Consider the following 288,358-nt stretch of genomic DNA (forward strand, 5'->3'; position numbering starts at 1 on the left):
ACCACAAAACAGACAAAGTAATAGAAAATGAAGAAGCTAAAGTGCTCTGGGACTTTAGAATTCAAACAGACAAGCACCTGCCACATAAAGCCCCAGACTTAACAATTGTTGATAAGAAAGACAAAAAAGTCTGGATAGTGCAATACCTGGAGACAGGAGAATAGAAGAGAAAGAACTGGAGAAAATCACAAAATACAAAGACCTGCAAACAGAAGCAGAACAACTGTGACAAAAAAAAAGCAAAGACAGTATTGATAGTTATAGGTGCCTTGGGTGCAATCCCAAAATAACTTCAGCACCACTTGAATAGCATCGGCATTGACAAAATTACCATCAGTCAATTGCAAAAGGCAGTTTTACTTGAAACAGCTTACATCCTGCGACGATACCTTTAACACCATCAAACAACATCTGCCTATCCCAGGTCCTTAGGAAGGATAAAAATGTCTAATCCAGTCTAAACATCTGGCTGTGTGACCAATAATACCCACCTTGATAGCAAATTACCCACAGGTACCAATTAGTAAGAATCACTGTCAGTTCCCTCACTGATATGGCAGCCTTTGCTGCCTTCCAAGTTTATCGAATCAATTCTGAGTATCTATAAGACAGCTTGGTTATCTGCTCTTACATTCACTGAGCATTATAAAATTGGTATTGCATCATCAGCTGATGCAACTCTGGTAGGAAGTTTCTGCAGATAACTCTGGGCACACTGTTCCTAAAGCTCATTCTAAAATTATGATTCTGGTGTGCCCCAACTTTAACCTCCATTTGTCGCTAGAGAACTAAAATTTAAATAAGGAAACTTCCTTATTCTCAGAGCCTCATGGAGGCCATTCCCTCACCCTAGTACTTGGGACCAGTTTCTGCCAGTACTACGTATGTGGGGATGAAATTTCTATTCCTCTTGTTCATACCCTCCTTGATATATTGTTACTCTATTTTCTGTGCTCTGTGGCCAAAATCTTACACAGTTATCAAACAATGAGATCTATCTTTTATATATATAATTTTTATTAAAACTTAAAAAAAACTAATGCAAACTAATATAAAGCAAAGAAGAGAGAAAAAGAAATCAAAGAAAAAGCAAAAAGTGCAAGAAAGGGAAAAAAGTTAAAGAAAAATAAAAAGGAAAGAAAAAAGATGGAAAGCAGTAGCTTCTGATATTCTTCACAGCAGTTATAAATGCAATCATATTTTATTGCACTTATAGGGAGACCTTGCATACAAGTGGCAGTATCATGCATGAACTGGCACCTACAGAAACAATGATGGCTTATATACAGTAATCTGCAAATTATTTCAACTGATTTATTTATTTATTGTATTTATATAGCTGCCCATCTCACATAAAAGTGACTCTGGGCGGTATACAACAATTAAAAAGAATACATACATAAACAAATACAGGTAAAAATAACTATAAAAGCACACAAGACAGGAGGGGATAATATTAAAAAGGGAGCATCGCAAGATCTCCCCAGTCCCCTGGGACCCCCAGGCCTGATCTTGAGGGACTTGAACGTTGAGAGAGATGGGAGCTAATCTCACTTCTGGGGGGGAGAAGATTCCACAAGGCAGGTGCCATGGCAGAGAAGGCCCACCTCCTGGAACCTGCCAAATGTAATTCCCTGACAGACGGGACCCGCAGCATGCCTTCTCTTCCAGACGTGATGGGATGGGTGATCCCTCAGATAACCCAGCCCCATGCCATGAAGGGCTTTAAAGGTCAAAACCAGCACCTTGAATTGGACCCAGAAACAAACTGGCAACCAATGCAGCTTGTGGAGCAGAGGTGTAACATGTACTGCTCTAGGGGCACACATAACTGTCTGTGCCGCTGCATTTTGCACCAGCTGAAGCTTCCAGATACCCTTCAAGGGCAGCCCCATGTAGAATGCTTTCTGTATAGTACTTAGCATAAAGGCAAAAGCTGGCAGTCATTGTTTCATGGTGTACTTTAATATAAATTAAACAGGATGGGCATGGAGTTATCCTTTCCAGACCCTCAAGATGTTTAGGATGATTTCTGCTTCATTGGTCTAGTCTGGGAGGACTGTGTAGCTATTTTTTCTTAAAAATCAACTATAGCCTGCTTTCATATTTCAGCAGGAAAACTCAAATCCAAGTAATGCCCTATGTGAATCTCTAGAGAAATTCAGAAATATACACAGAGTGCAGAAATTATAGTAGAATGAAAAGATGTAAGACATAATGAATTCAGATTTTGCAACTAGCTAAAAGATGTTCTATGTGGACAACTGGGAAAGAGAACAGTATTTATTGTTCCCTATAAAATTCAAGTTTGATGGGTATACTAGACAAGATTCTTATATTAATACCTTTAGGGTATTTTAAACAGATTGTAAGTTATTAAGAACATTTTTATGGAAACAATAAACTTCCAGATGTATTTATCCAACTTACAATTTTCATATGATGATGGTTTAACTTTGATTTTCAGCTTTATACATTTTATTCTTTATGGATCTTATTGAGAAAAATATTACAGGCACAATTTAAAATGTTGCTCTTCTGAGGTTTTGGTAGGGGCTGGGTTAAAATGCAGTTGGATTTCCAATATTAAAGATAGCAATACATGGAAGATATTGGGATAGAAGTACAATGTTCCTAGCTGTAGCAAATTATTTAAGACCAATGGAGAAAAAAATAGGCTGGTCTTCTGGCTTCATAGTGGGTATCCTGGTGATGATGATAATTTGGGAACAGCATTAAAGAAAGCAAGGCATGAAACCTGAGTTTTTAACAGGCTAGCTCTCTCCCTTCCTATTCACAATGAAAGGAATTCCCTAACTCTTATCCTAATGGGTGGTGGGTGGGCGGATGCAGGTAGGTCTTTGAGGTAGACCAGACTAGGAAACCAAAGTTATGAATGCTAATATTACTTTTTACATTACAGTAACAGAATCTTGCAAGTCTGAATGCATCTCCACCCTCCTGCCCTTTACTTTCAAAAGAACTAGGGAGGATCAAATCTGAGACACTTTCTCAAATTACATTTCTGCCTCGGACTCAAATTTCTTTTATCTGACGGTTGTCCTGGTTGTGGCTTTTCCTCCTGTTCCTCAAGGTTACTCTTACATACCATTACATTGAGGGGGAACAGTCTTGTCATTAACAGTGCAGAAAGCAGAGGAAGATAGGGTTCAGGTCTTCCTGCCTCTTTTACTGTCTTATTAAATACTGTTTCTCTACTTGTGTCTACCAAGACAGCAAGCAATAATCAAAAGCAGAAAAATTACACACATCTCCTATGTTTATATCAAATTAGCATTCTCTTTTCTGAAGTCGTGCACATATACATGTGTTTTAAGTACAGCTGTATATTCAGCACTGTCAGTTAATTAGACTAAGTTCACACCTGTCTCTATTGACATGGAAAACATGCACATACCTACCATAGTGAGTAATAGATATACTTATTGCCATAAGGTTCCAACAGACCAGAGTACTAGCAGAAAGGATTGTGACAGAAGTTTATTTCAGTAAGTTATGCCTCTCTTCTAAAAGCTGTGAATTCATATTTCCCTAGATGTTTGGTTATTAAATCAGACACCTCAACAGCAGGAGCCACAAAACTGACAGTATAGCACACATACCTGTAATTTTTGAAATACTCACAAACAGAAACCTCAGAAACATTATACTTCTGAAAATGCAGCCAAAGGTCAACCTGAAATGAGCAAGAAAGATCAATGTACTTTCAGAGTAGCAAGTGAAAGAAACATTATATTCTAATCTCAACTTACTTCTGATACTGAAGGACTCAGACCACCAACATGGACACAGTAATTGTTTTTGAACTCTTTTTTCTTCTCTTCTATTGTCTGTGTTTCTAAAAATATACAAAGCATGCAATTCAGATATTTATTTACTCTTAAATGAAAAGAAATATCACATAAAGAATGCATCAATGCAGAGTAAAGTATTTCCTGACAACTCTTACTGATTCAAGGGCTACGTCCCTGGACCACGTAGGCCCAGTTTTTATTTTACCTTGTTTTACTATTTTAACATTCTATAGTATTTTTTGGGGGGGGGGGAGCTGCAGCTTTTTTCTATCAAAAGAAACATTAAATACTATTTTTTCCCAGTATTCTAGCTCCCTCTGTTGATAAACATAGAACAGTGCTACCTTTAAAAAATAAACTGAAGAGCAACTGAAAGATTAAATCACCAAATTAAGTAGGGCCAAAGAGATCTTTTTTATATTTTGGGGGGCTTTGGGGTAATTTAAGGGACATAATTTTGCAATGCTTAAGGAACCAATTTTTGCAAATACCTGCAAATACCTATAGCAATAACCATATAGCCAAACAATTAGAGAACAAACAACAAATGAGAATGACTAACTGGCAAAGATGATGACATGAAACTAGAGGGACACTGTTTGCATCTAAGATTTCATTTAGCTCTTCAAAGAAATTATAGTGTTCATCACTGACAGCCTGTATCTTATTCTCTTTCAGTATTATGAGCATTTCTAATATAGTAGTATTACATGAGTCATGTAAAGGAAACCATGAGAATCAAAAATAAAAGACACTTTAAGAAGTGGAACTTTGTAACACGGGATGAGACAACTTAAGAAACAATAAAAAACCCTATGCCAGGTAACCTTACACCCTCCCAAGTCCTGCTGTATTGCCTCATTGTAGCAGGGGGAGTGTTCCTGGGAGAGATAAGCAAAGAACACAGGGAGTGTATGCTAAGGGCATATAACTCCATCAGGGTTGCCCAAAGCATGAAGGTCATCCCAGCTGCCCAACTAAAGAAAGCAGGCACCCATATCGGGCACCAGTGATATAAGCAGATGCTGGAGGCAGATGATCACTTTAGTGACAACAGCAAAGGCATAATTTGACACTTCATGGGAGAAGGCAATGGTAAACAACTAGTGTATTTTACCAAGAAAACCACATGGATAGATAATATAAAATGACTGACAATATAGTGCTGGATGATGGGCCTTTCGGATCACATGGCACTCAACATGCTAACTGAGGAAGAGCTGGGGATCTTCTGGAGTACTAATGATGTTATGACATGGCTAGATTATAGCCTTTGGGATGTCTAGCTGCCATGCAGTTAATGAAAATCCAAAGCTGCCAAGACAGAATTACAGTGGGAACATGGAACTAAGAAGCATGAACATGGGAAAGCTCAACAAAGTGCAAGATGAAATGAATTGACTACACATTGACATGTTAGGCATTAGGAAACTGAAATGGACTAGACACATTCAGTCAGAAGATCACACTGTTTACTACTCAGGACATGAAAAAAAAACAGGAAGGGTATAGCAAGAACACCAAGTGGCTAAAATGCAGTCAATTACTGATATCAATTAGAAAATCATCAGATTTTCCAAGTTTATGCTCCAACCGCTGATACAGAAGAGGAGGCTGATGAGTTTTACAATCAAATTCAATTTGAAATTGACAGAACATGCTTGTGTTTGGAGACTGGAATGCCAAAGTTGGAAATACTAAGGAGGAAAATGTAGTTTAGCTATGTGGCCTAGGAAAAAGAAATGAACCAGGAGAATGTTTTACCAATTTTTGCAAGTTCACAAAAGCTTATGTCTTTTAATAAAATTTGTTTGTTGGAAAAGGTGAAACCAAACTCCTGAATTTTTGTACCCAGTGACTGAATGTGACATATTATCTGTTAGGATGACTCCTCCTGCTAGTCTGTGAACATAATAAAGATTTGACTCCTCCTCCTCTCAAGGAAACTCCTCTCTCTCATAGCTAATTACTATTCCCCCATATGTAATTCATTCTGTAATATCAATCTCAACTGATTATGAGTGGCTTACATTCCTACCTTACATTACAAAAATAATCAAGGATAAACAATATGGATAATAAAATATTCCTGTATCAAGGAGTCATATCCCCACATCATTTCTATCTCTGGCACAGATGAAAAGTATAACTCTTGCTAAAGACCTTTGAGAAAAGTTTTAACTCATTCTGATGTATTTACTTTACAAATTAATTACTAATTGTCAGTGTGTATTAGTAACTCATACTCTCTGCTACTATACTTTTTGGAATGTTATATTATGGTTTGAAGTAAACAGATACTAACACTGTAATTTGGCTTTTATACATTTTGTTATTCTTGTTTTGAGAGCTGTTTGGGCACATTTATATGAAAAAGTGGTTTACATATACAAATTAGAAACCTAAAGAAATATAAATTGAGAATGGTGCAATCAGCTAGCAAATGAAAAAAGGAGAAAGAAATGAATACATTATTTTTTATTTACTTTTATTTTACTTTTTACTTCCTCTTGGTGGGAGAACACATTTTTCTCAGTATGCAAATTAATACACTTTTTTCCTTGAGGGAAGGGATGAGCATTAATTTTAGTAAAGCCTCTAGAAAGAACTTCTGCAGTGACAGATCTATGCATAGGGCTGCACAAAAGACCACAAAAAAGAGCTTTCCCATGCTTCCAAGAAAAAGGCAATCAAAACTCACAGCACTGTCTGCATTATTCCAAACCAATGCAAAATCAATACTGACCTGTTGCAGACCTCTTTAGAGGGTCTGTACACAAAACTGATGACTCAATTGTTGTTGGGTTCTCTGTAGCATCAAACCAGTCTTCGCTGATTTCTTGGGTATTTAAAGAATCTTAAAATAATATTTAAAAATAAATGATTGTGTATATAGTAGAGGTTAGTAAAACCAGCAGAGGTTGCAAAGAAGTTTTAAATAATTCTTATTGCCCCCAAGCAACCTATTTCTGGGTGCTGATTCTGGTCAGTGCCTTGGTTTACTGAAGCCTTGGGAAAAGTACCAGAAACTATGCCTGGAGCACTGACAGAAAGACAAAAACCAAACTCAGCTAAGCTCACCTTCTCCTCCATTACTGCACTGGTTGACTGGTACCATTATTACTATTATTGCATTGGCAGACTACTATCCAGCAGCCCTGTCTGTGGAGGAATCATCAGAGAGATCTCCCGCATGGCTACTGTGGCCAATTTGCACAGCCCTTTGCTGATAGTCACTTGGAGTTGCCATAGTCTTGACTCCAGCTGGGCAGTGTCTGACTAAAGCATTGTCTTGTATTCTCATCTGGGATTCTTTTTGGCCTGTGAACTCAGAGAAAGTTGATAAGGTACTACCTTCTGCTTTAAGTAGACTGGACCTCTGTCCCTCCTGGCTGTTGCACAGAACAGAGGATTGAACACATGGATCTGTGAGAACATAAGACATTGGGTTATGTTGATGATACACAACTATACATTGCTATTCTGGGTTGTAGGGGGAATGCCGTTGATATCCTATGTTGATGCCTGGAGGCTGTCAAGGTATAGATGGCTCAAACTGTGCCCAAGCAAGACAGGGATTGTACACTGGGGGCCTCTTCCAGCACCACTGTAATTCTGGACAGAGAGGCACTACCTGCTCAGGACAGGTTTATGATTTGAGGGTCTGTCTGGACTCATGACTCCTACTTTAGCAGCAGGTCGAAGCTGTGGCTAGAGGGGTCTTTGTCCAACTCTGGCTGGAGCACCAACTGTATCCTTATCTGCACAGACCTGATGACAGCAACTTGTGCTCTTACTACCACCTGCATAGATTACTGTAATACTATAAAATACTTTATACAGGGATGCATTTAAAGACTACTCTGAAATTACAATTGATCCAGAATGCAGCGCCCAGCATTTTAACTGGCTCTTGACGTTGTGCCCATATTACATCTACATTGCAGGCCTTACACTGATTACTGGTTCAGCTCCAAGTACAATTTAAAGTGCTGGTGCTAACTTATGACTTCATGGCTTGACGCCTGGGTATCTGTGGGACTGTATTCTCTAATTGGATTTGGCCTGACCTATTAGATCATAAAAGGAGGGTCTCCTTGTTGTCCCACATAGGACAGATTTAAAAAATAAATTGTCTTTTAATCTTATCTAATGTATCTTTTAAAATGACCACTCAAAATTAAATCTGAATTCAATGCAAATAGAATGCTAACTGGACCAATACCCCCCCCTTTTTTGCTTTTTGTGCCTTTGAGTCAGTGTTGACTCCTGGTGATTGCTAGACAGATCCCTGCAGTTCTCTTGGCAAGATATCACAACTGGTTTGCCATTGCCTCCTTCCAGGGTTGAGAGAATGACTGACCCAAAGTCACCCAGCTGGTTTGGTGCCTAAGGCGGAACTAGAACTCATGGTCTCCTGTAGCCTGATGACTTAACCACACCAACACACTGGCTCTCTAACTGATTCTCAAACTGGTTCTCTAACTTACTTCCTTTCCTATATCAGAAAAGAAACTACATCTGACATTTTAGGTATGGCTAAACTCAAACACTGATAGTTATGAGTTACGGCATAACCTTTATAGAAAGAAGATGAACTTACTTTCCTCTTCAAAACTGTTTTTTCTCTCCTCCAAATTCTTCTTGGAAAGGCACTGCTGAGGGTCGCTGTTTTTATTCTTTTGAGCTGTAATCTATTAAAAAATCATGTTGAATTTTGTTTTCTATGGCACTGTGATTACTTTTTTATATTTAGGGAAATTTCCTGCTCTGTGTTTCTTTGCAAAGATCAGTTTTAGAAAAATTATTTGGCTTACATTTATTCTCCTGAGAATTTTCCTCAGAATTGTCATAACAGAAATTTGAATTGCTTTTGTTATTTAAATTTCAACACTTGAATATTACTTTGGACACTGAAAAGTTTGAAACAAGAAATGAATTAGTACGTGTTAGTGAACTTTATATTTATTTTCAAGATATAACAGTACACATTATACAATATATATGCTTCGAGGTATGCAATCAAGTAAGATTTGTATTTTAAAATTTGCTTTCAAAATACCTCACTTCAAAAGACCCCAAACAGCTCAAAGGTAATGAAATAAATATGCAAAAAATCCAAACCCCAACTTACTAAGTGCAGAGAAGGTACTTCACTATCTTGTGACAATAATATTTCTGACACCGATTTTCCAGTTCCAAGTGGAGAACTAAAAATTAAGACAGTATTTTAAGTAAATGCAGTATTTCCATAGGTATGCAAAATACTTTCCAGCCATAGTTTTCTTACTCATCTTCCCTTAAATTAATTTTCAAAACCACTTGGACATGGGTTCAGGAATACATGGTTTGGTTATACTACCTGTGAAAAAGTTACTTGGAATAGTAACTGATTAAAAAATCAATGTGTGGCAGCAATATGAAGTGATTGCATAAATATGCAAGTTTAGCTTGATGAAAAGTAGCGTAATTTTCAAATCATAGGAAGCTATAGTCCATTTTATACTGCTTTGGTCACATTACTTGAAGTAATGCATCCAATTTTGGGCAGAGACTTTTAAGAAGTACTCACATAAATTGGTACAGATTCAAAAAAGCAGCAAGAACAGTCAAAGCTGGAAATTAAGTTCTGTGGGAGAGGCTGAGAATTAGCTATGTTTAATCTTGGAACAGGAGACTGAAGGGGGTCCTGATAGTATCCTTCAAGTACCTGAAAGGACATCATACAACCTATTCTCTGTCATGCCATATAACTGCCTTAGCTTCCTGGAAGGCACATCTGAATGGAACATTAGGAAAAACTGAGGGATGATTGAAATAACAACAGAGAAAGTTCTGGCTTCTGGCCATGACCACTTTCATTTTCTCACATTGCTTCTGGAACCCAGACATATATTTAAAGGAATAATACCAACAACAGGAGGCTGCAGGGTGAGGATATAAAACCTGCAGAGACATGGAGAAGGAAACAAGAATGGGAAAAAGCTATATAGGTGATATGGTGAAAAAACATAAAGAAGTAGAGGGAGGCAGAAAGATAAGCATATGCACCCCTTTAGAGAAGAAAAAATGGTGGTAACTGGACACATTTCTCAGGTGCCTTAACCCACAACCTGAGAAAGTTACAAAACCAATGCTGTAATCCTATATCTCCTTTCTAGAGTAATACAATGGGACTTAAATACGTACAGAACTGCACTCTTATAACCAAATATTGCGCCTTCTACATATAAGCTATTTATTTCAAGTGTCATTTCTTACAAACCTGCTTATATTTTCCTTTCCTTTCATAAAAAATCTGCAAGTCTGCCAGCAGTGCTGATGAAACATCTGATAACGAAGTTTTAAAAGCTGCATTTCAGCTTTGATGGCTCTCTGTAGCATTTCTTTACAACAGTTTGGCAAACGATTTATTTCTTTCGATAGCTGCATCATCCTTTCAGCAGAAATATTAGTTAATATTCATACCAAGAAATATAAACTAGAATTACTTTTTAAACTTTAAGTTAAGAAAAATAATTTCTGTCAATTATTCCCTCAATGATGGGAGCTAGTTTGGTGTAGTGGCTAAGGCACCAGGCTAGCAACCAGGAGACTGAGAGTTCTAATCCAGCCTTAGGCACAAAGCCAGCTGGGTGACCTTGGGCCAGTCACTCTCTCTCAGCCCTAGGAAAGAGGCAAGGGCAATCCACTTCTGAAAAATCTTGCCAAGAAAGCTGCAGGGACTTCTCCAGGCAGTTGCCAGGTGTCAACACTGACTTAAAGGCACAAAGGAAAAAAAAATCTCTTAATGAGTTATAGTAATATTTTAATGCACTACTAAGAATAGCATTAAGAACTTTTAATTAAATTACTTTTGTGTACTCAATTTGCTTTCAAATATAAGTACTCACTTATTCAAATCTAACTGTAACCTTGTTAATTTTGATCGACTTAGGTTCAGCAATGAATGGAACAGCTGATGTTTCAGCTAAAGAAAGCAAGCTACTTATGGAAGTGGAAGGAAAAGAGATTTTGACCAGGTTCCTTTTGTACTACAGTACTTCCAAGCAAAGAAACCCTCCAAACATAACCCCCCTGTGCCCAAGGATAAGCTGTTAACCCCACTCACCATCAATAGCAGCAGAGCTCACCTACCCCCTGACCCACATGGCTGGGGAAACAGCCAGGTCTTCAACGCCTTGCTAAGGCATTAACCCTTGCTAACAGGGTTAGGGCCATCTGAATCTCCAGGGGGATGCTGTTTCATAGGGCAGATGCTGCCACCAAGAAGGCATGACTCTGGGGTCCAACAAAATAACACTCTTCAATAGATGGGACTCAGACCTTGTCCTCTGTACTAGATCTGGATGGGGCAGGCAGAAACAATAAGAGAAATGCAGTCCTGTAAGTAGTCTGGCTCTATGCCAAGGAGGGCTTTATAGGTGATGATCACTACCTTGAATTGCACCCAGAAGCCTACTAGGAACCAGCACAGCTCGCAGGGAAGCAGTGTTACATGGGTGCAACAAGAAATGCCAAAAGCTGCCCATAGCACTGCATTCTGGACCAGCTGCAGCTTCCAAATGTTCTTCATATGTTCTTCTAACGATTACTGTGTGTTACAGTAATCCGAACAGGAGGTGACTAAAGTATGAGTCACTACGAACAAAGCCTCCTGGTCCAGGAATGCATGCAATTGATGAACAAGATGAAGCTGTGCAAAAGCCTCCCTGGTCACTGCTGCCATCTGCTCTGAGTAGCAGTTGAGAGTGCAGACAGATCCCCAAATTGCACACCAACTCTGGTTGGGGAAGCGTACCCCATGAAGAGTAAAAGATGGAAAATTCCCAGAATGGGGGGGGGGGGGAGCTTAAAATCCACAGCAACTCTGTATTGCCAGAGTTGAGCAGAAGCCTGTTTTCCCCAATCCACTTTGACATCATTGCTTGGTCAGCCCAGGAGGGAGATGTACAACCAGGTATCATCAGCATACTGAAGAGCTGCACCGCAAGCCAATGGAAGACTTCATCCAGCAGCCTCACACCGATGTTGAATAGGAGTGGGGAAAAGGCAGAGCCCTGAAGTACCCCACCAAGCTTATCCCCAAGAGCACATGGGCAAGTGAAATTTCTGAAAAACTTTCCCATTTATCATTATTAGGAACAGAACCCCGTTTCAGTTTATGCCAAACCTAGACAGCATATTAAAAAGCAGAGACGTCACCTTGCCAACAAAGATCCACATAATCAAAGCTATGGTTTTTCCAGTAGTAATGTATGGCTGTGAGAGCTGGACCATAAAGAAGGCTGAGCGCCAAAGAATTGATGCCTTTGAACTGTGGTGCTGGAGAAGACTCTTAGGAGTCCCCTGGAATGCTAGGAGGTCAAACCAGTCAATCTTAAAGGAAATCAACCCTGACTGCTCATTGGATAGATTGATAATGAAGCTCAAGCTCAGATACTTTGGTCACCTAATGAGAAGAGGACTCTTTGGAAAAGACCCTGATGCTGGGAAAGATTGAAGGCAAAAGGAGAAGGAGACGGCAGAGGATGAGATGGTTAGACAGCATCACCGAAGCAATGAGCAAACTCAGGGAGGCAGTGAAGGACAGGAAGGCCTGGCGCGATATGGTTCATGGGATGATGAAGAGTCGGACACGACTTAACGACTGAACAACAAGATTTTAAACAAAAATATTTTTTCAAAATAATACCTGTATGGAATTTCATTCAAATCTTTGCTAGTGCTATTACTCCATTCCAAAGGATCCTGGAAGATAATTTATTAAAAAATTATGTATCTGCAAATGAGTGGTACACTTATAACAGCAAACTAACTTTTTCCACCTTTTGTTAATTTCCAATCAATCCTATGATAAATGCTTGACCACTGAGACAGTCCTGCAACTGCTGCCATGAAATTCTACACTGGACGTGTTCAGAAAGCCCTGGTGTGGATACTTAAATCTCCAAAATGAAACCACGATATGTATTTAATACTGTTTGCCAGAATTGAAATGACTAGATAAACAGATTCCCTACCACGCTTTGATCTGGGAGGCATGCAGTGGGAAGAGGAGAAAGGACTGTTGATGTGAATTTTAATTTATCATAATTACTATCTACTTTATAGGTATTTAAAATAGATATAATTACCATCTATAAAACAAATGTAATCACTGTCTTTCACTTAAAAAGCAAACAACCCCTTGATACCTCTCTACCACAATGGGGGGGGAGGAGAGGGGAGGGTTCTGCATTACAGCATCTCCCCAAATCTGTTCTGAGCAAGTTTCTTTGTACAACCGCACCAGCTTATGCAATGTTTCACCCAGAATTGTTAGAAGTGCAAAGAAATAATTTGCTAATTAAATACAAGCTCCCCAATATTTTTCAATTACCTCAGGGTTCAACTTCCATCCATGTTTTGTAGAATCGCTAGTAATACAATCTTCCAACATATCAGATGTTGCTATTTGCGAGTCAATTATCTCCACATTGCCAGATATACATGACCAGTCTGTATTACAGGCAACACTTCTGCAGTCAGCCATTACAGGCATTATTTCTGGAGTCGGCCATTCCCTGGGCCTACATTTACTCATCATTGTTATCACAGTGTTTTGTGCCTTAGATACCACTGAACTCTTGACATTAATGGCTCGACTTGTTGTAAAACTAGCTCTAAAATCAGCAGTTGCATCAATAGCTTGGTTAACTGCACTTCGAAAATTTTTACCAGATTCACATGCATTTGTGATGCATTTCAATTCTGCACCAGAAAAATTCTCAGTGCAATTTCCATGATGCTCCCAGGAATTGTAGACAGAGTTTTCTATGTCAGCATTAACTACAACTGATGGTTTGTAGGCACATGAATTTGAACCTTCTGGATTATGAGAAACCTGAGGAAAAGGCAGTAACATTCTCTCCTGGCATAATATATGTGGACTTCCAGTCTTATTTAGATAATCATTTTTTTTAAATATTTCTTTAGGAGTAGGCATAATAGATTTCAGTGTTGTATCACTAAGAAAATTTACTTTAATCTTTTCTTCTATCTCAGCTTTGCTAGTCAAAAATAATTTTGAATTATTTTCTTTATTAACCTTAACATGAGATGAATCTTCAATTATACTATAAAACATGCTAAGATTCTCATTTCTTTTTTCATCTAAGTGTATATACTGATTCTCTGTACAACTGACATCTTGAAACATCTGGAGGAACGTTGATATTTCATTGCAATTATAATGGCTCTTGACACAACTTGATGTAGAAAATTTCTCTTCAAATTTGGTCAATGGTTGCTGGTGATCTGTAACATCTTCATTTACCAGTTCCTTTTCTTGAAAAATTTCTGAATTCTGTGTTTCCTGTCTATATGAACAGTCACAATCAACATTATCCTGTTCTTCAGCACTGTGATATTCTAACTGGGAGTCATCATCAAAACAATTGCATTCACTCTCATTCTCCTTAATATAGGAGAAATCTGTATTAGTATCTGTTCCATTTGTATTTTCCACTGTACTTGAAATGTTGTGTTGCTGTTTATGTACGTATTTAAGTTCTTCATTGAGTGATGAACTAAAGTAAGTTAGGTTTTCTTTTGATAAGTTTAAATGTGAAGCACTTAAGTAACATGACTGGCTTGAAATGGAATACTTGGCTCCTGTTTGAAGATCACAACAGGTATTATCAAGCTCATATTTTTGGAAATGTGCTGGTTCTTGTGATACATTCAAGATGGGTAATGTATCTGTATCTTTTTCAACTCTGCATTCTTTCCCTTCCATGATCCCAGTCTCAGGGTAATTATCTGAAGCAATTACCTTAATGGCAACTTTATTAAATATATTTTTCTCAAAACTGCTTGAGGGGTGATGAGATTTAACTATTGCTTTTTCACCTGTTTAAAGGCAAGATACATTCATTATAAAAATAAGGGTTAATGGTTTGTTAATTGTTGGATTTTGGTAATTAGACTGATATACGGAAAACAAGCAGAATAGCCAGGAGACTGCAAGATTAATTAATTGGAAGTTTGTTTTTCTCTAAGCTTCTAAGAGTAATGACTTTATATTTAGGACTCCTCAACATACAGCTCCTGAATCCTTAAGCAGAATATTTAATGAGTTCTTTAAAAAAAAAATTATATTTGCACAAATCAGTTTGAAACAATTTTTGCAAAACATTCTATTAATCTAATTCAATCAAATTAAGCTTTATTTTATAACATTCCATATAACAAAATTTATACATGCAAAATTGTGAAAAAAAGTCACAAATGCTCTAAGATAAAGGTTTAACTCACCTGAAGGAATATGAATAGTAAAACCAGGCTTTTCTTGTACTTCTAGTCTGTGGGCATTCATTTCAGAATCAGCAAGGCCACAGTAACTACTTTCCCTTTGATGGTTAAGAATAACAGGTAAGAAGGAAGAGACTACCACTAATGGATTTGATGTATTTAGTCATGGGACTATAGATTTCAGAAAAATATTGTCTTTGATGAGAACACAAAAGTGCCTCAGAATAAGTAAATCTCTCATAAAATTGAAAACTTTTATTATGGTCAATGACCAACAGTTTGTGTACAGCTTCATATCAAAAGTAATAAAATGAAATAAAAGGATTAATAGAAACAGAAAGAAGAAACACTGTGGGTATATTAATATGCAGTACAAATAAAATATAAAGTGAGCTAAAGAAGAATATCAATGTGGACAATAGGATACTAAGCAAAATAAAGTTTCTCATAAAGTGAATAATATCCCAGAAACCATAGCCTTGCATAAAAAAAAAGGATAAGCATAAGAATTTTCATATAAATAAGGTAGATATCACATAGCAAGAGACACTTTGGTGTAGTGGTTAAGGCATCAGGCTAGAAACCATGACTTCTAGTCCCACTTTAGGCACAAAGCCAGCTGGGTGACCTTGGGCCAGTCACTCTTTCTCAGCCCTAGGAAGGAGGCAAAGGCAAACCATTTCTGAAAAATCTTGCCAAGAAAACTGCAGGGACTTGTCCAGGCAGTCACCAGGAGTCAACACTGACTCAAAGGCACCCCCCCCCAAAAAAGGACATGCTTCAAATATATGATTGACAGTAAGAATGTGCTAATTTATAGTTCTTATAAATTATAATTCTATAAGAAACTATAGTTATTTCTTATAGCAAAGAAATGTTCAATCTTAAATTGTATACTAAGTAGAACATCACATACACACATTATATAATAATTTCATCCTAATACTTTCTCTATGCAAGTCTATTCAGACTAAGTATGATTAAGTACAGCGCATTCAGAAAGCATTCAGACCCTCTTCACTTTTTTCAATGTTATGTTACAGCCTGATACTACAGTTGTTCATTTTTTTCTCATTAATCTACACTCAGTACCCCATAATGACAAAGTGAAAACAGAATTTTAGAAATGTTTGCAGATGTATGAAAAAGGAAAAACTGAAATATCATATTGGCATAAGTATTCAGACCCTTTGCAACAACACTTGAAATTTAGCTCAGGTGCCTCCCACTTCTCTTGATTGTTGCTGAACTGTTTCTACACCTTGATTGGAGTCCACCTGTGGTAAATTAAATTGATTGGACATGATTTGGAAAGGCACACACCTCTCTATAGAAGGCCTCACAGCTGCATACTGTATCAGAGCAAAAGCCATGAGGTCAAAGGAACTGCCTGCAGAGCTCAGAGACAGGATTATTGCAAGGCACAGATCTGGGGAAGGCTACAAAAAAATGTCTGCTGCACTGAAGGTTCCCAAGAGCACAGTGGCCTCCATCATTCTCAAATGGAAGAAGTTTGGCACAACCAGGACTCTTCCAAGAGCTGGCCGCCCAGCCAAACTGAGCAACTGGGGGAGAAGAGCCATAGTAAGAGAGGTGACCAAGAACCTGATGGTCACTCTGACTGAGCTCCAGAGATCCTGTGTGGAGATGGGACAAAGTTCCAGAAGGACAACCATCACCGCAGCCCTCCACCAATCTGGGCTTTATGGCAGAGTGGCTAGACAGAAGCCTCTCCTCAGTGCAAAACACATGAAAGCCTGCTTGGAGTTTGCAAAAAGCACCTGAAGGACTCTCAGACTGTGAGGGACAAGATTCTCTGGTCTGATGAAACCAAGATTGAACTGTTTGGCTTCAATTCTAAATGTTATGTCTGGAGGAAACCAGGCACCACTCATCACCTGCCCAATACCATCCCAACAGTAAAGCATGGTGGTGGCAGCATCATGGTGTGGGGGTGTTTTTCAGCAGCAGGGACTGGGAGACTTGTCAGGGTTGAGGGAAAGCTGAATAGAGCAAAGGACAGAGATATCCTCAATGAAAACCTGTTCCATAGTGCTCAGGACCTCAGGCTGGGCCAAAGGTTCACCTTCCAACATGACAACGATCTGAAGCACACAGCCAAGACAACACAGGAATGGCTTAGGAACAACTCTGTGAAAGTCCTAGAGTAGCCCAGCCAGAGCCCTGACTTGAACCCTATTGAACATCTCTGGAGAGACCTGAAAATGGCTGTCCACCGACAGTCCCCATCCAACCTGACTGAGCTTGAGAGGATTTGCAAAGAAGAATGGCAGAAAATCTCCCAATCCAGGTGTGCAAAGCTTGTCACATAATACCAAAAAAGACTTGAGGCTGTAATTGCTGCCAAAGGTGCTTCAACAAAGTACTGAGTAAAGGGTCTGAATACTTATGCCAATGTGATATTTGTTTTTCCTTTTTAATAAATTTACAGACATTTCTAAAATTCTGTTTTCGCTTTGTCATTATGGGGTACTGAGAGTAGATTTACAAGAAAAAAAATGAACTTGAACGATTGTATCAGGTTGTAACATAACAAAAGTGAAAAAAGTGAAGGGTCTGAATACTTTGAGTGCATTGTATATACAGGACTTCAACTGAAATTGTCATTTTACATTCCTTTTAAAAGTTATGATCTAAAGTACTAATTGTGCTAAAGCCTTGAGTGTGCCTACCTAAAGCAGAAATTTAATGTCCCCCTCCTTGAACAATATGCTCCATTAGCATGAAGTGAACGGAATCCCTTCAGTTTGAGGCGAGACTTGCTAATGCAGATTTATTCAAGTTGGCATCCTCCAGGTATCTTGGATTACATCTCACCTCCCTAACCAGCAAGACCACTGGATTTAAGGAGGTCTGGAGGTCATCAAGGAAAGATGCATGGCATTAAGGCATGCAACTCTGGAACTTTGCCACCATCAATCAACTTCTAGTATTCCCACACATGCAATTTAAAAGGGGTCAACTATATCACACTTGTGAGTATAGTACTTAAGATTTTATATTCAATATCATACCAGAGATACTCCCTACTAGAATTTATTATAATTTTCTACATAATCAATGTCATCCAATGGTATTATGGATTACAGCTACATTTTCAGCATATTTCCTGTTAGTGCACATTTTAAAACCACTTAGAGCAGTGTGATCCAAATCTCACTGCTCTAATTAACTGGTTTTAAAACATGTTATCCTTGCTTTCATTATTTCTTGGTCATATATTCTCTGACATCAGTAAAGTTATGTGTTTGAGATCTCTAATATGCTCCATTCAAGTAGAAAATCAAGCCCCAAAATTTAAAGCCCCCCTGTAAGCACAACTAAGTCAGGCTGTGATTTCATCTTCTAAGGCTTAGAAAGAAAAGGCACTGTAACAGTAGGCCTTTTTTTGTGTGTGTCCATTTGTCTTTGCACTATACTCAAGGCCTTCACGTAGCAACTTAAGGTGCTCTCAAAAGTAACTAAAAGGTAAAATTTTCCCCCAAATCTCAACATGGCTGACTTAGTTCCATGTACTCTTCCCCCTTTGCCACCTTCTTCCTTTTAAATAAAGCGATAGAAAATGCTGGCGATGCCTTTAACATAACATTGTTAGCTAGTTTTCTCGAAAATTTACACATCTGAGAAACAGAGATGATCCATAAATACTAAAAGATCATTTGCGCTGCGCACAGCAAAAGATTAACGCTTTTGAGATACGGCGAACTACGATATGCCTACACCATACTGAAGGGAAGCAATTTGATTTTACCAATATTACCTTCCGGAAAAAGCTTACTAAAATTCGTGATGCGTTTTCTTTCTGATGCAAGTCGTTTACAAACTCGATAATCATACAGTCTATTTGAACTTCCTGTACAACTGAAGCGTCCTCTCTCGCTTCCCCCCGTGGTTAACACACAACGGCAGCAAAAGGGAAAACCTCGAAATCCAGCAGGAGGGGGGGAAACCCCTACAGAAATAACCTTAACTACAACGTTCTAACCCCAAGCCGCCACAAAAGCGGCCCAACGACTAAAGCGCACGTGCCGCACCGGCTCATTTTATAAAGGACGTTCGCCTCCAGCCAAAACGCCATTGGCTGATCCTTGGATGCTCTCCCCCGCGGATTGGTGCAAGAAGGGCTCGTGCTCTATGGAAACTAGAAGATTCGTCAGGGATGACGGACTCTAGATTGGGCCTGTGGGTGTGTCCTCGCTTAGTGTAGTCTTGCATTTCTCGCTAATCCGTGGTAACGTTAACGCAGGGAGGGCTATTATGAAAAGCTAGGTCTTCTGGAATAAATAGCTGCCTCTTTTTAAATTTACTAAGTGCGGGCTTTTTAAAAATAAAATGTTCACTGTAATGCTGGTCAATGATCTTTTTGTTTAGTTTTTAAGTAAATCTATGCAGAGGGACAGTAGTGTCTTAAATATAGTGTAAAAATGTGTTATAGTGCAAAAATTAAGTTTCTTAAGCATGTTCATCTCTGAAAGAAAATGTGGAGAATCCAGAGAAAAGACAGAAACCTTTCCTGGTGGTGCAATAAAGAGTAATCTCTCGAGTGGAAGTGAACAGCAGCCCCTTCCATCAAGCTGATGCCCTCTGTAAAAGAGCAGTCTCCACAAATTCTGCTCAATTGTCAGAAGCAGAGACCTAGGCAATCCCAAACTAAGATTGTGTCTTATGGACAAACACTAGTCTATAAATTTATTCCCAAACACCCTTTGCTGCAAACAATCAAGTTACAGTCAAGGAGACCAGTGAAATTAATATGATTATACAGAGAGGAAGTTGAGTTGTTTGCTTATAGTATTTTGTAATGCCTGAATGGAGCAAAGGAGTCTTTAGGTTCTACATGTTCAAAAAACACATATTTTAGTTGGCAATTTATACAATGCCCTACTGTCTCCAAAGCACCTTATATGTTTCTCTTAGAATTCTTCCAAGCAGAGATTACTCTCAGCTTTTTATGTTCCTGTTATCAAAGAGTTGGTTTGTCTTAAGCCTTCAGAACTTTTGTAACTAAAAGAAAAAAAAAATAGAAAAGAGCGATTGGAAAACAAAATAAACTGAAAAATACAGATGGATAGACAAGTAACAAAGGAAGACAACAGCAAGATGTGAAAAGGATAAAATAGAAGAGAAAAAGGGAAAGGTAGCTATTACAGAAAGTAAAAGTCTAATTTATTAAATGAAACATCAGTCTGTGATTCATCACATCACAGAATATGCCCACTGTAAAAAGTAAATGATACAATCATAGTTCTGATTAATTTTGGAATTATTGTGAAGATATGGATCTGAAGTACAGGTGGTTGTAGAATCCACATTTTACATAGGATACACCTGAAACTAGCATCAGTCATAGGTCTGTCAGCATGGAATTATCTGTAACAACCATGCATCTGAGGATCTCTGTTATTGCTATGGTGCAAAAATTTGGACCAAGGAACATGGGGCAAAAAACTGGATCTCCATGATTTTATGTGGAATCTACCTGAAATCACCATTGTAACATATATAGCATATTTCTGCACAGAATTAGCCATTACAATCATAATGCATCTGATAATTTGGGGGTTGTTGTTGTTTAGTCGTTAAGTCGTGTCCGACTCTTCGTGACCCCATGAACCATATTGCGCCAGGCCTTCCTGTCCTTCACTGCCTCCCTGAGTTTGCTCAGTTTCATGCTCATTGCTTCAGTGATGCTATCTAACCATCTCATCCTCTGCCGTCCTCTTCTCCTTTTGCCTTCAATCTTTCCCAGCATCAGGGTCTTCTCCAAAGAGATCTCTCTTCGCATTAGGTGGCCAAAATATCTGAGCTTGAGCTTCATTATCGATCCTTCCAATGAGCAATCAGGGTTGATTTCCTTTAAGATTGACTGGTTTGACCTCCTAGCAGTCCAGGGAACTCTTAAGAGTCTTCTCCAGCACCACAGTTCAAAGGCATCAATTCTTCGGCGCTCGGCCTTTTTTATGGTCCAGCTCTCACAGCCATACATTACTACTGGAAAAACCATAGCTTTGACTATGCGGATCTTTGTCGGCAAGGTGACGTCTCTGCTTTTTAATATGCTATCTAGGCTTGCCATAGCTTTCCTCCCAAGGAGCAAGCGTCTTTTAATTTCATGGCTGCAGTCTCCGTCTGCGGTGATCTTGGAGCCCAAATAAATGAAGTCTGTTACTGCTTCCATTTCTACCCCTTCTATTTGCCAGGAATTGATGGGTCCAGATGCCATGATCTTAGTTTTTTTAATGTTGAGTTTCAAGCCAGCTTTTGCACTCTCCTCTTTCACCCTCATCAAGAGGCTCTTTAGTTCTTCTTCACTTTCTGCCATTAGGGTGGTATCGTCCGCATATCTGAGGTTGTTGATGATTCTCCCTGCAATCTTAATTCCGGCTTGTGATTCTTCCAGCCTGGCATTTCTCATGATGTACTCTGCATATAGGTTAAATAAGCAGGGTGACAGTATACAGCCTTGTCGTACACCTTTCCCTATTTTGAACCAATCGGTTGTTCCGTGACCGGTTCTAACTGTTGCTTCTTGGCCCGCATACAGATTTCTCAGGAGACAGGTAAGGTGGTCTGGTATTCCCATCTCTTTAAGAATTTGCCACAGTTTGTTGTGATCCACACAATCAAAGGCTTTTGCATAGTCAATGAAGCAGAAGTAGATATTTTTCTGGAACTCTCGTGCTTTCTCCATGATCCAGCGAATGTTGGCGATTTGATCTCTAGTTCCTCTGCCTCTTCGAAACCCAGCTTGTACATCCGGTAGTTCTCGGTTCATATATTGCTGAAGCCTAGCTTGTAGGATTTTGAGCATAACCTTGCTAGCATGTGAAATGAGTGCAATTGTGCGATAGTTTGAGCATTCTTTGGCGTTGCCCTTCTTTGGAATTGGAACGTAAACTGACCTTTTCCAATCCCGTGGCCACTGTTGCGTTTTCCAAACTTGCTGGCATATTGAGTGCAGCACTTTAACACCATCATCTTTTAGTATTTTAAATAACTCAGCTGGAATACTGTCATCTCCACTAGCTTTGTTGTTAGCAATGCTTCCTAAGGCCCACTTGACTTCACTCTCTAGGATGTCTGGCTCAAGGTCAGTGATCACACCAGCGTGGACATCAGGGACATTAAGATCTTTCTTGTATAGTTCTTCTGTGTATTCTTGCCACCTCTTCTTAATCTCTTCTGCTTCTGTTAGGTCCCTGCCTTTTTGTCCTTTATCATGCCCATCTTTGCACTAAACGTTCCTTTCATATCTCCAATTTTCTTGAAGAGATCTCTAGTCTTCCCCATTCTATTGTTTTCCTCAATTTCTTTGCATTGTTCATTTAAGAAGGCCTTCTTATCTCTCCTGGCTATTCTCTGGAAATCTGCATTCAGCTGCTTATATCTTTCCCTTTCACCCTTGCTTTTCGCATTCCTTCTTTCCACAGCTATTTGTAAAGCCTCATCAGACAGCCATTTTGCCTTCTTGCATTTCTTTTTCTTTGGGATGGTTTTAGTTGCTGCCTCCTGTACAATGTTACGGACCTCCGTCCATAGTTCTTCAGGCACTCTGTCTACCAAATCTAATCCTCTAAATCTATTCATCACCTTCACTGTGTACTCACAAGGAATATGATCTAAGTCATACCTGAGTGGTCTAGTGGTTTTCCCTACATTCTTCAATTTAAGCCTAAATTTTGCAGTAAGAAGCTCATGATCTGAGCCACAGTCAGCTCCTGGTCTTGTTTTTGCTGTCTGTATAGAGCTTCTCCATCTTTGGCTGCAAAGTATATAATCAATCTGGTTTCGGTATTGACCATCTGGTGATGTCCATGTGTAGAGTCGTCTCTTGTGTTGTTGGAAAAGAGTGTTTGCTATGACTAGCTTGTTCTCTTGACAGAACTCTATTAGCCTTTGCCCTGCTTCATTTTGTACTCCAAGGCCAAATTTGCCTGTTATTCCGATTACTCCTTGACTTCCTACTTTAGCATTCCAATCCCCTATGATGAAAAGGACATCTTTTTTTGGTGCTAGTTCTAGAAGGTGTTGTAGGTCTTCATAGAAGCGGTCAACTTCAGCTTCTTCAGCATCAGTGGTTTGGGCATAGACTTGGATGACTGTGATATTGAATGGTTTGCCTTGGATACGCACTGAGATCATTCTGTCGTTTTTGAGGTTGTACCCCATTACTGCCTTTCCCACTCTCTTATTCACTATGAGTGCAACTCCATTTCTTCTAAGGGTTTCTTGCCCACAGTAGTAGATATAATGGTCACCCGAATTAAATTCACCCATTCCCGTCCATTTCAGTTCGCTGATTCCCAAGATGTCGACGTTCAATCTTGTCATCTCATGTTTGACCACATCCAGCTTGCCTTGGTTCATAGATCTTACATTCCAGGTACCTATACAATATTGTTCTTTACAGCATCGGACCTTCTTTTCGCTTCCAGATACATCCACAGCTGAACGTCCTTTCGGCTTTGGCCCAGCCACTTCACTCTTTCTGGAGCTACTTGGAAATGCCCTCCGCTCTTCCCCAGTAGCATATTGGACACCTTCCGACCTGAGGGGCTCATCTTCCGGCATCATATCTTTTAGCCTTTTAACATTGTCCATGGGGTTTTCTTGGCAAGGATACTGGAGTGGGTTGCCATTTCCTTCTCCAGTGGACCACATTTTGTCAGAACTCTCTGTCATGACCTGTCCGTCTTGGGTGGCCCTGCACGGTATAGCTCATGGCTTCACTGAGTTACGCAAGCCCCTTCGCCACGACAAGGCAGTGATCCATGAAGGGGAATTTGGGGGTAGGGCTCATCTTAGTGCAAGAACACCAATCTGGCTTTCCTCCTGAATTTTTATGCCAAATCAGCCAGAATCTACACATCCATGATTGAGAAGAATGAGGCCTTCTGATTTTCTCAGACTTGTTAGTAACAGTTATATTCCAAACCATCATATTGTTACAGAGAACCTTTCTGGGTTATGATATAGATCTTGGTGTAGCAATGATTGATAATATTTGGAAGTAGCATTATGTTATGTACTCCTCCAATCCTGAAGCTGAAGAGGAAAACCTTGACCTGCAGAGTTCAGGAGGCACTAGACTGTCAAATGCCTGTGAGTGAATCAGGCTCAGCACAGGTGACTGCTGATTCAGATAGGAAAGAGTCAGAACTTGACCTTGGGAGAGTACAAAATCCTAAATCATGCTGCCAGCTAAAGAGGGATGAGCAATGGAGGTTGGCATGAATCCTTAAGAGGAGAGGGTATAGTTCTCTAATTGGACAAAGCCACGAATCCTAGCTATCTAGGTTTGTGACCCAGACCCCCCTCCCATTGTTGGAAAAAACTCTCTACTACCATACCTGCATTTTTCTGGTTTCACATTCCTGATTTTTCCTGCCTCATTGCCCTGCAAATGGATCTTTAGCTTATGACCTCTGGACTGGATATTTTGCAACTCTTCAGCTCTAGACTATCAGATGGCAGCAGACCTGTTCATCCCTGATGGTTTGGGAAATGACTTGCCGGTGGCTTCGAGCAGTCCTTGTTCTAAGTTGCTCCTCCCCTCCTGCCGGAATGGCAGAACCACAGCGGTTTAAGCATACGTGCCAAAGAACGATCATGAGGATTCTGACACTTAGTTGTTAGCCTTAGCTCATCTCCATTTTGCCTTTCTGACCTCACTCCTGCATTTCTGAATGGAAGCTTTCCTATCAAAGCTGCATATTAGCATCTACTATGTTTAATATTTATATTAATTTCTTCATCTATCTATAGATATATCAATCTATCTATTAATAGATATTTTTGCTCCCAAATTGGGGAATAGGTATCTCCAAATTCTGCTTTATGTGTTACGCTGTTATTCTACTGTTAACATGTGTCAGATTAATGAGAGCTATTACTACCCGGTTCCAACATTGTCATGAGGAGCACCTGATAGTTCCCCCCAAAAAAGACAATCGTTTTTTCTAACAAACCTAAACAATTCAGATGGACCATTAAGAGTCACAGGACAGGTCAATTTAAATTTAAGTTTCAATTTTTTTTCATTAAAAAAAGAAGTGAATGCCACATTGGTTATAATTCTATTCTGTATAGGGATTTCATCCTGGACTCTTTGTTCTAATCTAGAATAGTTATCCCAAAGATGGGAAAGATCAGGTGAGATCAATTGAGATCTATTTCACTATTGAAGATGTTCAGATATCCACATCAGTATTGGATAATACATTAAATTTAATGTTTGACAACTACCTGAATTTGGATTCATCAAGGGCAAACGGATCAGAGATCTAATTAGATGTTTCTTAACATGCAGTAAAATAAAAACTAAAAAACACATTCATCTTATTTGTTTTAGATATGTTTGAATGGTCTTGTTTGCTTAAATCATTGGAAAAATGTAAATTAGGATTACTGTAAATTTATATAGCCTAAGTTATATTTTAAATCAAATGCAGTTTTAAGGGGCAATTCACAACTTATACAGAGAGGAACAAAACAGGGTTGTGCACCTTCCCCTCTTTAAAATGTCACTGGAACATATTTTATTGAAATTACAGAATAACTCAAAGATTGTATGCCATTTATCAATAGATAAGTTCTTTTATAAAGCTGTTTTATAAATGGAGAAAAATGAGTAATATGATAAATTACAGATCAAATAATTTACCTATACTGTAATGTATATAAATTCTATGATTTTTTTAAAAGACAAATATGCAAAAGAAATAGCTTTATGCCCTCTTACTGATTCTTGAAGTAGAGGAAAATACCAGATGAGCAATGTAAAAAATGTACAATGTGCTATTAAAGGCTTCTGAAATGCAAATTCATACTTGATGGGGCTGGATACTGGAGATAAAAAGTGGAACGTTTTATGGAAGCAAAACTGTTGAGGTCCGTTAAGGACTAGGGAAAGTTCACTAAATGAAAATAATAATAATAATAATAATAATAATAATAATAATATATTAATAAATAATAAATAAATGATGCATGAGTGTTATCAAGGATTATATCCTTGAAAAGGATGTGTCAACAGTAGAACATGCTAGAACTTTTTGGTGGAATTACCCAAATGCCCAACAGTTTGGGAAATTAGTTTTTAAGGAAATAAGTAAGATCTGTACAGCATCAGTTCTAGCAAGAACAGAATTATGTCTTTTATCTTTTTTGGGGGGGGGAAGGAGAATATAAAAATATAAAAAGCAAAGACATCATGTTTAAGCTGGTAGTGATAAGAATAGAGCCCAGAAATGGAAGGAGACTAGTATTCCAAATTTAGAAATTTGATACACAATTTATTAGAAATATTTTTAATGGAAAAGCTTATTGATATAATCTTTTAATCTAACTTGGAAAGATTTTATTCACATGCATAAAAAAAAAAGAATTTTGGGCATAAAAATTAATATAGTATTATACAATTTATATAAAGCAATTAATGATTATTTAGAATTAAAGAATAGTAAAATTACTGATCTAAAGTATAGAACCATTATAATACTAAAAGCCATGGAGAAGTTGTAATTAATATTAATGTTATATCTAGAGAAAATGTAATGTATAAGAAAGAATAATACATAAAAAGTGATTATGGTTTCAAAACTAAAAGAGCCAAATTATAGTGACTATCTATATTGCTGAAATAAATCTAGCAGCTAATAATGAAGATAAGATGGAAATAATAATCAATTGACAGTAAGGACATACAGGTAGTCTTTGACTTATGGCCATTCGTTCAGCGACCGTTCAAAGTTATGACAGTGCTGAACAAATGGTGATTATGACTGGTCCTTGGAGTTACAGCTGTCCCAGCACTCCCGTGGTCACGTGATCACGATCTGGGTTCTTGGCAAACTGTTCACACTTACAACTGGTTGCCAAGCACCCCACAATCATGTGACCACCATTTGCAACCTTCCCTGCCGGCTTCCCCAGAAAGTCAACGGGGAAGATGGCAGGGAAGGTTGCAAGTCACTGGGGTAAGATTTAGTCTTATAATATTGAAACCATAAACCAGGGCTGGCTGGGGAATTCTGGGAGTTGAAGTCCATGCATCTTAAAGTTGCCGAGGTTGAGAAACACTGCCATAAGGAATAGAAGCAATTTGTACTACTGGTAGTCCTTGGGTTATGATGACAACTGGGACCAGAATTTCCCTCACTAAGTGATGCAGTTGTAAAGCGTGATGTCACATGACTGCATTGCTTAGTGATGGCAACTCTGGCAGTCCCAGTTGCCATCATAACCCAGAGACTGTGCAGGTGGTTAAGAGAGGAGGTTTTAGACAAGCACGCCAATGGGCGAAAGCTGCCTAACCCTGGGATCTCGTACTCTGTAGCAGGGCTCCTCGGGAGAAAAAGCCTCGGGAGCAACTTATGGGAGCAACTTGCAACCTTCCCTGCCAGCTCCCCTGCCAGCTCCCCATTGACTTTGCTTGTGGGAAGCTGGCAGGGAAGGTTGCAAATGGTGACCATGTGACCATGGCTCACTGCAATGTTGTAATCACGAGCCAGGCACCCATGTGCCTGGATCACAATCACATGTCCATGGGGACGCTGTGATGGCCGTAACTTCAGGGACCGGTTGTAAGTCCCCCTCATTCAGCATTGTTATAGTTTTGAACAGTTGCTGAACGAGGGGTCATATCCCGAGAAGTTATGACAGCAATTGGGACTGGAATGTCTGTTGCTAAGTGATGCAGTTGTAAAGCGTGATGTTACTTGACCACATTGCTTAGCAACAGCAATCCTGGCAGTCCTGGTTGCTATTGTAACCCCAGGACTATGCAGGTTGTTAACCAGGAAGACTGGGAATTCCAGGCAGGCGTTACATGTGGGTACTGTGGGGGTCGTGGGCAGGCTGAGTTTGCCAGGAAGTGCAGAATTGAAGTATCTTCAATTAAAACATCTTTTGACATGTAAATAGAGGGCTACATATTAAGCTCCAGAACTTTCTCTTCTATAAAATAATTTTATATGTTCTTTACAAAACAATAAATGTATATAGCTATATATAAGGTCTTGGAACATACTAAATTTAATGTTAAGAGTATTGGGAGGCATGGAATAAGGAGTTGTAATGTACATTTGGTGTAGTGGTTAAGGCAGCAGGCTGGAAGCTGGGAGATGGTGAGTTCTAGTCTTGCCTTGGGCACAAAGCCAGCTGGGTGACTTTGGGCCAGTCCCTCTCTCTCAGCCCTAGGGAGCAGGCAATGGCAAACCACTTCTTTACCAAGAAAACCGCAGGGTAAGTCGCCAGGAATCAAGACTGACTCCAAGGCACCCTCCAAAAAATGAACATGAATGTCAATACAGTAAAAGACAATTTGACCTCTATTTTTTATTTATTAGAATTATACTCTGGCTTTACTCCAAAAGCTGAAAGCTGCATATCCCACCACCCCTCCTTTTTCTCCACAACAATCTTGTGAAGCAGGTTGGGCTGAAAGAGTATCAGGCCCAAAGTCACCCAGTGAGTTTCCATTGCTGAGGGTGGATTTGAAATTGAATTTTTCCACTTCTAGTCCAACACCTTCACCTCTACTCCACATTGGCTCTTATCCATATGTCACATTTCTATGGGTATAAAATGTATAGATATAAAATAATAATAATAGTAACAATTTCCTATCTAGCCAATAAGTATATAACAGCAGCCCTCCTGAACCAGGTCAACTTAGTTCAGTAATTTCTTTGTCCCAGTGGCCAACCAGAAGTCTCAGGTGTGCTCTCCAGCAGGAGATTGTAGACATTGGTCTAATTTTTGCAATGGGGAGGGGCTTCTTACAGTGGGGCAAAAAAGTATTTAGTCAGCCACCAATTGTGCAAGTTCTCCCACTTAAAAAGATGAGAGAGGCCTGTAATTTTCATCATAGATATACCTCAACTATGAGAGACAAAATGGGGAAAAAAATCCAGAAAATCACATTGTCTGATTTTTAAAGAATTTATTTGCAAATCATGGTGGAAAATAAGTATTTGGTCAATATCAAAAGTTCATCTCAATACTTTGTTATATATCCTTTGTTGGCAATGACAGAGGTCAAACGTTTTCTGTAAGTCTTCCCAAGGTTTTCACACACTGTTGCTGGTATTTTGGCCCATTCCTCCATGCAGATCTCCTCTAGAGCAGTGATGTTTTGGGGCTGTCACTGGGCAACACGGACTTTCAACTCCCTCCAAAGGTTTTCCATGGGGTTGAGATCTGGAGACTGGCTAGGCCACTCCAGGACCTTGAAATGCTTCTTACGAAGCCACTCCTTCGTTGCCCAGGTGGTGTGTTTGGGATCATTGTCATGCTGAAAGACCCAGCCACGTTTCATCTTCAATGCCCTTGCTGATGGAAGGAGGTGTTCACTCAAAATCTCACAATACATGGCCCCATTCATTCTTTCCTTTACACGGATCAGTCGTCCTGGTCCCTTTGCAGAAAAACAGCCCCAAAGCATGATGTTTCCACCCCCATGCTTCACAGTAGGTATGGTGTTCTTTGGATGCAACTCAGCATTCTCTCTCCTCCAAACACGATGAGTTGAGTTTAGATCAAAATGTTCTACTTTGGTTTCATCTGACCATATGACATTCTCCCAATCCTCTTCTGGATCATCCAAATGCTCTCTAGCAAACTTCAGATGGGCCTGGACATGTACTGGCTTAAGCAGGGGGACACGTCTGGCACTCAGGATTTGAGTCCCTGGCGGCATAGGGTGTTACTGATGGTAGCCTTTGTTACTTTGGTCCCAGCTCTCTGCAGGTCATTCACTAGGTCCCTCCATGTGGTTCTGGGATTTTTGCTCACCATTCTTGTGATCATTTTGACCCCACAGGGTGATATCTTGCGTGGAGCCCCAGATCAAGGGAGATTATCAGTGGTCTTATATGTCTTCCATTTTCTAATTATTGCTCCCATAGTTGATTTCTTCACACCAAGCTGCTTGCCTATTGCAGATTCAGTCTTCCCAGCCTGGTGCAGGTCTACAATTTTGTTTCTGGTGTCCTTCAACAGCTCTTTGGTCTTGGCCATAGTGGAGTTTGGAGTGTGACTGTTTGAGGTTGTGGACAGGGGTCTTTTATACTGATAACAAGGTCAAAAAGGTGCCATTACTACAGGTAACGAGTGGAGGACAGAGGAGCCTCTTAAAGAAGTAGTTACAGGTCTGTGAGAGCCAGACATCTTGCTTGTTTGTAGGTGACCAAATACTTATTTTCCACCATGATTTGCAAATAAATTCTTTAACAATCAGACAATGTGATTTTCTGGATTTTTTCCCCCATTTTGTCTCTCATAGTTGAGGTATACCTATGATGAAAATTACAGGCCTCTCTCATCTTTTTAAGTGGGAGAACTTGCACAATTGGTGGCTGACTAAATACTTTTTTGCCCCACTGTATGTATTTGAAAAGGGGGAGGGAGAAAGCAAATTGCTACCATTTCCATAAAGCCACCAGGAATCAATCTTGACTAGGACATTTTACCTTATGCTTTTTAAAACTATGTATCAGCGGTTAAGAAACTAACTGGAAATCAATGAAAATGGACATCATATGCTTTATGAGTATAATATACAAGAATGGTGGTGTTTGGGTCCAGCCAATTGACCCTAATTACCAGGTTCGGGACTTGGTGCGAGGTGAACAGAACACCAAGACAAAAATCAGACTTTTTCTATCCACTTTATTTTAGAGCTCTAAACAAACTGGAGACTCCCAGCTAATGGAGGGAGTCCTGATTACGGATTTTACATAGCTTATATACTTTTTCTTCGCAGGATCCACGTGACAGTTTAAACAAAGAAACCAGCTAACTTCTTACAAACATCTGCAGGTGTTTCTTATAAAATTATCTATTTTACCAGGTCACTGTGACTTCAACCAAAAATGGGTTTCTGTGTCCTTCAAAACCTCCTTCTGCTATACATTAATTATTACTCATTATCTATCTTCAACTTATCTTAACCCCACCCCCCTTCCCCTTATCCTATCATGAGAATAACATTATAGGCTTATAGATCTTGTATGTTCTGTCAGTTGCCCAAGCCGTGACCCATCTCATCAGACTGACCATAGCTGTCTCTTCCACCTCTGCTATAGGATCAAGGAAATCACAAATCATACAATTATTTTTATCTTCAAGGATACAGTGAAATCACTAAATAATATAGTTATATTTAAAGCTTAAAGATTACAAAAACAAGCAAGGGGGTTGGAAGGAAGCCATAAAGCACATAATTATCTTTAAAAATTGCATAGGTATGTCATTGGGAAGGAATACATCACTAGCATGTCATTGGGAAGGAATACATCACTCTTGACAAGAACTGAGTACAGTTTCTATCACAGATGCACACATTCTCATGTGCCAGCCCCACCACACGTCTTCATATGCAGGTTCAACTTCCACATACTCAGGTTCACTATCAGATTCAGCTCCCATGCCCATTCCTACAGTGGGATATGGTCTTTATCAATTATACAATGTTCAAAAGAACTAATCTTTCTTTTTATATTTGAATAAATATACTGCAAGGAGTCTGATCTGAAGAACTGCTTAGAAATATTAATGTCAGATATTAGTTTATATGCTTCATTTTCCATTTTTCTGTTCCATAAAATAATTTAAATCAGTATTTTTCAAACTTCACAATTTTAAGATGTGTGGAAATCTGGCTGGGGAATTCTGGGAGTTAAAGTCCACACACCTTACAGTTGCCAAGTTTGAAAAACACTGATTTAAATGTTAATAATCCAATAATATGACATGTAAGACTAGCTTTGCTTAGTACTTACAAACTGTACGCTCTTATGGCTAAAGAACTCCCTTCAGAACTTCAATTTCTTATGAAGAAAGTACCCATTACATAATAATGTTCTTGGATTGTTCTGTAATGGAGGAACACTGTCCCAGTACCTTGTGTGCTTGTCCTATATAGGGAATTGTGAGAGGCACATTTAATTCAGCCATTGAATACAGAAATTAATCCTCCTTCCAGTCATGCAGCTCCTCCTGGCAGCTCCTATATTAAGGACTAACTTCTGTGGCTGAAAGTCAGATACACATGCCATAACCTACAGAATATTTTCTTTGTTTTCTTGGTATTTTAATGTAATCTGCCAAACTTTTCCAAAATTGGCCTTTGCCTCAAAATCCCCACACAATTCATATTGTTTATTTTCTGAAAGAGATGACTCAGGGGTCAATGCCATTCAGTAAAGTTCCATTCTGAGATAGGTATTAAAGGGAACATATTAAGCTGCAGAACCAAGGTTTGAGAGAATGAAGGGAACTAGTAAGTAGCGTGCTCAGAAATTTAGCTATGTGTATGAAGTATGCAAGTCCCACAACAATCTACTAAGGTTAAGTCAAAATCAGGAAAAGAAATATCCCCTCCCCCCATTTGCCATGAAAACAAGTGTGGTTTTGTCCAGCTTTCTCTAACCAATTTTGTCCAGATGAGTTGGATAATATCTCCCAAGAATTTTGAGCCACATTTCTCCTTGAATTTCTGGAAGTTGCTGGAGTAGAAAAAACTAAATTACAAAGGCTAGTTTTTGCTGTGTTGGATTATACTTGTAAAGCACCAGAAACCTCGAAGTAAGGACTCAGACAAATAGATCCAAGTGCTTTATTCCCTACATCATCTGTCAGACTGTTAGTTAAATTTCTGTTAGTATAGATAACACCATTTATATTGTGTAGAGGCAGGACTGCAGCATTTCAGTCTAGTTAGGGGATGTGACTAGAAGAACCAAGAAGGACAGGAGGCTGACTCCTTATGTATAAAACATAGATGAAATACAAGCATAGGCTGCCTGGCCTCACTTGATACCCAGTTTCTGTTTTTTTGTTTTAAATATGGCTCTGTCTCAGGTCTTTGCTTAGTAATATCAGAACCCAACTATAATGTTCACAAGAGTAGGTTGTAGAACTGATGTACTACTTCAAACTACATATAGAGGTTTACATATGAAAAGTTATCATTTTATCTAGAGGTGTGTCTAAGGGTGTGTTGGTAATTATGTCCAACAAAAGAATTAGCTTTCTCCCTGGTACCTACTGATATGTGACTGTTAGCAGTGATCAAGATACTTGCCATTTTAGGGTTAATGGGTGGGTAGTAGTAGTTAATAAAATTTGTCAAAGGCAAAGAGCAGGACATTTTTGGAGTTAGGTAAAATGCTCAAAAATGAGAAGGAAATTCTCTGGTTTCATAAGGCCTGGTGAACAGGGATTCTTTCTTGGCTTATTGATTTAAATACTGTCAGGTGACTGAGATGGTACAGCTCAGCACCTGGGTGCCTTGAGACCACCTATCCAGTATAGATTCTGCCCACTCAATTGAAGGATGCAGAGAATGATAGTTGAAAGTCCCCACCTATTGAAATGTGTGACAGAGTGGGCCAAAGTGGACATTCTCTATGGGGACTCCATTATCTGGACTAGCTTGCCCCAGGCGCAAGGGTAGCTTCTACTCTCCTGGCCTTCTGGAAGCTTGTAAAAACTTGGCTGCTCCAGAAGAACTTCGAGGTATGAGTATTGTGGAGCTCCTGGTGTCAGAATTATTATTATCTGGGCGGCTCACAAGTAAAAACATTTTTAAAAACTACAATAAGAGACAAAAAAAATTGGCAAAGATTGCAAAGATGGTAAGAATGTGGCAAGATTTTTTATAATAATTACATTTCCTGTTATTGTATTTATTATTATTGCATTACTGCAGCTATTGCTTTTGTACATTGCTTAAAGTGGCCTTGGCTGAAAAAAATTATAAATTCTTAAGTAAAGAAATTGTTTAGCGCTCTTAAAGCAAAATGCTCAGTCAGCTGAGTGGGTGATTTAAACAAATAGTGGCACAGGAACTAAGATAGCAAAATTTGGCTCTGGGAGCCTTAGTACAATACATGTACTGTATACAAATACACCTTATTTGCCACACATATATACATACTAAAGCTACACAATGTTTTGAATTCAGTTCCCAAAAAGTACTTCAAAACATGAAAGGGTGTGAACATAGGATCAGTCTGTAATTCTTTAAAGTGACTGTGTCTTTATTGAGGTTTGCATAGTAACTAAAAGGGGCAGCTGCGCTGGCCTGGGAAAAGAGGTGTGCTTTAAGGAGTTGCACATAGGTACTAGAATCTTTTTGGAACAGAATCTGAATTGCTAAACAGGCCTATTATACATGCCCTTATATATAGGAAAAGCCTCAAGTATTTTATCTTTACAAGGACAATAAAACAGGAATCTACAGATTAACAAGCAAAATCTCACATTGGCCAGGTGTTTCACATCCAAGAAAATGTACAGGCAATCCCCAAGTTAAGAATGTCCGATTTACAGACAACTCATACTTACGAATGGGCTGCCTATTGCTAAAAATGGTGGATGGCGTTCTCCTTCCTCGAGCAGACAAGCCGCTGAAGTGGCGCAATGTTTTCATGAATCACTGAAGCCACGTGTTTTTAATATACAGCCTGTTTTCAGCAGTTCATGAAAACATTGCATGGCTTCAGCATTTCATTGGCTCAAGGAAGGAGAATGCCGTCTGCCACTTTTAGTAATAGGCAACCCATTCGTAAGTATGAGTTCCGACTTACATACAAATTTGAGTTAAAGACAGACTTAGGAACAGAACTAGTTCTTAACCAGGGGACTGCCTATATTTGAAAGTAAAACTGCAGTTGTTTGCATAATACTAACCATGGTGATGATATAATAACTGAAACGGAAAAATGTCACAGAATCTACAAGACAATTTTTAATATTACTTATTAGATTCACATCTCAGATTTATAATTCATATATCTAAAAGTGCCTATCTTTTCAACAACTTTGGGTGTTTTTCTTCAGGAACTCTCCTTTCATGGCCTAAGTTAAAGAATTGCATGTTCTCACAAATGTAGGGCAACGAATTTAAAACAGGTTAAATAAAAGATTATATTGTTGAATGAACACATTCTTATACTGCCTTGCTTATTCTGCATTTCAATAAAGGATTTTAAATAAAAAACTTTTAACATTGACAAGGGTTATACTTGTATAAGTTTTGAGCCTCAAATATATAAGGAAACCTTATCTGGGCTGCAAAAAGCCGGGCGATGGCTAGATGGCAGTCAAGAAAGGTGACTCTTTTCTATGCCTTGACCCAACTCCTCTTGGGACAAGCTTTATCGGAGTCTGCATTACGGGGCCCGAAACTCTCAGGATGCAGGTTGGTCTTAATTTAGCAATGGTTCAAAAAAAAAAAAATGACACCGCTAGCCAACGATTACTTCACGTACTCGTCTCCCTGCCTGGAAGGAGAACGTTTTGCTCGGGTTTGCACCGCCTTTTGCGGAGGTTCATCGGCTGGGCCACACCCCCTGCCGCCCGTATCCCTTGCGCGCGTGCGCAGCGTGTCTGATTCCTCACGCCCGAGGAGTCGGCCAGCGGCGGAGGGATGGAAAGCGCGGGGGCAGCGCCGCAGGGAGCCGTGGGGCGCAAGAGGGTCCCCAACCGGGAGAGGCCCTCGGCCGAGGACGATGCCCTCAACCAGATCGCTCGCGAGGTACGGCAGCGCTGGGGCCCGGCGGCTTCGTTCTTTCCCTTCCTCTTTCCGTCTTGGGAGCTTCCCCGGAGCCGCGGCCACCGTTCCCTGGTTCGCCGGAGGGCCTCCCCTTCGCCGAGGGCGCCTGTGGCGGGTGGGATTGGATGGTGCCCTCCCCCTCCCCCTCCCCTGGGTCCGGCCGCCTAGGTTCCTGTCACGCCCCTTCCCCTCGTAGGTTTCTGGTCCGCCGTCTCGCCGCCTCCTCTGGACTTCCGGGCGGCGCGGGGAGGGGGCAGGACGGGGTTTCTGCCTCCTGTTCCTCTGAACTGCAGAATTGAGTGCATTTTTAACGCTCCCCTTGAAATTAACGGGAAGTAGTGTTAATGCGACCAAGCTAGTGCGACTGAATGAATGAATATGCGATGTTTTAATGCGTATGTGTGTGTTTATACCCATATGTCCATGTTACTTCTGTTTTTTTCCATTGTGAATTGTCCTTGTATGTACTACTTGCAGTTCAAGATGTTTTTTCCATTTATATTGCATTTACTGTATCAACATACAGTACATGCTAGTGTGGTGGATGATAGTCCATATACTGTGATAAACCTGTTACTCTTTAAATTTCATGACTTTTATATGCATACTATTTTTTTTCTATTATAGTCTTACATTTGTCTAGTAGTGTATCAGAGATTAAGAAAGAAATTAGGATGAAGTTGTGAGCTTGAACTAATTAATCTAACAACAAATGGTAATAACAATACCATAAAAACCTTTGGTAATTTGTTGTATACATTTGTATGCATAAATATATTGTATAATTTATATATTCTGAATTAAATAGTATAAATGTCGTATGCAGTCTATGTTATATACCTTTTCTGAAAAGGAGATGGGAAAGCATTTTTTTCATATACTATGATCAACATGCAGTTTTATTGTTTCTAACATAGCTAAAAGAATAGAGTTGGAAATGGTCATATGATATCAGCAGATCCAACTCTGCTTGGTGCAGGAATTGAAATAAATGAATCCTTGATATCTTGTACTTTATCCATTTTTCAGAATTTCTCAGACTTATTTATTAGATTTATAGACTCCATAGGGACATAAAGGTTTGGTCATACCATTAATGTGCTGCTTAAGTACCTAGAGTGAACTTATTTGGCACTGGAGATTCATCTTGTTTTTAACTATTTTGACCTTTCCTTCTCTTCACAATTGCCTGGTAAAACATATATTGCTTTCTTGGATAAAACTGAGCCAAAGTAGGACATAAGCAGCTCTATTTTTCATTATTATTATTATTATTATTATTATTATTATTATCATCTTTATTGACTAGTTGGTATAGTGATTGACTCCTCATCCTATTATTTTCAAAATATCTAAAGGAATCCTTTTCCTTCTTAGCCTTGTTCTGAGGTTTAGCTTTCTTAAACACCATCTCTGGAGTTCTAGGCCAACTGTACATACTTATTGGCGATTTGTTCATTTTTATTATTTCCTGCTTGTATCCTTTTTTCGAACCTTCACTAAACTTATTGTATAACCACACCTCCCTTTTTCTTTCTCACAGGAATTGCTTGCAACAGTTTTTAATATTTCTTTTTTGAGTAACCCTACCTGCCTTCAGCAACTTTTCCCATTACTTCTGCCATGCAATCCTACTTATCACTGCGCTGAATGTATTAAAATGTGCTTTTTTGAAATACTGAGATTATGTTAAAGAGGTGATAAGTAGCCCTTCCATTTCCAGATTACCTGTCTCATGCTGCCTCACAAAGACTAAATCAGTAGCTTCAGAGGTTGCATATGCAAAGGCTATACAAATCGGATAAATAAACAGAGTCAGCTCCATGGTTGTCTTAGAGGCCATGAAGTTATGAGGCAGCAGTAGCTCTCACTGTCTTTTGAAAATACTGAAACTCAGGCATGAATTGCATATTGCAATTCTGAATGTGTTAAGTTGTAATAATTTTTCTTCTAGATGTATAAATGGCCATTTTGTAGCGAATGGTGTTAACTCTGGTAACTCTTAATGGACTTTTGCTGATCAGGGCTGAAGCAACAAGGCTTTAAGGATTTGTTTATAGATAAGAGGTGGAAAATGGGAAGAAGAGATCAATTGTATTTTACAAGAAGGTGATAAGTTACTAAAATTGTTTATACTTGTGATGAAGGGGGAAGTCATATATTTTCTTTTTCTTTACTATATTCTTTTTTCTTTTTTTTCTATTTTTTCTTTTCTGCAGCTTCTATTTTTTATTCTTTTCTTTTTTTAGTTTGTATTAATTTTTATCCTTGCAATTGTAAACTTTAATAAAATTACTAATAAATGCCTATTTCTTAGCAACAGCATTATAGAGTATGGCAGACATCAGAAGTTTAAATTCCAAGAACCATTGGAATGAATTGGTTTAGAGAGTGCTGTTGACTTTGGCAGAACGTACTAGTGTAGGTCCAAGTCCAAAATAAAAAAAAAAACGCTGAATGCTTAATAATTCCAGATAGGCTTTTTCTTTGATGTCATCATGCATATAAATACTCTAATTAAAATTTGAGCTTCGTTATTTTATTTAAGTCTATTACAAATACATAGACTTGTTAAAAGTTTCGTGATAGTCAGTTGCTATCTGATAGTTGATGGTTTAGTTGCTTCTGGTTCTTGATATCTACAGGTTATATTTTTTTAAAAAAGGGAAATGGCTGTGAACCAATAAAAGGAAACTGTACAAACAACTCACATTGCATAAAGTCTCCTGCGTCAAGTTCCAATGTATAATGCTCACATCTTTTTTATTTCGGCAGAGGGGACTGGGAAGTAATTTATGTTTTCCATTTTTTTGTTACTTTGTAATCCGTAAGGTAGATATAATTGAATTCATGCATGGATGGACTTTTATAGATAGAGAATTAGATGTAATTGTAACAATTACTTCTCTCATATAGTATTTCTGGTACTGACAGTTACTTCATAATTAAAAAACTCAAATATTTGTGTTTGTATTTTTGCAACATTACAGTTTTATCTTCTTTCAGTTTCTTAAATAATCCTACTGTTTACTATGACAACCAGTTTGGGTAAGGCACTGGACTAGGAATGGGGAAACCTGAATTCTAGTCCTACCTTAGGCACAAAGCCAGCTGGGTGATTGTGGGCCAGTCACCTTCTTTCAGCCCTAGGAAGAAGGCAGTGGCACATCACTCCCAAAATTGTTGCATAGAAAATTACCTTGATTTGGCCATATAGTTGCCAGTAGTCAAGACTGACTTAAAGGCATGTGAACTCACACACACAACAAATCCTAATTATATAGCTATAACCAAAAATAGTACTTAACTTTCTGATTTATTTTATTTATTTATGAAATGTGTCTACCACTTGAAACTAACTGGACCCCAGGTAGCTTACAGAACTTACTCTGATTTTGTATTGTGTTTTTATTATGTAAGAATTAAAATAGTTTCAATTCAATCCTGAGTTCAATTAATACTGGAAGTAAGATGGAAATGCTAACATTATGGAAAATGGTGCTGCTGGATACAATTAATCCCCAAGGCCCTCCAGAAGAGTTGTGTTTTCATTTGCTTTAGGAAGGCCATGAGGGTGGGAAGGGAGTCAAAAGAGGGTGGTTTCAGCTTAATTTTGCCATAAATTCCTCTGTCATTGAACAGCAGTATAGTAAGGTTTTCAGATTCCTAATTTTCTACAACTCCATGTATATGAATATTTTTATTCTGTAGTTCTTCAAAGTTGCAGATCATATATATATATAAAATTGCAGTAATTTCACTGTTTGCATGAGTTTTATATTGAGTTCCATTGCACATCTAGTGTTTGCCCTATGTTAGCCAGCTGTATGAACTGTAGAAGACCTTCAGTTCAAAAGATTGCTGCTCTAAACTGTAAAGATTGGCTTGAGAAAAACTCTTTTTGGTATTGCCCACCTTCTGTTTTTGTTCTGGTTTTGCAGTTTTTTAAAAATGTTGTTGAAGCCATCTACTTTCTTCTTTGGTATAGATCACCCTTAAAAAAAAAAACTCCTTCCCATCCCCCGTCCTGCATGTTACACAACTAACATGAATCAGATGTTTACAAAAGCCAGAGAAAACACTTGTCTGGAGAGACAGTTTCTTGGCTTAGAATACCAAGTTGTAACGACCTCATGCACAGCTTTAACCTCATCCCTTTCAGTGGAGCTCGACTGCAGAAGTCTCTCAATGTAGTTGTATAGATAATCTCAAACTTTAGCTATCAGTAGGAATATCTCTCATCTCCCTTCAGTCAGTCAGCAAACTTAAATACTGGCTTTGATTCTAATCTCTACATGTAATACATGTTTCATTTAGAGAATAATGTTTCCCACTCCCCTTTTCCTATACAGTTCCTGAATATATTCTACTGGTGGAAGGTTGAGTAACTTTTGGTGTGGCAGACAATAGGTTGTGATGTGTTAGCTGCAGCGATGGCCACTGAGGTGTTTGGACTGCAGTTTCTTTCAGGGTGTGTGGATCATGGTGTTCAGGCCTCATGGCAGTTAGCTAGCTATAGTTCATACATTGTTTATCTTTGCTTTTTGTCAACTTTCCTTTTCAAAATATGTGGCCGTTCATGGGAAAGGATCTCAGACTATATCAGAATATTAAAAATAGATCATGTGGATTATTGTTATGGGTTATTCTTTTATCCTTTATGGCTCCAGTATTTCACTAAGATAACATAACCTAAAATTCTATGAGTGTGCACTCTTTAAATGATAACACTTAGTCCTAGAATGTAAACCATATCTTTGGTAGGGCTATGTAATGCTTCGGATTCAGTTTTGAAAAGGTATTTCAAAACCTGGGAAGGAAGGCAGCTGCAGAATCCCAGAAAAAATACAGCAGCTTTAAAGAGTTGCAACAGATGTTACATTCATGTCTTTATGCAATATGTAAGAACATTTTGGAATTGAATCTGAAGCCTTCATATACTTATGGGTTTTTTTGCCAGTCTACCTCACCTACCTACCCACCCCTGAAGCACTTGTGTCTGCCTGAAGTAGAGCAACAGGCTGCCTGTCATATATAATCTGTGCTAAATTGGATATGGTAACAGAACCTTAAAATAGCTCAGCTGAAATAACATCTGCTGTCTAATTTCTCAAAGTATTTTTGAGAGAACAGTGGTTAGTTGCAACAGGATGTTAGAGCATGTACTTGAAGAGCATTGAACTTTTAGTTGTTTTTCATTACATTCACATTACCAGATTTCTGCATCACTCTATAATATTTAGGATTATGAGTAGAAAAAAGAAGTTGACAAACAAAAGTATCAACTGTGGTGTTAATTTAAGACTTTGTAGTTAAACTTTATATTAATTTCAAAAGTATTTTTAAATGATTTGATTCAGTAAAGACTGCATTCAGTATTTGGATCAACTGAATTATCCAGTGAAATGGAAAAACTAGTTGAATATGCTGTGTTGTTTCCCAGAAAAACTGCAGTTAGTTGGAATTACCTTTATATTAGCCAGATAAAGAATACTTCCTTAAAGTGTTTTTGCAAGAGTAATTTTATTGACTACTTCTATTCTTAAAAACACTGCTTTGTCATGATGTTGCTCCAGATCCTTGTTGCAAAAGTATTAAACATTCAATTTTACTTCACCTTTGTATTGCTAACAACTTGAATGGGATCCTTTATAAAGAATTCCAAGTGATTAGAATATTGTGATAATTAGATTGATGTCATCTCTTGCCCCCCCCCAAAACCTGCCAACATTTTATTAGCTTTTTGGATGTTACAAACTGAAGAACAGACAACTATGAATGTTTTTTAAAATAAATTAATGAAATATTTCCTAGATTTCACAACAGTCTTTTGGTTAAGTCTTTCATTAATTAATTTCCAAAGTTAAAAGAAAAAATACCCTATTTAAATATGTCAGTCCTTTGAAGTTCTTATTCTGTTGCTATAATTGGATGCTATAATCCTTTTCCACAAACACTTTCCATTTCTTCTTTGCTTGGCAATGTGATTGGCTGAATTACTCATTTTTCTTTAAAGAGAAAGTTGGAAGATTGAGTGTCAGACTGCAGTAGACCTTTTTTCCCATATCCCTTGCTGTTTTGAAGACTTCTTTATGAAATGACACAGATAGAAAGTGGAGAGTTGTCAGTCATGAACTGCAGTTAAATAGGTGAGCCTTCCCCAATTACTAAAGACATAAAATATATTAATAAGGGCATTGAGCATTATTTCTCTTATAAAGAACACCAGGCCTGCTATTTTAGTGAATAACATTTTTTTAAAAAAAATCAGTTTTAAGGTATGAAATTTAAGATGCTTAAAAGGTCCATTTGTACTCAAAATCAAGGGAACTGCCATTATAAATTCTGCTACACATAGATTTTTTTTCCTGCACTGTTATTATGGTAGATGGAATTTTGAGAGAGACTATATTTTGTAGAGAGGTATGACCATAAATTTATTATTCTTTGAGAGAGGGGATGGTTCATTTGGTCTTGAAGGGTCAATGGTGCGCCCCCTTCCCAAAAAATCAACCCTGGATCCAGTACTTGGACAATTTCCATCCAGGCCCCAGCCTTCTCCTCTTAGGGAAGGATTTTTTTAAATAGTAATTTTATTAAAAATTACAATTAAAAAGATAAAAACTAATACAATTTTTTAAAAAAGGATAAAAAAATAGAAAGTGCAGAAAAGGAAAAAATAGAAAGAAAAATAGAAAAGAAAGAAATGAGAATATAGTAAAGAAAAAGAAAAGAAATATATAAAGAAACGACTTCTCCCTTTATCACAACGTATAAACAATTCTAGTAACTTATCACCTTCTCTTAAAATACAACAAATGATCTCTTTCCATTTTCCACCTCTTATCTATAAACAAATCCTTAAAGCCTGGTATTCAGTCCTGATCAGCAAAAGTCCACTAGGGGTTACCAGAGATAACAATATATCTATTTTACCCGTGATCAAATAAACCAACTTTATATTCCTTCCTTTTACTTTTAACAATCTTGATCTTTAGTCCCTTCAAATATAGACAATTCCCTACTTACGAACTTTTGACTTGTGAACTTTCACCAATACAAACAAGATGGACCTGGAAGTTGGGAGAAGGTGGGAAAGGGTTAGTTTCCGGCATGCCACAACTAACCCTTTCCCTCCTCTTGTCTTCCAGGAGGTTGGAAGTTTGTGTTGGAGTTCACAGTGTTCATTGGGAGGCTGCAATCTTCAGCCTTCCTCCAGAAGGGCCAGCAGTTTCCAGCGTGAGCTGCAGAGCACATGCTGTGCCTGTGCTTGTCCCTCTGCTTCCTCCAGTTGTGCCACCGCCCTGAACAGTGCTTCCTTCATAGCTTCCCCTTCACCCAGAAAGCCACCTCTGCCTTGCCTGGCAATGGAGTGTGCCACGGCCCACCGGCTTATCCCACTGCCCTTTCCAGTCTGTGTGCTATCGCTCCTCGCATTGGCAGCAGAAGACAAGGCTCCTCTGCCTACACTGCTGCCCTGCCTGCTGCCTCCTCTTTTTTTTTTTTTTTACTTTTTACAGTATTTTTTACTTGGTTGGACTTACAAACAAAAGGGACTTATGAACAGCCTCTTAGAATGTAACTTGTTCATAAGTAGGGGACTGTCTGTAATGTCCTAGAACTTGATTTATTTTCATTTTTTCTTTGCCCCTTCTCACAAAATTCTGCAAAGCTTTAACAAGTCTCTTCTGTAAATCCATTATAGGAAAGTTATCCAGGTCACTCTTTTGGTTTGTTATTTGTACATCCTTTTTAATTAAGACATTAGCCAGTTTCATTTGTATGTCCAGTGTAGCATCTTTTTCCATATCATTCTTGTAGCATGTCATTTTTAAATCCACATTCAGATCGGTCTCAGTCTTGTCCAGTAAAACTTGTTCCTCTTCCATAACATCTTTTAAACACAGTTTATCTATAGAGGCAGACACTCTTAAAATTAACTTCTGGGTCCATTGTTAAAAAATATCCTTCAGTATATCCAGGGTTAAAATATTTTAATCCATTCTGTATTAGTAAGTCAAATTTAAGTGTTTTTCTCCTTTAATTGTAATCTTTAGTTTCTTCTGGTTCCCCCTAGTTTCCAACCTTCAAAGTCTCCTCCTATCTTTTTTTTTTAACAGAATTCAAAACAAAAGCATTTTCTCACAGGAAGGATTCTTATAATTAATTCCAAAATCTTATTTCAAATCCATCTGGACCTTTAGCCTGTTTGTAACTTTCCAAAATCAAAGTTCTAATTACTGTTTTGCTGTTTATTCCAAAAGAATTTTTTAAAATCCTTAAACATGTATTTAAAACTTCTTTTGCTAAGGATTGAAGGAAACTCACCTGGTGCTATAAAGCTTGTTGATCCAAGGGTTCCTAAGCTGAAAAACAGTTAACAATTTCTGAAAGTTATTAGAAAAGGAAGTATGTGAGCCCAGTGTCCCTTTGAAGGCACTGACTGTGGTTTGAGCTAAAAGATGGCTATTCCCTTGTCTTCCAGGGCTCTAAACCCACTGGAGACTGCTGTCTTGTGGTCTCCTCATGAGGAGCAGCTGTTTGGAACACTTGTGGGCAAGTCCTCTCCTTGTCTAGAGGAATTACGAAGAGCTGGTCTACTTGCTTTTAGCGGAGCTGTCTTTAGTTCACCATTTCTTTCCTGGAAGTCACAACCAGGGAAGGGTGTTGAGAATGTGGTCAGGTAACAACTCCAGAGAATCTTGGAGGAAACAGATTATTTGGACTCATTTCAGTCTGATTTCAGGCCTGAGTACAGTACGGAGACACTTGTCAATTGAGTACAGTATGGTTGTGCTTGTCAGTTACTTTTGGCAGAACTGGGATGAGGGTGGTGTGTCCATCTTAACATTTTTTGATCTCTCAGTGACTTTCAATAGGGTCAATCATGATGTTGTTCTGGACTGGCTGCAGGGATTGGGAGTCAGTGCACCTCCTTTCTCTGTGGTTGGTTCCAGTCGGTCTTGACAGTGGAGAGGGGTCAAGCTCACAGCTGCTCAATTCTGAGGTACCACAGGGCTCAGTACTTTTGTTTAAAATCTACATGAAAACACTGGGTGAGGTCATACATCAGTTTGAGGTCCACTATCATCTGCATGAGGATAAGGCCTGATTGTACATCTCAACCCTGGGCCCGCCTAAGTGGTGCTGTTGATGTGCTGTCCCAGTGTCTGGAGATGTGCGTTTCTGGATTAGGAGGAACAGTCTCAATCCTGTCAAAATCAAGTGGCTGTGAATATTAGGGCCTTTTTGTCCTAGGACTTTCTATCTTTTGTCTTGGATGGGGTAGCACTTCCCCATTTCAAACGTGTGCAGGCTTGGGGTTGTCTTGGACTCATAGTCCCACTCAAAGAGCAGGTGATAGTTGTAGTCAAGAGGGCTTTTGCACAGCTTCATCTGGTATGCCAGCTGCACCCATTCCTGGATCCATAATGGCTCCTAGAGATCACATCCAATCCATGTGACACACAAAGCCAGGAAAAGCATGAGAGTGCTCCTTCAATTTTTTTTCAGTGTGGGTAGTGGTTATATCCTGGTGGCTGTTAAAGCTTTTAAAGAGAAAATAATTCCCCAGCTATTATATGGGGCACAATTTTATAATCCCAAAGATTACCACCCCCTGGAATGAATCCAAGTAAGTTCTTGCACGCTATATTTGAGCCTCTAGGGCTATCCTCAATACTGCATTAAGAGCAGAACTGGGACTGGTAACAATGGAAATGCTTGGTTGGTGAAAATTATGTTTTACCTCAAACTGAAATATCAACAGAATGATCTAATTCCACTGATTTTCTATGATAAATCCTTTAGCTGGATATCTGAAGTGAAGCAGAAGGGCTAGTATAGGCCTACATTCATAAATTTAACTACTGTTGGACTTTCTGAGGCAAGAAAAATTATTTAACAATGTCAGTGGGACATTGCTATCCAGATGGAAGAGGACTTACAAAACAGTCATTAATAGAGGCAATTAAGAAAGCCCCTTAGACTGTATATTGGCAAATTATCTATATGGTCTTATTCAGGTTAAACTCAGGTTAAAATGCAGTGCCCTCAGCAGTTTTACAGGGTTGGTATGGGGGCATTCCTTTTTCTGAATGGCTTTACTTTTGTGGCTTTGGCAGGTTGAATTGGTTGGCTACGCCTTAATATCCTGCCAGTATTACAGAGATGCATTATTATTGCTCATTATACCAATTGTTATACATTGAGGCAGATCTACTTCCTTCTGTTTCTTTGCTGCTGGCTGATATAAACTGTGAAATAAAAACTCGGGGTTGTAGAAATTTGCTATCTTGCATGTCAGTTATGCAGTAAGATTTTAGGGTTTTAACTTGTTCTAATGATGACTATTAGTTACTGGGATATTTTATTTATGTTTTAATTTGTGTATATTAGATTGTATTATTTTTGGCTGATCTTTTATCATAATAAACTGAAATTGAAATTGACTTTCTTATTAAAAGAATTTGACTTTCTTATTAAAAAACAAAATACAATTATGTATTATGAAAACAAAATGGAACCTCCATGAGACAGGAGTAACACCATTTCTTTTGTGGTTGATTATATAGTATAGACTAGTAAAAGCAATCCCAGATAATTTGCTTGCATGGTGCTGGGCAGAGTCAGTGGGAAGGAAACAAACTTTGCTTAGTAGGTGCATGAATACAACATTGCATTGTGCTGGTGCTGTGGTTGGCATTTGGGTTATGAAATAACAATAGCAGTTGGAAGCCTTGTCATTCTCTTACCTAGCAGCAGTTTGGAGACAAAAGAAAATCAGGTAACTATAGACAGGTCAGCTTAATGTTGATACCAGGCAAAACTTTGGAACAGATTTTTAAACAATCAATTTATAGATACGTAGAAAGAATGCATGGCTTGGCAGGAGCCAGTACAGGATCATAAGAAAAAAATCATGTCAGACCAACCTGATCTCCTTTTTTTGATAAAGTGATGAACTTAGTTGACTACAGGAATGTGCTAAAGATAATATACCCAGGCTTCAGCAAAGTGTTTAACAAGCCTCCAATTAAATTCTAATAGAGAAGATGGCAGAATGTCGGCTGGATTATGCTACTATTAGCATATAGATGGTTTGCTGCCCTGAGTCACTTGTGGAGGTGGACAGCCATATAAATTGGATAAATAAATAAATAAAGGTGGGTTCATGCTCTGTAAAGGTACATCAATGGCCTCCTGTCATGTTGAAAGGAGAAGAAGTATACTGTATAGGGTACTGCAGGATTCCATTCTAGGCCCTCTGTTGTTCAACATTTGGTCTTCCACTTGGTTGTATTCCGTTTTCTTTGATGTATATTGAGGATTTTTTTAGTCTTTTTAGTTGTAGTGTACCCAGAGTACCCCTTCATGGATCACTGCCTTGTCGTGGCGAAGGGGCTTGCGTAACTCAGTGAAGCCATGAGCTATACCGTGCAGGGTCACCCAAGACGGACAGGTCATGACAGAGAGTTCTGACAAAATGTGGTCCACTGGAGAAGGAAATGGCAACCCACTCCAGTATCCTTGCCAAGAAAACCCCATGGACAATGTTAAAAGGCTAAAAGATATGACGCCGGAAGATGAGCCCCTCAGGTCGGAAGGTGTCCAATATGCTACTGGGGAAGAGCGGAGGGCAATTCCAAGTAGCTCCAGAAAGAGTGAAGCGGCTGGGCCAAAGCCGAAAGGACGTTCAGCTGTGGATGTATCTGAAAGCGAAAAGAAGGTCCGATGCTGTAAAAAACAATATTGTATAGGTACCTGGAATGTAAGATCTATGAAGCAAGGCAAGCTGGATGTGGTCAAACATGAGATGACAAGACTGAACATCGACATCTTGGGAATCAGCGAACTGAAATGGACGGGAATGGGTGAATTTAATTCGGGTGACCATTATATCTACTACTGTGGCCAAGAAACCCTTAGAAGAAATGGAGTTGCACTCATAGTCAATAAGAGAGTCGGAAAGGCAGTAATGGGGTACAACCTCAAAAACGACAGAATGATCTCAGTGCATATCCAAGGCAAACCATTCAATATCACAGTCATCCAAGTCTATGCCCCAACCACTGATGCTGAAGAAGCTGAAGTTGACCGCTTCTATGAAGACCTACAACACCTTCTAGAACTAGCACCAAAAAAAGATGTCCTTTTCATCATAGGGGATTGGAATGCTAAAGTAGGAAGTCAAGAAGTAATCGGAATAACAGGCAAGTTTGGCCTTGGAGTACAAAATGAAGCAGGGCAAAGGCTAATAGAGTTCTGTCAAGAGAACAAGCTAGTCATAGCAAACACTCTTTTCCAACAACACAAGAGAGAACTCTACACATGGACATCACCAGATGGTCAATACCGAAACCAGATTGATTATATACTTTGCAGCCAAAGATGGAGAAGCTCTATACAGACAGCAAAAACAAGACCAGGAGCTGACTGTGGCTCAGATCATGAGCTTCTTACTGCAAAATTTAGGCTTAAATTGAAGAATGTAGGGAAAACCACTAGACCCCTCAGGTATGACTTAGATCATATTCCTTGTGAGTACACAGTGAAGGTGATGAATAGATTTAGAGGATTAGATTTGGTAGACAGAGTGCCTGAAGAACTATGGACGGAGGTCCGTAACATTGTACAGGAGGCAGCAACTAAAACCATCCCAAAGAAAAAGAAATGCAAGAAAGCAAAATGGCTGTCTGATGAGGCTTTACAAATAGCTGTGGAAAGAAGGAATGCGAAAAGCAAGGGTGAAAGGGAAAGATATAAGCAACTGAATGCAGATTTCCAGAGAATAGCAAGGAGAGATAAGAAGGCCTTCTTAAATGAACAATGCAAAGAAATCGAGGAAAACAATAGAATGGGGAAGACTAGAGATCTCTACAAGAAAATTGGAGATATGAAAGGAACGTTTAGTGCAAAGATGGGCATGATAAAGGACAAAAAGGCAGGGACCTAACAGAAGCAGAAGAGATTAAGAAGAGGTGGCAAGAATACACAGAAGAACTATACAAGAAAGATCTTAATGTCCCCGATGTCCATACTGGTGTGGTCGCTGACCTTGAGCCAGACATCCTAGAGAGTGAAGTCAAGTGGGCCTTAGGAAGCATTGCTAACAACAAAGCTAGTGGAGATGACAGTATTCCAGCTGAGTTATTTAAAATACTAAAAGATGATGGTGTTAAAGTGCTGCACTCAATATGCCAGCAAGTTTGGAAAACGCAACAGTGGCCACGGGATTGGAAAAGGTCAGTTTACGTTCCAATTCCAAAGAAGGGCAACGCCAAAGAATGCTCAAACTATCGCACAATTGCACTCATTTCACATGCTAGCAAGGTTATGCTCAAAATCCTACAAGCTAGGCTTCAGCAGTACATGAACCGAGAACTACCGGATGTACAAGCTGGGTTTCGAAGAGGCAGAGGAACTAGAGATCAAATCGCCAACATTCGCTGGATCATGGAGAAAGCACGAGAGTTCCAGAAAAATATCTACTTCTGCTTCATTGACTATGCAAAAGCCTTTGATTGTGTCGATCACAACAAACTGTGGCAAATTCCTTAAGAGATGGGAGTACCAGACCATCTTACCTGTCTCCTGAGAAATCTGTATGCGGGACAAGAAGCAACAGTTAGAACTGGTCATGGAACAACCAATTGGTTCAAAATAGGGAAAGGTGTACGACAGGGCTGTATACTGTCACCCTGCTTATTTAACCTATATGCAGAGTACATCATGAGAAATGCCAGGCTGGAAGAATCACAAGCCGGAATTAAGATTGCAGGGAGAATCATCAACAACCTCAGATATGCAGACGATACCACCCTAATGGCAGAAAGTGAAGAAGAACTAAAGAGCCTCTTGATGAGGGTGAAAGAGGAGAGTGCGAAAGCTGGCTTGAAACTCAACATTAAAAAAACTAAGATCATGGCATCTGGACCCATCAATTCCTGGCAAATAGAAGGGGTAGAAATGGAAGCAGTAACAGACTTCATTTATTTGGGCTCCAAGATCAGCACAGACGGAGACTGCAGCCATGAAATTAAGACGCTTGCTCCTTGGGAGGAAAGCTATGGCAAGCCTAGATAGCATATTAAAAAGCAGAGACGTCACCTTGCCGACAAAGATCCGCATAGTCAAAGCTATGGTTTTTCCAGTAGTAATGTATGGCTGTGAGAGCTGGACCATAAAAAAGGCCGAGCGCCGAAGAATTGATGCCTTTGAACTGTGGTGCTGGAGAAGACTCTTAGGAGTCCCCTGGAATGCTAGGAGGTCAAACCAGTCAATCTTAAAGGAAATCAACCCTGATTGCTCATTGGAAGGATCGATAATGAAGCTCAAGCTCAGATACTTTGGTCACCTAATGCGAAGAGAGATCTCTTTGGAGAAGACCCTGATGCTGGGAAAATTGAAGGCAAAAGGAGAAGAGGACGGCAGAGGATGAGATGGTTAGATAGCATCACTGAAGCAATGAGCATGAAACTGAGCAAACTCAGGGAGGCAGTGAAGGACAGGAAGGCCTGGCGCAATATGGTTCATGGGGTCACGAAGAGTCGGACACGACTTAACGACTAAACAACAACAACACCCAGAGTCATTGTGGAGTCAAGTGGCCTAAAAATTGAAATATTAAATTAAAATTAAATTATAAATGCTTCCTTTAAATTTGAAGATTTAGATTTAATTTTCTTTTACATATCTCCTGTTGATAATTATTTTTGCCCACCATGTTTTATTCTTTTTCTGTACTTTACTTGATGATGCTTACATCAAATGGGAATAACACATATAGTAGGTAAGTCAGATTTGAAATCTTTTGCATACTTCTGCTTATAACCATGGTATCCTTTTGGGTCAACTTTGGGAGTTGGGAGTGGGCAGCACAGTTTTGCGCTGGTTCTCTTCCTTCTTCCAAGGTCGATCCCAATCGGTGTTGATTGGGGGCGAGAGGTCCACCTTGGAGCCCCTCCTTTGTGAGAGGCCCCAAGGTTTGATACTTTCTCTGCTCCTTTTTAACATCTACATGAAACCACTGGGTGAGATCATCTGCCACTATGCATATGCCAATATGCAGATGATACCCAGTTATACATCTCCATCCCAGGTGACCTAAGTGATGCTGTGACCACCCTTCTGCAATGCCTGGAGGCTGTGGGAGTCTGGATGGAGTGCAACAGCTTCAGCTGAACCCTGGTAAGACAGAGTGGCTATGGATTGGAGGCTCCTCTGTATCCAAGGATTTACCATCTTTGGTTTTGGATGGGGTTGCACTGCCCTGGACAGACCCGGTGCATAATCTGGGGGTCCTTCTGGACTCACAACTCCTGCTCGAGGAGCAGGTGGCAGTCGTGGCCAGGAGGGCCTTTGCCTATTTTCATGTGGTATGCCAGTTATGCCCTTTCCTGGATCAGGAGGCTCTCTGGTCAGTCACTCATGCCCTGGTTATCTCTTGGCTAGACTATTGCAATGCACTCTACGTAGGGCTACCTTTGAAGAGTATCTGGAAGCTACAGCTGGTTCAAAATGTGGCCACGCAGACAATCTTGGGTGCCCCAAGAATAGCACATATAACATCAATGTTGTATGGAAGCTGCATTGGCTTCCAGGTCCAATTCAAAGTGTTGGTCATTACCTTTAAAGCTCTACATGGCATGGGTCCAAGTTACCTGAGGGACCATCTCACCCCCCTTCATATCAACTCGTCCCACCCAGTCAGGGAGAGAGGGCCTGTTGTGGACCCCGTCAGTGAGAGAATGTGAGCTGGCAGGGCCCAGGAGGAGAGCCTTCTCGGCTGTTGCCCTGCCCTTTGAAATATTCTCTCCCCAGAGGTTCAGCAGGCCCCTACCCTCCCAGCTTTCTGGAAAGCTCTGCCAGCTTGTGTGGGGTGACAACAATCTTACCCAATCGTGGAGGTGGCTGGCGCCTTGATGACACTCCCTGAGTGACTGCCAATTTTATATCTATCCCTGGATCTATTTATTTTCTATTTATTAAGATTATCGTATATTGTAATTTTAATTGATTTTAACTGTTTTGTAAACCACCCAGAGTTGTTCCAACAAGATGGGCAGTGACAGATTTGATATATTTAAAATATAAATACACACACACACACACACACACACACACACACGCAGAGCTTCCCTCTCAATAGGCCTTTTAATCATAAAAAAGATACTTTTGGTAGTTCTATTTTGCAAACTTATATGATGGTGACTCAGAAATGAGTGGCTTTTCAATTTTTGCAGCTGTACTGCTCTTTCCTTTGCATTCCTTTGCTTTGGGGGTGGAAAAGTTTTTAGGGTTAGGGGACTACACTTTCTCTCTCTTGTCTTTAGAGAGTTGTAAGGGCTATGGCATTGATATGATGATGTTTCTGAAATAGGCCTGGTCAAAATATTTGGCTTATTTTGGGATTTGGGGAAAGAGTTTGGTCAAAATAGGTTTCCTTAAGCCCAAGTGTCTTATTTTGTCATACCCCTATTCCCCTCCCCCCCACCCCTCCCCCATCATGCCACTGAAAATCACGGGAAGGCTCTGGAGCATGCAAAAATAGAGCAAAAGGTTGCATTGGCTATAGGCTGGTAGTTGTTCACCTTAAACTATATAAAACGGTTTCTGTGCTGCTTTTCCAATGTGTGTTTAAAAACATTTATTTGATCAAGCCTTCCCTTGATTTTGTATTATTTGTTTGATCAGTATATACTGTAAGGCCTTTTTACTTGTTTTATTATAATTTTTTATTCTGTTAAGAATTTCAGTAAGTGAACTAGACATACAGTACTTTTAAATAAGCAGATTCTTTCCCTCTCCAACTACTAGTCTGTGCTTCGCAGTAACAAAGCCAGTAATGTATTTCATTTTTATTTTATTTCAAGTAAACAAAAATACAATGTAAACATAAAATGTGTATCTTTTACCATATACATAGCTTTCCCCATGGCTAATTCATAGGTGGTATCATGATATTTCTTATGTTGAAATGAGTTACAATTATGCAAAGTAGAGAAAAATAAACTGCATATGCTTTGATATATTTAGACATACTTAGAAATTACTTGTCTCGTTATTTTGTATAGTGAATAAGTGAACCATGCAATTGAAAAATAAGTGTTTGGAGTGATCCATAAATCACATTAAGCATATAGGTCAGATTAATTCATCTCCATTTTCATAGCCTAAACTTGTGAAACACAGCAGAACTCTTTATAGTTTATCTGATCAGTTTGATTCCATCTTATCAGTGCTAAATAAAAACAGTTTTAGGAAGGAAGGAGTCCAGCAGATTTTATTTCTGACCAGAATTAATTTCAAGTAACTCCTGTAACCAGGGGTTATTTACTGAGTAAGACCAGCTAAAAATTACAGCCAGTTCTCATTTAGTAACTACCTCAGATAGTGACCATTCGCAAATACAATGAAATAAAATATTTCAATACTGTTGAAAATATTCAATAATATTGTAAATACAGTATATTTTTTTTACTACCGTTGTAAAAAAATGTAGGATATAATGGTATCAGATTCCAAGATTCCAGATTCCAGGAGCAAACGCCGGCTGCCTCGCTAGGCTAGACAAGGCAACTGAAGGTGTAACCGAGGGGCTGAGCAATGCAGCTGGGTTAGGTTTTACCTGGCTGACTTGGGGGCTCCTTGGCACCAGTCTGCGAGGAGTTGGGGTGCCTTTGCTCCCATGAATTTTGTGGCGAGCAGTCTGAGGTGAGCAGCCTGAAGTTGAATGGGGCAGCGGGTGGTTCGAGCCAGGCAGCGCAGTGAGTGAGGCAAGTGCAGTGAGTGCATCAGGCAGCCTGAATCACCAAGTGGTGCCCAGCGGAGTTCAACGGGCTGGTGGAGCTCAGCGGAGGCTGGCAGAACTGGGCTGCACAGCTGAGCTGGGCTGCCCAGCTGAGCGGTGCAATGGGGGTGTGGCGAGCAGCCCCAACCCTAAAGATACAGCGCAGCAGGTGTCCCAGACTAAGTGGCGCGTGGCTTGGGATGCTGGGTCATGCCTGGCGGAGCCTGGTGGAGGCTGATGTGACTCGGCAGAGGCTGGCAGGAGCTCGGCAGAGGCTGACAGAGCTGGGCTGCACAGCTGAGTGGTGCAGCGAACACCAGAGTAAGCACCCTGAGATGAGCGACACAGCAAGTCCCCCAAAGGGAGGCCTGGTCTGCAGTGGCCTGGAGAACAGCCGAAGTAGGGTTGGGACAGTTCAGAGGACTGAAAGTTTACTGGACTTGGGCTGGAGCAATAGTGGTACCTCGAATGGGACTGGGGGCATTAGCCGAAAAATTGGTGGTGACAGCCCAAAGCCTGGAAATCAGCCAGAGACTCGGTCTGAGGTGCAACCTGAGGGGCAGCCTAGGTGATCAACTCAACTGGCCCCTATAGCCTATGCAGAGAGGGTAGAGGTGGATGGGGGTCCCTCCTGTGTGTGAGTTTGGGTTTCCCCTCCCTAGTGTGAGAGAAAGGGAGGGGAGCCCAAGGGTGAATGTATAGAGTGTGAATGAGGGTGTAAGTGTTGTGGGGATACTTGCCCCCCCGAATGAGAGTCGGGGAGGGAGGGGAAGTGGGAGGTACCCCCTGCCGGCTAGTGAGAGAAGCCGGTGAAGGGGGCACAGTGGATGATAGTGGGTTAAAGGGGTGAGGGTTAGGACTCCGACGGCACTGAGAGCAGTAGCTGAAGTGCCAGGGAGCCCACCCCCCCCTCTGATTGATTGAGGTGTGTGTTGGTGTATGGCTGGATGGAGGGTCCCTGAACCAGGGAAACTGGAGACACGAGATTGGGGGGAAGTGGAGGCTCTGGGGAAGTTAGGGCGGGTTATACTATTCAGGTGGTGACGGGCAGGGTATGTTATGATGGGAATCGGAGGGCGGGCTACTCTCGGGGAAGGTGTCCTTGGGTTTGTTACCGGTGGCGTGTTCCAGCCCTCTGGACTCAGACCCAGGCCCCGGACAGCAGATCTATGATGGCCCTGGCTTTCGGCTGCTGCTGCTTAAATGCTATGTCTGTACCCCTCTAAGCAGTCAGGGTAAAGGATGCATTAAGTATATAGCCTATGCTTGGGTGGAGAAATGACAGATCATAATTTTCATGTGCTTGATGAATAGTGAGTGGAGTTTGGACAAATTATTGTAGATGCACCTCACAGATGGAATGGAATCTGCAGTAATACCTGCCACTGTGTGGCATCTTAAACTATAGACCTTAGATTTTAAGGCTTAAACAACAGAGGAATACATCTTGGCAGTTCGGTGTGTTGGAAATTGAGACTCCCTGTGTACAAATGAGACTCTCTAAGCCAAGTTCTGTTATTAGTGCTAAGAGTTCCTGTCTTATTTCTAAAAAAATTCCTGACTCCCTTATGAAGTTTGACTAGGGGCGTTGACAGCAGTATTTTTTTTCCTTCCTGTTGGGCTGGTAGAAATCCTGACATGTTGCAATTATATTTGTAATTTGTGTCTCTAGAAGGAGGAAAATCAGGTTGTGCATGTTTCTGCATCTTCCTTAGCCTAATGTTTGCTTACTGCATCAGGATTTGCAGCTCCTAGATGGGGTGGAGTGGTGTCCTAAATGATTGCTTCCCTCTCTTCCCAGCATACACTCTGGGAAGGGAAGCCTACATTTCCAGCATATATTCTGGGAAGCCTAATAGACTTTCTACTGAGGATCTTGAAGGTAAGAATGAAAGACTAAAAGGAAATATTTCTCATAAACTTGAGAACCGAACATTTTGTGACAATTCTCCATCTTCTTCAGAAGGTGTGAAGAGAAAAAAATGGACAAAGATAATCTCTAGAAGCACAGTTAATTATTATTTTGGCTACTCCCACAAACTAAACAAGCTACATTTAACAGAAGTAGAAGGATTTTCAGAGAGGGAAACTTTAAAACTCAGATGAACAAATGAAAAGCTAACAATGAAACTGATAAAGTTACTTTTTGAATCTTTATATGGAATTTTAAAGCTTCTATTTCCTGGTTTTGTTTTGCTTAGAAGATAACAGTTTTTGCAGTTTATTGTTGAATACTTGAAACTAGATGCTCAAATACTGGTAAGATGCTCAAATGCTGTTTATTTTCCTTCTTATCTGAATTGTTTACAGTACTAAGAAAATTAATCCTAAAACTGAACAAGGTTTTCTGATTCCCCAGTACTTTCCCCCTCATTTAATTGCTTATTTGTGTCAGAGATCAATTCAAGTAGTTGCTGCTCTTCATTCTGTATATTTCATATAAGGATAGCGAGTGTATTTTGTACAAATAATGTTTTAGAGTAAGTTGTCATTTCATTAAACTATTTAGGAGAAAGTTAGAAGTAACCTGTGAACTAACTCTTGGAATGTGGTTTAGTACAATATTAAAAACAAATGTTGCTTTATATGGCACTTTAGTATTTTAACAGAAAATTTCCATTTTAGTACAGTAAAATTGAAATAGACATTCCAAGCAGCTGATGAATTCTTAGGCTACTCCCAAGGGCTTGGAGTGCAAACATGTAACATATTTGTAATCTATTTTTTGATACATAAATCAAAGTACTTTTATAGATGTGACATTGATGGAAAACTATTCTTTATATTAGTCTTTTATTGTTATGTAAACACTTTTCTAAGGGAGCTTTATAGGTATCAAATTTATCAGTTTCATTCTAAAGAAATAAACTTTGTCAAGTATCTCCTACATGAAACTGCAGTGCCACTAAAGTCAGTTAAAAGAAATCCAGCAGAGTAAAAGTAGTGAGCAAGCCTTTCTGTTATCTAGAATTGTTTTCAGGGGGATATTGAAAGGAGAAAAAGATATTTTAAGTCATACTGAAAAAGCCCTTATTACACAGTTTTTAATGGAGGATATTATTAAAATTTGACTTGGCTTTTTCTAGGTGGAAAACCTGTCAAAGGTTTTGTCTCTGCTTTGACAGAGAATAAATAGAAACTCTTTCTTTGAATACTTAAATGCTAGCAAGCTGGGTACTTTAAATAACATAAAGCAGAAACCAGAAGGAAAAGAAAAGGTACATTAGCCATTCATGAGATCAATTTTAAGTACTGCATACAGGGTCAGTAGAAGCTACACTCTGTAGTACTGTCTGGTGAATGGAGGTAATCTCCCATTCATAAGATATTTTTCCTGGATGTCTACATTTAGTTATTTCCTTAAGCAGACAGAAATAAATGCAGAAAAGGATTTGATAGCATCATCATGTCAACTCCTCCAACAGTGGAATTTTCTACATAATTTCAAGATCCAATGCACAGGCTTGTCCACTACTTTTAATGGCTATTTTATCAATCCGCTAAAGTTAGTCTGATGTTCCAGTAGCAATACACTGAGTCATTTGCTTTAATTTTTTAAGTATGCTCAGTGGAGAGCAACTTGAAGAGAAACTTTAGCTTATTGTCAATTAATATTAAATTACTCTGGGAAAAAGTAGCATCTAGATAATACTGCAGAGACTATTCAGTCTGGTTAGATCTTGACAGACTGCGCAGTTCTTCTGTATTCCTTAATGTAAGTCTGCATGGAATCAAAATTTCCCCATCTAAATTCCATAGATTTATTTATATCTCTAAAAGGTGTTAAAAATAAGTATTGTATATTCTAGTGATTGTCCATAAAGAATTAAGATTTGCTTTTCTCAACAGGAAGGGAGAAGGGAAGAGTCTGGTATAAAATTGGGAGTTAAGAGTTTGTGGAAAACAGGTTGATGGATGTTATTGAAGGAAAAAGAATAGGTTGAAATGCGAAGAAGAATGGTTTTAACTTAGTGTTATAGTCAAAGGGAGTGAGTAGTCATCTTTGGTTATGTTTTTTCATGGCTTTTTTCATATTTGTGTCCTATTAAAATCCTATTTTATAAAAGTTGTTAAAACTGCTCACTGAGGATTAGACTCTTTGAGAGCCACTCACTGTCAAGTTTGTTCACATGCAACAAACAAACAATAATCTAGGATAATAATAAAGGAGTTTCCTATTATACTGTAAATAAGGGGAACTCCCTTCTCATTCTAAGATAGGTGGTGATTTACCTAAAGAGGAAAAAAATGCTACCTCAGCCATATACATCTTGAATACCCGAGTGAACACCTGATCTGAAAAGGAGCTGGGGTTCCAGGGATCTAGTGGAAGGTGGCTTGAGCCAGGGCCTCAAGGGTTTTACAACACTTCCAATTTCCCACTCCCTCCCCTTGAATAAAAGGGCAAAATGGGCCTTTGCCCCTATTACATCAACATTTCCAGAAGGAAACTCCACCACAACAATATTCTGGAATTGCAAATGTTGTATGTCTAAAAATAGTTTGTGTGTGTGTGCCTTCAAGTTACTGTTGACTCCAGTTTGCTTGGCAAGATTTTCAGAAGTGGTTTGCCTTTGTCTGCTTCCCAGGGTTGAGAGAGAGGGACTGGCCCAAGGTCACCCAGTTGGCTTTGTGCCTGAGGCAGGACTAGAACTCACAGTCTCCCAGCTTCTAGCCTGCTGCCTTAACCACTAGACCAACTGGTTCTCATCTAAACAGACTGTACAGGTTTATAATTGTAAAATCAATGTGATAAGAGCCTGGACCTTCAAACTAGTTCAGTTTAGATATGGCTTATGACACTTTTTTCCTTTGGTAGGGTGAGGCAAGACTTGCTGCAAAGCGTGCAGCACGAGCTGAAGCACGGGAAATTCGAATGAAAGAACTTGAGAAGCAACAAAAGGAGGTATGTTACAGCTTCTTAACTGTCTGTTATCATTCTCCATTATCTTGAATTCTGCAGTACAAGAGTTTCTTATTGATACTCTGCATAAAATAGAGAAATAATTTTTGTGAAGATCTGGGGAAAAAAGGAGCCCAGAATGTTACAAAATTATCTCTTCATTTTTGTCTATGCAAACACACATTCACACTTATTTGTGAAATACATTCTTTGGTGTGATTTTTTAAAAAAAAAAAAAAATCAGCATCCATATTTAGAAGTAAAATGGGTCTAGTTTTTGCTGCTTGAGAACTTTTACTTTACTTTAACAGTCTATTAAAGAATGTAACTTAGATGAGAATTTTTGATTATATGCACAAAACTGGTACAGGGATCCAGGTTATCCTCATATTTGTCCTCCTGTTCTAGGACTTCAAGTTCTCCTTGACTTTTTCCCCATATTCTGTGCATTGATATGTTAATATTTGAGACTGTGAGTAGCATCTCCTCCTGGCTTCACTGTTGTAATTTTCTGCCAAAACCACAAGTCTTTCATCTGCCCATCTGCTTGTCCCTCTGTCTCCTGCATTGTTGGCCACGCATTGTCGGCATATTTGGTTCTAGGCTTTCGTCGGCCTCGCCCTTTTGTTTAATGTGCTCATGATGAGATTGATAAGGTGTCTGCCAAGCACATCCTTCTCAGTCTTTGGGCAAGGTAAGCAATCTCTTGTCAGGTCTCATTCATGTGAGCACAATTCATGGAACTCAAATCCTTCTTGGTAGCACTACTTGTTTAGGCACTTATTTATTTCTGGAATCCTGTTGTGTCTTCCTATGTTGTATCAGCCCAGACAAAACAAGGCAGGCAATTAAAGGTTTGAAAGGCTTTATTGCTGCTTTGTAAACTTCCTGATAATAGCTGGAAATCAGCTAAGAATTAGCCAGTGAGAATGTGTCATGCCAATTGTGTGAGCAGACACAGCAGATTCTGAGCCTTGAGAGTTGTAACAGTCCAAGGTTCAAGCACCAGAAAATTCCATGAGCCAGCCCAAAATGTCCAACCAAGAATCCAAATGCAAGGCGAGGAGCAAGAGTAACACAGGTTGGGAATCAGAGTTGTTTCCAGTGGAGGGGAGAGGGTTGGAGGTTGCTTTCATATATTCCCAGATGCTGGTATGGTTTGATTAGAGCTGTTGCTGCCTTCTCCCTGTACAGAAGCATGCTTTTCCCCTTTGCTCAGCTCTTCGTAACTGCCAGCATGCTTTTGGTTTGAGCACCCTACTAGGATCTAGTTCCTTATTATCTGAATTGGATTTCATCTGCTCAGACTCAGTGTCTCCTGGAGTGACTGCAGGTGTATTTGACTGAGGGCTATTCAGGCTGCTGGTTTGTCAGGGGTTGGAAGGACTAATGAAAGCACTGTTTACACCCCCAGTTGCATCACCTTCCTACCTAGGGCCTCATAGTGTCTGGAGATCCATTCAGTATCTCTTCTGGCAGGGTTGTTCATCTCTATATGGAGTATTGGATATTGAGACAACCAAACCTCAGCTGATGCTTCATTTTAACCCCCAAGTTACAAATCAGTTTGACATGGGGGCGCATGTCCGGAACTGTAACAGATTGGAGAAGCCATAAATAAATGACCCCATCCAGAACTAAAGATGGAATGTCTGTGGAATTGGAAAGCTTCCTCACCCAAAGCCATTCCATTTTGCTTGGATTGACCCTAAGCATGTTGTTCCCCTTCCTGACTCTAACATCCCCCAAACACTGAGATGGAACCTCAGTCGGATCACCTGTTCAGCCCAGGTACTTATGATACCTGCTAGATGTTGAAGAGGAGCTGAGAGAGTGCAGAGCCCTATGATTCCACATATTTGAGGGGGCTCTGGCTCAACTTCTTACTTACTGCCTCCATTGACAAGAACTGCCCCCTCAGGAAGGGAGAGAACTATTGCACTATAATGCCCCCCCCTTCCCAACCTTTGGTGATTGTCCAGGAGGGCACCATGATTGATGATTTAAAAGCTGCTGAGAAGTCAAGCAGTTCTAGAAAGGTTGTACTTCCTCTATCGTGGTATCGCCAAAGGTTATCCACAGGTGTGACCAATGCAGTTCTGAACCTGATTAAAAAGGGACTAGATAATGTTTCCTCCAGAACTCTGTGCAGCTGCATCTCACAACCTTCTCTATAGCCTTTCCCCCACAAAAAAGAAGTTGGAGACAATTATAGTTCTCCAGTATTGTAGGGACAAGCAGTATTTCTTGAGGAGAGGCTGCACCACTACTCACACCCAATATTTGACAAACCATGAAAGTGACTATGAAATTGGATAGGCTAGGGATGGCCAGGCAAAATTCCAATGGGGACAGAATTAAGGAAACTTAACGTAAAGAAATAAGTAGATAAAAGAAATTATAGCTTGTAAAGTTGAAAATCATAGAAGAGAAGGGAAGAATTAGGAAATAAATGAGTAAAATAGTGTTTAAGAATTCAGAAAAGGAATAAAAACTCGTTTTTATAGTAATTGTTATTTTTATAATAAAAAACCCTATTTGTAAGTTAATTGTGAGGCTCCCTGCCTCTGACTGGTGCCATTGGACCTACACACAAATTGGGCATACAGTTTCTGTATGTCCAGTACATACAGTTACATAAGTTTCTCCCAGTTAGTGGAGTCCTTGGGGTTCTCTGAGCTTGGTTGCTTTCTTGCAAACGTTTCATTACTGGCTAGGTAACATCTTCAGTGCTAGAATGGGATAGGGTTTGCTTTCTGTTTCCCCACCACTCCCAGTTCCTTGATTAGGGTATTGTTTACTCCTTGATTGCATGTCTGGTGATAATCTTGGTATTAATCTCTGCTTTTCTGGGTGATAATTGCTGGTGAGGAGATGTTCTGGTCTTTTGTTTCCTTTTATTGTCTCTTTTAAATAGTGTGTAGATGTTGTTTATCTCTATGTGTCTGTTGATGGCTGCCAAGCTTCCAGGAATTGCCTCGCATTTTTGGATTATCACCAGACATACAATCAAGCAGTAAACAATACCTAATCAAGGAACTGGGGTGGGGCGGGGGGGGGAACGCAGCTACCCAACACTGGCAGGGCATGCCACTGTATATAAACAGAGAGCAAACCCCACTCTATTCTAGCACTGAAGATGTTACCTAGCCAGGTAACGAAACATTTTCAAGAAAATAACCAAGCCCGGAGAACCCCAAGGACTCTACAGTTCAACCCTGAGCTACATATATTCTATTCTCCCAGTTTGAGGAGGCTCTTTTATTACTCGTGGTTGGTTTGTGATAGAATCAGGAAAAAAGAAACTGCTTTTAAAGTATGTGATCTATATGTAAAGTAGCTGTTTTATATGTATAACTTAATTACATTAATTTTACTTAACCACATTTTAGTGTGGTCCATTTAAAATTAATGTGAATTGAGACAGTAAAGATGAACGTGTGAAAGTTATCCCATAACAATTGTAGATGGAGTCTTTTCTGTCTTTCCCCACCTTATTTAGTCTTACTGTTGTTGTAGCTCTTCTGGTGGTGGAATCCTCATACTGTACGTCTTTTCATTCTTTCATACTTCCATCCAGTTATATGCCCAGAAAGAATGGGCCAAAACTCATCATTAACCCAGGACCCTGAATCCTCAACGTATCTTCTTCAAGTAGAGGGCAGTGTCAGCATCATGGATTCATTTTCTGCAAATGGGTTGAAAGGATTTTGCTATGCATTCCTTCCCATTTTGCCAAGCCCCAGAATCTTCCAAAGGATTAATCTTCCTAGCTATAAAGTAGCTTTAGATACGAAGTACTATTTCACAAATCTGTCAGTATGCCAGTTGGTTCTGTTACCTTCCTGAGGTAACTGGCTTAAAGCAAGATCTCTTCCTGTATCAAAACTTGAGCTTCCTAAAGCTTATTACTTGGAAATTGAGCTGGATCTTGTAACCCAGCTGTACCAAGTTAGTATCACAGCAATCTCAAATATCTAGGAAAATAGAGTTGAGGATTCCCTGTGATATATTAGGAGGCTCCTTAAGGCAGCATTTTAAATAAATTCTTCCTCAGCAGATTCTCTTCTAGGGCCTTAAGGCAGTTAAGAGAATCTTTCGTTGCCTCACCTGAATCTTCCTCAAAGTCTTGACTCTGCAAACTATATTTTTGGTAGCCAATACTTTGGTGAAGAGAGAACTCTGCATCCTGCCCACTATTTGTTCAAGGAGTTCTTCAGTCTTTGAAATAGCCTAACTGAATGATCAGCTTACTTGGATCATAGAATATAGGAATTGGAAGGTACATGGAGCATCATCCACCTGTTGAGTATAAGAATCCTCTCCTCCGGCATCCCTGGCAGATACCCTTCTAGCCTTTCTTTAGACTCTACCACCAAAGAAGAGTCCACTACCACCACCACCACTTCCTCCCAAGAAAGTCTATTCCATTGTTGAGCAGCTTATACAATTAGGAATTCTTTCCTGATATTCAACTGAAATTTGCATCCTTGTAATTTAAGTTTATTGACCCTTCTCCAGTCATCTGGAACAACTTTGAACAAATTTGCCCTATCTTCCACATCACAGCCCTTCAGGTACTTAGAGAGAGTTATTTTGTCTCCCCACAATCTTCTCTTCTCCAAGCTAAACATACCCAGTGCCTCCTCATAAGCTTTTTATTGCAGACCTTGTCATCTTGATTGTTCTCTTTTGGACACTCTCCAGTTTGTCAGTATCCTTCATAAAATATAGCACCCAGAACTGGACAAAATATTCCAAAGTAGAATAGAAAAGCACAATAATTTATCATGATCTTGACATTATACTTCTATTGATGTAACCTCAGATACGTTTGGTTTATTTGCAGCTGCATGTTCAGTTTGTGATGCACTATGACTCTCAGCTCTTTTTCACATGGGACTCATATCCTACACTCATGCCTTAATTTTTCCTTCCCAAATATATTATCCTCTAAGGTGTTCCCTAGCTTTGTATCACCCAAGGATTTGCTAATTATATTTTCTAACCCATCACCCAAGTAATTTATAAATACATTGCAGTACAGGGCTTAGGATGGAGCCTTGCCATATGCCACTTGCCATCCCCTTTCAGCTTGACACAGAGGCATTGAGGCACATTTGTTGACTATGGTTTTTCCACCAGATCTGTAACTATCTAGTTGTAGCAGTCCTGCCTACATTTTGCCAATTTTCTTTACTAGGATCTCATGGGAGTCTTTCTCAGGTGCCTTTCTACAACCAAGATATACTATGACAACTACATGCTCCTGCTCAACTACGCTAGTCAATCTGTCAAAAAAGAGAGCATGTTACTTTGGCATGAAGTATATTCAGGGTTTCAGGGGAGGTGTCTAGAAAATTAAAAATAGACATCCTGGAAACAGAGCCTTCTGCTGGCTAACTGGTTTCTTTCACTTAAGGAAGAAGATCCATAAAATCTTAGTTTCTGAACATGAAAGTTCTTTTATTCTGAACTAATTTCCATTAACACATGAGTGCATAGTCTGGGTCTCCTTACTGGTTATATAAAATAAAAAAGTTTAAAAGAGATGCTTTGAACTATCACAGATATAGTCAGTGTATACTTAAACAGAGGTGTAAGTGATACATTTTGAGTATAATTATGCAGTGCTTAAATTTAATTAGCATGGCAAATGCCTGTTGTATCATTTAGATTAAATAACAAGAAGAAAGTTGTTTTCATGGTCTTTCAGTGTTGGAAGCTTCTGCAGAAGTAAAAATTAGAAGAGGAAAGGGTGGGGAAAACAGATTTTGATGTTCATGTAGGTTTAGATGGAGACAAGCACTGTGAACAATTTAGTACAACATAAACACTTGTTTCATCTTACATTTTGAGAAAAAAAAGTGAGAAGTTTGTTTTGGGTTGTGTCAACCTTGTAAAGCTTTACAAATTTCATAATTTTATTTACTAGTGAATTTTAAGTTGGAGTTTAATAAGAATTTGATGGGAGTTTCCTGTATTCTGTTACTTGGAACATGGATATATGGATATTGGGTGGGGACTGATAATTTTGTATTATTTATGTAAGCATAACTTCCACCCAGATCTAATACTTATTCTTATGCAGTGGTGTGTCCCAAATAGGATACCCTTCCCCCATAGAAGAGTGTTTGCTTGAGCCTCTGACGGCACCATATCACATCCAAAAACCATTCTAAGTACATAACACGTTCTGTCTCTTATTCCAGTTTTGCATTTTGGAAGTGTTTTTCATCCCTGTTTTCTCATTTACTAGCATATAGGAAAAATGCATTGTATAATGTATGTTCTGAAAACACTCTTGCCTTGATATATTTCTCCTTTTTTTCCTCCTCTACCAATTATAGATCTATCAAGTTCAAAAGGTAGGGCTTTCTTAGTCTGCTATGAGATTGCATGCTTTTGTTTTCTTGCACTAGGACTTTGATTATTGATTCTTGAGAAACAATTAGTTAAATACGTTATGTATGTAGCCCATTTTATTTGGAAATTTATATTTAAAATATTTTCACTTCTTTGTAAGCCACATGAAGATCTGTTCTTAACATAACCTAAACCAAGAAGAATTATTGTAATCTCTTCATTGCATATCCAAATAAAGCAGCTATTACTATATGATTAAAGAAGAATCACAGATAAGAAACACCCAAATAAACAGTACATAATACAGGATTTGTTTAAATTCTCTGGGTAGCCATTAATACTATTTCCATTAGTTTCTGATATGTTATTGAATTTGCAAGCATCGGAATTGGAGCAGTCTATATGTGACTGAACCTCTAAGAACTCTCCATCTGTAGGTATTGTCAAATATTTAGGTAACAAGCTGAGAGAGAGTTTGGTGTAGCGGTGACAAGTGCTGGCTTAGAAATCAAGAGACAGTGAGTTCTAGGCCTCTCTTAGGCAGGAAAGCCAACTGGGTGATTTAGTCACTCTCTCTTAGCCCAACCCACCTCACAAGGTTGTTGTTATTGTGGGGAAAATAGAAGGCAAGAGAATTAGGTATGTTCACTGCATTGAGTTGACAATATAGATATAGATAAATAAAAGGCAGGATAAAAATCTGATAATAATAATAAGTGCCAGTGTAATGCTACTTGTTATTAGAATCATACTATAGCATTATCTCATAACTGGTCAGCATATAGAAAAGAAAGCATGAGAAAGGTCTTTCAGGGGCAGGGTAGTACATATATTTAATTTTTTAAAAACTGTAGCTGTTTTTTTTTTTTAAATAGTGTCTCTAAAGTTGCACTATTTTGTTGCATTGGAATAATAATATTCAAGTGAAAATTTTGATTTTTGTTTAATATTTGAAAACTTTGCAGTATAAAAATTCTACATTTGGGAATCCTTTGTTTTACTGATATATGAAGAACCTTACTTGAAATATATTCATTAATAAACCTGCTGCTATTTATTTCATCTCAAAAATCAAAAGGGATTGTGACAATCAGACTAATTTTTTGAATGATTTCTTCTGCATGTTTTCACTGGGTGATTTACATGCTAATACTTCTTGAAAATGGCAGTTGGGTATGCAAATTAAGCTGTTTCTGAAATGCTTGCCTTTGTTTTCTTGCTGGACTGCTTCAGTCTTGTGCTATGTTTAGGAGATGCCTTTTTGAAATTTGAAAGCTTTGAGCTGCCTTTGCCTGCAGTGTACATTGACATTTTTCTGTCTCACCATTTTTCTATTTCTGATTAGATCAGTTTTATAGTTTTTGTAGTGCTTTAATCAGAACCTGGGGGCTGGGGGGGAACCATAAAATCTATTGCTAGCAGTGAGGTGAGTACTGCTGCAAAATATGTTTATAAAGTTGTCACAGAGTTATGTTTAACAGAATTCAAACCACCTCTAGTGATCAGACTTCCTCAACTACCTCGGTTCTGTTTCTTATTGTGATCACAAATGTTTTCCTTTAAAAATAGGTTTTTTTAATTGGTGTAAAACAGTTACTGATATGGAAGAAAAATGCAAATAATTGCTTCTATTCATTCCTATGCATTATTTAAAAATATTTGCTTCTGAGAACAACATGCTTGCTTGCTACCTCATTCAAGAGCAATTTGTGGTTATTTACCTTCTAGCCCAGTTAATTTCGCTCAGGAAACTGCTGCTGATGAAATGAAAGAAACAACCACTATATTTTGCAGTTGTTTTTTTCTCACCCTTATCCTCATTATATACTTGTACATGTGTTAAAGATATTCAGTAATTTCATAATGAGGTAATGATTAAGGTATTAAACTAGGCCTGGGGAGACTCAGGGCTGAGTCCGCCCCCAACCATGGAAACTCCCTGGATTGCTTTGGGCCATTACTCTCGAGCTGCCCTGCAAGCTGCTTTGAGCATAAAATGTACTTCACATAATGCCCTATTATGAAGTCTCATCATTTCATTACTATTTCACTGTCTTTAAGCAGTTTGCATCTTTGCTAAGATAAACTTGAGAAAAAATGAAATTTATGCCTCAGTGATTTTAAACAGTGAGCATTTACTATGACTTACAGTTAGTGTTTGCTACAAATAACATTAGTATTACAGAAGTTAGCAACATAGTGTTAGTAGGTTTTAGAGGTACTTTAAGGCAGAATAGATTCCCCCCCCATCCTCTTCCTGCAGATGTGCAGAACAAGAATGGAGCATGGTCTTTCATGCATGTTTATTTTTCAAAACAGTGTTGAATTCCTTTCACTTCCTGTAAACGCACAGGCGTGAACATGCACTCTATTCAGAATGTTTTCCATTCTAATCTGCCAGTCTCTTCCCCTTGGTATCTGTGTTCTCTCATTCTGTGTTATGTCTTGGGTTTACATGTTCAGATTATTGGTTAAACTAAGTTTCCACCATAATCCATTTAAAATTTTATTTTTTGTAGATCACTGCTAATGACATTTCTCTCTCTAAAATATTTGTACTTCTTTTTTTATCTTTTAGCCTGCTCACAATAACTCCATATCCTTTGGACTTGAAGGATCACCTCTGGCTAATCTTCCCCCATCCTCTCTTTTATCCTCATGTCTTATGGTTTAGATTGTGACCATAATGCCTTCCTTTGTTACAGTTAGTTTGTAGACTCTCTAATCTTGTGGAAGTTTCAGGGATTGATATATTGCATATTGCTCATGCTGTGCTTTTTCTGTACATTTGAACCTGCAAAGTATTAGTGTCACACTGGGCACAAAAAGAACTTGACCTAATCATGTCTTGAGAAAAGAAACAAGCTCTGACTGCAAGGTCTGCCATTTCCTTTTAAATTTCTAGTGCATATCTTTTAGCCAGGTGATGTTGCCTTTTCTTAATGGCTCAGGTAGCTGAATTAGATATGTACTTCAGTACTCTTTAAAAAAGGATGCTGCTGCTGCTACAGCAAATGCTATGGCCATTTTAGCTTAAATACTTGTTTGGTATGTTGAACCCTGCTCTGAATTTCAAGAAAATTGAAGTGTTCCTTTCAAAGTTTGTTCATTTAAGATTTTTTTTGGTCCTACCTTGATTAGAAGAGAATGTCAATTGCAATAGACCCAGTCAGTATGGACAGACATATAAAACTCCTTTGTGATTGTGGTACATTAACATTGTATTAAATCAAGCATTTCGAAGCAATCAGTGCAAAATCTCTAGAGGTGACGTGTCTTAAATTTGTATATTCAATACTTCTCACCTTTCCTTCCTCTTCTATTCATAGAAATACTACGGTCTGGGTACAAAGTTTGGTGACATCGAGCAGTGGATGGTAGGCTTTGTTAAAAATCCAGTATTATCAAATATTTATATTTCTGAACTCCAGTTATTAACTGTTTTCCCATACTTAAAGGACTGATAGTTTGGGGAATGCTGATGCTTAGAAACTATTTAACCCAAAACAATTTTCTGGATTCTAGTAATATTGCTGAAAAATATCTATCCTAACAGTTACTGAGATTGTTAGGCCAAAGAGGATTTAACAGCACAATATTCATTTATAGGTTTGCCAAGTTATTCATCATTTGATTTCTTATAGATCAAGAAAATCAGAACATTTTGTTTTTTCTAGAATCTTTCACCAACTGGACAGTTCAAATGAGAGAATAATAAGTTCTGTAAGACTGAAACATAATGTCTTAGAGAGGAACAATTCAGGATGTATTCAGCTCCTAGTTTTGAAAAACTGGAAATTTCTTATCATAGATTTCTGTTTTTATAACTTTACTAAGGGATGGGACCATTCTCTGGAGCTTGTAGACAGGGACATTCATTGCCTTTCAGGAGAAGTTGTGTAACTCTCTCACAAGCAGAGCAAGCAGGCTTCCTAGTAGTCCCACAAAGTACAACGTTGGACTGTGTCAGTTTATTTGTAATCCTTTGTAATGAACAACATTAAACAAAGCAATAAGAGCAATAAAAAGCTTTAAAAATAGAGGAAAAATAGGATAGCCCAGTTATGTAACCCAATCCATTATGTATGGTCCTGGAAGCATGTCTCCAAGGGCAAGAGGTGTGATCTCAACTGGGAACATTTACCCTGTAATGTGGAATGCTAAATCAGTGCAAGTGTGTTTAGAGAACTTGTATCCTAATGAGGCTGTGCATGCTTCAGAAGTGATTGAGAGGAAGTGTTCTGGTCCTTGAGTGAGCATGTACCCAAACCTCAGTAGACAGCAGCCCATCTTTTTTCAGGCTTCCATATGAGTTTGAAAAAGATCAAACTAACTCTGCTTTAATGAATAGCAGGGAGGTGCTATGGTCACCTGAGGTCAAAGCACTTCCTCTCAATCATTTTTGAAGCATGCACAGTACTACTTCCTGTCATGATTAAAAACCCAGGCATTCTATAAAAATCAAATCATGGAGCATTACTCATTCCCATTTTTTGCTAACTCTTTTTCTTGAAATAAATTAGGACAGAATGATGGGGAATAGATCTCCTAGTATCTAAGAAATGTAGAATCAGTTTTGGACAGGAGAAAAGACTAGGTAAAACCATATTATGAAAATTGAGTAAGTGAGGATATGCTGAAAGGTATACTAATTCTTGTGCTCTATGTCTGGTCATCTTCAGCAATTTCTAACAGCAAATTACCAGTGTTATCAAGGGCTCCTTTCATATTAAAATATAGTTAGTATTCCATATAGGGAAGCTACTTATAGGTAGGAACTAAAATAGCATTACAATATGGAGAAACCTTTTCATGTGAACACAAGATGAATTGGACAGAACGTTTCTTTTGGTTATGACTTGAGCCTCATGGTTTTGGCAAGGAAAATCTTGTGAAAAGCCTTTTCCGTCTGTTGAGGTAGAATATTGATCTGTAAAGTAGACCACCAAATACCAATATCAGAATTCTAAACATCTGAGTATCTACTTCAATTCCTTTATAGGCAAGCATCTCAGTCAGTTTATCATTATGTTGGCCACTTCTAGTAGGTGTTGAACCTTATTGAAACTAGGTGAGTTTCTGCCTAAAGCAGAAGGTCTGTTGCTTGGCACTTATAGATGTGGATCTCACACCCCTGTCTTGAGCCAGAGAGAGAACTAGCTTAAAGCCTGAAGGCTTCGGGACAGACAGCAACTCTGTCTTGTTGGGATTCAACTTGATCCTGCTTTGTCCCATCCAGTCCCTCATAGCCCCCAGGCATTGGGTCAGGACTGCCATCCCTGTTTGGCCTGGGGTAAAGAGATATAACTGATGATACCTCACCCCAAATCTTCTCCTGTGGTTTCATCTAAATAGAAAGCTGGATCTTCAGGAATGGAATTACAGTAAAATAGGCTCCCTTATGCTTGCAAAAAGTGATGAAGGGAATCATGAGCAATGGTATTGAGTGCCAGCAAATGGTTTGATATGACAAAGAATTCTACACTTTTCCCATCCAGCAGAACCAGAGATCTTGCAAGACCAGAAAGATGATATGACCTTCATCCAGATCACCCCTCTACATCTTGAATGCAGCTTCTTGTCATTTTCCTAGCAACTTGAATAAGCCAGAGAGACAAAATCCAGCCCACATTTGGCAGAGCAACCCTACCCATAGGCAACCCTACCCACCTAATCCCAGGTGACCTTGAGATTTCACCACCTGGACTTAACTAGTATGGTGAATATGAGCAATTCTGTTGGAAAATAAGTCACAGTAACCTGTGGCTGTTAATCTAATTCTTCATTTCCCAACTGAATGTTGCTGACCCTAAACAGTGCCACTGGATGACATACCTGTTCATTGTTTTAGGTGTTTCTCCTCTCGTTTAGTTTTTTTGTCTGTGTGTGTGTGTGTGTGTATTCCTCTTACACATTTTGGAGGTCCAGGGTGCCAGTGAACCTAATAATGACTAATTATCGTTCTTTGCATTTGTTGTTGTTCTCAAGTGCAGTGTTGTTGAATCTAAGTAGATTTTGTGCTTTTATTATTTATTTATTGCTTTAAAGGAGCAAGGAGAAAAAGGACATAAATTAAAAAAAGAGTAAAAAGGGAATGAAAATGTATTATGTATAAGAAATTTTCAGCCCAGCCTTTAAACCCATTGTTGCAGTTTGATCATGTAGAATAATATTGATCAGCCTTTCTATTACATCAATCAAGTGACAGTTCTTCAACATAAAGCAAACATGTCAGTGATCCAGAATGTAAATCTGGGGCAGTGCTGTCTTTCCAAAATCAAAGAGGTTGCTGTTGTTGTCCCCAGATGCTCAGTAAATCCATAATTATTCATATTGTGATATACCATGGTTTTGGTATATATTTCAAATGTACATTCATGTCTTGAAACCATATTCTGAGGTGTCCAATAAATGGGAAAATATCTTTTGTTAAATTAGTATCATGTTAAGATCAAAAGAAAGGTACTCAATATTCTTCTAATAATTTGTTTGATGTATTAATATGGAATATTCCAACACTTTGTTACAGAGATCTTGCAGATAATTTGGATGATCCCCCTTAACTGTATATTAAAAATACTGCAGACTTAGAATAATCAAAAGCATATTCAAATACTAGTAGTAGTTCAAGAGATAGCTACTACTTATGCAACTTAACCAAATGTGAAATATAGATATATTTTATTTGAATAAGCTGTTCTTCTGCACTTTTAAGCAATTCAGATTCCACTTGCAAAGCTCAAAAGGTTTAAAAACTTAATTGGTCAGTAAGATGATCTAAACTATTAATATTCCCATTAATAGCCCATAACTTCCAAAACCAAAAGAGATTTATCTGCAATTTTCAAACTGGGATTATCGCAGAGGATAAATTTGCAATGTTTGAATTTGAATAAATCTGAAGAAATTTATTTACTGTATTGAATGTTTGAATAAATTTGCAAAGATTGAAATTATACTTCTATCCAATATCTTCCAGATGTGCGTTGCAGTCTTTAATGCTGGAAGTATAATAGAATTGTGGCTAAAAATGAAGCCAAGCTTCTGCCATAGTGCCAGAGACATAACATAATAACTTTCTAATTGTCCCTATACTGGCTTATTTACTTGATTATCTGTGTTTCATTAAAAAAAATAATTGTTATAATTTTTCTTTCCCCATAAACTCAGTGGGATTTTTAATAATCTATGATTATTTTTATTTGGGACAAAATTTTTGATATATTTACATTCACAAATTAAAAATTTTTTGCCCCTCTTCCTAGATATTTAAGTGAATTCAAGCAACAATTGAAAACCCAACTATTACACATTTTCATAGAAACAGTAGAGTTTATATGTGTACTACTTTCAATTAAATAACCTAAGAAATTAGCAAACGGTTACATAATATATTTAATTTTTGACATAGAAAATAATTATCAATAATTCATAATATATAATTGGCATATAATAGCAGCTTATATCCTACTTTAACCACTGTCATAGCTGAAGTGACCTCTGCTTGTTCAATAAAGCAGGCCAATAGTTGAGATACCAAATTAAAAATAAGGCGAGATGAAGGATATCCATGATGTGTTCCATGAGATACTTTTGAAGAGATAATTACATTTGTAATAACTGAAGAAAAAGAAGTCAGTATCTAATTAGTACAGAAATGAAGGAAATCCATATTTAGGCTTGACTTGCTTCAAACATTTCCACTGCACTGCATCAGAGGCCTTTTCTGCATCCAGTGAGACCGCCAATGTTTTGCTGAATATGTATCCAGAATGTCAGTTAATAATTTAATATTATCAGATGCTTAACAAACTTTTTAAAAACTAGGTCATGCAGAATGACTAATCAAAGATAGTATCATTTGTAATATATGACCAAGGCTACTGATATATTTGTGTCAACTTTAAAAGGTTGTTTTTTTTATTTTTCAAAAAAACATAACCAGTAATGCAACTAGGTATATATTAAAAGTATCTCAAAGCTCATACAATGTCCCTATAAGAAAAAAAATTCAAAGTCTTATTGTATCTGTTTTCCAAAAAAATGATTTTTTAAAAAATAAAAACATATTGTAAAGAAATCCAGGAGAAAAATGGGATGTCTCTTTCAATAATTGGTAGTGTTCCTAGAGAGCCAGTTTGCAGTAGTGGTTAAGGCATCAGGGTAGAAACCAGAAGACCATGAGTTCTGGTCCTGCCTTAGGCACAAAGCCAGCTGGGTGATCTTGGGCCAGTCCCTCTCTCTCAGCCCTAGGAAGCAAGCAAGAGCAAACCACTTCTGAAAGTCTTGCCAAGAAAACTGCAGGGACTTCTCCAGGCAGTCGCCACGAGTCAACATTGACTTGAAGGCAACCCCTCCACCCCATGTTCCTAGGGCATGATCTGTTATAGCTATATTGTATTTATTAATCAATTCAACTAAAGGCTGAGAAGTAATTCAAGAAGGAACGATTCTGATGTGGAACTAAAACAAAAATTATATTCTTGTAGTAAAGGATTTAAGTTTCCATATGTCTGCCAAATTAACCTCTAAACATGTAAGATTGCAATGCTTTCCATATAGGAGAATTAGATTTAAGTGGGGTAGAACTCTTATATAATAAAATATTCTGTGCTGTCTTTCCAAGCTTCTATGATCTTTTGTAATATCAGCTCACGCTTCTACATCTTCCCTCTTTTCCCTTTTCTTCTTCCTGGTTTGGTAGGAAGACAATGAGCGTTACTCCCATAAATCCAGAAGAAATGCCTCGGTTAGTATTATTTGTGTTTTATAAGAAACGTTTATTTTAAAATGAATAATTAGATTGAACCATATTCATCTTCTTTGGAAAATAATTAAAGCAAAACCATTGTTTCTTTAAATTTAAACTGGAAAGGAGGATAGGACTACTTAGTTTCTTGCACAGGTTTTCTCTAGTTTTAACATGGTTAAATTTACATTGTGGTGTAGGCTATCAGTGATTCATACTTAAACCATTATGAAAAAAATGCTGTCAAGCCCTGCTTTCAAATCCAAGCTTAAATGCCATTCTAGTCAGTAATGAGCATCATTACTGTTGAAAGAACTACATATAATGCTGAGTAATAATGGTGAAGGGATTCATGCAAAAGAAAGCACGTATGATTTTGATGTACTCTCTCAAACACGGCTAAAATTGATGCATATGCTTAGTAATCGTAATTAATTAACAACAAGAGCTTTGGTAGATGCTAGACAGTAATATACATTTCTTTTAGCTTTAGCTAGAGGTTTTTTAGTTGCCTGTAAAAAGGATGGTAAGCTAATGATGCTTAAGTCGTTTTTCTAAAGCTTGTTTTTCTTTGAATGGATATGGCATGTTCAGGACTAATTTATGTGATTGAGGACTTTTTTCATTTTACTGGCTCAGTATGTAAAACACATACCTTTTAAAACTGTCTCTGGTGACATTCTTTACTTGCTTTTTCTTAGGCTTCAGATGAAGATGAACATATCTCAGTGTATAGCCGTGGAAGCTTCAGGGTTAGTAATATGACTAAATGTCCATAGACATTTCTATCGTTGTCAATATTGGTTTCTTTCCTTTGGAAATTGTAGGCAATTTGATCATTGTCTCCAAACATAATGTTTAATGATTTGATAGAAAAGCTGTGATCTTGTAAATATGATTTATGCATATGTAACCTTATATTTTGTCGCATTTGGTGGGGGGGGGTTGTCTTTGGGAGGCAAAATTATTTGCTTGCTATTACTGAAAAGCAAAAGCATTATGTTTTTCATGATAGGTCATTATTTCATTGATAGTGAACAGTATAGTAAGTATAATATAGTTTCAAACCAAATGAATAAGCTTGCTAGTTCACAAGGCACACTTTTCAGTCTGTGCTTATTTCTTCTTTTTGTCCAAACAGGATGGCTCTCTCCATGATTTGTTTAGCACAGAGACTCTAGTTTGTTTTTTTTTTTTTTTCCAAACCTTTTCCATGTCTTAACATGTTCCCCAAATTGAGCTATAGGAAATTAATAGTCATAGCCTTTGTTACTAGTTAATAGGTGTAAACTTGATGTAATTCAAGATTTGAAAACTTTGAATTTCTAGCAGGAATAATCCAATTCTTCCCATGAGCAAATTGAATAATGTTTTAGATGTTTCTTCAGCATTATTTTTCCAAAGCACCATCTTGATCTTATTCTTGCCAACTCAGTGGTTACCCAAGGCAGACCACAATCTTTTGTCTTAGTCCAGGATGATTCGTTGCCTCAAAATCCAGAGGCTTTTTTATGGGCAACAAACTTTCCCCCAAGATAAACAGATAGATAGATGCATGCCTCCACAGAATTGGCATATGTCAACTATTGCTAAGACAGTTTCTTCATTGGCTGAAGAGATTGAAATATAGGAACAGGTCTTTATTACAAAAAAGGTAAAATAGCATCTTCAAATTTTATCTTGTATCTCAGTTTCTGGAATGCCTTAAGACTTACTTTACTATATATTGGTGTAATCTCCTCATGGTTGTGTTTCTGTGTCTGTGACTGTGTCTTCTAGAATGTGATCTAAAAATTTTACTATTTGGAGGATTTTGGTTATATACTGATGTATGGATACATGCTAGGTCAGGCTTAAAATTAATTGATATAAGTATTTTTCATTGGTGGGATAGTGTCCCTTAATTGAGAGGGGCCACATTGCAATTTATTAAAATTAGGCCATCCTAATAAACAGTACTGCTTAACTTAGGATCTTGACTTGTATTCCAATTAAGGGCCATGTTTCTGGTCCTTTCTTGATGTATTTATATTTGTTTTGTCCTTAATCTGATCCCAGTTTCTGATTCCGTGTAGTAATCAGATCAGACAGAATCGGAATCTGAAAATATGTGAAAAGATTTGCATTTGTTCAACAGGATTGCATAATAAATCCAAGGTACTGAGTATAAAAGAATTGGAGGAACATAGCCACAACCACAAAAAAATCTAATCTCATTTTCATTTTGCATGCTTTCTGACAATTCAGAAAAACAAAGACAGCTTCACAATATGTTGGAGTGGGGATGGTGGTTTTCATCTTTGCCTTACACTACAATAGGAAATCTGTTCCCATTTTCTTTTAATTTCATTTATTTTTTCCTGCTGCTGGTAATTCTGAATCTTCAGATAAATCTACAAATTCTTTTCTGGTTCTGTTTTTAAAAGTGCATTCATTTTTGTAGGACAAAATCTTTAATACTTGGAATCTTGCTGTAGTGCTTTTAGTTCATGTTTTGTTAAATTGGCTTTGTGACCTTATTTCTTCTTCTTAGTGGAATATTGGTTATAAGTGTAGCTGCCAGTAATATTTTCTTGTTCAGAATTTGGACACTGTTCTTTATAATGCAGTTGGGTTTTTCAGTTACATTGTTTACCAAGACAATTGTTTAGCAAGTTCTCGATCTGTATCTTTTTCTTCGTCCTTGCCTTTTACCTTTGCAACCTGCCCCTGACAATGGAATTCCTAGTGAAATTACAGGCTCCAGGGTAATGGAGCCAAACAAACAATTCCTGGTTTGTTTCTCTTCTAACCAGCTAGTGTTCTAAACCAAATCTTGCTTATTAGGAAAAAAACAAAGCAATCATCTCAGTTTGGATGTGATGTGAAACAGTGACAGTTTTCTCGGTTGTTTGGCCACTGCTCTGACAGAAGGACTAAATCAAGAATGAATCCTTCTGAAAAGCCAGAACATTGGGAAGAATACAGATGGAACCATATAGAAATCACAACTCAGTTTCTGTGAAGCTGATAAAAACTCAGCTTTTATCTGAAACCAATCTTGCAGGAATGAGTGGAAACATTGAGTCATGATCCAACAGTAGGCTAACAAAATTGTTTAAAGAAAATTAATTTATGGTTGCTCCTTTTTAATGGTTTGCAGTACAAGAGCGTATGTATGTATGCTTATGTCATCCTATTATGAGAAATGCTTGCCAACTTTCTGCTCTATGCAATTCTAATTGTTCTTCCTTTCATCTCTCCTTGATGCATTCTTTTGTGTGTATGTGCACAGCCTTCAGAATACAGTTGCTACCTTGGCTCAGAATCTCGGGCATCTTCTAGAACTAGTTCTGCTCGTGCAAGTCCTGTGGTGAGCATCTCTTCACACTTTCCTTTTCTTTGTCATTATTAAAGCTTTTCTTCCTCTACATTACAGAACATTGAAGTATATAATTATTAAATGAATTCAGATTAAATCACAACGTATGGCTGGCCATCTTGGCTAGCTAGGTGGTTAATACTACAGCTGGGGGGTTGTATTCTTAATTTCATAGGTTTTATGTATGATATGATATTAATAGATTAATAGATATCTTTGTTTCATTCAGCTTGGTTCCAAATAGACCTGCTATTTTTTGAAATAGTTATTAAGAAATGAAGAGTCAGATGTGATCATGTTTACAAACTTTCATGTGGACAAGCTGGCTAGTAATTATATTAGTATAAAGTAGTGGGTTCAGGGTAAAAGCAAAAATAATAGTCTTGCAATGTAGAATGATCTTGTTCAGCCAGCAGTGCTACCTCTCAAAGTATTTCATTTCATTCTCACTACCCTGGTTTTCTCACCTGCATCCCCACACCATTCTTTGGTCACTGAACATGCTCAAGTCCTCACTGGGTTGTATTTTAATGTCTTGGCTTTTTTGTTTGCTTGCTTGCTTGCTTTGTTTTAGTATTTCCTCAAAAGTATTGACATTTTTCACAGTCTGCTAATACCTTCTTTTTATTTCTCTGCAGTTTGTTTCAGTTCTTAGCCATCATAACTCATTATATCACTTTGCTATTATTATATGCTATTTACATGCTATTACATGCTGTTGTGGGTGGGTGGGTGGGTGGGTGGGTGGGTGGGAAGGGAAGGAAGGAAGGAAGGAAGGAAGGAAGGAAGGAAGGAAGGAAGGAAGAAAGAAAGAAAGAAAGAAAGAAAGAAAGAAAGAAAGAAAGAAAGAAAGAAAGAAAGAAAGAAAGAAAGAATCATCATCATCATCATCATCATCATCATCATCATCATCATCATCCCCCAGTGAGGCACTATCTTGATGTGCTTGTGGGGCTTGTGTGCTCCAAGGAGGATGAGAGCTATGCCAGAGATTCAACCATACTGAACAGGTCTCATCAAATGAACCAGACGAAGAGAGTCTCTCCCATAAATAATATGGTGAGATGCAATTTACAGAAACCCATACCAGATCAGTTGTCACCCAGGTCAACAAGGACCATGCTAGGTGTTCTAATTCCTGGACAACTGGTGACAAGTGGGCTACAGGATTCAAGACTGTTAGCTGAGCAACCAGGGCCAGCAGCTGTAGAACTACTGGAAGAAAAGTTGTTTACTCTCACAAATATACAAAGACTGAAAACAAAGAAATAATGATCTGCTATTACAAATCAAGTCCAACAAGAAGAGGTTATCTGAAAAGAATGCACCAGTTCTAGAAAGAACAACATCCAGAATCAGAAATAACAGAATAGAGGCTAGCAGATCAACGTCGATTTATAACACAAAATAAAGTATTCACAGCAGTAGAATTGGAAGAACTGCAAAGAAATCAAAGCCTTGCCAGAAGTAGCACAGACTTCTCCTCAGAAAGAACAAAGCCTTCTAACTACAAGGAATTGAAACAAAGAATAACTGAGCATCTAGAATAGCACAAAGAGAACAGAATAAGGTTGCCTGCATTGAAGCTTGTTACAAAGAAAAAGCTAGCACAAGTATTAAACGATGCCAATATTGTAATATCAAATATAAGCACCAGCTCCCTGCAAAAAACAAACCCACTGATGTACAGCATGGCTGCACTTATAACTGAATACCTTGGATGCAAAATCAGCAAACAAGAAAAAAAGCCAAACAGTGCACCACCAAAATGGAAGATCAGGTTGGAAAATAAGATCGGCATGTTAAGATCAGATGCAAGCAAGCTAGAACAGACGAAAGAGAAGAAGTTGAAGAACAAAAAGACCAAAGAATACCTGATCAAGAAATATCATCTAGAAATGAAAAAGATAAAGGAAGCACTGGAAATAATAAAGCAGCAAATAATACCCATAGCCGAAAAGATCAGCATACGAAGCTCAAATTGCACACTACTGGCAGAATCTCCAATTTCAGCTGAATCAGAAACATTTCTATCAATCCATCAATGGAGAGACTGCCACAAACCAGTCAACACCTGACAAAGAAGAAACAGTGCAGTTCTGGGTGCAGTTCTCGGTGCAGCTATGTCCCCTTCTTTGTGGACAACCCAAAGAAATTAAAGAAGAATGCAGCAGGAGGTAGATAAGAATAAAAAAGAAGCTGAAATGAAAGAACTTGTAATGACAGCAGCAATGATGGAGAAGAGGACAAGGAATATCAAGAATTGGTCAGCACCAGGTGAAGATGAACTGCATGGATTTTGGTTGAAACATCTGAGTGCTCTGTACCCACTCATTGCCAAGCAGTTTAATAACATACTGCAAGGAGATAAAATTGAAGATTGGTTAACATCTGGCAAAATCTATCTGATAATGAAAATCCAGCAAAAGGAGCAGCACCAGGCCAATTACCTACTTATCAACAACTTTCAAATTGCTAACTGGTATGGTAGTTGATGCAGTCCAATAGCACCTAGTTGAAAATGAGCTCTTTCCATCTGAGCAGAAAGGAAACCACCCAAACAGCAGGGAGACAAAAGATCAGCTCCTAATTGACAAGACCATTTTGGAAAACTGTAAGAGAAGGAAGACCAACTTGAATGTAGCTTGGATTGATTACAAGAAGGCATTCGACTTCCTGCCACATGGGTAATCAAGTGCCTAGAAATAGCAGGAATCAATAAAAATATCAGAAGCTTTGTACAAAGATCAGTGGCACAGCGGAAGACACAGTTGCTGGTCAATGGCAATAGACTGGGAGAGGTTAACATCACTACATTGTTTGTAGTCAGTCTGTGCAATCTTGCAGCAGCTAAGTTGGTGGTCCACTGTTTCTTCAGCTTCTTTGCAGAGGCGGTATTTGCTATCACTTGCTGTCTTCTCAAGTCTGGCTTTGTATGCATTTGTTCTTAAGACTTGGTCTTGTGCAGCCAGAATTAGCCCCTCTGTCTCTTTCTTCAACTTTCCTGCTCTTAGCCATTGCCAGGTCTTGTTGTTTTCTGCTTTGCCTGGTAGTTTGTGTGTGTGTGTGTATGTGTACTGCCCATGTAATACTTTGCCTTGCCATATCTCTTTTCTATTCTTCATTTGGTTTTTCTTCTAAGCCAGTTGGTCTCTTCAGTATTCAGTAAGCCCTCATGGTGTATTAGCTCCAGTGCATCTTCTTCACTGTCCTTCAGATATTCTTCCAATGCCCTTTTGTCTTCTTCAACTGTCTGGTGTACTTGCAACATTCCACGCCCACCTATGCTCTTTGGTAAGTAGAGCCTGTCAACATTGCTGCGTGGATGAAGGGCATGATTCATTGTCATTATTTTTCTGGTCTTCCTATCCAGGGATTCTAGTTCTGTTTGAGTCCAGTCCATTATTCCAGCTGTGTACAGTACTGTGCAAAACTTTTAGGCAGGTGTGAACAAATGCTATAAAGTAAGAATGCTTTCAAAAATATATATTGTAATTGTTTATCTTTATCAATTTACAAAATGCAAAGTGAGCAAACAGAAGAGAAATCCAAATCAAATCAATATTTGGTGTGATCACCCTTTGCCTTCAAAACAGCACCAATTCTTCTAGGTACACTTGCACACCGTTTTTGAAGGAGCTCGGCAGGTAAGTTGTTCCAAACATTTTGGAGATCTAACCACAGATCTCCTGTGGATGTAGGCTGCCTCAGATCCTTCTGTCTCTTCATGTAATCCCAGACAGACTCGATGATGTTGAGACCAGGGGGCCAGACCATCACTTCCAGGACTCCTTGTTCTTCTTGATGCTGAAGATAGTTCTTAATGACATTGGCTGTATGATTGGGGTTGTCCTGCTGCAGAGTAAATTTGGGGCCAATCATACGCCTCCCTGATGGTATGGCATGATGGATAAGTATCTGCCTATATTTCTCAGCATTGAGGACACCATTGATCCTGACCAAATCTCCAACTCCATTTGCAGAAATGCAGCCCCAAACTTGCAAGGAACCTCCACCATGCTTCACTGTTGCCTGCAGACACTCATTATTGTACCGCTCTCCAGCCCTTCGGCGAACAAACTACCTCCTGCTACAGCCAAGTATTTCAAATTTTTACTTATCAGTCCAGAGCACCTGCTGCCATTTTTATGCACCCCAGTTCCTATGTTTCTGTGCATAGTTGAGTCGCTTAGCCTTGTTTCCACGTTGGAGGTATGGCTTTTTGGCCACAATTCTTCCATGAAGACCACTTCTGGCCTGACATCTCCGCACAGTAGATGGGTGTACCTGGGTCCCACTGGTTTCTGTGCTGGTGGCACTGCTGGACATCTTCCGATATCAAAGGGAAGTAAGCATGATGTGTCTTTCATCTGCTGCATTAAGTTTCCTTGGCTGGCCACTGCGTCTGTGGTCCTCAACATTGCCCGTTTCTTTGTGCTTCTTCAAAAGAGCTTGAACAGCACATCTTGAAACCCCAGTCTGCTTTGAAATTTTTGCCTGGGAGAGACCTTGCTGATGCAGTAGAACTACCTTGTGTCTTGTTGCTGTGCTCAGTCTTGCCATGGTGTATGACCTGTGACATGAAACTGTCTTCCACAACCTCACCTTAGTAGCAGGGTTTGGCTGTTCCTCACCCAGTTGTAAGCCTCCTACACAGCTGTTTCTGTTTCAGTTAGTGACTGTGTTTCAACCTACATATGAAATTGATGATCATTAGCACCTGCTTGGTATAATTGGTTAATCATACATCTGACTCTAATCCTACAAGATCCCTGGCTTTGTGTAAGAGTACAAAGTGTGCAAGTGTAAGAATTGATGCTGTTTTGAAGCCAAAGGGTAATCACACCAAATATTAACTTGATTTAGATTTCTCTTCTCTTTGCTCACTTTGCATTTTGTAAATTGATGAACATAAACAATTACAATATATATTTTTGAAAGCATTCTTACTTTACAGCATTTTTCACACTTGCCTAAAACTTTTGCACAGTACTGTATCTAATGACTATAATTGCCCAGGTGAACGACTGCAAAGCAAAGATAGTACCAATAGTAATAGGCGCCTTGGGTGTAATCCCAAAACATCTGGAGTATCACTTGAAGACCATTGGCATTGACAAAATCACCATCAGTCAATTCCAAAAAGCAGGTTTACTTGGAACAGCTTATATCCTGCGGTGATACCTTTAACACCATCAGACAACATCTGCCTATTCCAGATCCTTGGGTAGATAAAAATGCCAGATCCAGTCTAAACAGCTGGCTGAGTGTGCAACCAACAACAACAATAATAATAATGTAAAAAACTCTGTTATGGCAAATGACTTATTCAAGATTCTGCCCAGCCATGCCTATTTTCATATTCCATTCCATAGCCTTAGTTACTGATTTCTAATTGGCTTGCTTGTTCCATGTCAGAGAAGTTTCTAAATATGTTTATACTTTTTGCAAATATTGGATTTCATAAGCTTGCTGATCCAGGCCTCTTGTGCTTGACTGGTAAAGGCTTACTGTTGCTATATAGGATGATTCTGGTAGCTGTAAGCTGGATTTTTAACTACATTCTTAGAGCAGTTATAATGACAATTTTTTTAGTCCACAGTTTTCCATATCTGGTCAGCTAAATCAGGTGGTATTTGTTTCCTTATGTTACCCACATGTTTGGATACCTGTATTCTTACAAGTAAACTACATAGGTTTAAATATTTTTTCATTTATAGTTTTTCTTTTATGTTTTGCTTAATAGTATATAAACATATACTGGTAAACTGAGATTAAGATGAAGGTTCTGCTCAAACTGTTTTGTCAGAAGAAATGTCTGCTACGGTGAAATACAGTCAGAAGACTGAAAAAAAGAGTAGGGTTGATAGCATATACAAGCCCCAGCCAAATTAGGGAGATGTCTCCAATGCTGAATGATAATGTTATAGTCCTGCATTCTGTCATGTATATATGATAATATAGTCATGTATTCAGATGAGAAGGATGGAGAGGAAGAGGAGCCAGAGGTCCTGTTGCTGGAATAGAGATTTCAGTAGTATTGGAGCTAACAGCTGCACTCTTTTGACAGTCCCAGCAAATGTACAGGACCCTCACCCACATCTACGAAAAGTAACTTGGATTCATAGGTTCAGCCACTTAGACTTAGGCAGAGGCATTTTATGAAGATCCAGGAACTTTGCAGATTTGAGAGACTAGCCAAAGAGCACATGAGTGTGAACAGAAGAGTAGATTCTGCAGCCACTGTTTGATGAGTCTGAGCTATGCACTAGGTGGAGACTCAGCATGGATTCTTTTTTGCTGTCATTCCCTTTGGGGCAAGGTTTGTCAGAAACTCAGCTCTTGCCTGTGAATATCCTGTTGCTGTGTTTCGGACTTGGATTTTCTCTGATCTCAACTATTGCTTCTTTAAACTTATTTCCTGGCAGCTAGCCATTGGAAAGGTGTAGACTGAGAGTAGTACTAAACAATTTTCTGCATATCGAATTGCATGGGAACTCCAAACATTTATTTCCTGTCTGAGCTGGTTGGGCATTGGATTCAGCACAAACTAGGCCTTGGTCATTTGGGGATTGGTCTGTTAGGCAGTGGGTCCACAATTACATTTACTTATTATTTAAACTTTGTCTAGCTGCAGAAAAAACCACACTCTGTTCTTTTAGGTGTAAGTTCTCACTGGATTATTGTTAGGGTTGAAGCTATATGCTGTGAAGGACACTCTTTGAGCTTCCCTTGCTTAGGGTAACAGCACATTATAGATTCCTGGCTATATTCTCAAACCTTTGCAAAATAGGCAAAAGTAACTGATTAGCATTGTGATAGCCTACAAGGAGGCCATCTCTCTCTCATTTTCATTGGAGACATTCAGGCACACAGATACTTTGTTGTAGTTAACTGATAAGTAGAGCCTGAGAGTAGGGTAGATGGAACAGTTTCCCACAGATAGAAAAAGGAGGGGTGTCTTTGGAGCTGGCAATGAAAGTGGAGACTCAACACAAAATGTCCGTTAGGAAGGTGGAATTGGAAGAGGAGGGAGGTGGATGGCTACTGTGGAGGAGTTGTTGGTTTTGGTAAAGAGCAGTGTTGGCTGGTAAACATTAGATGGACTGGACAGTGTTATACAAATGAAGATGTGTTAGCTCAAGGGGAGCCTGAAGTCTCTTTGAAGTGGACCAGGTTAGCAGGGAAGACAGGGTTCTACCAGTCCCAGCACAAGAACCAGTACGAATCTGAAATAGGTAGAGCTGACCGATATGTTTAGGTTCTACTTATCTCTAAATAAAAAGTAGGTAGAATGTTTAAAAATAGAGATATTATGCATATATTATGCCAATATTACAGCTTGCAAACCTTTCCAATAGAAAAAGAGTTCACTTTGAAGTAACTCAGGCCGTGTTGTTTCTTGGTCAAGTGGACAAAGGGAGGAGGAAGCAGAGAATGGAATGTGGCTATTCAACTGTAAACAACTCTTGCAAAGGAAGACTGTGAAAACTGAAAATAAATGCTGCTTTTAAAAATTATTTCAATAGAAGGAAAACATTCATAAGCATTTTTACAGTGTCATATCAAATCTTATGAATTTACATAATCCCACTACAGGCACCCTTTTGGAAATAGCCTTTTAATCTTGGAGATTCAGCAGCAAGAACTGCATCAAAGAATTATGATTTGTTAAATATTTGCAGATCATGGATTCCATCCATGTCCTCCTTTCTACAACTGGACAGCTCACACATGCTTCAAATACTTTACTATAATTAATGATCCAGATTAAAAAAAATACAAAGATATAAACACATCAGTGATACAGTACAGGTAATCCTTGACTTATGACCACAGTAGACCAGAACTTCCGTCACTAAGCAATGCAGTTGTTAAGCGAGTTGTACCCAATTTTACCTTTTTGCCATGGTCATTAAGCAAATCACCACGGTCGTTAAGCAGATCACATGGTCGTTAAGCAAATCCAACTTCCCCCATTGGCTTTGCTTGTCAGAAGCCCCCTGGGAAAGTCACAAGTGGCGATCATGTAACCCCAGGACACTGCAACTGTTATAAATGCACGCTGGTTGCCAAGTGCTTGAATTTTGACCACATGACCATGGGGATGCTGCAGTGGTTGCAAGTGTGAGGACCAGTGGTAAGTCACTTTTTTCAGCACCATCGTAACTTCAAACAGTTGTTAAACAAATGGTTGTAAGTCGAGGACTACCTGTACAGACTCTCATCTCGGGGTGCCGTGAAACCCTTCACACCTCCAATGGTTCTCGACCACCTGGGCTGGTCCGGCAACTCCGGTGGGGGTTCCTCAGGCATCTCCCAGAAGTCCATTTCGCTCTGTGGTTTCCATCATTGCGCTAGTCGTCTGGCTGGGTCCTTTCTTTTTACCACCAGCTGGGCCTCAACTGGCTGCGATGGGATGAAAATTTCTTCAACCTCCAAGGGTGGGGATGGCCTCCTCTCACCTCCACCAACTGCCCCAAGCTCCAGTTCAGCGATGGTGGCTTCTAGGGGCAGTAACTCCTTCTCTTCCTCCTCTGGTCGGATCTCCTGCCCCTCGGAGGTCATAGTGATTTGCTGGACTTTCCTCAGTAAATTGCTTTCTCGGGAAAAATCCGAATTAGGGAGTTTTAGAAAATGTCAGGTCTACGATGTTCAAGCCCCAATACAGACAAATCTCTTGAAATCCAAAGCAGATTCAAAAAAGATTTCATTTATTGGAGGATACATGCAGCTCTAAGCCAAGCATTGCTAAAACTAAAGCCCGTGTAATTTTCCCTCTACTTTTATCCCCCTTGTCCCCCCTTTAATCTAGGCACCACCTTTGGTTGTCACAGATGTGTGGCCTTGTGCATTCCAAACCCTGATAACGCATGTTCTTCCTGGCCTTCAATCTTCCTCAGGTTCTGTCTGCTTTCACTCCCCCCCCCCCACCAGTAAGAATGGCAGAATCAAAGCAAGCTAAGAAAAAATCAAAGTATACAATGACATTTACTATACTAATAAAACAGTCCTCTAGTTGACATATATTTTGATTGCTGTAGATTCTGACAATTTGGTGACAGGTTTTAACTACAGCAACAGAGGTTGTAGTGATAGTACTGATAATGCTGGATTTGAACACTAGACAGCTCTTGAAAGAAAGATATGGAAAAAAAGGCTTACACTGCCTCCTCCTTAGCAAATTGCTTGATACTGAATTTCTGCCCTTGGGACAAAGGTCTTAATGTAATATTCCATCCACACTGATGGATCTAGGGAAAAGAAAAAGAAGTGGAAACTATACATGGCACCATCCAGCTCTCAGAAGACTTCAGCTGCTACTCTTATCTGCCCTCCCAATTGACACCATTGTTATTCCATCTCCACAATCTTTCCTCACTCGTTCCAGCACTGAATGTGCTGCAATGTCAGTGTAAAGTCTATATCTCTGGCATTTAAATTTTATTTAATATCAGAAGGGAACATTCAATAGGTGATCAGCACTAAAAGCACCAGAGTATATAGTGCTTTATCCTGACAGCACATTCTGCCTTTTCAATCTACAACCTTATCTTCGGATGCTTTGAGTTCTGAAACTTCTGTTGTGGTCTTGATTTGGTCTCAGTAGCTCCAGACAACCTATTCTTGTCAGCTTTGTTAAATGTCCAACATTGTCCACCACTGCTCTAAAGCAGTATACCATTCCTTGGATAGAGATGAATGTTGTCATTGTAGACTCTTGTCTTCGTGTATTGCTAGTGAGATATTACTACCTTAAGAAGCATTTTATTTAAAATAAATTCAAATTAAGTCTCACAGTACAATGTTAGCTAACTTCCCCTCAATATTAAGCATATGAGCTGCATGCTGCTTCTATTCAGCTGGTTATATTCTCAATTATTTAGTGACTTTTAGGATTCTAATCTAAAAATATACAACACCACAGCTCCCTTTTCCCCAAGAAAAAGCCATGGATCAGCAACTACAGTACCATTATACAACCCTTGATCTGGAAATGGCCATCTGTTTCACCCTATATGTGTTTACATTAGTTTTTGATTCAGTTGTCTGCCTATTTTACACCTGTTTTACGCCTATTTGTCCAGACCTATTGTCTGCCTACTTTACACCTGTTTTACGCCTATTTTTAAGAGCAAGAAATGAAACAATTCAAATGTGTGCATTGAAAAATTTATATATAAAAGTTTGCTCAGTCAGTTTTCAAGGGGTTGTAAATCTATCTTCTCTCTACTGCGAAATCCTAGACTTTTGAATTGAACAAATATCATTTGTTTATTTGGAATAATATTGGAATGTAACCAAGATGGAGGTCTAAACATGTGATATGACATTTTGGGAAGTGTGTTGTCTTCAACATGCTTGCATTCAGTAATTGACAGAGAGGCTGTCAAGACACTTCAAACTCACCAATAGCTATCCCTATCTACTGATTCACATGGGGATGTGCAACTCTATCAGAAAAGACCTTGAATAGATCTTCAAAGAACATGCCTTGGGAAGGCAGGTGAAGGAACTGGGAGCACAAGTAGTTTTTCATCAGACCTTTCAGTTGAGGGTCATGGTCTAAGAAGAGAAAACAGGATCTTGAAAGAGAATAACTGCCTATATAGGCAGCACCATTTAGAAGGATTTGGGTTCCTCAGCCATGGACTTTGCTATTTACATAGGTACGTAGAGGGAACCATCCACGATCCCAGAGATTTCTGTACCAATAAACAAGTTATGGGAAGCAGAGAGAGAACTTGAAATCCTAACACAAGAGGCCAAATATGATGTCATAAGCATTAATTAAACCTGGTGAGATGACATACATGATTTGTGTATAGTCCTGGAGGAACTATACACAAATTCAAAAGAAATTGACTTAAATGAAAGGGAGGGGGTGTGATCTCTCTCTCTCTCTCTCTCTCTCTCTCTCTCTCTCTCTCTGTGTGTGTGTGTGTGTGTGTGAATATATTGAGAGAGAGCGTGCGAGCTCATTTGCCTGTTCAGAAACTCATGAGTTGAAGCATGGAAAGCCTCATGAGAATGGGTGAGGATAAAGGGGAAGAAAAAGAAAAGTGATGGTTTGTAATAAACTACTACAGCAATATCACTTTTCTTTTTCTCTCCCTTTAATCTCACCCAAACATTTCATTCTGGACAGGCTAAAGATAAAGATGAGGCTTTTCTGTGTCACATGATCAGACACAGTGATGACTTTGGAGATTTCAACTACTCTGACATCTAAATGTGTCAAAACTGGGCTTCTTGGAAAATTTAGGTTCAGTTTCTATAAATGTTGGCTGCAGGTTTTGGAATTTTTTAAAAGTTAGTTTAATTAGCAGTTTATTCTGCCACTCTTGAAATGGTAAGGGAAAAATATCCTATGTTGGTCCTCTTGCAGATGATAAAAGAAGTACCTTGTTAATATTCAAGTCCATAGCCACTTACTTTGGTTAGTCATGTAGATTTATTCCAAACTTGCAAGTAGATGGTGTTACACTCAATATGTTTTCAGGGGAAGCTGTTGGTGGACTTGCCACTTTATTATCAAGTTAAGGTTTCTTTTTTCTCATTCACTCTAGGTTGAAGAAAGGTCTGAAAAAGACTTTGAAAAGGTAAGAAATAATATGTGGTATGGTTGTGTGTACATTAACATGTACTATTTTAAATTACAAATTCTTAGTATCCCGATAACACAGAATTTGGCTGAGTCATCCCTTGAGCTTTCTTTGACCCAATATGGCATAAAGTCTTTTTCTGGCTGAGACTGCCAATGGAAAAGTACAAATAAACAAACTTTAAAAATGGTCTGTTCGTGAAAAGAAAAAAATATTATTTTGAGCTTAGGATAAAACAGCTGTATTCCGAATCTTTTCTTGGAACATTCTGAGCTGGGTGCATTCCAACTGAACAAAGGTTGGAATATTCAAAATATTCCATGTTTCACATAGTACAAAACTTTGAAACATTTTGAGTGTTTCTCCACAGGAAACTATGGGACCTTGAAATACACTCCTTGCTCCCTCATTTTCACTTTAGGTCTATGAAAGTAATAGGTATGGTAATCCCAAGTTGGCCATGTTCCAGGTTGCATCAACATTCAGAATGCAGCAAGAGTTCAGAACGCAACAAAATATTAAACATTTTGAATGTTCCACTGTAGGGAACAATGGGAAATTGAAAAAAAGCTTGCTCCCTTGTTCAACTTAGACCCAGCAGCATCTGCCTGTGATACATGCTTAAATGACTTCAGCTTCTTCTCAACCCTCACCCCCTTTCCCTCTTACCTAGTCCTAGCCAGTAGTATCAGAGATGAAATTAGTTGGTGCTATTTTACTCACTGTGTTGGTAAAAAAATAAAAACAACCTAATCATAACTTATAAAGCAGGTCAAAGGATTCAAACCTTGCACAATACATGAAGCAGCAGTGCTCAAAACAGCACTATTTTGATTTGGATCAAAGCCAGTGGATTGGAATGGAATACAGTTCTTGGAAAACAGTACTGAACACTAGGACTAGGCATTTTGGACTTGAAATATTTCAAGCTCTGAACATTTTGCACATTCTTACCCTAAGTAACTATTGGGTGTTTTGTTTTTTGTTTTGCTTTGGCTTGTTCCTGATAGAGGAAGTCATCACTTTGTGTTGGAGGATCAGACTAGGCAGGTTTACTGTGTAAGGGAGCCAGTGGGTGTGAGCCTGGCTTATTATAATGTCTAAACATACCACCTAAGATTTAAAAATGTGATTTGGTGAAGTTGTTAATACCATTAATAGTCTGCCGTGATATTTTTATTGGCTTTGTGTAACATTTTATAACATGGTGTTGCTTGACTCAACAATGAGGATGTTTGAGGCATTTTCCCACCTATTTGGTCGAAAAAGCAAGCCCTGACAATATATTTTTGAACACATTATACTGAATATTTCATTTGTTTCTGGCTGAAGGATATGTATGTTTAACATGCCCCAAGAGTAAAAGAAGTAGTACCTGAAGATACAGAAGTGTTAGAAGAATAGAATGGCTTATACTTGGAATGGTTTACAATAAAGTTTTGAACAAAGTGTGTAAACTATTTTGCCATTCGCATCTCTTGAGAAACTGTAATTTAACCAATCAAGTAGCGTCATCTCAAACTAAATGTCCATGAGGAGAAAAGAGGAAACAAGAAAATACTGTTCTTTAAAACATATGGAATCATTCCCATCTATATTTTGATTCAAAAGGACAAGATTTATAATAAACTGTCATGTAAACATCACTTTTAAATATATATACTTGCAGGGAATCCGAACTGCATCAAGCTTGTCAGCAGCTACGCTGGCCTCTCTAGGTGGAACCTTTTCTCGCCGAGGCAGCGGGGATACCTCTGTCTCAATTGATACAGAAGCATCTATTAGAGAAATTAAGGTAAGGCCTTTGTTGAAGAAGAAACCTAATAGGCTTTGTTTGGGTTCCTGGTACAAGATCTGATCACAATTTGGAGTCTGTCCCATATAAAAGCAAGGTCTGAACACAATAGAGAAGAGGCATACCATACTCTCCTAGCTTAAAATAAACTGTTTAGGTTATAAATTTCATCATAGTAAATAACTAATAAGATAATAAAGGCATAGAATTTTTTTTTCTAAAGGCCTCCTCTTTATTACACAGAGTTTTTCATTGGTTTACTTGTGATAACATTTTGCAATTTTCTTCAGGATATCAATGAGTTAAAGGACCAAATTCAGAATGTAGAAGGAAAATACATGCAGGGATTGAAAGAAATGAAGGTACAAGTTTACTAAAGAATAGGTGTGCAGGACTAACTGACTTGGATTCCAGACATGAAAAAAGATTTGGGTTGAATTTAACCTGCATGCCTTGTTTGAGTATGTTGCATGTCTTGCAATGTCTTGGTAAACTCAAATGGTTCAATTTGGGGCAATATAAATCTCTAAAGTAACTTCAGTGTCAGAAAGCATATCATTAGATTTTTGCTTTTGCATCCTTGCTACTTTGGAGTATATGTTTAATATGAATTATATATTTTGAAAATGAATGTTTAAGTCAAGCAGTTTCCATAACATGGGGAGCAGTATGAAGTGAAAAATATTCTTTAAAAATATTGGTGTTTGTATGCCAGTGTTGAAGTTCAGGGAATTGAGTATTTTTTTTTAAAAGCGTAGTGCATTCTCTGTGGTGGTAAAGATGAAAGTGTTTGTTACGGAATGTTGCTAATACTTACTAAGTTCAGTCACTCATTTCAATTATGCTGTCTTTTAAGTGGCTAATGTTATATTAACATATTCTTGAAATTCAGTTGGCATGATTAGTTTGTAAATATACAACTGCTGATTTAATTTCAGTTAATTAAGTGTGAAATCATTCAGAAATGTTTTGAGTGTGATTTCATCTTAATGCCAAGTTGCTCTGTGACACTTCCTATCTGATACTTCTGTGGTAATCTCAAAGAGCAATCCAGAAATTGTATATTTTGGAAGAATGTTTGTCTCTCTTGCCTGTGATATGTCATCTATAAGACATTGTGAAGTTCTAAAATAGCTCTTTGTAATCAACTTTAAGAAAGGTATCTTCTAGGTCCTTAGCTATGGGAATTAACAGAACTGTTCTTTAGATCATTGTCGCCAAGCATTTTCAGAATAGGAGGATGGGCTGAAACCTTTTTACAGCAGTTGGATCTGATAAGTAATTTGAAAATATTCCTTCGAGTTTTTCTTTGTCTTTAGGACTCTTTGGCTGAAGTTGAAGAAAAATATAAGAAAGCTATGGTTTCAAATGCTCAGTTAGATAATGAGAAAACGAATTTCATGTATCAAGTAGATACCCTACAGGATGCATTACTGGAACTAGAAGAACAGCTTGCAGAATCCAAGAGACAGTTTGAAGAGAAAAGCAAAGTAAGTAGTAATAAGTCTTTACAGTGTCTTTATCAGCTGTATGGAAGACGAAAACACACTATTTATGAAAGGCCTAGATTTTAAGCATGATTTGTTAAAACATTCCTTCCCTAAATGAATATTATAGTCATTAGTGGTTTATTTAGACAGAGTTGTTGATTAAATATAAAGCTGATTCATTTCCATTGATTTATCTGTTTTATCCAGGTAAATCCATGAGTGTGAGACAGCCACACAAAATATTACATCTAGACCACATTAAAGGCTAGAATGTGTAGTAGCATAAATTCATGAGTGACTTAGCATAGAGATCTAATAAAATACATGATGTAGCATATAGGTTGAATAAAGAAATATATACATGACTAAATCAAAGCATTTGTATTGTTAAAATGATGCAATAATAGCTAATTATAAAATGCTCATTTTATAGGATTTTGAGAGGGAAAAGCATGCTCGTGCTATATTGCAGTTCCAATTCATGGAAGTCAAAGAAGCTCTGAAACAAAGAGAAGAACTGCTTGCTGTAAGTATACAACAAAACAACAGGCTTTTGTCACTATGTCAGAAGATAAGGATTGATAACATTTTGTTCACAACCAACAAGTAGCCCCAGTTTTGAATCCAGAGTATACTGAGATTACATGACTAAAATTGAGTGACAAAAAAGCTGATTTCTCCAGGTGAGATTTTCACCTTTGTTAGTATTTTAAAAGTCAAAGTGGATGCTTCAAGTCTCTGTTAACACATCAGTTTTGACTGCCAAAACTCTCCCAAACTGCACCAAGATAGTAGGTCGATCTTTGTCTCTGCCCACCCAGTGAAGTAATTGTCCCATTGTAGGCCTTTAAAAACAAAAAATGGCCCTAGGGTGAAAAAGATTGCCTGCCCCTGCTGTAAACTGATCAGTGAAGGGCAGGCCATTTTCTTTCTAGCTTCACTTACTAAAAAAACTGCTATTACTTTGTTGTAGAATCAGATGAGCAATTTGGGCTATTAAATCCATCAGATTGCTCAGAGCAAGAAACTAAAATAAAGCTTTTCTGGCAAGTAGCTCTTTTGTGCCTATTTAAACTTGTAGAGCAAAGGAGAAACCACTACTTTTCTGGGTAATTGGTTCCGTTGAAATGTTTTCATGTGAAGATTTTTTTCCCTAACATACAGTCAGGGTCTCCCTTCCTGTAACTTAAATTTCTTATGTTATTTTGGAGCAATAAAAAATGTCTTAATTTCTTCTGGGTATTTGAAGAGTGCTCTTACGTGCCCCTCAGTTGGCCTTTCTCAAGGTTAAACATGCCCAGATTCTTTAAACTCTCTTCATACAACTTACTTACTAGTCCTGATCATCTTCATGCCATTCTTTCATCTGTTCTAATTCCTCTGATTTCTTTTTAAATGGTGGTGTCCAGAACTGGACACAGTTCTCAAGTCTAGCCTTTTAGGCAAGGTCACCTCTTGCTGAAAAGATTGTGGTTCATTTCATAAGATTTAACAAATTCAATGATTGCTAATTAGACTGCATATTCCAATTTCTCTGCTGTTCTACAATGTCTTGGAAATAGTTTTATCTCTGGTGTAGCTGCAGCACAATGCTAAAATACTTTATTCTTGGTGGATCCTCCTGTTTCTGCCCAGATTAGACTCTATATTGATTTCACACTTAGAAAATTGTGTCCAGTTTAAGGCATGACATTTTAGGATGGATATGAACAAACTGGAGCATATTCAGAGGAGAACAAGCAAGATGGCAAGGGGCCTGGAAGAAAAAATAAAACTTATGAGGAATAGTTTAAGATGTTGGGTACATTTAGCCCGAAAAAGAGAAGACTCTTGGGAGATATAATAGCTGTCTTCAAGTACGTGAAGGGCTGTCATGTAGAAGATGGGGTAGAATTGTTTACAGTTCCATGATGAAACAGTGGGTTCCAAAGAGAAAGAACTGTTCAGTAGCTATTTTAGTTTATTTTTATCACTATTATATATGCTTTATCACTGTTGTATTGGTTTTGGCCATCTATTGGGGATGCTGTAGTATTTGCACTGGAAAGCTGGAAAGTCTAAACAGTAATATAGACTGTGTAGTATCTTGAAATATTTTGAGATTTCCGAGTGAATCCATGAATTTGAACAGGTAGACATTTTGTCTTCTTTCATGAATTTTTTTGTTTAATTGTTCTTTGTGAATGTTGCAGCCTTGAATGTTTTCCTTCTCATTAACTATCTTCTCTGCTTTCTGTCTTCTTGCTTTATCTTGCATCTCAGGAAATCCGACAACTGCAACAAAAACAAGAGGGTTTTGTCAGGGAAATAACTGATCTTCAAGAGACAATAGAGTGGAAAGAAAAAAAGATAGGGGTAGGCTTTTTTTTAGCCATGTTAAAATTTTTCAAATTTCAAGTGCTCTCTTTCAAGCAAACTTCAAGCAAACTTCAAAAAAGTTATAGATTTTGAAATAAAATGGGTCAGGATCAGAAGAATTTATTGTACTTCTACAGAACATCAAGCTTGCAGGGTATTTAGACTACAGTCTGTATTCTTTACTGGAAATGAACTGTCAGGTCCTCCAAGTTTTCAACTGGGTTTGATCCTAAAATATATTTGATTAAATCCAAGGGTATGTTGAGAATGAAACCACTCCTGCAATCTTATAATACCAAGCAGATAGATGCCAAAGTAAATTTGGTGATGAGAATTCCCATCCTAGAACAGATTTCAGAAGAAAAATACAGTACTTCACACAGGCACAATGCAATTGGGTTGGCTAATTTTATTTGAGAGCCAGTTTGGTATAGTGGTTAAGTCACCAGGCTAGAAATCGGGAGATGGTAAGTTCTAGTCTGACCTTAGGTATGAAGCTTGCTGGGTAACCTTGGGCCAGTCACTCTCTCTCAGCCCTAAAAAGCAGGCAAGGGCAAACCATTCCGAAAAACCTTGCCAAGAAAACTGCAGGGACTTGTCCAGGCAGTTGCCAGGAGTCAAAAACTGACTTGAAAGCACCCCCCCCAAAAAAACACCTGGAGAAAGTACTAGTGGCTCCCTTCTTTAAGGTGGTGAGGAGGGCCAAGGCTTGGCTGCACTGCTTTTCCATGGCTGCATCAGTCCTTTGACATGGCTTCCCAATGGACATCCAGTTGTTTCCCACTCTGCCTGCCTTTGGGAAACAGCTGAAAACTGAGCTCTTCCAAAGGGCATTTGGACATGATTCCATCTTGGATCAGTTATAGTTTGGATTTATTATTTAATTTTCTTCTGTGTTTTTCAGTTGTTTGTAGATCTTTCTATTTGAATATTTTTATTATTCATTGTATACAGGTAATCCTCGCCTAATGACCACAATTGGGACCAGAATCTCAATCGTTGAGTGAAGCAGTTGTTAAGCAAGACACCCACATGACTGCTTTGCTCAGCGACCACAATCTGGGCACTCCTGGTTGTGGTCGTTAAGCTATTTACTGGGTCATTAAGTGGATGGAGCAAAAAGGCTGCCTGCTGAAGGATTCAACTCCATGTGGAGCTGAAATCCTCCCAGCTGGCAGCCACTCTCAAACTTTCCTAAAGTCTGCCAAAGGGTTTGCCCTCCTCTCCGTGGACGGAGGGGAAATCCTTCATGGGGCTGGAGGAACGAAGCTCAAATCTTCATGATTTGAGCTCCATTTCCGCACACCGCCAAGAGGTTTCCCTCTGTCCCCTCTGCTTGCAACCTTCCCTGCACTGACTTTCTGGGGAAGCCAGCAGAGAAGATTGCAAATGGCAATCACATAATCTCAGGGTTCTTGGCAACTGGTTGTAAATGTGAGCCAGTTGCCAGGTGCCCAAAATGCGGCCATGTGACCATGGGGGAGGGGTGTAACATTTTACGACGGCCGGAAGTGCTTTATGTGCCGTAAAGCACCCTATCCAAGGCTCTCGTAATTTTGAACCATCATTAAATGAACGGTTGTTAAGCGAGAACTACCTATATTCTATTTTGTAAATTGGCAAGAATCCTTTGGGATTGTGGTGGTCTAAAAATGTGGTAAATAGGGAGAATAGTAGAGTCAGCTACAAGCTGTACAATTGTCGCTGGACAATGCTTGTGAAAAGAAATGCAGTGATATTTACATCATTATATAATATAGAAATTCTTGATGAATAATTAGACTTCTTGTGTGAGGAAATGAATAATTCTTTCAGTCAAAAATGGAAGCAAGTCAAAAACAAAAACCTTCCTCCTTCAACATAAGCCCTAAAACAGCTTTTTATATCAGAAAGATTTCATCTCTAAAGTAATGTCTAAATTACAAACTTGATTTTTAGGAGATGATGTTAATATGCAAATCATTATAATAAAGACTAAGGCTACCAAATCTGGTCTTCAAAACTCCACAAGACCACTAGATATCAGCAAGAAGATGCATACTGTTCTCTTTGGTGCCATCTACCAGTTGCTTGGATTTTTGTAGCCCAGACAGATAGTCTTAGTAAAGACATCAGGCTAGCTTGTTCAAAACATTTATACAGTGGTACCTCTACTTACGAACTTAATCCGTTCGGTGACTCTGATCGCAAGTCGAGTTGGTTCAATGTAATTACCGTTAATCCGTTCCGGCGTCCGCGAACCACGCGTCAGGGGCGAAAAAATGGCCGCTGACCACATGGCAGGGCGGAAAAAATGGCCACCGACCACGTGTCAGGGGCAGAAAAATGGCTGCGGACCACGTGGAACGGGCGGAAAATGGCCGCAGACCACGTGGAACGGGCGGAAAAATGGCCGCGGACCACGTGCGGGCGGAAAAATGGCCGCGGACCACGTGGAATGGGCGGGAAATGGCTCATAAGTTGAGGTGAATTCGTAAGTAGAGGTAAATTTTTGGGGCCGGAGCTGATCGTATCTCGAAAATTTCGTAAGTAGGGGCATTCGTAAGTAGAGGTACCACTGTATCTTTTATTAATAGGTACATATAATTAGGAGTCAAGTAAAATTAATATAACAAGGCAGCTGCTTTGTGGAAGAAAAAAAATGGGTTTGGACTATAGTTTGTCCCTTGAAAGGATAAAGGAACATTCTTTCACATGTGGTGGTCTTTTGGTGTAATACAGAATTTTGGGTCAGTAGTCTTTATAGAGATAGGACTGATAATTTTGATAACAAACAAAAACAAAAAACCAAATTCATAGGCAAATAAAGCAAACATTGCATCTTTTACATTATATTTAAAATAGAAAGAAAAAATAAAGAAGCAAAACATTAGATTTTTTATTAATAACTGCAAAACAAGTTCCAGCATAATAGTGGAAATATGTGAGGGGAGTTTCTTTAAAGCTCTGGTATGATGGAGTTTAGGCAGTGGGTTTTTACAGAAAAGATAAGAGTTTATTTCTTGCAGATCTTACTTTATTTTTTTAGTCTTTGAGTATTTTGCAGAACAAAACAATAGCATAAAATTGGACAGAGTTCTAATGAGACTACATATTTATTAACTTCTATTTCTTACATTATTTTTTATTTTTTAAAAAGATCTCAAAGTAATAGTGATGCTTGATAAGGCTTTTTCAAACTTAGCCTTGGAGCTAAAGAGTTAGAAAATATTTTTGTTACACCTTTATAAAAACTTTAAAAGAATTGTTGCTGGATGTGTGGTGAGATGCTACTCCCTCCCATGAAGAAGTAGATTGTATGGAGTTTGGTGTGATTTCTGAAGACTCCCTTATGGTGATTTGGGTACAGTGTACAGATGTGTTGGGAGGAAAAGTCAGACATTAAGGGAGAGGGAATGTATCATAGCAAGTCTGCAGAGAAAGGATAAAGAACAAGAGACTGATTTGTGGATAATCTTGGAGGTGAGGGCAGGGTTGCACAGATGTTTCTAGGAAGTGGCATTTGGATCAGTTGTAAGCCATTTACTGTGCTTAACTTTTATAGAAGTGGCAGCAGGACTGACTCATGGGTTATGCTATTGTTGGAATATGTATGATGAAGAAGTGGCTAGTTTGTGAGAGTCATTGGTCAGTTTGAGTCCTAGGTAAGTTGAAAATTAGTGTAATTGTCTATTGATTCTTAAAGGAGGGGGGGTTAGTCTTTGCTATTGTTGGCTGCCAGAACAGAGTCCCATGGGGGAAACAGAAATGAGTAGCTCCTTTTTTTATGTTTTTGCAGCTTGATGAGGTTGGAGTATGAGATTTATTGTTTGTTTTGAAATTGGTTGAAGTCTGGGATAGCTGGGAGATGGGTAATGTCATCTGGACTCAGAATCCCCCAAGATTTCAGATTTCTGTGTCCTGGAACAGAGGTGGGATAGGTGGTGGATGGGTGAAGTTGCTACTCTTACTGGAGACTCTATTTCCTGTCCAGGCCTAAAATGTGAGAGACCCAGGATTTGGTTGAACAGGTCAAGGACCCTGTTGGTATACTATACACCCCACTGTTCAGCTGTTCCCTGCCTGAACTGATCTTGGAGGACTCTGAAGCTTTTGGTTTCTGAGAATGTCAACATTCATACTGAGATCAAACTTTCAGGAGTAGTTCAGGAATCCTTAACCTCCATGGCTTTCATCAGTCTGTCTTAGTATCTGCAGGGGCATAGGGCAGATTTATAGGAAACTCTGTGACATTTTCTGAATCTGATGGAATTCTAGAATTCACTTAAGGCTGGTTTTGTGCATCAGTAATTCAGTATGGTTCAGCAAAAATTAGTTGTCTCTTTGAAAATGGTTTCTAAGCTACAGAGTATTATTAGATTGGTCTTGACTGGAAATTAGATTTTGCTAATACATGCTTTTGAGGCCAAATGATAGCCTTCATGGATTCACTTCTCTCCATCCCTGCAGAGATGACTGAATCATTCCCATGTTGATTGGAATGCCCATGTCATTCCCCCAAAGGGAATTCACTGAGGAAGTCAGTCCATTGTGGATGGCAGGCTGTTGGCATGAGGGGCATATTACAGAGAATGGTCAGTTCAAGGAAAGTAATTTAAAATGCAAATTTCTCACTCTGTTAGTTGGAACTGGGAAATGCCACTTTGACTCTACTAGTGTTCGCAGCTTTGATAGCAGGAGGCCATGTGATCATTTGCCCAGATAGTGTGGCCATCATCAGAGTGAAACTTGGTCAGAGACACTTTGAATGGAAGTCCTATTCTTTTTTTTTCTTCTTAGCCGTCATCATAGAACAGTACATAAAGGGGTCTCTGAATGTTCAAGGATATTGGTTGAGCCATCTACAGGTGTCTCAGCTCCATAATTCTAAAGTGTTTTGAGAAATTGTAACCAAGAGAAAGTTGTTGGAAGTGGGCCTATTCACAGATAGCATCAACAAGAAGTTGCTAAGAATTCTGCCCCATTTTCAGCAGCTAGGAGCAAAGATCACTAATTTTCTATGCCAGAAAACCTCTTTACATGTTTTCCCTCAGATAATTCTAGTAGCACCAAATTGGGCTCACTGCTCTATCTGGGGTTTGTGAACTTGTGGATATTGGGAGCTGCTTCTTCAACAGAATTTCTGTCTCAAGGTTCAGAATATCATTTGGACCAGGTGGCATCTGTTTTTCTTGGTTGGTGTGTATGTTGTCTTGGCATATAGGTCAAGAGATGATGTGAAGCTTCATGTATGAGTGTGAATGACAGACATACTGTTAGCACTGTGTCAGTGCCTTATTTGAAGAAGTTGGACAAATCCATCAACCTTAATCCACTGCTGTAATTTAGATGACTGTGCATCAGCTGATGCAATGTGTGTTATGAGAGTTTTTACTGCCCACCTATGGAAAAAAATACTGCTCTGAAGCTTTTCTCTTCTTAGAGGAGATAGTACATATTTCATGTTTCCATAGTCCCTTGGATAGTTAGAAAGTGTATTAACTGTCTTCTTTCTGCTTCTTTTATGCATTTATTGTATCTTGGCTGTTAATTCTGTTGTAGTTGAAGTCAAGTTCTCTGACTGAGGAGTTGCCTCCTTTCAGGGAAGGACCAAGTTTTTTGTTGCCTCTGCCTTCTTTCTAGGTAGGTCCACCCTATGGTGAACTGAATAACACTTCAATGGAAGCCTGTCTTTCCATTCCCTATCAGCATGTTTAGAAATCGACCGTTTAGCAAGGAGAAAATTTATTCTTCAGCAATGAGAAAAATCACAGTTCTCAAGACCATCTCAAAATAGAGTTCAGGAATTCCTGTGATGCATGTTATCAACAAAGAAGGCATACTAAAATGAATTGTGTGCACAGTATCTTTAACGTGCCTGAAATTGGTCAGCTGTTACATTCTCAAGCACTTTTTTTTAAAAGGGGGGCAGGTTTTTTTTTTTGAAGATGATGATCCTAGTATTTGACTCCTATAGTGTGATTAAAATAAATCCTTCTCTTAAAGATTTATTATCAAAATGACATAGCTGAGCAAGGTAGAACCATTAAATTGCAGACCAGACTTCCTCAAATTCTTTTTCGTCATCCTCAAGAGCAATTAATCTGAGCAACTAACACTTCCACATTATCTGTCACTAGATAATACTGTGTTACTTAGCCTTCAGCAGAAACAATTTGAATGGTTTCCTTTTATAATAATGTAGTTGATTCTTGTCCTTAAAAGTGGATTCTAGGTTTAGGCTGTTTCTTAGTGCAAATAGGAGAACTGAAAATGTAAAATCCTTTGGTCATAAAGTCTTCAGAGCAGAACTAAATATTATTTTTCATTAATATTCCACACATTACATTTGCATTACACATAATGCTTCTCAGTTACATTGCAGTAATTAGTACGCTAACTGTAGTGGTGGTAGAACTCACTGGCTATCAAAATGGAAGGAGGAGCTCCCTGTTGCAATTCTGAGTTGTATTGTTAGAGAAAACCATAAAGCCATAGCCATAAAAAGAGAATGTAAGGAAATTTAAACAGAACTTGGCTTGCCTTGATAAGCTTAGTGACAGAGCATTTGGGGAAACCATTTTCAATGGAGACTGAAACATGGAACCCAGCTATCTGTTAAGAGAAATTTCTATAAGTAAACATTCCTTTTTCTCCTTTCATGCAAATATCTTAACTTGTGGATCTAAAACTGCTGATTCTTATTGCTAACTTTCCTAATCTTTATTTTTGTTCTCGCTTTTCTCATTTTACTGTCTTTATCTTCTGCTTGTTCCTTAAATACTTAGGCCTTAGAAAGGCAGAAAGTTTTCTTTGATTCCCTAAGAAGTGAGCGAGATGATCTTAGAGAGGAGGTGGTTTTGCTGAAGGAACAATTGAAGGTATGATGAAACAAACAAAAAAGTGTAAAGTATAAAAGGTAGTGGTAGTAAGTAGTAGTAATTTATTTTTGTGTACCAGAAAGAAGCCTTCCTTGGGTGTTGCATTGTTTGAAGAGCTGATTCTTAAAAGCTAGCCAAGTGGTACATCATTATTTTTTTATTTAATTGTGTGCTCTCATTATGTTGTTCTTGAAGTGCATTCAGCTACATTTGAAAATTAGGAAGAATTAATGTTGGATATACCTAACATACCTAAACATTTCTACCTACTGGAGTGGAATCACTAGTCATGTCACTTCTGTAGCCCAAAGCTATATTATGAATTGTTTTCACTTAGGACAGTAGTATAATCTGTTAAGATCACCTCCTGCTGCAAAAGTCTTAGCACTGTTACTTAGTTATTTCTTATATGTATCCTATAGTTAGACTAGTCTTGTACTGTGCATTCATATGCTTTTATTATCCCAGATTTCAGTCTTTGCAAACATATTTCACATGGAACTTAATGTTATAAATATACTTTGTTTTGCATTCACAGCAGTATGGAATAATCCCCAATTTAGGAGTAGCTACCAATGGAGAAATCTCTGATTGTCTTGCTAATGATGGACTATCAAATTCTTCCAAGATTGTTTCAGAGACAAGTCATGCCTCTAAAGTATCTGAGGATTGTACAGTAGGTAAGTGTTTGCATTGCACTAAGATTTATTATCATTTTTGCTTGAAAATGTTTATAATCTATCAAATAATACTCTGCATGCTCTGTACATGTTAACTTTTCCTTAGTGCAATGATCACTTAAGGCCATTACATTTTTTTAAAAGTTTTTTTGGTGAGAAGAGTTTTAGTTGGGTGTTGTTTAATTCCCAATTTCAGGAAAACAAAATAATTTAAAGATAGCTTATCTATATACAGTGGGGCAAAAAAGTATTTAGTCAGCCACCAATTGTGCAAGTTCTCCCACTTAAAAAGATGAGAGAGGCCTGTAATTTTCATCATAGGTATACCTCAACTATGAGAGACAAAATGGGGGAAAAAATCCAGAAAATCAACATTGTCTGATTTTTAAAGAATTTATTTGCAAATCATGGTGGAAAATAAGTATTTGGTCACCTACAAACAAGCAAGATGTCTGGCTCTCACAGACCTGTAACTACTTCTTTAAGAGGCTCCTCTGTCCTCCACTCGTTACCTGTAGTAATGGCACCTTTTTGACCTTGTTATCAGTATAAAAGACCCCTGTCCACAACCTCAAACAGTCACACTCCAAACTCCACTATGGCCAAGACCAAAGAGCTGTTGAAGGACACCAGAAACAAAATTGTAGACCTGCACCAGGCTGGGAAGACTGAATCTGCAATAGGCAAGCAGCTTGGTGTGAAGAAATCAACTATGGGAGCAATAATTAGAAAATGGAAGACATACAAGACCACTGATAATCTCCCTTGATCTGGGGCTCCACGCAAGATATCACCCTGTGGGGTCAAAATGATCACAAGAATGGTGAGCAAAAATCCCAGAACCACACGGAGGGACCTAGTGAATGACCTGCAGAGAGCTGGGACCAAAGTAACAAAGGCTACCATCAGTAACACCCTATGCCGCCAGGGACTCAAATCCTGCAGTGCCAGACGTGTCTCCCTGCTTAAGCCAGTACATGTCCGGGCCCATCTGAAGTTTGCTAGAGAGCATTTGGATGATCCAGAAGAGGATTGGGAGAATGTCATATGGTCAGATGAAACCAAAGTAGAACATTTTGATCTAAACTCAACTCATCGTGTTTGGAGGAGAGAGAATGCTGAGTTGCATCCAAAGAACACCATACCTACTGTGAAGCATGGGGGTGGAAACATCATGCTTTGGGGCTGTTTTTCTGCAAAGGGACCAGGATGACTGATCCATGTAAAGGAAAGAATGAATGGGGCCGTGTATCGTGAGATTTTGAGTGAACACCTCCTTCCATCGGCAAGGGCATTGAAGATGAAACGTGGCTGGGTCTTTCAGCATGACAATGACCCCAAACACACTGCCCGGGCAACGAAGGAGTGGCTTCGTAAGAAGCATTTCAAGGTCCTGGAGTGGCCTAGCCAGTCTCCAGATCTCAACCCCATGGAAAACCTTTGGAGGGAGTTGAAAGTCCGTGTTGCCCAGTGACAGCCCCAAAACATCACTGCTCTAGAGGAGATCTGCATGGAGGAATGGGCCAAAATACCAGCAACAGTGTGTGAAAACCTTGTGAAGACTTACAGAAAACGTTTGACCTCTGTCATTGCCAACAAAGGATATATAACAAAGTATTGAGATGAACTTTTGATATTGACCAAATACTTATTTTCCACCATGATTTGCAAATAAATTCTTTAAAAATCAGACAATGTGATTTTCTGGATTTTTTCCCCCATTTTGTCTCTCATAGTTGAGGTATACCTATGATGAAAATTACAGGCCTCTCTCATCTTTTTAAGTGCGAGAACTTGCACAATTGGTGGCTGACTAAATACTTTTTTGCCCCACTGTACTTATTATTGTAAATTTCATTTCAATATATTAAAGCATAATATATTATTTATATATTATTTGTACTCGCTGATATTCCTTTGGTTCCCAGCAATGTATATGAAAACATTACAGTATATTAAAAACACTTGAAAATGTTAAGATTTAGGTAGTAATTACCACGTTAATATTTATTCATTATATTGCTGTTCATAATTATTAATTTATTATTTATACTTCTTATTTATTAATTACATTGCTGTTCATCCCAACTATATATTTCCATTAACATTGTTTTGATTGCATATAAATATGCTTAAATTGTTGGCTATATTATATTAAAAATAAGGTTAAAAACAAGGAATTTTAGTTTGTACAACCCACCTTCAGTAACACAAATGCAATATTGTTGAGGGGAATGCATTTTTCTGTTCAGATATTTTAAGTTATAGTCCTCATTTGCCTTCACCTAACTGGCAAAAGTGGATACTTTTTAACATGTTACTAATTCTCTCTTTTGGGTTTTAAGTGGGAAGGTAAGTGATAGCGCACTTAAGTAATCTGTCTGTATTGTGGTCCCTTCAACTTTCTTAATGATCTTTTAGGCAAAGCAAATGAAGTGGAGATGGAAAATGAGATTTTGGAGAATATGGGGAAAAGAGAAATCTTGCAGAATACTGAGCATGAGGAAAACACAGAGGACACTAAGGATCAGGAAATTACTCTGAAATGTTTGGAAATAAAGACATTGCCTACTGATGAAAATATAGAGACAGAGAAAATCCCTGAAGCCAAAGTTACATCAACGCTGAAATTAAATAGTGGACCTGAGGATCCTATAAAAAGTTACTCAGAATGTATCCCAGAAATTGTTTATTCCCCCCAAAAAAGAAATGCAGTTGAATTAATTGGTGAAGAGGCCTCACCAAGTCATATTACAGAAGAGAAAGTGTCTAATAGAAATGTAAATATAACTCATAATCAAAATAATGTGGCAGATCCAGGTATTGAAATTAATCAGGAAATACATGCTGATTTAGAAATACTTCCACAACAGCAAAGTAAAGAAAAACAAATAGATATTGTAGTTGATGAGGCAGAAGGGAATACTGAAGTATTTTGGGAAGCTTTAGATTTTGTAAATAATGGCCAGATGGCAATTTCTACTTCACCAGAATTGGTAGAGGTTATCCTTACCAAAGCCTCTAGTATTGATCTTAATAACGAACAATCAAAGAATGGGGTTGTTGAGGGAAATTTAAACCAAGAGTTTCTTACAAATGATCAAAATGCTACAATAACTACTGAAACAGAAGGGCCAAAAATGGAAATGTGTGGAATAAATGAAGAGAATGAGGCACAAAATATGGTACAGCAGCAGGAGGACCAAGTAATAGATTCTGCAGAAGAGCAACCAGGAACACCAAGTATTATGAAATTTACATTGGATGAATTTGGAGAGGAACAAGTTAAAATTGAAGAAATCCAGTCACCATCTTCAGAGCATGATGCAGTTGTTGAAGAACAAAATGAGCAAGAGATAAGAGCAAAGAAAGACAACATTGAAGACATTGAGGTGATTCATCAAAGAGAAGTGCCGTTGAAGGCATTAGATGCACATTTAGATTCTGAGAAAAAGAATGGTGAACATACCATGAAAGACATTGATACAGAACAAGCTGTTGTAAATGATATAAATCAAAGTGAATGTCAGGCCCATGAAGGGATGAATGCAAACATAGAGAATGATTCCAGCCGTAAAATAAAATCAGATTGTATAGATGGAGCTCTGGCTGATATTCATATGTTACATGAAAAAGTTGCTGATGACAACCATATAGTAGACTCATCTGCAGGAAAACAGAGTGTAGACGAAGAAGACAAAACTATCAAGGAATCTGCTGTAACTACAGCTATAATGAAAGAGGATACTGAAGAAGTATGCACTGGGAACGAAGAGGGTAAGAACTGCAGGAAGCTGCAGGAAGAAGTTCACAGTGTGGTGCCAGATATTGAGGAGGTTGCTTGTCTCAAGTCACAGAAGACTGAATTCATCGAACAAAAAGAGCCTGAGAGTGAAGAAGTGGTTGTAGAAGAATATCATGAGGCCTTAGATTTTGATGAGTCTTCTTTTGCAGAATCGAAAACTTCTGAAAGAAGAGATAGTCAGACTAATAAAAATAATGAAAAGGTCAAAGCCAACCTAATCTCAGCAGAAGAAGTTGGATCTGAGGCTCTTGTGGATGAAAGTGACAGTATTCAGCAGCTGAAAGGACATAAATTTGAAGAAGCCAAATCTGTGCAGATTGATTCTACTGTTTTTGAAACAACAAAGTCACAGTGTGAACCACTGGAAGACACAAATAAATTGTTGGATGAAATCAGTTCAAAACAAATTGCTGATTATGCATCAGAACAGTTAGAAAACTTGGAGAGTGTTATGAATGAAAATCAAGAGGAAACCCAGATGTATAAGAAGGGTAAAGGTAAATCTCGGGAAGACTGCATTATATCATAAACTCAGAAGCTGGGTCATTGCTCCACATTATGCACCAACCATCTGTTAAGTTAAAGAGCAAAAGTACATTTTGACTTTAAGAAAAGTCAAAATTTCTTAGTCCATTTGAAAGGAAAAGTTCTACCATTGAATTAATGTCATACTCTAAATAATCATGCAAACTAGTTAACTATATCAATAATGTATGCATGTGGAGGCTACCTTCCTTGTTAGGTTTAATTACAGCCTAATCAAATCTATTATCCTAATTCCCAATGAACTGCTTTTTAATATTCCATCAAAAAGATATTATAGTATTTCTTGTTTAAGGATTTTAATGAATGTTAGGATTGGAAAATTCTTAGGAATTATTGGGATGCATGCTAGTTTTTTGATAAAATGTCACCAGTCTGATACATTTATATTTGATTTCAAGTTACTATATAGAACTTTAGCCTCAATATTGTTACACTTTCTGAACAAAAATGCAAGGTCAAGTTGAACGAAGAACAATGAAATTATGACAATTTGCAGAAATGTAGTAAGATTGCACTGTTTCACACATTTCAAATTAATATCATTTCTGTTGCCAAAGATATAGATGTAGATCACTATAAGAATTAGCTGAATATGCAAGTAAAAAAAATCATTTGCTACTAAGACTCATATACAATTCAGTCATATGCAATTCAGTTTTTCCTTACCAAATCAAGCCCATACTGGTTTGAATCAGTGGATTTAACTTAATGTCAGTGCAGTTAATACATAAATGAGATGCTCTTGATCCAATTTAATATTTAAAGTTATGTCTCTCTCCGTCCCTCTCTTTCACTGTAATCTATGTATCTTTATGTATTATAAAACTTTTAGTTTACATTATATTTAGCCTTTGTATTAAGTAACATTTACCGTACTGCAATTTGTACTATATCTATTTTCTTAAAAGTTAGTATCTTTTGTTCTCTGTGCATTGACTTGCAAAGAAAGAGATGTAATTGAATGTAAATCAATATTTTCTTGTGGAAGATTTATCCCTTTATTTCTGCTGGAATGTAAGCAGTCTTGATTGTCTCTGTGATAACAATCTCTCCTTAAATCACAAATCCAAAGGTTGTAGCTACTGCAGCTTTATGCATAAAACTCCTGTTTAACACACTGTCTTCTTTAATGGCTAAAATAAATCTGAAAGTTTTTCATTTATGAGCATATTCTAACTAGGAACATTTTTATCGAATAAAATAATTTTAACTTCTGTTTTAGTTTATTAAAATTAAAAGATAATGCAAACTCTATAATTTGTAGAGCTATATAGCAGTGTAATAGTGTATTGCATGAAAATATAAAAACATTAAAAATATGGCACAGTATCAAATGTATATAGTGAAAATAAAGTTTTATATTTTGAAATGTCTCTTCTCATTTGTTGGTAAAATTGATTTAACTAATACTTCTAACGTTTTGCGAAGCTGCCATTTCAGCAAACCATATACATCTTTTTAAAGATGTATTAATAGTGTTAAAGAAATTGGTTGATAATTGTTGCTCGTTCCCTGTGCTGAGAAATGTATCTGTAAAACAAGTATCCTATCTTTTGGGGAAAAAAAGAGATGAGGAAGACAAGACGTGACAAAAGGAGAGAAGAAACTCATGGGAAAAGGTTACTAGTTTATCTGAGATGATTATACTGTTCAATTGTTTCACTGAATTTGCATATACTCTACGAGGCTGCATTGATATGCATTAGGCAACAGTTCTTTCTTTGACAGAGCATGTTTTTCTTGAAATTCACAAAGGTAATTGTAAGTGTTCTATACCTTCAACATCACTCATAAAGAATTCTTATTTATTCCTTAGTTTCATCTTAATCTTAAAATCTCATCTTACATCTTAGTCTTAAGGACTAGTAGCCATATATTAAAAATATATTTTCTTCACATTAAAGAATTCTCACACAGTGCCCTGTGGTAAGGAATCACATCACAAAAAAGTACTCTCACATGATTTCCGCTAGATAAATTCAATTTTTATTGCATTCAGTAAATATGTAAATTCTATATTATATTTAAGTTATTAACTTGCATTGTTGTCAGTTTCTGAGTATGCTCCATGCTGCTGGATTAATTAGTGTGAGATTATCATGAACGTGTCCTTTTTTTGTAAAGGACTTGTATCTTTTCATAATTTTATAATATTTTTTACTTAGAGCCTTCTAAAATATTGAGCTGTTTGCAGGAAAAATAATAAATTAGAGAAAAGCCTGTTAATGATTGTCCTAAATAAAAATGAAAAGGGCTTGGCCTTCAAAGTTTATAACGTAAAAAGTATGGATGTTCCTAATTTAGCTCCATGGAGTGAATCATCTGGCTGCATAATCACTTTGTCAGAGTGGGATTCTTGGCTTACATCCAGTTGTGTTCATCTGAACGTTTGTTGGTAAAACAAATTCCTCCTCTCCAGATTCCCCATGTTGGCTCCAAACTGTTAGGGAACCATTCAAAACACATTACCTGAAAGGGGGGTTAGGCGAAGAGAAGAAGATACTCTTAATCAATACCTTTGTGTAGGAAATCCTGTACTCAGCTTAGCTTTTTTTTTTTTTTTTTAAACATGGACATAATTCCAGACCTGACCTTCAGCCAGCTATCATTTTTATCTCTTTTAAGAATGTTTGGGATATGTGGGTCTAAAGGCATTGTTGTACTGTCAATATAAATAATGACAGATGTCGGTGCTTTGTGGCTTGCTAATTTTCCATTTATAAAAATAATCTAAAACAAAAATGAAAAGCTAGGCAGGCGAGAGAGCCATTAATGTGGTATTGTCCTTTCCCCAAAGGAGATTTTTAAAAAAGAAGAGACTCTTGTGTGTCCATAAAGTGGCCTGTGAGAGACCCTTGATTCCCTTTAACTTGTGTTTGGGCTCACTTTGTAATTATTCTGTATAAAATAGGTAACATTCCATATTTTAAAGTAAAATTTGATGTTTTGAAATCTAGACTTAAACTTCTTTATTTTTTTACAAGTTGAAGACAGTAGCAAATTGGGACTCTTCTAGACTTGAAAGAGATACATTTGACAAATATTTTAGTGTGGAAAAATATAAAACCATCATGTGCAAATGTTAGATTCTAGCTTATGAAAAGTGTTAGGGTTTTAAAATTGTGTCTAAATGTATCAGTATGTAGGGCTATGCAGTGCTTTGGATTCAGGCTCCAAAAAGTGCTTCAGAGTGTGCAGGAGAATGAATGAATGCATCTGTCCACAACATCTTAAAGTAGATGCACCTTTCCCCAAGATTGTGTGGTTGTCCTATGCAGTGCTGAACAGCCCCATGAAAAAGCTGTTGCAGACAGGCGCTACATTCATATTCCTGCATACTCTGAGGCCCCTTTTGGAGATGACATCTGAAGTGTGCATGGTCTGGTTATTACGTTGTGAAATTAATGTTATAAAATCCTACATATTTGAACAATAAAAGATTTGTGAGATTTTTGTATTCCAGTGTTTGACCATAGAATACCTGCATGCTAACCTACAGTAGAAGATAGCTGCTTTGCATGCTGCTGGGTGCTTCTACTGAAGTGACAAGCATGCTTTGTGAGATTGGCATAACCTCCCTTGGCTGAAAATCCCTTCCCAGTCCTGTCTGTGACTTCATTTACTGTGGTACGTGCATAATTACATTTATCATTTGCCCCACTAACCTTCATCATTCCCTTTCTTTAAAAATGTCTAACACATCAAGTGTTTTGTGTCTTCTTTTTCTCTTATAGACATTAGATTAAAAAGACTTCTGGATGAGCGAGAATTTTTACTTGAACAGGTAAGCAAGAGCTGAATATTTCCCTATTAATTTGTTTGGGTATACTAATTGTTGGCCTATAAATTAAATTACTGCTGATTTACAAGCTACATTTTTCATAAGAGTAGATGAGTTGTATGAAATGCCTTTACAGAGATGTTTAAGCTACAGGAAACTTAATGAATATATTTCTCCATTAGGCTGAGATGTAGTGTCTTACAGTGCATCAAGTATGCAATAAGAAATTTATTTTCCTGGTCCTTGTATTTTTTAAACTATGTCTAAGCAAATACTTAAAGAATTCCCCCCCTTCAAAAGGAAAACATAGATGCATGCTCACTGGCCCTCACAAATATGCTTCACATCCTCAGATTGATTTCTTTTTGGTGGCTTTCAGATTAAAAAATTAAAAGCACAACTGGAAGAAAAACAGAATAGTAATATTGAGAAATTACATTTGGAAGATGGAGTCCTAGAAAATGGCACAGACATGCATGTGATTGATCTTCAAAGTAAGGTTAATCCCCAGGTTAAAAATTTTAAATTTAGTACTTAATTTTCTCTACTTACAGAATGAATATATCAAATGAAATAGGCCTCTCAGTTACCTCACGCAGAGCTATAATACAATTTTTCTGAGCTGTCATTCTGAATCCTTACTGCCTGAGCTAGTTGTACACTAAGTCAAACTTAGTGGGAACACCTATTATAACATGATGTCAAATGGGTGGCATTTCTTCTCTTATCAAGTTAAAAAAGTCAGAAATGCTTTTTCTGAAGGCGAGTCAGTTGTATAGTCAAAGTTGGCCTTTGTAGAAGGGAAGAGCAGCTGCTGCAGAAGGTGATAGAAAAGTTGTGGTGGTGCCCAATACCAAGTTCACCATATTTGTCCTTTTAGAAAATAAATAGGGTGGGTGGTTGCATCCCAGCACTTTCTTTCAAAATGTGCCCAGTCCAGCTACTGTGGGGGCAGGGGGCACAAGTGGGCAGCAGCATGGGGAATAAAGGCTGATTAAGAGTTGGGGAGCTGTAGTGGATGGTGGCAATCATCCTCATTACTTTCACTTCTGGTAATTTAGTACTTTCTGACTGCCCATGCTGACAATGGCAGTTATTTGATCAAGAAACAACTTAATACATAATCTCAGAATTTGAGATGTGTCCACCCGTGAGTCCCAAATATAAGGAAGTGCTCCTTCTATCCCAAAGCCTCCACCTAGCTGATATTTTTTCTGAGAGAATGGGGAAAGAGGTGATCTTGGTTCATTTCTATTTTCTTCAGTTCCCCATTCCCTCCTTCTCATGAAAATCTACTTGAGAGGGCTGAGAGAATCCTCTCAAAATATGGGGGAAGTACTACTGAAATCTGGAGAGGAAGGGAGAACCATCTGCTGGTGGGTAACATCCTGAGCTGTGGGATTTAATGTTGATGGATACTGTAGGACAGGGCTTATTTGAGAATTATTCTGATGACAAACATGATTTTATATTATTATTTATTTAGGAGATGCAAATAGACAAATCAGTGACCTCAAATTTAAGCTTGCAAAATCTGAACAAGAGATTACAGCACTGGAACAGAATGTAAGTTTATGATAGTCTTGATAGTATTATTGAACTGCCTGGTTAGATGCAGTTGGTTGTATTTTTTTATCTAAAAGTGTTAGAGGAGAAACCTAGGCTGTCTCAGCTCATTTGCTTCAAAACAATTTTCCATGAAATTAGTACATATGGTTTAATTTTTAATTCTAAATATATTAACTGAATGACAGCCCTTCAAATTGCTGAAGACAGCTATCATCTCTCTCCACAGTCTTCCTGAGTTAATCATAACCAATGCTGCCAGTGATAAAGCAGAAGGTGTTGGGGAATGGATCTTTCTAAATCATAACGTCTTAGTTTTTGGATCCTCTTTTAAGAGAAAAACATTGGGATTTACTCTTTTGGTTCCATCCAAAGACCTCCTTAGTTTCTCTAGCTTTTTCCATTTCAAATCAGTTAATCTATTTTGTATATTACTCTCCTGATGTGCACATTTATTGGCTGGTCTGTCATATCTAAAAGCTGTCAGCAACCAGAATACTTTGTATTGGCTTTTCTGCTGGTCTTGAGATGCTGCCCAAGTTGTGCTCAAAAAATACAATCAGAAACATGTAAGAGCATATTATCGTGTCCAGTTTATGGCAATAAGGATAGTGAAGCAACTTCTCTGTCTTAATTAGCCTTCAAGCAGTGTTTTTCCAAGTGATTAATGAGAAAGCCATGTTGAAATCATGAAAGTTTGCAACTTAACTGGGATAATTTCAAACAAAATTACTTTTATTTCTTCTGACTTTGATGCTGGTGTTTCCAGTAAATAAGCTTGACAAAAATTACTGAGGACTGGAGTGTTTGGGAGATTTCCCAAAAGCTGAACCCCACTGTTACCTTTTTCTTGAAGCAGTTCTGGGCAGCTGTTTTGAAGTTCTGTGATCCCTACCATATTTCCATTATGATTACTACTACTACTACTACTACTACTGCTACTGCTGCTGCTGCTGCTGCTATTATTATTATTATTATTATTATTATTATTATTATTATTATTATTATTATGGCTGTCCATGTCACTATAGTGACTCTGGGTGGTTAACAACAGATTAAAAACACCATATAAAATAACAACAAAAAACCAATCAATGTATAAAACCTATAATGACCACTGAGGTAAAAACCAACCTAATAAATTAAGAACTCCCAACCCCATGTCTGGAAACCCATCCCAGTGTTTAAAGCTTTTTGGAAAACTGGCAGGGTCAGGGCTATTCTAATGTTGAGGGGGAGGGTGGACAGGGATATGGTGTTCCAAAGGGTAAGTACTGTGACAGAAAAGACTCACTTTTTGGATCTCACAAGATGACGTTCTTTAATCAATGGGACCCACAGCATGCCTCTCCTGTCAGTCCCACAAATAACTCAGTCCCATGCCATGGAAAGTTTTATAGATGACAGCCAGCACCTTGAATTGCATCCAGAAGCCTTGTAGGCACCTCTGGAACATGGGCACAGAATGTCACCAATTAAGATGGTATGATTCCTCCTGTGGATTTGCACCCTGGTTACCTAGTGAGTTATGTTAAAGCTCAGTTATGGTAAGGGACCAAGACAACTTTTCTAGATGTATCAGTCCATTTATTACAGCCCTAAGGCCAGATACAGTCAAAATATCTAATAATAGCAGTAATACATCCTTCTACATGTTCTATTATCTATATAACAGATATAGATTTCTGTATATCTATCTATCTATCTATCTATCTATCTATCTATCTATCTATCTATCTATCTATCTATCTATCTATAACAGATTTCTGTATATCTATCTATATACAGAAAAACAGTAAATATAATATGGTTTAAGTGATTTCTAATGTTCCGGGGGGATCTGATGACCTCCAGGAATGCATGCCAAAAGTCTGGACACTTAGAAGTGGGTTTGGAGGTCCACTGAGTCAAGAGAATACTAGCAAGATTTGAATAGGCATCTGTGCTGCATTCCCAGCCCTGTATTGGTCTGGGGTCAGGTAGGTTGTACAGCCTAAGAATTAGTTGTACGGTCCCCCTCTAAATATTTGTTTCCCACCATTCTGGATATATGCAGTATCTTGCTTTGTGTAAGTAAGTAGCAAACATGGAGGTAAAGTACAGCTACCCAAAAGCTGGCCTTTTTTTTTCTTTTTAATCTTATTCTTTGGACAGTAAGAAGAAAAAAACCTCAAAGGACACATCAAGAAAGACCTAGAATGTGGGGGTGGGGGGAATAGGACATGCAAGGGCAATTTATCACATCTTGTAAAGATCCTGACCCTGAAAACTCAGATATGGCAGATTGAAATGTAACTTGTACAGATCATAGATCTGATAGAGAATATGATTGTGGCTGTATTTAGGGAAAACACACACACACGGGCAGAAACCCTATGTGATTGATGATTTAAAAACATGGGCAGAATGTATGGGGACTGTTTTCGCAGCCCTTACAGAATGGCCTGAAATCTCTAGATGAGGAAGACGGTGGCATTCTGATGAAGCTGAGAAAACGAGGATCTAAAAATGTTGCTGGAGAATTCACAGGTAAGTTTTCTATTTCTTTGGGCATGAGTCATAACTGATGAAAAACATATTACTAAAATGTTCATTGTATGCTTCACATAAAGGAATAAGTTCTGCATGATTATGAAACCAAGAATCTGCATACAGGGAACTTGTGAACTGTCAACCATTCCTGCAATTCCTCACCAACCCATATCTGAACGTTTAGAAGTAAAAGTTGTTGCTGCCTTTTCTCAGTGAATAAAGTTTGTTCTACTCCTGTGTATCTATACTTGTTTTAATTGACAGAAGTGGCAGAGAATAAAGAAATCCTAAATAACTTACACCATAAACCTAAACTCAAGAGGATTTGTAGGTTGCTTAAGATTTTGCTAAGGGATATGAATGCACTGCCCCTTACCACACCAGGTAACTGTAAGGTTAGCTTCCATGAAGAAGTAGATGTTTTGTGGATACATTTAAAGAGCTAAAATTGTCATTAGTCTCTGGGTTTCTTATAGGTACCTTATATTTTGCATTAGGGTTAATAATAAAAATTTGCTTTTTCCTTTACACTATACATTATGAAAGTAATAATTGTTAGATTCTTATGGTGTTAAATGCATCTTTAACTTTCTTATATGGCATTGATATTGAAAAAAATGTCAGGTTAGAAAGCTATCATTCTCAGCTTTCAGGCAAGCCCATGACAAACAGGATAAAAGTGTATTTAACGAGTTCTTCCTACAAATGGTTGTCAACAGTTATAGTACTTTTTTCAGAGACAATTGAAAAGGCACAATGGCTGTTCTCAAGCATACTTTAAATTTAAAAAAAGGAAAACTTTCCCCATAGTTTTAACCTATAAGGATGTGACCAGTGTGTATCCATTATAAAAGCTAAAGTGCAAGTTCTTAATTGATCAGTAATCATCCCTTGACATATACAACCTTTTTTTTCCTGAGCATCTTCAGTAGCCCAGTTACTTTTTGCCCTAAGTGTTTAAATGCTCAGTTACTAGCTAATAAGGCTGAGCATGTGCTGAGTCTGAGGTAAAAGCAAAAGTGAGATTCCTGGAAACATTTAGGGTAATTGGTTTGATTTTCATGAGTTGTAGCTCCAGAAAGTTTGTAACAATATGTGACCCTGTATGGTTGAAGGATAGCTGATGCAAATGTGGTAATCAGTAGTTGATCAGGAACTTCACTTTCACAAGGAATTCCCAGAGGAGGGGTGGGCAGAACTCATGAAGCTTGTCTAGCTAACCTTCAAGAACTCCAGATGAGCTTAAACAGTTGTAAAGCACATACTGGACCCTGAGATTATCCTATAGTCTTCAGAGTGTTTATGAGGGCATGCAGCCTCATCTTCAAAGTTTATGTAAGTCAGACTCAACCATGACTGTATAAAACAATACAGAAATACTTTGCCCTTATTTCTTCCGGGATTATTTTTGCACTTCCTGATCTAATCATCCCTGGGATTTCCTGGACCCAGATGAGCTTGGCTAGTTGCTGCCATCTGTTGAGACAAAACCTACTGTACTAGACATCCTGCAATTCTCCTTCATGTGTACAGCATAATTCAGTATGAATACAAAGAGAAATCACTTGGTGGTGGATTTTTAACATGTTTTGAACTGAAAAAAATTTATAGGCACACGGTATTTCTCTGATGAGTGAAAATAAGGCACAAATTTCACAATCTCTTAATCTGCTTATATTATAAAAATTAAGTATGGAAACTTCTAATAGAGCATAAATAGGTTTCAATAAACTCCTGTCCTTCAAAAAAGGATCTCTCTTATGTTTTTTCCATATTTGAGTAGGCTAATTGCTAACAGTTTTTATGCTTTCATTAGGAAAATGGATTTGCAACTGCTTGAAGAGAAGAAGTCCAACTACACTCAGAAGATTTAGTCCACAACCTTTTATATGCATGTTGTTGTGCCCTAGCTGTTGTTTCCCACATAGAAGTTATGACTTGGCTTTTTTGTGAATTAAAATAAATAATCTCAACTATTTATACAGTCTTTCGGTTTTTTCATTGATTTAAACTACTGCCTTTGGGGATATTTTGACAATTGAAGAAAAAATGTGGAAATGTACAGAAATTATTCTGCAAATATCTGCTAAATGGACTGGCCTTCAAAAAGTCTGCTAATCTCTTCTATCTGTAGATAGTGCTTCTCTTGGTATAGTTTGGGACATAATCATGGAGGCTTCTATAGAAATATAAGTATAGGGTCTAAATTATACTCCCAGGAATGTTTTAGAAAACTTCAGGAGACATACAAAATAATGCAATGTCCATGAATAATTTTTTGACTCATATTTGAATATTTTAAGAGTTACAATTTATGAATGAAAGGCTTTTGTTTCAAACCTTTACAAATGGCATCCTTATAAGATGCAGCAGTTCTTATAGGGCTACTTAAAGTCTCAGATGCTTCAACAACCTCATTTAAAATTTTCTCTACTATATTTTGTGATGACTCCTGAAAATATTCTCTCTGTTTGATACTTGGCTAAAGGAAAATACTGAGACAAATTTATCTAATTCAAGTGTATCTTACATTTTAAAATAGTAAACTCAGATTGTACAAGTTGAATGGGACATTATAAACCTTAGTCCAATTCCCTTCTCATTGCCAAAATCCACTAAGTCATCCCTGACAAACTCAGCTCTTGTTTGATAACCTTCAGTATGGGGAAATAATTGTTCTAGGCAGACCATTCAACTATTTAACAGTTCTTACCATCAGGAAATTTCTCCTAACATTCAACTTGAATCTCCTTTGTTCAATTTCAGTCTTTCAGTCCTTGTCCTACTCTCAATTTTGACAGAGAACAGATCTTCTACTTGCATGAGACAGCCTCTGAGATAAAGGTAGACTGCTACCATTTCCCCCTTTGCAAGTTACACATGCCCAGTTCCTTTAACCATTTGCTATAGGGCTTGGTTTCCAGGCCTTTTGTCATCGTGGTAGCTGTCTTCTGATCCCACTCCAGCCTTCCCATCCCCATTCAAAGTGCAATGTCTACCTTCTTTGATCTAGACACAGTGCTTCTGTTAATACATCTGAAAATTGTGTTGCCTTAATATTTGCTGCATTACGTCGCTAGCTCATGTTCATCAGACTAAGTGGGAAAAAAATTTAACACAGTGAATTTTCTACCACTAGAGCTTTATCAGGGTTTCTGGGAATTTTTTTTTTTTTAACTAAAAGTTCCATGGCCTGAAAAAGTTTATTAGCCAGTCCTCCTAGGTTGATGTCATCTGCAAATTTGATAAATATCCCTTCCTTTCCATCTTCTGCGTTATTTATAAAGAGATTGAATAGCATTGGGGTAGATTGCTATGGGATATAAATCAAATAAATACATACATACTTCCATCCAGGAACCCTTTATAAACCATTTGCAGAAAAAATTTACAGGCACCATTTGGGTGCAGTTATTTGGTATAGTATTTTCTAATCCAGATTAGTACATTGTGTGAGACTTCACAAATGCTTTTTTGAGGTCAGGGTATGGACTGCCAAAATAGTCCCTCTGTCATAAAAAGAGAAGCAGTCACAGAGAGAGACCCTGGCTGTTGGCCATCAGCTCTGATTCCTTGCCCAGCATGGAGGTTGGACTCGGTTGCAGTCTCACCGTCTTCACTGCAGTCTGAGCTTTTACATTGCATACTTCATTGCGGTAGCCTGTGCCCCTGGACCCTTCTTGAATTATTGGGCCATTTCCATTTCCCCTTTTTAATTCTCAGCTGGTCAAGGGGCTTGTTATTCATCCATTCAGAGCTCTTAAAAGCTTTTCTCATTTTTCCTTCTCGGGAATAATTTGGAATTGTCCTTTCATCTGTGTTTGTTACAAGCTGCCTTTTGAAAGTCTAAACTATGTGCCTGATTTCTTGCAGTTTTCTTGCTCTATTTATCTTGAACTTCAACATTGAGTCATAGAGTTGGAAGGAACCTAAGAGGTCATCAAGCCCAACCCCATGCACACTGCAGAATTCATTGCACCATCCCTGACAGAGGACTATCCAGCCTCTGCTTGAAAACCTCCAGTGAAGGGGAAGAAGCCACCCCATGTGGCTATTCCACTGATTTACAGCTCTTACTGCCAAGGAGTTCTTAACATCTAATCTGTATCTACATTCTTGAAGTTTCATCCCATTCATTCTAGTCTTACCCTCTGAAGCAAGTGAGAATAAGTTTGAATCCTCTAGTGTGACAGCCTATCAGGTCCTCCTCAACCGTCTCTTCTGCCAGCTAAACATTCCTAGACCTTTTAACTATTCCTTGTGGGACTTGGTTTCCAGTCCTTTCACCAACTTGATAGTACTTCTCTGGACTTGCTCCAGTTTATTAATCTCTTTTTTAAACTGGGGTATGCAGAACTGAATGCAATACTTCAAGCGAGGCTTGACCAAGGCAGAGCAGAGCGGGATCATCCCTGTATTCAAGACGTCTTCTTTGCAGGTGATGTACATGATGTGATTGCTTTCCTCCAGGGTACCTTTAATTCCTCTCTGCTGCTCAGGAATAGGATCAGAAGAGCTGACCCCCTTGTTTCTTACTTCTGGGGAAAAAAAATTGTAAGTAAGAGAGACTCCCCACTTCTAGCTGAATTTGTTATTCAGTGAAGATCCAAAGTTTCCCTTTTTTGCTGTGACCTGTGCTCTGGAAAATTTGGTGAGTTGATGTGGGAAAGCATCAACACTTCACTTTTGTTTCTTACCCCTTTTGGTCTTTCCCAAAGGTTTTTAACAGATGTAACAGCAAAACAGAATGTTGGTGGTGCAGTTTTTCCTGTTTCTCTACCTCGGGGTAGGAAGCTCCTCAGTACCCCCCCAATCAAAATTGCCATTTGGGCTCAATTTCAGGGGTGTGCGTGTGTGTGTCTCAATATAGGGGTAGCAATTGTTCAACAGGCCAATTACTCATATCCTAGCCCCCTTCTGCTCCCCAAAGAGAAAATTGCCCCCCAAATGACAATTTGAGGCTGATTTGGTGGGAGGAAGTTTGTCTGCAAACATCTTTGTTATTCTTTTCATTAAAATCTTGAAAAAGTGGGCTCAAATATTTTGGGCCTGCCTCTTCTACAGGTGAAACTCGAAAAATTAGAATATCGTGCAAATGTTCATTTATGTCAGTAAGGCAACTCAAAAGGTGAAACCAATATATGAGATAGACGCATTACATGCAAAGCGAGATATGTCAAGCCTTACTTTGATATAATTGTGATGATTATGGCGTACAGCTTATGGAAACCCCAAATTCACAATCTCAGAAAATTAGAATAGTGTGAAAAGGTTCAATATTCTAGGCTCAAAGTGTCCCACTCTAATCAGCTAATGAATCCATAACACCTGCAAAGGGTTCCTGAGCCTTTAAATGGTCTCTCAGGCTGGTTCAGTAGGAATCACAAGCATGGGAAAGACTGCTGACCTGACAGTTGTGCAGAAAACCATCATTGACACCCTCCATAAGGAGGGAAAGCCCCAAAAGGTAATTGCAAAAGAAGTTGGATGTTCCCAAAGTGATGTATCAAAGCACATCAATAGAAGGTTATGTGGAAGGGAAAAGTGTGGTAGAAAAAGGTGCACAAGCAGCAGGGATGACCGCAGCCTGGAGAAGATTGTCAGGAAAAGGCCATTCAAAAGTGTTGGGGACTTTCACAAGGAGTGGACTGAGGCTGGAGTTAGTGCACCAAGAGCCACCACACACAGACGGATCCTGGACATGGGCTTCAAATGTTGTATTCCTCTTGTCAAGCTGCTCCTGAACAACAAGCAACATCAGAAGCGTCTTACCTGGGCTATAGAAAAAAAGAACTGGTCTGTTACCCAGTGGTCCAAAGTCCTCTTTTCTGATGAGAGCAACTTTTGCATCTCATTTGGGAACCAAGGACCCAGAGTCTGGAGGAAGAATGGAGAGGCACACAATGCACGATGCTTGAAGTCCAGTGTGAAGTTTCCACAGTCTGTGTTGATTTGGGGAGCCATGTCATCTGCTGGTGTTGGTCCACTGTGCTTCATTAAGTCCAGGGTCAACGCAGCCGTCTACCAGGAGGTTTTGGAGTACTTCATGCTTCCTTCCGCAGACGAGCTTTATGGGGATGCTGATTTCATTTTCCAGCAGGACTTGGCACCTGCCCACACTGCCAAAAGTACCAAAACCTGGTTCAGTGACCATGGGATTACTGAGCTTGATTGGCCAGCAAACTCGCCTGACCTGAACCCCATAGAGAATCTATGGGGCATTACCAAGAGAAAGATGAGGGACATGAGACCGAACAATGCAGCGGAGCTGAAGGCCACTATTGAAGCATCCTGGTCTTCCATAACACCTCAGCAGTGCCACAGGCTGATAGCATCCATGCCACGCCGCATTGCGGCAGTCATTGCTGCAAAAGGGGCCCAAACCAAGTACTGAGTACATATGCATGCTTATACTTTGCAGAGGTCCAATATTATTCTATTTCCAATCCTTGTGTTATTGATGTCATGTAATATTCTAATTTTCTGAGATTGTGAATTTGGGGTTTTCATAAGCTGTACACCATAATCATTACAATTATACCAAAGTAAGGCTTGACATATCTCGCTTTGCATGTAATGCGTCTATCTCATATATTGGTTTCAGCTTTTGAGTTGCCTTACTGACATAAATGAACATTTGCACGATATTCTAATTTTTTCAAGTTTTACCTGTAGTTATGTCCCCAAGCCATTGGGAGACTTCTTGTCACCCTCCAACTGTCAGCCACACTGCCTACCCTATGTCATATAATACAATTTAAGCTATATTCTACTAAAGAAACAATAGGCAATATACTTTTGCAATATATTTTCCCATATGCAGTTTTCTAAAAATGGTATCTTTTGCCCAGAATAAATAATCTTGTGATGATTGTCCAGTGTAACTGTAGTACAGCATCTTCATGTGTCTGAAACCATGCCTCAAAATATTTCAAACCGCATAGTAGCCTGCATTGTTTCTGGCATCTTTTCTGGGAAGTATGAATCTGTTTTAGCATCAACTTGTAATCCTAAAAGGAATTTTCGTGTAATATGATTTAACCGATTACCCGTCAACTTAGCAGGCCTCTTACCAACTTTAAGAAAATACTATATTTCAGTCACTGTTTTCAAACATTCCCATGCTTGAATTTTTCCTCTCAGCCAGATTTTCCCAGAAAGCCAGTTGTTAAGGTAGCACACCTGTAATTCTGACAACCTTTCCAAGATCTTGCTTGCTTGCTGTCTTAAACCAGACTGTCTGGATTTGCAGTTGCATTCATTTTGCCTGAATTCCAGGAATCTAATATTTAACATTAGTTAATCAACATCTACACTACCTCTTAGCATGTTTTGTTGTATCCAATGCCAGCAGACCACCTGTGTCCAGATTGTCCTCTTCTGAAGGAAGAAGATGGGAATCAGCTTCATAGATGGATGATATAGCCATCCTTTGGAGTCCTGGTGGCAGAACAAATCACCACTTTGCTGGACCATTAAAATGCCCCCTTCCCAGAGTATTAACTCTGCATGCAAAACATGCCTGTTTAAATCTTGCTGCTACCCTCCTGATTTGGATGAACCTTAACCTCCCTGCTAAGGGTCCAGTTTTGCACGACATCTTCTGAGAGGCATTGCATCATTCCTGGAGAGACTGGAGATATTTTTAGTAAAGGCGTCCTAGCCCCTTAGCATTGTTGAACTTCAAATACCTCCCTAGATGCCCAGGGTTACATGGTGAGTTCATACAAGGGTCACAACCCCATTTGGGGCAACTGAAGGACAGAATGGAAATACCTCTTGCCATTATTTCAGCCCCTGAGTATCACAGAGTGCAAGAGTCTGTATAGGGATCCACAGTGGCAGAATGAATTTGCAGTCACACAGTGGCTTCTCCAAACTTCCCACTCAGCTGCGAGGTAGGAGCAGGATGCTCAGTACAGCTGGCTGTTGATATTCAGTATTCTCGCTTGCTTATGTATGTATGTATCTCTGTGTGCATATAATGATTCTCACCCTGATCAGACTTGGTGCTGTTATGATATTTTATGTATTCATGCAAGAATCAAAGTTACACAGCAGGGAATGCTTGGCCTAAAAATGTATTTTTTTTAATTCTTTGAAAATAAAACCGTTACAAACCCAATAGGAATGGGAATACTTCTAGTAAATCAGATTTTGGTATGATGTTGGGTAGGCTGTTGCTTTAGCTTGCTGGCGTTTATTAGCAACTGATAAATGCAAGTTGAAGGTTATCTCTCTATCCCTTTAGTTGCACTGTGTTAGCTCACCAATCTGCGGGATTTTTTTAAAGAAAACTTTGTATTCACATTTGTTCCTACAATTCAGGAGTCTTTGATTAGATTCTGTTAATTAGAGTTATGCAGTGTCCCAGATGCAATTCCAAAAAGGCATTTCAGAGCACTCAGAGGCTCAAACCTATTTTGGGAAAAGACATGGTTGCTTTAAGGAGCTTGATGCTATGTCTGTACATGCACACTCTGAAACAATTTTTGGGAACCAAATCCAAAGCATTGCACAGCTCAGCTGCTAACTGTGTTCTCTCTGCACCCAACCCAGTGGCTTCTTCTAGGAAGATTTGGTTTTGTTTTATTTTTTAAATTATGTACATCCCCGTTTGCAGTCTTTTTGCAAATTGGCTGCCATTTTGTAGCAGGCCAACATGAGCTGCAATCTTACTTATATTCTTGTTTTGGGGGGAATATAAAAGAAGGGAGCAAGGAACCTATTCCAAGTTATTCTCAATTTATACCATTCTAATCTTTTTTTCCAAGCTTGAAGTAAAACATGTTTTACAACCTGTATCCTTCCATGTTTGCATCAACATTGTCATTTTTGGGGGGAAGCCATTAGCACCTTAAAAGCCGTATCTTTAAAAAGTAATTTTAAAATTATGTTTCAATGTTTGTTTATTTTAAAGCTAGGATTATGTTTAGAGTTTTATTGAAATTTCATTTTCTGTATACTTTTCCTAGAAAATCCTTTGAAATGAAGATGGAGTATGTATTTTTAATGTAATAAAATAAATGATATTCTCCTATCATGTCATACCAGGTATTACGATTAGAAAGTCAAGTTGTTCGCTATAAAACAGCTGCAGAAAATGCTGAAAGAATAGAAGATGAATTGAAAGCAGAGAAACGTAAGCTCCAAAGAGAGGTAATCTGCACTACTGTGTAATTTTGAATTAAATATTCAGTAAAAGATTTGAATAAAAGATTTGAGTAAAAATTTAACACAAGAAATAGGACACTAGATTAATTCTTTCTGTATTAAATGGAAACAAGTTTTACAGACTCTAGCCATGAAGAATGTCCTTAAAATGACTTTCTGCAAATAAGAATATTTTATATTTTCTTCCTGCTTGTGCCAAACCATTAAAAGCAAGCCTTTTTCAGACACTAACTAACTAAAGGAGATAAAGCAAGTTGCCATAGCCTTTCTTCCTAAAAAGGGAATGGAATCCATTAGTCCTCACTTGTGGTTCTTGAGAATAAAAAAATAAAAAATTACTGAAGGAAAAAGAGAGAGAATGAAAAATAGATACTGCCAAAAGTTTTATAATATGCATCCAATTAATGAATGAAATACTGTAATTACAGCATAGTTCAACACTCTTTAAAGCTACACAATTTACTAATAATCTCAAATTGTAAGTCCATGTCTATGACAAGTAGGACTTGACTGTTCAGGAAAAGCTATTAGCTTTTATCAACTTGATTTTCAAGGTGATTAACGAAAATATCAGGCAAAACATTTTAACATCTACATTCATTAATTAAATCATTTTATAATTTGCCTAACGTGTATAATTTCAGCTCATTTAAGAATTAAAGAAATAATGTGATTCATAAAGAAAAGCTGGCACTAGATTCAAACACAAACTGAGAAAAATGTTAAAGTTTAGGTACCAACTTATCTGCATGCACCTTAGGAATTCATCTAACCTTGGCATTTTGCCTTCCCATATGCTTTAAGTGATATTTCTCATTTCTTCCACTTGAATATGTTCAGAAAGTAACTCTTTTTTGTAACTATACAAACACAAAAGTTTTAATAAAAAAGTCTCATTCATATTTCATCAAATTCTTATTTTTTGGTGTAGTAAAGTTTTTAATAATGTTATTGAAACTTTAAATATACCACCTTATATGTTGTGGTCATGCTGAACCAAAAGAACTGTTGTGGCTATTTAATCAGTATGCTCAAACTTTACTTGATTCTTCGCCAGAAATCTTAAACTGTTGATGTTAGGTACTAGTATGCATTTCTTAGTGGGTAGTAATTTATTCAGAAATGATAAAAATGTATGCTTCCAGTTTAATACTTCTTCAAGTACGGCCATTTTTTTCATGTCTAAAACATAAGAAATAATTGGTTCTTTATGTATACCTTGCACATATCCCATCCAGTGGCCCAGCAGATATGCATCCATATTGAAATAGTTCAGACATTCATAAGATAGTTGGATATAAAATATGCTGCATATCAGATCATTTATGTTTAATCTTCAGTTTGATTACCTCTGAACATTTATAAAGTTTCTTGTTATCTATAATTTAATTGAGAAGAGAGACAGTTTGGTGTAGTGGTTAAGGCACCAGGCTAGCAACTGGGAGACTGTGAGTTCTAGTCTTGCCTTAGGCACAAAGCAGGACTATTATTATTATTATTATTGAAGATGATGATGATGATAATAAGCAAAGATAGTACCAATAGTAATAGGTGCCTTGGATGTAATCCCAAAACATCTGGAGCACCACTTGAAGACCATTGGCATTGACAAAATTACCATCAGTCAATTGCAAATGGCAGCTTTACTTGGAACAGCTTACATCCTGCGACTGTACCTTTAATATTATTAAACATCTGTCTATCCCAGGTCCTTGGGAAGGACCTGATAGGTGGATAAAAATGCCAAATCCAGTCTAAACATCTGGCTGACTGTGTGACCAACAGTAATAATTTAATTGAGAATACATTGAAATCCATGTTGATTATAAATGTTCATGAGGAGGCCTCTCCCTCTGAGGCCTTTTGCCAACGAAAAATGTATTGTAAAATAAAGAATGGTGCATTTATATTAGATACAGGGAAAACACTACCTCAGCTGACTAAGGCATATTGAACCTGGATCTGGTTTCCACCATGCCAAAATTTTTCCAGAATCTGTCAATAGTAGCGTGTGGCTAGACAGTTGATACAATATTGAAAATGTTTTTCTCTAATGGCCAGTTTACCTTAGAAAAAGCTTCATTGCTGATGCATACCCTCCCTCAGATAATCAAAGAAAATCTTGACTATCTGATATCAACCCCCCACTGAACTCTTCGTTCAGAGCTTTTCAGAGCAGATCTTCTTTAGTTGGAAATCAGAAATTTGACAAAGGATTTCTGTCCATATTCCTATAGAAAAAATGGGGGTCCTTTCTATCTCAAGCTGAAGGTTTATAGGGAAGTTACTTCCCTCACAAAAAAATGTCTCACTAAAGACTGTACAGTACCCTTTCCGTAATATCATAAATTCAAAATATGTTTCTGTTGTTTTTGTGTTATAATTTTTCCAGTTTAGCATGGTTAAGCATGGTTTATAATGTTTGATTGGTTTTCTCTAAGGCTGTTATAACAAAAATAAGAGATTCTTTTCTAATTAGGAAATTTGCTTTCAGTTTTATCAATAATTGTACAATAACAGTAATTGTACAGCAGAGGCTTGAAGCACAACTGTTGAATAATTCCTATGAACTTATATTTGTTAATATAAGAAGTTACATTTTTCCCAGTTGGGAAGAGATTAAGGGGGGGAAATGGCACCCTATGTTTGTGAGTTAAAGGCTTTTTCTCAGATTTAGACTTTCCTTCATTTAAAGTCATCTGGACAATTTAGGAACTATTTCCCAATTAGCTTTGCAAAAATGATTAATCATCTGTTCATCCATGCTTCTGAAGGAAATGAGCTGTCAGTATAAAAACAAGGTGGGAGACAACAAGGGTGCTTGTTCTCTGTGGACCTGTGTGAAATTTGTACACACAAGGACAAAGACGTCTTAAACTTTTAGAGCTTAAAAAGACATTTGTAGAAGTTTTCCAGATGTTGTTCTGTATAGGCACAGATCCCACTTGTATGATACCCCAGAAAATATCCTAAAGAACCTCTTTAGATGGGAAAGACTTCAAGCAAGCTTTCTTTTCCATCTTTAATACTGGAATAATATTACAATTGCTGTTGAAGGGCAGAGGGCATGCTACTATTTCCTGTACCTTAATTTGTATATAATTTCTCTTTTAATGTATTTTCAGCTTCGTTCAGCATTAGACAAAACAGAAGAGCTTGAAGTAAGTAATGGCCATCTAGTTAAACGGCTAGAGAAGATGAAAGCCAATAGGAGTGCTTTACTCTCCCAGCAATAGATGGCAGCGGGTGCTGGAGCTATTGGACTGATTGACAACCATGCTGCCAAGGCTTATAGCTGTACCTGTTTGGGGTGCTGTGTTTCATACTTCTGAGGACAACACAATTCAAACACATGAATCCATTTGACTACATGCCAATATCTGGAAGATTTGCTTTTGCAGATTCTGACTGATACTGCGTGATTATGAATAGCTGCTCCAAATGTCTGTCTGTCTCAGATTCAGTACTGTAGCTATAAGCATTTAACAAGCACATTGGACATCCTTTTAAGTCCTCAATTTGATGTGGCATTTTGAAAACAATACTGAAAGGAAAAAAATAATAAAAAATTGATCAAACTGGAAATTTGATTTTTTTTTTTCTGGAAATACGTTTTAAAAAAAGACTAATTTTCAGATTTCCTGTTACAGCCGTATCCGAAAGAGTAGCGACAATAATACATCCTTATCAAGTTCTCATGTACAAAACACTGTGGAACCACAAGCCATTACAGAGCAAATGTTCAATTCTGAAATCATGGATGAAGATGGTCTTGGAAACAAAAGTGACCTTATAAATGGACTTCATCAAATAAAACTTTATAGGCAATTTTTCTCCTGTTCATTCGTGACTACTTCATTTCAGGGTCAATAGGCAATAGCTTCACTTTAAAAAAAAGGAAAAAAGTTTTTTTAAATTATTTGATCTCTGTATTTGGAATTCAGTTAAATGACTTCTTATAAAGGATGTGATGTTGCAAATAAAGGCAAGCCAATGTTTTAAAAGTTGTATATTATTTCATATTTTAATATTATACATGCTTGTCATTACTAAATGCTTGATTATCTATTGTGCAGAATTCTTTAGACATCTTCCATTATCTTTTATGGAAAAATGGGATATCTCTGAAAAAATTGCCTAGGCTAATGATTCTAGTAACAGAATAAGGTCCAAAATGAAGAACTGGCTATATAGTACTTTCCATTATCTCTCTTAATATCTCAACTATCAAACTTACCCATATAATTTTTAGTAGCATTTGTTGACATCCTGGAGGAAACATTAATTAGCTGCTAATTACAAATGGATAGATCCAGTTTTTACTTTAGAAGCATGGAGGGGGGATTCCTTTCAGGAATGTAAACTGGAGCAACCTTTGCTGATTTCCCTTAATTCCTGCAGCTCTGCAAAAGGTTCCACCAAGCAATTCTGAAGAGAAGGATTAAGGGGCAATATTGTAGCTTGAGATTAATAGAAATGCCATGGCCTGGTTGAAGAACTGTCCAGAAGCACCTGCAGGGTGTGAGTTTCATCAGAAATACGAAATGTGTTGCATTGTTGTGATAGAAGCTCCAGCCTTACACATTTCTGTGCAATATGGTGCATGTACAAGAGTGGCGAAACTTACATCATGATGTGATTTGTTCCTCCTGTGGACTTTGAGAAGTCCCAGGAAGCATGAAGTGCCAGATGACTGCAAGGGAGGAAATGTTCCAATTTTTAAAAAGGGGGGAAAAATCATGGGAAAATTCTAAAGCTATCCACAAGCAATTTGAAAACAATGCACTGATTATAAGTCAGTAGAGATTTGCTAGAACAAGTTTTGCCAAACTATCTAATTGGGTAACCTCAACGCAACTTAAGGTAAAGAAACAGGAAGTGTGCCACACTGTTCCCAATGGACCTGTGGCGCTATTACTATTAATGTCTTGGGTGATGAGGTGAACAGAATGTATATCAGACGTGTAGGTAACACTACAAATAACTAGATACCACTAGGTAACAGCAAACTTAAATAACTGCTAGTTTGGAAAAATGAGCTGATTGTAAGAGAATACAACTGAACAGAGATAAATGCGAAGTTCTTTACATGGAAAAACGTATGAAATGCACAGATGAAGACTTGTGAAAAGACTCTTGTAGCTGAGCAGAAATAGTATCAGCCAAAAAAGGCAAAGAGTTTTTATCCTGCAAAAAATATCCTGCGTAGTAATTTCCAAGTCTTAATTTCCCTGCCATTTAAAAGTCTCACAAAAGCATTTACTGAACTTTATTTAGACAGCACATATTGACATATAGCCATTAAATAGCAGTGTGAAACAAACAGAAGAAAATACATTAACAAGATGCTGATCTTGTGAAGATTTATTTCAAGGTGTCTTGTCAACATCTAGGATTGAATGTATAATCTTGTTTGTGAGCCCCCAAGGAATGCTCTCATCCCTATCATCAGGTATTGACAGACAGCAGAAAATGCTTTATTGGCAGGTAGTTCAAAAGGTACACATCATAGCCAGTGGACGAAGGGCATAAGGTAGGAGGCTGTATGATAGGAAATTTCAAGTTAATTCATGTATAGAGTTGGTAGTAATTAGACTCTATTGATTTTATTCAGCTTTACAGAAATACAGATGGCTAGAACAGAAAAAAAAAAAAAGGAAGCCCTAAGATGGTTCACACAAGAGTAAGGAGAAATTCAAGCAAATTGCCCGAGTGCTACCCCCGGCCCTGCTCCCACCCCACCCCCAGCCAACCTCCTTTCCCTGAGGTGCCTTGATCACTCTGTTACAGTTCAGCAGTCTGAAAGGCCTAGCACAATAGGCTCCAGCATTTCCAACTGCTATACTGGAGTTTCATTGAGGACTCTTAAGAGTAGATTCAAATGCTCCAGTACGTTGTTTTTCTCGGTCTCTGGTGCTGAGTTGGCTCAAAAGACCATATTTACGTCCCCCAACTCAATGCTCTCGCTTTTACTCTTGAGCCTTTTGCTCCTAGTGCAAAGACCACCCAGCTTTTCTTCATCTCCTCCGCAGCTAAACTATTTCTCTTACCTTCTCCCCTTTTCCTCACCATGGCTTTGTTGCCCTTCTGGTTCTCAAAACAAGTGTCAGTGTGCGTGTGGGGGAGTGGGTAACCTCAGTGCCCAATCCATAGTCCATTCAGAAGCAGGGACTACAGCCCAGTGGGAGATCCCTGAAGTTGATAGCTCCAATGGAAGAGGCTACATTTAAATGCTGGTTCAGTCCTGGAGCTAATGAAGTCTAAAGAATCCAAAATTAGCATGTTTTAAAGGACTAGCATTACAAAGCTTGTAAACATCCATAATCCAGAGACTTGTGACATAGAATGTTGAGTGATTTGCAAAACTGGCATGTTTGATCCTTTCACCGATTCTGATTTGTATTGGTCTCCAATGCCTCTTTAGTATCCTCCATTCTCCCTAGCATCCTCCGGTGTCCCCCAGTAACTATAACCGAGCTGCACCTGGCCACCAGTTTTCCCAATGGCCTATGTTCCAGTCAACCCTCCCAGCTGCATGCAGCCAACTCTCCTGGTGAGACCACACTAACACCGAACATCTCCCAGATGCTCCAGAGTTCCCCAAGGATCTCTACTACCCTGTCCCAATCATTTTCTGCATCCTTCTGTCAACTACTCTCTCTGTACACAGCTTTCTATATAGGTAGTTTATTGCCCAATAATACTGGGCAATGACTAGATGGCAATACTATGAATAATCAGAATTTTGCAATATTCATAGAGAAAAACTTTTCTTCATGTATTTAATTACACAGTTCAACTTGCAATACTCTTGTTTTGGAATTGTGGTTATTTTTCTTCAAAATAGGAACAATGTTTTTGTAAACATTGTCCTATTCGAAACAAGCCCTTTTCTATTTGCCCACTATATTATTGTCTCAGAACATTTGTAAATAATTTCCCAAAGACAGGCAACAGGTAATTTTTCTCAGAATCTCTGAGTAATTCACACTTCAAAGAAATATTTTTATTTTGAAACAAACTTCTATTGAACAAATTAAGCATTTTCTAAGCACCATTAATTGCAATGAACATTTAGTCATGTATTTATTTCCATTCTAATGGAATCTCAAGGTGCTTTGTTCCGAATAGCATTACACTGATGACAATCTATTGTGTAGTTAAAATGAATTCACTATCAAAGTTTAAAGTATTATGACGTAGTAAACCTTTGATTTAACAGACTTCGATTTAGCAGACTTCAGATGCAATTATCAAAATCTGAACATGCATAAAATCCCATTCACCATTCTATACATGCATAAAATCCCATTCCAATTTTACATTTGTTTAAAATACATAAAATATGCATAGGTAAAATTCTATTCAGATTTAATAGACATTCTGCTTTTATAGACACCTTTCTCCCAAAGACACCATTAAATTGAAGGTTTACTGCATTGAGAACACACAGAAGCACCTAATAAATTAAATTAGATTCTTCTGTATGGAAAAAAAGTTGAGGCAGAAATATTATGCACACAATGTGTATGAAACTACATAAACATTTGTCTCTGGCTTTGGCAGTAATTTAATTAACCTTATTTAATTAACCTTAAATAACATTATTTGAGGGGTATGGCTCTCGCTATTTTGAATGGTCATTGTGTCAAAAAGAATTAAGATAAAATATTAAGTATATATTATGTGTGGCATCTGCTTTTAAACAGACCTGGACAGTGTACTCTCAACCCAAATGGGATTTTGCAGTTCATACATACTTTGTGTGAAATAGAGCTAGTTATATTCAAAGTTCTTCATATACCATGCTTATCCTGAAAGATTTGGCTTCTAACAGTGTTACAGTTAAGTTGCAGTAAGCATTAATTTGATCTCAAGGATTAGCTTCTAAAGCTTTGGTACCAGAAAGTTAAGGTTATTTTGTTTTATAATGGCCTGAAATATCAATTCTCCACATCAGAATCTAAAGGTATTTAAAAACCATTATACCTTTCATTACATTTACATATAAAATAGTTATTTTTTTAAAGGAAATACACTGTATTTATGTGTGTTCAGACAGCCTTGGTTTCAGTAAGTGCTCTGCACAATAAATGCAAATTTAAAACTGTAGATAAAAGATGAACCAATATCAGCAATTTCAAATTTAACAGCATTTCGACAGTAGATAGAGCTGATGTATGCACTCAGTACAATGCATGACATGTTATTTCAATTCTGGCCCACTTTTATTTATTGCCATTCTTAAATATTCCATACTAGGTATTAAGAAAATTTTAAAATGAATAAATGATCTTAATAGTGGTTTCTCTTTAGTCTCAAGTAGATCTTAATTCTGGATATATGGTACAATTTCAAAAAGAGACTGTTGAAAGTTAAGCAAACAACTTTTTTCAACCAACAATACACCATTTTCTTGCTGTATTGATGAACTTTTCATTTAACATAGAGAAGAGGCTTGTTTTCTTCATCAGAACAACATGAACACAAGACAAAAGCCCCCTCTTTTTTGGTGGTGGTGGTTTCAGGACATATTAAGGTGCAGTTCATGGTCTTGCTATCCACCTCCCATCATCATCTTGCATAGCGTTTAATGTAATCTTCAACTTTAGTTCTGAAGTCCTCCTGTAAGGGGATTGAAAAAATAAATAAATGTCATTACAGAAATCATAGTCCTATACTATTGAGTATCCATTAAAATTCTAATGCATAGTTTGCATTTCAGACATAGTACATCTTACTGCATAAAGACTGTCCCCTGAATCTGGGGAGAGACCTTATATTCCCTGAGGAGAAAAGCTGTTGAAAGAAAAGGAACCTGTACGAGGTACAAATAGCTGCAAATCTTTTTTTTTTTTTTTTTGGTCTGCGCTCAGTCATTGCTGACCCTGCAGTGACTGCTTGGACGAGTCCCTGCAGTTTTCAAGGCAATTGTTTTTCAGAAGTGGTTTGCCAGAGCCTCCTTCCTAGAGCAGAGCCCAGCTGGTGAGCGCAGGAGGCGGGGTTTCCGTTGCTTCGTGCCCTTTTCGGGTGTGCGGTTTTTTGCGCTTACCGGCAACTGCTCCCAACTCCTTTTTGCAAGGCGCCGCCAGCATTTTTCCTCCCACCGGAGTGAGAGTACCCATTTATCTACTCACGTGAGTTTTCGACCTGTTGGGCTGACAGGAACTGGGGAGGAAACAGGAGCTCACCCTGTTTAACGCGAAGGCTGGACTCGAACCGCTGAAGCGTCGACCATTTCTGGCCGGCAACTTTCAGCGTCATTAAGCTGCTGCGCCACCACGTCCCCCCCAAAAAATATCTTGCTCAGGTGCCTTTAAAATTAGCTGCTACTGTACTAGATGTCTGCCTAGAGAATATAACTTTTTTTTTACCAGCTAGGATTCATCTTCACATTCCACCTACCATCGCAGGAAGGTATTTTAATGGTTTTAATGGCATCTCTCTCTCTACTCCAGCCTCTTATGGAGACAGTCTGAAATTGTTTTGTTATTAAACTGGTTTTCTCTCTGTTCTCCTTGCACAAATCGTGCCATAGAAGCTATGATGCCTCAGTGATGATGCTGGACAAGGATCTGCCCAGTTAATAATGCTCTCTCCATGTCTAGTTGCTGGGCACTGCCTTCTGTGGCCATTTGGTCTTGGGCTGTTAGAGAGACTGGCTCCGCAGAAGTCTATGCTTCTGTAATACCTCACTAGGGCTTCAGAACCCCTGGTGAAGTATTAAATGGGCTCCTTATGTACATAGGTCTACCAATCTTCTGAGAGACCTGTTTTTAAATACATGTATGGTATTCTGCTTTCAAAAGACCATTAGACCTGTCTATAGAAAAGGACCACGCAGGATGTTAAGCGAGGATCTCACGTGATTGCGACTTCCAACTTCTTGCCAACTCTCCCCATTGGCTTTGCTTGTGGGAAGCCAGCAGGGAACATTGCAAATGGCACTCGCATGACCATAGGGGCAGTTATGACGGCTGGGACTTTGAGCACATGAGCACAATGCACACGCAGATACAGGTGGGAAAAGGTGAGGGTTGTCGCAAGTCTGATTGGTCACTGAACAAGTGGTCACTAAACAAGAACCACTTGTACCATTCTCTTAGGGAAGGGGAAAAAAGTAAAGAAAAATTAGTATCCCAGTTGATAGGTCAGTGGTGCCTCACCAATCTCTCAGTCAGAATGTTCTGTTGACATGAGAATATTGGTCTACTGGAGGATCAGGGTTTCTGTGTTCCCCAAAAAATCTCCTGGCTGACAGAACTTGGAGGGGTGTGGAATGAAGTAGGAACAAGCTCTGTTCATGTGTGTCTTGTCCCAGGCCAGGTCTTGTCCCAGGCCTTGTGCTGGGGGCAGGCGAAAACTCAGACTCCATGTCTTCCGAGATTGACAGCTGCTACTGTTGATTACTGGACAGCCCCACCTCAACTGCCTGCAGGTCCTCAGGTGGTGGCTCACCTGAGTAGGATGCTCATTGTCAGTCTCCTCCTCTGAGTCTGAGCTCACTGTGACAATGTGCTTGGGAGCTCCGCTCCAACTGATAGGAAGGAGGGGGTTCAACTGATGTATTTGGATCTCATTCCAGTCCACCCCATCTCTGCTGCATCAACCTGTGAGCTGAGATACTAATTTATTGCCATGGGGATGCCAGTTTTCCAGAAAATCAGTATTCCCATGTATGGTGGGAGAAAAATGTAGCTGATAGGATGGGCATGGGATTATGCAAGCAGCAGCTCTATATACTTGCACTCCTCCCTACTCCACTCTGTATCCACCTCTGCCCCACCAACCTGTCAGTCAGGATATGTTTTCCAAATTGACAATGGAAGACCAACAGGACTGGGTTCATTTGGGTAACTTGAAAGGCAGCTAAACAGTCCCATTAACTCTTAATCATTTAACTGCAGTGCATGACCCAATTCCCCAATTATCATTAATTAGGTTTAACCCCAGCAAAAATGAGTTAGGTTACAGAATCTTGAAACTAGATAAATATCCTCCAACCCTCATTTATGAAGGTGGGGTCTCTGTGAGTTGTTTGATCATCTTTCCCACAGACTCCCTAATAGATGGGCTGACACCTCACTTTTGCTGAAATGTCCATCTTATTGTGGAACAATATCACAAGTTACCTTTCTGATAAATGAATATTTTATGAGTGGCCACCCTATTATGTAGCAGATCTTTTATGAGTAAGCAAGCTTCTCCATGCAGCAGCTACTTTCTGAAAGATGCTCTCAACATTCAAAATTAGCCCAAAAAATTGTATGACCCTTATATAATGAGAGAAGTAGAAATGAATTCCATCTATAGGAATAAAAACCTAAAGGAATAAGTTAAAAGACACTGCAAAAATGAAAAGCTTTAGAAAAAGAAATGTAAATTATGCATAAATCCATTTGATTTTCTGAACTACTTGGATTTCTCTTTGGATTAGATATCTGATGGTGAGAATCCTCATGAAGATATTCTTGATTGTACTTTCTGACAAAATGGAAAATTTTAAGTAAATGTCAACAGCAGATACCAATTCTAAAAATGGCCCTTTAAATTCCTCCTTTGACAGGCAGACCAATATACAAAGTTTATTGTTTATTGTTATTGGGAGGCGGGACAATAGCAGCTGCTGGTGGAAGCTTTTTTCCATCTTGGCCCTTGGCCCTTTTAAGAGATAAAATTAAAAGAAAGACCAGAAAGGTTGAAACAAGAATTGGAAGCTCAGATCTGAAAAGTCAGGAAATGGAAAGAAAAGATACTTTAAAACTTCAGCAAAAACAAATTTAAGATTCAGAAGCATCCCTGAAGATTTTGGAAAGGTAGATTTTGAAGCCTGTTTCAAAATCTTGATACAAGATTATTTAAAAATAGAGCTTTCCAGATATTGACTATATTTTTAGGACATATTCAAAAGCTGCACAAAGAAGAAAAATACCTTAGGACATCCTCACCAGATTCTTACATAGGAGAGGGTATTTTAAAATGGTAGATTCAGATACCTTTGATTATAGAAGGAAAGTAAATTCAAATATTTCAAGATGTCTCTCCAAGAGTGCTAAGAAAAATAAAAGATCTTGAATTTCTCACAAGTGTACTAAGAACCAACCAAATTAATTACAGATGAATTCCATTTGCACTGCAAGTTTTTTTGGTAATAAAAAATATATTATTTATGATGACTTCAGAGGCTTCTTTCCTATATGAAAAATGAACTCTTTGGATAAAGAACTTCTTGATTCTGGAAAGGATATTGGAGATGAAAAAAAGGAAAATTAGGAACAGCAGCAGCACTGAATTAAATCCAAAACAGAAAAGAGGAAAAGGAAAATAGAGTGTTAGATGTAAACTTGGACAAATAATTTCAGGGAAAAAAAGGAGGAAAGCTCTCCCCAAAGTCTATCAGTATATGGACTTATTGGCTTTGCAGATGCCTGGAGACTTCAACATCCAAAAGCAAGGAACTACACATTTTACTCAGCAAGGCACCAAACATATTCCAGAACTGATATGGGTTGGGTTTCCAACCCATTAAAGAAACAGAGTTCCTCTCACTGATACATGCGGATCATATCCCAATCTTAATAACAGAAGAAAAATCATTCTTTAAATAGAGGATGAGTGACAGGTTGTTACTCCAAGAATGTAAATTACAGAAATATAAAGAACATCAGAGACAACAACATGGGAGACAAGTAAAGCTTATATGAAAGTAATTCTTATGAGGTTTGCAACAGTTCAAAGGAAAGAATATAACATATAGAAATCACAAGTAGAAGAGCTAGAACAAATTCATAAAACTAACCCCAAGCAACAGGTATTGAGAGAATTGAATAAAGCTAAAGAACAATTAAACCTATTACAGATAGAGTACTATTTATCTGCACTCTCAACAAAGTCAGGACCGACAGAGCCAGAGGCAGGAAGTATAGGTTTGTCTACAGATCTTGGCTTCCCGAGAAAATTATCCTTTATTGTTGGCTGTTGTTTATTTGATTCATGCCCACCACAAATGAGGACATTCTTTGCGGTTATAATAATTTTTGACCAAGAAGAAGTAAGCTTGCCATTTTAAACTTAAAACCAAAGCTCCCTGATCTTACTATCTTTAATGGTGTAGCACTTTTCCCAAGCTTTTTTTAAGTGGGGATTTGTTCTCGATAATGGGGAGATTCACCTGAAACAGGTAAATAGGTTACTGAGGGCCCCAGAGGACTCAAAGATGAGTGAGATTTTTTTCCTTCTTTCCTGGGACGCTATTGAAGAAGAAACCATTCAAAGTGTTTCTTCTCAATTTCCTGTGGTAGAAGAAGCTATAAGAGCTCTGTGGGGTGGCAGGGAGGCACCTCCCTGATTGCAGAGCAAAGGCTGAACCCAACTCCCTCAGGGCTAATGGGAACAAAGGCCATGTTAGCACAAGGCCATTAAGATCAAGTCCAAGTCAGTCAGTATCAAAGATGGGACAGTCACAATCAAGGCTATTTCTCACAGTGCCTGAAGCTGAGAAGAGCTTTTATCTAACCTGTTCAGTTAATTTTTGACAACATGGGCAAGCTTCCACGGTGTAGTCCTCTCCCAGACCGGCTACTGATTTTCCACTGAATAACTCCTTCAGTTAGCAAAAACCCATTACACTTAGAACCCTTTCCGAATTTCCACAGGGTCACAAGCCATACAGGATGGTTAAGAGGCACAGACCACTGACATTACCTGAAGGATAATTGAGGTAAAGGATGAATAAGAGAACAGGGAAAGAGAAACTGATGGGCGTGTCTCCAACACATTTTCCAGCACTTCAACTAGTGGGTCCTAAGAACAAACCACAAAGATGAACAGACCAGAGTTTGCAATTGGGAGCTGTCATGTTTACCACTTGTTGGCTTTTCTGCCTGAAAATAACATGATATATATTTGCAGCAACTGAAAACATGTAGCAGCCCTTGAAGACAAAGTCAAAAGATGGAGAGCTGAATGGCCACACTTCACTTGATGAAAAAGAACAAGAATTTATAAATTCAAAAAAGGAGGTGCATCAGGAGAAACTAACAGGATCAAGCCCAGCAGATGCGAGTAACAACCAGAAGCAAGAGAATTTGAAGATGTATTGTGCTGCAGAAACTCAAAAACAGTTTTCAGGCTCTTGCACATAAAACAGAACGTGCATTCAAAGGAAGAGAGGAGACACTGCAGAATGGGAGACAACGGTGGACCTCTAACAGGCAGAAAGGATCCCATGTAAGAAGAGAGCCAAGATAGTTGTGACTCACTATTACGACAAATCTAAACAAAAGTATGCAATCCAGACCAATCTAATTTGAAGTTTGCAAATTAGAAACCAACTTCCTCTAGAATGTGATTCTGACACATTCTAGAAGAAGTCATAAAGAGATCAGTTAACACTTTGAAAATGATAAAATAATTACCAGAGTTTAGCATGGATCTGGCATGAGGAAATCTTTTCAGACTAATGTTATCTCTTTTTTGGTTGGATAGCTTCCTTAACAGTTTCTGGAAAGATGCAATATATTTGGACTTCAGCAAAATATTTGACAAATACTCAGTGATGTGCTGATGAGTAACTTGGTAAAGTGAGGTCTGGGTGATATGACAATTAAGTAGATATATAGCTGTTTCTCAATCATACTCAAGAGTGCCCATTGATAGCTTCTCATCAAACTGGAGACAGATATGAGTGGGGTGCCACAAATATCAGTCCTGGGTTCTCTTCAGTATTTTTAATAATGACTTGGATAAAGAGGTTGAGGGAATGCTTATCAAATTTGCAGATAACTCAGAATGGGGTGGGAAAGCATGTCCTAGAAAACATAGGTTAAATCTTGTTAGGTTAGTGAAACAGGCTGAAACCAATAAAACCAAATTTAATAGAGGCAAGTGCAAATTCTTCATTTAGAAAACGAAAATCAAATGCACTGTCATGGGATAGACCTGGCTTGGGAATTAGAGTTATGAAAAAGATCTGGGAACAGTAGTTAATTGCAAGCTGAGTATGAGCGAGCAGTGTAATATGGCTGCAAAGAAGGCAAATACAGTTTTAGTTTCCATCAACAGAAGTATAATTTCCAAATCACAGGAAGTAATTGTTCCACTTTGTTCTGCAGGTCAGACTCCACCTTGAGTATTGTGCCTAACTAGAAATGAAGTCCTATGAAGAGAGATTGAAAGAGCTGGGTATGTTTAGGTTTAAGAAAAGGTGACTGAGGGGGGTATAATAGCACTCTATAAGTATCTGACAGGATATCACAAAAAAGGCTTTCTCATTCTAGAGTACAGGACATGGAGCCGCTTACAACCAAAACAAACAAATGTTTTAAATAACAAGAAGGCAGCCTCTGACTGTTAGGAGGGGCGTTAGGCTCTCAGTCACTGGAGGTTTTCAAGTGGAGATTAGGTAACCATATTTTGATGCTTTAATTTGGATTGCTGTGCTGAGCAGAGGGTTGGGCTTGATGGCCTAAACGATCTCTTCCATCTCTATGATTCTATGGTTGTATGTTTCTTTGGAATAATGCAGAAAAACAAAAAGCAAACAATTATCTGAGCATTACAGAAGAGCAAACACCAAACTGAAAGGAAGCTGGTAACCCCAGCCACATGGATGTACAGAATGGGCGAGCTTCCTAGCAAACTTCCTGCATAGCTCTACGAGATTCCAACACTGGCTTTATGCAGGAATATCATCCACATGCGAGATGTACAAAGACATGTGCTGTGTTATATTGCTTTTGACAGTAGGTTTGTTTGTTTGAAATAGGGGAGTGGAATTTTATGTTTTTGCAATAAGCAAGCAAAAGCATACCCACAGTACCGAAACTAGCTTTTCTACCCTTTTCTACCTTATACAGTCCTGAGACTTTTTTGCTTTTAAAAATAAATGTTTTTTGTTCCAGTTAGCAACCATTATGAGTTTCTTGACTTTGGGGCTCCCAAATGATCTGTAGATTCATACAAGGAGAAAAGTGCTGTTATGGTCCCTCCTAATTTCAGATAATCAGCTTGCTCTAATTCTCAGGAAGGACTGGTGTTTTCTTTGCGCATCACTACTTTTTGTCACAACTTACTTAATTTTCTCAGCTGCAGGAAATTAGTATAAATTGCAAAGTCTTATAGCTAAACCTCCTTCAATGTAGCTAATTAAACCAACTCAGGTAACAGAAATTCTCATTAGTCAATTTTCAAATTCCTTTCACCCATAATTTTCTTCAGCTGTTTCATCCTCTTTTAATTTCAGCATGTTATACGACAGCTGTCTGTTTGCTTGGTATTCTTTATATTTAATCTTAGTCCCATTTTTTCACTTGGGCTCTTTGACTTTCATTAGTGGTGCCTGCAGGTCATTTGCATTTTCAGCTATCAGACCAATGTCATCAGCAGGCTATTAACTCTTCCTCTAGTTTTAAAACCACACTCATATTTTTCCAATCCAATCTATAATCAGCATATAGACTGAAAAAATAAGGAGAAAGTATACTGTCTTGTCTCACTTCTTTCCTCACCTGGAGCCAGTCTGTTTCTCCATTATACAATGGAATAAACAGTTCCAAGCCAATTATGAAAATGGACTATGATACATTATAAATATTAATTTACCAATATGTTTTGAAAGCTATCAAATGAATTTTTAAGAAATGAGCAGTATTCTTGTAATTTTCAATACATTGCTACTCACCTTGTCACGTAAATGATGTTCTGCAGCTTCAATATTTAAAGGATCATCAAAATTCAAGAGATCCTAAAAAGCACAAAATAAGGGTTTTTTTTTTTTAAAGGCAAGCTGTAAGTTATGATTGTTTGGGTCTCTATTTCTGGAATGGCAACATTGAAAAACAAGCTGATTTTCAAACTGAAGTGGTATCAAAATCTTTTTTGGGAAATATACACTGTTAGGCTGTCAAAATTAGCTCTTTAAATCTCACTGAGTTTAAATATTTTATATATAAATAAAAGGTATGAATTATACTAAATTAATATTTAATACCTGTATATATTCAAGGGCTATGGATGGTCACTGAATAATTTTGGGCCAACCGCACTGTTGCCAAATTGTCAGTGTGAGGAAAAATTGGGAGATGGAGTGCAATGTACACTGCCTTTTAGTTCCTTGAGGAAAGATGGCATGAAGGAATAGATAAATAAGGGCCTAGTTTAGCAGTATCACACTCAGCAATCAAGTTATCAGACCATAGTTTTTATTTCTCTGTGATTACTGGTGCTATTTGGAGCTGAATAATCATCATTCACTCTCGCTTGCCTAGTAAGATGTTAGCACAAAGAAAGAGGTAAGAGAACTGACTGGAGTATGCACAGGAAGGACAACATTTCTAGAGTCCTTTCTTAGGTAATAATGCTGAGTGGTGACTGAAGGGAAGAAAGGAAACTGAATAGAGTTCAGCCGCACAAGCTCTACAGTAACTGGATAAGCAGAAAAAAATGGAGAAATCTGGCAAAGACAACACAAATGACTGGGATCTAACAGTGATTTTAGGTTGGGAGTTTGCACTGTGGTACCTGTAGAATATATGCTTGCTAATCTCCTGACATACCCTCACTTGTAACTTTGCATGCCCTGATCCTCCATCACTGGGAATCTCATGGCTACCCTATGCCTTCCAGTAACGGAAATAACTCCATTCTTGGTAACTTGGTTTTTTAATTAATTTTTTTTAACTGTTAGCTTTTTATGATTGCCTTTTATTGTACACTGCCCAGAGTTACAAATCTGTGAGATGGGCATCTATATAAATATGACTGACAGCCAGCCAGCCAGCCAGCCAGCCAGCCAGCCAGCCAGCCAGACAAATGGACTGCGCACTGCAGTGTTACCATTGCCACTGGCAGAGACCCTGCAGGAATTTCTTTCCAGAGAAAATGCTCAAAACAGCTGTGCTGCTACAAATGATTAAAGTACAGTCATTTAATCAGATACATGATTATGGAGGTTGTGTACATATGTGACAGGGCAGGTACAAAGATGAGTATCTGTATGTGTGTGTATGAGGATGTATTTATGTGTGCATATAGGGTTCATATACATGTATTTTACCTGTCTGGGATGGTTACATTTCTGAGCATGTGTTCATTTGCACATGCTCATGTGTGCGCTAGCAGATAGGCCCCAAAGTAACAAGAGGTTACTAGGATCTCCTCCAGCAAGCCTTCTCCATAGCAGGACAAAACCTTTGGAATAGATGCCTCCTCACTTTGGATTTTTGGAAGCTACCTGTTTATTTGGGCATTTTTTGAAAACTGAGTGGCCCTATTAAATTTGGCTCCAAATATTTTTCAAATTTTCATATTTTAATAACATTTTGATGTTCTAATGTTGTTTTAATAATGAATTTACTATAATTCTATAAACATTATGGGAACAACTCAATGGGACTTGTTTATGAATAGTCGTACATGCAGTTATGCAGGACTTTGATTAGTTGCTTGATATAACACTCATTTCAATGAGACATGCGCTGTAATTCCAGGCATATTTTTTTAAAGCCAGTTTCATCTGGTTACCCTAAACATGTATTGAACAGACATCAATTTTAGCTAAATTCAACAGATGCCAAAATGTCCAAAATGCCTGAACATTCCATTCTAGCAGCAAACAAATAAGCAACTATGCATGGATAAAAATAGTTGATCAATTCATGTCACTAAGGAGAAAATATGGTCTCTGCAGAAACAGATTATCTGACCAAGATTTAGGTGAATTTATCAGATTTTTGTACTGTACTAGATGATGCTGGAAATGATACAGAATGTTATATTCTGACATCAGTGTTATTTCTATAAGCATTTGTTTATTTTAATTTTATTTACTTCCCCAAATAAACAAATACCTTAGAAGATAGTGGTTACAGGTAGTCCTCGCTTAACAACCATTCATTCATCAACCGTTCAAAGTTACAGTGGTGCTGAACGAAGGGACTTACGACCAGTCCCTGACATTACAGCCACTGCAATGCCCTGCTGGTCACATGATCAAAATTAGGACGCATGGCAGCCCACTTGCATTTACAACTGCAGGAGTGCTTCAACTCCCCCCACCCACCTCTCTACCCCCATGTGGCCCTTTGGCCCCCTGCACTCCGTGGTCCCGCTGCCCTAGCTGACCTTCGCTGTCTTCTTGCTCCCACCGCTGACCAAGCATGCCCAGCCTGGCTCTTTGCAAGGCAGCTGCAGGCTGCACAAGGCTTTCTTCCCCAGGTCACACACAGCAGTTTCCTCGTGAGACCTGGGGAAGATGGCCTCACGTGGCCAGCAGCTACCTTGTGAAGCGCCAGGATGGGCACACCTCGTCAGCAGCGGGAGCAAGAAAACAGCAAAGGTCAGCTGGGGCGGTGGAGTGTAAGGTGGTAGGGGCTTCAGAGTGCAGGGTGGTGAGGGCAACCGTAGCTTGGCTGGGGGTCCCCAGGGTGGCTGTGGCTTTGAGCCACGCTGCTGTGGCTTCCCAGGGTGCTGCAGCTTTGCAACATGCTGCTGGGCCAGGCTGTGGCTGTGGCTTCCAGGGGCAGCTGTGGCTTTGCACTGCATTGCGGCTCAGGCACTTCTGGCAGCTCCAGAGTCTCAGTACACCAAGAAGCCCGAGCCACTGCATGGCAAGCAGCCTCAGAGCCATGCGGTACTGTGGCTGCTTGCCACCCCACAAAGCAGGGTGCAGGGCAGCCAAAGGGGCAGAGATCAGGGGAATAGGCTGTTGGGGGGAGTTGAAGGGAAGGCAGTCCCTTACCTTGGAAGAACCAAGGTTGGGGCTGGAAGGACCCAAGCCTGGAATGGCTTGGATTGGGGTGGGTCCTCAGCTAATGACTGGTGGAATTCGGTTGGCAACAGGGAATGTCGGGATTGCCATCGCTAAGTGATGAAGTCACATGACATTGCGCTTTATGACAACATTGCTTAGCGATGGAAATTCCAGTCCCAATTACCTTCGTAACTCAAGGACTACCTGTACTTTGAAACCAGGTTTTACTTGATCAGAAATTGCATTATTACTTTTAAATTTATTTTGGAAATATAATTCTGCTGCCAGTCCCATAATGATAAGCGTAGACTTCTTATACTGAATGATGTGATATCTCTTCTCATCAGTTCTTTTCCTGGTAGCAGCGTATCTTGATGTTGGAATGGGGGTGTTCCCTGTAAGAACATTATGGGACCCAAAGGCAATATTCCATGTCATATGTTGTTGGGCATGGATGCTAATTGGTAGAAAGCAAATACACAGGTAGGATCTAAGAGATCTAAGTTAGTACACTGTGCAGGATTTTATAGACTTCAGTAGGTTGTCATTTCCATTGTCATACAGGATTCTTCTGCATTTTTACTGTAGAATATGATTTATTCCAGGGGCAGAAGGACAACATAGATTATTTTTGATCTGAAATAAAATACACACCTTGGTTTTGAAGCAACATAATTTGACTTAGGTGTTCTAATATGCCAGATGGTACTCAAAATAAACGAGTGATACAACATCTGTCTGGAAAAACAGATAAATAAGAAGTGGCAATGAGTAGTAAAGCAACTGTTAACTAGTGAAGAAAGTACAGGTAGTCCTCAGATTACGATGGCAACTGGGACCGGAATTGCTGTCATTAAGCAACATGGTCTTAATGCTTTAAGCAACATCACATGACTGCATTGCTTAGTGAAGGCAGTTCCGGTAATTCCAGTTGCCATTGTTGAGCAAGGACCATGCGGGTCGTTAAGCAAGGACCTGATGTGACCATGACTTTTGACTTCCAACTGGCTTCCCCATTGACTTTGCCTGCGATCATGTGACTGCAGCTTGCTGCAATCATGTGACTGAAGGGACGTTGCAACGGACAGAACTCTAAGGACCAGTTGTAACTATCATTCGTTCAGCCTTGTTGTAAGTTTGAATGGTTGCTGAACGAGTGGTCATAACCCGAGGACCACCTGTATATGAAATAAGAGTCTAAAAAGCAGTATCTTATGCAGGGACTTTGGGAAGCATGGATTTTCTAGGATCAAAAAACAGTATAGGAAATTGAAGCTAACAAGCTTTGGTTGCAATGAGAAACAATGCAAACTGAGGCAGAAAGAAATCTTTTAAAGCCAAATGGCTTAATGCTTGAAATGTATGTGGAATACATACAGATCAGCCATTTTTACCAACTAAAACAAAACACTTATTTTCTATGGTATCCGAAATATGTATGTACTGTTTCTTTCAGATAATTGTGAATAATCCTCATTTGGCCACTGTGGAAATATAAATTACTTTCTTGACTTCTTGCCAACTAAGTTTGCTGTCTAGTTGTTTGCTACGGTCTTTTAGAGCCTCATAATAAACATTCCTATTTAAGAAACATAGATACATAAGGATTCACTTGAATTTCAGTAAGCAACATGAGTGGAAACAAATTCTATTCATGTCATTCGTTTACATAACAGTCATGGACAATAATTTCACCAGTAAATATGGAAAGGGAAGGATCAAAGCCTGTGAGTCAAACAATAATCTACCTAATAGTAAGAAAGGCTGCATGGTAGGGAGAGACTTAATTGGGTAGTAAGATAAGAAATTCTATCTATTGCTAAGTTAAGTTTGGATGTAAATGACTACACAGGAACAATCCAAGATAGACATAGAAGCAAAAGTGATAAAAAAGTAGGAAGTGAGGGATAGCAAAGTGTCAGTGAGACCTGGTATAAATTCACTTTCTGCTTCTCCTGGACAACGTTCTCTTTAATTTCTATTAAGCCATGTGTAGAAAAAAAGTTTTGTGCAGTTTTTCCTAAACCAAGTATAAATTTGTGAGACACAATACACAATTTGCGTAAATTGCAAATACATGTAATAGCAACATGTTAAAATGTTTTCATATTTCTTAGTTAAAGTGTAGAAAGTAGAACAGTATGCCACATAACATGCTTAAAAGTTGTGTCTTTAAGTCATTTTTGACTCCTAGCAATTGTCCCTGCAGTTTTCTTGGCAACATTTTTCAGAAGTGACTTGCCATTTAGAAGTGGCTGAGAGAGAATGATTGGTCCAAAGTCACCCAGCTGGCTAAGGCCGGACTGGAACTTGCAGTCTCCCGATTTCTAGCCTGGTGCCTTACCCCACTACATTAAACCGGATCCAGACATATGTGCTTACAGATTATACAGTGGCGCTTAAAAGTTGGTGAACTCTTGAATTTTCAATATTTTTCCAAAAATATGACCTAAAATGTGATCTGTTCTCCACACAAGTCCCAAGAACATTTAGATAGCCCCCCCCTTTTCATTTTTCCCCATTCTTTCCTTCTTCTCTGGATGTATTCTGAATTTACTTAAACTTTAATTACTATTAATTTAAAAATTGAAATTTTTATAAAGTTAACAGTGATCATGAATCCTACGCAGCCTGAAATTCAACAGACAAACCTTTTTTGGAGGGAGGACGGAAATTAAACGTTTTTTGGAGGGAGGTGCTCCTTTGTGCGCAGGAGGCTCTGGAGTCCAGAGGAGGTTGGCTACAACTGCAAGGCTAGGAAAGGACTCCCTGTCCTGGGCAAAAAGCACAAGCCGCTTACCTTGGCTTAACTGCAGCAGTGAGGGTCACCTGGCATCGCTGCAGTGTGGACTGAATGGGAGCTCCTATCAGTCCTGCTCAGTCCACCCTGTGGCAGTGCCAAGTGACCCTCGCTGTGCAGTTAAGCGTGTGCACATCTAGACAGTAGACCTCAGCCCAAGAAAAGACTACATACAGCTGCAGTACTAACTGAAAGGTAGATGTATTAATTTTTGTCATAGGGAAGTTAAAGATTTTATGGGTTGTTGGTTATATGTGGGTTATATATTATATCTCAGTCGTGTGGAGGGGGGCGTTTGGCAGTCATATGTAAATGCAAAGGCATGTGTGTATTATACAAATATTAATGCTGTTAAGGTGTCATATTGTATGTTGTAAATACAAAGACTACTACCATGTTGGTTTTGTTTGTTGAACTTTGGTGTGTGTGTAGTGTGCATTGGTGTGCGTTGTATGCATTTAGAGCTTCAGGATATATTTAAAATGTGAAATCCTACACAGCTTTTTTGTTCTACTGAGGTCTGTTGCATGTGTTTTATGTTCAATCTGCCTGCACTTGAATAGCAATGAAATACTACAGAGTTCACTATCACTTTCACACTGCAATCCATCTGCATGACCACCTTTCTTAATTTGTTGCTTTGCCATCTCAAAACATCAGCAATTTGCTTCCTATCATCCAACAGATTGGAGAAAGGAGAAGATGCCCTGAGAATGAACCAATGGAATAAATGTTTATGTTCCATCCAGCCTCCTCCTCCTCTTTGCCTCCTGAACCATAGTATTTTGGTTGAAATACTCTTGTGATTGCAAGGCTACCATAATGATAGAATTAGGGAGGAAGTGTTTAAAAGAAAGGCATAATCCCTTTCATTAACTCAGCATTTTCACTATACTTAGAAATGGCATAAAAGATAATTTAATCCAGAAGCCTATTAAAAAACCGTATGTATTTTAGGTGGGTAAGATCAAGATCACAAAGGTCATTCTCTGTAACATCACCAAGCAATAGGATTTATCCAATCTAATCTGTAAGTCAAGAACCAAAAGTACAATGCTGGAACCACAACCACTCCTGCATTGCTCAGCTTTAGTGTAATGAAGGAAAATGAAGTGGGAGTACAGAAAAGATGCAGGAACAATGTGTCTCAATTGGTGAAGTGTATCTGCAGAGAAGCCTGTCCTCCTATGTCAGAAGCATTAATACAGTAATACTTCCAAGCATAAGAAGAAGAGTGCTAACACAACTAAGGGACAAAAAGTCAGCATCTTTTTATATTCTCCTAGCCAACTATAGTAGATCAGAAATAGACCTATTTGCATGGGTATCAACTGTCTCCTGTCTGAAGTGGCACAGTGAACAACTAGACCACACATTTAGGAGCATTAAACAAAAGCTGGCTTCTGGAGCTCTTGTGCTGATTCCTAGAGAAGGGCTTTGTAAGTGTGATGGGTGATTCTGTCAGGCTTACCTAGCATGTGAAATACTGAGCCTACTTGCAGAAAGGCCCCTTACAGGTCATGAAAGCCAAAGTGCTTAACAGCAAAGAAGCAAAGCAGCAAAAAACAAACAAACCCAAGTGAGAAAACACTAACTGAAAGACTGGAAGGAACAGAAACAATTTAAAATAAAATTTGAAGATTTTTTTTTTTTTTTGAAGATCACAGGAGTGTTGGTGAAGTTACAGAGATGTGGTTAAAAAAACTAAGAGAAACAAGCAGGAGCTGCATTTAGATGGTATGCAGTAAGAAGAGGCTCAGGCAGAGCTCTTGCCAAAGTCACAGTTCTGGAATGCTCCATGCGGGATGCTGCCAGGCACAGAACCATCATCATGAATCAGACCACGGTGGAGAATAGGCTACCTGAGAGGAAAGCCAAGCTCCATCTCTTCTGATTAAGCTCTGGGGCTCTTGTTGCTATTGCTGCATGTTGCACAAGTGGCCAGAGCTCAGGTTTCCATTAGGCATGGGGGATTTGTTTTGCTTTGTGTTTGTGTCTTACACAGAAATACATACTTTTTGGGGGGAGGGTCATTTTTGATGGTTTACTGATTTTCAGCCCTGTAACTTGGGAGGGAGTAAAAATGGGGCTGATGAAATGCCAGGGTTGTTTTTTGTTTTTTTTTACTAGAGCCCACTTCATCACATACATCTGATAAAGGAGACTCTAGCCCAAAAATATTTATGTCATAATAAATGTGTTAGTTTTCAAATGTTACAAGAAACTTGGTAGATTTCGGATCAATAGACTAATGCAGGTTTTGGAAATTGTGAGGACAGTTAGAGGCAGTTATTACAGTAGCAAATTAATCAAAATGCACATTCATTCAGTGAGGTTGTTACTTACAGTAAATAAAGAGTTTAATCCCCAAACAACATCCTGAAAAGGAAAAAAAAAATAGATTCATCCAAAGTCAAATACCTCAAATGTCTACATGTTATATAAAAAAAACAGATAGACAGACAGACAGACCATCATGAAACTAAACTGGCGACATCCTTGTGAATTTCAGAATTTTTAAAGAATCTGATTTGCAAATTATTAAAAACAAATGTAAATCTTTGAAATTATGCAACCATTTAAGTTCAAATCCTTTTGTCTCTGATTTTTCTTTCCTTGTTACCAGGTATGTTCATCTTAATGTTCTACTCATTTTTGGGGTTAGTGACATATTCACAAACTTTCCAAGCTAAATGATACCCAAGTTATGCTGGTTATCTGGCTGTCTGGCTATCTAGTTATATCACTCTATTGGTTAAAGACGGTTTGAAATGAGAAAGTATTTTTGGCAAATTCCTCTTGTCAACTTTACTCCCCTATACTACTATTCCTAAAATTTACTCTGGTGGGTTGAAGGGACTCTTTGAAACAATGTGGTACTGTTCCATAATTATTGCAGAGGAGAACTGCTAACAACCAGTGTCTTCCCTGCTCCACTGATAGAAATCTTCTGAGGATCAAAGACTATTCTGTTAATGGAATTATACCAACTGGATTCAACCCACTGTTAATAAGCCAATAAAAAATATATTTTGTACTATTTATAGCTGTATACATGAGATTATTGAAAGGATGTGATATAGGTTGTAAAAAGGACAATGAAACTGATTGATAATGATTCTCTGGCATTTCTGTACATAAAACCATACATAAAACAATAAAAATAAAATTCATTATCACTCAGTAAGATTCGATTTTTCTAAAGAAGAAGAAAAAACCTACCACTGGGAATAAAAGTAGTACATTAATAAAATAGATAACAAAAAAAAGTTTTAAAAATTCCTTCTCTTTAATAGCATGAAAGTCTAGTCTAGTGATTGAAAATGGCTAAGGCCCTGTCAGATGACATTCTTATATCAATGGGTTCTGGAGGGACTTGACCTATTCAAGATGATTAGAGGGGGAGGTGAATCCTCACTCAAAGAGGTGTTAATTATATACAAATCCAACCTCCATAACCTCACAAGAGGCCTTAACTAACTACAAGGGGCAGGAATCCAGCTGAGAAGGAGGGGAGGTGACATTATAATTTATATGTTTCCTCAAGCCTCAACAGACTCACACTGATCCCAGATTATTTCACAACATTTAGCTCCAGTCATCTGCACTGTCCACTGCCCAGGTCTGCTCAAATCTGAGCAGTTTTAAATGCTGCAAGTATTCTTCACAAGGCCCTTCAGATGCTCCTGGAGATCATTATTCCCTAAAAGGCAATAAGTCACCTTAAAAAGTGCCACTGAGCCACATTGAGCAGATGCAATAAGATCAAAATAATTATTTTTGGCCACTTGAATTGCCAATGTGTAGGTGCCTTGATGAGTGCCCAGTCAGACCTGAGATGGGTTTTCCTCCAGTGATACTCTAGGCAACTTCTCTGCCCTTCATCTAATTAAAGCAATCACTTTGACGAGTTGAATATTGGCACAAGAGCTATTTAACTTCTATATAAATTATTTGGTTATCAATCAAAACAGTCTTGGCTTCTTCCCCCACAAGTTAGCTCATAGGTTCATGCTTCTATATGCTGATATAGTTATCCTACTTAGATCGTGACCGGATTAAACAATATAGTTATCCTGCTTAGATTTTGACCAGATTAAAATGTGCCCTAAAATCACTTGCCACTCACTGTAACTATGAAGAATTAGAAATCAACTATGCAAAGACAAAAGCCTTGATCTCTGCTAAACTTCCTAGAATCCACAGGTGGCAACTAAATGGCCATGAAATCAAAGAAATTATGATATTTAAATACTTCAGGAACTTTTTCAGACCTCTGGCAGAGAAGTGCTCATGTGGACTATGTAGCCCAGAATGCTTAAAAATCAGCTTTGGAACAATTAGAATTTTGAATGAAGAGGTACCCTTTTAATCCCCATTGTCCTACAGCTATTCTCTGCCAAAGTGAGCTCCCAATTTCAGTACAGTGCACAGAATTAATTACTCAGAATTGGAAATTGTGGCAGTCTAAATTCTTACAAAACATCTTTCAAGTTCCATACTGCATTTCCAATGTAGTTCTCCACTGTGAGGCTGGTGAAATTAAGACTGAAACCAAGATTTGGCAAACTTTCTTTACCTATTAGTCAATAGGCTTGACCCCTCTGATATTAGTAGATAATTTCAATGTCAGATGGAAGAGATATCTAAAAAAGAAGTTGCATTTTTATGGATTCTCCCAGGAAGCCTTTCTGTGTCTAGAGTATGAGGCAGCCAAAAAGATATTGACACATGTTCTAGGCATGAAAAAACAATCTGACCAGTCTCACCAGCCCAAAGACATATCTCCTGTGTTTAGACCTGAGAAATACTTAAATTCTATCATGGTTTCCAAACTGAAAAGGGCTCTAATGCAAGCTTAGTTTATAGTCCTGCCATTGACTAGAAGGCAGATATAAGAAAATATCCTACTTTGCCCCAGTGTGCCCATGCAGCACAGGTACTATAGAAACCACTGTCCACGTCTTATTATACTGTGTGTTTTATAGAGATTCCAGAGCCTGCTTTATCTGTCCTCACATAGCTAGATATCCATCCATATTCTTTGACATGCAAATTCTTATCTGGGCAGCTTTTTTCTCCATTTCATTCAGTTCTCCATTTCTTTGGATTTGCCAAGTTTTTTTTTATACTACCTCCAAAATTAGGCAGGAGCTGATACCCCTTGACTATTGTCACTCACTAACCAAAACAGACTAGGAGGATGGATGATGAAGGATCCTCTTGCTGTATACATAATGTCAAGGGAATTTAGGTTCCCCCTTGACCATGTGCAGCGTTTTAAATTCAGTATCTTAGTGTCACTAATATAATGCAATATTTTTCCAGATTCTAATTTTTAGTTTTTGGTTCAGATTATAGTTTTAGTTTTAAGTGATATTACAATTTTAGCATTACAATTACAGTTTTAATATTAATATTATTTTGTTAGAATATTATATATCCATATTTAGGATGTCAACCTGATATGATGGTCTCTGACTTTTTTCCTCTTTCATTAGTTGTTTGTGATTGCCTCTGTTTTATGCTAGTTATTGACCAACAAAAGACTGACTTTTTTTCAACAGGGAATATTTGCATTTTTAAGTTTAAAAGGAAGATTACATGTTATCCTTTCTTCTTTTTATCTATAGCAACTTTTGTTTCTCTCTAGTGTGACTGGTGGATCTCCCAGGGGGTGGGGAAAACAATGGCTGGGGCTGAGGAATGGGTGGTTTCCCCCTATGGCCTTCCGCCTGCTCTGGATACTGCTGGAGATTAGGAGCATACTGATATCTGGACAAGGGTAGTGATGGGACAAGTGCTCAAAAGAATATTTTCCTTTACTTTTCTACTAAAAGTGGCTAACATTTTTAATAAAAAATACAAAAACATAAATATTAACAATTGACTGCCTAGAGAGACAGATGTATTTTTACAGATTTTCTAAATCTGCAGAGAGGGGGACCCAAATACAATTCTTAAATTGTTTTCAAATAAGTATTTTAAAGATTCAGGTTGCAATCATTTGCTCAGTAATGTGCATATCCTACTAATTTAAATAAATCTACATTAACACCATTAATAGTTATATTATACCTCAAATATTAAAGAGTTGCTGTGATGATTCGACAAATCTTCTAAGAACACTTGATACTGTGGTATTACTAACCATTATGGGAAAGATGTACAATTTTATCTCTTGATGTATTTTTCTTTCTAAAGCCATTTGTACAGAAGTTCTGCAATATGGACCAGAGCTTCAAAATGACCACAATTTTTCCTACATTGTAGTCCACTCCCTCATCCACTACACTAACTGCTATTAGTTGTGTGTGGACAGCGCACACACCCCTCTCTGGATACCAACAAACTAAGGAATGAGAGATGTGGATTAGAACCAATGGGGAAGGGGCAGAGAGAAAAAGATAGAAGGATCAGATAATATATACCCTGAACTGAACTGGATCTTTTCTATGAGTTCACCACCATAACATCTACTGAGGCACCGAAGCTAAGTAGATATGGACGTGATCAGCAACCTGGATGGGGCATCACTGGAAATACAATGAAAATGCAGAATATTTAATAAAGAAGATAACCTACCAACCTCTCCCTGATCTCACAATACTTTCAATAAGCAAAACGGGAAGTCAGATTATTTCTCCATAGTTCCTTGTGTACTTCTAAAATCTGTTTCAGATTTATTGTCAGCTGCCTAGGATTACCTTGTATAAGACAGGCGGCCATGTAAGTTTCTAAATAAGTAAAATTTAAGTCCTATCTATTTTAGAGGATGAGAGCAAAATCTCTCACTAAAATCTGTATTACTTTGGCTAGATTGTTTGTTAAACATTTGTTTTCTGAAACTTTTCTAATAACCAAGGCAAAACCAAAGAAAGATTTATATACAACTACCTTTAAGGTTCTAGTTGGAGCCCAGCCAGTGCCATCAATAGAATGTTCTCTCAATAAACTGAAACAGATACCAAAACATTAACTATAATTCACATTTTTAAATACACTAGTTTTAGAAATGCAATAAATATAGCAAAACATGCAGTCACTTAGCAAATACTGTAGATGCACATGAATATTTTACAAGTACTGCCAAAGTATATTTACAACATTATACAAAGCTCCGAGAGAAAGTATCACACATTATATACCAAATTTGAACAGATGTAAAATTACAACTTTATTTTTAAGAAGTTATGGAATTATATCTGTTTTCTGAACATGTTCAGAGAAGGGGAGCCTATTATTTCCTCAGGTAATGAGCACTGTTGAAATTGTTAATACCACTAATCTTTTTTTTCTCATATTCCTCACAATCTGCCTTCTTGCTTGACTATTATTCTGCTAAACTTGACTATTAATCTGTTACCTGACATGATAAAGTATCCCCTTTTAATGACAGCTTTTCAGTTATTTGAAGAGTGCTATCATAACCCCACTCAGTCTTTTCAAGGCTGAACATAACCAGTTTCCTCAATCTTTCCTCATAGGATTTAATTTTGTTACTCTTCTCATTCCAATATATCTGAATGTTTTCTAAAGTGTGATGCTCAGAATAAGATATAGTATTTGAAGAGATTCTGACCACTGCATAAAACTATGGAACTATTACATCCCATAATCTGGAGATTACTTCTTACTCTAATGATGACTGCAGTTAATTGGGAGACCACTAATGTCTCCTAAAATGCATTTGCTTGATCTGTCTGTCATGCAGTAACCTACAGTCTGTGCAGAAGTATTTACTTCTTTAATATTCTTTCAGATTTTATGAATTTTATGAATTTTTCCATATCTCTGCCTCTGAATGTTAACTAAGTATCATGTGGGTCCTGCTTATATGAAAAGGGAGTCTGAGTAAACAAATAACATCAACACTTGATGCCTGTTTCATTTATTTCATAAATAAAGTCCAACCTGCAGTGTACCAGTATGAAAAATAATTATGCCCCTCATTCAATTAAAGAGATAACTAGGGCCAGTTATGTGAGTACTTCAGTAAACAGTCAGTGTTGATTTGAGCCAGGTCTGCCCTATCTCATAGACTCTAGAATAGTATTACGCTGTGCTCAAAAGAAATTTCTGAAGTCCTCCAGGAAGAAGTTATGCATGCTGATCTGTCTGGAAAAAGTTATAAAGCCATTTCTAAAACTCTCAAGCTCCACCAATCCACAGTCAGAGACCTAGTCTTTAAATGGAGAAGACAGAAATGCATTCTCCTAAATGCTGGGGAAGAGAGGACCAAGTGCACCTCCTTGGGTAATGCATTCCATAGCCTGGGAACTACAGAGACAAAGGCCTCTCATGAACTTCTGTTGGTAGGGCTATTTTTTCAAGGTTCCTTCCTGCTGATTCAAGTAACTGGGCAGGTTTATAGCAGGAAAGGCAATTCCTCATAGTCAGACCTTAAGCCATTGATGGCTTTAAAGTTCAACCTCAGCAACTTAAATTTTATCCAGCAACCAGTATTCAGATCTAGACACTTATCAAGGATAGTCCCAAGTAAAGCATGTTGAAGGTGCCAAGACAGGTTGTAACCAATGTATGGATAACTATTCCTAAGGCTCATTGGATCAGGAAGGATTGGAATTGGTGCATGGGCTGTAGTTGTTCAAACAACTCCTTGCAACAGCTGCCACCTGCAAATCCAGTCACAGTTGGGGGTCAAGGAACACCCCAAACAGTGAACTTGCTCTTTCTGGGGGAATGCAATCTCATCCAAACAGGGTTCACATCAATCCCCAAGATCAGCTTCTCCTTACCAACAGCAATTCCATCTTGTCTTAATTTATATTTCTTTTTGGTAATGGACTGGTTTAATGATTACCAAGCTCACCAAAGCAAATTAAAATAGAGGAGATTTAAAAAATCAAGTTTTCAGGGGACAGAATGGAAAATATGGAAAATACTGATTATATGGAAGTATGGAAAATACTGATTGCCTATTTTATAAACTATTCAAGATTTCTATCTCTTCCTGCCCATCTTCTAAAGCAAAAGATGTTTATAAATTCTTCACCTAGTTACAGAGGGCAATGGCATTGTATCTATCTCATTTACTTATAAAGAATAAAAATATTAACACTCATGCTTATTCACCGAATAACAGTTTACTGTGTTACACTCTCACTCTTTCTTTCCTTCTTTCCATTTGTTAAATTTATATCTGACCTTTCCTTTTCAGGAGCTATATAGTGACCCCCTTCCTTTTCTTTTTGTTCTCTTTCTGTCACTCAGGTCCTCTCTTCAACCTCTCTCTAATTTTCATAGGATTCTTCCCTGTTTTCTTTAAAGGAAGTGCATAGTTAATGTTTTCCTTTCCTTTCCTTAAAAGAATGAAAGTAATTTACCATTTCATCATAGAAGGGCATATTTAATAATTAAAAGATTTCAGAAGATTAAATAAAGCCAATAATGTTTTAGTTTAGAAAGATTATGACTACTAATGTATGGAAGCAGGTGACTGGATAGCTCTATATTTAATATATCTTTTGCATCATTTTTGTCCACAAAAATTATCTTGGCTCAACTGTTGATCAAACAGATTGAAAAATATCTTCTCATTTAGAAGTATTAGGTATTCCATTTTCTTTTTAAACCTATATGTGCTCCCTTTCCTCTCCCCCTATTTTATATACATAATCAGTGAAATTAAAATAAAATAAAACTGAGCTATTCAGATAATAAATTACCTCAAACAGATTTCCCCTGTCTCAGTTATATTTGGATGCCAGATTCTTGTCAAACACCTTACTTTTGGAGGCTGTCAAAGAATAAAACAGAGATTACAGTGTGTTACATATGAAAAGCAAACTGCTCCTTCTCTATCTACCCATCTTCTGGGCAGCGTGTATCCCAGTTCCATGAAGCTACATAAAAGACAGACAATTCCTATCCCTACCACTACTAACATACTTTTTCTTCATTACATATAGCTATTAAAAACCAAGTATTGGGCAAACCATTCAATATTAACAAAAGCATGACAAAGGTTTACATATATCAAGTTCGAAACATTTTGATGGCTTTCACTTAAGCCAATTCATTTTATCAGAAAACTAAATGATGTTCAATGAATACAAATTAAGTTGGCACCAGACCCCATATTGGTTAGGGTGATATGATTCCTCTGTGATGTTTTTTAAAAATAGTATCTACTCTCTTAAAAGCATACTTAAAACTTACTTTAGAAGTTTGGAAAAAATGGAAACATTCTTTGGATCCTGACTTTTCTTCTCTACCCTAATTCCTCAATCATCCTTCTTTAAAGCAAAGGATAAATCTGATTAATATAAGGAATGGGGAGAGAGAGGAATTTACAGAATTAGAAATGTAATTACTGATGCAATACACTGTGCAAAAGGACCGGTCAGAAGTTACAACTGAATGTCAAGTGAGTCAAGTACCCTCATTCCTTCACAGTCTAAATTTGGCCAGTTAGGACCATTAAAACATATGAAAAATTATGTTTATCCACTTCATTTATCTGTAATTAAAACCAAAGCTTCTCTCTGGTTTTAATCTTAATCTTAATCTTTAATATTTAATCTTAAACCCCTCTGAAAGATAATTTACAATTCTTTTATGCTGCAGCACAGAATAGTTTTAAAATCTATTTTAACAAGTCATCAAAATTAACTATGAAGATAACCCACAGGTTTATACTTTATACTCTCCTAAAATTAGACAATATAAATTATAGTTTTTCTAGATTCTGTAGGCACAGTTGTATTCAAAATGGTACAAATTTGGCGTTCAGTCTCTTTGGTTCAAAGTTTCTGATGAACCTTGTAAAAATCACTCAATAGTGTTTCAGAATGAATCCTACTATTGGTTTAATGTCTATATTTCTTAACACATATAAATTGATACCAACATAAGAAATTAATTCAATTAATTCAAAGAAACTGATTCAATTCCTGCTATTAATAGCCAAGTTTACTATTGGAAAACATTGGAAAAGTACAATAGATCTTTTAGTGGTATTTAAAAATACAATTGTTTTGTATGAGAAATTAACATAAATACTTTTGAAAAACCCTACAATGAAGGATAAATTTATTCAATAAAGATCACAATTAATTCATTATAAACACTTTTTTCCTAATAAAGTTGGTACAAATGCTGTTCTATGCTAAAGAAATTATTATAGGTGTTTTAAATGTTTGTATTTCTCTTTAAGATCACAAAAGTATTTATACTTAAAGTATTTATAAGTAATGTAAATAATTTAATTATTTTTTCCTTTTCCTTTTTAAATTTATATTAAGATTTTTTCATAGAGTAAAGAACAAATCGAAAAAAAAGGAAAAAAGAAAAAGAAATAAGAAAGTGCAAGAAACAAGAGGGCGGGAAAACTAAAGAAATATATTAATGATTTCTGAGCTTCTTTTCAACAGATAATTACAATCTTATCATCCCTCCTCCCTTTTAGATGTTATACAAATCCCTTCAGCCCCTCATTTAATCTATATTTTTTTTAATCTTCAAATCCATACACCATCATTTTCTTTCTTCTTTTCGCAAAAAGTCCATATAAGGTTTCCAGTCTTTCAGGAAAATTTTTGTTGCTTTTTCTTCTTTGATTAAATGACTAGTTTTGTCATTTCTGCAAATTCTGACATTTTCACAATTCATTCCTCCACTGTGGGGATTATTTTTCTTCCTTTTTCATTTGCTTTTGCTTTGGCCTTGCTTTATTATTTTTTTAACTGTACCTTTATTTTAGTTTTACCCTGAAGTTCTGTTTTTCAACAAAAAGTTTAAAAGATAACACAAACCAGCAGTACACCATTGATCTGTTTTTACTGAGATGAACAATTTTGTATAGGAAAGGACTATGGAAGTGTTTATAGAATGACAACTCTTTAAACTCTCAGTTGTAGGATACAACAGAGATCGATGCTCTCCCCATTTGTAATCAACGCCTACATGAAGCCACTGGGTGAGGTCATCCATCAACACAGGTTCAGGTATCACCTGTCCACTGTTGACCCCCAACTTTACATTTTGACTTTGAGCCAGTGAAGTGATGCTGTCTAGGTGCCTTGAGGCTGTTATGTTCCAGAAAAGGGAGGTACAGGTTGAGGCTTAATACCAATAAGGCAGAGTGGTTCTGAGTTCATAAGCCATCCAACTTAGAATAGATACCATCTTCAGTTCTGGACAAAGTCATATTCCCCCACGTAGAATTGTCATGTAACTTGGGGATCCTTCTGAACTCACAACACTTGCTTGATGAGCAGGTGGCAATTGTGGCCAAGAGATATCTTGTACACCATCTTACAATCTTTTCTGGAATTGGGATGCACTACTCACAATCACTCATGAATTAGTCAGGTTAGAGTACTTGATGGGACTCAACATGGAGTTGTCTCTGAAGAGCATCTGGAAGCTTTTGCTGGTCCAGAATGCAGCAGCTGAATTAGTTATGGGCATGCTTTAGTACATCCATATAACACCTCTACTTTGAAAACTGCACTGGCTCCTATTTGGCTTCTGAGTGAAATTCAAGGTGCTGGTTTGCCCTTTGTGGTTCAGAAAGTGAATATTTGCAAGACCATCTTATCCCAAAAATGGTTGTCTGCCCAAAAACATTGAGTAGGGCAGCTTTGCTCTGTTTCTCTTGCCTCAGAGATTAGCATCTACAGGGACTTCAGAAGCATGCCTTTTCAGTTGCAGGCCCATTCCTCTGGAATAGCTTGGCCCCAGATATCTGAATGGACCTTTGACCTTGGCTTTTAGAAAGTAATTTAAAACATGGCTGATTTAGCTTTGGAGGAAATGCTATGACTTTTCCCTATGGAAAAGAATGGTGTAAATTTTGGGTCACTGATTGTGGTATTCCCAGTTTTTTATTCTTCCCCCCCTTCCCCCTATGGATTGGCTTGATTATTATTGTTTACATTCCTATGCAGTTTGTTTTTAATCTGAACTACAAAAATAGGAATTATAGGCCGCTCAGAATCAACTGCAAATGATGAATGCCTTGCAAAATAATACAGTAGTGAGTTTTCACTTCACCTTCATTATGGCTTACTGGATGTAATGTAACGTAATGTACAGTCTTCAGATCAACATGATTAGGTTCTAAAGCAAACTAATCCCTCCTGTATCTTTCCAGTCATTTTCTCTCTCATTGACATGGATCATTCATTCTGGGATGTATCAAATGGCAATGTGGAACTGGTTCAGATTTCATTGCTTCAGAGATTTAATCCTGCTATGCCTGTAGTTTATTTGATTCAAAACATGGATGCACCTTAACTGCAGCAAGAATTTGCTCATTTTTCCAGCACAGAAGGTAATTTATTTAATATTTGGGCATTATTAGACAGAACATTTAACTTTGATTTTTTCTCTGAGAATTGAGAATCACATTGGAGTAATTCTTATTTAAAAATGGCTAACAATACATTTTGTGTATGAAAACATAATGGATTATTAGCCTTAATTACTTAAGTAATAATACCTTTCCTTTTGAGATTTTATAAAAGGAATACAATATATCAAGAGTGTTGAATGGCATTTAAAATACTTAAAAGGCCCCAGTGCCCTTGCAGCTTCTGAAACTCTAGAAATTGAGAGTGTTGGAGAAGACTTCTGAAAGTAAGTTGAAAATTTATTATTACAAAAAAAGAGAGGACAATTTGGAATAGAGAATTGGAGTAGCCAAATTGTCCAATCAATAGCTTAAGGAATTTTGGAAATTTTTCTTATGACCCAAAACTGAACTATTTAGTTCAGGAAAAAAAAATATTTTTAAAGGAATATAAGAATATTGTAAGGAATATCGGATTTGGTGGGGTCCCAGAATAGGTGATTATCACTACTTTCTGAAGTACTCACCCACCAAAAGTCATCAATGTTTGTACATATTTATTTATCTTATTCATCTCATAGAGCACTTTTCAAATAATCTGTACTGAAAAATGTCCCTGAAAAGCCACACAGACTTTAAGGGAATGTGCTAGATACCCTTCAGAGGCTGCTTCACTAATCCATATAAACTTTGAGAAAATATCCTTTAAGACTTCAGGGTGCAAACATGGCAGACTAGCACATCTCTGCGTAATAGCAGGGATGACGCAGAGGCGAAGACCGACAGCTGGGCGATATGCCTGAGCTAAGAGAGCTTCTCTGGACAAAGAGAAGCCATGAGATTGCCCACATGAGCTCTGGGTGGGCAGGGTCCAGAGGGACCCTGTAGGTGACCTGCGAGTACAGCGCCAGGAGCCGTGGGAGAAGACACCACACTCACAGGCTTGCATGAAACCTATTTAAAGGACACTTGGTCTGCATGATCCACTTTCTAAAGCATGTTTAAATGGAGCAAATTTAAAGGTATAAAGAGACCCTCAGAGCAACAGAGCACCTAAGGCCACTGGGGTGAGTGTACCTTCAATCCAGGAAAGACTAAATGAAAAAGGAAGGAACCAGTTATAAAGATTTAAAAGAATTAAATGCAAAAAGCATACTGGGATTTTGGAATAAGAAAGTTTAAAAAAGTGAACTAAAAGGACAGTTAAATTTGGAATATTGTCTCATTTAAAGTATTTTTTGAATTAAATAATTAGAGAATATACAGTACAGTGCAAAAGTTTTAGGCAGGTGCGAACAAATGCTGTAAAGCAAGAATGCTTTCAAAAATATATATTGTAATTGTTCATGTTTATCAATTTACAAAATGCAAAGTGAGCAAACAGAAGAGAAATCCAAATCAAATCAGTATTTGGTGTGACCACCCTTTGCCTTCAAAACAGCATCAATTCTTCTAGGTACACTTGCACACCGTTTTTGAAGGAACTTGGTAGGCAGATTGTTCCAAACATCTTGGAGAACTAACCACAGATCTCCTGTGGATGTAGGCTGCCTCAAATCCTTCTGTCTCTTCATGTAATCCCAGACAGACTCGATGATGTTGAGACCAGGACTCTGCGGGGGCCAAACCATCACTTCCAGGACTCCTTGTTCTTCTTGACGCTGAAGGTAGTTCTTAATGACATTGGCTGTATGCTTGGGGTCGTTGTCCTGCTGCAGAATAAATCTGGGGCCAATCACATGCCTCCCTGATGGTATGGCATAATGGATAAGTATCTGCCTATATTTCTCAGCACTGAGGACACCATTGATCCTGACCAAATCTTCAACTCCATTTGCAGAAATGCAGCCCCAAACTTGCAAGAAACCTCCACCATGCTTCACTGTTGCCTGCAGACACTCATTATTGTACCACTCTCCAGCCCTTCGGCGAACAAACTGCCTCCTGCTACAGCCAAATATTTCAAATTTTTACTTATCAGTCCAGAGCACCTGCTGCCATTTTTATGCACCCTAGTTCCTATGTTTTTGTGCATAGTTGAGTCGCTTTGCCTTGTTTCCACATTGGAGGTATGGCTTTTTGGCCGTAATTCTTCCATGAAGACCACTTCTGGCCGGACATCTCCGCACAGTAGATGGGTGTACCTGGGTCCCACTGGTTTCTGCCAGTTCTGTGTTGATGGCACTGCTGGACATCTTCTGATGTCAAAGGGAAATAAGCATGATGTGTCTTTCATCTGCTGCATTAAGTTTCCTTGGCCGACCACTACAGTGGGGCAAAAAAGTATTTAGTCACCCACCAATTGTGCAAGTTCTCCCACTTAAAAAGATGAGAGAGGCCTGTAATTTTCATCATAGGTATACCTCAACTACGAGAGACAAAATGGGGGGAAAAATCCAGAAAATCACATTGTCTGATTTTTAAAGAATTTATTTGCAAATCATGGTGGAAAATAAGTATTTGGTCAATATCAAAAGTTCATCTTTGTTATATATCCTTTGTTGGCAATGACAGAAGTCAAACGTTTTCTGTAAGTCTTCACAAGGTTTTCACACACTGTTGCTGATATTTTGGCCCATTCCTCCATACAGATCTCCTCTAGAGCAGTGATGTTTTGGGGCTGTCGCTGGGCAACACGGACTTTCAACTCCCTCCAAAGGTTTTCCATGGGGTTGAGATCTGGAGACTGGCTAGGCCACTCCAGGACCTTGAAATGCTTCTTACGAAGCCACTCCTTTGTTGCCCGGGCGGTGTGTTTGGGATCATTGTCATGCTGAAAGACCCAGCCACGTTTCATCTTCAATGCCCTTGCTGATGGAAGGAGGTGTTCACTCAAAATCTCACGATACACGGCCCCATTCATTCTTTCCTTTACACGGATCAGTCGTCCTGGTCCCTTTGCAGAAAAACAGCCCCAAAGCATGATGTTTCCACCCCCATGCTTCACAGTACGTATGGTGTTCTTTGGATGCAACTCAGCATTCTCTCTCCTCCAAACATGAGTTGAGTTTAGACCAAAATGTTCTACTTTGGTTTCATCTGACCATATGACATTCTCCCAATCCTCTTCTAGATCATCCAAATGCTCTCTAGCAAACTTCAGACAGGCCCGGACATGTACTGGCTTAAGCAGGGGGACACGTCTGGCACTGCAGGATTTGAGTCCCTGGCGGCATAGTGTGTTACTACTGATGGTAGCCTTTGTTACTTTGGTCCCAGCTCTCTGCAGGTCATTCACTACGTCCCTCCGTGTGGTTCTGGGATTTTTGCTCACCATTCTTGTGATCATTTTGACCCCACGGGGTGAGAACTTGCGTGGAGCCCCAGATCAAGGGAGATTATCAGTGGTCTTGTATGTCTTCCATTTTCTAATTATTGCTCCCACAGTTGATTTCTTCACACCAAGCTCCTTGCCTATTGCAGATTCAGTCTTCCCAGCCTGGTGCAGGTCTACAATTTTGTTTCTGGTGTCCCTCAACAGCTCTTTGGTCTTGGCCATAATGGAGTTTGGAGTGTGACTGTTTGAGGTTGTGGACAGGTGTCTTTTATACTGATAACAAGATCAAACAGGTGCCATTACTACAGGTAACGAGTGGAGGACACAGGAGCCTCTTAAAGAAGTAGTTACAGGTCTGTGAGAGCCAGACATCTTGCTTGTTTGTAGGTGACCAAATACTTATTTTCCACCATGATTTGCAAATAAATTCTTTAAAAATCAGACAATGTGATTTTCTGGATTTTTTTTCTCATTTTGTCTCTCATAGTTGAGGTATACCTATGATGAAAATTACAGGCCTCTCTCATTTTTTTTAAGAGGGAGAACTTGCACAATTGGTGGGTGACTAAATACTTTTTTGCCCCACTGTACATCTATGGTCCTCAACGTTGCCCATTTCTTTGTGCTTCTTCAAAAGAGCTTGAACAGCACATCTTGAAACCCCAGTCTGCTTTGAAATTTTTGCCTGGGAGAGACCTTGCTGATGCAGAACTACCTTGTGTCTTGTTGCTGTGCTCAGTCTTGCCATGGTGTATGACCTGTGACATGAAACTGTCTTCCACAATCTCACCTTAGTAGCAGAGTTTGGCTGTTCCTCACCCAGTTGTAAGCCTCCTACACAGCTGTTTCTGTTTCAGTTAGTAACTGTGTTTCAACCTACATATGAAATTGATGATCATTAGCACCTGCTTGGTATAATTGGTTAATCATACACCTGACTCTAAACCTACAAGATCCCTGGCTTTGTGCAAGTGTACAAAGTGTGCAAGTGTAAGAATTGATGCTGTTTTGAAGGCAAAGGGTAGTCACACCAAATATTAATTTGATTTAGATTTCTGTTTGCTCTCTTTGCATTTTGTAAATTGATAAACATAAACAATTACAATATATATTTTTGAAAGCATTCTTACTTTACAGCATTTTTTCACACCTGCCTAAAACCTTTGCACAGTACTGTACATCTCTGTGGGAAAGAAGAATGCTTAAGCTTGTTAAGGAAGCTGATTGGCTGACTGTGTTAAACAAACAGATAAGTAGAAAAAGAAGGGAAACATTAAGTTCTGAGATCATGTGATTACATAAATACAGAGAGTTGAAAGGGACTAAAGTGTCATGGACATAGAAAAAAAATCACTTTTATTTTTTTACTCCCCTTTTATGGATTACAAATTTGAAACAAAGAAAAATGGTTATTACTAAAGGGAGTGAAAGTTATAGAATGGAGGAGAGGATTGTTGGATCACTCCAGAAGAATATATTTGTTTATGACAGATAAATTTACAGAAGAGGATATTATTTCATCAGCCATCAAGATTATTATATGTGGAGGTATATTAAAGTGCCCACCATGAATATTGAATCTTTAATGACTTTTTGCTGAAAATGAAAGAGTTAAAATGATAATTTTAGACTGGAAGATTGAAAAAGTGTTGAATAAGAGGATTACAGGATTATGGTTATGTTTACAAGGGAGGGATTGTAAACTTTGATTGTAACTGCTGTAATGAAGGTCAGAAGTCACTTCTTTAATTATCTTTTTTCTTTTGCTTTAACTCTATTTTTCCTGCACTTTTTTCTTTTTCTTATTTTTCTCCTCTTTCTTTTATCTCTTATTTTTCTTTTATTCAAGTAAAAAGTCTCACCAAAAATTATATTAAAAAAAGAGAGACAATATCCTTTAAAAAGGACTTAGACATCTTTTCTGTTTTAGACTTCAGCTGAAAGGAAATAAACAAATTTTTTATTTCCAAGAACTCTAGAAGACAGGTTCAAGATTTAAAAGGATCTTGATAGACTTGGACATTGGGTCCTATCCAAAAAAATATTGTTTAATGGTAAAAAATGTAAGGTTCTACACTCAGGCAGGAGAAACCAGATGCACGGGTACGAGACAGGTAATACCTAGCTTAACAGCAACATTTGCAAGAAGGATCTGGAAGGATCCTCTTAGAGGATCCCTCTAAGAAGGATTAAGCATGAGCCAGCAGTATACTGTAGCTGCCAAAACAGCCAGTGCAGTTTTGGGCTACATCAAGGGAGGTATCATGTCAAGATCACAGGAAGTAATAGTACTGCTTTGAACTGCACTGGTGAGACTGCACCTGGAACACTGTGACCAGTTCTGGTTGCAATGCCAAAGGACCCTTAGGAACTGGAAGGAGGGCAGAGAAGAACAGCAAGGATTGTGTGGGGCTTGGAGGCTAAATCCTACAAAGAGTGGTTAAAAGAACTTGGAACTTTTAGCCTAAAGAAGAGAAAGCTGAAGGGAGACGTGATAGCAGTGTTCCAGTACATGAAGGGATGTCACAGGAAAGAGGGTGTGGATTTATTCTCCAGAGCACCCCAAGGTAAGACAAGACCCAGTGAGTGGAAGCTTCACAGCGAGAGATCCAAACTTTGAAGAAGAAGAATTTCCTGACTGTGAGAGCCATTGAGCAGTGGAACAGCCTGCCTCCTGAAGTCATGGGTCACTGAAAGTTTTCCAGAAAGATTGGACACCCATTTGTCTGGAATGGTCTGAGGATTCCTGCACTGGGCAGGGGTATGGGACCCTTCCAAGGTCCCTTCCAACCCTATGATGCTAAGATTCTATAAACTGATCCAAACAAAAACAGAGTGCCCTCTGAATATCCAATGCCAAACCGTCTGCTTTTGAGAAGAATCACAGCAAAAAGAAAATAAAAGTATCTCCTATGCTGACTAGAAAATATAACTGAAGTTAAAGAAGCAGCCAAGTGATCCTTATGAAAAATTCAAAACTTGATGTCTAAGAAAGTCAGATTCCAGCCTGACTGATATTACAGTTACAAAAGAAAGGCCTTGAAAATAAGAAACCTCAAGCTCTACATAACAAATGGCTCAAATGTTATATCCATGACTGCCATCAAAACTAGCTCACATTCTTGGCAGGAAATCTAGGTTTAATCAGGGCCACCCCTTTCAAAAACATCTCAAGGTAGGGGATGAAAATAAGACTTTTCTTCTTTCCAGGACAAAACATTACTGAGAGCAGTCCCTGAATTCTCAAATTCTTCCAGACCATTTCCTGGAGGAATTTCAAATTCTCACTGATTTTCTTAAAGAGTGTGACTTGCCCATGGTCCTATGCCACATGGGGAAAGTTTTCTAACTGATCTTACAAAAGAAGCATTCTAGAGAAAGCAAGGTCTTAAGAACTTCATCTTTAATCACAACTGCTCATTCCAAGCTGTCAATCGGAAGAGATCAGATTGACAACCCCTAAAGGAGATTCCTCCTTTGTAGAGATTGGAAACCCCACTTTAGTGAGACATGTATGGTTCTATTAGAATTAGCCCTATCATTATGTTTTTGAGTAAGAGAATTAAGAAGAGTGGAAACAGTATGCAAATCTTTTTGGCCACTAGGGCTTGTGAGCATAAGTTCCCTTGCATCTGGATTTAAAAACCTTGTAAAGAAGCACTGAGCATTCTCCTTATTAAAAGTCCATGATCAAATAAGGCTATCTGATAGAAAACAGATGGATTAAGAACCATTCCAAATCCCTGATGAAGATCCTGCAGATCCAAGGGTCTATTGTATTGTAGACTCCCACCAAATGTTCTGTATTTATCAACTGCATGTTTCCTTCCCAACCACAGTCACATAGTGCCTTTGCTTGTTTTAGGTAAGTTTGAAACAGAAACTTTATTGATTTAGTCATCTGACCATATCAAAAGTATAAACCAATACCACTATATAAGTAAATACAAAGAAAACAGTAGAACAAATTCATAGTAAGTCATCACCCCTGCAGTTAACCCCAATCTGATCTAAATAGCCTGTCCTCTTCAAAATCACCTTTAATATAAAGAGTGTAGTCTTACTAGTGATATGCAGGTTCGTCCTCTGCAAAAAATAAGACAGTTTCTCCTGGGTATCCCAGTATTTTTTAGTTTTTAAGTAGGAATCTAAGTAAACAGTCCTTTCTGTTGAATACAGTTTGCAATCAAAGAGGATATGTGCAATGTCTTCAACAGCTGGTGCACCACAGATACACAGTCTTTCTTCATATGGAACTCCATGGAACCTCCCATATCTTACCATGGAGTCTAGTTGTTCAAAACGAGCTCTTGAAAAAGCTCTTCTAAGATGCTGGGGCATATAAGCTGTTAAATACTTTTCTAGCTGGGAGGCTGATTTGTGCTGAGCCAGCCACTTCAAGGACTTAACATGTTTAAGGGATGCAATATCATCTTGGGCAGGCACACCCATGACCCTTTGTTTGAAACTGTTCTTGGCCTTCAGATCTGATTGGACTGGGAATTGGATGGAGAATCCATATTATGATATGGCATTTGAGAGCTGGACAACCCAAGTGCAAGAAGGCATATTATACAATTGCTCTTCAAAACAAACCTTGGGTAGTCTATCTGGGTCCATAGATAAGATCTTCAGCCAATAACTGAATACTTTAATTACTAAGCGGCTTTGTATAGGGGGTATGCCCAACTCTGCCCTTACTGCTGGAGTTGGAGATTTGTCCACCCCCAAGATGCATTTCAAGAAAATGGACTGTATCTGTTCCAATAAGGGGACTTTTATATATCCCCATAGTTCTGTGCCATATGTAATCATTGAGACTATTTTGCTGTTATATACCTTTATGATCGGAATTAGAAAACCTGGGTAACTGTGGTTGGTGACCTGCCTTATGGCGTTGGCACAGGCTGTAGCCCTTAAAGAACTCCTCTTAAAATGTGGGATGGAAAGGCAGTCTGTGGGAGACTTCAGCAGCTGTTGCTAAACAGATCAGCTGGGAACCAAAAGAAATTCTTGTTACATTTGGAGTCTATAGTTGCATTCTGCTCCATTGACACAGCAGGGGACATCCCCAGGGCCCAAATATTGTGAAGGAATGAAATAAACAAAAATAGGGCAATAAAGAGATACAGAAAGGAGTGTTGTTATTTTAAAAAGACAAACTGATCAAAGTTTGGGCTTTTAGGGGTTCCAGTGAGACCCAACCACTCTGCTCATTAAGCTAATCTGGGAGGCATGATGGTAAAATAATAAGATGGTATCCCAAGGTGGAGAATGTGTTTCAGGAGTCATGGAGTCAGGGCTGTTTTTTTCTCAGAGTTCCTAGAACATGAATGGCTTCAAATGAGCTATACTTACAAATTTTCAATGTCCTTCATTTCTCATTGTTGGTTTGAGCTATGTATCATCCTAATTAATGTCTCACTATGTGCATGCATCTGTTTGACAGCCACCTTGTAGCTCAAGAATCTTCTTCAATGGTATCAGCTATTACAGCTTCTGGCTTTCAACCTAGTTTACTAGACAGAAGACTGATCTCTCAATTTTGTTACTGTATGCTCACTGTGACACTTCAATAGAGGTTTGCAATTTCAAGCACATTCACCCACATTGATCTCGGTGTGTTCCACATAAATTTATTTAAACAAATTGCATTAAATAAATGACAATGTATAAGAGCAAAGTTAAAATATGCAGCAAACCTAAGACATCACTGCAACAGCACTATCTTTCTTCCTGCAATTAAAACATAGTGTAAGGATCCAACTCTCTCAACATCCACCCTAGCTGTTATAATTACATTCCATCTTAAGCTATTTTTATATACTTACTTTCTGTTCTTTGAATTTCTAAGAACCAGTGAAAAAAATTTTGGAATGATGTTTTTTTATTTAAAAAATGATGGCGCACAATAAATACTACCAGAAGTGCCAGATCATAATATAGTGGAAACTATATTTCCGTATGATACAGTATTATAAGATGTATAGAATATACATATGATTTGTAATATCATTTTGTACTTATATTATGAACATTTATTTAGTTGTAGAATTCTCTTTAAAGAATACATGCACACTTTACGCAAAACAGTTTTGTCTTGATAACTAGAAAATTATATTTAAATCTTACAAGATTTGATTCAAAAGAAATACTTTATGTATTGAAATTTCTCCAAGAACACAACTTTTCTTTTACAAATGTTATTCCTTACATTGGAAAGCAACCCACACAATCTGAGCACATTTCAAAGGACTGGAACATACATCAGAAAAATGTAGTATTAAATGTAGTATTAAAAAACTAGTATTAAGTATCTTTGTCATTCCTGTGAACTCTCTGAGACACATGTGTTTGAGGAAAGTTAAGTATATAAATGAACTGAGTATTACTACTCTTTGAAATCAATAATGTTGAAGAAATTAAAAATTCTTAATTACTTACAACCATATTATAGGCATCAGGAACCTCTATTTCAAACTGAAATGTTCCATTTTGATAATAACCTTCATCTGTTAAAAGAAACAGACTATATGAGATTCTGCAGAAATAGTTTGCATTTTATAAACAGAAATAATGCAAATTTTGATAACTAGCATGAGTTAAGCTTAGCATAAAAAAAAATTCAAACTTACTTGCTTTATCTGGAGGTTGAGTCATGGCAACTGGACTTCTTTTCTTTTGGTTTGATACATTTCGCTGCTTGTCCAAGCAGCTTCTTCAGTCTAAAAAGTTGGTTAGGGGGGACCCCATTAATGTCTTCCAGGGTGGCTGTGCTTCTCACTAACATGATGGGCTCATTGAAGGGACAATAGGAGACGTGATTAGTAGAGTCTTTGGGATGTGGATGTCTTACTCCTAACCTTTCACTCATCCCCAAGTGGGTCATTAAGTGCTGCCTCCCTGGTGAACTAGTGGTCTTAATATTCCTGGGGATTGATGAAAGAGCAGCATGAAAAATGGGTGACAAGCTATGTCTGAGGCCTCCACCTCTATTGAGGGAAGGATTTTCCACTTTGGCCTAAATGGATTCCTTCACTCCTCTCTCAAACCACCTATCTTCTCTGTCCAAAATGTGAACATTATTATCCTCAAATGAGTGTCCTTTTTCCTTTAGATGAAGGTAAACTGCTGATTCTGGTCCTGTGTTGTTGCTCCTCCTCTTGTGTAAAGGCTGTTTGGTTTCTCCAATGTAGAGCTCTGAACACTCCTCACTGCACTGGATTACATATACTACATTGCTCTTCTTATATTTCGGTGTTCGATCTTTAGGGTGTACAAGTCTCAGTGCGTTAGTGGGTTTGAAAAACACAGGTATGTGGTGTTTTCCAAATATCTGTTTTATCTTCTCTGACATACCAGCCATGTATGGAATGACAAGATTCTTCCGTTGACTCTGGGTCTCAGCTCTGTTGCCATTTTTTTGTTGTATCTAGAAGTGGATTTAATAAAGGCCCAATTTGGATACCCACAGGCCTTAAGAGCTGTCCTCAAGTGTCTGTTTTCTTTCCTTTTGGCATCTATGGAGGTGGGGATGGTTTCTGCCCTGTGGTGTAATGAAATGTGGTGTAACGGTGTAATGATGACTCCTAGTTTGTGCTGCAGTGGATGGTGGGATTCAAACTGCAGGTATTGGTCTATGTGTAAGACACACACATCCCAAAGACTCTACTAATCACATCTCCTATTGTCCCTTCAACAAGCCCATCGTGTTAGTGAGAAACGCAGCCACCATGGAAGACATTTATGGGGTCTCCCCTAAGCAACTTTTTAGACTGAAGAAGCTGCTTGGACAAGCAGCAAAACATATCAAACCAAAAGAAAAGAAGCCCAGTTGCCATGACTCAACCTCCAGATAATTCTACCTGGATGACTGAGAATCTTCATCAAAACACCTGCTTTATATTATCAAACTAGAATATTACGATGGACAGTGAAGATTAGGGAAGTTCATAGAATAAAAAAATAATACAGAGGTATAGGCTTTTTTATAGATAAAGAAGACATACAGGAAACAATACAAATAAGGATTTTAAAATGGGTAACATTAAAATTGGAAGATTCTGGCTAAAGAAAAAATTGCAGTGATTATATACAATATAACTTCAACAAGATTATACAATTAGGATAGTTTGAGTTTGGAAAATGAAATATACATTTACAATGGGAGACATATTTAAAAGTAATTATTTTGGGGTCATATAAGGAACAAAATAAATTCTGTGAATAGATGATTTGCCATGGTACATTTTAGTTTAGAGATTACAGGGAATATAAAAGGGAAATTAATAAAGAGGTTGTACACACTTTGAAAAGATAAACTTTGAGGGACAAAAATATTTAATAAAATATTTACAGATGTTCAGTTAAGAATAACAAGTTAAAACCTCATTTATGAATTTACAAAACTTCATTTATATGTTACCAGCATATTTGGATAATTTACAAGATTAAAATCGGACCCAGATATAAAACATAATAGGTTTTTGTTATGTGTAAGCATACATAAGTATTACTACACAATCAGAGCCATACAGTGCTTGACGCTATAAAGCCTATGCAGGATAAAGGGAAATCTAGGTGTTAAACAGGACAAACTTTGGAATCCATGTTTATATCTAAGTGCTTGCATAAGGCAGAAATATATTGACAAGAGCTTTAAAAAGATGATGAAACAAACACCCTAAGTACAAAGGTTAAGAGTTTATTCTTAACTTTAAACATATTCATAACTTTTGCTATCTTCTATCATCATGGCCAGACAAACTCTTCAGCCTTAATGGGTGTTTTGATTGTCACACATTTATATCCCTTCTTTCTCATGACATCTTCAGCAGTCCTCCCTAGTGTCTTACTGTTGAAAACTAGCAAGAAAGTAGCATGAAAGTTGTTCAGGGCCCTTGCTGGAAAACAGGACCCCGTCCATTGTCAGGATTAACCAACTGGGAAAAGGACCAGAAATGCAAGGGAGAGGCAATAAACAAGGACTTCATGCAGCAACGGCCAGTCATTTTCAGATCAAGACCTGTTCTGAATTATCTTGAGCGCTGCACTATCAGAAATGGCCAGGTTCAGAAAGAAAAGGTTCAGAAAGAAAAGTAGCTGAGATCATAAAGCACTTGGATATACACTACCATTATGCTTTCTTATGCAACACCAGTACTAAGACACAATGATAAATGAGCTCATTATTACTACTGCTACTGTTTCAATAACTTTATATTTGAAGTATATGGGGTTGTTGTTGTTGTTATTAAAACCAAGACACAATTACGTGGACTTGTTCGTTATTATAATCACCATCATTACTGTTGTTATAACCAGTCACAGTAAGTCACTTTAAATCTAAAGCTTGAGTGGACATTACTATTATTATTAAGTCCAAAATAACAAGCATAAGTGAATTACTATTACTACTATAATTACTGTTATTACAACTACAGTCAATAATACAAGTTTAAAATCACCAAGTTTAAAATGTATTCTTTGTCAGATGAGTAGCAGCTGCTTATTTTGTTAGCTTCTGCAACTATTGAGCATATTGTTAGAGTGTTTCTTTTACTTTGGAAGACAAAAATAAGGTGGAAATAATAAAGTACTGCATTTGGGAAGCTCTAAGCAGGAGTTCATTTAAAAAAATATGCACAACACTAGAGACTGCATTTTGAAAGAATCTTTTTGGCAAATCTCTACAGCAGTCTGGGGCAGATTAGCATACTTAAAAAGCACCAAACAACTAATAAAAGCTCTCTATCAGGAAGTCTGTGAACATGTGCATACAGATTAGCATAATTAAAAAGAACTGCTCACTCTATTGCAGTTATTCAGCCTTGAAGTACAGTAAGTGGCACAAACTGTAGCTCTTACTAAAGCCACAGTTTTAGTGAGGAAAGATGAAACCCATTTACCATTGCTGCACTGGGTGTTCAAATCAGAAATCTGAATGCACTGAAAATTGGTGGCACCATCGATATTACAGAAATGACTGGACCTTGCAACAGCTTCAAGGGCTGCACCATGCCTGGTGTAAAGGGAATCAAGAAAAAGAGTGGGGAAATCTGCGACATTGCAGAGTCATAAGGAGTAATGTGCTTCTAAAAGAATGGAGAGACAAAAAGCACAACAGTTTGGAGATATGTGTCTCTAGGTTCCAGCTTCTGTTGGAGAGCAGACTATAATTGCCTTCATGCCCTCATTTTCAAAGGCATCAAACTGCTCAGTGAAATAGGATGCAGGATGCTGCCCAGACACATAAGATTTTTTGCCACACATAAAATGGGCAGCCATGCAAGTTTTATAAATAAATAAAACATAAATAAAATTGCTTTAAAACTTTTAAATTTTATTTTTAAAAACGGTTGTGAGAACACACACACATACCAAAGAATCAAAATTCCTACTGCACATAAAATTAAACAATACTTCAGAGTTTCAACCAGTTCTATCTACTTCTATATTTATTCCAGAATTAAGCAACAAAGCACATAAGTCTCCCATTCCTTCTACAATCACCTGAGGCAAACCATTTTCTTCTAGAAGCTGCCACTTTAGATATTAATGCCAGTATTTGAAAACTGATCATCAAATTGAGGACTGCAGCCTAACACTACACTATCCCAACCTATCACTATGAATGGCACATAATTTGAGCTTAAAACAGCTATTTCAAGTGTTCTGTATTCAAAGCAAATCACACTATTTCAACCCTTACTACTTTATGATAGAGTGACTAGTTTGATAGACCAAGTCCCCTAATCTCTCTAAAGCATTTGACAATGTCTCTCATAAGATGTTTATGGACAAGCTGAATAATGTGGGCTAGAGGGTACTGTGATCTGACTGATTTGCAAGTGAGTGAGTGAAAAGGGTACATGTAAATGGCTCTACATCATCCTGAAAGGAAACATCACATTGGGTTCCTAGGTTTCCATCCTCAGCCCAACATCATTATAAATGACCTAAAAGATGTAATGGAAGGGATCTCATCAAATTTGCAGATGATCCTAAGGGGGATTTGTACCTTAGAGTACAAAATCACAATTCAAAATGGTCTCAGTAGGTCTGAATATTGAGCAAAATCCAATAGGAAGATGTTCAACAATGATAAGTATAAAGTCTTATACCTGGGTAGAAAAAATTGAATGGCTATGTAAAAATGGGAAGACCTGGCTTGGTGACAGTGCATGTAAAAAGAGTATTAGTGGCCCATCAGCTGAACACGAGAAAGCAATATGATACAGCAAGCAAAAAGGCCGATGCGGTCCTGGGCTGTATCAACAGAAACACTGCACCCAGATTACATGGCCAATATAACTGGTTCTTGCTACTGCAGTTCAAAACCTGGAGTGAATTCAAAGGATAGCTACCAGGATAAGGAGTCTGGAAACCAAGTCCTATAAAGAACATTAAAGGAGCTGGACATGTTTAGCTTGTCTGGAGGGAATGAAGTACAGTAAAACCTTGGTTTGCGAGCATAATTCGTTCCGGAAACATGCTTGTAATCCAAAGCACTTGTATATCAAAGCAATCACCCACAATCCCGCAGCAAGAGAGAGAAGAACCACTGGCTCAGTTGTGATCATGTGATGTCCAGCATCACGTACTACTTGTATCGCTCGTTTATCAAGTTAAAATTTATTAGAAATGATTGCTCGTCTTGCGGAACACTCACAGAACAAGTTACTCGCAATCCAAGGTTTTACTGTATAAGAATGAAACAACATGTATTCTAGCAGCACATGAGCTATTCTGGATCCGAGTGCAATTGGTATAGTTCTTAGAAGGGAGGGCTAGGAGGATAGCTGTGAGGGACCTGTGACAGGACTGTTAACTCAATGCTGCTGTTTCTGTTGTTGAAGTTGAGTATATCTGATTGCCTCCTTCCAAGGCCACCTGTACACCCCAATTCCATTGTACATCAAATGTGCTCTTTTTCAGTTTCCATTTTAAAGAACTAAAATCTTTTCATTTTTCAATTCACTCCCTTTTTAAGCTAAATTGACATTCTACCACCCTACCACAATACAGCCTTTCTGGTAACCAATAACTTTTGGATTTCTTTAACCAGAACAAGGTTGCATTTGTAGGGCGGCTGCATAATATTCTAAAGGGATGCAGTTTGCCAAATTTCTAAGATGTCAGTGCAGGAGTTTTCAAATTACACTGTCTTTTGACTAGTAACTGTTTGCTCTGCCCATTTCTACAACATCCCCAAAGCTCCACTGACATTTCCTAATATACACAGGCACACACTCAGGACCAGAATGGGACTGGGGTGGAGGACACTACTTACAAGGCCAAAAGATAGGAAAAAACACAGACAGCTATTATCTACAATTCTGCACAGTAAAAAATGTTAATAAATGTATGAAAGGGATACATGAACAAGGAAGGAGGAGAAGAAAAAAATTAATACAATTGAAAAATCATTGCCTTTAATCAAAAAAGAGGGATGAGCAGTTGAATTAACAGGTTAACTGAAGGAGGATTAAAGATGCATCACAAAAAGAGCCAAGACCAAAGGGTTCCTATCTAATAGTCTGACTCAAAATTTTCTACAGAAGTTTTTCCCTACTTTCCATGACAGGGAAAGTTACTGTCTATTGACCATTCTCTCAGTAACAGGAAAAGGTTTGATTAGTAATGGTTTGAAGTAGTGACATACAAAATACCATCTATCATTTAAAGATTTTTATGCATATTATATATCATTAGAACTCTATTCAGAAAAACATCTATAAACTGCATGGGGTTTTCAAATGGCTTGAAAAACACTTTGTGTTTCAAAACACTTTTTGTAAAAGTAACTTAATAATTATTTCTGTATGACTGCACCTAAAGTGACTAACAAGTATTAATTATATAATTACATGTATTTAAATTTAAATTTTTACTTTATGATTAATTTATTTGCTTAAATATTTCAAATCAAAATTTAGTATTGTAGCTTGTCACTCATTTTTAATTCTTCTTCCCCTCCAGTCCTTTTAACGTATTAAATAGTTTTGATGGGCAATCAAAATATACATTCATGTGAAAAAGTACATTCCATGTAAAGCTTTTTTTTTTTTAAACATATGTGAACATATCAATATTTTGTCTTCATTCAACCAGTATGTAATGGCAATGTAATTGAACAAAAACACTATGAAAATTGACTTTGCAGTCATTGATTAAAAAAAAAAAAACAGATACGCCATTTCCTTCTGTGGAAAAAGTAAGTACACCCTTGACTCTAATACCTGCTATTGCCCCTTTTGGCAGAAAGAACCTCAAGTAGGCATTTCTTATAACTGTCTACCAGTCCTGACATCGACTGGGAGGAATTTTTTCCTACTCCTCCATGCAGAATTTTTTCAGCTGTGTGATATTTGAGGGGTTTCTTGCATGCATAACCCGTTTCAAATCACCCCACAGCATCTCAATGGGATTTAGATCTGCACTTTGACTTGGCCATTCCAGAATCCTCCATTATTTTTTCAGCCATTCCTTGATGGATTTACTGGAATGTTTATGGTCATGGTCATGTCTCAAGGTCCACTTTCAGTTGAGCTTCAATCTTCTGCCAGATGATCTCACATTATGCTCAAGCACCCTCTGGTACAATGAAGAACTGCTAGCGGATTCTAGGAGAGTGAGCTGCCCAAGCCTGATGCAGCAAAGTAGCCACAAACTGTAACATTTCCACCCCTGTGCTTTACAGTTGGGACCAGGTTCTTCTGGTGAAATACTGTTTTTGGTTTTCACCAAACATGTCTTCTGGTACTGTGCCAAATAACTCTATCTTTGCTTTGTCTGTCCAGAGCACTTTGTTCCAGAAGTCCTGGTCTTTGCCTAGATGTTCATGAATAAACTTTAGTCTTGCCCCAACGTTCTTTCTGGGCAGCAAAGATATCCTCCTGGTACATCTCTCATGTAAATCTAATTTGATCATCTTCTTTCTAAAGGTAGACTCATGCACTTTGACATCAGGAGTGGCAAGCAGCAATAGTAGGTCACGTGATGAAATTCTGTGGTTCTTAAGAGACTTCTTTCAGCATTTTGAGTTCTGCTCTCAGGCTGAGTTTGCTGGGAAGGCCTGGCCTGGGCAAGTTGGCAGTTATCTGAAATCTTCTCTGCTTGTAGATGATCTTCCAGACAATGGAATGATTGAAGTCCAATTGTTCTGAGATATTTTTAAACCTCTTCCCAAACTCATAGGCATCTATAATCTTCTTTCTGAAGGCCTCAGAGAGGTCTTTCCATCTAAGCATGGTGATACCACATGCTTCCAACAAGGAGCAAATCAAACCAAATACCTGGGTTTTAATAAGACAGGTTCTTCCCAGAACCTCTCTAATGATGATCTAATCATTTGCCCCTGATCTAGTGCACCTGATTCTAATTTTTGTTATTTGAGGTAGTGATCAATGTGGGGGTGTACTTATGTTTTCCACATGAGAAATTTGCATTTATGTTTATTTCAATTACACAATGGACTGTAAAATGTAAATGATGCATGATATTTGTTATGTTATATCCCCTTTATCAATATTGTTGGAAAGAGGATCAAATATCTGTATGTTGAAATATATTGAAAAAGTCAAAAATTTCAATGGGGTGTACTTACTTTTTCACATAACTGTAAATATATATTCTACCTCATAAATATATATATTTCTCTTTCAGTGGTATACCTTTACCTTAAAAGTTGTATCCAATGTCACCATCTGTTATCTTTATACACACAGAATGGTATTATCAGTGGAACAGATTCTTCCTCCCCCCTCCAGCCCACCCAGCTTACCCATGAACCTCTAAAGGAGATATATACATATACATATACATGGAGGAAAAGAGAGTATGAAGGAAGTTCCATAGTGTAAGAGTTTGCTCATGCAAACAGGATGCAGCTCTAAAATTGCCCAAATCATTTAGCAGGTAAATATTTGAATATATTCTGTGCTTGGGTCAATTAAATTTAACATCACAGTTTTAATATATTTTTAAATATTACCTGGGTTTATGATTAGGAGAAAGAAATGGAGTTTATTTGGGTCAGGAAAGTTCACTTCACATGTACCTGAAAATAAATATAAAAATCTGAAAATAACTGACAATTTGTAATGTTTATGACCAGAATGAAAAAAGAAAAGAATATAAAAACAAAAAGTTGAGGAGACCTCAAGCAATAATTCAGACTAATGACCATTAAATGTAACATTTTAAAGGCCTGAGCAAATAAAAAAGGATCTTCTTCACCTGTTTCCCAACAATTCTCAAACTCAGCCACGCTTTTCTGGAGCGAACACTGCAAGATGGAGTGTTACAACCAGAAAGAGATCATCACTGAGGTCTCTGCAGAATGCATGTATGTTAAGGGACTCAGAAAACAATCCTCAAAGTGCTTGATGCTTTAAAAATTATTACCAGGATTTTGGTCCAAAATATAACAGTAATCACAACACAGTTTTAGGACTGGCAAAATGTAAGCTATCCACTTAGACTTCTTTAGTAACCTGAGTGCTATCTTTTGCGTTTATTATGCAAATGCCATGAACTGCTTTCATGTATTACTTATGCATCAACATGCATACAGTGCATTCGGAAAGTATTAGGACCCCCTTCACTTTTTTCAATTTTGTTATGTTGCAGCCTGATACTATAATTGTTCAAATTCATTTTTTTCTTATTAATCTACACTCAGTACCCCATAATGACAAAGTGAAAACAGAATTTTAGAAATTGTCTGTAAATTTATTAAAAAGGAAAAACGGAAATATCATATTGGCATAAGTATTCAGACCCTTTGCAGCAACACTTGAAACTCTGTGAATGTCCTAGAGTGGCCCAGCCAGAGCCCTGACTTGAACCCTATTAAACATCTCTGGAGAGACCTGCAAATGGCTGTCCACCGACAGTTCCCATCCAACCTGATTGAGCTTGAGAGGATTTGCAAAGAAGAATGGCAGAAAATCCCCCGATCCTGGTGTGCAAAGCTTATCGCATCATACCGAAAAAGACTCGAGGCTGTAATTGCTGCCAAAGGTGCTTCAACAAAGTACTGAGTAAAGGGCCTGAATACTTATGCCAATGTGATATTTCAGTTTTTCCTTTTTAATACATTTACAGACAATTTCTAAAATTCTGTTTTCACTTTGTCATTATGGGGTACTGAGTGTAGATTAATGAGAAAAAAAATGAATTTGAACAATTGTAATATCAGGCTGCAACATAATAAAATTGAAAAAAGTGAAGGGGGTCTGAATACTTTCCAAATACAGTGGTACCTCGGTTCACGAACACTTCTGTTCACGAACAATTCGGTTCACGAACAGCTCCGTTCGCAAAATTTTGCCTCCATTCGCGAATGCCGGATCGGGTGATGAACAGGATTCACGGCCATTTTCCCTCCCGTGACACGTGGTCACGGCTTCCTGTAGGGAGGGGGACTCTCCCTCCAAGCAATAACCACCTCCCCACCTGCCTTCCTGTCCTCCATGCCAGAAGTCGCATCAAGCAAGGTTAGCTTTCTCTCTCTTCGTACTGTACTTTGTGTTATATTTTTGCGGTTTAAAAAAACAACAACATATGGTTCAGAAAGGATTAACCGTAATTACATTGAACCTTATGGGGAAATTTGATTCGGGACGCGATCAAAAATTGGTTGGCGACCAAATTCGGAGGGGTCAGAATGGATTAACTGTATTTACATTGAACCTTATGGGAAAATTTTATTCGGTTCACGACCATTTCAGTTTGCGACCAGAGTCGCGGAACGAATTAAGTTCGTGAACCGAGGTACCACTGTATACTGTAGATGTTTCAAAGAGTAAAATATGCAACATGTTCTTGTTGCAAACTTCGACATCCTGAAACATTAGGCATAAAGATCAAAGCCAATCACTGATTTCAGTAATATGTTTAAGCACTTGTTTAAACCTTTACTGTTAAAATTAAAGTGTTTGATATTTGATGAATGAATTGGAATGTCAAATCTTTAAGCTTTTTTCAAGATACTCTAAGAAAAAAGATGCAAGAAAGGAAACAGAAAAACTTTAATTTGCCAAAAAAAGTGCTGAGAATAAAAGAATTGCAGTATCTAACTGGTAACTTCCCTTAATTAACATTTACAATAAATGACAACAACTCCAGATGAGCTTATGCTCTCAATTATCTTACATGTGTGACATAAGGCTAGAAAATTAGGATCTGAATACTCCTCAAAAATATTCTAAAAACTATACTTACAAGGCAAATTTACTTCAAGTTCTGCAACTTCTATTAAAAATGAAATAAAAATAATGTTAGTCAATATCAATTTTATTTACCCTTTCAATATATAAAGCTTATACCAGCTTACATTATAATAAACATAAGCAGTAAACTATTAACAAAAAGCAATCAAACAATTCCTAAAGCATTGCTACATAATATAAAACAATCAATTAAATATTTAATTTAAAAACTAAGCAAGGAAAAATCAGTTAATTAAACAACAGATCAGTATAGTAAGTCACAACAGTATTGTACAAAATAAAAACTCTAACTAAAATCATTAAAGCACTTAACCATAAAAGGCAAAATATAATTGCCAGTGTTTACCTTTATATTTTACGAGAGAACAGAATAGTTTTTCTACATACAGAAGATACCAAAACAATAGCCTATACTAAAGAAAGTTAACAAAGGCAAAAGCCAGCATCAATGCAGACAAAAATTTCTCCCGACTGAAGCCTATATATAATTCTCCCTATAAATAAGTTAGTACATCTATTGATCTTTGAAATGTCTTGATTTTGCACATCTACAAATCATACATCAATTTTGACATATTAGAAAATATTTATTACAGTATACACATGCTGCCTCTATTATCAGATTCCAAAGAAAATTTCAAAACAGCGTAAAAATCAAAGTAAAACTATTCACAATTATCACAGCCTAAAGACAGTGACAAGCAATCAATAACACAAAAAGAAAACTAACCATAAAGCACTAAGTACTAAATACTTAGCCTTGGCCAATCTGTTCCAAAGTGCCACTGAGACCACCTTTCTCCAGATTCACACTTGCTGACCCCTTGAGGGGTGGGAGTATCAAGCATTCTCCCTCAGATTAAATGCACAGGACGAGGTGATTCTATTTGAAGGAGAATGGTCCTGAAGATAACAAGGAGCCATATAGAGCATTGCAAATACCAGGACTTCAAATTGTACTAAAAAAATATAATGGCAATCAATGTAATGCCTGCAAGTGGGCAGTTTCCAATTAGTTTCAAAGGCAGCATCAAGTAGAGCATGTTACAGTAGTCTAATCACAAAATAATGATGGCATGAGTCACTATTGCTAGGGCTTGCCACTCCAACAAGGACTACAACTGGCACTTTAGCTGAACTTGAGCAAAGTTCCCCCTGGACACTGCCACCACTGCCTAACCCAGCAGTTGCTATGAATCTAGGAGAACTTCCAAGTTACAGACCTGCTCTTTCGGGCGGAACACAACTCCATCTATAATCAATAACTGAGCAGGCACAGAACTACAGGTAGTCCTCGACTTATGACCACAATTGGACCAAAATTTCCATCGCTAAGCAATGTGGTCATAAAACACGAAGTCACATAACTGCATTGCTTAGTGGCAACAATCCCAGCACTCCCTGTTGCCATCGTTAACCAAATTCCACCGGTCATTAGTCAAGGGCCCAGCCCAATCCAAGCCATTCTAGACTTGGTCCCTCCCAGCTCTGAGCCTCAGTAAGGTAAGGGACTGTCTCCTCTTCAACTCCCCCCACCCATCTATCTCCCACCCATCTCTGCCCTTTTGGCTGCCCTGTATCCTGCCCTGCAGGACGGCAAGCAGCCCCAGAACTACACGGCTCTGGGACTGCTTGCCGCACTACTGCTCATGGGCTTCCAGGTGCACCACATCTCTGGGGCTGCAAAACCCCTGAGTTGCAGTGCAATGTGAAGCCAGCCCCAGCCTGGCCCAGCAGCACAGCGCAAAAGGGCTTCCTGGAGTGCTGCAGCTCTGGGGCCACAAAAAGCCCCTGAGCCACAGTACAACACGAAGCTGCAGCTGCCCCTGGAAGGCTCAGCTGCCCAAAGCAGCATGGCACAAAACCGCTGTGCCCCAGGAAGCCCCAGCAGCGTGGCGCCTAGCTGCCACGCCCCGGGAAGCCCCAACAGCACAGCGCAAAGCTGCCACATCCTGAGAACCCCCAGCCCAGTTCCAGCTGCAATCACCCTCGCCATTGCACTCTGAGACTCCTGCCGCCCTGCGCTCCACTGCCCCAGCTGATCTTCACCATCTTCTTGCTCCCACTGATGAGGCGTGCCCACCTTGTCCCTTCATGAGGCAACTGCTGGCCACATGAGGCCATCTTCCCCAGGTCTCGCAAGAAAACCACCGAGCATGACCTTGGGAAGAAAGCCTCATGCAGCCAGCAGCTGCCTTGAGAAGGGCCAGGCCAGGCATGCTTGGTCAGCAGTGGGAGCAAGAAGATGGTGAAAGTCAGCTAGGGCGAAGCTGCAGAGTGCAGGGGGCCAAACGGGGGGGTATAGGTGGGTGGGGGCACAGGTGGGTGGGGAGAGTTGAAGCGCCCCTGAAGTCATAAATGTGGGCAGGCTGCCAAACACCTGAATTTTGATCACATGACCACTGCATGTGATCAAAATTAATAACTTCAGGATCGGTCATAAGTCCTTCCATTCAGCAGCACTGTAATTTCGAACAGTTGCTGAATGAACAGTCTTAAGTTGAGGACTACCTGTAAAGTATTTCTGCATGAACAATACCTCTACCTTGCATGGATTCAATTTTAACCTGTTCCATCCAATCAAGTCCCTGTTACCCTCTAGATACTGGATAAAGACATCTCCAGTTTAGCCCAGGGTGGAATTTTTTAGGTGATTATTATTAGCATACTCATGGCATCTCATCCCAAACAGATGGATGAATTCTCCCAGTGATTTAATGTAAGTACTGAATAGGATGAAGAAGTGTACTGAATCCCATGACATCTCCCACCAGTGAACAAAGCTGTAATTGCTCCTCTCCCTAACTACCAACCTGAATTATCCTCTCAGGAAGGAACAAAACCATTGTAAAATGATGCCACATATCCCAAACCTTATAAGCAATTCAGACTGATGGTACTGAGTGTCTAATAGGACTAGAAAGGATGCAAATCTTCTAAGTCTCAACAAAGGTAATCCACCAGAGGACCCAATATAGCTTCTATCCCATGTTCAAAAATCCCATGAATTTCAGGAGTCCATATAATCTACTTCATCAAGGAGTCTTTGAGACTATAATCACCTTCTCCACAACTTTCCCTAAAAGAGAAGACTGGAGACCAGACAGAAATTGTTCAGGAAGAGAACAATTGTATCTTGAATCTAATCAATTACCTCATTCCTGGATGGTTGGAGAAATCGGGTAGGGGAATTAGGGGAGTTAAAATTTAAAAAAGAAATGTATAAATTAAGGGCATTTGCAGATGATTTGGTGTTAGTTTTGGAAGATCCACTAGAGGGAGTAGAAACATTAATAGGAAAATTAAAGGATTGTGGTATGTTAGGAGGTTTTAAGATTAATAATCAGAAGACAAAGGTGTTAACAAAAAATATGAAATCAGAAGATCAAATACAATTGATGGAGAAAACTGGTTTTAAGATTGAGAAAAAAGTAAACTATTTGGGTATTACTATGACAAATATGAACTGTATGCTATTTCAAATTAATTATGTTAAGACATGGAATGAAACTAAGGAGGACACATTAAGATGGGAGGAATTAAAATTGTTGCTGTTGGGGAGAATCTCTGTGATAAAAGTGAAAGTTTTGCCAAGAATGATGTTTTTGTTTCAGACAATACCTGTCTTGACAACTGATTCAAACAATGGCAGAAAGATATATCTAAATTCATATGGCAAGGGAAAAAAAACATGAGTTAAAGTGTTATAAGATGCAAAGGAAAGAGTAGGATTGGGTTTACCAGATTTGAAATTATATTTCACTGCTTGTTGTTTAGTCTGGATGAAAGAATGGATGTTCCTGAGAAACAAGAGATTTTTACAGCTAGAAGGTCATGACTTGAGGTTTGGATTTGATGGATATTTATGGTACAATAAAGTTAAAATTAATGTGGACTTCAAAAATCATTTTATTAGATGTGCCATATTAAGAATATGAAATAGATATAAACCCAGGTTGTGCCCAAAAACACCTTTATGGATCTCAGCTCAAGAAGTGTATCATAAAAGAGAAACAGCAGACAAAGACAAATAGTTGACATACTGGGAACTATTGGAAAACCATCAAGGGGAATTTAAAATTAAATCAAGGGAGAAATTAATAGCAGAAGGATATAGCTGTCAATGGTTTTCCCATTTACACTTATCAGAAAGATTCAAAATGGACAAAAAGACTTATGGAATGGAGCAAAGTAAGACACAATTTGAAGTACAATTGCGCACTGATGAACATGTAATTGCTAAAATGCATAAACTTTTGTTGAAAGTTGAAACAGAGGAAGAACAGGTTAAAGAATGTATGATGGAGTGAGCTAAGAATTTTGGTTATAATATACAGATGGATCAGTGGGAAACTATGTGGTTACAAGAGTTGAAATTTACATTGTGTTATGTTCTCAAAGAGAATTTTTATAAAATGACGTATCATTGGTATATGATGCCAAAGAAATTATCTGTATCAAGGCTCTTCAAATGTATGTTGAAAATATGAACAACATGACTTTATCATGCCTGGTAGACATGTGAAAAAGCTAAAAAAATTATGGATTCAAATACACGCTTTGATACAGAGGATTTTAAAAATTAATATTCAATTTAAGCCAGAACTTTTCCTTTTAGGACTAATGGATAAACAGTTAGAAAAAAGCCACATAAAATTATTTCAATATATGATTACTGCAGGGAGATTATTATATGCACAGAGATGGAAAGAGTTGACACTACCCACCATGGAGGAATGGTTGGTAAAATTGACAGATCTTGCAGAGATGGATAAACTAACTTTTTTGATTAGAGAAAAGTTACTATCTACATTTATTGGTGACTGGAAACCTCTTATGGACTTTTTGCACAAAAATGAAAAAAATGAACTTGTGATTTATGGTTTTCATGATAAGACAGGATAGATTATAGAAAGAAAAGTATTATGATGTAACTTTAGAGAGGTTAAAATATAAGTGCACTTATAACTGTTGTGAAGAATATCAAATTTCTATTTTTCTTTAACTTTTGTCTTTTTTGCACTTTTTGCTTTCTCTTTGCTTTCTTTTTCTCTTTTCTTCTTTACATTAGTTTGTATTACTTTTTATCTTCTTTTTTAAAACGTTTCAGTAAAAATTATATATTTTTTTAAAAAAGAAAGAAATCAGGTAGGGCACAGGATCAATCTGCAGGTGGCCAAGCTCACATTGCAGGGAGTCTTATTAACTTCCTTAGAATCCATAGGATCAAGCAAATCCTGGATGACCTTGCAAGAAGTTGCCCCAGTCACTTCCAATCATTGTTTAAGTGTCTGAATTCCCAAACTAAGGAAATCGATGGTTCAAAGCCATAGTTTGTATGTGCAGGCGTGTATATGCAACACAGTATTCCTGATCACAAATTATGACAACTATAAAATAGCAAAACATACCATAGTATTCCTTTGGGGGGTAAGTAAAATAATGCAAAGTGCAGAAAAAGACTAAGAAACAGTAAGCCAAAAGGCATGAAAACCTTAACATTAGAGAAAAGAAAATATAGCTAAATCCAGGTTACATCAAAACTGTTCACTATGCTTTACTATCCCTTTCTTATCCTTACAAATAATCTTTGCTTGTACCACATCCATATATTAATTTATATATTGCCTTTTGTTATTTAAACCTCACCTATCCCTCTTTTTCAGGTTCTCATTAACTCTATCCAATCACAACTTTCATGGTTGTCTGTTTTCTTGACCCACTCACTCTTTCATCATATATTTGCTTTTTGATTCTCATTCACTCTGTCTATATAGCTATGCTACCTTAACAAACTTTTTTCCTGCTGATCAAACACATTTGTATTCAATCCACATTCATTCAGCACCCATTCATTCTTGAACCTCTCTCCTTGTTCTACCACATATACTCAACAGCATTTGCATGCCTTAAGTTTTCTCTATCCATTTTCCCATCTTTAGTATGCTTTCTACCTAGGTATACACATTCATCTACTTGCTCTAATATTTTGCCATTTACGTTTAACTTACAAACATTGATTCTATTTTCTTGTCAAACACAACTTCTATTGCCTTTGGTACATTAATTTTCAGATCCATCTTCCTCCCTGCATCATGCAATCTATCTAATGCTCACTACAAATTCTTTGGGTTCTTAGTGAACAATACAGCAATGTCCGCAAATATGCGGTCTTGTATTTTCAACCAACACACTTCTAATGTCGCCACAAGAATTAAACAATAAAGGGGTATTACACAATTTTCCTTTAAAAGTCTAACTAACCCTATGGTTTTATGACTGCCACTTATAGTCAAGCACTCTCCTTTCTCTTTCTTCTTCAAGCACCACCCTCAAGCTCCTTCTACTGGCTTTGATCAATTGTCCACAAGTGACAGTGATCATGCATCTTGAAGGAGTTAATTTTGCACAGCTCAGGTGAAGAGGAATCTATAAGGGGTAACACACACGCAACCTCAGTAGAAGTCCTTTACCTATCTTCCCTCAGGCACTAGTTAGAAGAGCAGCTTGAATCTTTTAGCAAGTTATGCACACACTGAGTTCCATAGATTACCAAGATTTATCAAAAGAGAATTTTCTTTGCCCTCACTTTCACTCATATACTTGTTCCTCTAACCATTCATCTGACTCGTGTAAACAAAGTTGACCAATTATCTGGTTCATGGGCATGTGAGTCCTCTATCTGGGAAGGAAGCTCCACTGGAATCTTTAGTTTCAAATCTTTTAATAGTCTTGCCAGTTGCCTTAAACTATGTTGATTTACATGCTGTCACTTTAAAATGTTTTTTGTTCTTCAGCCAGCATTTTCATTCTTCCAGGATCTGTTTTTCTAACTCCAGGAGTTTGTTTTCCTGTTGCCAGGAATTTGGTATGCCAATTATCTGATAAGATATGGATTATCTCTCTCATCCAGATGATGGCATCTCTTCCATTGATGCTGGCTCTAACTCTTTTGTAGTTTCCTTTTAAATTTTATCATGGGGATATCACATATCTCTGTTCAGTGATAAACCACTCCATTTCATTTCACACATTTTTCTTCCATAATATCTGCTCTTATGGTATTTAGAAATCAACCAACTAACTGCCTAGAGTCATAATGATTGCAATGGGGTACAAATGTAATAAATAAATTAATGAAACCTTAAACTACACATTTGCACAAAGCATTCCATTACTCAAACCTATTCACTTTATCATATACTATTTCTAAATGAAACAGCAATATAAATCAAGAAAATATATGTTAAAAGGTTACAAACAACAAAAAGAACTCTTACACAATGAAAATATGACATTGGTTCATATATAACTGACGGACAACTGACAGACTAAAGTCATTTCAACTTACAGAGTAGATTTCTATCAGGCGTATTCAAAAGTAAGATAAGCCAAAAAAAATCTAGTGGCATTCTTTCAGAACATTTCCATTGTTTAATTCATTCATTTTAAATTTTTGAAGCATGCATAAGTGTATAAAAGTACATAATATTTGCAGTCTAAGTTTCACATATTGTATTCAATTACAATTTAGCTTCTACAGATTTATACTTCCTTTTGGTCTTTCAGTACTAATTTTCTCCCAGTTCAGGTAGTGGGGGCAGGAGGAAGTTGAGGTAACAATATGAATAAACAGAGGTGAGGTGCATTGGCAAGCTAGCTTGCACATTAATCCTTTCCTTTGCCTATATGCTTTAATTTGGATTGAAAGTATGATTTTTTTCACCAAGTCAGATTATATTTGTGTCCCCAAAGCCTATCCTGTTTTTATTCATTAAAATGAGAACTATTCAACACCATTTTTATTCTACCAACCTGTGTGCTACCGATCATGATAAAAATTCTTAATGTATACCTTCTTCCTACTTTGCATTCTACTGCATAGTTCCAACAAGATTTTAGTCACAAATATAACCTGACTTGGTGAAAAAAACCATATTTTCAATCCAAATTAAAGCATATAGGCAAAGGAAAGGATTAATGTGCAAGCTAGCTTGCCAATGCACCTCACCTCTGTTTATTCTTATTGTTACCTCAACTTCCTCCTGCCCCCACTACCTGAACTGGGAGAAAATTAGTACTGAAAGACCAAAGGGAAGTATAAATATGTGGAAGCTAAATTGTAACTGAACACAATATGTGAAACTTAAACTGCAATATTATCCATTTTTATACACTTATACATGCTTCAAAAATGATATGAAAGAAGTGCTTCAGACCTTGCACTAGCACAATATCTCCTATTTAATGAAGGAGCAAGTGGCTGAAAAAGGTTGATCTTCCTTATTGAATAGAAGTGGTGCTGCATTTGTGAAAAATCCAAAATACTTCTTCCAACCTTTTCTCGAAGCCCCATTTTTTTTCTGAAAGTAAACTCCATTGAATTTAGTGGAACCTTCTCCTGGGGACACATATTTAGATTCGCTCTGCATAAATATTTTTTATTTATAGATGTTTTCATTTACAATTTCTATAATTTTGGTGCATCAATTTATAAACATCTTAAGTTTTCATTTAAAGCGCTTTCTATTTCCACATTTTATAAGATAATTGCTATGACATTCAGTTGAATTAACAAAGAAAATTTAGGAAAACATATTTAAATAGGAAACTATTACCTTTAACAAGCAATTTATCTCTAACTGACACTCTTCGAGTAGAATCAGAAGTGGGGTTGGAAGTTCGGGAGCCCTTGACACCATCATCCCGTTTCAGTTTGCTTGCCAATGTTAGCATTAGTGCTATCTTCAGTCTAAAATACAAGTACTGAAATAAAAAAATAAGTTAGTTATTTTACCCTGCTTTTACTTATCTTTTCTTTCAAATGCAAGATTTCATTTTATAAAAATAGTTTTCACAAATAGCTTTCCTTGCATAGTTCAGTCCATGGGAATTATATTTTTTCATCTGTCAGTTTTAAAACACACACACTTTTATTATATTAAGACAAACCAATGGTCTATTTAGACCAACAATATATAATTCAACCAGAAATTACCAGATGGAGGTAATTTACAGCCCTGAGGCTCTTTTCAGGACATTAATGCTCTACCTCCCAGTGAACTACAATCCTTTCTACAATCAACCTTAATCTTGGGCACTGCAATCAAAGCAATCTTAGTATTTATTAACAGGAAGTATAAAATATGGCTTTTGAAAATAAATGTAAGAATTTCCATTCTCTGTCCTGTATTTCAACACTTATATGTGCAATTTATAGAAAAATTATTTAGTCAAGATAGTTAATAGAACAATATAAATTAGAGATGGGCAAGATTTTTCTTGGTGACAGATCCAACTTCAGAACATTCTGATTTTCACCCAGAATGGGCGTGCATTCTACAGCTGTTTTGTGCTTTTGTGGAGGTGAATTGTCCAAAAAAATGGTTTAGAACTGCTTTCAGAACTGGACAATCTTCTTTCAGAAAAGCACAAAACTAGTCCTAGAATACCAGCAATCAGCACACTCTGGGGACACCCCCCTGAATGTTCCTGGAAGCAGACTACTCTTACATGGAACATTTGGTATATAACTAATATTGCATATAGCCTAGCTTCTAAGGAATTAATAACTTAAAATGAGAGAGGAGAATATAACAGTGTAATCCTATGTAAGTCTACTTAGAAGTAAGTCCCACTGAAGGAAACAACTAGTTCAAAATGAAAGCAACAGAAAGGGAAGAGAAGTTGCAGTGATTTTTAGAATATCAATTTCTGCTCAGAAATCCAAATGAATAAACTTAAGAACAGACTTAGGAACCTTTGCATTCTATTATTCCTCCCTGCAATCGCTGCAGAAGCATCTGGTTGCCTGTGAGAAACAAAATGGACTAAGATCTGCCTTGACCTGATCCAGTAGGGTTGTTCTTATGTTCTGTTTTAAACACTGGAACCATGTCAGCTAAAAACAAACCACAGAACCAAAGAAACATAATGATAGGGGATTTATATTTCAAAACACCTGATGGGAGACAATTTTTTCCAAGCATGGTCCTTCCTGGAAATTCTTGACTAGTCTTGTTTACAACTCCTTCCTTCAAACAGTGAAGGAAGACACAAAAAGCTATCCTTGACTTAATTCTAACCAACAGGGAGGCCTTAGCCGGGGAAGCAGAAGTAGCAGGAATCCTTAATTTTCAGTAGGATGGTATACTCTGGTACTCAGAGATTAACTGGTTTACAGCAAAAATAAAACAATTACCTCGTGCATATGGAAGTAGACGTACAATAGTAAAAAAAAATCTGCCATAGATTTTCAAAAAGGCAAATTCATTAGATAGATGGATGTCTCTTCCCCTAAAACCTAAATAAAACGACCAGATCCTGAGGTCATTTTCATACTCTGAGCTATATCCAGAGGGGCACTCTAGGAAACAGGATGCTGGATTAAACTGCTTGTTGAACAGAGCCCGTAGGGCTCTTGGAAGAGTAAAGAAAGCTTGCTAGAAAAGTAAATTCCCGCAGATCAGGTCAAGCCCTCTTAATGCTTGCGGGCGGGCCACCGGGCGGGTACCAACCTGCCTCCCACAGTTGGAGCTCGACCGCGAGAGTCAGAAGCAGAGGGCGGGAGCCCTTCGGACAATGGCCGGTGGCCGCCAGGGATGGAGCGGGGACGAGGCGGCTGGGCTCGCGGGGAGAGACCGACCACGGCCAGCGCCGCTCACCTGGAAAGACCATCAAGTCGCCGCTCCCACGCCAAGAACGAGAGCCGCCGCCGCCGCCAGGACCATCCCAGGCGGCCCGCGCACCGACTGAACCGGAAGTGCAAGGAACGGGCGGGGCTCTTGGAAACAGAAAAGAGAAGAAGAAACAAAATAAACCACGAGAACGCAACTTTATTGAGACCCGGCGAGGGTCAAGGAGGAAAGTGGACTTGCGCATGCGCTCCCTCAAAGGGACTTGTTGACAGAGGCGCTAGCAAGGATCCCGCGAGAGTAAGAGATCCCGCGAGAAAGGCGAGTTTATCGCTAATTTCCTATCTTTTCGCCCACTTGCTTTCAGGATCCATATTTCAACGGAAGAGGCGTTCATTCTCGGTTCGTGCTGAACCATCGCAGGGAACGCTGGGAGATGGAGGCATTTCGACCCCGGAAAGCGGCGCTGCGGAATGGATCGCTTGTGTGTGGTCTTGTGTGTTCTTTATGAAACGGATTAACGATAAAGTAGCTCTGCTCTTTGATTCATTAACGTTTAGTTGCTTCGATTCTGACAGTTGACTACAGGTCATGGCTCACATCAAACAAGAAAGGGACGCCAGGTGATATTCATCATTCCTTCGGTAAATTAATGAACATGAGGATCAGGTTACTGGTTTCGGCGCCTGTCCCTTCAGAAACTGACCTGTAGAATAATTCAAAGCTTTTTTTGACATAAAGAAATCACTATTAAATCACAAAACCTCTTTGTCCCCATGGATTCAGATACCCTACTCAAAAACCCTGCAGTTTTGGGTGCCTCCTTTGCAAAAAAAACAAACAAATATGGATTTCCCAATGATTGATCTGCGGATCCATCCCTTTTCCAATCTACTAGATGCAGCAGTTCGCAATTGTGGAGATGAAAGTCTAGGACTGGATTTTTCCACATTTAGTATAGGTAGGGAATACATCACATTCACATCGCCAAGGAAGAAAGGCAGCAAAAAGCAAGTGAAATGTAAGATGTGTATCTAATAAAGCTAGTAACTGCAAACAGCAGGTTGTTACAAAGGAAAGGGGCATAATGCAATGAAAAAGGTTAGGACTTGCATTGGGAGATCCTTAGTAAATACTCAGTTTACTGCCCACAATTATTGTTCCCCATCTCTTTCTGTTTATATAAATCTTATAATTTTTGTCTGGTCTGGGTTAGTTGTTTTTTCCAGAGTACAAGAACTCAGTGCAGCTGCTGCACTGGCTGATTTACAGCAAAAACTGACAAGGAAACCCTAGTGAGAAAAAATGGGGTGTAGTGCATAGTAAGTAAAGAATGATGTTTATTGAATGGGATATTTAGGGACTTATTCAGCAAATCCATACAACCTCCTTGTCCTGGTGTAGAGACAGCGCATTAACCATTTTCAAGCACAAGTCTACATGTCTGTACCTCAGTGGCCTCCCACAGCTGAGGCAGCCCAAGGACAGCTTAAGGTGCTAGGCTCTGGAAGTGGCATTTTCCCTAATATCTTGCCTAAGACACTGCTTGTGGGCAATGTACAGTGGGGCAAAAAAGTATTTAGTCAGCCACCAATTGTGCAAGTTCTTCCACTTAAAAAGATGAGAGAGGCCTGTAATTTTCATCATAGGTATACCTCAACTATGAGAGACAAAATGGGGGAAAAATCCAGAAAATCACATTGTCTGATTGTTAAAGAGTTTATTTGCAAATCATGGTGGAAAATAAGTATTTGGTCACCTACAAACAAGCAAGATGTCTGGCTCTCACAGACCTGTAACTACTTCTTTAAGAGGCTCCTCTGTCCTCCACTCGTTACCTGTAGTAATGGCACCTGTTTGACCTTGTTATCAGTATAAAAGACCCCTGTCCACAACCTCAAACAGTCACACTCCAAACTCCACTATGGCCAAGACCAAAGAGCTGTTGAAGGACACCAGAAACAAAATTGTAGACCTGCACCAGGCAGGGAAGACTGAATCTGCAATAGGCAAGCAGCTTGGTGTGAAGAAATCAACTGTGGGAGCAATAATTAGAAAATGGAAGACATACAAGACCACTGATAATCTCCCTCGATCTGGGGCTCCACGCAAGATCTCACCCTGTGGGGTCAAAATGATCACAAGAACGGTGAGCAAAAATCCCAGAACCACACGGGGGGACCTAGTGAATGACCTGCAGAGAGCTGGGACCAAAGTAACAAAGGCTACCATCAGTAACACAGTATGCCACCAGGGACTCAAATCCTGCAGTGCCAGACGTGTCCCCCTGCTTAAGCCAGTACATGTCTGGGCCGTCTGAAGTTTGCTAGAGAGCACTTGGATGATCCAGAAGAGGATTGGGAGAATGTCATATGGTCAGATGAAACCAAAGTAGAACGTTTTGGTCTAAACTCAACTCGTTGTGTTTGGAGGAGAGAGAATCCTGAGTTGCATCCAAAGAACACCATACCTACTGTGAAGCATGGGGGTGGAAACATCATGCTTTGGGGCTGTTTTTCTGCAAAGGGACCAGGACAACTGATCTGTGTAAAGGAAAGAATGAATGGGGCCATGTATTGTGAGATTTTGAGTGAACACCTCCTTCCATCAGCAAGGGCATTGAAGATGAAACGTGGCTGGGTCTTTCAGCATGACAATGATCCCAAACACACCGCCTGGGCAACAAAGGAGTGGGTTCGTAAGAAGCATTTCAAGGTCCTGGAGTGGCCTAGCCAGTCTCCAGATCTCAACCCCATGGAAAACCTCTGGAGGGAGTTGAAGGTCCGTGTTGCCCAGTGACAGCCCCAAAACATCCCTGCTCTAGAGGAGATCTGCATGGAGGAATGGGCCAAAATACTAGCAACAGTGTGTGAAAACCTTGTGAAGACTTACAGAAAACGTTTGACCTCTGTCATTGCCAACAAAGGATATATAACAAAGTATTGAGATGAACTTTTGATATTGACCAAATACTTATTTTCCACCATGATTTGCAAATAAATTCTTTAAAAATCAGACAATGTGATTTTCTGGATTTTCCCCCCCATTTTGTCTCTCATAGTTGAGGTATACCTATGATGAAAATTACAGGCCTCTCTCATCTTTTTAAGTGGGAGAACTTGCACAATTGGTGGCTGACTAAATACTTTTTTGCCCCACTGTAGGTGCAGTGATACTCATCAGGGATGTGGTCTGAAATTACATGTTTTGTGGAAGTCATCTTGTGGCTCCAACTGGCTCTGCTGAGGCTCTTGTTCCTTTTTTGCCAGAAGGTTTTTGCTTGCCAGTGAGTTTTGACTGCTTTTTTCCTCATCACCTTTGAATGCATTCTACATGACATATCTGCGAAATATTCAGGTAACTGAGTTGTTGATTAATAAAAGTGAATTTATCTGCTGTTGGGCAAAAGTTTTTGAACATGAGATTTTAATCACTAGTGGTAGGCAAAAGAACAAAGAAAAAGCTGTGTTGGTTTCCTTTGAGACCACCTGCTTCATTCTGAGCCCTGACCTCTTTGCCTGATCCTTATGCTTCTTTTGGCTGCAATAGTGACTGCCATCCTATTTTTTATTGTGTAAATGTGTTTATCGATCAGGTATCCAGTTAGCGTGCAAAACACTGACACTAACTACATTGTCCCGAATTATATGAAAACTATGGAAAATGCTCAGTTCTTTGGGTTGCTGTGTATATTCATTTGTTTTTTCATTGTTTGAGCAACCTGTTGCTCAGGCAACCAAGAAATACAAAAAAACCTATATTCTGGGATGAGCAGCCATACAAATTGAATAATAAATAAAAAATAGTCATGCACATCTGCCTTGACCTGTGGCCATCAGATTAGAAGATGTAGTGCCTTAAACCTGATTATCAAAATATAAGCACTATAATTCAGTTCAGAAGTTGGGTTCAGTTCAGGCATCCCCTGGTGGTGCATAAATGCATCTGTAATATATAAGACCATAATTAATGCTGTGCTGATAATTGCTGTGGAATTTCTGAATGTGCGCTTGATCTGACAGTACATGTTCTCTAACAAGAATGCAGGGCCTAGGACAGCTGTGAAATTCAGGGTATGGTATTGTTGCCTCTGGGGTTTCTTGGGTATTAGTAAAAGAAACTATATCAAATTGATCCAGCAAATTTCTAAAGATATACTTTATAAAATGCTGGAACATGGGCCAAACATCATTACTGTATGCTCAAAATGGCCATTCACCCACAGGTTTAATGAATGCTATATAGTGTGCTTTCTGCAGATCCACTTTGGTAAAGATTGTGGCCTTAGGCATCAATCAAATCAGTAGTTAGAGGCAAAAGTTCTTGATTCTGCCCACTAATCTTGTTCAAAGCCTGACAATTGGTAAGTTAGATGAAGTTTATCCGATGGGATTGGTTGGTTGATTAAGAGACTGGGTTGGGCATTAGTAATGTAGATGGTTGGATGAATCCCCACTGCAGATTCTTCTCCAAAAAAATCTCTGAGGGCTTCTGATTTAGGCTCTGAAAAGGAGCAAGTTGCACTATAGTATGGGAACCTTAGCCTTGGATTGTTTGTTGGATTTATATCCCCCTTTCCCACCAGGAGCTCAAGACTCTGGATATAACACTCCTTCTTCCAGTTTTTCCCCACCACAAAATCCTGTGACCCCACCCACTGGCTTCTTTTGAAAAAAGTTGGGTTGAGAAACTGCAACTGGCCAAAAGGCACTCACTGAGCTTCTGTGGCTAAGGACAGACTTGAACCTGGGTCTCCCAAATTCTAGGCCAACATCTTAACCACTACACTACAATTGAGTTGATAAGTAATAAGGCCACTGTGGAAGCAGCTGGTCATCTTTACCTTCACTGAATACATCTTGAAATTCTCTGTATTTACTTGAATGTAACTTCTACTTAAATATTATTTGCCCACTAGGGACAGGTACCAGCCTTCCTGAGCTGCTTGGAAACATAGTTTCTCTTTATAGCAGATGTGTATATCTCACAATATTTCCCAAAGAACTGTTCTACTTTTGTAAGCTGGCAAAGCTACCCATTGCAATGCCCCTATTTTCCCTGTTAGAACCTGGCAAGGCATGCACTACTATTATAAAGTGCTCATGTTAGCAATATGCTTTACCAAGGGGAAGAGGTAACTGGACAAGAAAAGGAGAAAAAGAGAACAAAGTCTCGCTGAGGTGTCACAACATGGTTAAATTCAGCAAGCAAACAGCCCCTGCCAAGTAAAGACTAATTTTCAAGGCATCCACTTTGCAGCAGGGAGGTCTGACCCATTTGCATTTTATGCGAATTCCATCACATTTTTTCAACATACAGATTAGTACCAATAGAGGCAAATAAGTGTAGCTCAGGGTTGAACTGTGGAGTCCTTGGGGTTCTCTGAGCTTGGTTCTTTTCTTGCAAACGTTTCATTACCCAGCTAGGTAACATCTTCAGTGCTGGAATGGGATGGGGTTTGCTTTCTGTTTATATACTGTGGCATAGCTTGCCAGTGCTGGTGGGGGTTTTGTTTTGTTCTTCTGGTAGTTCCTTGATTAGTTCACTGCTTGATTGTGTGCCTGGTGGTAACCTCTGCTTATCTGGGTGATGATTGCTGGTGAGGAGATGTTCTGGTCTTTTGTTTTTTTTTTCTGTTGCCTCTTTTGAATAGTGTGTAGATGCTGTTTATCTCTGTGTGTCTGTCGATTGCTGCCTTGTCTGAATACCAAGCTTCCAAGCATTCCCTTGCATTTTTGGATTTAGTTTGGTCTAAAATGCTGACAGTTTCATTTGATGTCATAGCACTCTTTATGTCCATAAACCCAGAACTAGCGAAAGAATCCATATCAGCAGTACTACACAACACACCCAACCTAACCAAATACACCCAGGTCAAAATACCCAGAATCATGGACCTCATCAACCTCTGCCTCACTACCTATTTTCAGTTTGATGGACAAATATTCCAACAAATCAGAGGCACACCCATGGGATCACCACTGTCAGAACTCATAGCAGAGATTCTAATGCAATGCCTAGAAGCTACAGCACTTCTACTCATACAACCTAAAGTATGGATCCGGTATGTAGATGACACCTTTGTTATAATAAAAAAGGAACAACTAGAGAAGACACATGAAACCATCAACAACATCTTCAAAGGAATAAAATTCACCAGAGAGGAAGAAAACAACACACTACCCCTCCTGGATATCCTCATCAGCAGAGGAAACAACAGTAAATTAGAAACCCAAGTTTATCAGAAGACAACCCACACTAATCAAGTACTCCATTACCAAAGTAACAACCCAACCTCCCACAAGAGGAACTGTGTAAGAACATTATTCAAGCGAGCACAAACGCATTGCAGCAACCCAGAACAGCAGAAAAAGGAAAAAGACCACCTATACAACATTTTCCAACAAAATGGATACCCACGCAACTTTATCAAAAAGTGCCTGACCAGTCAACCTACTACAACACAACCAACACAAGCTATGAAAAGGATCACACTGCTATACATCAGAAATGTCTCAGAAACCACCAACAGACTATTACAACCACATGGCATCTCTGTAGCACACAAACCAACTAAAGCCCTCCAAAATATCTTAAGTACACCAAAAGACTCAGTAGCACAAGAAGAAAAAACAGGAGTCATCTACAACATACAATGTAAGGACTGCCACAAACACTAGGCAGGACAGACAGGCAGAAGGCTGGCAGAGTGCATCCATGAACACCAGCTAGCAATCAGAAGACATGATGAAAACCCCTTAATTGCACAACACATGGACAGACTCAACCACAGTTTTAACTGGGAAACTCTCAGCATTTTAGACCAAGCTAAATCCAAAAATGCAAGGGAATGCTTGGAAGCTTGGTATTCAGACAAGGCAGCAATCAACAGACACATAAACAGCATCTACACACTATTCAAAAGAGACAATAGAAAAGAAAACAAAAGACCAGAACATCTCCTCACCAGCAATCATCACCCAGATAAGCAGAGGTTACCACCAGGCACACAATCAAGCAGTGAACAATCCCTAATCAAGGAACTACCAGACCAACAAAACAAAAACCCCACCCCCACCAGCACTGGCAAGCCATGCCACAGTATATAAACAGAAAGCAAACCCCATCCCATTTCAGCACTGAAGATGTTACCTAGCTGGGTAATTTAATGTTTGCAAGAAAATAACAAAGCTCAGAGAACCCCAAGGACTCCACTATACAGATTAGTGCCAGTATTTCTTCATTAAAAAGTCAACATTTTAAAATAGAAATATGTAATTGCAAGAAGTAAATATACTACTACTTTTAAGTACTCCAGATATTTTAAAATAAAATTAAAAACTACTTACAAGAATAGTTGCAAACTAGTTTATAGTAATCTAGTAGTAGAAAAATATGTAAATATTTATGTAAATACATAAAACCAGGATAAATATTTTGAGCAGCAGGTGGTGACATTGTCTCATTCATTAATACCTATGTGGATACTGCGTTGATTTTATACATTCGTTATTTTCCAAGCTAGTTTTGTGTGTGTGGCGTAATGTTTTTGAAGCTTTACAAGGTATTTTTGTTAGTTTACATATTTCTTTTTTAAAATGATGAGTTCTGAAATAACTATATCCTGGAGCTAATTTTCTGCTAAAAAGTACCTAATTAAATGTCTCAGCTTGCAACATGAAAGAGCTTGATTATTGGAAATCAATCACTTTATTACAATAAAATGACACAACATTCAGTGTGGATGGTGATAGACAACAACAACAGCAGCAGCAGTTAAGCTGGCTCTCCTTGATGCTTCATGGTGCAGTTCTCCCCAACTTCCATCAACAGTGGTTTCTGGTGCTTTTGTACATGGGTTTAGTGTTCTTCTGGAATGTCTTTAAAGCTTCAACAAAAATTATGCCATATACACACAACTAGTACTCTTACAGGCTGGAAAGAATAGAAGTAACTGTTAAAAACAAAGGAATTACTGTATAGTACTATGAAGTGCAAATGGTTCAGACCTCACTGCTGCAAAATATGGCTAGCTGTTGCTTGAGAGAGGCTGTTTGTTTGGTGAATTTAACCCTTTGGTGACACCCAAACAAGTCTGCTTTTCCCCATTCCCTTCAGTGCTGATCCTCCTTGAAGGATGGCAAGGCTTCTACCTCAGTCTGCACTTCATGAAGAGAGGCGATAGCTGCAAGTTGTACATGCTGAGCTCTTCCAGGAAACACCTTCCTCTTCTGGAACCCAATATTCCAATACCCATAAATTTAATAGAAGGGAAGACATTGGAATACCTCATTGCTTTTTAGCATTTCATTTCTTTATATTGATTATAAGAAGCAACTAATTCTTTAGCTGAAGGGCTAAGAAGAGCTGTTGTTAGCCCTTCAATTTCAAAGAAGGGCTATTCTTTTTCAAAGGCAGATGTTATTAGATTCTCCTAATGTGACCAGAAGATGGTAGTGCGGATCAAACTTGTATATGGAATGTTTGTCTTGTGCAAATGCAACAGTTTAAATGGTATGTAAAAGTCGGAAATAACAAAATCTGGACTGTGATACCTTGAGCAGTGAGCAAAGGAAAAATTATTTGCAAATACCCAGTGCATACTGTCAAAGAATACTTAGAAAGTGCTCTTGCTTCATGGAATTTGCCATTGATCGTGGTTAAGTTGAAAATTATTTTTTAAATTATTATTATGTTTTAATATCTGCTAGCTATCTTGGTCTTGTTGAGGAAGTGTGGAATATAAATGTTCTGAATAATAATAATAATAATAATAATAATAATAATAATAATAATAATTTATTAAATTTCTATGCCACCTGACTCCCAATGACTCTGGGCTGTTCACAACAAACAAAGAAATTACAATAAATTGTTTTCCCAGGTAGAATAGGATTGGATAGGATAGGATAGAGAGCAACCCTAGTTTTTAAGCTCTGCGCTTTGGAGCAACTCAGCATGCAGTTTAATTCGTTGGATCTATCTTCTTTCTCTTCACTTTCCTGGAGGAAGTGCTTGCAGGCATCTAATTCACTTGCTAAATTTTTAGGCCTGTATGTTGTTAAAATTGAAAAACTGGCTGTCCTATTACAAGCAGATAGGAATTCACAATTTAGTGTAAACCCTATAGACTAGAATGTGTATACTGTGAACTACTTTTTGGGAAAAGCTTAAATACTTCATGCTTGCTTGATATTTCAATGCATTCTTTACTATCACCCCTTGGACTTCATATATACATATACATATATGTATATATCACATATACAATTTTACATAGCTCCATGAATGTATACAGATTTTAGTGAGCATTTAAATGAGTAGATATAATATTTATTTCCAATACCTCTATTGGCCTCAAGTTTTTAAAATTATCCACATAAATGTTACCTAGAACACACTGATATCTACATTAAGATTTAGCACTAATGTCACCTACATTGAATAATGTTGATCATCTCAGTGAAGCTGATGGGTTACTTTCAAAGCCTCTTTTGTGGCATTTGCAATTCAGAGTACTTTTTCAGTTCTATTTATCATGTAAACTATTTTGTGGGATTTGCTAATGTAAGATCTGGAATTTTACTTTTCCAGGAAGTTTATTTCTATTTGCAACTTTCTTGACTTCTAACTTATGCTGATTAAACTGCAATTATGATACCAAACATATAAGAGCATCTGTGTTGATCTGACTAATATTGGAATGGAAATGTGCGAACTGTACAAAGCTTTCTTTTAACTCACTTGAGGCAACAATGGTAATACTACTTTATATTTCTATTTGGGTAAACAATGTCAGTGCTGTTTTCTTCTGTTACTACAGAGTCATGCTAGATAAATACTGGATTTCTTTTTTACTTCTTTATTATGAAGTATCAGTCTCTTCATGATGTACTTTAGTTTCTTGGGGCTAGATTACATCTATTTAACTCAAACAATGGTTGCCAGAAATAAATAATAGAAAAGAAGCACATAGGTGAGCACATCTGACCTGCTCAGTGCAGGAATCCAAATTAAAGCATCTCCACCAGACTGCTGCCCAGCCTCTACTTGAAGTTACCTAAAAATTTTGAGCCCACCTCCTCTCTAGGTAAATTGCTTCACTGCTAAACTGCTTTTATTGTTAGGAAGCTTTTCTCTTTTTAATATTCAACCAAGACAAATATCTTAATTTAAAATAATCCCTCTAATTTAAACCCATTATCCTATGGCCTTGTTGCCATTTGCTAAAGCTATTCTAGTTTGTCTGAATCATGCTTAAATTGTAGTGTCCCAAACTGTCACGTGTCAAGTGGGATCTGACTAATTCAGACTAAAATGCAATTTCTTCTTGTAATTTGGAAATTATACTTGTATTAATGCAGCCTAAAATTTTATTTGCCTTTTTTGCAGCCATGTCACTCTTATTTTTGTGCTTTCAAGTCAATTTTTGACTCCTAGTGACTGCCAAGGTTAGAATCATAGAATGTTTAATTGGAAGGCATCACATAGGACATCTAATTGAACTGCTTGCTAAACCATCTCTGCCAGGTTTAATCTCCAACTTTCGCTTAAAAACACTGAGAGGGAATCTTGCCCACGGTTATGGGCAAGTTATGCCACTGCATAACTGATATTACCAACAGGAAACTCCTCATAATGTTTTGACTTCATCTTCTTTCTTTTAAATTCAATCTGATGGCCCTTGTACTGACCTCAGTGTCAACAGAGAAGAGCTCTGACTCCTCTTGCACATGATAACTTTTTAGATATTTGTAGCTATCATAGGTCCCACTCAGTCTCTTTTTTTGCAAGCTATTGTGAACATGCCTAGAGTTTGGTTTCCAGCTACTTTATCATCCGTGTAGCTCTCCTCTGAATCTATTCTACCTGTACTTTGTTTCTCTTAAAGTGTCATGCCCAGAGTTGGATACAGTGGTCCAAGTGCACTCCAACTTCATATTCAGTTAGTGATCCACTAGAAATCATTGATGCTCACCAGGTGCCATTGATGCCCACTTAACTTAAATAAAAGAATCTAAAGGAAAATCCTAAAAATAGATGAGAAACTGGTATGCTGCTAAGCAAAGCACCAGCCTTCAGTATAATCCAACCCTCTGAAACTCCCAACAAAATATTAGTGGTTTTTAAATTTTTGTTTTTCATTTCTAAGTTCCACCTACCACATGCCCCAAAGAGAAATGTATTCTGCAGTAAAACATTCAGAGGTGGAGTGTCAGGAAGGGAGTGAAGGCTAGAAGCCGTAGTTAGGAACATGCTCATCAACTTGTGACAAATGATGCCAGCCATTTTATGACTAAGCAAGCCCTCCATGGCATCCATTTAGCAAGAAAGGCCACAAGAGGCTCTCAAAATGTCAGATGTGTCCAGCAACCCAAAAAGTTTAGGCATAACTAGGCAACAGGCTGAAAGATCTATTTCTTTCTCCAAGTTGCTAGGAGACAATAGCAAATTTAAGAAAGTTGATGATTACATCATGTAAATGACAGAGGAGAGAAAATTAAATCCCACTCCATACCATAACTTGATTTAGCTTGGTATTCCATTCCAGCACGCACACAGATCACAGATTTAATCTGAATTTAAGAGACCAGAATGCTGAATAAATAAAAAAATAAAAAGGAGAGAGTAGGTCTAAATTCTGATTTGTTTTTATGTGTTTGGATTTGGATTTGGGCTTAAAAAATGAAGAATGTATACTATGATTTAGTATTATGTTTTCCTTATCTTTCTTATGAGTCAGTCATAAAGATTAAATATTTAAATCTAAACATTTAATTCTTCTCATTTTTGCTTCTCTACATGAAAAGTGTGAATATCACAAGTGATCCTATTCAACTATATTCATTCTGTCAAGTTTTTGTCTAAAATGGACTTTTCATGACTTCACTCAAGCTCTCCATTATCCAGTGACACAAATGCTATTTTAAAATGCTTGCTCTGTAAATCCTTTATGGTGTCTGTAAGACAGAAATAACTGTTTTGAGCCTCTTTCTTTTTCAGATGTATGTTGTGTGTCAGACACAGAAGGGTGGGAGCCAGACTGGGATGTGTCCAAGGCAAAGAAAAGGAAGAATTATGCTGGAAAGTCAGACACCACTGCTAATAAAACATAAGACTGCAAGCCAGATGCTTAAAATACATAATCCAACTCTGTAATCCAGACAAGTAACAAGCATGTCTTCTGGGCTGTAATATTTTTAAGGAACCACATCCAGGATCTGGGACTACAACATTTGGCAACTTTTTTTTTCTTATGTCACCCTTCTTGCTTCCAGAAGGAACTTTTTATAATATAAGACCCCATCTACAGTCTTAAAAAAAGTGCTATCAAAATATTGATCCAGGTTAGTGAGAACAAGTTACTGTTTACTAGTTTCTGGAGATTTATCCTTAGAGTACCCTGTTTTCCATCAAAAGTCAAAGCAAGTAGAGGAGACAAAATTATTTCTTGTTATCAGCTTGAGACAGATAATAAGCAGTATGCTGATGCTGGAAATAAAGACTTCCTTTAAAGTAGCCAAGAGAGATCACAATGAAACAAAACAGAGTATGGCTTCTATTTGTGTTTGGATAGTGGCACTTTAGAAAGTGGACATGTTGGTTTTTATGAATGAATCCAGGCAGGCAGGCAGGCAGGCGTGCCTGACCTGCTTTTTGTAGGATGGAGAGGTAATACACCACAACTGACTGTAGTGACATAAACAGCATAACTGCCTCCCTTCAGTTGCTAAACTAAGTACTCAATATTTTCCTCTAGTTTTGTCTCCAAACACCATTTCCAATAAATCTCTTTGCTGTTTTGCTTTGGAATAGACCTTGATGCTTTAAGCAAACTTGCCCATTTGAGTTCTTGAGCCCAAGCAAACAAGGAATTATTTAGAAGAATTCTGAGAATAGGTTTGGCATGGCGCAAATAACCTTTCAGAGCACAACCCAGACAAGTTTGCCCTGATCATAGAGAACACATTTCAGTGGACAGCTGGTTAGTACTAAACTTTCTTAAATAAATACATTGCAGTGTTAGTTGTTGTATGAAAAATAACATATCCCAGTGTTTCTTAATTCCATTTTGAGCTTAGGACTGCTTTTACATTTAAACTACTGAATTTACTTAAGCCACCATACAATCTACCTTGTCCTGCTCCAGGAGCTGCTGCAAGTCAGAAAGACTTATACCCACTTATAAACAAGCTGTTATCTAGCCAGGTTTCTTGAAGCAGAACTATGTCAAATTCAGCAACATAATTCATGAAAGCAGAGTCTTTGGATTTAGCCTTCCAGCCTGTGATATTCCATGAAAGAATCGTTAGGGTTTTAGAGGTATCCAAATGTCAATCTGAGTTCCCAGTAGTGGCCATTGTAAGAGGCAGATCCTCAAGAATGGTGGGGACATAAGCTGATTCATACTGTTTGGTGTTCAGCTGTCAGATAATGGGTATATTTTGGGGATCAGAGAAAACATCAGTATCAGAAGAGGCAATTCCAGGGATGGCCTGAGACCCAAAGCCAGACTTCTATCTCTGCATGGTTGCTAATCACCAGGATAAGAATTCTTCTTTGTCAGTTTGATCTTCAGCATCCCCATCTAGCCCCCACAATGATTTATTCATATTTTCGGGGGGATACAACTGGGGAGACATCATAGGAGGTGTTAATAGGATGCCTAAATCCAAAGAAGGCAAGAAATGAGCCTTTTTCTCAGGGTTTGCGTACTTTAATTGATGAGCTGAGACTGTGCCCTTGTGGACAAGGGGCTGTTGAAGCTACAGCTCCTGTCCTGCCACACTATATCCTTTATAAGGACTCAAGGACCTGCATTATAACTCCTTACCTCGTAAAATACCCGGGGAATTCTGGTCTTTTTTATGCACAGTTGTTATTGGATCAGGATGATTCAGCCTCCTTGAATGTAGCTAAATTTTGTTATACTGCCTGTAAAATTAGGCAGACTTTGATTATCCACTGACAAACCCACCACCAATTGTAATATTTTATCTTATTTTGTTTTTCTCTATTTTTATTTTTAATGTGTTTTTGTTTGCAATTCTGGTCAGTGACTCTAATAAAAATATTCATTCGAACTATTGAATTTATTGTCCCGTAGTAGCAATCCATTTGAAATAAAATGTGCAGTGTTTGTGGTTATATACAGTTTACAAAAAGAAATAAGGACATAATCCCAACTCTGGAATTGGGAAAAAGCTATAGGATAAAAACGATAGGATGAGACATTTCTGAGGTCTCCTAAAGCACCATTAGAAAAAGCAACAACAGAAAAAACATCAAACGACATGATTGCAGAGCAACAGGGAGAAGTCATTGATCTACAGTAACTTACATGCCTTGGCAAGTGATACAAGGAAAGCGGTATCTGCCTCAGGATTCCCCTTTCCTGGAATTTTACATGCTCATATTAGTGGTTTCATGTACTCAAGAAAGAACTGAGCAAACTGCACAATTTGAGAAACGTGTGAATTTTTTGAGGGCGGATTTGTAAATCACATCTCAGGAAAATGTAGTCTCTAAATATATTTGTACAATTGTACATCCTTCTGTTTAGGTGAACAATCTCATTGCTCTGGACATAGCCTTCTTATGTAGCTCATGATAGGGATGCTATTCTGCTTCCCACCCAGATTACCACTGAGCCAGATAATGATGCATATATTTATGCCACTGGGGTGAGTTTGACTTCTAGAATTCACTCTCAATGGCCCTTACCAAAAATTGAGGGGATCTTGCTTAATTACGATGGCCCTAATAATTTAAATATCCATAAGAGAATTCATAAATATTTGAGTGTGGTGTGTGTATGGCTGTATGTGTAATAGAGAGAATTATTGAAAATATTGTTGAAAGGTACAGTGGGGCAAAAAAGTATTTAGTCAGCCACCAATTGTGCAAGTTCTCCCACTTAAAAAGATGAGAGAGGCCTGTAATTTTCATCATAGGTATACCTCAACTATGAGAGACAAAATGGGGGGAAAAATCCAGAAAATCACATTGTCTGATTTTTAAAGAATTTATTTGCAAATCATGGTGGAAAATAAGTATTTGGTCAATATCAAAAGTTCATCTCAATACTTTGTTATATATCCTTTGTTGGCAATGACAGAGGTCAAACGTTTTCTGTAAGTCTTCACAAGGTTTTCACACACTGTTGCTAGTATTTTGGCCCATTCCTCCATGCAGATCTCCTCTAGAGCAGGGATGTTTTGGGGCTGTCACTGGGCAACACGAACCTTCAACTCCCTCCAGAGGTTTTCCATGGGGTTGAGATCTGGAGACTGGCTAGGCCACTCCAGGACCTTGAAATGCTTCTTACGAACCCACTCCTTTGTTGCCCAGGCGGTGTGTTTGGGATCATTGTCATGCTGAAAGACCCAGCCACGTTTCATCTTCAATGCCCTTGCTGATGGAAGGAGGTGTTCACTCAAAATCTCACAATACATGGCCCCATTCATTCTTTCCTTTACACAGATCAGTTGTCCTGGTCCCTTTGCAGAAAAACAGCCCCAAAGCATGATGTTTCCACCCCCATGCTTCACAGTAGGTATGGTGTTCTTTGGATGCAACTCAGGATTCTCTCTCCTCCAAACACAACGAGTTGAGTTTAGACCAAAACGTTCTACTTTGGTTTCATCTGACCATATGACATTCTCCCAATCCTCTTCTGGATCATCCAAGTGCTCTCTAGCAAACTTCAGACGGCCCAGACATGTACTGGCTTAAGCAGGGGGACACGTCTGGCACTGCAGGATTTGAGTCCCTGGTGGCATACTGTGTTACTGATGGTAGCCTTTGTTACTTTGGTCCCAGCTCTCTGCAGGTCATTCACTAGGTCCCCCCGTGTGGTTCTGGGATTTTTGCTCACCGTTCTTGTGATCATTTTGACCCCACAGGGTGAGATCTTGCGTGGAGCCCCAGATCGAGGGAGATTATCAGTGGTCTTGTATGTCTTCCATTTTCTAATTATTGCTCCCACAGTTGATTTCTTCACACCAAGCTGCTTGCCTATTGCAGATTCAGTCTTCCCTGCCTGGTGCAGGTCTACAATTTTGTTTCTGGTGTCCTTCAACAGCTCTTTGGTCTTGGCCATAGTGGAGTTTGGAGTGTGACTGTTTGAGGTTGTGGACAGGGGTCTTTTATACTGATAACAAGGTCAAACAGGTGCCATTACTACAGGTAACGAGTGGAGGACAGAGGAGCCTCTTAAAGAAGTAGTTACAGGTCTGTGAGAGCCAGACATCTTGCTTGTTTGTAGGTGACCAAATACTTATTTTCCACCATGATTTGCAAATAAATTCTTTAACAATCAGACAATGTGATTTTCTGGATTTTTCCCCCATTTTGTCTCTCATAGTTGAGGTATACCTATGATGAAAATTACAGGCCTCTCTCATCTTTTTAAGTGGAAGAACTTGCACAATTGGTGGCTGACTAAATACTTTTTTGCCCCACTGTATAGTGTGCACTGGCTTTCTGCACCTATTAGCTATTAAGGGCAATAGCTGAGGGAATAATTAACGGAGAGACTCTGTATTTTTATCCCCTTTCCTTTTGAGGAACACTTATTCTGCAATCTTACCTTCTAAATAATTTCTGTTTTCTTTCTTGCAAGCACTAACCTTCATTTTTTTCTATAATTCACCTAACTTTATTGTTTCTCTCTATATACATCTTTTCCACTGAGCATAAACTGCCACTCAATGCAGCTAAGACCTATAGATAAAGTAGCCTGTTTTTGATATAAAGACGCAGATAGATGAGGACCATATTGCATGTATTAGTTTCCCCCCCAAGTATTTAACATGTTCATGAGCCTGAAGTTGTACTCTTCCAGTCCCTTCTTCCAGTCCTTTCTTAGCCACAGATCGTAAGGGGAACATTTATGATTTTGTGGATAAGAAGAAGGGTCTGGGGAAAACACACATTTTTTTCTTTTTAATATTTGCAAATAATTTACATTTCAAATTGATAGAGTTGTTCAATGAGATGGGCAGTGACAAATTCATTAAATAAATAAATATAAATATCATGAGTAAATGAAATTGTCATTGTTTCTGAGAAGTGAACTTCACATCAAAAGAGCTTCTGAACTTCACATAATTCTACATTTTTATTTTTCATTTCATACAGTTAAACTGGAATCACTTTCTGTGTAAACCAGGTAAAAGTCTTTAATTACTATTTTCAAAATTATAAGCTTATGTATTTGCTTTATTTGCTATGAATATTCCCATTCAATATTTGCCAACACTGCAGAGTCCAAGCTGTCTAATGGCCTGGTTGTCTATCACTGATGCCATTTTCTGACTTTGAAGAAATCTTTTGCACTGCAATCATTCTGTGCAAAAAAATATTTCTTGAAGTTTTTGCAAAACACAGGGGTAAAAATTAGACAAAAGGAATTATCCGTTCTTCTGCTACAGCAGAACTAGTTTAGATGTCCAAAGAAATTTCTAAGTGTGAAATAATCCTTATTAGACTCAGTTAAGAAGAATCAGTCATATCACTGAGCTATAAAGAATTTAGTTCATAATACCTGAAGCCTCTCTTCATCATAAATGAAAATTTGAAATCAGCACTGTTTTTAAATTCATTATGTAACTTTTGGTGCCTTAGAACAGCTTCATCTTTAAAATATTGTCAATCTATCTCTGTCTGTACACATACATTTTAAATGTTTTTCTCCACAACTCTCCTGTCTTAATTTTACCTTAAATAACTATTACAGATGTTCATTGCAAAGAATATGGGACTTTCTATAAATTTGTGCTGGGCTTGTTGGAAAAGGCAAAGGCACTGCAGCTCTAGGAATTCTTAATAAAGTGGATTACCTTGATCCTTTTCAGCCTGGTTTTAGACCTGGGTTTGGAACAGAGATTATCTATATTTGGAGAGAAACAAAGGGAGCGTAACCTTTATGATATTCCCATATCTTTATGTAACTGTTGATACCTTTGGCTATGGTATCTTGAATTGCTGAAGCTTGGGGATGCTGCATTTGCTCCTTTTTCTGAGAGCTAGCAGAAAATGATACTGTGGCTTCTGTTGCAGTGCTGGTTGTCAGTTGCTAATTCAAGGTGCTGATAATAGTGTATAAAACCTTATCTGTCTTATGACCAGACTACTCACAGGACCATTCACTTTTGTAAAATCCACCTCACAGTCTTAGTCTATTAATTGGGCAACTACTGAATGTTCTGTCACAGAAAGTTCTTACCAATTTACTAAAATTCTGATTAACCAATCTTTCAGAATATACATTTAATATGATAGGCAATGCATTTGAACTAAATTTTTAAAACCATATTGAAGAACTTTTTTTAAAAAGCTAACCAATGACTATTGTAAATGAAGAATTCAGGAATTGCAGCCACCGCTAGAATATAAGGAGCTATAAGGTCACAGAATTATCAGAAAAGCAAGGTTCTAGTCACTTAATCCATTTATTTACAAAAGTTATTTTATTTCTAGCCATTAACAGATTTCTAATAACAAAGCCACAAAATGGAGATCAAGAGTTAGTCTAAATTAGGGGGACGCGGTGGCGCAGCAGCTTAATGACACTGAAAGTTGCCGGCCAGAAATGGTCGACGCTTCAGCGGTTCGAGTCCAACCTTCGCGTTAAACAGGGTGAGCTCCTGTTTCCTCCCCAGTTCCTGTCAACCCAACAGTTCGAAAACTTACATGAGTAGATAAATGGGGACTCTCACTCCGGTGGGAGGAAAAATGCTGGCGGCGCCTTGCAAAAAAGGAGTTGGGAGCAGTTGCTGGTAAGCGCGAAAAACCGCACGCACCCCAAAAGGGCACGAAGCAACGGAAACCCCGCCTCCTGCACTCGCCAGCTGGGCTCTGCCCTAGGAAGGAGGTTCTGGCAAACCACTTCCAAAAAACAATTGCCTTGAAAACTGCAAGGACTCGTCCAAGCAGTCACTGCAGGGTCAGCAATGACTGAGCGCAGACAAAAAAAAAAAAAAAAGTCTAAATTGGATTTATACAGACAATTTAAAAAAGGAAATCTTAAGAAAAAGTAGGTAAATTCAGTCCCAAGAACTGAAGTAATTGATAGGTGGTAAGTGGTTGGAGAGCTTTCACATTGCCAGGGTGTTAGGTAGCTCACATTTTGGGAGGGTTCTCTTGTTCTTTGGGACAAGCTGTGAGAATATTATAGTTGGGGGAAAGATGGTTAATGAATTTTGATTGTGATGGGTCAGGGGAAGATGGCATTTGGGGAACTGGGAGGAAATTTGAGGAAAGAGGTCTAGAAATTGGTAACAGTTCCTTCTTCTGACTCTCACAACCTTGAGCCTAGATAACAGTATAGATCGCCCTGACTACACTAATTGATTTTCTTACCTCACAAAGACACAAGAACAATTAAGTAATGCATTATATGTATTTAACAACCTGGTTAATTAAAGAATACTCTCTCCCCTTGGTTCAGAAGGATTCTGTACAAAGAACCAATTGTGATTGGTTCTTTGCTGTTAAAAATAGTTGGAACAGTTTATATGTAACTACAGGTTTTAAAATTTTAAATAAATATGCAAAACTAAAACAGATTCTCATAGCCTATAGTTTGGTACATTGTCAACTTGGACCTACCAAGCCATTTCCAAACCAATACTTTCATACAGAGAGAGAAAGAATAAAGGAAAGAAACACCAGTCCTATGATCAGAATATTTTTTTTAAAGTGGCAACATTAAAAAAAAAAATTAAATATTTTTAATTGCTTTTTAATTAATAAAAAAGAAAAACACAAAACATAAAAAAACTGACAAAAATACAAAGAAAATAAGAAACAGCATAATATATCATAACAGTAAATAGTTATAAATCTATATTTATCTAATGCAAATATTATTCAGATACATATATAATTCCAATACATTTATGTAACTATCATTTTTTTAACCTACTGTATTTTGTATAAATGAGTCCCATATTACAAAGTCTATGTCTATAGGGAATCTGCTTATAAGTGGCAAGCACAGTCAGGCCTTCAATCCATTGAATAAATGGTGCCGTACATTTATCTTTTCAATGCTGCAATATCAATCTTTTGGCCATAATAAGGGCATGGAATCCATTTATGTTGCCCAATTGTCAAGTTCCATGTACTAGGTAAAGAATATTATCCTCTGAAAATTTTAGCTTTTGTTGCACAATCATATTTATATAGTCCACTCATTTCTCCCAAAACTTAGTAAGTATAGGACACTGTAAAAACATATGCTTTAAAGAGGCATTATTACATCTCCAACAAAATGCTGTTTTTGACAATCCTTTTCTATATAAGCGTAGTGGAGTCCAGTAAGTTCTAAATATTACTTTTTGTTGTATAAGTAATAGTTTAAGGTCCATTGAAACTCTTGCTATAGAATTTAAAACTCCCATTGTCTAGGCAATTTAGAAACCTCTAATTTATTCCACTGCTCCCTTAACATTTGCATATCACATTGATTTATTGATAACAAATATATATAAAAGGTGTTCTAATATCTCAAGTGTCTCAGAAGCTGAAAACGCTGCTGGCCAAACAATATTGTTAACAAATATTGTAGCTGTAAATACAGTGGTACCTCTAGTAACGAACGCCCCTACTTACGAATTTTTCAAGATATGACCAGCTCCGGCCCCAAAAATTTACCTCGACTTGCGAACTCGCCTCGATTTATGAACCGGATCCGCGGCCATTTTCCGCCCGTTCCACGTGGTCCGCGGCCATTTTTCCGCCCGTTCCACGTGGTCTGCGGCCATTTTTCCGCCCGTTCCACGTGGTCCGCAGCCATTTTTCCATCCTGCTGCGTGGTCTGCGGCTGTTTTTCCGCCCCTGACGTGTGGTCCGCGGACGCCAGAACAGATTAACGGTAATTACATTGAACCTTATGGGAAAATTTGCCTCGTGTTGCGACCAATTCGAGTTGCAACCAGAGTCACGGAACGGATTAAATTTGTAACTTGAGGTTCCACTGTATTGCCATTGGGATACATCTGATAGATGATATTTATCTCTTAGCACAGCATATGTTAAAAATTCATCATCATCTATCAATTGATCCAGAGTCAGTATCCCTGCTTTTCCATATCACTATCTTTTTTCCCAATTTTTATTGTTGGGTTTCCCCATAAAGTCAATTTAGCATGGGAAAAGAGGTCAAATCTTTTTTGATTAGACATTCCATTCCATAGCTTTCTAACTGACATAATCGTTTCCGAAGATATTAGAATTCTGTTGTATTTAGATCCTAATACTGTCCATTCAACCAAAGGTGCTATATATATATATATTCCAATGTTGCCCAAATCGAAAAATTCACACCAATTGTTGGCTTCCAGTATTTAATATTTAACAATAGGTAAGCTTGATGACATAGCTCCAGATTTGGAAAACCGAATCCTCCCTCATTAATTGGTAGTTGCATTTTCTGTAAATATATTCTCGGAATCGAAGAACCCTATAAAAATTTGCTAAACAAAGAATTTATTTTCTGAAGATATCTTCCAGATATTTGAACAGGAATTCCTCTCAGAATATAAATTAATCTGGGAATAATATTCATTTTGAAAGCATTCACCTTTCCCCAAGGGTAAGGTTTAATGACTCCCATCTATCCACATCTAAAGAAACCTCTTTACATATTTTATTTATATTGGATGTTACTGAATTATATCTTTTGGTATGCACATACCTAAATATTTAATGGATTCAGTACAAATACAAAATTGATATTTCTTAAATGGATGGATAACTAAATTTTCACCTACTGGCATCAATTCCTATTTGGACCAATTAATAGAATTAATCCTGCTATTTTACTAAAGGCATCTATCATTTGCATCAACATTGGAATGGTAGATTTGATTTAGTAGTAAACAAAAGAATATCATCTGCAAATAAAACTAATTTGTGTTCAACTGAATTATGTACTACTCTGTAAATCTCCCTATGTTGTCTAATAGCAGAAGCCAAGGGTTCCATGCAGATATTGAAAAGCAAGGGTGAAAATGGACATCCTTTGTCTAGTCCCTCTAAATAATGGGAAAGTAGCAGAAAGAATACCATTAACCTTTACTTTAGATTTGGGCAACTCATACAATATCTTAATCCATTTTATAAATTTCAAGGGAAATCCAAATCTATTTAATACAGCAAACATGTACTGTCTATATATTTTGTCAAAAGCTTTTTCCGCATCTAAAGATAGAATTACAAATTGGTCTTTATTTTTATTCAAATCTATTAAGTCTACAACTGTCCTAATGCTGTCGGCTGCTTATCTAGTTTTTATAAACCCTGCTTGATCATTCTTAATAACAAATGGTATCATCTGCTTTAATCTATTTGCTAGCACTGCTGTTAAGATCTTTGTATCAACATTAATCAGAGAAATTGGACAATAATTAGCACATTGAGTATGATCTTTACCTGGTTTTGGTATAATTGCAATACAAGCCTGATAAAATGCCTCTGATAATATTCCCTTATCAAGTATCTCATCATACAATTGACAGAGTTTTGGCACCAAAAGATCTATAAATGTTTTATACCATCCTATAGGAAATCCATCCAATCCTGGTGTTTTACCTCTTGACATTTTTAAAATTATTTGTTTAATCTCTACCTCAGATAGTGGAACAAATGAAAGTTGTTTTTGTGTATCATCTAGGTATGGTAGATTTATATTATCTAAAAAGTCCTCTATATCCTCATTTAATATATTTTCTGGTTTGCTATATAATTGTGAATAAAATTTTAAAAATTGACAATTACATCCTTTGAAGTTTTATATATTTCATCACTTTCTTTAATTGGAATCATAGCCCTATCCTTTGTTTGTTTTAAACAATTAGCCAAAATTTTACTTGGTCTTTCACCATTCTCCCAATATCTGTCATAATCATGTTAGCATGAATTCTGTCTGCTGTGATATTTAATTCATATTTCTCTATACAAGTAGTAGATGGGCTTCTAACCATCTGCGCCCATAAATGTTTCAATTCATCTTTCAAATTATTTCCCTTTTATTTTTAATCTTATTTTTATAAGATGCACAAGCAATAATTTGACCTTGGATATAAGATTTATATGCTTCCCATTCAAAAATTTGGGCACCTGATGTTCCTGAATTCAGATCAAAGTATTGCAAAGTCTCTACCCACATTTGTTGTACAAATTCTTTATCATTCAACAGAGAAACATTGAAATACCAATTTCTCAATGCCTTAGCTGGTTTTTGAAACACACAATTCAAAATAATTGCACTATGGTTTGATACATAACAAAGATCAATATTACATTCTTGAATTTGATAATATAGAGTTGATGATATTAAGAAATAATAAAACCTAAAAAAATTCTGGTGCACATTTCAATAAAATATATATTCTCTTTTAGTTGGATGCATCACACGCCAAGGGTCTATTAAACTCAATTCTTCAGTACAGGTCTTAATTGTTTCCCTCACTAATGATTTTTTTTCCTTTGGTCTATTTCTATCAAGCTCTGGATCCAATATTTCATTAAAATCTTCTCCTATTACTACTTCATCATAGATCCACTCATTCAAATGTTGAAAACATTCATGAAACATAATGGCAACGTGTCATTGCCTGATCTTGGCTTAATGAAAAGATTGCAGCTTGGTATATTTTAACATGGTTATCCATAAATTATGCATATGATGATAAACAGATTATTTTTGAAATACCTTTGATGGAGGCCTTCCCTAAAAGAGAATAGGGAATATAAGAGAAAACACTGTTATATTAACATATGCCTGACATTGAGCACACTCTTATGTCCCACTAACCACAGCACAGATGCCTCACTAATTTGTACAGGATATGTCCTTGTGACATCACCTTAATTTCACCCCCACCCCCCACCATTAGAATTCATCTTTAGCTGCTCCAGTTTTTAAGTACAGTAGTCTTGTCACCCTTCTCCTGAAAAAGTTTTGCCATATGAATAATCTACATTGTGTCAATGATGATGTTGGAGACAACTTGCTAGGGACCTGGAAAACAAACTGGATTCTATCAGCTATATACTGCTGGCTTTATCCATATTGGATATAAATCTAATAAATGAATCAACATACAAGTAAATAACTTCTCCTTCTGCCAAGAAAAGGTTTCATATGACTCTACTTTCTGCTGTTTTTACTTTGTGGGTTATATGCATATCATCATTGCACATACTGTACGGTATTCCTACACCTCACAAACTACTTTTATGTGATGCTGGCCATGCCTGTTTTCTCTTTTAGCCAGAGGGCTTAGGGTGAAGGGGGAGGGAGATGTTCTTTGCAACCCCTCTACTATACTAGTGACCTGTTACTCAGGCTATTTCCGAAGAGAGGGTCTCTCTCTTCTGGAAGAATGCTAAACCTGTATCCAAAAGCAACCTGGCTGACAAGTTGATGGAGCAGGGGGGTGGGCAGGAAAAAGCAGGAGGGACATCATCCAGTGCTGTGAGGTAGCTCCATTCTGCCTTACCTCTTCCGTCCTACTGGGCTGTTCTTGAACATAGTCTTATTACACTTCAGAGAGAGACCTAACAGAAGTATTCTGAGAGATCAGTGGTGTAGAGGACTCAAACAAATTATGGGCTATCTGGAAGCTGTGGATGTAAGCTTTCTACCTCAGGTGACTGGTAAAATGGGGAAAATACCCAGTCAAGAAAAAAGTCATTAAAAAATCCTATTGGGTTTTGAACTGGCAACCTCCCCTGATTTAAATAGAGAAAATATCCACCATACTATTTTAGTTCTACTGAAAAAGGGTTTGATATAGAACCTATTAGAATACAGGATGAGCAGTGGCTCATGTGAAAGGATGGCCCTTCCTTTGCAAAGTAGCCAATGGAACTGAAATTTGCTTGCAATCAGCTGAAATGCTGAAACCCAAACAGACAGACAGGAGCACTCCAGGAATCAAAACAGAGAAAAGTATACTTAGGAAGTAGCGTACTAGGCCCTGAAGTCACTCTGAAGGTAAGTGGGGGATCATGGGCAGTGTTGAGAAGTCCTGTGGTTCTCCTTGCTGACATCTTTTCTGTTTTCACTGAGCAAGAGATTTGTGAGTATCTTACACCAGGTGGAGAAAATGGGGAACTCAGCAGCTGTAATTTGTATCTTCAAAACCTGATGGAGTTAATTTTATTTCTCCTCATCACGTTTGAGAGACCCTTCCTGGCTACAGTCTCTGTGAAATGAAATCCAATCTTCAGGCCAGGAAGCATGCTCTGTCATTCTCTCTAGGAATGCAACTAGATACAAATAGGACTTGCCTGCTTGTCTTTTCCGACCTCCCTTTTTTTTTTCTGGAAATTAACCATTTTAGCTGATGGACAGTTCAGAGAACTGGGAAACCTTGTAGCTATCACATAAAAAAAAACAGAATGACCTGATATAAATATTACCTTGGTGGATTTGTGATAAGCCTATATACACACATAGGACTGCTGCTGGTTTCAAACGTGAGCTGAGATTGAAGTGGGAAGTATATACAAATCAAAATTGTTTTCTTATTTTGTTCTCAAACAGTGGTGTTTACATACAGGCAGAGCTGCAGCTCAAAATGGATCTCCCCCTAACACCATGTCTCTGCTTTTAAAAGCATATCTTTTTTCTTTGAAATCTGACATCTGATTCTAAGAACACCTTTAACAAGAGATAAACAACAGGAGCAATAACCCCTGGCTCAGCTGTGCAGCAAAGTGTGATGTGCTCTCTTTTCCCTCTGATTACATCCACCTGCAGTTTGCTTAAACAGCTAACCTTGCAGCTCTCCCATGCATTTAACTTCTGGATACAGCTCTGCCTCTTTAATTCTTACTCATCTAAACTTTAGGGCTCCATCAGGTAGGAAGGAACCTGAAGTGCTCTTCATCTGTGTTTGAGTCAGTAGAGAGCTGTATTGATATGAAAGTGGCTGCCCTCTTTGCCAGTTGCTATCTTGCCTCTTTTCCCAGGCACCAGTCACCTGGCCTCTCTCCAAAAGAACGGATACCAAAGCCTAACAGATTTTGCCCACCTGGGATGTGCTGAGAAAAAACAAACAAAAATGCTACGTAACACGACCAAGGTTGGTATAAGTCTGTCGCAGTCAGAAGTTGGGGAGAAATGAAGGCAATGTTATACGGACACAACAACAGGAAAAAAGATGCCAGGGTATGTTTGTGCCATAGGCAGGGCAAGTAGAGAGAGAATGGGGCTTGCTGCTCAATAAACAATGGGTGTTTATTGTGCTGTCACTTGGCTCCCAGTTAGCAGTCTCTCCTCCTCCTCGGCTCTTCTTCTACCTCACTCAGAGTCCTGGTTGCTCTCTCTACTCACTGACTGAACTTGCTCTCTCAGCTGGCTCCCCGCGGCTGATCCAACCCTCCGAGCCCCTGACAGAGGGAGAGCCTACTTCGAAATAGAACGGCCCCAGAAAGCGCGCCCGGAGGCTGTCGGGAACGCAGCGCGACGTGCCTATACCAGCCTCAAGCGGCAGACAGAGGTTGGGCTGATCCGGTCACCTGACTGCAGCACCCAATCACAAGACTGGCGAAGCGCGTCTAATGGTTGCCTGCTCAAACTCTGCAAGGGCCCGGGCGTGGCAGCTTTAAGCTGCCGCCTCCACCAGCGCGGGTACGAGATGGGACAAGTGGGGAAGGCGCTGACTCTCATGCAGTGTCGGAATAGGGGACCCATCCTGGTTGCCTTCTGCTGACTGGGTTGCGGTCAGTGTAGCTTCAGCAGTGGCCCCTTCCCTGATTTCATTGTTTACTAAATCTGGAACTCCAGTTCCAAATGGAGAAGGGAGATTGATGGAGAGGCACTTTCATTTTAATTAATGTTTTAATTTTAATTCATTTTTACAGTTATTTCTAACTGAGCTAATAAAACAATAGGTGCTTTATTATTTGTTGTGGAATTTATATGAATAGGAGAAGATGTGTTTGCAGTAGGCCTGTGCAAATAATTTGAGGAACCTCTGAAGGCGCTCCTCAAAACTGCAGTGCTTGAAGGCCTTGTGAATTCATTTCCACTAGGACAGCTGCTGGAGTAAAATAGATGACTTGCTATACAACATTAGTGTATATATGTGACATTTTCTCTCTGTTACTCTCCCTGTATGCAGCAGAGAAAGATTTTAAAGAACTGTTTACTGATTTCTCTGTCCCTCCCTCCTCCTTTCATTGGTCTGGCTTTTGCCCTGTTCCTCCACAGGAAATATCAAATAATAGAAAGGTAACAAAACACCAAGCATCTGTTTCCAATTACTGTGTATGATTTAGGGCATAAAGAATGCTATGCTGAGTAGTATCTTGGTTATTCAATGTATATAACTGGAAACAGATCTGAATGATTTTTTTCTCTGATAGGTGAAAAAGAGAGAAAATAATAATCCTACCCAGCTAGTACAGCTACAAAAATAGTCAACTGTCTGAGGTATTCCTGCACCCAGAATAAAATTACAGAGTAATTTTTCCACCTAATTCTGTATTGAAAAAGAATGAGGAAGCCAATGGAAAAAATGTCAACTAGTGTTGCATGGCAGAAAATTTTCAAGACCACAGAACACTAAACAATGTTTGTTTTAGTAAGGAACCCTTAAGGCTATTTCTTTCCCTTACTCTTTTTCAGGGACACTGCTAGGCCTTCAGTTGAAGGAGGTGATTATTATTAGATTTTATTATCAGATTTTTATCCCGCCTGCCTGCCTTCCTCTCTCTCTCTCTTCCCCCCCCCATACCTAATACTCCTGCCTCCTATGTTCCCCACAACAACCCTGTAAGATGAGTTAGGCTGAGAGAGAGGGACTGGCCCAAAGTCACCCAACCAGCTTTCCTGCCTAAGGCGGGACTAGAACTCCCCATCTCCTGCTTTCTAGACCAGCACCGTCACCATGACGCTAAACATACATGTGTGTGGCTTGAAGAAGGGCTGGTTGCTTCCAGCTGCCCACCAAAGGGAGCACTGCCATGTTGCTTTCCCTGAGGAGCAAGGAAGGGGGAGGGCCAGGGATATTTTGGGGTGTGGTCAAAAAAGTCAAGATGGCAGCCAGAACCATGCAACTGAATCTCTGTCTGATTTTTAAGTGTGTGTCAGCTGCCATCTTGACCTTTTTGACCACATCCCTGAGAAGTGTCCCAAGCCCAGACCCTAGGCCTGCTGAGAATGCTTTTGCCCAGAACCTTGGCAGTAGGCTTCAGGGGTATCACTTTGGACTGTATGGTAGGAGTGGGCATGGCTGGTAACTGCATGGCATGCCAAGAAGCTTCATTTTTTTTTCAAATTCATATATAGAAATAAAGACATACAGAGAAGTAAAAAAACAAGAGAAAACTGATACACATACAGGGCATCTGTGAGAGTAGAATCTGCCCATCCCAATGAAATCTAAAAGAAAAAAGTGTTTTTGTTTTTAACCTCATTTCTATATTGGGGAATTTGTAAGCCACTCAGAGTTGGTTTAATTGGAATGGCATGTTAAGCCCAAGTAAAATAAATAAAACATTTGATTTGTCTTTCCATTATGTCTATAAAGAGCCAGTTACAAGCAGTGAGCAGTGATATTGTAATATCAATACACGATTAAATCCTGGATAGCAGAGTAAATCCAATGTTTTTTGTATATTGATAAATTCCAAATTTCTGGTATATAATTGGGATTCCCATTCCCATTGTAGAATCCTAGAGGGTAAAGGTTGGAAGGAACATTGGAGTTCATCTAGTCCAATTCTGTATGCAGTACAGGAATCCACTGCTACAGAATCCATTGCTACAAATGGACCTCCAGCTTTATTTTATATACCTCCAGCAAAAGAGATGCCACCATCTCCTGAGGCAGCCTAGTTGAGTGTTGAATAGCTCTGACCATTAGGAAGATTTTCCTGCTGGCCAATTTAAATCTACTTCCTTTTAATTTAAGCCCACTGTCTCTTGTTCTGTCTTCTGCAACAATTCTGAACATTTTTGCTTTTCTACTTGATAGCCCTTCACTATTCACAACTATACAACTATCTTGATGCCCTGCAGTCTTTCTTTCTCCAGGTTTAACATGTCCAATGCCTCCAACCAAAGTTTTCTTTTGTTCCAGGCCCTTTCCATCTTGGTTGTTCTTCTGAGACATACTCCAGTTTATCAGTGTCCTGCCTAAAATGTCTTTTTTAGGCCCAGAACTAGAATTAATAATCCAGGTGTGGTCTGACCAATGTAGAATACAGAGGAAATGACATCTGCTATGTTTCTGTTGAGGCAGCCTAGAAATGCATTTACTTTTTTTGCAGCTGCATCAACACAATTTAATTTACTTTTTTTTTTTATAAGCTTATGTTCAGTCTGTGATGTATCAAGACACCTAGATCCTTTTCACTAGTATTGCTGCCTAGTATGGTCTCCCAAATCCTATACAGTACTATGCCTTTGATTTTTCTTTCCCGAATGAAGGCTTTGTATTTGGCCCTGTTGAAATTAATTTTGCTGGTTTTATCTACAGTTTCTGATACTGTCCACTACAACGTTTACTATTCCCCTATTTGCTAACCACAGATTTGATGATAATATTTTCTGACTCCTGATCCAAGTAATTTATAAATACATTGAACAACATAAGGTCTGGAATAAACCCATGGTAGGTGGGATTCTAAAGAACAGACAAACACAATAATTTTGTAGGCAAGTACTAGTGTATTTAAAGTAGTAAAAATATTGGGAGTCTTTCCGTCATGCCATGTGCTTAGGAATGATTGGCAAATGTGTAAAATGTCAGTTCTTAATTCTTGCAGAGAAGTAGGTACTGTAGATAGATTAGGTAGATGGAGCACTGTAATTACCTAGCAAAGTTCCCTCACTTCTGAAATATTTATCTGTGAACAGAGGGTTTGGGAGATTGGAAATATTTCTCTTTTATTTTCCTTCAACATTTCTGTTGAAAAAAATTTGACACCAGTTTACAAAGGTTTTTTTTGTTTGTTTAAGGGTGGTTATATTTATTACAACAAACCAGACAATAAGGCATAGACAGTAATTGTAACTCCAACTGCTTTCTGTTTGGAGAGGTATATAGCTTGAGCAGACCCTGTTGCACAGAAAGTTTTACCCTTGAGTAGCCTTTATAGAATTAAACCATATTATTCTTTCCAAAATCATACTAATAAACCTATAGATATTAAGCCAAAAAGGAATTATAGTAGAGCAAGGTTATATCATATGCATAAACGAACCCTCCATCATTTTACACTTACAGCATAATGGAGTTGTGAAAGCCCTTTTTCAACATTTTCTGAGGTGTCCAATAAACACGGAACAAATACTTTGTTGAGATCATAAAAAGCTTACTTGATATTCTTTAAGATCCTTAACTATTGATTGGTTCATATGGAGCATTCCAAATCTTGATTCCAAAATTCTTGAAAATAACCAATATCCTTCTGTACAATACTTGTTAACTTTCTGTTTACAAAATGCTATAGCTTTGAAATCATTCAGGACACATTTCAGGAGTGTTAGATACTGCTAATGTGTCTGGACCAAATGTTTTAATTGCATATACTACTATTCTGCAGTTTTGTGCAATCCAAATTTCTCTTGCAATAACTCAGATGATTTAAAATTTAATTGGTGATTAGCTGATCTAAAGTATATTCCTATTAGCCCATTAATTAAAAAAAGATTTAACTGTAATTTTCAGACTGGGATTATCTTGAGTGCAAGTGTATGTGAATAAAGGTCAAAATTACAGTTCTGTCCCCAAATCTGCCAAAGATAGCTTGCACCCTTTTCATGTTGGAAATACAGAAGACTCTTAACTAAAAAGAAACTGCACACATATCATAAAAACAGTAGGGTCTCTTTATAACTCCCCAGTTGCACCCAAAATGATTTAGAAAAGTTAAACTCATCATCATGTTATGATAGTTATAATTTGGATAAGGAAAATCTGGGGAGCTGGGCTATCCATAAAAACTTCCTTAATTATTTATTTTTTTACTTATTTATTACTCCTGCATATATGCAGCTTCATTTCCAAATATTTACATCTACAAATGAATACATTTTTCATGATATAATTATTTTAAGGCATTTACAAGAATTCAAACACCAAGTAAAGCTCAAAAGTTTTATCGATTGCCTACAGGTGAAACTCTAAAAATTAGAATATCGTGCAAATGTTCGTTTATGTCAGTAAGGCAACTCAAAAGCTGAAACCAATATATGAGATAGATGCATTACATGCAAAGCGAGATATGTCAAGCCTTACTTTGGTATAATTGTGATGATTATGGCGTACAGCTTATGAAAACCCCAAATTCACAATCTCAGAAAATTAGAATAGTGTGAAAAGGTTCAATATTCTAGGCTCAAAGTGTCCCACTCTAATCAGCTAATGAATCCATAACACCTGCAAAGGGTTCCTGAGCCTTTAAATGGTCTCTCAGGCTGGTTCAGTAGGAATCACAAGCATGGGAAAGACTGCTGACCTGACAGTTGTGCAGAAAACCATCATTGACACCCTCCATAAGGAGGGAAAGCCCCAAAAGGTAATTGCAAAAGAAGTTGGATGTTCCCAAAGTGCTGTATCAAAGCACATCAATAGAAGGTTATGTGGAAGGGAAAAGTGTGGTAGAAAAAGGTGCACAAGCAGCAGGGATGACCGCAGCCTGGAGAGGATTGTCAGGAAAAGGCCATTCAAAAGTGTTGGGGACTTTCACAAGGAGTGGACTGAGGCTGGAGTTAGTGCATCAAGAGCCACCACACACAGACGGATCCTGGACATGGGCTTCAAATGTCATATTCCTCTTGTCAAGCCGCTCCTGAACAACAAACAACGTCAGAAGTGTCTTACCTGGGCTACAGAAAAAAAGAACCGGTCTGTTGCCCAGTGGTCCAAAGTCCTCTTTTCTGATGAGAGCAACTTTTGCATCTCATTTGGGAACCAAGGACTCAGAGTCTGGAGGAAGAATGGAGAGGCACACAATGCATGATGCTTGAAGTCCAGTGTGAGGTTTCCACAGTCTCTTTTGATTTGGGGAGCCATGTCATCTGCTGGTGTTGGTCCACTGTGCTTCATTAAGTCCAGGGTCAACGCAGCCGTCTACCAGAGATTTTGGAGCACTTCATGCTTCCTCCCGCAGACGAGCTTTATGGGGATGCTGACTTCATTTTCCAGCAGGACTTGGCACCTGCCCACACTGCCAAAAGTACCAAAACCTGGTTCAATGACCATGGGACTACTGTGCTTGATTGGCCAGCAAACTCGTCTGACCTGAACCCCATAGAGAATCTATGGGGCATTGCCAAGAGAAAGATGAGGGACATGAGACTGAAGAATGCAGCGGAGCTGAAGGCCGCTATTGAAGCATCCTGGTCTTCCATAACACCTCAGCAGTGCCACAGGCTGATAGCATCCATGCCACGCCGCATTGCGGCAGTCATTGCTGCAAAAGGGGCCCAAACCAAGTACTGAGTACATATGCATGCTTATACTTTGCAGAGGTCCAATATTATTCTATTTCCAATCCTTGTGTTATTGATGTCATGTAATATTCTAATTTTCTGAGATTGTGAATTTGGGGTTTTTATAAGCTGTACACCATAATCATTACAATTATACCAAAGTAAGGCTTGACATATCTCGCTTTGCATGTAATGCGTCTATCTCATATATTGGTTTCAGCTTTTGAGTTGCCTTACTGACATAAATGAACATTTGCACGATATTCTAATTTTTTGAGTTTCACCTGTATACGAAATAACTGAAACATTCCAATTAATTGAGTAACTTGATACCAAACATCAGGAAATTTTGTTACAGATCATTGATAATGATCCATATATCATCAGCATGTAATAACAATTTACATTCAGCTTCAACTGTTTTTGTGCCCAGAATATTCTTTGACTGCATGAAAGGCAAGCCAATGGCTCCAATATCAAATTATTGTATATACTTGCAGATAAACTGAGAATTTTAGATTCCAAAATGCACCCAAAAAATTGGGTTTGGCTTATCCACAGATGGGCTTATCCATGAGTGTATACGGTATTGCTTTTTTAAAGTACTGGTATATACGCGTGGATAAGCCCATCTGCGGATAAGCCAACTCTTGAATTTTTAACCAAAATACTATTTGCACCACCTGCAGATAAGCCAGTTGTGAAAATTAAAACATACAAAAAATTAGAGGGTCAGCTTATTCACAGATGGGCTTATCCACAAGTTTATACAGTAAGTATAAGAAGAGATAAAGGCAGTAGTGTGGTAATAAATATATAACAACCAACTCTGTCAGCTCCATTGCTGCCCCCCCCGCCCCGCAAGCCACTAAACAGCTGATCAGTGCGCTAGGCACTGCAGCTCAGCTCTGCCCTCAACTGGCTTGCAAAATTCCAGAAAATTCAACGATTAGCTCTTGTGAGCTGGTACAAGCCAGCTCCAGCACACCACTGCATAAAGGACAAATTCCCTAAAATATCTTGATAGGTGATAAAATACATAAATAAATTCCATTTGTAATGACTCTGGCTGAAGTATCAGAATAATAGAAGTATTAGACTAAAATATTAGAAAATAATATTTTAGTCTAATTGATAACAAAAACAGTACATTCATATTTGTCCAAACTTTGTTCCAAAAATGTGAACTGCCCCATATCAAAGTTTTTTTCTGCACAGAGTGAGACCATCGTGACTGATTCCAGTTTTTCTGAATGTTTACCTAAAATATCAATTAGCAATCCAATATTATCCACTGTTTTATGAAACCAGAATGGGCAATCATATATAATATCTGTAGTCATGTCAATATTTTGGCATCAACGTTTAACATCAAATTTTGGAAGTCAGATGTTAGCTTGCACACTCAGCAAAATTTTACCAACCTTTAAAAGCACAATTATGTAAGTCTCATTAAAGAAAAATTGGAAAACTGTATTCATAATAGCACCGTTATAAGTCTCCAATAATACAAGAACAAAAGAACCCAATATATGTCTTACACTCAGTGGAATAGCTATCAAAATCAGGAGCTTTTTCTATTTTCATAGATTTAATAGTATTTATTCTATTTTGAATCAACAAAGGTACAGATAGATAAATAGCTTCATTATGTGTAATCTTCAGAAGAACTATATTATTTCAGAAATAACTAATGTTTTCCCTAGGAACCTTTGATTCAGTATTATAAAGTCAAATATAAGAAATGCTGATCAAAGTCATTATACACATTGTTTTGAGCATCCTTAATTGTAAGAATATTACTTTGTTGTTTCAGTCAAGAGCCAATAATTTCCCAGGTCTTTTTCCTTGCTCCCAATATCTTTGCTGCATGCAGTCCAATGAATAGTTTAAATCAAGCACATAAACTGACTTAAATTTCAGTTTAGCAGGCATTAAAGTTTTTCATACTGTAGTTCTAGTGTAGGTTGTCTTGTATATACATATAAAAAATATCCATAACTCTATTGTCAAAACATTCTTCTACATTTTTAATCCTCCTTTTTCCCTGAAGTGTAAGCAATAACACAGCCACAACACATGCTTTAAAAACATTCCAACAACCAATAAGTTTATGTAATGTCTAAACATTTTCAAAATCTTGTTTCATCTTGTCAATAAATGCAATATGGTTATTAAAAAGTTGAATCACCAATATCTGGATCACTTGTTTCATATTCCACTAAAATTTTGAAAACTTGTGAATCAAACTTACTACAACCTTAACAGATTTTGAATTCCTGCTAATTTATCTTTGACCAACCCATCTTCTGTATAAAAAATCTTTCTCATGTGGAAGAATATGTATTTTTGTGTAAAAAACAAAAAACTTCCACATTTTAAACTGCCCAGTTTAAGAACTATCTCCTTTTAGAAAGGCATCTTTTACATTTTTAAAAAGCTATTGATAACAACAAAAATGTAAACATTATACATAGAAAAATATTTCTATAAATATTGGAAAAATATTCCCACTTAACAGACAAATTTATTTATTTATTTATCAAATTTATATGGTCGCCCATCTCACAAAAAGTGACTTTTTTCAAACTTTTTGAAAAACTGAAAATAAAATAATGAAAACCTCAAATAATAAAATAGGGAAGAACAGTTAAAACATTAAATTAAAAAATTAGAAATGATACAGAACTTTTAAAAAGAATAAAAGAAAACTACAAAACAAAAATAAAAAAAGAAACAAAAACAAAACAAAAACAAGAAAATGGCACTATTGCAGGGGCTTCCAGAAAGGTCATATTGAAATACAGTATAGGAAATGATCCCTAGGCCAAGGTGACTCATCTCCCTCTGAAAAAATATGAAAGCATTCATAATAAAAGATTGATATTGCTTTTTACCATCTGATCCCAGACCAATAAACTTTTCTGTGTCCTCCAGACTATTTTTTAAACACAAGAATACAAAGGTAAACAAACAAAACCACAGGAAAAAGAGAAATCATTTCAAAGCTTTGTTGAATAACTTGCATTTTTTAACTGGAAAAATAATGAAGTTCTTTGCATTCCATTCCAAACATCCTGCCTGCCACAATAAATGCAGAATGTTATCTGAATTATATTGTCCTGAATTGTACATTTTAAAAAGCCATTTACAGCTGGGTTTGAGTACAGGGTTTGAGTACAGAATGGAAATGGAAACCTGCACAATATGTAGTTTCAATTCCCATCTTGAATTCTGACTGCAGTAAACAAAAACAAAAAACCCTCAAGTATGAAGTTCTCTATAAACATGAAGAACTCCATAAAGAATGCTGAAGACTGATCTTGTTCAGAGTTATAAGGAGTGTTTAGATATAGTAAATTATTTCTATGAAGCAGGCCTTCATAGGTAAATGGGTAATCTCATCTTGAACATCTTTATTTTCAACACCATTTCAACATCTGTAACATAATGTTATCTTGATTTTCAATTTTTTATGTGAATTCAACGCCATCATTTCATAATCTAGAGATTCATATCTTGGATTTGTCACCAAAAATTCTGTTTCACCTCATTCTCTGCAGTTTGTATTTAAAACCGCTCCAGAGGGTTACCACCACTGCCCAGAGGATCATTGGTTGCCTTCTCCCCTCTTTGGAAGAACTTTATAGTTCCCGCTGCCTTAAGAAGGCTCAAAATATTCTTAAGGATCCATCCCACCCGGGACATTCTTTTTTTGAACTATTACCATCTGGCAGACGGTACAGGATAATGAAAACAAGGACCAATAGGCTGAAGAATAGCTTCTATCTTAGAGCTGCAACTATACTGAATTCTATCGTATAGTGCAGTATTAATGCAGCATCAGGGGTTGTGATGGAATGTGAAGGTTGTGTTATATGTGTTTTATGTGTGTTATGTGTTTGATGTGTTTTATGTGTTTTATGGTTTTTATATTTTTAAAGCTGCACTGGGGTGGCATTAATTTCGTTGTACAAGTTGTACAATGACAATAAAGATTTCTATTCTATTCTAAAATAAATTCTGTTTTTCTGAAATACTGTAAATCATGAGAGCTTTTAAAGTGATAAGCAACCAACTTAACTTTTTTCTGTGTGACTAGTTTGCTTGTGGGGCAAGAATAAATTCAGCTTTTGGTTGTACTTCATCTACAGCTCTGAAAAGATGTTCCCCTTTAGAGGAAGGAGGTGGTGATTCCTGGTTTTTTGTTTTTTGTTTTTGTCTTCCCAACTTTGGACCCATAATTTATCATTACAGAACAATAATTTAAACAAAGGTAGTTTTCTGCTTACCAATTAAATAATAAAATAGTCAAACAATGAAAGAGCCACTCTGGCGTAATGGTTAAGACACCAGGCTAGAAACCAGGAGACCATGAGTTTTAGTCCTGCCTTAGGCAGCTGGGTGACCTTGGTCCAGTCACTCTCTCTCAGCTCTGGGAAGGAGGCAATGGCAAACCATTTCTGAAAAATTATGCCAAGAAAACCTCAGGGACATATCCAGGCAGTCGCCAGGAGTCAATGTTGACTTGAAGGCACACACACACACACAAGCACACAAAGTCAAACGTTGAGGAGGAAGCCCATAAAACTGATAGAGGACCAAGACCATAAATTAAATGCCATGCCAAACTGAAGGTCCATACAGGGAAATTTCATATTCCTTGTAGAGGTACTAGTGTGACTTCGGCCACAGTGATAGCCTATACTGGCTGTTGCTGGGCAGAAAAGAGGGTTATGAAACCAAGGGGCAAGTAGGGAAACCCAGGACTAGTGGTTAGAATCAGACAAAACCAATTCTGCGGTTAGACTGGTGAACTATTATGACCTTATAACGAAAGGACCCTAAAACCATACCTCCTACTGTATGTTATTATAATTATATTATAATTGCACCCCCACTTGTATATTATGGGACAGGCAAGGTGTTATATGCATGTGCAATTTGTATCAAATTTTTACCAATCATATTGTTTCTCTCTATTTGAATATTGTATAAAAGGGCTAATGTGACAAGCACTGAGCGCACTCTCTGTAGTGATACTTGGATGCGTCCTCCTTTATTGCTGCAGTAATAAATAAGTTGGGTTGGATTTCTCTCCTGTATATTATTTGGAGACCCTCACACCAGATCCTCGTACCTACCCAACACTGGTTTTCCAGCCAACAACAGGAATGATTGCGTTTCACACTGATTATTGCTATGCATGTTGGGTATGTTTATGGGGGCTACATAACACAGTACAAATCTGTATTTATTTTATTTTTATTATTAAATGTATATGCCACCCGTCTCCTCCAAAGGGTGACACTGGACGGCTTACAATTAAAAACCAAGACAATAAAACAATAAAATTATAAATACCCCCCAAATAAAACACAAATAACAAATTTGCAATATACAAATCAAGAAGATGAGGGAAGTAGTATCAATCATCCCACGAGCCAGCTCCAGCAGTGCGAGCCCCCAAGGCCATCTGGCATAGCCATGTTTTTACACCTTTTCAGAAGGCCAGGAGAGTGGGGGCAGCCCACACCTCAGCTGGCAAACTGTTCCACAGGGTGGGGGCCACAGCAGAAAAGGCCCTCTTCCTAGACCCTGTCAGCTGAAATTCCTTGACTGGTGGGGTCCACAACATGCCACTTTTCCAGACCGAGTGGGGCAGGCAGATATAACAGTGAGATGGCTCCTGAGATAACTTGGTCCTGTGCCATGAAGGGCTTTAAAGGTGATAACCAACACCTTGAATTGGACCCGGAAGCAAACTGGCAACCAATGCAGCTCACATAATAGAGGTGGTATATGTGCCACCCTAGAGGCATTCAAGATTGTTTGTGCTGCTGCATTTTGTCCCAGCTGTAGCTCCTGGATACTCTTCAAGGGTAGCCCCATGAAGAGTGCATTGCAGTAATCCAACCGGGAGGTGACCAGGGCATGATTGACTGCACAGAGAGCCTCCTGATCTAGGACGGGGCGTAACTGATGCACAGCATGAAGCTGCGTGAAGCCCCTCCTAGCCACTACTGCCACCTGCTCTTCGAACAAGAGCCGTGTGTCTAGGAGGACCCCCAGATTACGCACTGGGTCTGTCTGGGGTAGTGCAACCCCATCTAAAACCAGAGATGATAAGCTCCCAGATCTTGAGGCTCCCTGTATCCACAGCTGCTCCATCTTACCAGGGTTCAGTTGAAGCCTGTTGTCCCCCATCCAGGCCTCTACAGCCTCTAGGCACTGCGAAAGGGTAGACACAGCATCACTTAGGTCACCTGGGATGGAGATAGTTGAGTATCATCAGCATACTGATGATATCACTTGTTGCCAGATGATCTCACCCAGTGGTTTCATGTAGATGTTAAATAGGAGAGGCGAGAGTACCGAACCCTGAGGCACCCCACCAAATAGGGGCCACAGGCTGGATCTCTCCCTATCAACACCGATTGGTGTCAGTGTTTGAGGACTGTGCCGCCCAGCCCCAACTCCTGCAGCCAACCCAAAAGGATACTATGGTTGATGGTATTGAAAGCCGCCGAGAGGTCAAGAAGAGCGAGGATGGACACACTACTCCCATCCCGCTCTCTCCAGAGATCATCTAAAAGTGTGACCAATGCTGTTTTTGTCCCATAACTGGGCCTGAAACCTGACTGGAAGGGGTCCAGATAATCTCTTTCCTCCAGGATCCTCTGAGGCTGTTGTGTGACCACCTTTTCCACAACCTTACCCAAAAAGGGAAGGTGGGAAACAGGACAAAAATTGTCCAGAAGGGTGGGGTCCAGCAATGGTTTCTTGAGGAGGAGGTGGACCAGAGCCTCTTTAAAGGGCATTGGGAACACACACACCCTGCAAGGATGAACTGACCACCGCTAGTACCCACCCCAATGTCACCTCCCTGGAGGCTTTAACCAACCAGGAAGGACCAGGATCTAATGCACAGGTTGCCACACTAACAGCCACGGGGACCCTGTCCACTTCCTCAGGTCCAACAGGATCAAACCATTCCCAGATAACCAGGTAAGTCCTCTCCCTGGGCATCTCCACTGGACCTACATTATGCTCAGCCTCCACCTGGGAATGGATCCGAGTGATTTTATCTGTCAGGTGTTCAGCAAATTACTCTACATGGTCCTGTAAATGGTCCTCCAAATCTTTGTTGATATAACTGCTTTATAAGTGGTCCCAGGCCTTTCATTGTCTTGAATGGAGGATAAGACACAGATGACACTTACATTGCAGTGGAGCAGACAAACATGTTGTTTTGAGCCTCTTTGCCACTATACTTTGCTTAGTCAAGCAGGACACCCGAGTTTCTCTGCTCAAAATGCCATTGCACTGGCAGAGGAGTACAATGGCATTGAAATTTTTTAATTAAAATTTGAGAGTACTACATGTGCAACACCAGTTCAATTATGAAGTGAGACCACACACATAAGGCTGAATTATTTTTACAAACTTTCATGGCATGTATGCAAGTTGTTCTGTAGAACACATTGTAAGAAAAAGCAAAGCCCTTTTTTGGTCAAAGACCACATGTGGACCTCATGACACATGTCAGGCATTACACATAAATGAGGCAAGAGGGAAGTGAGCTCGATCAAAAGCAAAAAGTGAGTGTATTAAGAAAGAACTGTTTTCTCTAAGCCCTATCTCCTTTTTTTCATAAAGTGATTCCTCTGCCCAGCCTCTCTCAAGTTATCCATTGTTAAAACCATTCAGTTTAATTTTAACTCACCAGAAATTAGCGGCAATTGAAGTGCCTGGGGGTTGCACAAGATTTCTTAGAGGAGGCATAGATTGTACTAAATAAATATTATTAAAACTGAGAAGTTTCATTTAGAAACTCCTTTAATCTGCACAATTTTTAAATGTAATTATTTACCTGGTGTTTACATAAATTAGAGTGAATCTGCTCAAGCAAGGACCAAGTTGAATGATGTGCAAGAGTTATATATAAAATCTGAGGCAGATAGATTCTAAATGAAAATAATAATATTACTTCTGGACCCTCGGAAAAAGTTGAAGAAAAGGCAATATTCATTTAAAGTCTAAATATTGACTGTAGAAAATATAAAACATTATTTGTATATGTGCATCTTTGTACTCTAATTTTTGTTGTTCAAACCTTCTACCTACTTTTGTACTGTACATTTGTTTTGTGCAAGCAGATTATTTGTTTAACCATGAACTTAAAAGACCATAGTTAATATGTCTATCTGAAATCTTTAATCCTTTGTTCTGTTTGCCTTCCATTTTAACAGCCAACTGATTTCACTCACAGTAAAGCTTGTCATTTTAGCTTTTGCCTTTAGCAACTTTTTTTCCTTTTTTAAAGTCTATTTTCTTTTTAAATAACTAGTTTACTTTCCTCTCTATCCTTTCTGAGATGTCAAAGGTGAGGAGGGAATAAAACTGAGCTCATGTAAAGAATAAAATGGAATTCAGGTAAAAGAAGAAAAGTCAAAGATACGGCATATTTTATACAAGCAATGCTGCATTAGCATGAAATTTCACTGAACTAGTATATTATATGCATGCAGTTATTTGAAAATGTATTTTTCCTGTGCCAGGGAGCTTTGCAAATGATGCATCTGTAGCTGTTGGTATTTTACTGATTTGGAGAGAATGATTGACAGAAGGTTGATGAAACTGGATTGAAAATTGAGAGGAAAAGGGAGGCCCCAGTAAAAAAAATTCAGATGTTGTGGGAAAAAAGTCAGACATCAGAAAATGGTATCACCAGCCACTTTCTAATGCTATTTGTCAGCAGAAGTCAAACCATTAGTTCCAGGATCTTTCTCCCTCTCTTGCTCCATCTTGTTCTTGTTGGCATATGACTTCCTCACCTCAGTCTCCATTCTGTTCTTTCAGTCTTGCATGTCGTTCAGTCCAGCTGCAAAGTCTAGGATAAAGTTCATGTTATTATATGCACTCAGCAAAACGGACATGGTTTCGGAAATGGTTAGGCTCCAGTTGAGCAACAGTATTATAGGTGAAATTGTTGCCTTGCTTTTTTCCTGGACTGTCACTACAGTCCTGACCCTGAATACATAGCCTCTTATCCTCTTCATGAGTAGGGTTTAGGAAGATACACTATCCAGCTGCAGCTCTCTGCTTAGATATGCCACAGCTTGTGTTCCTGGTGGAGCTGGAGTTTGATGATAAGACCTGTCACTGCTGTTTTGGTTTCTTTATCTCCATAACCTAAGGAGGATGTCCATCCAGTGACTCCAATAATAGGATCAACAGGATCCTCCTCTGGCCTCACACGGTTCTAGGCTAAGCCTGTCAAAAAGATCTGGGACATAGTATTTTCTCCCTTCAGCTAGCTATTGTAGAGCTGACAGCTATGTAGATTAGTCATTCCAAACAGTAATACAGGTAGTCCCCAGTTCAAGAACGAGTTCCATTCCCAAGGTTGTCCTTAAGTCGAATTTGTATGTAAGCCGGAATATATATAGCCAGAGTATAAACAGTATTGTATAATTAACTCGAATCATTGCATATTGTATACTTTATTTTGCCTCTGGAAGACATACAGAAGTGCAAGGGTTCATAATGTATGCACCAGGAAGTAATGGAGTTTTCAAAGTGGATGATTTAAGCATTCATGTTTATAATTTAATATACTGGAAATAATGTTCTAAATTCCATATGATTAAGTGCAGGACAATCTGTGATTAAGTCAGATCTAGATATTTGACTAACAACTGCTAGCAAATATACCTCCAAAGAAGAATCTTTTAAAGACAGGCAGATCAATATGGGAAGTTGGGAAAAAGGCTTATTGAAATGGACCTCATGAAGCCCCCCAAAAGTTATCCAAGCACACCAGTTAGTTTAAAGCTAACTTTCTTAGTGACATTTGCTCTGCTGCATTTCAATTGTTGTGGCTAAATTCTACATTCATTTAATCATATCATCTTTAACTTGTTCATTTGCCAAGTTATATTTCACCAACAGCTTATAAATAAGGCCCAGCAAATGCCCTGAATGTGTTGGTCTATACATGTTTAATTATCTATATAGTTTTTAAAGATAGGTAACCTAATAACTACAAATGAACTGCACAGTATAAGACTATTTGAATAGCCCATAAGTGATACAAATATGTAAATTCTTTATTTTCCTTTCTTAAGTTCCTTTTTTTCCAAAGTAAATATTAATAATTTTTTAGATGTTATTCTGAACTTAAATTGGAAGCTGTCTTAGATCAATTACAGTGGTACCTCGGGATACGAACGCCTCTACTAACAAACTTTTCGGGTTACGACCAGCTCCGGCCACAAAAATTTACCTCGATGTGCGAACTCCGCCTCGGGGTACGGTCATTTTTCCGCCCTGACACGTGGTCCGCGGCCATTTTTCCGCCCCTGACACGTGGTCCACGGCCGTTTTTCCGCCCCTGACATGTGGTCTGCGGCCGTTTTTCTGCCCCTGACACATGGTCCGTGGCTGTTTTCCCACCGCACCGCACGGCGCCCGGCCGTTTTCCCACCCCGCCGCGCGGCGCCCGGCCATTTTCCCACCCCGCCGCGCGGCACCCGGCCATTTTCCCGCCCCGCTGCGCGGCGCCCGGCTGTTTTTCTGCCGCGCGGCACAGCACCCGGCCATTTTCCCACCCCTGATGCGTGGTCCACAGACGCCGGAACGGATTAACGGTAATTACATTGAACCTAATGGGAAAATTTGCTTCGGGGTGCGACCAAATTCGGAGGGCGGAACGGATTAACCGGATTTACATTGAACCCTATGGGGAAATTTGCATCGGGTTACGACCAACCCGGGATACGCCCAGAGTCACGGAACGGATTAAGTTCGTATCCCAAGGTACCACTGTATTATTCTATGCCATGTATTCTGCAGTGATAGAGAACACATACACCCTTCTTATGTATGGCATCTTTTCAAGTATTTAAAGAATACAGGTAGTCCTCACTTAATGACCACAACAGAGACCAGAAATTTCATCATTAAGCAGTGTGGTTGTTAAGTGAGGTATCACATGACCACACTAAACTTTTTGCAGCAATCATTAAGTGAATCACTGTGGTTATTAAGTGAATCATGCAGTTTCCCATTGATTTTGCCTGCTGGAAACTGGCTGGGAAGGTCACAAATGGTGATCACATGACTGCAGAATGCTACAATCATCATAAAAGCAAGCTGGTTGCCAAGCACCTGGATTGCGATCATGTGACTGCGGGGGTGCTGCCAGGATTGATTGTAAATAACTTTTAGCGCCGTTGAAACTTTGAACAGTCGCTAAGTGATGACTATCTGTACCATTGAATCCTCTCTGTCTTCCCCCAGTTCCTTCAATCTGTCTGCATAAGATCCAGTTTCTATCTCCTTGATAATCCTTGTTATTGTTATACATTATTATTACAAAGCCTTACTTTAAATCTGTTCCAGCTTCATCCCTCTCTTGAATTTGATTTATCTAGATAATCCCATTACTTTGAAATAGAGGGTTACATTATTTGTGTTTGGGATTCAATAAATTCTCATCTATATCAATAGTTCTTATACTATCAGATGTCTCTTAGGTACCATTCACAAGTGTTTTATCTATATTATTACTACCTTAAAGGATGAATCCTTCTTTCTATGGACCCCCGTTATGGCAGTATATAGGTTGCTTATACCATAGTTTCCTTCCTAGTCTCATCTAGTTACTCAGCTGCCCTGAGCTTCCACTACCTGTCTTAACATCTTTCCATTCAGTGCTATAATATTCCATTATACTGATTGTATCCTCAGTAGGTCTTTCTGCATCTATTCACAATTCCATTCCTCGTGCCAACTTTGGCACAAATGGTGTCTGCTTTGGAATTCTTCCAAAAACTTCTCTAAAGATCCTGTGAATCTTGACAACTTTGGTTACCAATTTATCTGCAGCCTTGTAACTTTATCCAAGATAAAGTTATCTTCAGACCAGATGATTATGATTTTTACTTTTATTTCATGTATCATTGTGTTTTCCTCCTCGTGTTTATATTAGCAATCAAGGCAGCTTACAATAGTAAAAATATGAGATATAAGACAGTATAATTTAAACAAGTTACAGCCCTGAGGGATACCATAGGTCAGTGACCTCGGTATTGAACAGGAATCTCTTAGCACCACTTTCTGGCAGGCCTTGTCAGGAAGGGCAAAGCCTCCACTGCAAAATTTTATAGCATTGCGTTATGAATAGGAAGCGATTAGGGCTATACAAAGTATTTAAAAGGGTCACAGTGCAGTGCATGCTAAGACAAGCAAAGAACCCCTCTTCAAGCATGAAAATGTCATTTGGAAGGCTCCAGGCAGTACTTCAAAGGCTTTCCCCATCTGTATGCATTATGTGTGAATCTGCTGCTCGTTTACTCTGCTGGAAGTTCTTGCAGAATTCTTCTCTGCACATGCACCAGCATGTGCAAAGGAATACCTTTGCTAATTCTTTTGGAAGGTGAGTCTGCTGCAATGCTTCAAAGCACTCCTTTCAAATCCTTTGCAAAAAAGTGATGCTTCTGGACCATGCTGCTTGATCAGTTCCTGTTCCTTTTCTTACCAGGTGCTTCACCAGCAGTTATTTCAACTTTTGTTTACTATTAAACATGATTTGCAGGCTGGGTGGACTGGTTATTGCAGACTGAACTCCAGACAATCGTGGCCATCAGCTTAACCTTTTAGAATACTGTGCTCCGGGCCCCATTTCATTCTGGAAAATAAAAACAGGTGTTGGGAATTGAATTTGATCCATAACAGTCAGTGCACTCCCGTTGCAAAAAAAAAAAAAAGTTTTAAAGAAAGAAAATGTGTTTCTGTTGTTCAGGAGGGAATCTCCAGTCTGAACAATACTGTTGCCGCAGGCACACAAGTACTGCAGATGCTGTGTCAGCATGCTATTTGTAGGGTCTTTTTCCTAAATCAATCTGATTTAGGACTGATTTATGTCTCTGGAAGAAGCACACAGGACTTTTAGCTGATGATCTCATTTGTGGTTTCCAGGTAACATAAGTTGATCAAGCTACTTTTGTTTCTGGGAGCCTGGTTACCTCTGCTGTAATAATAATTTATTTTTAGAAGGCAGATTGACTTGAGAGCCTTTGGTTTCAGTGGTCTCACTACACTGTTTAGTTGGCTGTATCACAAAATACAAATTGCCCTGATCAATCCGGGAACCAATTCATGCAAGATTTTACTATTGCATCATTCTGGTAATCAATAAATTGATGTAAACATTTTAATATGGTTATGAGGGAAGTACAAGACTTTGGAGGAAGTGCACGTGCTGTGCATCAGTAGCTGTGTGTTGGGATGCAAAAAGGCTTGCAAGTAGTTTTTAGATTAGAGATTCCAGCTTACATAGAACAGTGTGAGCATGGTTGGGATAAAACTGAGCTTTGCTTGTCCTTGTGCGATACAAGCCAAAATGTGCCAGACTTGACTCACACATTAAGGTGGTAACCTAGTCTATGATAGATGGTATTCATGGTCCTATCTGGTGATGACTGTGGCATGTGAAATATTGTGACTTGGAATGTAAGATGAATGTATGGTAAAGAGCATGAATTAATGAATGAAATTTTTTAAAAAGTTATGAGTTTGTGAAACCAAGTGAAAGGGGCAGGCTATAACAATTCTGACTGAAGTAAGTAGAGTTGATGAAAACATTCATGGAAATGAACATGAATGTTTAATTATGAATGAAGAGCCTAAAAAGGATGTCAACATGAATGAATTGGTATCACTAGGCCAGTGCTTCTCAAGCTCAGCAACTTTAAGATGTGTGGACTACATGCTGGCTGGGGAATTCAGGGAGTTGAAGTCCACACATCTTAAAGTTGCTGAGCTTGAGAAGCACTGATCTAGATCATTGAGGGTGTGTATGAAAGTAGGAGTTCATAGATTGGTGACAGTTGTACATTATGCTCCAGCAAATGGTTATAATGAAAGAATCCAAAATTCATCTTAGGTGACATGAACAAATGAGTGGGAATGAGATGAGAAAGTACATAAAATATTATTGGTCCATTTGGAATCTAAGAATGAATGACGATAAGGAATGCCTGCGTGAATATCTACTTAGAAAAAGATTTTTTGTTTGTTTGTTTTTAATATATGGTTTAAATGTTAGCCTATTCATATGTAGACACTGCAGATTTGATTTGATTGTTTGATTTGATTGCTTATGATGAAAAATTGAGGGAAATAGCAAAGGATTTAAGGATAATGAGATTTTCTGAATGTGGTACTGTTAAGAGTAGATCTTGGAAAAAATGGTCATGGAGGAAAAGTTAACTGTAAGAAACTAGAGTGAAAATGAAATGCCTGCAGGTAGAGACAGAACAAGTTCCATATTAGAAGACAAACTGATCTTCCAACAATATGAATGGAAAGTTAACATAATGTGGAAGCTGCTTGGGACAGAGTAAAAAAAGAACATTTACCACAGAGGCATGTGGAGTTATGCTAATAGGAAGTATTAAGAAGGATACTTGGTAGAATGATTAAGTGGAAAAGGTGTAGATGAAGAAAAATACATCTAAATTGCAAAAAATGAGGACGAGAATAAGATAGTGGTAGGTAGAAGAATAGATAGAAAATGCAGCCAAAGAGAACAATGGATGGTTAAAATTAAAAGAGGCATAGAAAAAGTGGAGCAATTTTGATAAACAGTTGTTTTAGAAATGGATGAAAAGGGAGACAAGGAGTCGCCAGTTGAGTGAATTCAGTTAAGAATTATGAAATTATTGGGGATGAAAGAGAAATGAGAGAATGCTGAAAGTATTTTAGAGATTTGCATGGGAATGATAGTGATATGTCAAAGAGTGGAACTGAAATAAATACTATAAAAGTTAGTGTCCAGAAAGATTGATTATGATAAAAAGAAAGTCATAAAGTCTATGAGATTGTTGAAAAATGATAAAGCTGCAGTGGCAGACGGTATAGCTGAAAAAAAAATTTTTTTGAATGTAGTTTGTTTATAGCATGGCAACTTATTTAAAATATGCGTGAAAACTGCATTCTTGTCTGATGACTAGAAGAATGGCAGTGTTTATCTATTCAAGGGGAAAGGTAATTAGAGTGAATGAAAAACTACAGGGAATTAATTTGTTAAATGTGCCTGGAAAGTTATGCAATGGAATTCTGATTGAAATGGTGCAAGATGTGAGAGTGAACAATATTTGATAAGTTTAGTAGGTCTTTATGCCATGCAGGTTTGTACAGATCGGATTTTTGCTTTTCAACAAGTAACTGAGAAATGTATGAATGCGAGACCTAAGTTATTGTATGCTTTTTGATTTAGGTAAAGTACATGATAAACTGAATAGACATGAATGCTTTGTGCAAACTGAAGATTGGCTGTAAGTGCAATATTTGATGAAAATAAAGCATGCATGAGAAAAAAACGGAATGCTTAACAAACAATTCCCTATTGAGCAGGGAGTAAATCAAGAATATGCTTCCTTGGTTATTATCTTTATGGATAAATATATAAGGAATGCTTGTGGTGAACTGTGAGAGTTGGGAAGTATGAATGTGACATTGGGAATGGGAATGTGTGTGTATTTTGTAGGCAGAGAATGCTGTGTTGTTGGCTGAAAATGTTAGATTGTATAGTGCAACAAAGAGCATGGGCCTGAAATTAAGGTACTGAAGATCGAGATAGGGAAATGGAGTGAACAATCACAAGTTATCCATAAATGACAAAAAATTAGAGCATCATGACTGACAGGGTTAAGAACAGGGGAAAAATTAAAGAGTTTGGGTCTCCCTTTTTAGTAATAGGCAAGGGGGATGTATATGACAGGAAAGACAGACTATAAATTAAATTTGTCCATTCCATTTCCCAAAGCCCAAATTTCAGGTTGGATTGGAATAGAACAGTTTTACTTTCTTTTACTTGAGACAAGGCAAATGGTTCTTACCTGCTCCATTCTGAATTTTATTTTTATTTATTACTGTTGATATTCCACTCAGTCCAACCAGACTCAAAGTAGCATATAAAAAACAAGCATACTCTGGAAAATATTTGATCTTTATTTCAGTCAAAGATCAGCATTAAAAAAAAACACAGAAAAATCAAACCACAGCACAATAAAGAAAACATCAATTTTGACAACATTCTCTATATAGGTACATAGTATTCTAATATACTAGTATTAATACTAAGCTAAAAAGACTTAAAACTTGAACTAAGAATAACTTAAAAACTAAGAATAAAGTCATAATGTTGTTTAAAAACTATATCTGAAAAACAGTTGATCTTCCTCAAGGTCCTGGGTTTGACCTATTGCTCCAGGCCTGGGACACTGCAAATTATGACAAGTAGTCAAGTTCCATCCAGGGGAGTGCTACCCAAACCCCACCCAGAACTAAAAATGGAAAATCCCTGGTTCTGGGATAAACAAAAACACACAAACACTCACTCTTGTCATAGTTGAGTCTAAAGCTCTTCCTCCCCATCCAAATCCTGATAGCCTCCAGTCACTGGGACAAGATCTCAACAGATTCACTTGATGGCCTTGGTTATTATCAGCATGATACCTGATCCTATGTCAATGAATGACATCACCTAGTGGCTTCATAGATTTTCAACAGAAGGGGGGAGAGCATTGAGTCCTGCAGCATTCCGTAAGCCAGGGTGACCATGAGAAGTTAATACCAACTGGAACTGACCATGGAAAAAAAAGAACCACCACATCACCATGCCTCCCACATCTAATCTCTGCAGTCAATCCAAATAAATACCATGACTGATGGTTCTAAAAGCCACTGAGAAGATCAAGGAGGACTAGGATGGTTGTACCACCATCACCCCAGTTTGGCAGAGGCCATCAATAAGCACAATCAATGCCATCTTTGTATTATGTTCTGATCTGAAACCCAAATGAAAAGGGTCCAGATAATCTATTTTCTCCAGGGACCGCTGAAGTTACAGTCTGACCACCATCTCAACAATCTTCCCTAAAAAAAGAAGGTTAGAAAGTGGACAAATACTGTCCAGCACTGTAATTATTTCAGAAAGTGATAACTGTTTATGTAAATCATCATGATGGGAAGGGGGAAGATTTCTAAAAATAAACTATGGCATTTGTAAAAAATGCATTGGAGTAAATATTTTAATATAAATTGATATTAGTTTCTTAAATTCAATAAAATAATTTAATGCTTTTAATTTTTGGTTTTGTTTAATGCTTTTAATTTTTGGCTTTAGCCACCTAATTACCAGAAATGGAAACAAGCACTTAACTCTTCCATAATCATGTTGAACCAAGGCGTTTAAAATAATATTATTAAAACCTAATGACGTAATTGGTGGATTAAATGTACCACTAGATGGAAACAGAATCCTGTACAGAATTAACTACTAGCTAGTGATAAGAATCTGAATTGTCATTTTCCTATGTAGGCAGTGAAAATAAGTATTGGGTTTGCTCCAATATATATTACTGAAGCATAAAATACACATTTAAAGAAAGAAACATGTATTTCTGTAACTCACTCTCTGATGTTAATTATAGTGATAAAAATCCTTTTGTTGTTCTTGCTGCTCCCTGAATTCTTCAAATATTTACAAGATTGCACTCATTTCAAGCTAAACAAATTCATGTCATATTAATGCTCAGTTCTTCTTTTATAGATAAGAAGATTTTATTTCTTGGCTCATGAACTGCTCTAGTCAAAGCCTATACAACTCTGGGCCCTTTGCCAGCAAATTCTTTTTTCAAACAGCCAGACACAATAGACACAATTTTGCCAACTACTGGTTTCTATTAAGCACTGTCGAGTTGGGTATAATTTTTGAAACCTCAAAGAATTTGAGCCAGACTTAGCAATGTTTTGGGCTGATATATATTAAGGCTAAGGAACAGTTAAACAATTGTCTGGACTATAAAGTGCTGATTCAGGAAGTACAAGTTTTCCAAACATATTTTCTTAAGTTCTGCTCCAATGACATCAAAATGTGAATCAAGAAGAGCCTGATTTGAGAAGCTCACAGTGGAGGATTACACATTCAGGAATTCCTTATATTGCTTTACAGCTATTCATGCTGAGAGTAGCAGCAAATTTCTACATAATTTAATTCCCCCCCCCCCATATTCCTCAGTATCACATTTCATACCAAACAGGGGAAAAACTTGGTAGCTCTCATGACTACCATCAAAAGTAGTGTTACCAAAGAAACTGATGTTAGATTTCTTTCTTGGCAAGATTTGACTCAACCCTAGAAATTCCATCCAAGTTGGTATATATAGGAATTAAATTTAAATAGGCCTGATTAATGATTAAAGTTTATTTCCAAAGCTTGAAGAGCACTAACTAGCACACTTCAATGCCCCCCCCCACAGCAGTTTTGGAGGGCCAATACAAAAAAGTCCCCTATGAGCTGAGACTGCGCCCCCGTGGACAAGGAGCTATTGAAGCTACAGCTCCTGTCCTGCCACGCTGTACCCTGTATAAGGACTCAAGGACCCATCTTATAAATCCTTACTTGATAAAACACCTGGGAAATTCTGGTCTTTTTTATGTACATATGGAAGAGGGGCTGGAGGAGCCAGGGTGAGAAGGAAGGAAAGAAGGTTGGGAGTGGTACCACTCCGAAAAGCTGCTCTGACTGCATGACATTTTTAAAGAAACTACTCCCTTGTAAGGTAACTGCCCATTGGTGTGTGTGTGGGGGGGGGGGGGATAAGCAATTACTTGTGAATTGGCAGCTCATCTGATGTTTGTTATTGAACAGAAAAGGCTATTGAAAAACAAGGAATAAGCAAGAGAAGCAAGTAACTATAAATATGGCAGCTGCAAAGCATAGATTTCTTTGACTTAGTCTGAGGTTTAGCACCTTGGGTTGGGTTGGAATTTAAACTTTTTGTAACACCTAAACGCCTTTACTTTCCTTCTCTGTCCATTCTTCCCTCCTCTCATATTCATCCAGTCCCTACACACACACCATTGCTTTTCTTTCTCTTCCCAATGTAGCTACGGTTTCCCCTTCTTCATCCTTTTACTCTCTTCTTCTTTTGGGCTGTTTCTGCTGGAAGGAGAAAGAGCAATTAGTGTGTGTATCTGGGTGTATCTAATGAACTGCAGAATGTAAGGGTTGCAGATCAGATTAGTTTGTCTTGATCTGGTCTTGATGCTGACTTCTACCAAAGCCTAGAGTCATTCAAATGCTAATAAACTGACTGCTTAATAATCTGTTCCAGAGTTTTAGCCAGCATCAGTATCAAGACAGCCAGTTTTTAGTTTCCAGGGTCCTCTTTCCCTCTTTTTGAAGATGGGAACAACATATGCTTCTATCCAATCCTCTGGCACTAAGCATGTCAATTTCTTAGAAAGAGTTTTGAAGTGACATCTACAAGCAACTTCAAGACTCTCGGATATATTTAGTTTGGCCCTGGAGACTTAAATTCATCCATGGTAAGCCATCTCTTTATTTATCGTGGGTTGTCACTTCCTGCTTTTGTCAGTTATTCTCTGTAGGACCATTTGAGCATGGGAAGGTATGTTCAGCATGGTTTTATAAAATACACCCAACATTTGAAGGTCTTTAGATAAGTTTTCAGAAACAGCCAGAGTACACACATAGTTACAAAAAATACTCTGGGTAGTGCTGGCATCTAAATTCAATATATTCAAGAAATAAAACTGTACTGAAAGATAACCAATTGATTTAATCCGCAAAGCATTATCTGCTACATACAGAAACTTGCAAGCATGAAAAGAAGTTGTGACTCCAACATTTATTACCGTTTCTTATTATTTTAATCCAGTTACAAATTCTGCTTTAGCCCAGTTACATCCTGCTCATTAACTGGACATATTTCTTGATCTGGGGTTAGGGAAGCTTCTTCCTACAGTGCCAAACATTGTTTCAATCCCAGTCACTAATATCTTGATTTGTTCCATTAATTATTTTACGGCTTGGTAGATGGATTGCAAATGTCTGTGCATGTTGCAGAGCAGGGACTCTGATATATTGGCAGGTATAGATTTTGCTCTTGACTATTCTAGCTTTTCCTTAGTTTTTGCATGAATTGAAAATTCCAGTAAATGTAGCTAAATGGTGGGAGATTCTAGGTAAGCAAAAGATATAAATAGACTGTGGAATTTGTCACCACAGGAAGTTGATGGCCAATAATATACTGTAGGCAGCTTTAAAACAGAACTAGCAAATTCAAAGAGGAGAGGTTATCAATAGATCATATCACTATTGTATTTCATTTATAATCTGCCTCTTTATACCAGCTTCTAGGATATACAAATCAGGGGATGCTATTGCATTCCTGTTCTTCCTATGGGAATCCCATTGGTATCTGGCAATTCTGAGGACAGAGTGTTGAACTACATAGGCCTTTGATCCTATTGTCTTCTGCTCTATGCTAACGGATTGCAAGGCAAATTGGGTTTGCAGAAAGAGGGAGCTAGGAGGCCTTGCACAGATGTTCTGAGAAGGCTTTCAAGCATATGAAAAGAAAAAGAAAGAAAAAAATCTACTTTAGTTGTAAATCTTCTGCACAGAAAGGTCTTGGGTAGGGAAAAACTGGGATGTAACAGTTCCTGACATTCAGAATGTTGACTTTTGGAAATCTCAAAATTTCCACTGTTTGTCTTAATAACCATTTTGCTAAAATTGTATTTTCTGTTGTCTGTGAATGACATAGACAGTGATAGTATGAATGAGTTTTAAAATGCATACACAAAGCTGTACCAAACAGTTAGTCATCAGCCATTCACCCTTGGAAATGTAGCTGTAAAGAAGATAAAAAAATATCCCGGTGAACAATATCCTGGTTGGAAATCTTGACATTTTATCATGGGGTTTGAATGAAAAAGCAGCACACATTATCCCTGTCTAAGCTAAAAGCCATCTGGAGTGCCTGATGCTCAACAATAGAAGTTCCAGTTGTTGAATAAAATTGTATCTTTAAACTAGAACCATGACAGGTATTACAGTCATATCTTTCTTATCAGTAGCTTTCCTCTAAATCTATTCCAGCTTCTTCGTCTCCCTTTTTAACTGTGGCACAGAACTGGGCATAACATTCCAATTGTTGTCTAACCCAAACAAATAATGCATCTTATGATAGAAGGAATGGACTTAATGCAGTCCAAGATTGCATTTGCCCCTTTAGCTGTTGCATCACACTGCTTGCTGGTGTTTGGTAGGTAGTCCACTAATATACCTACATAATTCTCAGATGGTCTCCTCAATTCTCAGCTAGGTCTCCTCAATCCTGTACCTATCCATCTGATTTTTTTCTGTGCAGATGCAAGATCTTACACCTGTGAACTTCTTCATATTGCATTTGGCCCAAAGCTGACCCTGTCAAGATTTGCACTGAATTGTTATTTTGTCCTCTAAGGCAGGGTTTTCAAATTCTGTGGTGCTTTGACTGCCTAAAATAATGCATGCATTTGTGATTCCCTACACCCAGATCTCACACCCTGCCCAGTTGGGACAGGAGTGAGTTCTGACAGCAATCCTGTTTTGTATGTGCCAGACCTAACAATTTGCAACCCCCACCCCCCTTGTGACTCACCAGGTATTGCAACTCAGAACTGTATTTGGCTAACCATTCCCCCTAACTTGGTATCATGTGCAGAGTTTATAAGCATCCCTTCCATACCATCCTCTGGGCCATTTTAAAAGAGGTTGTAGCCCTTGGTTGAGGGCAAGGGTCTGAATACAGTTTTGAGCCAGCTGTGTTTCCTTTATTCTTTATTTAAGGTCCCAGACCAATAACATTGTTTCCTTTTAATGTTCATACTATCTAGCTCCCACTTAACTAGCATGCTAATCCAGATGTCATGGGGTACTTTGTCAAATGCTTTGTTGAAGTCAAGTTATTCTCTATATGGTTAATGAAGTCACCTGATCAAAATGTGAGATAAGATTAAACTAGCTAAATTTGTTTTTGACAATTAGGTTAACTTCCAGTAATTACTGCAATATTTTCAAGGTGCTTACAGCTTAATCTTTTTACGATTTGCTCCAGAACATTCCCTGCTATCACCTTCAGACAGAATGCTCTGTAGTTTGCTGAAACCCCTGCTATACCCTGCCCCCTCCCACTCTTTTTGATGACACATAAAGGTACAGCTACACCATAGGATGTTCCTTCACTACTCTTGGATGCAGTTCAATCATTGGCTGACTCAAAAGCCCGGGAGAAATTACAGAGAAAGACAGAGATTTTAATCTACTGCTCCAACCTTGCAGAGATGTGGGACTTTTCCTCACGGTCCCATTAACATGCTTTCCTCCAGTCCATGCGACATCTTCATGCTACAATTAGCAGGATATGAGGAACAGTCCTTAGAGAAAACAAGTCTCAGCTGCAGCAATAAACAGCTTTGTAACATCATGTTTTCCCTTCAGCTACTGAGAAAGGTACCAGAGATGAGAGTTCCCTCAGACCATGTTGCTGCTCCAGCTGGCTAGGAGAGCAAAGAAACATCTCCTGCTGAGAGGGTCTCACAGCCTATGGGCCACCAGGATCTGTGATTTTTCTCTCGTCTGTGGGGGTCTGCCAATTTTACTGCTCTCCTGTGAGAAACAAGGGAAGAGAAATAGCATTCCCTATCCTGATGCAACCCTCTAGAGATCTGAAGCTGCTGGCTGCCTCTCCTGAGAGATTCCATGGTTTCATATTCCCACTTCAGAAGCATCTCCTACTACTATCCCAGCACAGCTGACCTAAGCAAAGTACTTCCAGAGAAACGGTGTAGAGGTGATCATCTGACATGTAGAACTCAACATTTATTAATCCATATATTTAGCTAAGTAGACTATGGAGACTAGTTGGGCAAAATCAGGTTCTGGGCAAAAAGGCAGCTCAGTCAAGTGGTGGAGCTGGCGTGTATAGATATGATACTGTGTGATAAACAAACATGCACAACCACCCACTGATCAATAAGGCCAATATGAGAGGGGGACACTGAAAACAACACAAACACACAATATATTGTATTTGCAAACAATTACTAAATGTTAACATTATGAGTATTCTGACTTCATGAAATATAGAAGAGGAAACTGGAATCTATTCAGATGGCATTAACTTACTTCATTCCAATGTTTTTTTTACAGTTCAGAATAAGTTCATTGTTTTGTAGCAACTTCAACTTTATATGTAAATTAAGACCTTTTCAATTTGAAGGTAGACACTGGTTGCACAGAGTTGATGAAATGATGGCTATATTTCAAGAAATTTAAAGAATGATAAAGTAACTTTTTAAATTTGCAACTTAGCTGGAGCAGAGAGCTGTTGACCCTTGTGATCATACCTCATGGAAGATCACAGGATGTCCAGTACAAACAGAAGACTCTGGGATGTCTTTGGATCAGGTTGCATCTAGGTTTGGCTAAGAGGCAGAGGATATTAAGATTTCAGTATCTCTGATGTGTATTGGTTACAGGTAGTCCCTGAGTTAAGAATGCCCGGTTTAAAGACAACCCATAGTTAAGAACAGAGCCTACTGTAGCAAAATTCAAGTAAAATACACAATGATTTGAGTTAAATACACAATGGTTCAAGTTAAATACACAATGGTTCAAGTTAATTACACAATACTACTTATACAATATTATACTTTAAAACTGTTCCAGCTTACATACAAATTAATCTTAAGGACAGACCTTGGGAAACGAACTCGTTCTTAAACTGGGGACTGCCTGTACAGTCATTGCTATACATGGGGAACTCTATGCTAAGCAGGATAGACTGAAGGATCGTAGTGAAATTTAGAGTAAAAGGTAATTGGGGGTAGAACATTTGACTGGATAAGGAAGAAGAACAAAAGAACAATGCAGAAATCAAAATATTGCTTTCCAATCAAAAGATGAATTTATTATGGAAAGAAGAAATAGGGAAGGAAAGAAATGAAAAGTTAGCTAGACAAATTAATGAAGGAAGTTCAAGGCAAGAATGAGTCAAACAAGTATGGGAATGTGGATGAATGGAAAAAGGAATCCCATCAGCAATTGTTCAGGACAAAAAAAAATCATAATAATAGAAAGGAGGTCTGAGTAACACACAGCAAAAATGAGATTGTAGTGACTGCAATTTTATTTGTTTATTTATTTATTTATCAAATTTGTCACCATCCATCTCATTGAAATTACTCTTTATACAGATCTCTCTCTCATTCTCTCCCAGTGTCTCCCTAGGTTCTCATCAATACCCAGTAGACAAAGACTGGGGAGACTGATTGCAAGAATCCTTCTGTCAACTACTGAATCTAATACTTCCCCTTACTTCCCCTGTAGGTGAGTGTCACTGAAACCTAATGGGAGGTTTTTAAAAAAATGTCCTCGTGGCATGTGCAAGTAACCTGTTCTACAGTATATGCCACAAGGATGCACATTCAGCATCCTGATATCAAAGATGAAGAATTTTGAGTCAGATATGGGATGAGTTGATGCCCATCCTGATTCAGGTGAGTTTAGACACTATCCCCACCCCACCTCCCATTCAAACTTTACACTGAGACAGAAATTAAAATAGTCATTAGGAATTACATGAATGCAAATCCAATTATGTTTAATTATGTCATGGAGGTATTTTATAGGATTTGATCAACAGAAAGTCCCTAGTTTTATGAATGCAGGTCTTATAAAAATTTGCAGACCTTAATAAATATAATTAAAAATTACTGATAGACATAAAAACTCTATTCAAATTCTGTATAGCTTGCTTAAAAGCTAGCCTAATCAACTTGAATAATCTTTTAAATAAACTCTTTAAAACTTACTTTTAATTAAAAGATGAGTTTGTTTTGTATTACTGAAATAAACAATTATTTGGGAAAAATGTTCCTGAAATCAGAGACATTTGATGTCACATGAGTATGAATGAAGTGCTAATTCAATCCCCATTAATTAGAATTGGGATAGAGATGCATTTCTAATTTAAATTGTATTTCTCCTTACCTTCTGTAAATGTGTCATGAGAGATAGTCTTTACCTAACTCCCAAATTCTAGATAGTTTCTTCCAGTCAATTCAGAATTATTTCACTGCAATCTAATCTTGGAGGCCTTGTTTATTTAGCAATAAACCCAGCAGGATTAAATGAGAATTGTTCCCAAGGAAGGATCAAATCTATAGGGCATCTTGTTGCCAGATGAAGGATTCAGTTGGCCTGAGTCCTCCACACATACAAGCTACCCCAAAGTAGTGATATGAAGATAAAAATTAAAGGTCATGTAAACCATCTTTAGCAGTGAGAGAAAAAAATAGACTATAGTTCTAATGGAATATATTGCCATTTTAGGCACTAGAGTTTTTAAGGGCAATTTAGGATTGAAAGGAAGAACAACAAACCTCAGTTAATAGTATGAAAATATGTTTATGAATTTTTTCAAAGGGTAAGACAATGGCTATGTTTTCAGGAGGACAAGAGCATGATCATTCCCATTTCCACTTTCTAAAAGAGTGAAGAAAAAGTGCATTTAAAGTGCTTAGTGCAAGGCTTACTTAGAAGTAAGCCTCATTCTAGTTGTTCTCTCTCTCTCACACACACACACACACAAAAGTATCTCACAGATTTGATAAGAATGAAAATTGTTTTTCTCATTGAACTTATACTTATTTTTGCAGTGGTGTAACATTTCCTTTTGCCTTAAATGCATCCTTTAAAAATGAAAGAAGGAAGGTAATAGGTAATTAGGATTTTAAAACATAAAAAAAAAGACGTCTATACTGACTTTAATCAGCATAGCAGGGAATTATGTGCCCACCCAACTCACAGATGGGGCTTATCCATATAGCCTTCTTGTCCCAGCTCGGTTGGCCTGCATGCTGTTTGTTGGGGACGTACCCTGAAATAGGAGCCTCCATCTTGGGGCCAGCCTGCCTTTATGTCACATGAAAGAGGAGTCTTTGGAGAGAAAGCAACCAGCTGGGCTCCAGTTGGTCACTATAGGACTGTATTCTCCCATCCAGCCATGGAGTTCTGTCCCTCTTTCATCATTTTGGCTTGGCTGCCAATGTGTCTTTCTGCTTTTTCAGGGGAATCCTAATTTTTCCCATTTGTGCATGCAGGCACACACACAAAAGCAAGACAAAGGCTATCATAGATTGCAATTGAAGTTTCCCCAATTCTTACAGTTCAGCTGAAAATTGACTTGAGTTTGCCTGGGATTCTAGAGCCTCTGCCCAAGTGGTCTTATTTCCCATCTCCATTCTTGGTCCAGCTGTCAACAATTGCCCATTTGTTCCCTGCCCATTGCCAGGTAACTCTCGTCACCTTGCATCCTTCACTCATTCTCTCAATCTTTCATCATAAACAGTCAAATCAATTTTTATATAAATTCCTTTGCTATGTGTACACTGCAAATCATATATTAAAATAGATAATTTTCTAAGCAGATACTCACCAACCATCATTCTCATTTGTTCTTGGATCTCCAAATGGCCCAATCACTTTTTCTGTACTGTCTCATCTCTTTCTCACCCATCTGTTCAAGTCATCTAACAGATTAATTTTTCCCCAGAGTGCTTTCATTCAGAATGTTGCACATTTTTTCCTAAAACTTATCTTCCATGATCAACATTCACTAGAGTATAACATTTTTACACTCACCCATGAACCCATACTTTTTGACATACATTTTAGCTCCTTCATTCTTGTTTAAATCTACAACCTCACATTCATGTATGTATTCTTCCACAGGGTCAGACCATCTTCATTTAGATCTATTACTTCCTTTACTTTTTTCCTAATTTCACAATTTCCTTCCTTCCTATCTACCTAAATGCTGTTTACCATGTGCTCCTTACCATGTACTTTTCTTACATTTGAAGCCCCAGTTTTCCATATGCCATGATTAGCAACAGATGAGCCCGTGTATATGAATACTTCCACTACCCATTATGGCTTTAACCAATTATATATCTACTTTGTATATAGATATGTAGAATTGCACTCTTAAGTTCATTAGTGAACTCATTATTTCAGAGGTTTGTAAATAATGCAGAGGTATGCAGATTCATGTAGAGATACTCTAGGTATTACACGACCTGATTATGTTTCATTGTAAATGCTGTATTTTTCACCTTATAATAGTAATTCAAATTCATCAAGAATTATGGCATATAGCAAGGTTTTTCACCCTTATTAGTACAGAATTGCTCTCTTTTTTCAGTATTCACTGTTACTAAAAGGATAAGAAACTGTCCTTCTGGCATCTTGTGTGTATAAAATAATGGTTAAAGGATGGTAAACATGTATTTCTCCAAAAAGCTGCCATAGTATAATATCTTTGTAAAAGTCAATTAAAAACCAAATAATGGAATTTTACATACTATTGCTACTGTTTAGGGTTGCTTTTTGTGTAATAATCTTTATGCGTGTCTTTATTATCTTTTGTGACTTCGAAAAGGTCACAACTTGCATAACTTTCCTAGGCTTTACCATACAGACTGCATCTGTTTCCTGTTTCATAAATTAGTTCTTTGAACCAAAGTTGCCAAATTAATTTCTAATTGAAAAGAATTTGCAGTATTTCTACAGATGCTTATGTAGCAATTTTTTTCTATTATGTAATCTGAGGATTGTCATCAAAATGTTACTCAGTTGCCATCTTTTAAATGTGTCGCTTCAGCTCTCCTGTCCATGATTCTATCCCCATCATTTAATATTATCTTACTTATGATAAGAAGTTGGATTCCAGGGGTGCTGCTCAACAGTCAGGGAAGATAATGGACAGGAGAATCAAGAGATAGTCAAAAGATAAACTGTGGCTGCTTGGATGGTAACAGATTTAAAAATAAAAAGAGGGGAGTGGTGTATGCACTGCAAACCGGCAACTTTAAAACACTCCAGATATCCCTCTTTACAGGGCTAATCTCACTTTGAAATTACTTTACTATAGGATGAGAAACTGGAATTGGTGTGAGGACTAGATCCTCTCCTAGGCCTTCCCCTGCACATTGGTGAATGTTATTAGTACCCTTATAGTTAGTACCCTGGAAGCACACATGAAGCCTGTTTCCTTCTGCAAATGTCATTGACGTATGAAAAGAATCAAAAAGTTAAGCAGGTGTGACAGGCAATCTATAAAAACACCAAGGGTTGTGTCTCCTGCAACCCATAGGCATAGAGCCTACAGCATGGAAAATGGAAGCAGCATGCATCCTGATGGAAAACGGAGCACGATGATGGAAAAAATGACAACATGCACGTGCTGACAACACAATGCAATCTTTGCCCTTACGTACTTGCATCCTGGCATCTGATGCAGTACATGATTTGTGTGGTCCACATTATGATGTCATGACACACATTTTGTCATCTGTCTCCCCTCCCCCCCCCAATGCCTATATTTATGAGACGTTACTGGGGTTCCTGGCACTATAGCATGCGGGGGGGGGGGAACCTTCAGCAACATGAAGCAAGAGGCTTGAAGCTGTTGAAGTAAAAGATGTAGACGTTTCTGTCTTTAATTTCCATATTAGTTGATGCCGACACGTATTATTTTCTCACTGCTGGGAAAGGTGTACTGCTAATATATATCATATTAAATATTTATTCCTTGCCTTTCAGCAAATTAAGCTCCAATGCAGTTTACATTTACTTGGCCTTTGAGGAACATGCTGGGACATACTCCAAATAGTCATCAGGGCCAACATAAAGAATGGGGGGACCAGGATAAAAGCTAAATTAAATTAAAATGAAATATAGTTGACATAATTATTCCCCATGAACCTAATTAAAAATTACCATTGGTAGCAACTTCTGCAGAGGCTGTGTTGGCTACACTCAGGACTTTCCAGGCCCAAAATAACCCTGGAATCCAGGTAAAGGGATAGCCAAGATGAGATGGCAAATCTTCCATCATGTTGCTCTGGATCTGCTGTAACTCTTATAAGGCCTTCCTATAAGGAAGCATCAACTACAGAGAAATGTGTAGTAGGGGCAGGGAGAGTGTTTATGTAGAAGAGGTGAAATACTGGCTTTGGAAGGTAGTCACCAAAAGGTTTCTGGGATATAATTGTAGTGTCTACTATCTCTATCCCTTCTTGGCAATCATAAAATAAACTGTTGTGGCCAGTCAGATATGACCAGCTGAACAGTACTAACTTTGTAAGGAAATAGTTACAGATCCAAATTCTAGTTTTTAGTTATATATTTAATTCTACATAATCATGCAAGTTTTTGAAAATCAGAAACATTTATATTTTTATATATCTTCCCATGGGCATTGCTATACATCTTTCTCTAATAAATAACTATGCCACAAAATCTGAAGAAGTAGGCTATCTGAAGGGTAACTCTTATATGATCTATATACATCTGAGAATTTGCTTAACATTTAAGGAATTTTAAGGAAAATGTCTTAAATTTTAAGAAATTTCTTAATTACATAAGAAATTCCCCAATTGCATTAAAACAAGTGTTTTAATTAAAATCAATTTTAATTAAACAAAAATGTTTAATTAAAAATTGATTGCCTATTTTATATTTTTATTTTCTGCTCAGCCTATAGAGAAATACATAAAACAGCCAGTTTCTACAGAGCAAGCTGACTTGAAATTTTTTTCTCCAGTTTACCTATCCATGGAAGAACATCCCCAGGCAATCTCTTTTTTCTCTTATGCCCTTATGACCTTGCCCATTTCAAAGCCAGATTAAAATTGTCCTGTTTTGTTTTGCTGTCAAAGTAGTGTTTTTCCCTTTAAGCAGACAGCAAGCTATGCCAGTTTTGTACTGGGTGCAATTTAACACACCTTACTGATGATTCAGACAATGTCACAATTGGCTGACCCTTATAGATCAGCCCAGCATGTATTGGCCAGTTTAGGTTGACCTGGGCACAACCCCTCTCTTTCAGGCCCCGGGCATGGTTTTCCAGGGCCATTTTGGTTAGGCACTGGGAGACTGGTTCTTTCAACTTGACCTTTTCTGAACAGAGACCTAGATCAGTCTGAACAACACCTGATGGGTGAGCAGAGAGAGCAGAAGAGAGTCAGTTCTCTCTGCTGTTGCTTCATAGTACAACCCTCCCCATAAGTTGTGGTCTGGGCTCCTTTGAACACAGGTTTAGTGTTCTGGAATAACATTAGTCCATAACAGAACTTAACACCTGTTCAAAATGAGCCTGACTCCAACACACCCGAGACCCCAGGCTGAGGCACAAAACCAACTTTTCAGAGCCTCGTGGAAGGCCACTCTGATCTCCAGAGGGATATTTCAGAGGGCAGCACCATGGCAGAAAAGGCTCTTCTTTTGGTCCCCACCAGCTGACACTCCTTAGCTGGTGGGACCTGGAGCATGTCCCTCCTGCCAGATTGGGTAGGACAGGTAGAAACAACTGGGAAGAGACGGTCCCACAAGTAATCTGGTCCCAAGCCATGAAGGGTTTTAAAGGTCACTACCAGCAGCTTGAATTGCACCTGGAAGTACATAGGAAGCCAGTGCAGCTTGCAGAGCAGTAATGTCACATGTGCCAAATAACCAGGGCCATTAAGTGCCCATTCTGTACCTGATATGGGCTGATGGTTGGGCTCACATGAAACCAGGGCAAGTTTTGATAAATGGATAAACCCACCAGTATAACCCTCTGTCAGAACTTGCCTCTTCTTCTGTTCTAGCTCCATCCCACCCTAAAGAGAGTGACTGGTGAATGTTTTCCCACCAGTTAGTGACATTTGGTGGAAGCGGGGGATAGAAATCGAAGGGATTACACCAATCTCTGTTCTTAACATACCCATACAAGGTAAATCAGGACAGTATCATTTTCCAGCACTGCTCTTATACCAAGACAGGGATTGCTAGTGCAGCAGCAAGTTTTCTGCCAGTTCAAGGACTTTGACGTAGCAATGAGCAAGTCTGAACTGTAGAAAAGGGATGGAAAAGGAAAGAATTCTGCACATAAAGGACTGGCTATTAGACCTGTGTAGTACTTCAAAGGAGCTACATTTTAATGAAGATTCCTATAAACTGCTCCTTCAAAGCTGCTTCATGAAGCCACATCTCAACCTCCAGTTCTAAGTAAATTGCTCCCCCCCCCCAATTCTGAGGTGTCTCAGGCAGCTCCAATAGCTGGAAGTAACAGATATTTCCATATGCCATATGGCAGGACTCCACAGACACCCTACCCCAAGGCCTAAGAGAACAGCCATGTTTTAAAATACTTCATTAGGGTGGGAGTGACACAGATCTTCGGGGAGCGTGAGGATATAATTTTAGAGAACAAATGCCACCAAAAAAAAAAAATGCTTCCTGGGTCCCGATCATTTGCATTGTTTGGTTGAAGGGAATTGAAGTGCTGCATCAACTCTGCCCATTCTTACTGAATGGGCAGAAACTATAGAGGCTAGGTGGTCCCTCAAATTACCTGGTCCTATACCAGGAAGATGATAACCAGCACTTTGAATTACAGCAGGAAATTCACTGGCAACCATTGCAGTTTACACAGCAGCATATACAGCACTGTCCACACTGTTGCATTCTGGACCAGCTGTAGCGTCAAGTGGTCTTCAAGGGCAGCTCCATGCATTGCAATAATCCAACTATGAGGTGATTAGAGCATGAGTGGTTGTCTGAAGGGCCTCCCAATCCAGGAATAGGTGAAACTGGCACACCACATGAAGCAGTGAAAAGGCCCTCTTGGCCACAACTACCACCTGCTCTCAAGCAGTAACTGTGAGTCCAAGATGACCCCCAGACTGCACACCATTTTTGAATGGGGGAGTGAGGTTGTGAGGTAATGCAAAGCATTTAAGTGATAGAAATCAGATCATCTTTGCATTTTGATGAGGCCAGTCACAGTCACCACATATATCCCTACATGGCATTGACATGAGAGATACCTGAGACCACAATCAGCATTTTTTTAATGAAAAGTAACTGGTGGAAGTTAAGTTTTATAGGAATTGGGGGAAATGTGTTTGGGCCAAAGTATGGTGAACTTGCTTAGGTGGGCTATAAACTGAGTCCTGTAAGGCTTGAAGATGAAAATCTAGTAGTAAAGATTTCAATTAAGGACTGAGGCATTGTAGGAGGAAGTGAACAGTAGCTCTAATGAAATTTGTGAAATCACATAACAATTTGGAAGAACATTAGATCATAAAGTTCATGGTCTCCATTGTCTGTGTATATGAAATAAACAAGGACTTGGTGGAATATTTCTCATCACTAGAATAGAGTAATTGAAGGGTTCAACTTGATGAAAAAGAAAAGAAGCAATAGAAAAAAAGGAGTGGCACTTTATGTTAAAATTAAGCAATCTAGCACAAAAATCCAGGAGAACTAACTATTGAAAGCATCTGAGCTAAAACATATAGAATAAAAGCAATTAATTAGTGATGGTGTCAATTAGTGACCAGCCAGCCAAAGAGAAGATGTGGATCATTCTTTCCATAAGCAAAGTACCTATATTTCAAAGAGCCATATCATAGTAATGATTAGTGTTGAAAGACTTTAATTATCTCAACAACTGCTGTCAAGCATGTTGTCTCCAGTATAATTTTGATTTATTTTGCTGGCAACTTTCTTTTGAATTTCTGAAAACAGAATAAAATGTAACAAAGAAATATGCAAAGTTGTTTCCTTAGAAAAAACAAATCAGATGCAAAGTAGAGGTGTACAAAATAGTTTAAGCTGGAAACAGACACCTTAAGTGTCAAGTTCTAGAATTTTGTCCTGCAGTCAGGAAAAACAGGCTATTTTGTTCCACATTGTTTAGAGTGCTCCCGTATTCCTGTTTTTTAAAAACATTCAAGCCATGGAGACTTGAATGAGCAATTTAGCAGCAGCACAGGCTTTGTCACCACAGTATAACTAATGTCATTGGCTTCAGCCAGTTGAAGAGAGTTAATGGCTTGCAGTTGAGGGACAGTTGAGTATTTTTATTACCTGTCTTGAATAGGTGAGTTTTCTGCAGTTTTTAAATACTTTGCCATGGGGAAGTTCATGGTCATAACATCATGTTGTCCCTATGTGTTCTTCATTTTTCCCAGGCAGAATGCCAAATGCAAAAGTATGCACTGTGCATATGAATTACAGATAATGTTACTATGTTGTTACATTTCCAGGTTGCCAAATACAAAACTGAATTACTTGTACTCCATTGTGCATGTGCATTAGCAATAACTCAGTACCTATAGAAATATATTTTTCCCCAGTTAGGTTGAAGTAAATCCACTATGTTTCCCCTTTGCTGACCTTAGTTCTGTGATTTTTTTTGTACAGGGAACCTGCAAACAATGTACTTATCTGATGAGTCCATTCTTTTTTACGGGAATTTGCAAATATATTTTTAAAATTGTCAATTTTTCTATAGATTAGATGATGCATATATAACTTGGACTGTCACCCTATCTGTTTTTATGGTTATAGAGAGAACAATTGACTTTTTTAGTTTCTTTATTTCTTTTAGTGGAATACTAGAAATCTTGCAGTGTTATTATCCTGGAACACAACCTAAATGAAATCTTCCAACATTCTGAGAGGATGTGCCTTATTCTGAGCTCAAAACAAAACACTTCATGTCCATCTTAATGTACAGTTATACCATGAAAAAGATTCGGTTTGGCAATAGTACATGTGAAAATAACCCTTGTAATTCATCACAAGTTGCTTTTAAGGAAGTAGTTTGACTCATCTACAAAAATGCAAACAATTTTAGGCTACATAAATGCCATAAATACATGTTGGTTGCCAAGTGCCCAACTTTTGATCATGTGACTGCAGGTACGCTGTGACAGTCATAAGTGTGAGGACCGGTCATAATTCACTTTTTTCAGCACTGTCGTGACTTCAAATGGTCATTAAACGAATGGTCATAAGTCAAGGACTACCTGTAAACTATATGTAACCTTTCTGTTGTGTAAACTTCTAGATTCGCTGGGACAGCAGACATTTCTAGTCAATTAATAAGCAGGCTTTAGGAAGGGCAGGTCAATGAGGGGCCAATGTGCGATTTAGCAGGTTCTAGCATACTTATTCTTGCTCCCTATATGCTGCCTTTATTGACTGAAAATAGGCTTTGATTCCATTCCTTGAGAAAGACTGTAGTGGAAGCTGTTTCGTTCCTCTATAGGAAATCACAAGTTAGATGTGTTAGCAGTAGCTACCTCTCTGCAGATGTCTGAAAGGAGTGAGAGGGCGTTGTATTCTGACCTCCCTTTTGATATCTATGTGAACTCAATGGTCATTACCTTAACCAAAGCAGAATTCCATCCCCCTAAACTTGTAATATTTATTTATTTTGAGAAGAAGAAAAAAACACATAGAAAGTGCTGTAACAAAAAATTGAAAGAAATATGTTATAATGACATAGTAACATGTTTTTCTTTTTCTTTCTTTTTTCTTTCTTTTTTCTTTCTTCTTCTTTTTTGTATTTTTTCCCATCCCCTTAAACTTAATAATAGACAGCTGCTTGTGCTTCTCTATGCCAATGATGTGAGCATCGTCAAAAGAAGTCTACAGGCCTTAGTGGAGTATTGTAGAGAAGAAAGGCTTACAATAAACTATTCTTAAACCAAAATTATAGTCTTTTCAAAGGGACTGAGCCCCAAATACCAATGGCAGATAAACAATAATATTAGAAACCAGGTTCAGCCTTCAAATATTTTACCTAATTCTATTTTATTTTGATATGCTGATCTTTGATCATAATAACAAAAATGTAAAGTATAGCAAGAGCAATCTGATTGTGGAAATCAACTGCCTAGAGAGGCAGTGGGCTCCCCTTCACTACACATGTTAAAGTGGAAGCTAAACAGCTGTATTTTAATTCAATAGGGGACTGGCAGCTTCCAACTCATTCCTTCTATCTGAAGGAATACCACAGAGTTGAAGCCCACTTCATGTTCTATGTCATCCCAGAATGTAGGTCATAGAATAATGGTCTTAAACTATAGGCTAGAAAAAACATAGTAATGCTAAGAGCAGTGTAACCAATTAATTACAGCACCCCAGGCTTCCATTCTCTGAGTATGCTCAAGGAAAGCTACTTTAAGTGGGATTCTTAAAGCATTGAACCTCAGTGGCTCTGTCTAACTCTATGGTTCTATGAACATGAAGTTTTTAGTAATGGATGTAAGTTTTGACATACATTCATCTTACAGAATTTATTGTTACTTATTTAGCTTGCTATTTCTACTCCAAATTTTAAAAAAACTTAAAAATTAAAAACAGTGAAACTAGTCCCACTTGAGCTTAAAATGCAGTTAATGCAGCACAAACAAAATCATTTCTGAAAGAAATGTTTTCTGAAAGAAAACACTGACATTTTCATTTGTGCTTCAGAAGATTTGCTTATTAACTTGTCACTATATTTGTTTAATAAATCTCATGCATATAAACATTTAAGCCAGATGTAGCTTTTTTTCAAGCTGAGGCCTTTTGAGGTCTGCACCTCCCAAAACAAACAAGGTCAAGACAAGTGTTGCAGTGCAAACACAACTGAAAAATTTAGTTTAAGTTAATTTACATTAACTTAATTAAACATAATTAAGATGGTTGCTCCCCATGTATTTAATACTAAAAGACAATTCATCTGTAACTTTTGGCGGGGCTTTGGGGATGGCCCACAAAGCTTTGGGTGGCCACATACAGTTCTGAGAACTCAAGCTGGGCATGGTCTGATTTTAGCAGTTTAAGAGAATCAACATAGACAGAATCTCTGATTTTACTGCTTCTCAGAAAACACGAACCTGTCTTATGGGACTTGCTTTTAGCAGATATAAAAGTTCTCCCAATGTGGTGCCCTTTGGATGTGTTGCTACAAGCCTTGAAAACATGGGAGGCATGAGTTACGGTTTCAGTCACTAACTAATCTAGCCACTAGTCCACCCAGCCACTTCCTGCACATCTTTGGACTTCACATAACATGAGCATAATTGGTGCCAATTGTGTGTGTGGCTACTGTGCATCTACACTAATGGTACTGAATTTGAAGAGAACTTGATCGCATGATGAAAGAGTTAAATGAGAATTCTAGCCTAATTTTTATTTGTTTTCATTCTAGATTCCATGTAGAGAAACAAGGAAATGAGGATGCTCCCACTGGAATTGTGTATGTCTTTAAAATTTTGAAAAGCAGAAGAGGAAATTGGATGACTTAAACAGTGATCATGGGAAAAAGAGATAAAAGCAAATCTCTTTGGGATTTCAGTGAACTTTGGATAGCAAAGTAGCACTGTTGACCAGTAATCACTATAGAATGCATTTGATATTAGAATTATTATTTTTCAAATGACAGCTGTGGTTATGGAGAAAGAGGCAAACACAATACTTGGTATAAAGTTGTCCTTCAGTTGAAAAGTCTCCAAAAGTAGCTTATAACAGATCAGTAAAATATACTCTTGTAATTTGGCCATAATGTATTATTTCTAGGCATTGGGTGAGGTTAACTCAATAATCATAAAGTATTAAAGAAAGAAGAGAGCTAGTCATTTATTTATTATTTATGTTATTTATATCCTGATTTTTTTTCCCTGAGTGCTCAAGGGGATACACTTTCTGTACTTTAATCCTCACAACCACACCCCCACAAGGTACGTAGAATAGTAAGAGATTGCTGTCATCGAGTGGGCTTAGTAGTTGAGCAAGGAACCTGAGTTTGTTTGGCTCAAGGCAAGTCCAACATCTCAACCTTTACCCCTTTCTGGTTCATTGAAGAAAAACTATTTTTTTGGACTCTTGTAATTCATTCTGCCCTGGCAGACTTCAGGAGACCCCCCCAGATAGCACTTGTCTGCAGCTGTACCTTTTCCCATGATCTTGGGGCTGCCCTTTGGTTGAACAAGTTGCTACGTACACATCCCTGCCTGCTCCAAAATCTCTTTTTGCCTTCAGATTTGAAGGGCTGTACCATCCTAACAGATATGTTGCCTATAGAGAAATACCTAAGGGACTTCTGTAACATTAGAAGAATAAAATATACAAGGCCAAATTCTTTTTGAGTTGCTTTGTGTATAGTGATATATTTCAGAATTTATAATTTTTAAGTGACATGTTATATATTGTATTTGGTATCACCTTATTAATTTAGATTACATTGTTCTGAAACTGATACTTAAACTTTTGTTGCTTTCTTTTCTTTTTTAAGGCAAAATAGAGAAAAAAGGAAATAATTTTAAAATTCCATGGGACTAATAAATAATAACCCATTTTTATTGTATAGAACACTGTTTCTCAACTAGTGGTTACACTAATATGTGATATGCAGAAGTACAGGTATTTAGATGGAATAAGGCTCCCCACTCCAAACTGGAAAACAGCCCATAAATAAAAGAACATTTTAGCTAATTAGCTCTGTCTTGTTTATCTGGCAAACACTGCTTCAATGCCAAGGAGCTCCTACTCATTACTTTGCTGTATAATACTGTTATGGTGGTATTATCAACAGCATTTTTGCAATTTTTTAGGTCTTTAAAGTGTACCATAATAGATAAATATGACAACAGGACAGGAACAGCCTTTCTTGAAAAATGCGGTAAGACCCAGGCTATTTGATAAAATAATTGATGGGGCTTAAGTAATTAAAAGTTGAGAACCACTGATTGGCAATATTTAGGAAATATGTGAAAAGCCTGGGGGAGGGGGGAAATCAATCTCACTGTTTCCAGTAATGTCAACACATCATAAATGGTTTCCTGAACTCCTTTAGAGGCTAAGATGCAGCCTCCAACTTCTCAAATTTTGCCTTTTTCCTATTTTATGGATACAAATTTGAGTGCCAATATAGTTGCCGTGTTACCTCAGAATGGAATGGATTAGTATTTGTTATACTGCTTCCCACTTAAGAATGAGGAATGGCCATGGCATGAAGTGTCAACTATTTGCCAGGTCTTCCACAGGTCTCCTACAGAATGCCTGGCCTGCTGTTTCACTCAAGCCAGGCTCTGGAGCTTCAAGATGTTCAACAAGGATTGTTCAACAAGGAATGGGAATGAGAGATGGTCAGATGGGAGGCAGCAGAACCATTTCAGACAGGGCTGAGGGATTGCGGAGCCTGCTAGATCTTGAAACAGGGGCATCTGCAAGGGGAGTACAACAACAACAACAACAAGATGATGGGTGTGACTTTGCAATTGAAACCTTGTCCCATTTTTACATGCATGTAGATTCCCTTGTCTGAGAAGGACACTTAAGCAAACTGAAGAGCAGTGTCTGACTAAAATCATTCAGAAGTGAACACTTCACTCTGGGTTGTGTATTCAAAGACTGTTGTAATGGCAAGTATGAACAATCCATTTGACATCTTCACAGTAAAACAAGGGTTTTGTTTTGGTTATTTCATCCTTTTCCATCTGATTCCTTTTTCTTTATGAACTGCCCCTTTAGACAATAAAGCCAAAGGCAGGGAATTCTTACCAGTAAACTTGTGTAAGCTACTTTGGAAGCTCATTTTGACTAAGGAAGTTAAATGTTTATTTTAAAGATGAAACAAACAAACAAGACAGAGTAGATAAAATAAGCCCTGGAAAGATGTTTCATGCAAATAGACTTTGTAACAAAAGAAAGTTTTAGGGGGAAGGAGAAATCACAAGGCACACAAGAAACATTTTTTGAAACTATAGCAACAAAACAGGAAAAGGCAGGGTTAGACAGGGTTAGGAGGAACCACAGCCCAGGCCCAGCAATAAACTGAATCAAACAACAATCTGAGTGACCATTGCCCTTGCTTCTATTAAGAAATTGCCTCTGGGTTTTAGTTCAGTTTGTGAAACCAAAACGCTGAGTCTTAAAAGAGTACATTGAGCAAACTGCTGCATTTCCAGAAGGCTTGAACTACATCCATGGGGATCTGGGAGGCCAAGGGGCTATTCCCCTACCCACCAAGATAAGCCATCATGGCCAGATTTTCCGTTTTTGGTAAAAAGAAGAACTGTCTAGCATCTTTCCAAAAGCTGAGAGAGAGAGAGCAAAATGTGGTCACCTTTCTGTTCATTTTGAGTTTTTTTAGCCAATGAATGAAGAGTCTTAAGAACAATTGACCCAAAGACATTGGAGTCTGTAAGTGTGTTTGCATGTGGGTTTTTCTTCCCTTTAGATGCTTTGGATTTCCTGGTGATCCAATTTATGTCTAGGTTTGATCTTACATGGCTTTTTGAGATCAGCCAAAATCAGCTAAGTGCTGCTACTCAGTTGGGCTTTTTGGAGCTATGCCTCACTTCTTTGCTTCATCTTGATTAGTTTTCCAGAGCTACAGACCACCACCTGGCCAGCTACCTGTCTTTTCCTAGTGCCAGGTTCTATCAAATTTAATCTCATTCTGACCTCAATAGCCTATGAATCTATCTGGGCCCATTCACTTACAATTAGTCCTTGTAGTATTTTCTTTTTCACGTATTTAGGAAAGAAGAACATTAATTAAGTGATTACTAATTTAGAAGAAGCTAGGTCAGGGCAATCTGAGATCTCAGTCAAATTGCAGGCACAAAGGATTATTAAAATGTCTCAAATGCCAAAGTGGTTGGTAAGGGCCAGAGATGGAAACTGAAATATGATGTAAAATAACAGACCTAGAGAAAAGGTTGCACTCCAGCTTGGAAGATCCCAGAATTCCACATGTAAAGAAGATAAAGAAGTAACTTTGGATGGAGAATCTCATTACCTTCTAAGCAAAGAAAGCTCCTTCTTTGACAAGCTGATAATTCAACTCCGTCTCTCTAGAGAGTTGGAGTGCATCCTGGACAGACCCTAATGGTGATTTTTATATAATTTTTTATTTACAGGCAAAAGAACCAGGATATTTTTATAGTTATTCTTCTGTGTCCAGCTTCTTCAGAGGAGCTCATTAAATAATTAAAATAAAAGAGGTCTAGCCAGTTTGGTATAGTGGTTAAGGCATCAGGCTAGAAACCAGAAGGCTGTGAGTTCTGGTCCTGCCTTAGGCACGAAGCCCGCTGGGTGACCTTGGGCCAATCCCTCTCTCTCAGCCCTAGGAAGCAGCAAGGGCAAATTACTTTTGAAATCTTGCCAAGAAAACTGCAGGGACTTGTCCAGGCAATTGCCAGGAGTTAAAAACTGACTTGAAGGCACACACACAAAAGCTGCATCACACTCAGAGAAAAACAGAAATGGTCAAAGAGCTGTATACTTTGCAGCCTATCCAACTAATCCAACTATCCAGAGTCACTTCCTCATGAGATGCGCAGTGTCTAAATTTGAAATATAAATAAATAAAATAAAAATAAAAACTACAGTTCTCTGGTTAATGGATAAGGCAAAATCATGGTCCTGTCAAAGAGGTGGCATAGAATAGTAATTGAGTCAAAATTGGGGGGGTGGGGGGGAGGCTTGCTGGTGGCATGCAATCAGTTATCAAGCCATTGGTTCCCAATCCCTATCACAAATTACTTTCTTGAATAGAGTTCAAAGACCAATCTACCTTGTTAAAAAAGTGGAAAAGGGGGAAATTTGGCAAAAGAGATCAAGTCACCATGTTTCTTTGCCACTGATTTAAAGAGATTGTGGTCAGCAGCCAGGCTCCTGTATGCTATATTATATGCTTAAAGAAGATTGGCATATTCTTGAGGAAATTGACTTAAACCCTCACCCTGAAAAAAGATTGCTTTAAAGTGACTACTCTACAGAAAGAAACAGTAAATATATCTTTAGAAGATAAATGTGGCTCATTAGTGACAAGCACAGATTCAGATAGCTGCTTGGAGAGTTGACTGCAGAGATCAAGAAAATGCAGAAGTGGGTCTCAAATGACAGGCATTAAGAATTACAGTGGTACCTTGGGTTACGAATTTAATCCGTTCCGTGACTCTGGTCGCAACCCGATTTGTTCGCAACCCGAAGCAAATTTTCCCATAAGGTTCAATGTAATTACCGTTAATCCGTTCCGGCGTCCGCGGACCACGCATCAAGGGCGGAAAAACAGCCGCGGACCACGTGGCATGGGCGGAAAATGGCCGCGGACCACGTGGCACAGGTGGAAAAATGGCCGCAGACCACGTGGCATGGGCAGAAAAATGGCCGCGGACCACGTGGCACAGGCAGAAAAATGGCCGCGGACCACGTGGCACGGGTGGAAAATGGCCGCGGATCCAGTTCGTACCCCGAGGCGGAGTTCGCAAACCAAGGTAAATTTTTGCGGCTGGAGCTGGTCGCAACCCGAAAAGTTCGTAAACAGAGGCATTTGTAACCCGAGGTACCACTGTATTGGGAATTTAGGGAATGCTGCAAAAGTGATGTGACCAAGCAATTGCTAAGGTCCAGAAACAAAAATAAAAAGGCACTATGCAATGCCTACGATGAACTGTAGTATACTCTGCAAATACACTAGTGTCAAGCAAGACACAGGAACCAAAATCCCCACTCAGCTGTTAACTCTTACAGAGCTTACAATGAAGTAGAATAAATTGGAACCGTATCACGCTGCTTTGGTACTAAAAGGATCAAAATTCATGGAAACTGCTTAATGCCTCTTTGTTTACAGCTGGCTATGTAGAAAAATGCAAGGTCTCCCTCAGTACCATTATTATGCCGTTCTGTTTTAAAAGTAAGGTGTTAGGTGGCTACCTATCAGCAAGTATCTTCCATTCCAGGCACATGAAAAGACAGTGTCATTGTCCAGGATATGCTGATTATGGATTTATTTATTTACAGTATTAGAAAAAACTACACTGTACTTAAATGGTATTTACCTGTGAACCATAGTGTGAATGAAAAGGATAACACTACCATACATCAAAAACAGAAACAGCCAACAGACTATTACAACCACATGGCATCACTGTACCACACAAACCAACAAGATCACTCCAAAATATCTTAAGTAAACCAAAAGACCCAGTAGTCCAAGAAGAAAAAATAGGAATCATCTACAATATACAGTGTAAGGACTGTAACAGCCACTATGTAGGACAGACAGGCAGAAGACTAGCAGAGCGCATCAAGAGCACCAGCTAGCAGTCAGAAGACATGATGAAAACTCCTTAAACTCACAAAACATGGACAGACTCAACCATAGGATTAACTGGGAAACTGTCAGCATTCTAGACCAAGCTGAATCCAAAAACTCTAGGGAATTCCTGGAAACTTGGCATTCAGACAAATCAGCCATCAGTAGACACATAGAGATGAACCATATTTACACATCATTCAGAAGAGACAATAAAAAAGCTAAGAATGAAACAACAAACAAACAAACAAACAAAAACAGAACACATCCTCTCCAGCAGCCTACACCAGGCAAACAATCAGGCAGAAAACAATACCCTAATCAAGGAACTACCAAGGAGAAAACCACACCCCCACCAAAACTGGCAGGACAAGCAACTGTATATAAACAGGGAGCAAACCCCACACTCACTTGCACTGATTAAGTTACCTAGGTGAGTAATGAAACATCTGCAAGCAAACAACCAAGCTCAGAGAGCACCAAGGACTCCACAATTGGTGTTCTGTTGTCTTCTCTTCTGGGTCTGTCTTGTAATAGAATATTCTTTGGAACATGTATGGCCCTGATTATATATTTTAATTTAATTGGGTATGTACTGTTGTTTTAAAAAGGCCCAATTTAAATTCCTTTATTGTGTCTGTCTCTTGGTTAGAACTGAACAGATAGAGTGGTATCAGGCAGCTTAGCTTATGCATTAGGAATTTGGGGATGTGTGGTGGATGGAAGGTGGAGGCATATATGTATATATAGCAGTTTATATATGGTTTGCTATATAAGGGAATGATTATATTTAATTATTTAGTTTCACAGTCATGTCGAGAAAATTCATTTGATGTGTGGATTGGTTTAAGCTCAAGTTGGTGGGGTGAAAATAAGTCCTGATGGAACTTTGGAAGACCTTGTGTCCATGGGGCCAGATGCCAAATACATTATCAATAAATCTCGTGTAGAGAAGTGGTTTTGAGTAACAAGAATGGAAAAATCATTGTTCTAAGTCAGCCAAAAAGATAATGGCATACTGCAAGGCTCTACAGATGCCCATGGCTGGGCCACTGATGTAAAAATGTTTATCCCAAAACTGAAGCAATTGTGGAGAAATCACTGTGGCAGAGCGTGGTGGCCTGCTGTGTTCTAGAGATGATATTTCTGATGCTTTTGATCCATCTTTGTGAAGAATGTAAAAACTGAGGTAACACATTCAGAAGATAACTTGTTTTTTGTTTTATGAGAAATAAAAATGTTAAGCATAGAATGAACAAGGGGATATCAAAACCAAAACAGTTTGTATGAAAAGCTGATTTTATCTATGTTACACCTCGTTAATGTCTTTTGAAGACAAAGAGGCAATAAATACCTTGGGTACATCTTAACTCCATTTTCTACTTCAAATCTTTTTCCTATTTATATTTTCCTTCTTAGCTAAGGAAAAACATGCTTATTGGCTATCATTAAAGAGCAGCTTAGCTATTGGAAAATGACTGTGGAAATCAAATGGACATTTTATTGAATTTTATGTAGATTGTTCTGCCCACAAATTCAGAGAAGACTTAGACTGCTGTTTAGAAAGACATTCAGGGTAACTTTTAAAAAATCCTCTTATGGCAGACTAGGTCATCAACTGGAAAAGGAAAAGTATCCTACTTTAGCCATTACTCTTTTAAGTTATCCAGTGACTTTGAGTGTATGTTCCGTAGCAGTTAAAATGGTAAAGGATTAGAAAGAAGGGAGTAATGGAAGAATGAAAACAGTTTTTATGATGCATTAATTCTATTTTTCCTACTGCCTTCTCTAAAATTATTAACAATTCTGGATTAATTCCTTCAGCATAAATCAGCGATGTATTTTAGACTAGGATTTGAACCAGGAATATTATTTATACATTGAAGAAGCTAAAGATAAAAGAATAAATGGCTGGTGAACTCATAGTAAAACTGAGTCTGACTTAAAAAGAGGAAGTTAGTTGTACTATGAGTTCACCAGCCGCTTATTCTTTTATCTTCAGGCTCTTCAATCTGACTTAAAAGGAGGAAGTTTACCCACGTGGAGTAAGTTTGGGCTGGGTTCATATAGTACCCTAAACTATAAAGCCAGATTAAACTACAAATGAAGGGCCAGGCCATACCCCAAAAATGTAATAGATAGGGCCAGGGCTACAACTTCACTGGATTTCATTTTTTTTTCATTTATATTTAAGGTTACACTTAATTAAATAACATTAATAATATATCTCTCCAGTAAAGGATTTAGCAATTTTCTCCTCCTCTCATGTTAAAAATCACAATTTAAAGACCATTTTGGAGGACTCTGGGGACCATACCCAGGATTTTGAAGGGCTGCATTACACCTAGGAACTCAGGTTGCCTACCTGTCATAAACTGTGCACCTTAGTGGCTGTGGTAACACAAGTTACACTGTGGTTTAAGAATTGTGGGGTCTTCTCCACAGCTTCCCTTGGTCAATACCTTCTGGAATGCACCTGCTGGTGTTGCTCTGAGGCCTTGGGCAGGTGATGAGGTTAAGCAAGGCCAGAGGCAACAAAAGCATCTCAATGAAATCGGTAGAAAATCAGCCCCTCTTTTTCTAGGGCAGAGGAAGACAAGCTGCAGCCTGTGGGCTGTATTCAGCTTCCCTGTCTGCAGCCCCAAGTCCCAGAACAAGGCTTAAGGCATCCCAAATGTATGGACTATGTTTGGTTTTTGTTTTTTCCTTCTGGAGGGGTTGGTGGATTTAAGGGGCAAAATAAGTCATGCAGGCAAAATGAACGTCTGAAACTAAACAGCCTTTAAAACCTGGGCTGATATTTTGTGAAGGTAAATCCCTCCCCAAAGCAAAAAAAAGTGGAAATGTCCACTGTGCCTACTGCTTGCTGTGTTGTCACACACTACTGGACACCTTCCTGTGCTCCCAGGCATGAAACTACAACAAATTGCACCCTCTGAGCCCCCACCCCCACCCCAATGGTCCACCTCTGTTCTCAGGGAATAATGTTTTGAAAGATTTGTTTTAGATTTAGTTATGGCCAGTTTAGGACAGACAAAATAAATTACTTTTGTGAGATATATTTATAATATGACTTATTTATTAGCATAGAATATGACTATTTTAATTATTGTAGATACTTTATTTAAGGAATTATATAAATCAAACAGTTATCAGAGAAGGATTGTAAGAAAACCACCGAGCAGCCATTCCAGTGCTTCCAAATGGTGCTCCCACATTTATGGCCTATGACTTTACCCGTTATATTTTGGAGCAAATTAGAGTATCCAGGGAGAGTCTTTTTGCCTTTACTTTTTGCCCTTAGTCTACTTGATTTGCTAGGGATATCAACCTACTAAATGGAGTGAATTTTAATTTAGAGTTGTAGAGAACTGGTTTTGAAAGAAGAGGAGAAATGTCTTCTCTATGCGATTTTTTTCCTGGCTACTACTCTAGGCAAAATCTGTCTGTGTTTTTCTTTTGTATCTCATTTTCCAGCAGGGTGAGTTCTATCACTCGTATGGGATGTTTGCTTAATATGTGGTATATAAATAACAACTGCCATCCATTAAGTGTCTGAAAATTATTTTTCAAAAAGAGAACTAGATCATTCCTTTTGATATAAATGTGCTTTCCTACCTGCATGACATGCGTGGATGGAGTCTTGTCACACATTCATGGCTCCGTATTTGGCAGGTGGGACTTTCAGATATAAATGCTGTGTTAGCCCCATAGAATGCATGGAACAGGGTGGGATTTAATGAACATTTTCTCTGGAAGGGAAATAAACGAAGATTCTTCCGATTTTGCTTGTGCATATTTCTCCTGACACACACAGATATTATGTGTCTGTCCCACTCCATAACATGATACACATTTGGCCTTGTGAAATTCTGCTCCAGCTTGTAACTTGGGTTTGATGTTTCCTGGCTGCCTGCATTTTCATTTTTAAAAATTTTTTAAATTGTTTTTATTTTATTTTAATTCTGTTTACTGCCCAGAGTCACTTGCTGAAATGGCTGGCCATATAAATTGAATGAATGAATGAATATTAAATGTTTTTCCATGAGCTATTGTATATTTTTTTTCCTAATAACGCTTATCCCATCAGACAGCCAACCCTATCTTATAATGTAATTGACTAACAAATGAAGACAGGTCAAAGTGAGGGCAATGGGTGCATGTTCCATAAGCAATGTCTTCACTTTGAAGTGACTTAATTTGACCTTAGTGACATGGTTACATTGTCAAATTGCAACCAGCTAGAGCTGAAAAGGGGAATCTCTGAGGGCATTTCAAAACTGCAACATTTTATAAAGCTACAGTATTTTTTGGCATAAAATGTTTACTAGTAAACTACATCTAAACTGGTTTTGTTTGAATTACATTATTTCTGATTGTGTGATAGTATATAATTATTTAAATAACTGCAAAATAATTGTGGATTTGTCTGGGTTTTTTTTAAACTACTATTTTATTGTTGAAAATTATCAACAATAAAAGTCAAATAGTTTACACAGGAAGTGTATTTGTGATAAGATTAAAAAGCACAGCTAAAGTAACCACAGCTTTATCTAATGTGGGGAAACTAAAAACTTTCCCAAATTAAAATAGCATACATTGAGCATCTGTTCCAAGGCAGCTGAAAAATCTCAACAGTCTCTGGAGCTTTTGGGGAGCTGATGTATCTTTTAAAATAAAGAAATCTTTGAGAAAGCCAAAAGAATAAAAATCTTTCAGGTAATTAATTTGATTAAATATTTTCCTGGGGTTAAAAACATTATATTTTTGAAATCTGGACCTCCCAACAAGAACTCTTGCTGACTTAGAGAGGACCTTGTGTAATTAAATGTTTGGTTGAGAGGCATTCTTGGGCTTGGTTAATTTAAAATATGTGCAATGCATTGTTTTTAATGCCTAAATTACACTATGGAACTGTTATGGTTTGAATTAAAAGCAATTACAATGCTAAGTTTCATGCCAACATCTGGTAAGGTATATTACAGATGTGGTTTCCTAGCCAGATGACTTTGCTGAGTAGAGCATTAAAAGTACACAAAACAAAATTGTATAATTATTTTCTAGGCTTTTTTTTACCATTGTTTCTTCCAAGTAAGAGGATGAAGTTCATATATCAAACTCTCATTATTGACATGATCTTCTTGACCAGATGGATTTTTATTAGGTTTTGTGACTATGGACACATGCTGGTATTTGCAGCCTTAGTTCAAAGGTCCCTTTGCATTTTTGTCTCCCTTCTTGAATTCTGCCCCTCCAGATGGGCTTTCTAGTTGCTCTTCTGCCTCACTAGTTGCCCTTCTGTTATTACACTGATGTCCTACTAATAAGCAGTTGCTTTTGCATATTATTACGTCACTTACCTTACACATAAAATGTCATTTACAGTTATATATATATATAATGAACCTCCAGAATTTGGATTTAGCATATGGTGATCCACATTTATTTTCAGTTTGCAGGGATTTAGATATAGGTCTGAAAAACAATTTCCAGACCAAAAGACAGATACCAAAAGAAAAAGAAAACATTTGAAACTTTTATTGTGCATTTTATTGAACCAGTTTCCTGAAGAGCTGTTACAAGGCTTTGCTGTTCTTGCTAGTTTTACTTTTGAACAGCACACATACTGTTACAATCCCAGTAACATCATATCCTTCAAACAGATCACAAATTAAAACTGGCACCTCTGTTAGCATGCCAAGAATCATTTTGCTTATTTCACTCCTTTCTAAATAGTTTAATGGATGTAGTCTCTATACATTATATTGGATATTTATGTACCCTGTAACAGCCTGTCTTCTGATTAATCTTCTGGTTAAAGATACTCTGGAAAATCAAAATTGTGCTACATTTAATACCACAGCATTAATAGTATTTTTATGCATGAATTGAGGTCCATTTGTGCAGCAATTCAGAGATGGACATTAATTAAAATTGTACTTAGCCAATTTCTGTATGGCGTAACTCCCACTACAGCCACCTCTTAATGGCTTAAAATATTCAGTACATCATGGTCAATAAGTAAATGAATCCTAAAATAATTTAAAATACTATAAAACAATAAATGAAAGCCAGTTTGGTGTAGTGGTTAAGGCACCAAGCTAGCAACTGGAAGACCATGAGGTCTAGTCCTGCCTTAGGTGCAAAACCATCTAGGTGACCTTAGGCCAGTCACACTCTCTCTGCCCTGGAAAGACGGCAATGGCAATCTTGCCAAGAAAACTGCAATTGCCAGGAGTCAAGACTGACTCAAAGGCACATTTACACAAAGCAATAAATAATCACATAATAACACAGCTGAAACCAAGATGAAAGACAAAGTCAAAACAAAGATAACATAAAGCACAATGTCAACATAAGCTCCAAGAAGCAGGAGATCACATTCATTGGAAGAGGGAATTCCGCAGGGTCAGTGCCACCACCAAAAAAAGGTGGCTCTATTAGATTCTCAGCAGGCCTCTTCTGGATGGTCCATGCAGCAGTTCCCAGGGGAAGACATTCCTCCAGGTAAAAAGAGCCCAAGCCATTAAGGGATTTATATATAATAATATGCACTTCGAATTTGAATCAGAAATCTATCAGGAATGGATGGAGTTTTGCCTAGGCATAATATGCTCTCACCTGGCAGGAGCCAGATGGCTTTATTGTCATCTGCTGCAATTTCCTGGTCTGCTTCAAAGGCATGTCCCACGTGGAGGGCAGCTCAGTGATCTACATGGCAGGTAATCAGTACACAGATCACACTAGCTAGGGTTAGGGTCCAGTTGGTAAATCAGATGGAATGATAGAAGTCACTCCTCAGCACTGCACTGACCCGAACACCCAGAAATAATGTAGGTTCAAAGAGCAACCCCAAAGTATGCACCTGTTCATTATCTGTATATTAATACTAAAAGTATAGGAAACACACAAGTGAAAAGGAACAATATCATTAGAAAAGGTATAGGAGTTGTAGAATATATATTAATTCAAAATTTGCACCACAGTCAAAGAGAATTAATATGATAGTACTCTTGAGAATGTATGGATTAAATAAGCAGAGGAAAAAATAGAAGTAATATTAACATTGGTATGTACTATTGACCACCTAACCAAGGAGAGGATGTGGATTGCAGATTTTTCCAAATTTTTCTTTCAAAGTAACATTGATTGAGGATTTTAATTAACCTGACATCTGTTCTGAGACAGACTTTACCAAGCATGATCTCCAGGAAATATGTGACTTGCCTTGCTGACACCTTCAAGGAGTACAGGAAGTTATAAAAGGATCAGATACCCTTGCTAACCAATACAGAAGACTTAGAGCTCTTCCATACAGCCAAGCACTGCCCCACTCATTCCTTACTCACACCCAAACTCATATATTAAGGTGGCATACATAATGTTCCCATCTCCTATTTTCCCCACAACAACAACACTGCAAGGTGGGTTGGACTGAGAGAGTATGATTGTCCCAAAGTCACCCTGCTGGCTTTCATGGCTAAAGGAGGACGAGAACTCATCGTCTCACAGTTTCTAGTCCAGAAAGTACCATGAGAATGCTGCTCTGTGTTTTCAAAGCAAGGGCAGGTAGGACAGCCATGTAGCTGAGAGGCAAGAAGATCCTGACAAAGGAAAAACAACCCACCACTGTCCCCGAGGAGAAAAGGTGATTCAAGTTTCAGTGAAATGAAATCTTTATTGCAGCGAAAAACCACTTCATAATAAAACTTAATAATGTGAAACAGGTCACATATATGGAAAGATACAAATCATAAAATTAACTAGACATGTCAATCAACTGCACATTTTGCATATATAACAGTACACATAGCATGATGGGATCAGGTATACCTGTGACTAAAAGCTGCATATAAAACTTGTCAGAATAACTGGAAAATTTGCTTAAATGTGGAGTTATTGACTCTGCACACATACCAGCATAAAATGGACACTATAATGCAGCTGTTTTATAGTTTCGAGAGCCCTTTGCCACGTGGGCAGACTCGGCTTTCCGAAAGGCTTGGCTTCCCTTTTGGCGTGTTGGCACAGAAGCCCAGGACAGGCACCAAAGGCTCTGCATCAACCCAGGGGAAGCAGGGGGGAGAGAAAATGGCCTTATAACGCTGTCACTCTTGACTCTGAAGGAAAGATAAAGTTGGATTTAGTCAAACACAGACTGTGGACTTCAAGTAAGCAGATTTTAATAAACTCAGGGCAATGTTACAATGCCACAGCAGGAAAAACTGATGGCTCAGTGTTGGATGACTCAGCTTTCAGCTTCTTACTTAGCAACCTAATGTTTGGTTTTGGAACTGCTTTACAAAGATGTATGTATGTATTTATTTATTTAAATCGTTTACTCCAAATCCTCCTTATACGATACCTTAAAATATAAACTCGCATAATAATAGAAATAATAATTAATACTTGAATACATTATTAATGTACTACTGTATGATTTATTATAATAAATCATAGTACATTAATACTCATTATTGGAGGACGTGTCCTTTTCTTCAACACAGGACGTAAGGAAGGATCTGAGGAAGTTCAGCACAGTAGTGCTTGTGGATTTGACAAGAACAAGTCTTGGCAGACTAATCTTATTTCAGTCATTTGGTTGGGTAAATTTCTTGGTAGATTTAGGAACTCTCTGGATGTATTTTGATGGAAGCAAAGCATTTGACAAAGTATCCAATTATACCCTGACTAGCAAACTAGTTATGTGTAGGCTAGAGGAAGGTATCAAGTGGAACCCCAGGTTTCTTCAACGTTTGTATTAATCAGTTTGGAGATGAGAATCAGGGAATGCTTATCAAACCAAACCAAAGAAGATGTCCATTTTGAATTAACATAATAAGGTATTGCCTGAAAGAATGGATATTGGGAATCATGATAGAAATATAGCTCTATGTTAAGGGTAGTGTGGAAGGGCAGGCAATAGATTGAGGAAGACCATTGCTTTAGCAACCCTTAAGAGCCCCAGGGTAGGAAAAGACCAGAACCTAGCACCACGGCAGGTATTTTTGCAACACAGTAATTCCTTCAAGTCAGCACTGTATCATGTTAGCCACCTTTATCTCCGGATGAGGTAGCACTTCCCAGACAGGGCTGGTGTACAATTTGGGGGTCCTTCTGGTTTCAAGGCTCCTGCTCAAAGAATAAGGTCTTTGCACAGGTTTGCCTTGTGTAATGGGCTGTGAGAATAACCTTGGGAGACAGGAGGAAGAGCGGCAGCCTAGACAACTATCTGACAAGAGATATCTCAGAACCTGCAGAAGGAATGGGAGTGGAGAAAACATCTTAGAAGGGACCCTCCCTAGTTCTCTGGAAAGTAAAGGCAGCGTAAGGGGGAAGTGCTTTCAGACTTGGCAAGATTCTGTTACAGTAACCTTACAATAAAGGTTAAAGTAAAAGGTTAAATACACTCGTGGTTTTGGTTTCTTGTCTGGACTACCTTGAAGGGCTGACACCTTCTACACCAACTGCACTCATTTCAGGACCAGGAGGCCTCACACCTAATCACCTTCTGGCTGGATAACTGTATTGCACTCTACATGGGGGTGCCCTTGAAGAGCACCTCGAAGCTGCAACTGGTCAAGAATGCAGCAGCATGGGCTAGTTTTGGGTGTATTGAAATAAAATTTAGCTGACACTGCAATGAAGTCCAGCAGGCTGAGCTGCTTGAAAACTTTTTCAAATCTGCACCAGCAGTATATACCACAGTACTTGCGTATAAGACCTTTCAGTCCCATTAATTTAAGTACTGTTATGCAGTTCAGAGCTAATTTCTTATCTTATTTTATGAGCCTATTTTGAAGATTTCAAGACAGAAATGGTCAGATGCTTGCCTTCATTCCATTCCATAGGCTTCAACCTGTTTCCTCCAAGCAGGAATAAGTAACCTGCAGAACTAGGGGCCCCCACATATAATTTCTGTGGCCTTCAGAGTCCTCCCTGGTCATAATTTCTGAAAGGTGATGGCAGAGTTTCCTTTGGACAATAGTGTAAGTCCTAAAATAGATGTATCACAATTACAAATCAAAGAAAATTCACTGCCCCACCCATATATGATGCCATTCTTCTCATTTGGCAGGAAAGAAAAAGAAAGAGAGAGAGAGAGAGAGAGAGGGAGGGAGGGAGGGAGGGAGGGAGGGAAGAAAAGAAATTGCTGACCTCTCCTATATTTCAAATGAAAAATCAAATTCCAAAACCACAATTCTGCTGGTAAAATATAAAACTCCTTTTAATTAGCACTGCTACATATACATATGGCTATACATATTTGGGACTCAATAGCAGTTATAAGATTGCCACTGTGGTACCTGTTGAACATCACAGATGTTATTTTTTATGATAATTTTTAAATCATTTTTATCATTTTTATGATAATAGAAACAGGTACAGTACTTTTCTTTAGGAAAAGTTAGTTAGGTTAGGAGTGGCTTTTGGGCACACAATTGTTGCATTTTGACTCAGGATGACAAATCTGTGTTCAGAACATTCCTGTCACACTTAAAATAGCTGTCAGTTACAATGAGTCTTTAGAATGTTGCCTGAAATAGTCTAAGGACAGGTTCCACTGCTCAGCAATTCAAATATACTGAATGGATGTTTCACTCCAAACCTGTTTGCTGGACAACCACATGGGACATCCACAGTTTTCTGCAAATTAAATACAAGGCATGAGATTGGGGAGATGTTTATCTGAAGCTGGCTGTCATGGAAGAAGACATGAAGCAGAAGAGACTAGGGTGGTGATTCCCCAAGAGAGGGTGTAATTTGAGATAACCAGAACCAGAGATTAAAGGAACTCTATTTCAGCGATAGATTCCAGCAATTGGCTCCCTCCATTTTAACTGCAATTTACAAATCCCTCTTCTCCAGTTTGTAGCCTGTAACCCAGGCAATTCAGGATCTTTAGAAGACTGAAGGCAGAAACCATTGTGTAACAACAAATCTCCCCCTTTCAGTGTGCATTGGGTTCTCACTCACTTTTTCTTCCTAGCCTTTTTGCCTCCAGGCCATCTCATTGCTCTTCCCATTCCCCACCCCACCCACCTGTGTACCCTCTCCAGAATGGAATCTCCTCACTCTCTTTACCCCACACCCACTCATTTTGGAACAATGTTTAAAGTAACAGGTATTTGTAACAGAGAGTGCAGCATGACAATTATTTATTTATTTATTTATTTATTTATTTATTTATTTATCGAAGCCTGCATGCTGCTTCAGTCCAGCATGGTTCTCAGCAGCTTAATGTAGGAACACTGTATTTAAAAAGTGGGTTTTTTTCTGCTGTTTAAACTGTACCTTTCTGAACTTCTTGATAGATACTTTTGGCTTTCTTGGATTCTGATACCTAGGAAGCAGTTGAAGTTATTTCCTGATGAGGGAATATCAGCTCCAGAGCAGGATGAGGGACCCCAGCAGGCAATCCCAGGGCTCTCCACTAGACTGAGAAGTTAGAAGTGCCCCCAGGCGAAGGCTGCTCTGTGGCTGGGAATTCAATTTTCTGTTGTATTTTTGTACAGGGTGCATTTTATCAGCTGTGATTTGCATTTTCAGAACTGAAGGATTTATCAGTTCTTCCTCCCTGGGGGGCCTAGAAAGGCCATTGCTGCAACATCCTGGGCCAGATAAGAGCAGATCAGCATTCCCCGGGTTCTCTTGCTAGTGGAAGATTGACACTTGGTGCCAGAGAGCCTTGAACACCAACCCCACAAGTCTGTCCTTTTCCTGGTTTTTAACTGTTTTGTCTTTACAAGGGTTCTGAGAAAGCTCAAAGCTTGCAATTAGAGTAAAACTTCAGTTTGGCTCTGGCTTTAGCCCTGCAGTTTTGCAGTTTAGGATTTCTGGTTTCTTGTAGGTGGAACTCAACTCAAGGTTGGAGGTGTTTCATTTCCCCTACCGCGTCATCATCCATCATCATCCTGTTGTTATTATTATGTAAGTCTGCCATTCTCATTGTTATTTGCATAATCGGTCACTACAGTTTTTATACTAATTTGACCAAACAACTGTTATATACCTTCATAACTACAGATGTTTTCAGAATGGACAATGATCTTTGTTGGGCTTGTGCTGCATCAACCTTTGAAAAGCATGTAACCCTATAGAACAGGACAGGGCCACATACAAATATTGTAAAAGTAGTGAGGGACAAAAAATTAAATATGAATTTAATTACTATTAATTGCTGAAATATTTAGGTGTTATATTTTACTACACATACAAATTGATTCCTATCCTTTCAGTTCTCCATTGATTCCCAGTTAACTAGCAGATGAGCAGCACAGTGAACCCTCAAAATCCCTTGGATATCCAGATCAGGCTTTTCTGCAGGCAGGCTTCAGCTGTTTGTCTCCTGGCTATAAAGCCAGTGTGAGAAACCCTTTTCTGGATGTCAACCCTTTCCTCCACTTTGGCCACAGTTATGGCCAGGTGTTCTGTCTGGACTGTGGTTAAGATGGTGGATTTCCCTGCTTCTTTTCCCCTCCCACTCATGTCAGCAAAGCACACACCAAATTCTTTTCCTTCTGTGGGCATGTCTTTGGAGGACCGGTGAAAAAAAAAAGGACAACAGTTTCACAGTTCTTTCTGTCACAGCTGGAAGGGTGACAGAACCCTTTTCATCTCGTTAAAAACCCAAACAAAAAAAAAGATCTTCCTGTGCTAAAGAGGTTTAGAAGTACCACGGTTCTTTAGTTCTTCCAGCCTCGTGGCCTACAAGAGGACATTTGGGAGAATTTTTTCATCTTGAAAAGGATAAAGCAACAGCCAGCATTTCACTGTACCACTGTACCATTATTGAACCAGGAACAAAACAACAACAAAGGTCCAAGCAATTCAGTAGCTTAGTATAAAATGGTATCAAAGGTAGAAAGTGGAGATGCAGAGGGGAGGGGCACGTATCACCAGCTGGAAAGGTGGCATTTGTGTAAGAAGGAGTGAAGTGCAGCAGGCAGACTGGCGTGCCCCGTGTGAGTCTGCAGAGAGGGAACGTGCTACTCTGGAGGTGAAGCAAGGGAGTGTGTGGGTGTGGGTCACCTTCCCAGCAGGCAAGGGGCAGACTGGGATTGACATCAGCAGTTTCTGGTCTCCTAAAGTGCTAGGTGGCCCTTTCTCACACTGAGGCATGCAGGAAGTTCAGACCCACCTTCACTTTCCCATAGACACAATCCTACACCAAGGCAGGACAGGATGGAGGGCAAGCGAAGCACTGGCAGGAGAGTTTCTCAGGGAGGATACACTGGATGCACCAGGTCTCCCAGGACTTAGAGGCAACCTAAGGAGTCTGTTAAGCAAAGGAAACAGCCCACTTGTACTTTGCAAGACAGCATGACTAATACTGTCCTTATTTAGAGAAATCAGGAGCCTGTAGAAATACATGCATTTTTACCAGTTGCTTTTCACACAACTTTTGCTTGTAATTCATGCAATGATAAAGTGAAGTAGACAAATAATATGGTTATAACCAAAGTGGGGAGAGAGAGGGAGGGAGGGAGGGAGAGAGGGAGAACCTTTTCCAAGAATTTGGGGCAGAGATAAGATAATCCTATACTCTAGCCTACTGTACATATTTCTCTAGCTGTAAATCACACTGAGTGCAGTGACACTGATTTGAGACTTTTATTTTTAAATAAACATATATAGAAAGATACCGTTAGTGCATGAGCCTCTGTACCAGACTAGATGTTTTGAAACATCATGGCCACATCCCCCCATCCCAGCCTTAAGAAGGGGAGAGCAATGAAGCCCCAGGGATGACAAAAGACAGTGGGAGAGGAATTACTAGCCAGGACCAAAACAGCACAAAAGAGAGAGTCCAGAAGAGCAGCGTGCTATCAATGATATTTCTTTCGCTTTGCTGTACATTCAGATCTGGACATTTTGTAGGCGGCTTCCAGTCTCACTGCCTCAAGTCTTCTCATGAGTCATCTGTCTGCATTCCTTACAATGCTGACTTGATGGTGACTACTGCAGACAACCTTTGTTTATTTACTGAAGGGGCTGGCTGTAGTCATGCTGTCTTGCAAAGCACAAGTGGGCTGTTCAAAAGTAGGAGGTTAAGCTTTCTTGATCAGCATTTTTTGAAGGGTCATTAGTTGCCAGTAAAATAAAAGGGAGCAGAAATGGAATATCATGGCATAGTTATGATTTCCTTACACCATGATGAAGTGTTAGTATTAATCATCATATGCTTATTATATGGTATTAATTGTAGAGCACTTTGTATTAACTTAGGGGAAAGACCTTAGCTCACCATCATCCTTAGGCTAACCTATCATGTTTACAGTAGTCAGCAAAATTTAAAGGAAGGCACTAGAGGTGGGCAAACTGCTGGTAGCTGAGACAGAGGGTCTATTTTGGGGAAGCAGCTCACAGCTAGAGATGGTTGGGCACTGATGTCATGCAACTGGTCAGGGCTTTGTTTTGTTTTGGCTTATTTAGGCTTATGCCTATTCTACAAGTTTTTTGTTTTATATATTTTTGTTTTACATAACAGAAATATGAGAATAAATAAAAATAAATAATACACATCTACAATATTCCCACAATAAAAAAAACAATTAGATGAGGTTAATTGGGCAAGACTTGTTCTTGGCAAACCCATGCTGATTTCTGGGAATTACCACATTATTTTCAACATACTCACAGATTGATCTGCTCATGATCCGCTCTAGATTCTTCCCAGGAGATTGGACCTGATGCTTTTAATGGACCTTTCCAACTCTATGATTCTAGGATCAACAGTGGAGTGACTGAATTGTAGTTCCCCAGACCCTCCTTCTTCCTATTTTTGGAAACAAGGACAATATATATTCTCCTCCAGTCATTTGATACTTTGCCATTTCTTCAGGATTTCTAAAAAATAATGGGCATTCCCTCACCATGTTTCTATCATTCTTACCTCTAACCCTCATCCTTCACCCTATTTTTCACAAATTCTTGGCAGAACACATGGTGCTTATAGAAGAGAATATATGTAGCTCAGGGTTGAACTGTGGAGTCCTTAGTGCTGTCTGAGCTTGGTTATTTGCTTGTGGACATTTCGTTACCCAATCAGGCAACATCACCACTGCAAGTGAGTGTGGAATTTGCTCCTTGTTTATATACAGTAGCTTGCCCTGCCAGTGTTGGTGGGGGTGTGGTTTTCTCCCTGGTAGTTCCTTGATTAGGGTTTTGTTTTCTGTTTGTTTGTCTGGTGTTAATCCCTACTTATCTGGGTGTAGGCTGCTGGAGAGGATGTGTTCTGATCTTTTAGCTTTTTTGTTGCCTCTTTTGAATGGTGTGTAAATGTGGTTTATCTATATGTGTCTACTGGTGGCTGATTTGTCTGAATGCCAAATTTCAAGGAATTCCCTAGAGTTTTTGGATTTAGCTTGGTCTAGGATGCTCACAGTTTCCCAGTTGAAAATATGGTTGAGTTTGGCCATGCGTTGTGAGATTAAGGAGTTTTCATCATGTCTTCTGATTGTTAGCTGATGTTCATGGATGCGCTCTGCTAGTCTTCTGCCTGTCTGTCCTATATAGTGGCTGTTATAGTCCTTACACTGTATGTTGTAGATGACTTCTGTTTTTTTTTTCTTGGGCTACTGGGTCTTTTGGTTTACTGAAGATGTTTTGGAGGGCTTTAATTGGTTTGTGTGCTACAGTGAAGCCATGTGTTTATAATAGTCTGTTGGTTGTTTCTGAGATGCAATACATAGTACTTGTTCAAGAAGGCTAAAGTAGAAATTGAATAGTTCTGCATTTTAAAAAATTACCTATTAGCCTTTTCTGTTATTGTTGATCAACTGGCTGGTATACTATTTTTTCTTCTTTTCCTTTTCTTTTGAATGTATCTAAAGAAGTCACTGTTCTTAATATCTTTCACCAACCTACACTTATTCTGAAGTTTAATTTTATTAATAGTATTGCTCCAGATAGTTCCAGGCTACCTGTCTCTGCTCTTCCTTTGTGACCTTGCCCTTTTTCCACTTCATATTTATGTCATTTTTTTCTTTACAGATCTTCACTAAACTTTGGCTTCTTTTGCTGTCCTCCATTTTTTTCCACATTTGAATTATTTGCAACAGTGCTCTTGTTACTAAATAGACTCCTCCCCATCTTAAGGATCTTTTTCCATTCGATTCTCCTTCCTTGCAATCCTACTTATAATTGTTCTGAGTCTATTAAAGTTCACTTTTTTGAAGCCATATTTCGGTGCTATATATGAAACTTCAGTTTCCCTTAAAATCAAAACCCTCAGTATTATATTGCTACTTCTCTCCAAATGTTCCTTCTGCTTCCACAACTAAGATAAATCTGCATTGTACCCTTAAGCAGTCTTTTGTTCAAAGTAGCTTAAGGCTCAACCAGCTAAAGAAAAAATATACATGCACATCACACACTTGGTTTGAAACCTGATAGCACCTCTCTCTCTCTCTCTCTCTCTCTCCCTCTCTCTCTCCCCCCCCTCGTAATTACTGTTTTGCCTTTCTTGAACTAACTACTTTTCCCAAGGTGTTTTTTTTTTTAGTAAGTTCAGTGGTGCCCTTTCATCATTTCTCCAGTCATAATGGCCAAATGATGTATTATATGTATTATAATATGTATGTATTACTGTATTATATATCTATGAATATGTATTATTCAGGGGTCTTCTGGACTCACTGAACACAGCTCACAGCTCCTACTGGACTCACAGCAGGTGGAGTCCATGGGCAGGGGGTGGGGTGGGGCTTTCCCAGCTTCAGCTTGTGCGCCAGTTGCAGCCCTACCTAAGGTGGAGGATCTTGCTACAATGGCTCATGCCCCAATTGCCACCCTGCCATGTGCTCTCCAGGACCTGCCTTTTAAAATCACTCGGAAGCTGCAGTTGGTTCAAAGTACTGTGGCCTTTGTGCTCACTGGCATTTGCTGGTGGGAGCACATTATACCAGTGCTGCGAGTCCTGTACTGGCTGCCATCAAGCTACTGGGGGCAATTTAAAGTGCTGGTGCCAGCCTATAAAACTCTGCATGGCTTGGCATCTAGTTACCTTCCGGACTGCATTCTCCCATTGGAATTGACCTGCCAGCGTGATTTACTCAGGAGAAAGTTCTAACAGTGCCCCACTTGAGGGAGGTTGCTGAGGTTGAGAAACACTGTTCTAGAGTCACCCAGCCATTGCTGAAGTGATTTAAAGCCTGCCCTCGTTACTGCTTTACTGCTAGAGTGATGGTTGGGTGATGCCAGAAGACATGAGAAGCTGCTAGCAGGGATCCTACCCTTTTTTGGTACCTAGGCAGAGAAGTTGCTGTAGCAGAGGGGCTCCACGGGTCCACATGACTGGAAGATGCTTGGGCTGAAACCACCGCCATGGCTTTACTACACCAGCTGACAGAGTTCTGCTCACAGCCAAAAGTGACAATGCTAAGTTATTCTCAGAGATCCGGCTGGGGACAGGGTGAATGCAGTGTATGAAAACTATCAGCATATGCAGTAAAGAATCTGTGAGGTCTTTCCCCACGGCTGTTGCCTTCACTGGTTGGCAGAAAAGGGAGCTGGAAGAGGCAGAGGGAGCTTCCTCTGACAGCTTTTCTTCTGCTGTCTGCAGCTGTTTGGAGATGTTAAGGCAGGAACTGATGGAGAGAAAGGGGCATAGCGTGGGTGAGGTGGAGATTCAGAGTGAATGAGAATTGCACATTTTTGTGTAAATGGGGGCATGAAGCAGTACCAGTCTCCTTTTCCTGCTGCTGCCTGGCTAATGATGATGTCATGACTTGCCAGTAAAGGAGTGAAGTACAGTAGAGTCTCACTTATCCGACATAAACAGGCCGGCAGAACGTCGGATAAGCAAAAATGTCAGATAACACACAGTAACGATTGAGTGCAGTAAAAAAACAAAACAAAAATGATCCGCTGCGCCTGTTGCGATTGATTTTTGCGTTGTGGTGCCGCACCGTCAGGAGCAACAAGAAAGTACACTCATGCTCGCAAACAAGTGGCACACTTTTCTCGTCGCCAATTTATGCGTGTTGTGTTTTTTTTAGGGGCGTCGGATAAGATGGAATGTCGGATAAGCGAAGGTCGGTTAAATGAGACTCTACTGTATTTAGATCCAAAGCACTTTCCCCTCCAGGGACCGAAATAACTGTATTTCCTACTTGTTAATATTCCTAAAATGGTGAGCTTTGGCGAAAATAGCATTTGGGTGACCTATGTTGTGGGAACAGGACCACAGATTCTCATAGCATGAACTGGAAGAGGAAGTAGAAGCCTGCCGGTGTCTGGTGAAGGATTAGTAACATTTTCTGTTTTGTATCAAAATCCCAAATACAGATACAGGAACCACAAAGATGTTGCTAATCGCCTACACTTGCTTATGGAAAGCAACTTCGGTTACAATGGAAGATTATTTTGTGAAGGGGATATTGTTATGGCCACCTCCAAGACTGAACAGATTTCTTTAAACATACCAGAAAGGGTTAAAATCATTCCAGATAAGTTTGAGCAAAAACTCAGAGGCTGTTTAACTGAATTATGTGGAGAGAAGTTAGCATGCCGTACAGGCAGAAAATTGGTCAGCTGAGTCATACAAATAAGTGGCCTGGAGTCTGGCTTACTTTTTCCTGAGACAGAGATGACATACTAGCAAGCCCCCCAAGACATTCCAATCTCTGTAGTTGTTTTAGTCTTTGTGACAGCTGAGAGGACTGTAAACATGGCTTGGAGCACCTCTGCTGTCTGTGTGTCTCCTTCCTTCCTTGCAAGCTTTTCAAATTCACCCCAAAGTACTTGCAATTATTTTTTTTTTAGAGAGTAGATTTACTTACCAAAGTCAGTGGGAGGCTGAACCTACTTGTGCAACCCATCCTCACTTCCAGAGGTGGGCAAGCTGTTTCAACCTCAAGTAGCAGCTTTGGTTTAGGTACATAAAGAAAAGCTACGAGAAAGAAGGTAGAGAACCATTTCCCATGGACATAGAAACTAAGCAAGAAGTAACAGATACTGTATGCTGCCAAAACTGAACTGAAACAAATAATACTGCAAAACACAGCTACAACCAACATATAACTTGGATTTCAAAAGAGTAGATTTTAATAAAGCCAGAGCAATGATAAGTATCACCTCTTGACAGAAGAACCTAATGAGAAAAGTTGCTCAAGAAGATTGGGAGTTCCTCAAGAAGGAGATGTTAAAAGCACAAGTGCAAACAATTCCAAGGGGAAAAAGCCAATGTGGCTGCTCAAAAACTCCATGAAGATGTCAAAAGAGAACAAAATAAAAAGGACACATACAGAAAATGGAAAGAGGACCAGTCCATAAAGAAAGAATACAGATAAACACTCTTGAACTGTAGAGTTGGTATCAGAATGAACTGAGGTTGGCAAAGGGCTAATTTGGATATTCTGAACATAAAAGATAAATAAAAGGAAGAAAAAAGAATTGGCATTGCAGCTGCTCAATGTGGAGATTGAACTAGATGACCTCTGATATCAGTTTGGGTCAGGTTACTCTGGCTCAGTCTTCTCTGAGAAGAGGATGTGTGTGTGTGTATAACTTATAAAGCCCTACATAGCATAGAACCAGGTGATTTGCGAGACCATCTACTACCAAGTGTATCTGTCTGTCTCACATGCTCTAGCAAGGTCCTGTCACTGAAACAATGTCATCTGATAGCTCCTTGGAGGTGTGCCTTCTTGGTGGTGTTTTTGGAACAACCTGCCTCCCGGTATCCAGTTGGCCCCAACCCTGAGGCCTTTAGAAAGGCAGTCAAGACCTGCCTCTTTCCCCAGGCCTTTGGATCAGGATGAGTGGATGAGTTGTACTACTGTATATTTTAATCTGGTTGCAATTTTATTGTTCTAGTTGGTGTTTAATGATTTGTGTTGCATTCATTGTTAATGCTTTCTCCTTTTGTATACCACCCACACTATTTGAGTTGGGCGGCCAGTTATATATTATCAATAAATAGAATAAATAAATAAACTTCTTGTTTGGCTGCAGCTGTTTGACAAAAAGCCAGTTGGTTAATGGCAATCTGAAGAAAGATGCTGCATTAGTATTCAGTGTGACTCTTACTCTCTCAGTCAAGGATGTATGGCTCCATTATTTTTTGTATGCATAAACCTGAATGCATGTATAGCTGAATGAATGTACATTTCAGTATTTTGCACTACTAATCAAGTATATTAGGTTCATCTCATAATAATTTACTTTTCCAGACCTGGTTTGAAAAATGCAAGTTTCAAACATACATACATACATACATACATACATACATACATACATACATAAAAACTCAGCATATATAAATATATACCCATCATATTATTCCTTTTCAGGTTAAGAAATATTATGTAAAGACTAAAAATGATAGGTAAAAGAAATTAAAGACTTAAAATCATGGCAGTTATATGGTACTAAGTCTATTTCCAGAAATAGTTATTCATGCCTAGTGAGCCTCACCAAAAGAGTAATCAGTGAGTTAGTCTAGAAATCAAAAGCAAAACCATTAAAAGTGCTAGTTAAAAGTTCCAGAAGGCTAAATTCAGAAAGCAAAAGTCAGGGTCCAGGCAGGAGAGAACCAAATAGAGTTTGGATTCAAGCCATCCAGGCTCTGAAACAGCAGATCTTGCTTCCAGCAATGACTACTCTCAAGAAGACCTTCTAGAACAGCTATTCTGCTCCTATTCAGTTGGCGCTTATTAAGCTAATCTAGTTCCAGGGACATCTAAGCTAGATTATTCCGTTGCAAATTAGCACTTTGGAGCTTCTCTGCCTTCTAATAATCAACTCAGTGCTGGTGCCATTCACATAGATGACGTGTGTCTAAAAAAGTCATGGAAAGAGAATTCTGAACTAGGGAGGTTGACGATGGCTACTTTGGCTCACTTGCATCAACTGGTACAGAGAGTTCATGGGATCACCTGAAGGTCCATCTTCCTCAGCTGAGGCCGTGCCAGTCCTCCATACATTCAAACAACAACAACAATAATAATTTTTTTAAAAATGACCAGAATTCTTGGGGCCAAATTAAAAATCCCTAACTCAAGTACAGAGAAAAGAAAGCACTGGCTCAGTACATGATATCAATTTGGGCCAGTATTACAAAAACACTTTCCCAGGAAAAGCTTAGCTATAGGACCTTTAGAAGGACAAGTAATGCCAATAAGCTGGGAGGAGATCCTGGGAGGCAAGCAGAGCTCCGGGAAAGGAAAAGAAAGTAACTCCCTAGAAAGAAACTATGTTCATGGAGTAACTGCCTCTTTGTTCTTTCAAAACCCCATTGAGGTTCTGTCCCATTATCACACAGTTACACCCTAGCAGCCTGACTGACCTCATGAGGCACACAATGTGTTATATCCAATGAACTGCCTGGCTACTCTATCCAATCACATGTATATTCTAATCTGAATGAGTCTATAAAGACTCCAACCCTGTTTAGGTATGTCTACATTTCCAGAGTTGTCAATAAACCAATTTGTGCTTCAGTGTAATGTGTCCTGGTCTCCAGTTTAAAATGAACCCCTTTGTGGGAAATATTTCCTACTACACACTCTTGGTTAATCAACAAAAAACTTTGGCTAAGGCAGCTTAAAGACTAGCAAATTCATTCCAGCAAAACTTTATTATTCAGACACTATTTGCAATAGTACATGTGTTGTTCTTTAAGGTGAGAAGCCCAGCTGTCCTGCTGGGATCTCTTGTTAGTCATCACCCCATCCATGCAAGAATCTCTGTTTCACTATTTATTGCTTCATCTGAATATTCAAATGGAAAGTTCAGCCATGAGCTCCTGGGAATACAAGCAAGTAAAAATGAATCAGAATGGGAATGCAATGGAATATGTAGCCGGATTGCTTAGAGTGTGTATTCTTTCCAAAGAACTTGTAATTATTTGTGGAAAAATATTGACAAAAAGCAGAATGGCAATGGATGAGTGCCTGGGGACCAGAATTAGGTGGTATTAGCTAACTTTGTCATCAACCGCATGATTGATGAAGTGTCCTAAATCATCTCCATGGCAAAAACTGTATTTGGAAGAAAACCAAAAGCATTACTTTATACATGAATCAGTTAAAGACAACTTTAAGTTGCCTCTGCAATAGTCTAGGAATGAGATTAGGGGCATGTAGGCATTTGCCATTTAAGCTGCTCCTGTCCTGTACTCATGCCAGCTGGACTCTAAGACATCTTTAAAAATCCTGTCTGCACTGAGATGCTTTGGGAACAGCTTGTAAGTGTTAAGTCCGGCCGGCAGATGACTATGTCCTCCCGTTGGACAATTCCCCTGCTGCTCTGCCCTCCCAAGATTCTGTCTATTAGGAGCAAGCTAATAAAGGAACTATATTGGACTGGACTGTCTCGTCGTTGTTCTTGGGCTGAGTCTGACATCAATCTCACCAGACTAAACCTATGCTGAAGCAACTAGTGGATATACCCCATGAGACTCTAGGGAGAGGCTGTCCTCATCCTCTTTGTCTTTGTCTTCCCACGTTCCTGCTGTGGACTGAGGAGGCACTTGCTCTGGAATGTTCCCCCTCCCTCCTGATAACCTTGATCCTCCATTCCAGTATCTTCCTCGCTCATGCCATCCATTACATGTAGGTATGTATGTGTATATTGATATATACAAAGTTAAAGCATCAAAATACACATACATGCAGGCACAACAAAAAGCTTTTTAAAGAAAACTTTTCTTACTACATTTTTTTTATTTGGAAGTTCTCAACATCCTACGAGGGGTTCAGAAGCTTACAACAAAGTATTTTCAGCAGTTTTATAAAATTAGTGGTTTGCAGCTCATCTATCAAGAAGCTTAGAGTGAAGGCTATTTGTGTCACGGGTCTGCCTACTGCCCTTATAAAAGTAGTGAAAATTAACTCTTTTCCATCAGAGATTTTCCCAGCCTAGTGTGTCGGGCTACAATCTCCCATGCTTGGGAAAAAGGACTGTTGGATATTTGATCCTGACTCCAATTGCAACTGGGGTCCTAAGTGGGATTTTTCAAATATATTTGGCTAAACGTAGAAATCTCTCAGAGCTACAGTTTGAGGGGGGAGGGGGCAAGATTCTAAGAAGATTCAGTCTGGAAGTACAGAATCTTTTCATAGACCATCCTGCCCCAAATGGGAAGTTCAGGTACATATCTTCATTTTAGGAAGAATTTGACAAACTACCCCATGGTATTCTGATTAACAAGATAGTTAATATAGATTGAAAGTCATGACAATAAAGTAAATACATAGGTAAATACATCGATGGCTCAAAAATTGCCTCTTCCAATTATATGACTCTATAAGTCTAAGACTAATATATCTGCTCTTCTGCCTGCAGATAGAAAGAAAATCTGTTGCCACAAAACCAAAGAAGTGTATTTTGAAAACTTACATATATGCTTATATAATAAAATATACTGAATTCAAAAAATCTTGTTCCATAATAAATATATTAGTATTTAACGTGGCAACCCCCCCCCCCTCTAATCTAGAGTTCATTATAATAGTGGACCTACATCTATAAAGTAAGCAGTCTTTAATTTAATTTAACAGGTCAGTAGACAAAAGTATTTTCCTCTCAAAAACGTTGTTCTTCCTTTACTGAATGCCTTAATCTTCTTTCGGGGAGTACAAATATAACCTACTGATGAAATGCAAAACTGAACCTTTCAATATCCAGCCTGTCCACCATTTTCAGGTTCTGTGCCTGCCTGCCTGCCTGCCTGCCTGCCTGCCTGCCTGCCTGCCTGCCTGCCTGCCTGCCTTCTACTGGGGCTCACGAAATGGTGCTTGGCTAAGCTCTCTGATAAAATGAAGTCATGCATCTGAGCCTAGAAGTTACCAAACAACGAAAACCCCACAAGCCTTGAGAATAAATAGAAGGTGAGAAGGTGAAGTGGCAATTTATTTATGGCAAAATTCCTACTGTGAATGGATGGTGTCAACTGAACACAGAATGAAGAAAAGTCCGTTTGGAGCTGCACCTTAAATATTAAGAAGATAAAA

The 288,358-nt window shown here is 38.4% G+C and overlaps 3 protein-coding genes and 1 long non-coding RNA gene across 37 annotated transcripts in view; 1 reads left to right on the forward strand and 3 right to left on the reverse strand.

The window, feature by feature from the left end:
• Positions 1–14,672, reverse strand: part of RBM44 (RNA binding motif protein 44) — an 18,991-nt gene extending 4,319 nt beyond the window's left edge. The window contains exons 1-7 of the mRNA XM_088135539.1: positions 13,198–14,672; positions 12,511–12,566; positions 8,950–9,025; positions 8,419–8,509; positions 6,562–6,672; positions 3,774–3,859; positions 3,624–3,697 (exon numbers count right to left, since the gene is read on the reverse strand). Coding sequence (XP_087991665.1) covers positions 3,624–3,697; positions 3,774–3,859; positions 6,562–6,672; positions 8,419–8,509; positions 8,950–9,025; positions 12,511–12,566; positions 13,198–14,595 — 1,892 coding nt within the window. The 5' untranslated portion in view covers positions 14,596–14,672. The remainder of the gene's footprint in view (positions 1–3,623; positions 3,698–3,773; positions 3,860–6,561; positions 6,673–8,418; positions 8,510–8,949; positions 9,026–12,510; positions 12,567–13,197) is intronic.
• A 20,806-nt stretch (positions 14,673–35,478) lies between these two features.
• Positions 35,479–127,055, forward strand: LRRFIP1 (LRR binding FLII interacting protein 1). Of its 31 annotated transcripts, XM_088135569.1 has the most exons (21): positions 35,490–35,676; positions 55,287–55,367; positions 58,305–58,391; positions 64,739–64,756; positions 68,084–68,131; positions 73,459–73,503; positions 74,205–74,255; positions 76,778–76,855; positions 88,435–88,467; positions 90,140–90,265; positions 90,556–90,627; positions 91,585–91,755; positions 92,189–92,281; positions 94,018–94,110; positions 100,881–100,973; positions 101,512–101,653; positions 109,739–109,788; positions 110,165–110,279; positions 111,272–111,351; positions 122,938–123,042; positions 126,183–127,055. In XM_088135569.1, the coding sequence occupies exons 1-21, from the start codon at positions 35,569–35,571 to the stop codon at positions 126,291–126,293; spliced, it is 1,800 nt and encodes a 599-aa protein (XP_087991695.1). In that variant the 5' UTR covers positions 35,490–35,568; the 3' UTR covers positions 126,294–127,055. The 31 variants fall into 31 exon arrangements, with proteins under 31 accessions (XP_087991680.1, XP_087991673.1, XP_087991674.1 ...); XM_088135571.1 differs by lacking the exon at positions 55,287–55,367 and having other exon boundaries at positions 35,493–35,676; XM_088135541.1 differs by lacking the exons at positions 109,739–109,788; positions 110,165–110,279; positions 111,272–111,351; positions 122,938–123,042; positions 126,183–127,055 and adding an exon at positions 104,075–107,373 and having other exon boundaries at positions 35,481–35,676.
• Positions 127,056–128,701: 1,646 nt separating this feature from the next.
• Positions 128,702–190,350, reverse strand: UBE2F (ubiquitin conjugating enzyme E2 F (putative)). 4 transcript variants are annotated; one of them, XR_015795166.1, is made up of 11 exons: positions 189,641–189,948; positions 188,058–188,205; positions 179,432–179,461; positions 177,198–177,263; positions 168,647–168,714; positions 155,297–155,367; positions 152,505–152,562; positions 147,954–147,986; positions 143,462–143,545; positions 139,739–139,801; positions 128,702–131,682 (listed from the first exon to the last, which is right to left on the reverse strand). XR_015795166.1 is itself a non-coding variant. In XM_088135574.1 (10 exons), exons 2-10 carry the CDS (start codon positions 188,173–188,175, stop codon positions 131,632–131,634), a joined length of 558 nt encoding a protein of 185 aa, XP_087991700.1. In that variant the 5' UTR covers positions 188,176–188,205; positions 190,104–190,350; the 3' UTR covers positions 128,702–131,631. The 4 variants fall into 4 exon arrangements, 3 of the variants coding, with proteins under 3 accessions (XP_087991700.1, XP_087991699.1, XP_087991698.1); XM_088135574.1 differs by lacking the exons at positions 143,462–143,545; positions 189,641–189,948 and adding an exon at positions 190,104–190,350; XM_088135573.1 differs by lacking the exons at positions 143,462–143,545; positions 189,641–189,948 and adding an exon at positions 189,957–190,350.
• Positions 190,351–232,035: 41,685 nt separating this feature from the next.
• Positions 232,036–248,918, reverse strand: LOC148216521 (uncharacterized). The gene is made up of 5 exons (XR_015795167.1): positions 248,904–248,918; positions 245,812–245,889; positions 244,738–245,071; positions 241,472–241,555; positions 232,036–235,231 (listed from the first exon to the last, which is right to left on the reverse strand). It is a non-coding gene; the product is annotated as an uncharacterized LOC148216521 (long non-coding RNA).
• Between the last annotated feature and the right edge of the window lie 39,440 nt (positions 248,919–288,358).

The sequence above is a fragment of the Python bivittatus genome, unplaced genomic scaffold (assembly GCF_059951505.1).
Source record: "Python bivittatus isolate LINGU-HERP-01145 unplaced genomic scaffold, Pbiv_v1 ctg000200_np1212, whole genome shotgun sequence".
NCBI lineage: Eukaryota > Metazoa > Chordata > Lepidosauria > Squamata > Pythonidae > Python > Python bivittatus.

What these genes read in the sequence shown, in the direction of transcription:
- LRRFIP1 (XM_088135541.1), top strand. Translation starts at nt 35,569, where the DNA reads ATGGAAAGCGCGGGGGCAGCGCCGCAGGGAGCCGTGGGGCGCAAGAGG. An exon ending in CTGCTCGTGCAAGTCCTGTG is followed by an intron (nt 76,856 to 88,434) that starts GTGAGCATCTCT and finishes CATTCACTCTAG; the next exon opens with GTTGAAGAAAGGTCTGAAAA. An exon ending in TGCTGAAGGAACAATTGAAG is followed by an intron (nt 100,974 to 101,511) that starts GTATGATGAAAC and finishes TTGCATTCACAG; the next exon opens with CAGTATGGAATAATCCCCAA.
- UBE2F (XM_088135572.1), bottom strand. Translation starts at nt 189,688, where the DNA reads ATGGCAGATTTTTTTTTACTATTGTACGTCTACTTCCATATGCACGAG. An exon ending in TCTACTTCCATATGCACGAG is followed by an intron (nt 188,206 to 189,640) that starts GTAATTGTTTTA and finishes TTTTTATTTCAG; the next exon opens with TACTTGTATTTTAGACTGAA. An exon ending in CTCCAACTAGAACCTTAAAG is followed by an intron (nt 147,987 to 152,504) that starts GTAGTTGTATAT and finishes TTTCCTTTTCAG; the next exon opens with GATGTTGTTTGGGGATTAAA.